General features: G+C 41.7%; 1 protein-coding gene across 1 annotated transcript; it reads left to right on the forward strand.

Annotated features, from left to right (window-relative positions):
* Window positions 1–100,517: 100,517 nt before the first annotated feature.
* SGCD (sarcoglycan delta) lies at window positions 100,518–223,619 on the forward strand (the record flags this gene model as incomplete). Its single annotated transcript, XM_080627510.1, has 7 exons — window positions 100,518–100,703; window positions 153,269–153,370; window positions 175,336–175,423; window positions 177,687–177,806; window positions 192,268–192,340; window positions 221,636–221,759; window positions 223,446–223,619. The coding sequence occupies 7 exons, from the start codon at window positions 100,518–100,520 to the stop codon at window positions 223,617–223,619; spliced, it is 867 nt and encodes a 288-aa protein (XP_080483636.1).
* Window positions 223,620–274,250: the final 50,631 nt, after the last annotated feature.

Here is a 274,250-nt window from a genome sequence, read left to right on the forward strand (position 1 = left end):
TCAGCTTGTTAAAAATGTACTGCCTCTTTGCCTCTGGGCACTTGAATATCAATTAACAGTATCAGTGTATAATGAGGTATTCTATATAGGTTGAAAGAAAAAGTTCCTTTTCTCTTATATGTCTAGTGAACATCAAATGAAATTCAACCCTCTTGGGTTGCTGTTTTGTTGTCTTTTTTTTTTTCCACTATCCTTGTGCTTTGCGTTGGTGTGAGTGAATGTTGGTGTCTGGGGATTATCACTCATGCTGATGGAATTGGGTGTTTGTGGTCTGCTGGTGCTGAAATTCTCCACTAAATGCCTCTTTGTATAGCTGGCTCCCTATCAGAAGCCAAAGTTGGAAAGCTCTGAACTTGGGGATATCTCAGCCTTGTTGAACCACATCTTTTTGGGCTGGAGCTAGATCCAAGAGCCATCTGTACTCAGAGGCATAGGAAGTTTGCATCTGGAGATGGATTTCAAGTCTTATATTTGCTTGATTTTCCCTGACTCCTCTTTTGAGTTACCCTCTGCTACTGTGTGGTTGCTCTGACAGGGAAGACAGAGATTTTGTAATTAGGAGCCTTCCATCATATGGTGTCCCTGCTGTGTTTCATCGCCAGCTGTCTTCCGGGGTCTGAGGAAGCTTTGCTTTTACCATGCTTCACACAGCATTAAACTGTGTAGAAAAGGCTAAATATTGTAGGCCAGATGCTGCTTTCCCTTTGCCTTTTATCAGCCTAGAGAGTAATTTCACTCCTGGGATGGCACTTTGCTCATGTTAACTGATGCATGACTGCAGGAGACTCCTGTTCCTCCTCAGTCCTCCTGGTCCTCTGGCATAGAGAGGACTGTTTACAGGGGATTATTCCCATAATGGGCTGATTGTATGGGACCACTTTTCCTTGTCCATTTTGGGGTGTTTTGGTGTGTTTAATTCCAGCTGCAGCATAAAGGCACGCAGAACATGTAAGTGTTTTTCTTAAGGAATCCTTAAAATGGGAATGACAATTAGATCTTTTGTCATCAACATGTACTTTGATTGGAGCTAACCGTTCTAGATATTTATCTAATAAAAGTGAGGCTTTCTGCAGTATCCACAACACCAAGAGGCATTCTTTGAAGATGAACTCCTCCTACCCACTTTCTTTCTCCATTTCTATTTGGAGATTCTCCTTACTCCGCTTTTATCCTGCGAGGGAGGAATTTTCTGAGCCTGAAATGAAGAAGCAGCCCCTGAAGGGACTTTAATACAGAGAGGTTACAACTTGGACGATAATTTGGGTCAGTTTAAATGGCATGTGGGTGTGGGTTTAAATAAATAGCTTTAACCTTTAGCTTACTGATGGAACTGAAAATAAATACAAGATTGGGCACATTGGAAGAAATGTGTACCATTGCTGCCAGCATTACTTTGAATAAACAGATCACTCTTCAGGGCTGTCAAGGCAGCACCTTCGCCAGTAACAGGAAATAAGATTTATTTTTTCTTTTTTTAACCAGCAGCCAAGTCTAAAAGAAGGTCTTGCTTTGTTTGATGGCTTTGCATTCACAAGCCTGTACTTTGCAATTTGCTTCTATCAGCTGGACTTTTAATACTGATCGTATGTGTTATGATGATGGTTATGTGATTGGCCAGTTACACCTGTATGTAGACTTTCCCTAACCAGTTATATTGTAAAGGCAAGAATTACGGTAGGTATGAGCTCCTTTAGTTTGCATCTACAGGAGGACAATAGAATTACAAGCAGAACTCTTATGCTTGCATACAAACATATCTGGAAAAGAAATATAAACTTACTATTTTAAGCTCATAACAATATGTAAATCTCGTCCAGAGTATTGTAATGAGAAGTAGCTACGTGGCCGCTACTCAAAATTGTCCACAAGGAGTTGATTTAAAGTCAAAATTTGCAGGTAGTTGGTTGGAGGGGAAGAGAAGGTTGTTCCTTATTTGATAGGAGTGAAAAATCTGTTTAAAAATCAAAGAAAAGAATCACAAAACATGTATAATGGAAACATTTTGTTAAGGTTTGGAAGTGTAGCTGAACCTGTGTTGGAGATGCCTGGTTGAGCTGTGCTTCCCCTGCCCTCAGCTCTAGGCCTCAGTCACCAGTTGATGGAGAGCTCCATCATATATCAGAAGCACTGGGAGTTCGTGTCATACCAGAGACAGCTTGGAAATCACAGCTTTTTGGATGCTCTACCAGGGCTGCTGGGCTCTGCCTCCATGGCACTGACCAGGAGCTCTGTGAGGACTGAGCGCAAGATGGGTCTTCGGGCTCACTGCTTTGGAAGTTGGGACCTGCATGCCCCCAAAATCCTCTGATTGCTGGGTCTGCTTTGTCTTCATTGCCAGGCTGCTTGGTGAGAACACTTGGAGCTGTAGAAAACAGCCTGATGAGTGGCTTGATCACAGTGAGCTTTTTGAGGAAAGAAGAAGCTGGTGTTGGGTGTCGAAAGCTTGAGGAAATGGTTTCTGGTTTATCTTCTCCATGTACCAGGTGCTGCTTGAAGGTGGAAGGTCTGCCTGTGAGGAAGGAAGCTGCAGGTTGGGCCTGTTTTATGCTCATGGGTTGATATTTTGGTACTAAACAGCAGCGTTGTAAACATTCATTGTGTCCTACAGCACTAACCCGGTCAAGTAGCTGAGCATCCTCATTTTTCAAAGCTGGAGCTGCATTTTGTTTGCAAAGACCAGTAGTATTAAACCACAGCCTATGTTGCCTGCCCTTAGTAATGACGAAGCTCAGCAGCATGGGAATTGCCTAGATAAATAAGATGCTAATAAAGAACTACCAACTTAAGATCTTGTAAAGGCAGAGAGATTTCTTGGAAGAGTACAAAGCTATTTTTAGATGCTGATTTGCTCCTCTAGCGTAAATGTAGGCATGATAAAATATGCAGATAATGTTTCATAGTAACCATCTTCTGAGAGATAATAATGAGAAAGAAAAATAGAGTTGTAAGTTTGGTGTGGGCTGCGGTTTTAGTACCATTTCCTTCTGCAGGTTGTTACTACTGGCTGTACCTGCTAAGCAGCAGATATGTAGTTGCAAAGCATACTAAAAAGACAAATAAGTGCATTTTCACCTTTTATGCTTGCACAGGTTAGTACCCTATTACAAATGGATTGCAGGCTTGTGTAAAATGTACCACAATCTTGACCCTACATAACTGCGTCATACCATGACAGTTTGAAGCTCTGTGGGAAGATGTTTTGGCATACATTTCCATAATGAAATACCTTAAATTTGCTTATGCAAAACAGATTGGAAATGGTCCACTAATGTGTGAGCAAATTTTGCAAGGAACCTACCTCTTACAAGAGCAGCACATTGGTCATGAGCTTGTGATTTCATATGTAGTGGGTGTGGAGTTCCTGAGGTTGGGGGACAAACTGCGACAAGGTGCCACCAAGGACAAAAGCTCAAGAGCTGAAGTCCAAAAGGTTGGACCTCGGTTCACAGCAGTGAGACCATTCAACATACAATGGTAAGGACTGAAAGGGAGATGCTTAGAAAGGTAGAGAAATTCTTCCTTTTCAGGTTGTCTGCCGACTCTGGTGAATCAAGATGAGAAGACAATAGCCCAGGAGGTTTAGTTATTCTATAACTGTTTGCAATGGTTTCTCAAACCATTCCCTGAAGCATCTGCTTTTGCTGCTGTCTGCTTCAGGTTTCTGGTCTAAACAGAGCACTTGTCTGATGTGCTATGGCAGATTTCAGATTCTAAATATCATATAGCATAATCCGTAAGGACACAGCGATATCCCCTGCAGGGTGTTTATCTGCCATGCCCTGGGTGGTTTTGTGGCTTTACGTTCATCCCTTGGAGACTTCTACACTGCTTATCAGTGGAGTATTCAAGGATCTGTACCACTAAGGAATGTCAGGCACCGCAAGGAGTGAAGGCTGGCTGGGTGTTATTGTCATGTGTAATTCTTGTATTGAAAGTGGTTACGGTCAGTGCTCTGTTTCCTTCGTAAGAGCGATATCAAACATGTCCCTACAGCTGTGTGTATGAGTACCTGTGTCTACATGCAGGTGACCACCTGCTATCTGTGTGTATATATGTACATATATATATATGAATTTGTGTGTGTGCCTATGTAGTTTGATACATAACATGGGCAGATGTGAATTTTCAGTTGCCTGCAGAGAATAGAAATGCAGGTGTCTGTATGTGTAGCTGTTATGAGTTAGCACAAATACCAGGAAGATAAATATTGCAGGATGCACTTGGGAGGATTGGTGCATCCTGCAGCTTCAAAGGCTGTCCTGGCTAAAGCGCTTGGTGTGCAGAAATAAGCAGTTGACTTGTCCTCTGACACTGCAACTCAGGTTGGGATGGGGAGGCTGAGTCTTGGGTGGGGGGAATGTTGGTTATTCATGTAACGGTTTGTATTAAGTAGGCACTTTCTTGTTCATTCCTTTTGATCTTTTTAGACACCCTAATTATGGATACAATCTTAACAAGGATGATAAAGGGCCTCAGGGGTTATAAGCTTGGAGGAGAGGTTAAGAAAATGTTTATATTCATCAGAATAGAAGAGATTAAGAGGGGTTGTGACCAAGGTGTACAGAATCCAAAAGGGGTTGAAGAAAAATTGATGCCACCAGAATATTCAAGAGAGAAACCGTGAAGACAGGGTAGGTGGCGGGTAGGTGGAGGGCAGATGGCATTTTGATTGGAATTGGTTGTGGGATGTTTTTACAAGGGTATTGCTCTAAGTGAGGAAAATAACTTGTGCTGATCAGTGAGCTGTAGGAACAGAGCTTAGGACGTAGATGTGTTGATGGCTGGAAGTATAGGGTATGTCATGTGTATGCCCTCACCAGGACGGCACAGCTTCTCTGTGAGCTCTTTCATCTCTTTGTGTCTTTCATAGGGATGAATTCAAGATTCCTAATGCCTGGTGGGTACCATGTTTTGCACAATGTATATGGCTACAAGTGCAGAGCAGGGGTAGACTGACCCCTGAAATGCAAGGGTGACCTGGAAGATACTTAGTCCTGCCAGTTTAGGCACTGTTTCTGTAATACCTAGCATGGACAATAAAAAAACCCCAGGGAACATTCAAACCTTTTACCCAATCATATTGCTCTAATACATTTATATACTTTTTTCATGTCTGCACGCAGCCCACTTCTCAAATTTCTTTTATTGAATCATATCTTTGTGTCTCCCCATAATTCCATTCAAGATTTAAAGCCAAAGCTTTACTTAATCAATGCAATTTAGGGCATTTCAGTCAGTTTAGCTGCCCATGAAATAAATTGCTAGTTCTTGGCTCTGTTAAGTGACTACAGTCCAAGAGGAGAAAGCAGCTATTTTTAGATTATTTTTGTTAAATTTGAAAATCTTTTGTGAAAGATATTTCAGTGATGATTTAAGAAAATGCATTTAACTAAGCCTAAGGAAGCTGTCAAGCTCCTGCCAAGCTCATACTGGTTCTTGAGATTCTAAAGTTAGCTAAAGCTACTATAGCTGAAGAGTTTAGTCTTCAGTAATATGTGAGGGTAAGTTTTTGGCTGTGTGTAGAGGGCATGGGGGCTGTTGTCTGATTATTCACACAGTGAGTAACTGCCTGGAAATGTGGATATTTGCTGTGTCCCTTCTAAACACTGCATATGGAGAAAAATTGAGAGGCTTTTTATTCAGCCCTTCCCACTGCTGTTCAATCCAGCTGTGCATCGCTTGCAGGGACAGATGTTGGTGTAGCAGGGTACATCTGTGCTGGAGCTGTATATGGGAGGGATATTGTGGCTTCCAGAGCTCCTTTCCTCCAGTGCTTGTACCCAAACCCCTTCTGAAGTCAGTACATCTAAACCTGGTATCGGTCTTACTGAAAAAAATGTCACAAGGAAGTAGCATGGTTACAGAGAGGCAAGGACAGAACAGCAAGGTCAGGTACAGCTCTGAAGAGTTACGAAATGACTTACAAAACCACTGGACATAAGAGGAAGGCAAAAGTCTGTCAGTAAGAAAGTGAAGACAGAAATACCAAATGCCATTATTTTGCACTGCTCCTCGCAGAAAGGTTAATAATTGTGTCAGATCTATAACAGCATTTTCTGTAACAAGGGGTTATGAGCAAAGGCAAGAACAAGATGAGTATTTAGATAAGTGTGATATATTTGGGTCATCACAGCCTTCTGAAATGTAGCCACTGAATTATTCACAGTGACTCTCAGAAGCTTATGGAGTATAGGGCAATTGTCAGAAGCCTGAAGGAAGGCAAATATAGTAGCTGTCATTACAGAGGACGATACAGGGAAAACAGGTTTGTAAATACGCAAAAAGATAAAGAGCAAATGATTGAACTTGCATATACCTGTGAGCAGCAAATGATATCTAACATGCTTTTTTAAGCCCAAATTAATCTAATTTCTTTCTCTGATTAGGTGACTAATCCAAAATAAGAGGAAAGCAGAAGCACTTTTGTCTCACTTAAGCACTGTGTTCTTGTGCCTGTAAGAAGGCTGAGCTAAGACTTGTAGCTTTCAAACTTTTTGATTACTGGGTCAGTAGAAGCTTTTAGCAGCAATGCACATTGCCAGGTAGCAAGGAATGAACTGGCCAATGACTACTAATGGCTACACAGCTGATGTTAAGAAAATTTTACGACCAGTTCATTCGTATTTCACTCAAATGTCATTGGACATTTTGGCCGTGGGATGTGAGAAGGATCTGCCTTAGTTTTCATTAGTTGCTTGGATGATGGACAAGAAAGTACATTCCCCAAGTGTGGATGAGCCCAAATCTTAGAAAAGAAAAGAAGTTGAATATATGCAATATAAAGAATTGCTGTATAGGGACCAGTGCTTCAGGAGAGCTCAGGAGATGTCACTGTAGACCCCCAAACGGATGGCCAGCCAACAGAAGCTGCTAGGACGCAATGTTCACAAAGGATGTAAGCGACTCTAAGGGGAAGAAGCCACAAAACCAGCACTAGCACTATTAGTGTTAGTCTGTACTACTGTACTCAGAAAATGCAACAGCTTTACTGGAGAAGGGAGATAACCTGGGGAAGCTGGAGGGAATGGTACTGCCACATTTGGGACTACTTCAGAACAACTGCTTAAAACAGGGTTAAGGGCTCTTGTTACCAGACTTAAAGGTGTGCAAACAAATAGAGAGTTTCCTTGATAACAGAACCAAAATTTCAAAACCTATATGCACAAATGGTGATTTGGAGGAATTTATCCAGTTGTAAATCCCGTTACAGTCCTGATTTAGGAAAGCGTTGAAGCATCTGCTCAACTTTTTCTCTGACAGGTCTTAAGCAGGTGCTAAAAGCTCTTCCCTGAATAAATTGCTTTTCTGAATTGAGACCCAATCAAACATATGCTTGTGTTACAAAAAAAATATATGCAGTAGCATAAATTATCTGAAGGGGGAGGGGAATGTGCATTAAGATATATTTAAATGTCTATTTTTATAAATGCTTTCTCTTAATTGCAGTTGCTGCATACAGCAGTATACTCTTCTTCTTTGCTTTCTCTCTACCTTCTCTTTCCCCTGTGTACTTACTATGAAAGAGTTTTGCCTTGGGCAATAGCCTGTACTGCAGTGTAGTATCACATACCGAAAACCTAACTAACACCATGCAGAAACGTAATAGGTGAGCAGAGGGTGGGAACTGAGAAGTAAGCCTTTAAAAAGTTGTCCTTAAGATAGTTATTTTAAAACACTCCTCGTGCTTTTGCAAAAAGATTACAGAATAGACATTCTGACATCTTATATGAGCACTGGATTTATGCTCTGTAATAAATTTATCCATAGGGTGCTGTGTTGTTGTAATGATAGGGGATGATAGCAAAATTAGGAGAATTATTAATGACCCAGCTGGAATAATTTAACTCTGTGATAACTAAACTCCAACCTAATACTCAGTGTGTTTATAGAGCTGTTTACAAAGCACGTTGAATGTGAGAGTCTGAGGAGAATCTTCTACAGAAAACAAAGTGAAACCCTAATCAGAAACAAATGCCATAGCATGTCATTAAGGGGATTAAGTGGCTTGAAATTGATGTTGAAGGCATTTTGGTTGATTGTTGCTAAAAATACCATGTGCTTGACAATTATCTCCTGGTTGCCACCCTCTCTTCTGCTAGTAGTCTGTCATGCAGTTTATGTTTACCAGCAGTGCCTCATAGCAGGTCTTTATCTGTGAGGTTTGCTGCTTCATGTCAGACCTGATCTGGATTTTGCAGTCTGATGTGTTGGCACCGACTGCTGCCAAACCATTAATACCTTAATAATAGCGAGGGAGAGACCAGCAAGCAGTGGGATGAAACCAAAATGGAACAGCACTTCTGGAGTTTGTTGAAATGAGTTTCTTCTGTAGTTTTGTAAACAGAACGCACTGGGTTTAGTTTGAAATGTTTTTGTTTTGGTGGGGATTTTTTTTCCTATGAAATATATCTTATGTTATAGTTTCTTTTAAAAAAAGTAAATTTCAATAAAACATTGCACAAATAATGAAGTTTTTTATTAACTTTAACTCATAATAGCTCTCTGAATAATTAATCTTAAACTTTGACTTTTGGTCTACTTTTTAAGTAATAAATTTTTAGAGACAGAAGAATCTCCTCTTCTGACCTGCTTAATGATTCCTTGTTATCTCACTGGGCTGTGCTTTTTGGGGATAAAGAAGCTACAGATATCATTTAGACAAGTCAAACATTTCCGAGGCAAAGCTTTAAAGTGATGTCTTTGTATCTTGGTGAATGTCACTGCATAGCTCACTTTCCAGTCTGATCAGGCTATTGGTAAAAGCCTACAGAGGAGTGTGTTGCACCAAACTCAAAGCATGCATATATATGTGTGTGTGTGTGCGCTAGCACAATGCAAGAGAGATGGTTGCTTCCATGACTGTTTAATGTCTGTAAGCTTATTGTAGCCCTGAGTACAATAGGCAGTAGGACAAACACTGCAATTCTGGTTGAAATCTAGAAACTAATGTGGAGTCTTGCAGCTATGACAGCAGCTTTTTGGTCAGGGCTCACTAGAAAGGAGGCAAAGTATATGCTTTTACGAGGCGACAAAGAGAAACTGTGCAAGTGGCCACATGGAAATCTGCACATGGAGACTGAGGGTAAGGCAGTCTTCACGTGCTTATGTCTAACTTGTAGGTGCAGGAATGTCTGCAGCAACCTTGGCACAGAACCCCTATGCAGTTCTGGATGTGTTCATGGAATAGCTCCAGTTCCAGCCTGATTTAACGTACTCACCTGCAGTATCACCCCTTGTCATTCTGGGGGAATTGAATGAAACTGTCAAAAAAATGTGTGTCTTCAACATCGCAGGTTGGATTTGGGTGTGAACAAATCCTTCTGGATCTTGTTACATCAGTGTTTTGTACCCATACAGCACTGTATTATGCTGAGCTGTGTTTCTTTTGTATTTAGATAAAATCGGCACTGAGGGATACTGGTGTGTCTGCTCTGTTGGCATAAGGATCAATGTCCTGCGTGATTTTAGGAAAGGCAAATGTTGGATGGACTTGGCTCAAGTCTCTTTTATTGTGATGGGAGCTAACACATGGATAAAGAAAACCCAGGTTTTCAATTAGAAGGTTTGGGTTGGTTTCCCTCCCCTCTTCCTTATCAGTTTTATAATAACAAAATGCAGACAGCAGAGGAGTTGCAGGGGAAGATAAAGAGAAGCAAAGTTTTAGCCTGTGGTTTGACCTATTCCTTCTCACGTAAGACGAGATGTGGAATCCACCGACCTTCTGCCTGTGTTGGACGCTTCTGTCCTTCCTCTGCAGTACAATTACACCGTGGTTGAAAGTTTAGACTGTAATCTAGACCTAACCAACCCGGTTTTGAGGACACCAGCATAAATAAATATTGAACATACTAGTTACTGTCTCTGTGAGCACTGTCTCAGGGTTGGCTTTCTTACTCAGTTTATCTTATGCCCTCTGCAGACCAGTTATTAGCAGGCCTCAGTCAAAGGGGACTTTCACAGGAGTATGAGCAAAACTGAAGATCACAGCAGTCCATTCTGTCTCACGATGATGGCCGTGTTGTTCCAGCGCTTTAGTAATCCTGTCATCCTCTGGGAAAGTCACATATTTAAGGAACATGAGCAGGAAGAGAAGGTATCTGCTTTGTGCTGGAGTTGAAAGACACCGCCAAATGGAATTAGAATTTCTGTCTAGACAGCAATCAAAATTAGCCTTTCATCATACATTAAGGTAACACTCAAATTGTTCTGTAAGCATTAGTAACTTAATTGTATTATTTTGAGGATGCATGCATAAATACATATTGAATGTATTAGTTATCTTGCATATGGAAATGAAGCTAAAAGGATAGGGAGTCCTCACTACAAGGTGTTGTGTTTCTTAACAGCCTTGCTATTCCGGCTGTGAGCTGGATTATTTTGAGCTACTGTGTTTCCCTTTTTGGTTGGTTTAACTCAGTGTTGTCCTACATTCAGTGAGCATTTAAATGACCAGGCAAGACACAGTACAGACCAGTGAAAATCCATCACACTGCATAAGGGATTTTGGGTACAGAACAGTAAAGGAGCTTTCTCTGAGTCACAGCTCACATCTTTCTCAAGGAAAAAACCACAAAATATTTTGAAAATACTATATGTAACAGACCATAAATGAAAGAAATGTACTTGCATATCACAGCAATCCATTAAACAAGCACAACCTGCTGAGAGATACAGCACTATCATTCCTGTATAAATCAGTTCATAAACTCGTTTTTAATTTTTTGGCTGATTTATGAAGCCAATTATCTTGGTAATAAATATTCAGCTTTAATGGGCGAGTAAATAATTAATGTTATTGCCTTTGTAAATTTAGCTTTTCAGTTATAAATTAACATAATTAAAAGAGTAATGTTTCAGTATACATTTTACCAGCCAATTCTAAATCAAGCAATTAAACTGTAGGTTTTCCACATCAAATGAGTTGAGTTTATAATGATATGAACTGTAGGCATAAATTTGTTTTTCATGGTCAGATTCATTACAAAAATATGAAAGAAAATAGTCTGCAGTAGATGTAATCAAGTATATAATTTAAAGAACCATTAATATATACTTTAACTACTTTTTGTTGTCTTTCTACAATGAAATAGAAAGGGGAAAGCACACTTCTCATCAGTTTCTGGCACTGGGATAATTGCCCGCTATATATGTATTATATATATATATATTATAATGGCCGCTATAAAAAGGGTGTCACTGAATAGTGGTTGTAACATCTTTTTGTTGGATTGAGCAGAAAACCACAATGCATGATATGGATCTGAAAAGATAAAAATTGCTCTGTAGTCATTAGCTCAAACTCTATGCAGACTTAGACCAGATGAGAATTTGATCAGATATTTTCTTTCTCGTCTACGTAATATATTTTTGTGATGCCTATATGCCATCTTCCTGTGTCATCCTTCAAGCTTAGTGAGTAATCAGAGTAGTGATGCTTTTCTTATAAGAACTGATGAGTCAGCAGGAATATGTAGCCTTTTCTAATCTGAAATTCATCCCTTTCAGTAGCTGTTCCAGAAGAGCAGAACATGTGGCTGTAACTTGAGGTTGGCTCAAGAGTTCAGGAGGTTGCATCAGGAGTTCTGAATTTGCTTGTGACACAGTTAAGGGACATCTGAAACCGTATGGCTTCTGAAACTTAGAAGCTTCAGGGACATCAGGCTGTATGAACTTAGGCCTTTTTAAATTGGGAATTCCACAAGAGCATTTCAGTTTCTTGGACTGATGTCAGCTTGTGACTTTTAAAGTAGACTTTACTACTTGTCATTAGAAGTGGAAGAAGCCTGAAGTGACTCTAACATGTATAGTTACTCACACACACATATGAAACCTTGAAGTCTGAAAATTCATCTCTAGTCAGAAAGCCCCCACTGAAACCCCAGAGCTGAAGACACTGCTAGTCTTGCAGCCTTCACAGATTATAATTTATCATGTGCTGAGCAGTCTATTTGTAGCTCTTAAAAATGTTTCTAAGAGCAGCATTTTACAAACTGCAAAAGGTTTGCAGATTTGTAATGAGTTTCTTGAAGCTCAGGCTTGCCCACATCTGATTCATTGACATTTCTCCATACTGTGATTTCATACTTACTTCATGTCTCAGAACCCAGTGGGCAAATTTGTCACTGGCAAAACCCACTGAAGTTGGTGAACTTACACCAGAGACAAATTCAGGTCAATGAAGTTCATTTTAGTGGTGCTCAGAATGCTTGCAGTGCTATGCAGATAGATGGCTGTAGGCTTTTTTGCAGTAACCAATTGTTTAAGGGTGAGTGGACTGAAAAAATAATGCCTTTGAGGTAAATTTGTGCTAATTGAATCGTATACATGCAGAACTGCAGTATGGTTTTGATGATATTATGATTTGGGTTTTTAGAAGGACCTTAGAAGGAGGCAAAGCACTCTGAACTCCCATGCATGATTTATATGGAATTGTATTTCCAAAGAGATTTTAATTGAACGTAATTACTGGCTGGCTGATGGATCATGGGTGGAAGAGGGGGGGGTCCAACCACCTGATGGCACAGACAGTTCTCATAAGCTCTGCTAACTCTGCATGTCAGTGTGTGTCTGTAGAACATGAATATTTTTATCGGTGCTAGGGCCCATTTCTGTCTCAAATGATGCTCTGTTATGAATAGTTTTCATCTGTATTTCCTCATTATACTTTGGCCATGTCCAGGTTTAGATGGGGTTCAGGTGCGTTGTATGGTTTCTTTGCTGATGGTGGCTAAATGAGTCTTTTCATCTTATGCCAAGCTCTACCTGGGCTTTGTGACATATTTCTGGCTGGGGTCTACTAATTATAGACTTCAAACAGAGTCAGCGGTCTTGAGCTGTGTCTGAAGAGAATTCAGCGTATTTCATAACAAGGTTATTCTGAACCCCCTTACATTTGATAGTCTACTTTTAGCTGCTTTGGTTTTCAGCACAAATCGAAAGATTACTCTGAGACTACTGAGCACCTAATGAGATTGAAGGCAGTTCAGACACTTGCTGTTTAGGCTGGCTCTGCTGGTTGCTGTAGTTCTGCTCCTATTGTTAGGATGTATAGCACACCAAGGAAGCCAGCTTTTACCGATGGAAGCAGTGTGACACTGCCTTATTTTATGGGTGGATATAATATGGATTATTTCAGATAGTTTGGTGACTTGCTGGGAAAGTGCATCTAACCTGTCTCTGAGAGCAGACAGCAGGAGGAGTTTACATGGGTGAACTCAAGATGTTTCTCATGTGATCTGAGGCAGGGATGCTTTCTGCATCAATACTAGATTGCTTATTGCTTTGCAGTTGTTATTGAAGGTTTTCTGTAGTTCAGCAGCTAAGACTAGATGGCCTGGTCTAGGAAGCACAGACTGGAGCAGTGTGTGTGCTTGGAAAGGGGAAAAGACATTAAGAGAGTCTTGATTTGTAATTACAAACGCATTGATGGCTATGTACCGAAAGGCCAGCTTCGGGGGCTTGCAAGTGCTCCTCTTTGCTCATGGTCTTTTTTAACTTGCATCAACTTTCTCCAGACTCCTTAAACTTCTCCTAGAAAGCCCTGCCATCCTCCTGCAGCCCCAGCTCTGCTCTGGCTGCTTCTTGGCTCTCCGCTGCACTCACCCAGCACTTACAGTCTGGTGCAGGCATCCATTCACCCTTGTCTCCTTCCTAGTGCTCTGCCAGATCTCTACGTGCTCTCTTCTGTATCCTCCCAGAGGAGGTATTAGTACTAGTGACAGTTAAAGTACTTAAAGGCTCTAGAGGTTTGCCAGGCTTTTATGCTGGTTTCCACCCCAAGTTCAGTTTATTTTTCTTCAGATATACAATGCACATAGCAAAAGCTGTATTTCAGAAATTGGGTTGATGCTTTTCAAGTGTCAGTGAATCTAATATATTTTTCAGGCCAGCATACCGGATCTGTGCACCAAATGAGGCTGCCTCTGTGTGTCATTCATGGATTCTGTTGATTCTTACCTTCCCCATGGGTTGTAAGAGTCTGAAACTGCAGCAATGGGTGGGTCTTCCAGAGTGACAGCACACTGTATACAACAAATGTATTGTTTTTCCTTTGCTTAAAGCATTGAAAGACAATCACCTTTCAGACTCTCAGGAAACACGCTAGAGTTTGAGGCTGTGGGTGGCTTTTAAAATCAAAACATTGAGCGTAATAATCTGAATTTATAATGGAAAACCCTGCTCAGATTCTGGCTTGACAACTGACTGACAGCTGTGTGTCCTCCAGGTGCCACAGAATCCAATATACTTGTATTTTCTCTAACATTTGGTATACCAGCTTATCCCAATATGTTCCACAGAGATAAACAATAATGTTACAGAGTTAAATAAATAACTTTAGAGATAAGTAACCTTAGCAAAGGACGAAAGCTTTGCTTAGCAATGACATTTAACAGTAGATGGAGATATGCATTTATTTATTCATTTTCCAACAGAAAATGGGTTGGAAATGGCAGTAACGCAAAGCAGAGTATCTCTGAAGAGTGGTAGATTAGTACAACAAAGGCAGTTGTTTCTTATGACTGGTCTTAATGCAGGCCAGTAATAAATCTCACCTATTCCAGTGAGAGCAGAATGCGGCCAGTTCCAGCACAATTGGGAATTTTCATCTTAGAGTATTCAAAAGAGAGAGTCCTTGAACCAGAATAAAATAAAGGGTCAGAAGGAGGGTGAAAGCACATCTGAAGGAGATACAGAATAAGTCAGGTTGGGGTGGGAAAATGCAAATGCACTGAGTTCAAATGAGGTTAAAGTTAACAGTGGTCAAGTGACAGAGTGCTATACTATGTTTATAAAACACTTACGCTTTCATGTCCTGATCCTGTAACACAATCCAGTTATGTGCTATCAGCTGTGGTAAAGAGGTCCAAAGGTATTTGAACCTTCTAGTAGTAGAAAGTGTTCATTCTGGAATGTAGCTGAACTACAGAATATAGAAAACATCCCAGAATAGTTTCAGTGCATGAACTTTGCAGGGATTTATCTTGGAATGGATCCAAAAATATTTTTTTTCCCCACATTTAACATAATTTATTCCACATTGTGGCATATATCGATAAATCTTGTTTCCCTTGGGTCAGCTGGAGTTTTCACAGCGCATCCCACCTCTGCGATGCTGTGATTGCAGAGCAGAGCCCTCACCCTGGTAACACCCTGGCAGACACGTGTGGCTGTGTGAGCCCCAGGAGGAGCGGGGAGCCTGGAAATGAGATAACTTCCAACATGTGCAAAAGTCTGTCCCTGGCTCAGTGAAAAAGGGGATAGGAAAGAGGATAAGGGAAAAGAAAGGCTCTGACTTTGCTGTACCAATGAATTAAGCATTCTGCCATCCTAAATTTGGAAATGAAGCCTTTTAGCAAGCTGAGAACAAGTTAATGCTGATACAATGCACTTTGGGCTGGAGAAACATGCTTCAGATTTGCTATGAGTAGACCTGGCGGAGCCAGTTACACCAGACTCAATGTGAAAATTTAACTGTGATACTAAGATGAGTGACACAACTGTTTTCTAGTTGATTCCCATTTTAAGTTAGCATATGAGGAGATCCAGATATTTATTGTCATATGAGCAAAGGTTGTATCATACTGCTGCCTCTGATGCAAACCTGTCAGCTCTTGGAAGAATTTGGTTTATTTCATTACTCAATTATTTTGAAGATCTCACCAGTTAAATGCAAGCTGTTTGATACTTGTTCTCTCCTAAATCCAGGAACTCATTTAAGCATTGTCTTTTTTTCCATGAATGTGCTTCCAGCTCTTTGAAAACATTATTTGACAAGGATATATGCATTGCTATAACTTTATCATTGCTTTCAATTGAACTGACAGAAGAAACAATAATCTCCTAAAAGAGCTTCAGTACAAGGGCAGATGTAAATGTCTCAATCTAAGGAGAGATCTTATTTTATAGTGTAACCAGACTGGAGGAGGAGTAGTAATAATAATAAAAGCCCGCAGTTGTGTAATGCAGTGTTAGCAACTAGACAATTAGACAGTAGCCTGCAACTTAATGCTTTTGAACTTGAGAAGCAGCCTTTGCTAATATAAGCTCCTTTCTTCAGCAGGCAGGTTTTATTTGAAATTAGAAGCATTTCCTCTGCATTTCTTGGATTTCATTTTCAGAAATTATTTACTCATATGCAACAGCAGCAGGACTTGTGCAGTGTCTTAGCATTTTCTAACCTAGCAAGATATTCATCATACTTTTGAACCTTATAATGCAACGTTAACGCTATTATGATGGGATAGTACCTACAACAAGCATGGTTAACTACTGCTTTTATTTCCTTTTTCCTGAATACCTTTAGTTTGCACTTAGATGACAAAAACCAGTACAGATCCTCAGCAACATCACAGTATTTCATTATATTCATCTCAGTTAATGTATTCCTCATTTTATTACTCTTGCATTCTTTGAGTTAATTTTCCAAGGAACTCAGTCACACCACCAGCCTCCACCAAATTTCCTAATCATAGATGTTATCACTTGAATTGCAGTTTTGCTATTTCGCTATTTATTTTGTTGGCAGGGAAGGGAGAAAAAACCCCTGGAACAGCTGAGTGCCGGTAGTGCTGGCGACTTCTGTTTTATTTATGTTTTGTACTGAGCCATCGTGAATGATAAAGTATGTCTGGGACAAGTCTGTGGGCAATGCTCTAAGTGTTATAGTTGGAAAGGTGCCAGTGTTGCATTGCTACCTATTTTTTACCATTAGCTTTCTGGAAAGAGGTATTCAAAGTCTCATTTTATTCCCTTCATCACCAGTGTCACCTTTACACTTAATGAGAGATCTTTACCAGGGATGGAGCTGGCAGGATGAGTTGTTGATCCTTCAGCTTCCTTGATGTGGCAGGAGCAGAGGAACAAATCCTACAAAAAGCAGAAGCCAGCTTCTCTTGGGTCTTGAGCTGTGAGGAGTCAGGAGCATCCTCTGGTGCTTTTGGCTGAAGCTGGTGTGGTGGGATTGCTTTAAGCTCAATGTCCTGAAGGTCAGTAGAAAACAGTGAGCTCGATCCTGAGGATATGGCAAAAGCAGCAGTCTGCCCTTCCTGCTCAGCTGCACGGGGACTACTGTCTAAGGCTGTAATTAGAAGATATACCTGCTAATGAATTGACATAATCCCTTGCTGTGTTTGGAGTCTGCTTTGGGATCTTTTTTCCTACACTTACAGAGGAGGTTGACCTTGTTAAATACTTAGCAATAAAAATATGTTTTCTCTTGCCTGTTTTACAGCCTTTCTTCGGGCTCTACCAGTAGAGCTCCTCTGTCTTAGTCAAGCTTGTTTACCCAAGTTTAGTTATAGGGAAAAAGGAAAGTTACAAGGCTGTATATGAACATGTTACATGTGCCTGAGCATGTTGTACATGTCTGTGTAGATGCACACACATGGAATTTTGATTTCTTAATGGCCTCAAAGCAGTAAAACAAAATGATATTTAAGCAAAGACGTAAGTTTTCAATTATTTTTATGTCACCAGACTCTTTAAATATTTAATCTTTTCTATGCCCAACTAATTTCTTCAATTGCAGTTAGGCGGGTTATAATTAATTTTTGATGAGACAAACTAACACTAATTTATGTATCTACCATAGTGTAGTATTTGCGTGCATCTTCTGGATACCACTTTTTGCCCTATATAAAGTTCCAAATGCTTACCAGTATTGTTATATCTAGCCACAGGCCCCATGCTGCGCCTTAGGCTGTATGAGAGCCAAATATAAAGGTGACCATGGTGGTCAGGTAAGGGTCCAGCCACCTCCTGTCTCACCTTGACAGAGATCAATAGCTGGTGCCTAAAGGAAAGTATGGAAACAGGACAAAGGTATAGCAAGGCTTCCTGTGAGAGAGACTCCCAGCCTTCATTGATTTGTGGTCTGGGAACATCTCAAGATAGAAGTGATGTCTTCAAGTTTAATATTTGATCTGATTTGTTACATCTAAAGTATATAGTTATTTTGTATAATTCATGCTTTCTGTCAGTAAAGGACTAAGACTCCTCCAAGGGAAATACTCTCATTTTACTGGAAAAATGTCTTGTCTGCCTTTTCTGATTAATGAGAACATCTATATGCCTGCTTTTGTGACTTGAAGACTGATCTGATACCACTTAACTATGTTAATTTAGGAATGCACCTGAATATTCAATCCAGGGCTGCAGAAACTGAATGTAAAAATCTGAAGTGGTGGGATAATGAAAGTAATCCATAGTTTGCCGGCAGCTACCTCCACACATCAGATCAAAGCAGAATGGGGGGAGCACAAGATTTTCGAATCAAAACCAGCTGAAATAGTGGGATGTCTAATATATGGGGAATTTCTCTAAGTTCAGTCTTGGTTTCGTGTCAGCTTCTGCGGCAGCTGCAGACTGAAATGAAGGGGATTTCATCAGGGATGCTGGTGTCTGCCTCACTCTGCCACCATAGGATGGTCCTGGGGCTCTAAGGCTCCAGCAGACCACCATCAGCCCAGGCTTCTCCAGCCCTCAGGGTACCTGCTCACTAGAGCTACCCAAAGTCAAGAAGGTCTGAGGAGCTGTGTGGTGGGCTCTCCAGATACCTCAACTGTAAGAAGGAAACCAGCTGCCTGCTAGGACTCTGAGTCCAAGTCAGTAGTAGCTTACTGAATGTAAAGGGTTTTTTCTGCAAAACCATGCAGTTTTCTACAACAGGACTGGAATGCATTCTTTTTTTTCTTTTCTTATCAATTTTTGTCCCCTATTTTACCCTGAAGGGTTCTGAGCCAACACAAATCATAGCTCACAAGGGGTTTCATGCATTATTTTTTAGTAGCCTTGTACCTTACTATGTTGCTGCTCTATATTTGTGATGCACATCATCAGGGCTTGAAGGAAGCATGTTGCACTCAGGCTGGAGCATCTGCACCTTGCTCCATGTGGGAATCCTGGCAACAGATTTCTTTCTGTTATGTTGCACCATGTCTCTTGCATCAGAGAGGTGGGAGTGGTGCAGTCATTGCATTGTTTCATGACCAAAGCTCCATATCTACACCTCCTGTTACATCCTATCCTCCCGCATGTTCATAGCAGTCTGCATCAGGCAGCTTCTTGGCTTGTTTTCCAGCTTGCTGCTGTTGCTCTCATTCCTATAATGGAAGTGGCTGGGAATGAGGAAATCTTGCTTTCTTTTTTTGTCCTCACCAAGAGCTGGCGGTGCGTGCTCCTGCCTGTATGTGCCTCCTGTAATTGATTATCCACCCGGCAGTACAGGAATTCAGACGGTACAGAAACTCTATGCGCATGCATAACAGCGTATTAAGGCAACGTGCTAGCTCCTTCCCAAAGAGATTTGCTTCTGATGAGCATTGGCAAGCTGTACTAAATAGGAGCTTTCAAAACCACATCTTTTCCAGCCTGAGACTAGGCTACTGCACTCAGTTTGCAATGATGATCTAGTCCTATTATTGTTACTTTTGTTTCTCAACTCAGCTGATGTGGAGTTAATGCACAAAAATGTAGCACTGATTTTCTTCATGACTCTTTTTGAGTTACAATTTATGAGCAAAAATGAAGAAGTAACTGTGGTCTCCTGAGATAGAAATCCCTTAAAAGCTATAGAACTTGGTCTTGCTGCTACCTGCAGATTGAACTAGTGCAGCATCAGCTGTTTCTATACCAGTAAGTCATTCAGCAGCCCTTTCAGTCGGCAGTCTGATTTTTCATGGTTACCCTGGAGGAGGACAGGGTAACAGGGAGGACAGGAACTGTGAAGGCCCATTTTTGACTTTTATATCTACATTCAAGAGAGGCAGAAGGTCTGAAAATGTGTACCAAGAAATGCAGCGCTGGGCTCTGCCCTTCTGGCTCCTGTTGTGGGTATCTCACAAGCTGTAGAGCCTTTAGGTGTGGTATGTAGCATAAACTACTTCTACAAGATCCAATGAAGTAATTAGTGCTAAGTAAGAGGAATATATTTGCTTGTTCTGATCTGTGTGACCATGCTTGTTATGTGGACTGCTGGTAAGAATAACATATATTTCTAAATAAAGCATTATGATGCTAACTTTCAGTGTGGGTTGTTTTATATGCTGATCACTGAAATCTTCCTTCTTGCAAGCCTAAAAGCTAAATGGGTTTTCCAGATAGCTCTAACATGTTGATGGGTTCAGGATGTCTTTGTGAAGATGAAATGTAATTTTTCCTCTTGTGTAGGAGACCTCTAAGGAATAAATGTTAGAAAAGCATCCCTGAGCCTGTTTTAAGGACACAAACTACATATATGTATCCAACCTAGGGAGGTTGGGTCATTCTTTTTGCTTGGTCCTCGCCTGCTTTGTGCTGCTCTGCCTGGTCTCGCTTCACAGGCTGTGTGGTCCAGGTGGGGGAAGGATGGTCTTTCAAGTGTTTTCCCATATGCCAGGGATTAGGGATGATTAGTGCAGTGATAGTGATAAATATGTGTAATTCTTGGTGCTTCTGTAAGGTTTATGGTCACTGGTAGCATCACTGCCATGTGGTTGTCTCCATTGCTGTCTTCTCACCTGGGTGTCTGCAGTGAGGCCCCAGCTCCGTGTTCAGTGCCAGGGTCTGACCTCTTGGAAACACCAAGCATATCTAGCAGTGATAGTGAGCTGGAAATTGCGGTGATGGTGAGTCCCCACGCTCCCAGAAAACCCCAGACCACTTACCTGTCTCTGACAGTTGCTTTGGAGGCTGAACTTTGGGACCCTTTTGCTGAGTGTTGGGCTGACATCAGCACTCCCCATCAACTGTATGGTCCTAATGTGATTGACTGTTTAGGAGATTTAAATTCCTTGAGTGAGAGCCATTTTAACAGTGCAAAGCATTAAGACTGAGGTGATGTCTTTGCTTGTAATGCAGAAGTCCTGTTATTCTGCAGAAATACCATAATGAATTAAAATATTCCCTATGGAGAAGTATATAACTTGCTTTTTTATTGTGATATCAGACTGGAATAAAAAGCAGCCGGGCTGGCATTCATTTCTTGGTGTAGGGATGCTATTAAAGTACTGTAAAGCGAGAACAGCTTTGCACCACAGTTCTTGAATTCAAAAATTGCCCTCTGAAGGTGCCACACATGATGGATTGTCACAAACTCTTTGTCCTGCCTTGACATTTCGTTCCTATCTGATGTTGTCTTGTGTTCTGCTCTGAATCTGCCAAATAACTGACCCTAGAATTTAATGCCACACCTTCTCTTCCCTTTTTCTGAACAGCATCTTTCACAGCTGAGGCTCTGAAATACTCGAGGACACTGCATCTTCCTCAGGGACACAGACAAGGGGGAGCTGGATCCTCTGGGGAGCTCAGAAAGGAATTGTGGTTGGTGGTCACCTGAGGAACTTACCTTCACACCAATGTTGCTCTGAAACGAGTTGTATCCAACATTCAGGTTTGGTAAGGTACGTTATTTCCCCCCTGCTCTTCTCTTTTTACTCTTTTCTGAATATCTACTTATGGGGAAAACAGAAAATTAGCAGCCTTCGTGTTTATTGTTGTATAGGTGCCACGCGCATACCGCCTCTGCAGATAACTTTTGCTTTCCCTGAATCTGGAGTGCATTCATGAAGATTGAAGTGTTTTTAAAGTCTTGGGCTTGAGGGAGTGCATGTTGATATCGAGTGCTTTGTTGAACTAAATTCTTGCTGATGGTTGTGATATGCTGATAGTGATGTATACTAGGTGATAGGCAACCACAATTTGTAAGTCACACTTGTGTTTCACAAATGTGTGCAGTTCAGAGGGTCAGAGATGGAAAAAATAAATGATGCTGAAGTAGCCCATTTGTAATACAGCCCTGTGCTTTCCTTTATGCTTCATAGATTCTCGTTGTTTGCCAAGGGTGGAAATAACACCAATTTCTTACATAATTGTATGTGCCCCCTTTGTTGTGTAGCATTTAAAATTTATGAATGAGCGGAGGTTCTCACATCCACAAAAACATTGCCTTGGTTATGCTGTAATGTAGCAAGGCAATATGCAACTATCTTTTAATAAGAAATTGAGGGCCAGGGCTTAAAGAATGTATTGTGAGCAAAGCTTGTGCTATGGAAGCATTTAGGGTAATACAGCCTCTGATTCTACAGCTTCTTTTATCTAGGCCAAGTTATTTCTGTGAAGGCTTTTTTTTACTGGTAAAAACCACCAGATTTAAAGCATTGGTTCCCAGATCTCCGTAGAATGCTATCAGATGATGTTATCCTTTTTCATTTAACACATGGGTATTGGCTTCTGTTGTATGACTGAACCAGCAGTATTATCTTGTTGAGAGAAAGTACAGGAGCAACGTTAACACCTGCATTTGGTGTTAGTGGAGGGGGGTGGTGGTATTAGGGCTTTCTTAGAAGTCTCTAAGAAGCTGTAAGGAATCCAGGGGAGCTTGCTTGCATTCATTCATTCTGCGTTTGATCTGGTTGCACCAGTGGAGTTACCTCTGGAAATTTTATGCTCAGACTCCCACGCTTCAGCAGAGCTCTGCTGGTCTGAAGACTGCCTGTCTCCAGTGGTTGCAGAAAAACAAGTTGGCTGGAATAGCTTAAATGAGATGCTTAACTTTTAAATGTTGAGGGTCAAGAAAGGTCTGTTCCAAGCGCAGCATATGCTGTTAATTTGTACCAGCATTTCATGAAAAAACTGTTGTCAGGGAAGAGAGGTCCCCATGATTAAAACTGCTGCACTACTTGCTCCGTTTGTCTGTCTGCTTCGGTGGCACCTGGTTTCTAGAAGAGGAGGTTATTAAATGTTGCTTCTGCTTTTGTTATCATCTTCACTTTTGTGTATTTCCAAGCTGCTGCTCTTGTGATTATAATACCTAAAGGGGAAGGCTGTAGGAGAGGTATTTCATAATCAAGAGGGCTTTTTTGCTCTTGCAGAGAAATATTTTGCACTATTCTAATGTAAAAATCACAGGTATTTGTTTATTCCCTGTTTTTCTGTAAGTTTGCTAGGTGAAAGCGTATAAATCTTCCTTGCAATGAGTGTGTGGGTTTTGCTGGGTATGCAGGGTGCCTCAGGGCGTTGAAGGATCTGCATGAAAGCAGTTGGTTGCTGGTGTGACCATGGTGCTGACCCTGCCTTGGACAGGATGGTGTTAGATAAGCTCCCCATGTCCTTTCCACCTGAGTCAGTCCAGCTCTCAGTCTAAAGTTCGTGTCTCAGACTGCAGCATTGAGTAGTACTCCAGTGCAGAGGTTGTGCAGGACTTTGCAAAACCTCACAGTTTCAGAGGACAAAGAGCATTTTCATATGACTGACTTATGCAAAACTATTAGCAAGGTATTAAACTCTTGGTTGGACTTTATTATAATTTTTTGCATTTTGTAGCTGTCAGGTTTAAAAACTTGGCTCTATTTAAGCTCACATTCATGGAAACTTGATTTTTGAGAAGAACATTGTAGAAAGGAAGATTGTGCTGGAATTTAAAGAGTTGGCAAGGTTGATGTTGTTCATTCAAGTAGCTGAGACCCCTTTAAATCCTTTTGCTTCATTTTGGGGGCTCATGCAAACTTAACAGTATAATTGACTATCATCAACTATACCTGCTCCCATGATTCCCTTGTAAGACAGAAGTGCTACTTATCCCCATTTTACAGATGGTTAATAAGGAACAAAGTCGCTTCTAGGTCACTTCTAAGCAGCAAACATCTGTCTCTGAATTCCATGCAATCACTAGTGCAAAAGGTGCATCTGATACCCACAGCTGGAGACATCAGGATAACTCTGGCTGAGCAGCTGAGTATATTCGGCAAACATGAGATTTGGATGCGGATCCTTTTGAGGTCACTGCTCTGATCTAAGCCAGTTTCTTCCATGTGTCCTGCTCTTCCAAGCAGAGGGGGTTTTAATTACATGGTTACCGTAACACTAGATGACATTAGGACCCAGGTTTGTTCCGTATCTCTGCTGGAAATGGCAACATATGTCCAAATAATGTTAACTGAGCTCATTCATCTTTGCAGCAGAAAGTTGTTTGCTCATGTGAGACAATCAGATTCCCTTTTAGCAGCATTTATGCAATTGTGGTAATGGTAATCTTATTACGTAAGGAAGTATTTTAAATGGATCTGTAGATAACATGCAGAATAATTACTTTTTTTTGCTTAAATTGGTCATTAGTAGATTAATAGAATCTGGTTAGTAAAATTCTGCTGAAAAAGCACATTTGGTAAATATGTAAGAGAAAAAATTTTAGGTAGCCATTAAACATAGTTAATAAATTTTATTTTGCAAGTGGAATTGGAAAACCCTCGGTTCATTTAATGTGTTTTATGGATCTTGTAGCAATTAATTGTCTTCATTACATGGGCATAAATCCTCAGTGTAATTCACCTTTTTTAGATGAATTGCTTTGGAACTTTTACCTTTGTTTCATTTAGACTGCAATATTATTTCTCTCTTTTAAAAGCTGAATTTCAACATCACATTTTTCACTACTCCCAAGTATAAATCAGTTCAAGTTAACAAAATCTCTCTGTGTTACAGGGCAGTGCAGAGGTAGTGTTGCAGCTCTGATGGTCTGATACTGGTGAAGCAGAGAACTTGCATGTTCAAGCCGTGCTTGATGCATAGCAGAGCAGTGAGCAGGTGTCATTTTCTCATTCCCTATATTATATGGGCTGAAATCTGTCTCTCTTATGTGATTCATTTACTGAATCAGGAACAAACACTGATTTCATGTGCCTGTGGCTTTGCATGTCAAAATGAGACCTTAATGCAACATTCCAGTGTCTTGATGAGAGGTGCAAATCTACTGGATGTGCCTAAAAATGTGTCAGTAAAATTGTCCTCTTGCATTATTGAAGGAAAAGTTCAGCTGGAGCATCATGGGATGTCTGCTTGAGTTCTCAAAGTTAAAGTCAAAGCTATATTTTGAAGAAGGTCTTTATTCTTCGTGGTTAAATTGTGCACACTGAATAGGAGAAGAGGACAGCATGCAGGGTTGCTTTTTACACACGTTTTTCATCAGAGCTTGTTTGTGTGAGGAACACTTATGCAAATGTTTTCTAGTGTTTCTCTGAACTATTTTGCCAGGATGAAGAAATAAAATGGCTATTAAGTTTGTATGTTTTGTTGCAAGATCAGCACACTGGCTGTTAACATATCAATTCTCTTGATGACACCTCTTCTGCAACCCTATTCACTCAGCTTCTCCTGACAGGGCTCTTATTGAATCCATCAACCTGACACATATCAAAGCACAATTTCTGATAACAAATATCTTAGTGTAAAATGAATTAAGAACCTGGTATCAACAGCAGAACTGAGTTGAATTTCTGAAAGAAAATAAGAAACTCCAAAGCTAACATGAGATTCTTAAGACATCAATCGCAGAGCAGTAATATAATAGTCCTTTACCTGTACTCTTGAAGTACTGAGAAGTCAATAGGTCTGCCTAAAGTCATATAAGTGGGCTTGTTGCTGGGCTGTCAGCCTGTAGCTCTGCCTTTTGGACTCTGATGTATGGTGAGGAACTGTAGTGTTGCTTCAGAGGTAACAGAGGTTTATTTTTTTCTTACAGGATCATAGAATGGTTTGGATTTGAAGGGACTTTAAAGATCATCTATTTCCAACCACCCTGCCACGGTTCAGGAGCACCTTCCACTAGACCAGGTTGCTCAACAGTCCCATCCATCCTAGCCTTAAACACATCAGGGCATCCACAACTTCTTTGGGCAACCTGTGCCAGTGCTTCACCGTTCTAATGGAAACCTTTCTTTTGTGAGGACCAGTGACCTCCTTGTAATTACTTTGCACTCTGGTCTTTGATAAATTTGGAGACTGAGGAGTGGAAAATGCTAACCGTGAACGGACTACCTCTTCTTTCTCTTAGAAGATGAAGCAATTTTGAGCCCCTTGTCCTCTGCAAAGCTGCTGCTTGGCAGCCCATGGACTATGGCTTTGGCAGGGTCGAGCTGGGGTGGAAAAGGGCATGTGTTTCTTCGGGCTACAGATGTTCTGATATTACCTGTCTCAAAACCTACTTCTGAGAACACATTTCCATATCTGCTTGCAGCAGATATGGAAATTTTTATTTATTAATTATTTATTTAAATTATTTTATTTATTAATTATTTATTTAAATATTGCAGCCTTCTTCTATCTGTCTCGCTCTTCCCATCCTGCTTTTTATCTTCTCACTTCATTTTTGCATTTCTTAGATGATAAGCAGCTTCGGGCTGGGCAGGGCTGCCTTTGCACAGGCTTGCTTACCTCTTATTTTTGGCTAGCACACACTATAAAGTATTAGCTAATAATAATCATGCTTTTTGCTCTGTGGCATGTCTGCTCTTTGGATAAGTATCCACTGGCAGTTTGCAGCCTCACAGAGATGAAAAGGAGGGCGGCCAACAGTTGATGTGGAAAATTAATTATGAACTACCATCCTCCTGCCACGTAGTTAAAGCATTTCTGCTTTCCAAGCTTTACATCCAGCCTCATAGAAAAAGTAGGAGAATACTGCATTTCCTTCCTCGAATAGTGGAAATGATGCCAGAACAAAGCTTAGTGGAGAATGTCACACATGGGACTGATCACTCAGGATGCTCTAGAGCCTTTACTGCTCTGCCAGCAGCTGTGACACCACCCAGATAGTAATTTTTACCTGTCATTGGACAAATGTTAGTTTAATTGTGCATCCTAGTTGATAAAAGCCTGTGTGTGTGTGATAGGGAAGTCACCCATGTTCCATATGCAGTCAGGGAGCAACATTTCCTGTCTCTTTTTAGTGGTGACTTGGTATCATACAGGTTGAGATGAGCCACAGCTTGTTATATTTCCATCCTTTGGGATGATGTATTTATTTCATGATGATCCAGAAACCCTGGCCTGTGTTGTAGAGGGGGGGGAGTTTGACAGGCACCATGTAGCCCTGGGAATGTAATTACCTAAAGGAGCAGTTCTGTCCCTGAATGACCTCTGTCTTAAGGATCACAGAAATAATTGGTGGAAGCCCTGGCACTGTCTGTACTTCAGGAGCCATTCTGGTCTCTTAATTGCATGCTGGGTCTTAGTAGCTTGAGATGAGCGCTGCAGAGCCAGCACAGCACAATGTAAGTGCCAAAGATGTCCTTCCTTAGATAGCTCCGTAGGATGCATGGAAGAGCCTGGAAAAGTTTGGGAAGTTTTGAAAGCCCTGGCAACTTTTGTAAGTGACTAGCTTGGTTTGAGCTAGAGAATCCGTGAATCACAGACTGGTTTGGATTGGGAGGGACTTTAAAGCTCATCCAGTTCCAACCCTCTGCCACAGACAGGGACACCTCCAGCTAAACCAGGTTGCTTAAAGCCTCAAAGAAATGGGCATTTGGTGTAACTTTCCTCAGTGAAGCCTTTGCTTGGTCTAAAGGATATTGAAGTGTGTGATGAAAGCAGCCTTGCAAAGCCATGACAGGAACTGGTATGGAGTGTTATGGAGATACTTTGCTGTATTAACAGTTTCTCTTTAGACCAGAGAAATCCTTTAAGCTGTTCAAGTTTGCAGTTAAGGTACCAGAAGTCTCCACTTTGCACATTTTTACTGTGACATTTGTTGTCACGGTTGCGGACTAATTTGATGGTTAACGGAGAGCTGATGCTTTAAGAAATATCCAGGATTTTGTAAAGGAACAAATTGCTGCCTGGTGGGAGTCACAGACTCAAATCGTGATGATGTGGGTTCTAGTTTCCTCTTCCTGAGCTCTAACTCCTGGCTGACACAAACTTCTTTCTAGAGCTGTCATGCTGATTATTGCAGCCAGGAGACTGTATTTGGAAACACAAACCTGTTGTATAAATTCTTCAGATGTGCTGCAAATAATTATGAATATATTTAATGAAGGGAGCTGAAACATATGGAAAACATTTGGAAATAAGAAAGAATGTGTTCAGCGAAGCGTTAGCTGTGAATGGAGAGTTCTTGACATTGTTTAATGGGAGCTTTCCAGCTTGTAGTTTCTGCAGTGAATATATATAAACCAGCAAAAACTAGAAGGACCGGGTAGCTGGAGGTGAATGGGGGGAAGGGACTGCTTCTTTCCTCTGTGAGAAAAGCACAGTGAAGTGAGCAGCATTTCTGTTGATGCACTAATGCTCCCACTGAACTCTGCCCCCCAGTTGCTGGGAATGGACCAGCAGAGACTCTGCTGCCACTGGCACCCACTGAGCAGGGTACTGGCTTGTATCTCCACCGCAGCACATGCTGTCTGTTGTTTTCTCTTGCCAGGCAGTTGATAACAGGGAGGTTTTAACTTTTTAATTTGTTTTTCTTCATGTTCTAGGTAGTGTAAGTAGACCCATTTATGTCTTGCCACACTTGGTGCCTTTTGCCATTAGTGACTGTATGCCTTTTCCCTCACCTCAGGAGCTGCCACTGATCTTTTTGGCGATTCCCTTTTTCCCTTCTTCCCAACACTGTTGTGCTTTCCAGTCTTAATGTTGTGTGAGAAAGAACTCTTTAGTTTTGCATCAGATGTTGTATAAAGACTTGGGCTGGAGGGACCAACAAGTTGATGTGTGCTCAAGCTGTGTTGTGATGATGCCATAACCCGCACAGATGGAGAAGCTGAGAACCAAAGCGTGCCAAGTAAAAACTGTAAAAGGCAATGTAAGGCTTAGTACCATACCATTACCCGTCAGACCTCATGCTTCTGTCAGGTACTAGAGGCACTCAGCTTCTCTCCTCCTGCCCAGTGATATTCTGGAGGGTCTGGCCACCATCCTGGGATACAGAAAATATATATAAAATGGAGAGAATTCAGGAAGTTTTTTACTGACCCCTTTGTTTTGTTTATGGAATTGGGTAAGAAGAGGTGCTGGCTGCCACTGCACCTGAGGGGACCTTCCAAAGCATTAACTGAATTTGTGGCTGATGTAGGGAGGTTGCAGGTCCTTCTCTGCACTGCTGTGCTGCCCAAGGGGTGTCACCAAAGCATGGAGGACCACCTATGCTGTGCTCACATCCCAGTCTTTACTGGCTTCTCTCCTCAGATTTTGGCTGCCTCTTGGTCTCTGGAGCAATGTGACTCATCACCCTGTCACTGATGACCACCACTGCAGGGGAAGCTCACTGGGCTGCTCTCCACTTTGACAAGTCCCAGTGACCATGGTGGGACCTACCCTGAATTAACTGGTAGGACAGCCCTAGAAGTGGATGCTCAGTTGGATAGTCTGGTACTAGAAACTGGTGCCAGTTTGGGATGAGTCCCAAAAGACTGGCAGCAGGAGCAGGCTGGTGCAGTGAGTAGCAGTCTTTGTGTCTTGGTCAAGCACCATGAATCTGCTGGGCTTGAGAACAAGCATGCTGTACTTTCTTGGAAAGAGGAACCAGTTGTATGGGTGTTCCTGGGAATAAGGAAGCCTCTTAGCCTCTGTGTTGGGATTTGTGTTGGTGTGTGACCCTCTGTGGTCATACTGTACCACTGTCCCTTCATTCATGAAAGCTGTGTGTTTCTGTTGGCTGTGATGGACCTAATCTGGGAGGATGGCCTGTGTGGGAGGATGACATTTAGCTACGCATGCGTTGCAGTTTGCTCATACTTATGTCTGTTGTCTCCTTTTAGGACCATTGAAATTTTCCCCCACAATGCTCTTGTGAAAGGTGGTGAAACAGCAGCTCAAGAAGTCTTCCTCATTAGGAAGGCCTTTCGGCACCTCTGCTTGGCTCAGGAGCACAGGAAGCAGGGTGAGCACTCTGCTCACTTTCTGTCTGGGAGGAAATTCTAGCTGTTAATGATTAATTCTAACATTTTTTTGTCATGAGTACATGTGCACAGAGTGATGAATCTGTGGTGGGTTAGAGGTTGAGGTTTTGCTCAGTGCTGACAGTTTGAGCCACAGGCTTTGCTTTCATTGGCATTTTCACAGCATTAACCCAGACCTTGTCAATTAAAATCCAGACACATTTTGATGAGAGACATCTTCTTTTAATGATAATTGTAATAATATCAATTTTATTCATTTAAAACCTGTCAGGCAGGCCATGCTTCCTGGAAAATAGTTGCCCAAGTTTCACATTGCCTCAATAGCTAGGAAGTATCTTTCAGTGTTTTGAGCTGACATTTCATCAACAATATATAAAAGCAATTGAGGCCATAGCTGTTAGTCTTTGAACATGTACCAACTTCAATCAAAGTAATTTGACTTTATCTGCTAAAATAAGTGGATTTATTATCCTTCACTTTGGAAGCTAATAAACATTTGATAATTGCCTGAAGTTGATGATGGGGATTTACACTATTTGTTACTGGTTTTTCTAACTACTTGACAGCATAGCTCCATCTTAGGCAGCTCACCTGTTCATTAGATAGAGGGGGAAGCCTGAGTGTAAAGCTTGATTAAGGAACTTCTCTGAGTTGCACAAGAAGCCTGCAAAAGAATAAACCCCAGAAATCCTGTGTCTGTTATAGTACATTAACTGCAGTGGGGTTTTTTTATGGTTTTATGTGTCTGTAAATATTATATTTAGAATCACTGTCAGGCCATAAAAATGAGCATTTAGTAGTTGGAATGGGAGTGATATATCAGATATCAATTGAAAACCCATTGTGGTTTTATTTTAGCATGGCATGAAAGATAACAGAATGAAAATCATGTTTAGTTTTGCATGGAAAAACACTCTTGATTTTTCTGAGAGGTGGTTTATAAGTGAAATCCTTTACAAACAGCTAGGGTAGGAAAGCAAAAAGCTGTATCAGATAAGACTGTATCTAGATGTTGTAATGTGTTCGGTCTATGCTTGTCCATATGTGTGGAAAGTGCTGGACTTCTTTTTTGTTTAGACATTTCCTGGTTTCTTTGCTAATAAGTCAATGACAGACCCTTAGCCAGATCATATAGATTTATTTTCTTATTTGTCATCTCATTCCTTTAAAATCTAGTTTCTTCAAATATTCAGCCCTTGTGTATTTCAAAACCTCATCAATACTATAAATGTACTACTTTTTTTGGTCCTTCTCTGAGAGATGTAGAAGAAGAAACTCTGATTAATGAAAAGCACCTCTAGGTGATGCCATAATATAAATAACAATAAGCCTGCCTTATTTCTATAGCAACTCGGATAATGTCACCAGTTGTTAGTGGTTCAAAATTCAGGGCATAGCATGAGGAAATACAGGCACAAAATACTGCATTGAAAAAGGTTGAAGAATAATAACTGAGAAGTAAATGGACTTGTGCTGCTGTGACTGTATTCTGGAAGTTAATAGTTGTACTTTTAGTAAATACAAATAGCAATCTACCTTGCTCTGGTAGGGCTCTTTTTTTTATTTCCTTTTCAGTGGCAAGCCTGTAATCTGCATTCTGGTGCGTATAGAAACTACACTGACAACAGCTTAGCTTGAAGGCTGTAAATACTATCACACATTTTTCTACTGAGCCTTCATCAAGTGAGCTGTGTGTCTCATTACTCTCATTTTTCTGAGTGCATTTATAAGCATAAGAGATGATCAATAAAACCTGAACTACCTTTGCAAGTTAAATAGGCTTGATTTGAAACTACCAGACTTAAAGAGATTAGGATTTACTAACACTGATTTAAGAGCAAGTGAGGTCCATTTACATGCTATTTGTTTTATACTTTTGAGGTTTGAATTGCATAGGGAAATCAGTCACTTTGCATGTTCAAGCATGGAAGTTGCAGCTAACACTTTATTGAGCATGCCTTTTTGTAGGAGCTGCATTCTTACTCTGTGTTTCACTATATCTTACTGAAAACGTAATATAATTAATAGATATGCACCCCATCTAACTGTGCAGAGTGAGGTCTCCATAAACTTTGTGCTATATTTTCTATCAATTGCTTTTGGTCTTTGGGAGATGTCCAAAGGGAAAAACAGAATGTAAAATTTAAAAAAAGACACAAAAGAATCATAAAATATTCCGAAGCTGTTGAGAAGAACTGGATCGAGGCTATAAAGATAGATGTTCGTGATGTTCCTGGCGCAGGGATATAAAATGCTCAATGACAGATTTATTTTTTTTTGTTATGCAGGTGGAGTTGTTTTAAAGATTTATGCCACAGAGACTTCACTGAAAATATTAGTACATTAAAAGTGTTCAGTATAGGCTTTCGGAAGGGATACTACTCTTCACAGCACCCAGCTCTTTAACTGGTTGGTCCCTCCTGCCGTTGAGAACAGCTTTGGAGGGCAGCTCAGTGCTGCTATTTCTTCTACCCAGCTCTTCTACCTGTCTGTGTACACTGTGCTGGGGTGATGCAAAAGCAACCCTTTTACCATTTACTGCTGATTTTCTAATGGCTAAATTTATGTTTAACCCTTTGATGACAGTGTGGAAGTGGAGGCTGGAATGGCAGTGCTCCCCTGCAGCACAGGTCTGGCTGGGCATGAGGAAGGGATGGGTTGATGCTGGACAGCAGTCTCTTATTTTCCCGTCTTGTGACTTTTAAACATTTAATTTAAGAACCAGAAAGCCACGTGGAATGGTCTTGTGTCATAAAAGAGAGGTTTGGTTATGCAAATTAAATATTTTATTGACTTAAAACTAGTCTGTAAGGTGTAGTATTAAGGAGGTCATTGAGGCAAATGTGCTGAAATAAAACCTTCCAGCAAGGTAGCTGTATCATGCAGATGTTATTTCTGTTACAGAAAACTGCTTTAGGATGTCTTAAATGTTTTATGCCCCTTGTTTGTCATAGCCATCCAGCTATCTGTTGGGCTAGTTTTTATTACTGTGGTATGCAGTGTGGTGCCTCTGGAGGTTCCAGCTGAGACTGGACATAGTACATGCATTTACTCATGGTGTGTCTCAATTTCATGAGATAATTATGTGCTAGCCACTTTTCCTCTCCTCTGCGTGGTTCAGCTTTAAAGCAAGAGGTGTGTGGACTGAATAAAAGCCATCAGAAGGCACTGTTGCTCGAATATTGATAGAGGCCTCTATTGTTTTACATGGATTTTGTGCATGTTAATTTTGACTTTAGCCTTGTGTTCATGCAGGCTCATGCTCTGTTGGAGTAGTTATTGATAAACATTATTATTAATGAGCAATTTTGTTCATAACTGGTTTTATCTGTTTTTATGACCAGTTTGAGCCCTACTATGCTAAATGCTGGAGAGCGAGGTCATAAATGGCAGTCTTTGGCCCAGAGTTTTCATGTTAGAAAGCAAAATAGAGTGGGTGAACAAGATATGATTGCCAGCAAGTGTGGAGGCAACAGATGGGGCACAGCAGTGAAGATGAAGGATGTGCAGAGCTCTGTGTGTTGTGGGGCATCGATGATCGAAACTCCTCTTTGTTGTGGTGCCTGTACAAGGCTTGCAGCAATCAGGGATTTGGTTTGCTGAGACTAACTTCTGCCTTGTTAACTACTACTTCTTGATTATTACTGTCTATATCCATCTGCTGCCTCTTTTCTGTTAGAGCTGCAAATTCCTTAGGGTTCAGACAGCTTTTTTTTCTGTGTTTGTGCAGTACTGAATTCAGTGGAGTTTGGGCCGAGGGTTAACACTAGAAGCTGTCAGCAGTGGCCTTTGCATGTGAAAATAAGACTTGGGGAAAACAGTTATTTTCACATTCCGATTATCTTTGCATTCCAACATCCGCTGAAGCTTTGAAACTGAAAAAGTATTTAAATGAATGAGACATGATTAAAATTATTACTATTATTGTAAACTCTACCACGAATAGTTCCATGCAGGAAATGTATGTGGTTGTTTATGTATACATCTGTAATTGTCTGGCAAATAGATTTTATCTTACAGCCTGCTTTCCTAGGTGCTTATTCATATTTAATATAGCTCTCCCATGTAGTTGCATACATAAACACACACTTGTTTTTAACACCTGTTGGCATCCTTTAATTATGTATTGACCCTGAGGCTGTTGGCTTTGAGGTCTGTGCAGCCACAGGTAGCTGGATGTTAGGTATTGTTCTTCTTTCCTAAGACCTGAGCCTGCTTTGCACTGACCTGCCAGCTGAAGTTTGCCCTTCTGGCACAACGCCACAGCTAAGTGCCTTTCAGCGACTTCTCAGCTATAATCCTGAGCTGATTTCTGGGATGCAGTTCACTGCTGTGGTTATCATATCAAAAGGGGGGTGATTTACATTTCCTTCACGTCTCGCTGTTGCCAGCCTTGGAGAATGCTGCAGAGAGAAAGTTAATACAATTTGATAAAATAATGAAAATGAGCCTATTTGCAGTGTTGCCTCTTATGCCGTGGAGGAACCTGATGCAACACAAAGTTGGCATTAAGTACAAATTTAGGCTGTGCACAGAGATTAATTTTGTGGGGTTTTTTGGCTCACAGCAAAAAAGCAGGAAGATTGTCCCCAAAGTCTGAATGTGCGGAGAGCTGTAAGCTCGCCTTTGTGCGCCTTTCCTTTTTATCTTCATTTCCCACTGTTGCCCCTTAAAGTCTCTCTCTTCTCTAGATCTTCACCCAGAGGCGTACCTGCACAACAAATTACCTTTGTTTCTATCTGACCTGCTCAGCCCCCTGCAGTTTCGTCTCTGAAAAGACGCTGAGCTGTCACACCAGCATCGTTTGTACAAAGTGAAACACTTTACGTTGAGGTATTTTAAGCACGTCCATACTGGAAATGCCACAGGAATGGAAGGGCTGCAGTGTTTGCTGCTGATTCCCATTCAGCTGCCTGTATTTGTATGCAGAAGCAGACTCTGTGGCAGCCTCGCATTCATTTCCTGTATATCAATTACTTATCAGTGATACAGAAGCTCAATTAAGAAACTGGAGGTAGGTTGCAGTGCTGAGAGTGTGGTTGAGCCTCCCCTGTCTGAAGGGGCACCATGCTGGGACATGAGTTAAAAGGTCCCTGTTTAGAGTTTCCATGGGTGATGCTGCACACATTTGAGTTGGGAAAGGCAAGGGATGTATCTGGTGTAGGGGACTGAACTGGTGATATTACTCATCTCTGAACTAGATTCCTGCAGGCTTGTCTAGCTTTGGCTTTACTTTCTGTTCTTTATGAGCCTTTTCTTGGACATATTCACCGTGCTGCGATGAGGGATTGTGTAAAAGACACACTCAATGAAAACACAGTGGGCAAAGCACTCTCAAATTATTGCACCTTATTGTTCTCATTTGAGGTTTTGATGTTGTGTACTTGCAGCTGCAAATGTAAAAATGCATACCGATATGATAAGCCTGCCAAACCTGGTGGCAGCTTCTCTGCAGGGTTTGTAGTGCCAGGTCAGGGTTTACTTATTTAGGAATTAGTGAGTAGAGGTCTGCAAAATTCACCTCCAGGCTGTTCAGGACAGGATATTCTTTCCCTTCCATTGCACGTTGCTTTTCTTCCCAGCATCTTAGCAAAGAAATACCTTGTTTATGTCTCATCTTACCCAGCTTTAAAAGATTTGAAGCTTTGCTTATTTCTCCCTTAACTTTTGCAAATCCTTTAAAAGTAGATCATAGAAGTTGTCCACACCAGGAAAATATGACCGTGCCACCTTGAGTGTTTTGTGTGCATGACCTCCTCTTCCTCCTGACTTTGACTCCTGCTTCTTGTCATCTTTGATTTCATCTTTTCTGGTTTTTTCCCCCCTTTACTGTCTAGGAAGATTTGCACTGCCTGATACTATCACCTCACTGCACTAAGTTTGAATCTTAATGCCAGTGCCCTGGGAAGAGATTACACTCACCCTTCAAATTGGTATGTCTCTTTTAATGTATGATATCCAAAGAGGAGAGTATTTCTAATTCTGGGTCCTTGAAATTAAAACCAGTATGTGCATATGTTGCTTTATCCAGACAAAATGTAAACTTGAGTGGAAATAAAACTCAGAGCAAGGGTACTTGGCTGGCATATTTGGAAATATGGCTGGCGTTGCCCTGGAAAGTCAGGGCATTTTCCTGCATAACTCATCCCTGATACAAAGGGATGCTCTGCATCTTTCTGTCTCTCTCATGTTTTTGTCTTTTTTCCCTATTCAATTTTTTTAAGAACTGATTTCCTTAAGGAGTTGTTAATGTTGAGGGCTTTTACCCTGACACTTTGGACAATGATGTGACAACACAAGTGCATCTATTACTCTTCTGCTGGAAGCTGACTAAAGCAAAGGACTTGATGGATAATGGCCACATTTTCCAGCAGCGCCTGATGTACATCTGAGAAGAACGACTGAGTGACCTGCATATAAAAACAAACTATGTCAGGCACAAAGTCTGAGTGCAAAACCAGGAGACAAAGACTAAGAACAGGTAACCTTTCATCGTGAGTTCCTTATTTTGCTGCCCTTCCCTCTGTTGCTGGGAATCTGGTGCTTTCTATGTTATGGCAGTGTGGGTTGTGGTGTGGGTCTGGAATTCCTTTGTGGGAAGGGAAGGGAAAGGGCAGCAGGCTCGTATGGCACAGAGAGCTTTAACAAAAGGAGGTTGTACAATTGAAAACAGAGCATCACTTCACCTTTGGCTGCTAAAGAAAGCTGATTCTCCTTTGCCTTGAGTAGTCAATTTACACCTAGTGCAAATTGCATGTAAAGCAACACTGGCTGGAGCTTGCATTTGGTGGCACTGTGGGTGCTGATGGCCTTCAGGAAGAAGGAGAGAGAGCTGTATGCTATTGGGGCTGCCTGGGGTTCTGGATCTGGGAGTTGGATGGCTGTTTGAGCATCATGTCCCACTGGGGCTCCTTGCCCCAGCAGGTGAGGCAGGCTGGATGGATGCTGTGCATTTGGTGCTTTGCAGGGTGTTGTAGACCTTTTGCTGAAACAGATGCTACTCTGTTTTATATTCCACAGTGTAGCCTTACTAAAGCTTATTTTGGACTCATGCAGTTGGGAGGGTGTGGGGAGGAATGGGGATATGGTGGGGAAGGAATGAGGTGCTCTCCCCTCCCTGTTCCCCAGCACTGCACTTAGGCATGATCTCCCTGGCCCCTAACTCATCTCTCCTTCCATTTTTGCTGTTTTCAAGACCACTGTGAGAGATAATCAGGGATTCGAAAAGCAGTCATGGAACTGGAGAGGGAAAAGTGTGAGAGTGATTTTAGTAAAAGCATAAGAGGAAGGTAAGACCAGCTTCATTTCCACCCAGAGCACCAGGGTGCAGGGAGAGAACGCCCTCAGCTGTATCGTTTGCATGAGCAGCATGTCAGGAGTCTGTGGCAGGGTGGGAAACCCTAAACCTTTGCTTTGCTGAACTGCTCTGGAATAAAATGAAAATACATTTTTTTAAATGATGGATCATTAGATGGGCTTTTAGACTCCAGGAGTAACTTACAGGTGAGATTTCTGTGACATAGTGCATTTCATTCTTGATGTTGTAGCAGCCCGAGCTACAGTCTTTGCATCAGGAGGAGAAGGTGCTCCCAGCAGATGTTGAACGTTCAGTTTCCACAGAGGGGGCACTCATAGATGTTTGGGAACAAACAGGAAATTGCAGTGTGCCAACATAAGAAAGTAACAGTGGAAAAACAGAGCCCAGGTTGAGTATCTGTTTCTGGAACATAGTTCTGTGAATAATTTAGCTGGCTTCTCTGTGCTTTGAATTTGTGCATCTTTCCAGGGGCACTCCCTTACCTGGGGTTGTGGGAGGACTAGTAATTTGCCAGATGTGAGGTAGTCAGAGACCACATGAGAGACACTGAAGAACATCCCTACACCAGAGAAATCAAAGTGCCCTCTGTAGCACTGCCTGCTGTCATACTCATCTTCAGTTTGTATGAGGCAGCAATGTCTGCAAAACTTTTTCCTCTACCTAATGTGGATTATAACTGTAATAATGTTTACTTCAGGTGAAATAGGGCGCTGCAGCTGTGATTGGCATCTCCTAATAATTCCTTGCATGGCTTCAACCCAAAAAATACAATCACAAAAGTGTTCTGCAAAGAAGTGATGATATCCCATGTGCCTTGTTACAGCACATATTGCTGAGAAACTTGTGGCTGTAACGAGGAGGTTGATATACTTCCCCACTGTCACAGCATTAAAACCTAATTGCCCCTGGGTTTCTTGATTATCTCCAACACAGCTGTCATGTTGTCGCTCTGAAAAAACTGAACTGACATCACATGCACAAACTTCAAAAGGTCTTTTTCCTGGAAAGAGGCAAAATTATTATCAAGCAGACTCTGGTGTGTTTACCAAACTTGTTGGAATAGTGCACTGAATTGAGGTCCTGTTGCTTCTGTATCACAAGATAATGTTTCCCTTCACACTTGTGCATTACCATGCTAGGGCTCCTGCCAATATTTTGTACTTGCTGCCTACATATGTAAGAGTATTATTTAATAGTTGTGGCTGGGGTAGGGGCTCTGCATTCCCAGGATGTAATCCTCTCTCTTACTGCAGGAAAGGTCTCCTCAGAGACCACACAGCCTCCTGTAAAGGTAAATGGGAGCACAAAAATGATGCTGTCCTTTTCATATTGAATGTTCCGAGTGCTTCATCTTGGAACAGTGCATTGCTACTGTCGAAAATGTTCCAATTTTCCAAGAAAAAGAAAAAAAATAATGCAAGAATAATGAAAATAGCTCATTTTCTGAGCTTCTAACAAGTGCAGACTCTCTCCCCCAACAACTGAATGTAGTTTTCCCTTTGATTGGAGATACTTCTAACCTATCATGTCATTTTAGAATAGCCCCTGATTGTTAAGGGGATTTTCAAAGCATTAAGCACCCAGTTCCCTATGGCTTTTGATAGGAGTTTAGTGGCTGATTTCCCTTTGTGCCTTTACTGTTAATATCTCATTGACCTAATCTCCCAAGCAGATACATGTGCTATACATGTAGACTCCCCTGATTCCAGCATGGTGGCCATGTGAGCTACTGTGTAGCCCCAATCATGGCACCAGCAGTGTTTTAAGACTCAACAAACCATGCTGGACTGAGCAGGAGTGTTACACTTGAGCTTTTTTAATGGCTCAGGAGGGAAAAAATGGCTCGATTTTAGGTTCCAGTTGTTTTTTTTTAACCCTCACAGGAGCATAGAGAGCTTTTTACAATGGCCAAAATGGATGTGAAAGAGAAGCAATGCTTCAGAATGTTGGAAAAGTGTCAAAAGGCCATGTATTGGATCAAATGCTTTCTGGGCCATCTTGCTGCTTAGCATGTAGGAGGTATGGCTGTCAGGAGTGAGTTCAGGGCAGGGTTGGGTTAGTGTTGTTGCAGGACTTCAGCCTCATTGTCCCATCTATAGTGAAGGGATGGACAGAGATACCCAGGCTGCTTTCTCACCAGGACCTGTACTTAACCTGGTTTCTAGAACCTGCTGGACACGGCCTTAGCATGAGTATCCTACCCTGGTTGCAGTGGGAGATTTCAGATGGCAAAGATCTGGAGAGATTGATTTAGTCTGAAAACAAGTCCTCCTCTCTCCTCCAAATAATTTATGTTTATTTTTGAAAGGGGAAAAGCAGTCGGACACCTAAAAACAACATAGCAATGACAGGTTAGTGATGCCTGGCCTATTCCAGAAGGCTTCATTGTGCATAGTACTAGCAGTTGTGTTTGTGCAAATGAAGTATTAAAAAAGACAAAAAGCTCAGAGCTTTTTGGAAGCCATGCTGACACTGAAACGGCTGAAGAGGAAAGGAGGAAACTACACCAAGATGGGGAATCAATCATCTAGAGGGGATCAGCATGAAGCCACAAGCTGTGTGTGAGAAGCAGGGTTTGCTGGGGGTCGGAGCTGGGATGAGTCTTCAACCAACTAGCCCACTGCACTGCAGCTGGAAGGTAGAAAGAGGTTTTGTAAAGAGAAAATGAGTCACTGCTGGAATGAACAACCCCCTGCATGCATCGTACAGGTGCATGTACAGGGAGAGAGGGAAACACCCCTGCGAGCCTGGAATGCAGCAGCTTGACAGCTAGCAGATGTGCATTAGCATGATGATGATCCTGTAAGTGGAAGTGCTTGCAAGTGAGAAAAGATGGAAGTGTGTATGTGCTTGTGGGATCCTTGTTACTGTGTTATCTTGGATCTTTAGGGACAAAACAGCCACTCATGCATGGGAAAGTACACAGACACACAGCGTGAATAAATAATGTATAGAAGAGGAGCTTTTGAATGCAATTTCCATCTTTATTTAAAAACCTGTTACTTAGGCAGTTATTATAATTCCAGTGACACTAACTAATCCATCAGTAATTAGGATGGGAAATGGGAATATGTTCTGTGGAAATGATATTTCACCCATCCAATTGTACAGCAGTCTTTTCAAAGAATAAGTTGTCATTTGCCCAGAGTTTTTAGGAAAGCCATAATTTAGCTGATTAAAAAAAATAATAAAGAAAATTCCCCTGGAGAACTCTGTGTTGGGTTGAGAACACTAAGTTTGGAATAATATAATTGGTGGTGCTTTTGCTGCTTTTACTGTATCTTGTCTTAATGTTACTGATTATGTAAATAGTTATAGTAATTCCATCTTTTCTCAGTATCACTGGCATGTTGTGTGCTCAGCCTGTCTCCAGGCTCAATGAAGCCATGTGGGCACTGATTTATCATAGATGCCTTTACTGCTCTCTTTGGAGAGCTCTTCTCTAGCATTTCAGTCTTTCAAAACTGTTTCCATAACTAACAGGAACTTAAAATGTATTTACTAGAGCACAGGTCTTATGAGGAGCAGCTGAGGGAACTGGGGTTATTTAGCCTAGGGAAAAGGAGACTCAAAGGAGACCTTGTCCCTATCTGCAATTACCTGAAAGGAGGATGGAGTGAGGTGGGGTCATTCTCTTCTGCCAAGTAACAAGTTGATAGGACAAGAGGTAATGGCCTCAAGTTGCACCAGGGGAGGCTTAGATTAGGGTAAAAAGGGCTGTCAGTTGTTGGAGCAGGCTGTGCTGGGAGGGGGTTGTGTCACCATCCCTGGAGGTGTTTATAAGATGTGGTGCTTAGGGACATGGTTTAGTGGTGGACTCGGCAGTGCGGGGTTCACAGTTGGACTCAATGACCTTAAAGGTCTTTTCCAACCTAAATGTTTCTATGATTCTGTTGCGTAGGCATGCTGTTCCTGGATTTGTGAGGGAGCCTATCCGATGGTTTTCAGGAAGCTGAACTGCAGCTGAAGTTCTGTGTGCTTGTGGTTATAGCTTTGGTAAATGAAACGCTGGAGAAATACAGTGTTTTGAAAAGGGGAAAAAAATTGTGTATGTTTCTGCCTTGTCTAACGCTGGCAACACACCATTGCTTAAGCAATGAAAATTGACACTTAAGCAGTAACCCCACTTATTTCTCATCAAAATAGCTCGTTTGGCATTATGCTCTTAAGCGCATTAGAGCAACTTTAGGGAAATGCTTTAAGTTGCACTTGTGAGAAGACTGAGAAGCTGCAGCTTTGGTGTTAAATCTTCTCTGGTATCCAGCGCTGGGTGTGCCCCACATAGCCCAAAATACCTGCCTTGTAAAATACAATTTGCCAACATAATGATAAGGGAATGCCAGGGGAAGCTGTTCAGAGAGCGATGGCATGACCACGTGAGACAAGGAGTGGAGCTCCATATGCTTAGGAGCATTAAACCTTGCCCTTTCTGATCTTCCAGCCCTGTAGCTGTGACTCCTAATTCTTTAGCTATTCCGAAACGTGCTGTAGGGATCAGCTCGTCTTTCCAGGAACATGCATTTTGTAACACCACGTTCAGTATTCCATACAGAACCTGGTAATCAAGTGAGTTTGTTCTTTGGCTTTGCTCTCTATGGAGAGTAAATTAAGATCACCAGGCACATTTTGCTCGCAGCCCAAAACAGTTTTAAATATCTGTTCTGGAGGAGTAAGGCAAATACAGTTCCTGCCTTATGTTGTGTGACCCCACTGAAGCAGGTCAATATCAATGAAAAATTCTGTCACTAACCTTTAAAAATGGTTTTTTTCTGTAATTCGAGTTCTGCTGGAGGGTAAAGTTGTATACCGTAATTGAATCAGTGGTGCATGCAGGCTGAAATTTTGCAGGATGAAATTATGGGACTGTAATAGATTGTCTCTGTTTTCCTGTCTTGTATCTTCTTTCTCATTCCTTTTCTTCTCTTTATTCCTTGATGTTGGATTTGATATCTGAAAAGTTTAGTGAGGAAAGATGAAATTGTGATTAAGAAATAACCTGGATTTGTAATCTGTTTTGAACTCTTCACCTCCTGGTGCCCTGATCAGCTCTACTGGCTAAATTAGGTTGAAACAAGCTACTTGCTAAATAAATAAATATTTAAGTTGATTTAAATGCTCTGTAGAGTAGGGCATCTCATATGGGTGCTGCCAAAGAGCCCCTTAAATGTAGGGGAGTGATCCTCTGGTCCCACTGCTGTGGGACAAGAGGGAGTTGTTGGGGTATGTTCAAATCCCTGGGACCGTCGTGCTGACCCGAAAGGTCTTTTTCAGCAGGCCGCAAGTAGAACGTGTTCAAACAGCAGTGTGCCTTCGCTGGGGTGTCAAGAGAAACCGTCATCCTGTCTGCACATAAATCAGACACAAGCGTGTGGCCGTGCTCGCTGTGTGCACTGCAGAACGTGTACCCTCATGTACGGGGAGCTGTGGGTGGCAATGGCTGCAGCAAGGACAAATTCTCCTGCTTAGAAATCAGGAGTGAGAACGTGCACAGCTGCTTCTTCCTCCTCAGATTGCAAAACTCGCTCTCTCTCTCTATTTCTTTTTGCCTGCTGTAACATAGATGTTTTTCGGTCTCTCATTTCAGGATGTCTTCCTTCCTGCTAAGATGCCTGATTACAATACATCTCTTGGCAGCCAAAATTGCTTGGCAGTTCTAGCTTTACTTCAGGGAAGTTTCTTGGAGCATCCAAGTTGGACCAGTAACAGATGTTGTCTCAGTCAGGTTTCTCATACCCCAGAATATGGGAGCATCTCCTGCATCTTTTCAGCTTTAACATAAATTATTTCAAATGAGCTATTCCCCTTGCTAGGATATCTGGGAGATGTACCATTCAGCAGAGATGTTCTTTGCTTTTTTGATTCCAGTTGTTCTATTCTGTTTATTTCGGTTGTTCTTTCATGTCTTTCCAAAGTCACAATCCGAAGCCCACCTTAGCAGTGCTATACCAGACCTAGGCTGACTAGTTTCCAGGCAGCTCAGAATTAAATCTCCATTTATTTAGCAACTGCTAAACAACAGAAACTGCTTTTCAAATGCCAGATCAATTGTGGATGTTGGAACAAGAAATTGAGTTTCATCAGGGTTTATCTGGGTGTAATAGGAGCCATGTCTCAGACAACGTGGTGCTTCAGAACACAGCCCTATGAGAAAGCCCCCAGGAGACCGGTCTTGGCAGAGCTGTGGCCAGAGTATGGCTAATGATTGCGAGCAAATCAGCAAGTTTCTGATTAATATTTATTCTTAGAAAAAGAAGTATGCCATGCTTTGTATTGGGGGCAGGGAGCTACACACACACACAAATTGTAATGCTGTGATTGAATTCTCTTAGTGCAGCAAATAACCCAGAAAAGCCCTGAATACTGGGCAGTCCTGCAAAAGGAGAAAACAATCACAGTTGTTTCCTACTGATACTTGCTGAACTGCATCTCTCCTGACACTTTGGCTTTTCAAAACCTTCAGTTTGCACCTCTCTTGAAATCTTCGCCTTCATCTCTGTGCTCTGAGGGATGTCCTACATCAGTCCTTTGGGCCATTGCACTGAGTTGAAGGCAGCCTTTCGATGCTTGTCCTTTGATGCCACTAGTAATAAATCGCAGTGTATTGACCAGATAGGCTTACACAGGTCCTAATTCATTTCTGTTATGAAAAACAAATTCAACCATGAGATGTTCCCCCGCCCCCCAGTATGTGCTGTGGAAGTAGGGCTGAAAGTTTTGGATCCAGACGTGAGGCTCTCCTTTCATTAGCGAATGCCTTTTATTTAACAGTAAATAAATAAATAACACAGCCCTCCTTTTGGTGTTTCTGCCTCATATGCCCATGTCACAGCCTTTTTTCCTTGCAATTAATCAACCCATATCTCTCATGCAGCTCTGCTTGTCAGGAGGGATTAAAGCCTGACAGTATTTAATCATCTTTTATTTCATAGAAGACTAACAATCTCCCTTTGCTTTCTCTTTCCTCCTTTCCCATGTCTTTTCTGGGTATGTAGTGTGTTTTTTCTGACTGTCTGAAGATTTTGTGCAGGGAATGACAGGTATAAAATTCTTTTCTTGGCTCTTTTCTTCCGTGACCCACGTAATTCCCCATGAAATCATTTGCTGTGACATTTTGGGTGTACCATGACCTACCCTGTTAGTGCAAAGGTCCACTGGCTGCTGAGGCTGTAGGAATATGTATTGAATCATATTATAACGCTACTTCTTTTTCCCTGGCCCACATACTAAAGTTGGGAGCCAAGTTGGTTGAATAACTAGACCAATTATTTCATATTCATAAGTTGTTTCGAATAGTTGTGACCAACTTGGACACTGAGTTGGATTAAATTTCGGTATCTCATGAAATCATGGCTCTCAACATTCAACCTACTCACAGAGGTTTCCTTCGTAATCAAGAGGTAGGAACAGATCCTTGCTTTAGGCAGAATACTGCTATTTTAAGGTATACATCTCTGGCTCAGATGACTCATATCCTAGGAAGGCTTCTTTATCTCCATTGACTGTAAGGGATATTTAATTTGATTAACTTGTCCAAATAGAGATGTTTTCGTAGAATCAAATTATATCGATTCATTATAGATGTAGAGTGAAATGAGCTGCATGATGGGTCTTCAGTCATTGCCACTGCCACAGGACAGCTATCCATTTCTGTCTCGGTATGGTGTGGGAGACTGATGCGTTAGCTGTGTGTGGTCCCAACTCCTGGATTCAAAGTTGCTCCAGTGGACCCCCCAGCTGAGTGCTGTGAAACAGAGGTGTAAGCCTGAGGGGTCAACTCTCAGCAGGGGAAATGTTCCATCTTCTCCTTTTGTTGCCATTTTCCCAGAGTATGGATTGCTAATTCTTCAGGCTTAAATCAAAACAATCATTATCTTAATTTAATTAGATACCCTTTTTAGCATGAGTGATGTCAGATATTATAAGGTCTGTAAATCGAATGGGTTGAATGTATTCCGTTTTATTTGAATTCATAGGTTAAGTAGTGTTGACCCTGGCTAGCTTTTATATGGGAGATTGCCAAGAAATCCCAGGTACCATCAATGCAAATGGCGTTTTGCTTGTACCGTACCAAATATCATACCACTGAAATGTGTTTGCTTTCTCCTGCTTTGCTGCCATTGCTGTATTGATGGATGAAGATTTAAGGAGGAAAGGAAAGGGTGAGGGAAAGAGACTTAAAACATTAAAAAGGCAATTTTTTCCGATGTTCAAGGTAAATGTTTTCTTCCTGCAGAAGGAAATCATCTGTGTAACATGGTCACAGTACTGAAAGAGTTCACAGGAGGTAGCAGTGTAACTTTTGTGGATGCTGTTGAACCCTAGGTTATTGTTTTCCCCACATTCAATTAAGAAGGCTTAAACTCTGCTAACTTCTTCTATAGGATTCAGCTGCTTGTCTTCGGCCTCTTTTATGATCAGATGGTGAATGAAATGTTTGGTTACAATTTTGGTAACAAAAGTTAAAGAATCTCAATCGTTGATGAAAACGGTGTTTTTCTTGGTCTATTCAAAGTACAGTAGTGCAGTGATAACAAAAAGAACAAAGAGATGAAAACACTGTGAAGAATGATATTTGCTGGTTTCTTTTAATTCTAACATGGACAACTTCAGGTCAGCAGGACTGAAAATCCATACCTAAAATCAACCAAGTAGCTCTTAAATGGCATTAGCATGTGCGGGAATCCCAGGAGCAAATGTTTGTTTTGTGTTGTATGGGCTGTCAAACTAACGATCAAAATAGCACTTTTGGTCTCAAACCTTTTTGATCAATACAGTATGCTTTATTTTCCTTCCAGAGCTGAGCTGAATGCATGCTTGTCTTTTATGGGAAGTAGCTAAACCAGCAGGTTAAGGTAAAAGCTAACCACAGTACCATATATTGGTGCTTTTTTTTTAACGGGAGGATTTATGATGTTTAAACCTCAGTTTATAAAATAAAGAGCATGAGCAGTAAGTTTTAAGCATTTTTGCCAAGAAAAAAAGAGCTAGAAAAATTTAAGATGAAAATTAGGAAGTGATAAATGCGGACATCACTTAATTTTGCAAGGAGAGTGATACAGAAAGGAAACATCTGTTACTGCGGAAGGGGCATTGAGGCAAAGGACATTTGTCATCTCAAGTAACAGTTAGATGTGTTTTCAAACAGAGCAGAGCAAAGAAGGTAAATATATGAGAGAGAAGAAAGTGAGGCAAGAACTGATGGAATACAGAGCAGGCTTTTGCAGGTCTGTTGGCCTGATTTATGTTTCCATCCCCTTCTTAGCATACAGACATCCCTGAAGTGAAGAGCCTGGTTTGCTCTCATTTTTGTACAGTCCTGTGAGCACCATGCTGAGTAAATCTGCTCAGCAGCAGAACCTGAAACCAGCTGTGGGACTAGGCAGAAGATGGTTCAGTGGCTGAGATCTGAGCCATGTTGGATAAGCTGGTTCCCTGCTGGCTTTCCAGTGGGTTGTGGAGGAGGTGGCAGCAGCCAAGTGAGTGGTTTGCTGTGCTCTAAGCTCAGGGTCATGCTCAAATCTATGGTCTGCAGAGCAAAGCCATTTGCAAAGGCTCAAGAACGCTGCAGTTTCTTCCATAGCATCCCCCTGATCCATTCCCCCTAAAAAATCAGCTGTTTTCCTTATGTAGAGACTTGAATGCAGATGAGAAAGTATTGCTTCTGTTAGGGGTAATTCCTTTTCCCAAGTTATGTCATCTCTGCATTGAAATAATGTGCTTGGGTAACAGCAGATCTGCCCCACATCTCGTGGGTGTCCTTTCCACAGGGGTCTCAGGTCATTGGGTTTAGCTTCTGGCCAAATATTCGTGTTTAGAGAAAAAGAGCTTTGTTTTTTTTGCTCTAACAGTTTGCAGTGGCATAAGGAATTGACAGAGTGGTTTGAAGTAGTAGACAAAATGTGTGAGTTGTCTGTTGTTGATGCAATTCTGATGGTCTTGCTGGCTTCTGTCATCAAAGGCCTTTATGAGCCCCTGCCTCCGACAGGCTTCAAATAAATGTTTCCTGTGTTAACTGCCAGGTCACTTCCATTTCCGGACCCCTTTTGGACCCATTTATCTGTGACTAAATGGCAAAGAGTGGCCCACAGCAGGCACCTCCAGTAGTCCCTTTGCACGAGTCTCCTATCCTGGAGATCTTGTTTCTGTTCAGAAAGAGTAAATCAAACAAAGGTTTGGTAGGAGGACAGAGGATGTCAACCAGGCTCATGTTTTAGCTTGGCTCAGCTCCCTTGGAAGAGCATCTGACTGGTGATCAAACCTGAAACAGGTACCAGGACATGGCAGTTAGGCTGCTGGGGGTCCCCCAAATAGGAATTGGGGATGTCAGTGGTCCCCAGGCTCCACTCACACCTCAGGTTACCATGAATAGGCACCAGTACTTGAAAATAAGTCTCTAGACACTCTACAGAAAACCAGGCAAGGGCATCACCCCATCAGGCTGTTTCAGTTTCTGGAGATTTAGTCTGTTTTGAAGATTTTATTGAGACATACAAGCAGAAGCAAATGCAAGATTTATGTCATCTGAGCATATTTGTTAGAGCTTCCTGCTTGTTCTTGGTGTTTTGGGGGTGGTTTTTCAAATGTTATATGAGTAAATTGTTAATGGTGCATTTGTTTGTAACACCCTTTCAAGTGGCAAAGTTTGGCAGAAATCGAGTGCTCTGCAGGATAAGTGGCTGTTCAGTCACAGGTCAAGTAGGGTTTTATGCTCCAAAAGCTGAGTGATCTTTTATCAAATACTGTGGCTGTGGTTTTGATCCGGCCTCTAGCAGCTCTGCACCTGTGATTAGCACTGTAAAACAGACAGGAAAGTCAAAACTTCTGTAGTTTTACAAAAACTCAGATTTGGCCCAGCTCAGCACAGTTCAGTTACAGCCCCTGGGGCTGGGCTCTTACAAACCTTATAAACTTTTCAGGACTGCAAGCCGTGGGCTTTGCACTTTTTTTGGAATCAATATTGTGAAGTACTCGAAAAGTTATTTAATATTTAGTTCTTCGTCCTGTTCTTTTACTGTACCTGTCTTATTAAAGCTAACAAAAACACTCCAACAACAACAAAAAAAACCCACAAAAGCCCCACCAAAAATAATTGCTTTAGGCACATTAAACAGTAGTGTATTTTCAGTCTTCAAGTCAACAGCTATGAACTATGATTGTACGTATAGAAGCATTACAGGGAGGACCTTTGTGGTGATTTTAAGCAGGACAGCTTCCATGTGTCTTGCAAGTAGCAACTTCAGGGTCTCTTCTCTGACAACCTAAATAAAAGAAATATGAATCTTTTTGAGCTAATAGACTGGAATTGGTCTCCTCTCTCTGATACGCACCATAGGTAAAGATTTTATGGGCTGTGGCTCTGCTGTTTCAGTCATGTTTTTACATCATTTATTTCGAATTAGTGAGACCTAGCAGGAGTGCAGAAGTTTGTGTCTGCTCCAGCATCAGCTCCAACGTAGGTGAAAATGGAGCAAAAGCACAAAGAACAGTAAGAATCCAGATAGTACTGATTAAATTATATTATTGCATTCAGGGAGTACTTTTAAGTCCCCTTTCCTATTAACCATACCAGCTGTATGGCAAGACATACAGTAGGAGTGTGTTAACGTGTAATCTACCTTAATTTCGGGCAGTAGGAAAGTGTTTTCAGCTGATGGGTTATTGCCTGGAGCTGTGCTAGGTTAGACCTGCCTCGTGATCTGCTTCCTGGCATTCTGTCATGCCAGGAGCTGCCTGAATGCAATGTTAATTATACATTCCCATGCATTTCTGATTCAGATTAACACACTAGCTTAATCTTTCTGTTTGGTTATGCAATTTGCTAGATGATAGATCACTTGCATTCTTTCTATTAGTGAAAGAAAACCCACACATTAGTGCCAGTGTCCTAAGTACCTGTCCTCATTATCCACCGCATTCATAAGCGCTACTTGCAGAATGATTTTGCCTAGTTAAAGTTTTAGTTCCTATTTATTCTAATTGCCAGTGTTGCTGTTTTAAAAGTTGTTAACCTATTGGTGGATATTCTGGTTTTAATCCTTTTTTTTGCTGTTCCCTGGGCAGTGCCAGTTCACCTGTTTTACAAACCCATTACTAGTTTCTGTACAGACACAAGTGTTCTTTGGGGCTGGCCTGTGCTTCCATATGGTGCATATTAATCACAATTTAGCTATGTAAACAAGGTATTGTATTTTATGCTGCATACAGTTGCCCACTTAGGTTGAATGAAAGATTTCATTTTAGTAAGTCATATAAACACACCTGAGACTCTGAAAACAAGGTAATGTGACTCTTTGTTCTATACAATACACCGGTTTACTAATTAAAAGTCTGCTCTCATGGTTGATGATCATTACTTTTTATAAAGCCCTGGAATGCTATTAAGCAAGTCTGGGATGGTTGTGTGTGGTTTATTGAGGTTTTTTTAATCGTTTTCTGCCTATTTTTTCTGTAATTTCATTGCATTGAAAAGTTGCTCTTTCCTTTTCAGTTATGGTTTCCATAGAGTAAATCTGCAAGTATTGTTTATAGTTGAAATGTTCTCAACTTTATATGTTTTGAACAGCTTGGATTTAATAGCTGTGTTATGTTTGTAATAAAAAAATTAAAAAAGAAAAAAGGGCCATGAATCAACAAAAGGAAAATAAAAACAAAGTCCTTAGAGAAACAAGTAACAAAACTGTACCCTTTCTAACCCAGAGAAGTCGTCACTCCTTTTGCCCATGTCTATACTCTTGTCATTATTTTGATTCACATGTACTTCAGGGCCTCTGTCATGCTTACCCCTAGGTAGAAGCTATCAATAAAGCTATTACACTGTCTCAAGTATTCATCTGTCTTTTCCTCTACAATATCGTAAATAGATAAACTGCAGCATGTTACTTGGACATAAAGTTATCCAGATTTAAGAAAAGCCAGGTATTAGTATAGAGTAAAGGTAAATCTAGAGGTGCAAAAGGAAAGCCTTAATGCTTGTATAGTAACCAAGAAAGTTGAAAAGGATAGAAATGTTCCATTTCTAGAGCATTACATATTTGTTAACACTGGAAGTTAGGAAGAGGCTTTCACAGGGAACTGCTTATCTGATGCCTTCAGTATTTCCTCCTCCATCTTTTGCGCCATGTGGCTTATGTTGTAGTGGAGATGGTAATGCCCTTGCATGATCAAGTACAATTGCAACCTTCAGCATGCAATCTGCTTATGTTGAAATATGTGTATTGGGCAAGCTCCTGTCTCTAAACTCAGAGGAAAAAAGAATAGATTAAACTCAGTGCTGTCCTTTTGGATTAGTAATGTTATGAGAGCACAAAGTGCCCTCAGTTATCCCTGATGCTGGTGGTGCAGTGATAGCACCTGGAGGTCCATCCCATGACACAAAGCATCAAGTGGAGTTCAGACGTGCCATAGGTAACAGGAATGCGTGGTTGAAAGGAAGGAAGAGCACCATATGTCATTATGTCTCTTACAGATAATTATGAATGGAGAACAGCTTAATAATTCTACATATATGAATACATGACATCTGATGTGTCTTTCCCTACTGGTATATACACTTTGCTGTGATTAAGGGAGACTCCTTTCTCCAGTATCCTCAACCTTTTTCCCTCCCCTCCATCCCTGTCACTTTTATCAATTCTTAACTGCACACGAAGAACGTTGTTTTGATCAATAGCTTTTATGGCAAAATCCATAAAACAAAGCAGTCGCTTTATACAACTCAGAACAAATAATTTAGACTACAAGCCTTGACACAGCTTGTGTTTAAGCTTGGCTGGAGGATGATGCTCTAACATGCAAAGTGGTGTTGCATTGACATTTAAATATAATCATAGGAGTAGATGGTTGAGAGTCCAAAATGAAATGAGAGACACAAGCGACTAAGTTGTTGGCAGAAGAGCTGATGGGAAGGACTGCAGTGATTGCAAATGAGGCCTGTCCAGGAGGTAATGTGATTAGTGTTTTCTAAGAGTGAAGTGCGTGGCAGAAATCAAATGAAGCCTGGAGTGAGGTGGAGGTGTGTGGGGAATCCCATAATTCCTCCAGTTTTATCTAATAAGAGCTTTATTATTTTCAGTTGTGGGTTTTTTTTTAACCCCAGCCTTGTGCTGGGGGTGTTTGAGAGTTACGAGATTTGAAAGAATGCTGAGGTTTTGATCTTGTCATGACTGAAAGTACTTTATAAATGTCAGAGTTTGTGCATGAGAATCTGGGACGCTGCTTTGCTTGTGAGAGCTCTGCTAATGAGGCCACAAGAGAGCAGAATGCTGAGCAGCCCGGCGCGGTGGCCGTGCTTCGGCAAGTCCCATACTTCAGCTCACCTTCAGGAAAGGGAGTAGGCATCTGATGTGTAATGGCAAACAACTGGAAACCTTAAATAATAATGCATTTTAGCACTCTTATCATGCTTGGGAATATTTATACAGCTGGAGGCGTTTGTGGTGTGTAGCAGAGTTGTGGTTACCCCTGTCCATCCTGATTCTCAGGATGCTGAGCAAACATATTGAGCACTTTTTGGGCTGAGACCCATGTGCTGGTGGTATGAGTTATGTGCTGCATCCAGACTTCATCAGACAAGGTGAGATAACCAGGGCAAGGCATCTGGGAGGGCCACATGGGGGTTGCAGCTGTGGCAAAAGGTCTGTTAGCTTTGTGAGGGTTTTTAATCCTTGGATTAAAAGCTGAGTAAGCAGTGTTACATGGGGACATGTCACATCAGCGGATGCCAAAAAGCTCAAGTGTCTGAAGTTGAATGAGGTGCAGCAAGTTCTTCTGGGCAACTTTTCTTAAGTTTCATAAGTTTCATTTCTGAAGTTTTATAAACGTGCAGTTTTTAAATGCTCACTAAGGAGTATGCTTTTTCAAGAACAATGATTAAAAATCTCCACAGTCTGTTTAAGAGGCACAGGAGATTTGTTAGAGGAGATCCCACAAGTCACGTGCTTGAATAACTGATTTGTATTGGAGTCTGGAAAAACTTTTCTTGACAGTATTGAGCAAGGATAGTAGCTTCTTCCTGGTACAGTATAGACATGTATCGAAGATTAGTTTCTTCCTTCCAACTTTTCTTCCTTTACTTCCAAAGTGACAAGTGTCCTGGTTCAACAGCATGCAGAAGCCTAATTCTTAACCTGGCAGACAAATAATTTTCCTGTGCTCGAGAAAACTTCGCATGTGCTTAAATTTATCTCCTTAAAAGGTTTTGTACTGAGTTGTGATCAAGGAGGACAGCAGTGCTGTGCAGACAGGGTGTTAACCAAACCGCTGTACTGCATTTTCTCTGCCAACATCTGTCTACTGATCTTGAGAAGCTCAGAAGAAAAAGCCTGTGCTTGAAGGGAGAATCGAGGGACCTACAGTCATGTAATTCAAATGTACAGATTAGGGTATGATTTTTCTAGCACCAGAATGCCACTGTTTCCTGCCTAGAAATTGGGTGCTGAAGTTCCTCATGGTTTTTGGAAATGGCAGGTGTCAAACAGAAACGGTACTGATGGTGTAGTAGAAAACTCTGCTGCTAAACTGTATTTTCTCCAAGAGAAAACAGGACTTTCCTGAGTGCTTGCTGTGCAAAGTGTAGGTGTGTTTTAGACAGGAGGTTTGCTCTAAGAAATGGCAACACAAATGGTTTTGTGTCTCATAATATGAGTTTGTGAACATGACAGTGGCCATGTAATTTATTGGTAGATCCACTAAAAATGTTTGCAGATCACACTGCAGGACAAGAATGTGTAAATATCATTGAGCTTCATATAAAACAGCAAGATTATTTGTAATAACTAAACAAGCAGGCATCCCCCCTTGCTTTGCCCTGGCCTGCTTGGTCTGTTCTCTCTTATTTCAGGATATGAAATACATAAGCATATCCTAGATTCTATTCTAGTTTGTAAAATTGAGTTTCTGGCTGGCTGCTTAATGAAATGGTGGTGCATGGCATTGTTGAGGCTGTCATTTCATGATAGTTGATTTGAAGTACTTCAACACAACATCCATTTTAGGTGTAATTTTATGTAGTATCTGATGAGAAGAGAATTCAAGTGTCACCCATGACATTGTCTGCTGGTCTTTGCTAGGCAAATTTGTTGAGTTTGGGTTTTGATGACTGGAAATGAAAGCCATGGTAGTTACACAACAACAGTCCTGTTAAACCATTGCAATATGAGAGTGCTGCTCTGGAATCCCTAGAGAACTAGGAATTTGGGGAGATGAATGGGATTCAGCCACTCTGGCTCATGTCTCTCATGGCAAGAAAGCATGCAAACAATGATTTGGAATTTATTTCCACTACAGAATGGATCTTTGATCTCAAGACAATAAATAATAAAAGAGCAAGCAGCAAAGAATCAACTATTACAGAAGCTTATGTTAAAACAAAACCTGAGATTTCTGTGGGGAATTTTTGTATGGCTTTTCAGAAGCGAGAATCTCAGATGCATCAAACACTTGCAAGTGTGGTATTTTTAACAATTATAAGTCCAAATATGTGCAATTACCAACAGCAGGACTTTTGCCAGGATTTGACTGCACCAAGTTTCATTTAACGTACTCAGCTTTGTAATTGTTTCAGGGTTTTTTAATCTTGCTGTGCCAATGATGACTTTTTTTTTTTTTCTTCATAGGTTTTATGTTTTATATTCTCCACAAATCACACATTTAAGACAGTTTTGTTTTGCAAGATCTCTGAAATGCTGGCTTATTAGGAAGCCAGTCCATGCCAGATTATTTTAATATTGATACACTGTATCAACAGTTGAGATGAAGATGCGTTCCTCGTGCCGTTTTGTTAAGGTTTAGTGGGACTAAATCACAAAACATTGCTTTGCTTGGAAATTGAATTGAAAAGATCCATCTACAGTAAGATTACTTGTTTAGAGAAAGCTGCTTTTGCATTCTGAAGATTTTGGTGGTTTTCAGTGGCAGTTTGGGTGCCTGAACACCAGGCAAATTTGGAGTGCCTCAGTGCTCCAGTACCATGCTGAACTGAGATCTTACTTTTAAAGGGTACTTGAATTTTTGCTTCCCAAAGCTCTTTCTTTGCCGTAAGTAGGCGATAAGAAAGCAAACTTGAATTTAGAGTTATACATAACATTAATTTTCTGTGCAATTTAACTAAGAGCTACTAGACCTTCTGGTGACAAATTATGCTGGTGCCTCCTTGTTCTTACTCTTTCTTTTTAGGCTGCACATAATTATAAAAAGGACAGGAACTGTTGGAACAAGTCCAGAGGAGGGCCACAAGGATGATCAGGGGACTGGAGCACTTCCCATATGAAGACAGGCTGAGAAAGTTGGGGCTGTTCAGCCTGGAGAAGAGAAGGCTGCGTGGAGACCTCAGAGCAGCCTTCCAGTATCTGAAGGGGGCCTACAAGGATGCTGGGGAGGGACTATTCATTAGGGACTGTAGTGACAGGACAAGGGGTAACGGGTTCAAACTTAAACAGGGGAAGTTTAGATTGGATATAAGGAAGAAATTCTTTACTGTTAGGGTGGTGAGGCACTGGGGTGGGTAGCCCAGGGAAGCTGTAAATGACAGTGTTCAAGGCCAGGTTGGATGAGGCCTTGGGTGACATGGTTTAGTGTGGGGTGTCCCTGCCCATGGCAGGGAGGTTGGAACTGGATGATCTTAAGGTCCTTTCCAACCCTAACTATTCTATGATTCTATAAGGGTTAGTCTTGCAGACAGGGTTTACTTGCTTTGCACTGAATCACTTGCATGTGTATTCAGGATATTATTTCATTCTGGCACTTTTAATATGAAACTTGCCCGATTTTTATCCTGGACTTGATAAATGGTTACATCTGAGATGTGAACAGACAGTGTGCCACGTTTCTGTGTTTGATGTTGGAAGTGCGTTTCAGCTTCTTGCACCTGAACTTCCAGAAGCTTATGCTCGCTTTTAGGGGATTACAGAAAGTAAGTAGTAAAAACAAGGCTTCTGTCAGGATTTTTAAATACGATCCTGTGGTCTGCATTTCTTTGGAGATTTTATAGCGTTCTGTCAGGCAAATCAGGTTGATCACTACTGACTGTGGCTTCTTTTCTGGAACAGATTACTGGGTATTTCAGCATGAGGCATGTTACAGTGCTTGAAGTTAGCTGACTAATGATCTGCATAATCTTACATATACGCCATTATATACAACTATACACCTTTAGCTTGAATTACTCAATATATAAATCTCTATTGTCTGTCTCTTAAAAAAAAAAAAAGGACAAAAAAGGTTAAATATGCTATGATAAATAATTCAATAACTGTTCTCTGGAATCTGGGATAAGAAGAATGTTGTTGGATGTACCTTGTAGGCTGTGCTTCAGAATTTAGAAAAAGTCTGGCTCATTGTCTTTTATGCTGTATGTCAGGCCTCTGACATTATTCCTCTATGTCTCCTGGTTAAGTGTTTCACATTCAAGAAGGCTTATGTGCCTAGGGACGAAAAAAGAAAGAACAAGAAAAAAAGACAATTGCAGTGACACAGGTTAAACTAATAGAGGCTACAGCTTAGAGAAGGTATGGAAGTGTATTTATGCTTCCTGTGCACCCCGTGATTCCTGCCTGTTGGATCAATATTGCTGACTTTCAACGGGTTTCCCGTGTGCTCCCTCTGGATGTGTGCCTGCTGCATTCCTGTGCACATCACTTGCTCTGACTGGGACTTTACACTTCTGGATGGAAATAGAAAACCCAGCTTCTGCCCTGCTTCATCCCCACCTCACAGCTGGCTCTTTATACCCTTAGAAACTGTGGAAGCTCCATGCTGCACGCAGGTAGCCCAGGGGCAGCAAACCTGACCAAGTGGCCGCTCCTTCCCGCAGCTCTGGGTACAGATGGAGCAGAGATGGGCAAAACTATGCCTGTCCTTGCCTGCAAAGAACTTGAGCCTTGCCCCTCTGGTCTTCTTACAGGTTGCTTTTTAAACAGTTGGGGTTTTTATACTGTAACCTGCTGCAGCAATTTTCTGTGCTTCCTATTTTTCCTTTACAGCAGAGAGGGAAATGTGCTCCCTTGGAGCGCACATTCTGCTTGATCCCATAACTGCTCACTGTGGGTCTTGTGTGTGGATGAAGGAATTCACATCTGCCCAGAGAAATACAAATGAATGTGTCTGATCCATGGCTGGAGGTGTATTTGGAAGACTAAGCTCGAACACCAGAACCTATTACACTTAGGAATACTGATATGACAGCGGGAGAAGCTTTGTTGTATGTCGGAGATGGTTTGCCCAGCTGGGATTTTGAAAATGGCTTTCTTGTATTGTTAGCAAAAGAAAAATGTTTTTGTCGAAGAAAAAAGAGTCTCATCATCTTAAGTCCTAAAGCACAAGTGTTGTTTTCATAAATACAGACAGTGTCCAACTTAAGTTATTTCTTCATTGTATGTTGAACCTCAGTTTTTTATTCCTCAGTTTTTGATGGACAGAGTTTTTTCAAGCAAAGTGAGAATTGTGTGTTTTGACTTATTATAGGCAGTAGTGGTATTTGCTGTCAGGAGGCAGGAAGAAATTCCCAAACCATTTGATATTCTGGTACCAGTTAGTATTACCTGTTGCCAGTTAGTTGCTGAGTATCATTGGCAGAAAAGTGCAAGACCCTCAGTCTTTAGCATCTCGATATAAAAGTCTCCAATAAACACATCCTGCACTTTTTCTAAGCTGTAGGTCCATCCCCCGAGTGTGTATTTCTGTGTGACTTATAATGGAAGTCTAGGAACTGGCCAGTGCTTTGCTACCTTCTGTTTGCAGCTTTCAGCTTTTTCAGATAGGTTTTAGCTTCACACATACCGTAGCTGTCGGTATGATTCAGAGCGTTTGGAAGGAGAGCTTCCTCTTGTATTTGTTATTTGCTTAGCAAAGCTTTGGCTTTATGGCTATGTATTTCAGAATCTTTTATGCCAGGGAATCATTTATATTTCAAAGATATGAGAAGGCACCTTGGAGCTTGCTACATGTCTTGATTATTTTTTAACCTTAGCCCAGTGTGATTTTCTTTCTAAAGAATATTCTCATGTAATCCTGCAGGGAAGAATAAAGGTAACACAGTTCCCTGGCATTAATACTGTAAACCAGAAGTACATAATGACAAGTTTGAAAAGCATACTAAAAATAAGAAAGGCTTGTTTCTGAACAGTAAATGCCATTAAGCTTTGCTTTGAATTCTGGCATCATCTAAAATCTGTACCCATGACCCACAGTTGTATGCTGGGGGCTGTTTGCTTGTTTTGTACTTCACAGGAGCTGGCTTCACTTCATGTGCTAGTCCAGATGGGTTCTCCCTGGACATGTTCCTTGGCCAGGCTGTAGGAAGATGTTTCTGAAAACCCAAAGAAAAATAGTGTGAAAATCATGGCCAGCATTATCCCAGTGGCATTCCTTTCCCTGTGAGAAAAGCAAGGACTGGGAAGGGAAGATGGCCCATTTTGTATGACATTTTCAAAAGCAGGAAAGCTTTGCAGCAGCCTGAGCTCCTTCTCAAGCCCAGCTTACACGGGGCAAGTGTGGTTGTGAAGTGATTACAGTGAGGATTTATGGAGAAAAACTTAGCAGTGGGGATTTCTCAAAGATTTTGGAAGCCCTGTGTATAATTCCTCCTGCTGGTTTCCTTGTGGAGATCTTTCCCAGAGTCTGTTGCCTCCGGGCTTCTGGCAGTCGGAAAGGCAGAGAAGTGGGGGGACATCATCTGCTTCATAACCCCGTAATAAATATGTCTACTTTGGCTGAAGTTGTGTGGGCAGACTGAATCTGATGAGCGGGTTCAGTCTGAATAGATGTGGTTTCTATCTAGAAAGCTGCCTGGGAGTGATCATATGAAGATCTTGGTGTCAGACGGGAAGTTACATGTGTGTGTGTCTGTATATATATATATATAGATATACCTATAAATCTTCTTGCCTTTTTCCTCTTTGACATAAGCGTTGAAGTGAGTCCGTGGCCATTCTGAGACAAGAAGGCAAGAAAATGATCAAAGCAGATGCTGAAGATAATAATTGCATAGCATGGTCCTGACAAATCAATGCCAAATAAAGCGATAAGCTTCAGACTGCTCTGGGAGGAGAGCTGCCCCAGGACACCTCAAAGGCAGGCTGGCTAATTTAACTATGAGCCTAATCAACTGGCTCTTTCTAATTACCATGCAAGGAGTTACTGTCTAAAAACTGCTTCTTAAGTACGTATCTATATAGTTTGGCAACTGGTCAGGTAAGGACAGTGGATGATAGTTGCCTTGGGGCTTCTGTCAGGCTGATGGACTAAAACCTGAAGACAAGGTTGGCTCATTGGGACAGCCCAGAAATCCTCTGATCTCTATATATGCTTAATTTCCATGTAAGCGTAATTACAGGGTAGACATGAACAATGAATTCCTCTAGGAAATTGGGTAGAAAATGCCAAGTGTTGAGCAGTTTCCACTGATGCTGCAGGAGAGGGGCTTGCTGACAGAGCGGCTCATGGCATGGAGGTTATAATTGCCATCCCCAGCTGATGATTCATAGATTTCTCTTTCCATTCCCTTTTCCTCAGCAGATCCTGGATGTCCTGTTGACAGCTGAAGCCCAGCAGCTCAAACCCCAAACTCTTCATCTATCCTTCAAAACCCTCCCAGCCTCCTCTGCTTCCTATTAATGTTGACAGCTTCACCGCCACCCCATGTCCCACAGACTCACAACAGTGGTGACACTTCTCACTCCTCCACCATCTCTGGGGTTTTGTAAAATGCTTCTGCTTTTCTGTGCAGCATCTCTTGAATGTATCTTCTCTCCTTTGTTTCTGACACTGACACTAAGTACAGCATCCATCTCTGTGGCTTGTTTGACTTTTTGCATTGTTTCTCCATAAGTAAACTCAGGCAGATCTACTACAACCTGCATTTCCCTCCCCTTTCCACACTCTGGCCTGCACCAGCATTCACCATAGACTGGTGCTGGGTGTGTGGGGAAACAACCAGTAAGGAAATAGGGAACTGATTCTAATTTCAGAGGACCAGAATGCAATTATTGTTGTGCCCAGAGGAACACAGGCTTTTGTATTAATCAGAACATGAGATTTCTTGGGGTTTTCATGCTTTTGCTTCATTTCAGTGATAGATGCTGCTAAGATTTTGGTTGGTGAATGCGGGAGTTTTGTGTTTTGTTGGGGTTTTTGGTTTGGTTGGTTGGTTTTGGGAGGGTTTTTTAGCAGGATATAGGAGACAGTGAAATGTGAGTTGCTTTTAATTTGTCTGAACTTCACAAATGGACATTGCTGCCTCCTGGGGGGACTTGAAAAGTTTGTGTAAATGAATCAATCTTTGAGATACATAAGTAAAAAAGAAAACAACAGTCAAACAAACAAAAAAAACCCAACAACTTGGAGTATTCCTGCTCTCAGTTACACACATAAGGCGTATACAGATAGCCATAGCATATTCAAATCTCACCTTATTCCTTCAGCTTTAGGCCTTCATATTTATGTCAAGGATTTCCCGGAGAGAAATATGCAGTCGTGCTCAGTGTAATGTAAGCAGAGGAGATGCTATGTTTCTGGGGTGCATTTATCTGCAACTTTTGGTCAACCATAACTTGAATAATGACAACCATATTACACTCTTGCATGGGTTTTCATTAGATAGGTGTTTATTTAGGAGTATCTAAATGATTTTTTTTTTCATATAAAAGATAGGCACAGAAGTAAGCTCTTTGTGTTTCATAGGGTTGCTAGGGTAGCAGTACCAAAATACAGCAAATCAACAGTGAGATCTGCAAGAATGAATACAGACTATGCCCAGAGGCTGTGGAAGGCACCAAGACATATTTCAGCCTTTATCAGGAATGCAGCAATCATTTGCACAGTCCTGAAAGAGCTTCTGGCTTTGCAACGATCTGCCATAAAACTGCATAATTAAAAGTTACATTCTGTTAGAGTTTTTTCTAACACTCAGTAATCAAACACTATAATTAGAACGAATTATTGCATTTGTATTCTGTCATCTACTGAAAAAGATGCATTGCTTGGCTTATAGCCTTATCTTGATTTATTAGGTCTAATTTCAGAGACTGGCACAAAAAGTGAGTCCGGTTCCTTAGGGACCTGTTGCATATAAGCAGTGATACCCGATGCTTTTTTCCATATGTTTAGAGCAAACTTTCAGGCTGCTTTCTAAAGCTGATTGGAGTGTGCAGACAAGATGAAGGTTAAGTCAAGGAAGGGTTGATGAGGACACAGATATGCACACTTCACTGAGCTTGGCAGCTTCACCTCTGATGTGACCTCCAAGTGCTATGAATTAGTTACAAGGCACACGCTGAGCTGACATGTCTCTAGTAACAAGACAGAGAAGTGGAAACAGCATTTCTATTCAGGGTATCAAAATCAACCCTTGAACCGTAACATTACTACTTGATTGCAAATAATAGAGCTCCAAAATGATTTCTGCACATAGGAACATACTGTTTGGGTGTGTTGCAAACTACCTTCTGTCCACGTTTCAACATGCATTTGGGACGTGATGACCATGGATTATTTAGGTTTGTAGAAGTTTTCTGTAAAATAAGAGAACAGAAATAGAAATCTAAAGCCAATATTTCGATGTAAAACTTATTCTCATAAAAAAAAGTAAGTTGTGCCTAGTCCAGGGTAAAGCATTATTCCAACTCTGTCTATTCTGAAGGACACACAGTGACATGCACTGGCATTCATTGGTATCCAGAAATTATCAGGAAGATGTAGACATTAGTCTGTTTCCATATGCTTTTCAATAGGTGTGTGACATTCAAATTAAAATAAACCATTCAAAAAAGGGGAAAGTGTGCTGCAACTGTTGGAAATGTATGGAAGGAATAGTCTGCAGCAGGCAATACAAACAGTTGGCAAAATAAACTTAGTGTCAGGCTGTTGCTGGTGGTTTTGTGATTGATAGTTGCTGGTTGTTTGAACAAAGGTCACTTTTCCACCAAAGTCTGCCAGAATTTTTGGTTCTGAATTTTCTATTCAGCCTGATTTCTATTCAGAGCGGTCTGGAATGCTAAATTCATAGTTCAAAACCTATAACTGTAGATCAGATCCAAAGAGCTCTGACTCCAGCAGAGGAGTTTCTGAAGAGGATTGAGAGCTTTCTGTGGGTTGCGTTTCTCCATCATCCTCCCTTACACCAAACCACGACCTCCTTTTTCAGCTCTGTGCTTTTGCTTGGGCTCCACGCCATCAGCACAGGTTAATGACCTCCCGCATCCCGGAACAGACAACTCCCTGACTTTTGGTGATGTTTAGCTGGTGTCTCTCTTGCCTTCTGTTCTTGGTCACCTTGCCGTGCCTGCTTTAGCCAATTGAAGCCCTGTGATCCATTTTGAGGAGCTACAGAGTAAAGTTGTTGGATGCTCTGCCCAAGGGCTGTGATTTATTTGCCCCCATGAGTTTATTAAATGGAAAATTGCATCGCTTTTCTCCCTATGTAGAATGCCCATGTACTTAGTCTTTTGCCAGCGGTTCAAATGCTGGGGGCAAGCACACCCAGTTCTTAAAATGTAGGCTCTAGAGGCAAAAGTTGTTTGAAACTAACAGGTGCCTCTGAACTTTGATTTAAACTTGTAACTGTCACTTGGGTTTTGACAGATGCGTAATGAAAGATCAAGACAAATGCGGGTAGGAGTCTTTTGAGATGTGCTGCTATTAGCATTTTCTCTGAGCACATTTTAGAGGGAACATAAGACTAACAATTTAATGTCTGTTAGTCATCTCACTCTGGAGAACTCCTGCCAGAGGAGGTGAAATGTCTAACTCAAAATTCACGAGACAGAGGATTGATAATAAGGAAAAAGCAAAGGGAGGCACCAAAAGAAGAGCAATAGCCCTAAACTAGGAAAAGAATAGAAATGAGGAGACAAATCAAGTAAGAGTTCTCAGATAAGAGGCTATGTCAGTCAAACCTGTTTCCTGTGGTTAGGGTAAAACACCTGTAATCAAGTTTCTGCTGGACGTGGTATTAGCTACAGATGCATGGGACATAGTGGAGGAAATAAGATGATTCTTAAAGTGACTGTTAAAGTTGTTTGTGGAGAATGATGCAGAATAATGCAGACAAGCTTAAGCTACTCCAGGATGGCAGCTTAGTTGCACCTCTGGATTTGGCTTTACATATTTCCTAATATAATACTTTTACAGGGCTCAGAGTGTGATATTTTAACATGCTCCAGTAGCCCTGTATTCTGTAATTAATGAAGTACCAGTGAAGTTGGAGGGATTGTCTTTTGAGGAGATAGTCACTCCACAAAACCAGCTCTTCTGTTGAATTTCCTTGCATTTACCTTCTGTAGCACTGAGATGTCCTGCAAGCTGCTAAGCTCTGGCACTAAACAAGCTAAGTAATTTCTCTTTGTGCTGATCTGTGTGTATCACCGATAACATAAATCTGCCTGTGCCATAGTGATCTGTGTCCAGGTATGTGAGAGGGAACAAGCCAAGAGATTTATACTGTTCTGTACTCTCCTTTTTCCCCTTGAAAAACCTGCACTGCCCCATTTTCACAGAGAACAGAAAGGAAGAGGCTGTCTTGGACAGAGGGACTGTGCTAAATTATGTGCTTCTCTGCCAGAGACCTATCAGAAAACCCTTAGGAAGAGAAGGCTGCTCAAAGCGACTATGACTCATGCTGCATGGTTGTCCTTCCCATACAGCTCTGTCAGCAGTGCCAATCTTGGTACCACCAGAGCCCCTTGTGCCACCCAGCCCTGGGCTCTAGCACAGGCTGGGGCAAGGGTGGATGTGGCTGGGGTTGAGAAGTATGGAAAGCATGGGTTTATTTTAGTCCTCATGGACTTATTATGGGTTTATGCTGAGGGCTTCAGTCCCCACTAGAGCACATGTACTCCTCCACTGAATCCTGTTTTATCTCCTTCAACAAGCATTTGTGCGTTTAAGAGGATCCAAAGCAAGAGCAAGTTTAACTACAATAGTTTTGCAAAAGACATAGGCTTTTCCATGCACTTCTCCCTCAGTGTTTCCTGACAGTTATCAGTGTATTTTCCAACAGTGTGTCTGTCATAAAATAATAGATCGGTGTGTGAAAACCTTCAGACCCTGGGAGACATGCTGGAGGTCACAGGGTCACCTCTTCAGGACTATCAGCATAATTCAGAGCCAGGGACATCCACAGATTAATTGCCCTTTTATTGATTCTGAATTGACTTCTTTAATTAAGGAGAGTGCCACTTGTTTGCATGATTGGTTTTGCCATTTTCAAGTTATTACAACAAAAGCTTGGAAGTAAAATCCTTTGCTGTGCATAGACCCTTCCTTGGAAAGTGTTCTGATGCATTTAACAGACTTCCCTGCCTACAGTTTAAATGACTCTGTACAGTTTCGATTAATTGGTATGATTATTTGGGTATAAAATGCAATGGGGACTGAGGATTCGCAGCATCTGGGGCTACAGAGGCAGTGAGAGGCCCCATCTGTATGTGATATTGTGAGATTAGAGATGCTTGCCTCAGAGGAACAGAAATAACTGGCAACTTGGAGAAAAACGCTCCCTTTTCACATGGCTTGTCAATATGCTAAGTGCTCTGGAGACAGTACTTTTGTGCTTCTGCAGACATTAAATCCTGTACATTTCATGGGCTTTGACAGTCCTGTTTTCAAATGTTTTCAGCATTGATTGTACTCAGGATGACATAGCCAGTGGTGGAGATGCTGCTGAAGGGATAATGCTGATGCTGGGAAGAAGAGGGTGAAGCATTTTCCTGGAGTACCAGCCTTCAGTCCTTCTCTCAGACTGTTCTTATAGATGCTGAGGCCACAGAGGGAACGCAGAGACTTGGAAAAGGGAAGATAAAATCCATAGTTAAATTATGTGGGAATTTTTAATTTTTTCTCATAGCTCTCTCTTCCCACATTAAATTTGAGGTGGTGGCAGTTCAGGGTGATTCTCATACAGGATTTTCCTCCTCTTTCCCACTTGACCAAGCACACAAGGAAAGAGGTGATGTTGAAGTGAACGCTGTAAGTCCTAAGGCTGCAAGGATGATGGGGATTTTGTTCCTTTGACAGATTTTGACCAAACTACAGAGTGGAAAGACAGGAATATTCTCCAGACTGCTCTCATTGACTGAATTCCCTCATGTGACAATAGCAATGTCAACAAAACTGCAGTTCTGGCAGGGTGAAGTGGACTTTCTTAGGTTGAAGTTGAGGTCTGGGGCAAATTTGGTACTCTACGAAACTGTTCTTTAGGGAAGCAAAGCCTGATGGGAAAACCAAGGGAAAAGGCTGTCAATGCATCTCACCTGGTATTTCTGAGCACGCAGCTCCCTCAGGACCTCTGACTCAGATGGAACAAGACTTTCTTTTGCTCCCCTTTATTCTTCACCCTGCTGGCATTGGGCGTCCTCCTGCCTGTTGTGTTGGATGTTGCATGTACTTCATCTGCTCAGTACAAATAATTGGTGTTGGAGAAGCACTTTGCAGGGTAAAGCTGCCCGGTGTCACCTTCCAATATGTTGTAGCTGCCTTCAAGGCTGTAACTTTGCACTCATCTTAAGGTGCTGCCTACAGTGCATGTAGGACAACATAGGGCAAGTTGGACATGCTAGTTAAGTGGAAGGTTTTAGGAGAGCCATCACTGCAGGTGATGTGAAATTGGGTGAGGTTTTTGGTTCTTCCCATCTGCAGGATTTAACATCAGAACAGTGATTTACTCACTGGAGAGAGATCAGGTGCAATCCTTGCTGCTTACTCTTAGTCAGAAGCAAAGCATGCTATTCCTACCATTCACCCTGCTTTTAAAACTAAAGGTATTGTGCAAATGTATTATTCATTTGTAAGAGATAAATGTTTGAGCTAAGAAATAATTGTAGTACGGGGAGTTTCAAATATATTTCCACCCAGAATAGTTGTGTGTATGTAATATATATATTCCATTTAAGTTTAAGCTGTTTAGTTATAATGAGGCTATTGTGATAAAAGGTGATTTGCTTCTTTAATGGTTTCAATTCTAGTAGGGTAAGAAAACCATGGGTTTGATCTTTGCTGGGTGCAAATCACTGTAGCCCTTTTGAATCCCACACAGACAATCCAGCTCAGCTGCTATCTGTTACTCTTTTCTGTCTTGCATTATGTAGTTGAACACAATTTTCCAGTCTTCCCTACCTGAAAACAGAGCTTAAAGATAGAAAGATAACTGTGGTCTGAGGTCAGCAGCTTAACTATAGCTGTTCAGGTTGCCTTTTTCCAGCTTCCTCCAGCAAAATTCATTTTATCAGCAGAAATCTGAAATGGGTGATCTTTCAAGTGTAAATATGGGGTAGAAGTTGAGGGTGCTGTGGGGAGCTGCCCTTCAGGCATCACATGCTGCCCTTGGCTGAGCTGGGAAGCTCCCAAAGTGCTTGGTCTTCACGGTTCTGCTCCCCCTCCCGCTGAATGCGCTGGGAGATGCCCTCAGCTGGAGATGCCTGGTTTGTTGCCATTCTAAACTTGATAGTCCACATGAATGTGATAGCAAAACAGCTTAGAGAGCATGTATTGAGCCAGAGAGGGAACAGATCTGGTCACCCTCCCTGGCTTTTGTCGCTTGTGCTGCTGTGTTGTGGAAAGCTGGGACTGGATCCCCAGGGTTAACTGGCATTTAACACAGCTGGAGGGGAAAGAGAGCTACAGAAAAATGCCAGTGGCTGCAGTCACCTTTAGCATCTCAGCATTGCAGCTGTGATTCAAATAAGCCTAGTTCTGCCTTTTGCTTTCTGTGTCTCCTCTGTTCCCCATTCAGAATTCAGCCATAGACATGCCAAAAATCTGCACTGAAATGTTTTGTTCTATGAAGGTATATCGGAGCAAACTCAGTACAACCCATGTGCTGCAAAAATATCTTGAGGTTGTACTGCATTGATGGTATGGTCCATCCCAGTGCAGCATCTTTCAGAGGAAACCCAGCAAGCCCAGTGTTTGAGATAGATTTATGCAGAGAAAACCACAGGGAAACTGGACCAAGAATCCTCAAGAAGGGAACAAATCCCAGCTGAAGACAGACAGTGTAGCTGGCTGTGAAAAAGACTGTCTTCTCCATATTTATAGCTTTTCACAAACTTATCTGTATCAAACACAGGTAAAGGCCATTACTTGGTGGAAGCTGTAAGGAAAGAAATTGTATGCACCTATCAGGTGTAACACAATGAAAATGTGTCTTTTTCATTCCCTGGTGGCTGAGCTATTAAAGATGATAAGGCTTCTGCAGCTGCTAGCCAAACCTTTAGGTTAAACAAGAGAAACTCTCCCTTTTAGGCTTCAGTTCTATAAATTACTGAGTTGCTTCAATAAATCCATGCAAATTCAGTAAGGCACGTAAGTACAACTTTGCCTTTAGGCACATTAATGAGCCTTAAGCATGCATCTCATAAAGCAGATGCGGATTTACAGGTCTGGGTTAAAGGGTCTTCTCCCTCTTCTCCCATTAGGATGGTGCAAAATGTCTCATAGGCAGATCTCTTCTCAGACACTTGATATAGATGTGCCAGGTTGGCCATGCAGTATTGTCCCCCACCTTGGCTGCTCTTTGGATCTATGGAGCACCCACTAACTTGCTTTGCTCACAAAGGGGTTGTTACTGGGTGGTCTTAGGTTATGAAATGCATGAGAATCATTGTTCCAGTCTGGATGAAGTACAAAGCATTTCTTCTTCATCTGTCACTGGTAGTGGATGCTGACACACAAGCAGTGAACAGGATGGATGAAGTCATCCATCCCAGGCCATATGCTCTTACTTTCTGACAGTTTGTAGTTCACAAGGACTTTCTGAGCCAGCAATTGCATTAAGACCACCATGGACCTGCCCTCTAAGAATGTCTTTAACTCCCTTTGAAAACCATTTGAACTTTTCAGTAGCTCATGAGCTTGAAAAATACCCACTGGGATGATGGCTTTGCTAATTACAATAGCTGCTGGTGATATATTTCAAGCTGACAGTTTGGTTCTGTAGTCAGCCGGAGATTTGAGGCTGAAAGCAGGTAGGCAAAATGCAGGATTTTGCCATCTGCTCATACTGAAGTCCATTGTTTTCAGTAAGTGGCAGTCCATTGCATTAATTGTCTCTCCTTGTATGCACAATACCTAGCGGTATTGGCATACATTGTTTGCTAATAGAAAATGTCATAGTGTAAGTACTGTGTTCTAATTGCATTGGCCGATTTCCATCACAACCATTAATTTATCGTAATGCTGTTTGGAAATCTCAGTGAATTGCTGACATGAGATTTCCCGGCTGCTGGAGGTACTGCAGTTCACCCCATGTCATGTACCGGTGTTAGTGTGTTGTTCGAGCAGGAACAGCACAAGGGCTGAATCAAAGCAGCGTGTCTAAGCATTTAAAAATAGCAAACAGATTATTTCTGTAAGTGGAGCCAGAGCGGGAAGAAGCAGTGCCAATTTGCATTGGGAAAGAGAATGGAACACGGATTTTTGAACTTTCTCTAAAGCTGCAACATTTTAGCGTAAGCTAACACTGGGTTTAGTGCAAGCTGTGCAAACTCCAGCGAATCTGGTATGTTCCATTCTAACATCAAACGTGGCAGAGCTGCAGGAAAGCAGAGGATGATTTACATTCAAACAACAGCAATTAAATGAGGGGTACAAATGACTCTATAATGAGAGTGAGCCAAGGTCGCATGTCAGTGCGTTAGACTTCTAGTTCACATATAATCATAAATCTTCAGTATGAAGGTTGTAAAATTCTTTTCACCAATATTCGTCTGCCTGAAAAATCTATGAAACAGCTTGAAGCTATGAAGAGGAACCACTCAGCTTAATTTACGAGTAAAATATATACAGTACAAGCCGCAAAAAAGATCTCTTGATGTTTTCCCATGATATAAATATTTGATGTTGTTTAGATTTCTTTCCTGCTCTTTTATAGAGGGTTTTCTACTCAATTAGAGTTGCATGGAAACACATTTTTTTGCCCAGTTTTGAACCAGAATCATGGAGATGGATCCAAATTAACAGATTTAAAAAATAAATTTATTATTGAAAATGAGATTTATAAATATTGTCTCTTTGGGAAATATGTCACTTTATTGATTTCTTCAAAATAAAAAGTACTGATATGGCCTGTTAAAAGCTGTAATGTGGTGAATGCAATTCCTGGCAATTTTATTATTCCCTCACTCTGAAAAGAATTTGTTCAGCTAATTCTTGTTCTTGCTTGGAAGTAAACATGAAAGCCTCTGTGTGCTGATGGAGAGAACTGACTTCTTCATTCCTTATGCCATAGCAGTACAGACAGTACAAAATAATCTCTAGAGAATTTTTTTTTAAATGGAAAAGCAATCTTGGTTTTGTCTGATCCTAAGATAGTGAGGAGCAGCCTTGCTGGGTCCAGCAGTCTGGCAGTGCTTGAACTTGTGAAGAAACATATGCATAAGCAATATTCAGGGTCTTGAGCTGTGCAGACATCTCTCCAATAAGACTATATCAGATTTTATTCCTTATGGGAGTCAATCAAGAGAAATATGCTGAGGGTACATGTATGAAGCTCATGTGAACTTGATCACACTGTAGTTTACTATGACGTGTGGTTGAAAAAGAACCAGAGAAATCAGTTGTAGGGTGAAATCCTCCTTACGTTGGCTCTTGAGGAAATTTTATGAACCTCATGTATTTATATGACTTAAGTGAGTAAATTTAGCCAGCTTATTACCATACCAAGCACTACCATTGAGCTGGAGTACTTGTAATCTGTATCTTTTAATGGAATAATAGAATAGCATAGTTATTGCCTGATGGAAATACCTGCTTTCCCTGCTCATGTTCATAATTCAATTATTTATTCTATGTAAACTGTATTTATGCAATGCACAGAAGAGAGAAATTCCTGGATGTGTGGTATAGTCAAGATCAGCTGTGCAACAGTGCAATTCAAGTTCATCAGTTTCCCCATGTTCTTGTAATATCCCAGTAGACTCCAGGAAAAAATCCTATTGCAAAGTAATACAAATAAAAACAAAAAGGCAGGGAAATCGCTGATACCTACCACTTAACATCTAAATAATTATGATTCTAGTAACAAACGTATAACTAAATTTCAGGCACGAGCATTTTCACTACAGCGAAGCAGCATTTTAAACAGCATTCCTAATCAGTATGTGCCACAAAACAGAAACTCAGCTCAGTGCTACTTAACTTGATGCTTTTTTTTTTTTTTATCCAGTGTTTCATAAATAGCTTAGGAAGTGAATCTGATGATGATAATAATTACACTACTGCTGTATGCAGCTAAAGATTTCTTCCAGAATAACAAATAACCTGCTAGAAAATCTCTATGAGCTCCCCATGCCTGCCTACACTAATAATACAGTAGTGCTTTGTGTGTACATAGCCTTTTTAAAGCACTTTCATGTTAATTATCTAATTAAGTCTTACAATTCTCTTTGAAAGTAAGTAAGTATTATTATACCTATTTTATGGAGGTGGAAACTGGAAAATAAAGGCTTGATGACATTTCATCTAATGTTATATATCTTGCTGGAGAGTTTAGGTGGGAGCGCAGAGAGGCAAAATTCCCCTTTAAGTAGCAGGGAGACCAGGATAATCTGGAGGGTGATTTAATCCACCTGAGCTCCTCTTGGCTTCTGCCCTGGGATCATCTGGCAAGAGCACTGGTGAGTTAGGTCTGAGCTCACTCTTTTTACTGGTTTACTGCTTAAAATTGGAGTAGGGAAGAAAAACCCCCAAAGTCAAATCAATAAAGTTCCCAAACTTGTTTACAGCAGCGGTTGGATGTCAAAGTTGTCTTTAGCATCTTGCTCTACTCGTGTTGTAGGTGGCCTGCAGGGTCTTAGCAATGCAGACATTAGGGCTTCTTCATATTGCAGTTCCTAGGTTCACTTTAGCACATTTGGAGCTTATTTTCAGCTAGCTGTCTCAGGCAAAGCTATGGTGTGTATCTGGTGACACGCAATTTGGCAGGGAGAAGTATCTCTAACCTTTCTCCTCCTGCCTGACAAGCAGCATCCTCCCTGGGTAGCTTGCTGCACTGTTTGCAGTGTTTTGAAACAGTGTGTATAAACATCTGTGAAAGTGTTGTATGTATAGTCACCAATGAAGATTCCAAATGAGTGGAAAAAAGCCCTAAGAACAGAGATGCTTAACATAAGAAAAGAAATACATTTTGTAGAGGCATGATGCTGAAGGAGCAAAAGTGTCAGTCTTTGCCTTTCTACTGTTTTGGTGGAAACATTTCCCATGGCTGTGGGAAGATGACTGACTGCAAGATCTTACAGGCAAAGTACAGTTTGTGGGCTACTGCTTTAATAGCTATATTTCCTCTGACTTCCCTGTGCAAATTTAATAAATAATTCATTCAGTGATTGCAGCTGATAGAGCTTTCTTCTGTGCTTACAATGATTCAGACATCCCTTTTATCTTTTCTAAGTCCTAATGCGTAGTTAGGGAGTAACTTCACTTGTTCGTTGGAAGCCAGTGCTGGAAATTTGAGGCTTGGATGCTTAAGCTAAAATATTTTAACCAACTTTATTAGGCTGTGGTTGACTGGAGAAAGTGCAGTGATAGAGGAGATCCAGAGAGCTGTGTCCATGTGTGACTGGGGGAAACCACTGTAATTGAGAGCAATTCCGTCAGCATGGAGGAGTCTGGCTGTGAGCAGTGGTGACCTCATCCACTGAGATGTCCCTGATGGGATGTTGTCCCCTCTGGTGAATAGGTTTGAGGCAGTAGTGATTTCAGTTACAACTGCTCAATCTACCTGTGATGATGAATCAGTGCCCTTCACTGCAGCCACCACTGTCATGGCCATCATGGCAGTGCCTCCAGGAGAAGTATGCTGTTGTTCGCCATGATGAAAATCACCCATTAAAACCCATCAGGAAATGGGTCTTTTAATGGCACCATGTGAACCTGCCCAGGATTTATTTTATTTTATTTTATTTTGAATCCACATTGAACTGTTTCCAGTAAAGAAAAAGAGAATATTATAATGCTCTTCTGTTTCAGAAAAGCAGATGGGTGGGTCTTGGAGGAGCCTGTTTCAGAGGTTATTAGTATTTACTGTTCCTCTGAAGACTTCACTTGAAGTATGTGTACAGTTGAAAAGATAGCAGAACTCTTCAGTTTCCTTTCAACTGCTTGCTGCAGGGGAAACCACAAGGACTTTCTTGTGTTGACTGCTGTAATGATGTGCTGCGCTGTTGAGCTTCCAGGTCTGCCTTACATGAATCAGTTACTTGAGTTTAATGGGCCACCTGCTTAGGTAACTTGTAGTATTTATAAAAGACCTGGCACTGCTATCCTGGCAGGAGATACTTCCGTATTCCCTCCTGTGGAAGTGCTGTCCAGGTTGAATTATAAAATTAATCATTGCAGTGCTGGCAATGGGACGTTACTTGAGTTTTCAAGTACAGCGGCATGACTTCCTCAGTGTATAGCTGCCATCATGTTCAACATCAACATCTACAGTTTCTCCCAGTCCTGAAGTTCTTCAGCACTTTTCTTGCAATGACAAGGGTTTGATTGCTATCCTTTCCCCACAGAGTTTTACTGACAGCAACATACGGACATTTTGAATATTTTCTTTGGAAACATCTGGCTACTTTAACCAGAAGAGACATCCCTTTGTGATCAGCTTCATTAATTTAAATAACAGCTCTCAGTTTTTGTGGTTGTTTCTAAGAAAAGAATGGCTAAGAAAAGAGTCTTAAAATATCCAGTCTTCTTTTCTGAATGTGCCTGCTTTGTGCTTACTGTCCTTTGAACATTCAGTTGTGTAGAAGATTGTGGTTGGGTGCCTGTGAGCAAACTTATGACTGGAAGACTCCTTTTGTAGGGTATCTTCCTCTGTAAGGTGTAGTGACAGGAGTGGAAAAAAAATCCCTGAATGCTTCAGTGGTCTCGTTAAATGGGATATTTGTACTCCTGAAGTTGCAGCATATGGAGATCAGACTCCTTTAAAACACAGAAGTGGAAATATTTATGGGTTTGGGAGGGAAAGGGAGGGAGTTTAGCTTGTTCAGCTTCACTTCAAAGAAAGTGAAGAGGTGTACATAATGTATATGTTGCTGGTTACTTGGTATTTTACGGGGGAAAAAAAAACAGTGTGACCAGATTCCATTTTGGCTTTGCAGTGTTAGATCAGTGCAGACCTGAAACCACGTTAGTATCCCTGACATTTCATCAAAGCGCTGATTTGGCAGCTTTCAATGTTTGGATCAGTGACTAAACTTGTTTCCCTGTTGATAGCAAGTCATCTGCAGTTACAGCAAAGCATGGCTCCTAGACGTGAGAGAGCTTCCTTTGCACTGAAAGTAAATCCTAATGTTACAAGGTCATTTGAGAGCTGTCATTGGGAAAAAGATTTTGCTCTTAACCCTTATGTGGGTCAGTACGTCCTTACATTTCTGTGGTCTTTACTTGAGAATATGCAAGTGATTTATAAACATTAGATAGTATTAGATAATCTCTTTGCCGAGTTTGGTAAAACACTATTTTCTTCATTCCATACTTAAGGCTTGGAGAAGTTTAGTGACTTGCCCAAAGGAATCTATGGTAGAGCTCTCGGTACAATTTATGCCACTACCAGGTTGGCTTTTCTCTGGTGTTCTATTAAAAGGATGCATTAACTGTTTCCAAGTTGAAATAGGATATAATTATGCTTCATAAACAAGCTCAGGAGCTGACAGGAGGGAGAGAGAGCTATTATTTAAGTTATTGCGTAGTACTTGATTTTTCTCAGGATAAAGCTGAAAGGCTTAGAGCATCCAGCTGCTCCCCTTGGCAGCCTAATAGAGGGGGCTGAATGCAGGCATGAGCAGGCTCCTATTTAGTTACGGCTATGAAAAGGTGTTATAATCCCTGTTTGCAACATCAAGCGGTGTCCTAACCCAGGCTCCTATCTCAGACATTTCTGGAGAGCCTGAGGAATGGCATTTCATGGTTGTGCTACCAATCTCCTTTACTTTTTTTACAGAGCTAGAAAAAGATCCTTAAAAGGCTGACTTTATTAATCATGTGATTCTAATCTCACATACAATTGTCTACATAATAGTTGCATTATATGTACTCTGTTCTTCTGGCTTCACCTTAATCAGCCTCCTTATTGATGCTTGATTGGCAATATTGCGATGTGGGATGGAATTCAGCTCAGCACTGGATTGTGGACCTGCAGTGAATGGTTCCTCTCAGCATGAACATATTTTTTTCCTCTGATACATGACTTTCATATCAGTGATTCTCTGTGTGACCTCCTTGCTTTTGATTTCCTATTTGCAATATCAGCTTTTTCAGACAAAATCAATGATGAGCAGTATAATTAATTTTTACATGTTTTAATTAAGTTTTCAGCTGCTCCAATACTTCTCATTATCATTACATGATCTCATGCTGCAACTGAACATTACAATGAAAAACCTGTCGATTAAATAAAGTATTATTTTAAAAGTCCTCTGCAAGTTGTTAAACTAATTAAAGTTCAGTGATGCAAAGTGAAGATACCAGGTACTGCACAAAGAAATGTCAGGTAGAGCAAGGTATTTAGAAGGTCTCAGGAGCCCACAACAACTTGGGGCAGGTTCTGTCATTCCTGCAATGGTTTGTGTGTCATTTCATCATCCAGATACTTGGTGCCATTTTTAATAGCCGTAAGGCAGCGCAGTGGGTGCCTTGGTGAGATCTGCGGTCACCAAGATGCTTCTGCAGGTCTGTGTGAAGGTGCATACTGAGAATGTGCTGGAGGGACAGGAAAGCACGGAGAGAGGAACTGAAGTTGATTGAATCTTGCTCTGGTATTTCTTTTGGGCAGCTATGTTTCTTGGCACCAGGAGCAGATGGTGGGCAGTGGGACACAGCACTGCTCCTTGTCTGTGTGATGAGTGCTGGTGGGTTCCCAGTGTAGGGTAGCAAGTGACACTCCCATGGGACACCTAACTGGAACTTACCCGATAGCAGACATTGATCCTGGTCATGAGGCTGAATGACACCTTCATGAGCTGAACTTGCAGGTTGAACTGAGATCACTGATATTAATATTGTATAATACAGAAAGCTTTGAGTTCTTGGTGCCTTTTGAAACTCCGTGTTACAGTAAAAGACAATGTTTAACCTGCTGCTAGATAGAAAAAATATGATGGTACCTTGATTCTGCCAGAGTTTGGGGTTTTTTTAGAGGAACTCATCCTACTCTATTTCACTGGCAAATTAATCTGTTCATTGGGTTCTTGGTAGAAGACAGACATTGCTTAGCTGTTGCCTACTTAATTATACCCTTTAATTTTGATTGACAGTGGAACGTGCATTGAAAAGCAGCTGGGTATGTCTGTCATCTAGTTTAGAAACTGGTGAGGAATCTCTGTCTCCTGCAGTAGCTGCTTGCTGTGCTGAATCTAGCCCAAGTGAGAGCTTGGTGAATAAATGGAGGGCAAAAGCAGCCTTCAGCCTGTTTTAAAGAGTCAGAAATTAAATGTCTGAACTGTGCTGCAGGTACTTTCAGCCAGAGCTGGGCTCCCACTCCAAATCTGAGGGTTAAGCATGAAGCGCTTGTGTTTCTGAGGCATTAATTGGGATTCCTGTCTGCTGGAATGCATGTAAGGATGCCTTTATTGTGTGTTACCTTGAGATTCTGATAGTGCATATGGCTTTTATGTGTGGTTTTTATAACCGATGCCCGGTATTTCAGTAAATGCTGCGAGATTCCAGATCATGAAGGTAAAGGCACTTTCAGTGACTTCTGGGGGAGAAGAAAAAGTAACAGTGAGCACATTAAGTTGAAAGCTGCGAGCTGTAAAAAGAAAAATATTGAACATTAATGGCATTGTGAAGTTAAAAGTCATTAAAAATGGGTAGAATACAGTTTGTGCATGGACAAGCTGGTGCTTTCAAGACCACATGCAGCACCATGGTATTTGCCTGTTTTTGCCCCCCATATTCTTTGTCCATGACATTCTGCAGTGCTGTCTCTTGTTCTTGATCCCACTGGTGTTGTGAGTGAGAAAGAAAATCAAAAGCCTGTCAAAACTATAATCTTTTTGTCAGCAGACACTATTTCCTTGCTCTGGGAGTTTCTGGGAGTCTTCCCAGTGGTCTAAGCAGGACATTTCTGTTGTTTTCCATATTTGCTGAGGAGCCATGAGCTAGCAACTGGTGGATGTGAAAACTTAGGGAAAGGGTTAGTGAACGTCACCAGCTCAGCAGACTTGCGCGGGTCAAGGTAATACAAGTAATTATCCCTTCTTTGGTCAGCATTACTCCAAGATTTGTTGCCCTCATGGAACAGCAGAGGGGATGTATGCCCATTTGCTGGGATCGGATCTTGAGCAGGAGTGAAAGGGGAATGTGAGCTGTGGGGACAACACATGCCAGTGCCATGATGTGCTGTTTGCAGCCAAATTACAGCTCTAGCTTTGCTGCAGCTCTCTTTTCAAAACTTTTAAATGGGCATAAAGTGCCATACGTACAAAATAAGCAGGGTTCTCCATTCAAAACAAGGAGTATAGCTTACAAAGTGATTTAAATAACTGTCCTTTCAGAAATGTCTGTGCAACGTGACTTGGGTGATTTACCTTATAATGGCTCACAGCCAAGAGCATAATGAAATTGTGAGCAGAAAAAATTACTCCAGTGCTTTTTCCCTTTTGCTATCTGCTGATTTATTGGAAGTGTCTTTCCTTCAAATAATTGTCTCGTTAACCCATGTGCTGCCAGCATCCTGGGGAAGAAAAGATAGGCAAAACAGAGGCAGTGAATGTTGTTCTGTAAGGGAGAGAAGAACCAACAGGCTTAAGCATGGTTGCACTGTGTGTTTGCAGTTTGGAGGGGGGGGAAGTTTACTATCTCAGGCATAACTGTTATGCAGAGGGGCTGTAAGATTAAAAGCCCAAAGCATAGGAAGTAAAAGTTTTGTGATGTCATGTCTGAGCTCTTCGAACATGGACTATTTAAACCCTAGACTTACATTGCAATATTAATGAGATATTCCTCCCCAGTATTGATCCTCTGCCCAGTTTGGGACTGCCTATGCATCCTCTGTCTGCAGTTCAGGAAGATGGGTTTGGATCTTCATGGCTAAATTCCATGAGTGACTACCTCCTGCTAGAGTCATGCAGACACTTACAGTAGTAGAGATCAGACAAAATATGGAGAACCAGTACCATACTAATATGGCCCCTGTGGAGCCTTATGGCTATTATCTCACAGAAAGCAGAGGACAGAAGGAGGGGAACTTGGACCTGGCAGGGAGTCTTTGCTGTAACGCACTTGCTTCCAGCTCCTGATACAAAAGCCTGGCTCCCTGCAATCCTTTTTGTAAGAGACAGAGAATAAATTGCTGCTGTTGAACATTTTATTTGCACTTGCAGAATATTCATCCAAGGAGCAAAGGAAGCACCAGAGGAGTGTGATGAGAGCTCGTTTTTTCTTAACAAGACAGTAGGAAATAATGCCAGAATCAGACAGAGTGGAAGATTTTTGACAACATGGAAATTCCTCTTTGTGCACTGCCAAGTAACTCCAGCTCAGTTCCTCTTACCTTGAATCAACAGCAACCCCTAGCACTGCTCCAATTTCTTAATCAGTGGCTATTCAGTACAGCTTCATCACTGGAACCTGTCCATTGTAGAGACAGACAAAGTGGCGGCTAAATAGCTCTTGTTTCTGTCTTTCTGGAAGATCAGGAAAAGACAAATACTGGCAGAATTTCTGGATAGTGCCTTTGTTGGTTGGTGTGTGTAAATACTTCTTAAAGCAATAGAGGGGTTTTTGAGGGGAAGAAAAAAAGGTAAAGTTAATGCAGAGAAGTGTCATTGATCTGAGCACATACATACAGAAAATTAGATTCTTTCTAACTGTCAGAGTTTCTTGAGCATTTTCCTAAAGAGATATTAGGGACTAAAGTCTAACATACTTTGTTAGTTTTGGGTAACTTTATGTGCTGGAAGAAGTGAGGTTGTGTCTGAAATAACAGGCGCACAGATAGATGACGTTCCTTTTGAAATGGAAGTGTTCTCTGGTCTCTCAAAATGATTCAGGTCCACATCATGCTCTGCTAGTTTCAGATATTGCTTTCCCTATCTCCCACTTTCTGTTCGTACATGTGTCTGTATCAGCAGATGGAGACCATATCCATGGCACAGCAGTGGTAGATTTTGCAGCTGCATCTATTTCTCACTGTCTTGAGATCGATCAGGCATCTGCTGTTCATTTCTGGTGGATATCCAAAAGAAAAGTTGAATACCAGCAACATCCTAGCTTTGGGTTTCAACAAGTAGGTAAAGTAGGTAGGCTGAAGACAGGGTCATGGCCACTGTGCCTGGTCTCAGTTACACAAATTTTAGAGTTCTGTGTTGTTTATAGACTTATGTTGTAAAATTATACCTACATTTTATGTGTATTTCAGCCTTTGTTATGCCCAGGCTTAGCACAAGTCTTTGAGGTGTGGTTTGGAGCTGGATATAAATCTGGGGCTGCTTAGGACAAAAAGAGAAGAAGCAACTCCATTACAGTTACCGGGCAGTCCTTGGAAACTTACAGATAAGTTGACAGTGATTAAGTTGACAGTGTAGCTGCTATCAGAGCACACTGAGTTTGGATTCAGTGATCAAGATATTCGAGGCAGGTTGAAGAAGCCCTGAGACAATGTGGACTTGATACAAAATAAAGTTTTTTTCCTTGCATAAGAGGCAGCTTGCAGGAGAAGAATAATAATAGTTCAAGGTCATGTAAATGTATTTTGGGCTTCAAAGTTGTGTTGGAAGGGAATTAAAGGGTTTTTCTGCAATCTTGCCTATAAGAAGAATGGATAAATATTTGTATTCATGAATACCCTGAAATCCTTGCTTTGAGGAAAAATACAAATAGAAAGAATTTTGGTAGTTGCTTAAAAAAAAGAAACAAAAAGAAACCAAACAAAACCCAGACAGCCAAACCCCCCAGAATCCAATAAAACAACCCTAAATCCCAGAAACCAAAGCCAACCAAACCCCAAAACTTAGGGCTGTGTACAAATTTCTACTTAATTTTTATCATAGTCACTGTTTCATTTGACTTTTTTTTTCTGCTACTTCCACTGATGTCTGGTAGATGGCATTAGTGTATAGCAAATTTCTGAAGTCCTTTTCTTGTTGGAGGGGTTTTATTTTTCATCCCTTTTACAACTAATAATGCAGCGTTATTCAGGCTTAGCAGTTCTAAAACTTCTTTATTTCCCCTCAGTGTTTCAGGTATGTTTTGACTAAATGCTTTTATCATTCGACGTGCCTCTTCCCTCATTTTTGTGCCATATAATTATTATTTCTTCCAGAGAGCATCAATCACTGAGAAAGGGGGGGAAAAATGATATCTTTGGCTGACTGAATTTAGAAGCTCTGTTATATTCTGCATTGTTTATATGCAGTACCATATTTACTTCATATTCTTCAGGCTTAGAAACAGGGACAGTTCTCTGAAGGAAGAAGAAAAATCTCTGATGCAGAGGAAAGAAGATCAGATACTCAGAGTAGTAAATAGAGATGCTTATATATGGGGTTGAAGACATATTTGACTGCTTATTGGAGACAGCAGAAAGGAGCTCCATAAATATATTTTGCCTTTTTTAGTATTCATGAGCATTTTTAGCTAATTTTGTGCACTTCTATGACACAAGGGCCGTTTCGCATAGGAAAACAGGCAATTCTTCATGAGAGTAGAATTTGTGATTCTACCAGTAGCTTTAGCTTCATCAGTGCTTCCTAGGTAAGGCATCTTTTGCACTAAGATGTGCATATTCATCCTTGCTTTTAGCTTCAAGAAGCAGCTAACGTTTTGAGAGAACATTTTGGCTAAATGCTGGTTGAAGGACATTTGGAGCAGTGGGCCACAAGATTACTACTTCTTTTTCCCCCCACGTTCTTCCCACTATGGAAACAAGACTTCTTACTTTCTTCGTAAATAACCAGTCTTCTGACAAAAATCACCAGTTCCATAATTGGCTGCTTCTCACAACAAGCCAAAACCCCTAATTTTACTCCAAGCTTTGCATAACAGTAGCAGAAGGGGAAACTGGAGCACTAGGGAACTGTTTTGTGGACAAAGTAATGATTTTAGATAATCCTCAAGAGGCGTCTGCTTATGTAGACCATCCTTGCCACATCAGATGTGCTTGTATCGTGGTTTAACCCCATTCAGGAGCTAAACACCACCCAGCTGTTTGTTCACTCCCCCCAGCAGGGTGAGGGGGAGAATCAGAAGAGTAAAAGTGAGAAAACACTTGGTTTGAGATGAAGACAGTTTAACAGGTAAAGCAAAAGCTGCACACGCAAGCAAAGCGAAACCAGGAATTCATTCACCACTTCCCATTGCAGGCAGGTGTTCACCTGTCTCTAGGAAAGCAGGGATCCATCATGGTGGCTAAGGAAGACAGACACCATTACTCCAAACATCCCCTCTTCTTCCTTCTTCAAGCAAGTTTATGTGCTGAGCGTGACACCCTATGGTATGGGATATCCCCTGGGTCAGTTGGGTTCAACTGTCCTGGCTGTGTCCCCTTCCTACTCCTTGTGCACCCACAGCCTGTTCACCGGTGGGGTGATGAGGAGCAGAAAAGGCCTTGGCTCTGTGTAAGCACTGCTTAGCAGAAAACATCTCTGAATTATCAGCACTGTTTTAAGCACAAATCTAAAACACATCCCCATAGTAGCTACTGTGAAGAAAATGAACTCTATCCCAGCCAAAACCAGCACAGCTTTATAGCAACAGGCTAAAGAAAAAGATAGACATATCTCTGAGATTAGTTTTGCGTAGAGTGTACAGATGCAAACCTTGCGAAGCACCAGGTTTTATTGAATCTATCTAATTATGAGCAAGTGATCAGCATAATTCTCTTGCATTTTCAACCACATTTTCCTGAGAGTGAAGTACTTAAGATAATTATAAAGAAATGCCAGCACATAATTGTGACAAATGTTATATTTAAGGAATCCTTGGGTTTGTCTTTATATAGAAATGCAAATAATTTAGGATAGACAGAGCTAAACTCTCTCTGGGCCCCGGTGAAGGAGGCATTATCATGGTGCAGACCTGCTAGCCCTTGTTCTCCAAGCACAGTCCCAGCCTTTGTGCCTGGACTGACTATTCACACCTTGTGCTGTCTTTTCCAGCTAGAGAATTTGTCTCTTACTCCAGGTTGGATGGAGATCAAATGGGCAACCTCATTTAGTTTTGAAAGCAGATAAAAAGGTGGAGAAAGCGTAAAGCTGATGGGCTTCTGGTGCTCATTTAAAGAAGTCTGAGGCAGGTTTTTATTGAAATATTTTCTTCATTCCTTCCAGTTGTCTGTGGATAGAACTGCATGTAATTTGAGTTATTTCACATGTTCATGTAAGCATCTGTTATGGAAAGTACTTAAAACAGGACTTGTGTTCAAGTGCTTTGCTTGTGTAGGGGTTGCAGGTTATTGGGTGAATCCAGTGATGCAGGAGCCTTTGGTTACACCTTCTGCAGCCCTGGACCCCAACCAGACCTGTGATGACATTGCACAGGCTGATGTGGCTGTCTGCTCCTTGACAAGAGTCAAGGATTACTCAACCTCTTGTGAGACTGGTGTGGCAGATGCCTTTTCCCCAGTGCTGAAGCACATTCAGGGTTCACTGCACCACCACAGAACTGAGGGGCAGATTTTGGCCCAGTGACAATCTCTCTTCATAAGGTGATTAGAAATCCTTTGCTGAGATATGTGAGGCATAAACAGTGCTTTAAGATTTGCTGCTCGCTGCATTGCAGTGAATGAAGGGATGCAACACGTGCCTTCTGGCAGCCAGCTTTTTTTCTTTCGTATTTTAAATAGCTTCTAAAACATGTTCTTTTAGACAGCATGTGTCTGAGAGATGCTTCAGCGCCTGCAAGCGTTCCTTGTTGCAAAATACATGGCCAGCTTGAGTGTACAGCAGACGAGGAAAGCATGTGTATGTAGTTCTGTCCTATTGCCTGCAGCAACCTGTAACTTCCAGCGTAAGGGTGTCATTTCTCTTTGGAAGACAGCAGCAGGGCTTTCTGAAACCCATCAAAGAAAGACTGAATGATTTCACATGGGAATCGCTATCTGTTTGAAGTGCGTGCTGACCTGCTGTAGCACCACTCCATTTCCTTGGTTTCCAAGGCTAGCAAATGGAGGTGCCCTTGCTGGAGTTTCTCTGAGTCTCCCTTGTTTGTTATGACCCCTGTCTTCCATTCCATCCTTATGGTGGTCTTCTGTTATTATTTGTAGGTGGGTTGTTTTACAGCTGTTATTGCACCTTTCCTTGGCCTCTGTCATATGTCATATGTCACACAGTCACTGCAATAGTGCTGATTGTAGACTGCTACGTGGTATAAAAATAGCATGTTGTTGTAATGTAGAGCATTAAAATCCATAGACTGTAGCCAGGCTGTTTCTTGTGCTTTCTGGACAGGCCTGTTAACCTTTGAGAGATTTGCTGTGGAGTTCCAGCTGTAGGATAATAAAAACAGGTAAGTGAAAAGGAGCCCTACTGGGAGAAAGTTTATGGGTTGGGATGATAAACCTATAAAACTCTGGGACTGTTCCAGACTCTGCTCTCAGCAATGTGCCCTGCAAACATATGCATTCCCCACTGGCTTTCCTCTAAAGCCTAACTACTTGGGTGATTTAGGTTAAAAGGAATGCACTGGCTTTGCTGTTGTATTGCAGGGAAATTGGTTTAACCTCTGTGGGGCAGTAGGGATGGAAAATTCTGTAGCACTGTGCTGAGTTGCTCCTGATTTTCTGAGATGCTGATAAATAGCTGAAGGGGTGAAAGAAGGAGGCTTTGCTCAATGCTAATGATAATGCAGTACAGTGCTGCCTCATACAAGGGGGCAGATGCTCGCTGGCTCAATGGCTTGAGCAGCATGCTGAGAAACACTTAACCTCTGGCCTTCTCAGATAGGACCTGTTGCTGCAGAATTCACATCTAACCCCACTGTAACAATACATTGCAGGTCACTGAAATATACCTCTACTTAAACATATGTATGTTTTCACATGAAATTAAGATTAAATGCTCTGTGTTAATTTCTCATGTATTGATCTTCTGTAAGGCAAGGGGTTACAAAACACTGAGCCTTTTATTAGGTCATCTTTGCATTTGGAAACAGGTTTCTGTGGGAATGGATTTCATTTTTCACTTTGCATATTCCCTGCCATTGTGGAGGGGGAGCTGGCTCCAGCTTGAGTATGCCTCTAACCCAGAGAAGCTGAGAATGGGCATGTCTGAGCGATGAGAAAAAGCCACACGGGCACTTGGAAAGACAAAATCAAATATTATTTTTAAAAATTACCAGTTAGTGATTTCATAAATCAATATTGTAAATACATCTCTGAGTGAGGGATAGCATGAAAACCGTGCTAATCTTCAACAAGCATTCCCGTAAACCTTTGTAATCATTTTGGGAGAAAAAATGGGCAGGTAAAGTCTCTCACATTTTAGAAGAGATCAGCTCTCTTACCTTCCTGACAGCTACTTTGCCTAAAAAGTAAGTCTGGATACAAGACACAAAGCATCTCTCTCTTTTTTCTCTCCTTGCTTTTACTCCTTTTTTGATTCTTATTGGAAAATATCAGGATATCCAGGAGGGTATCTTTAGCCTGAAAGAATGGAGAATTTAGGGCAGTAACATAAACATTAATCACAGCAGTGATGAAATTTCACTCCAACATATACAAATGTGGCAGGGTTTTCCCGATGTCCTAATGAAAAAAACATCCTGTTGCTGCCAAACTGTAGGGTACCTTTACTCACTTAGAGGAGTTGCACCATGAGGCACTCATTTTTCTACCATGTCAAAGCAAATACTACAGGAGGAACTTCATTCCATTCCTCTACTTCTGCAGTAGAGATTTCTGCAGCGCAGTGCTGGTTGGGGCTGCTGGGTTCCCTGTGCTCACAAGTAATCCAAGACCATGATTATAAGGTTATAGGATGAAAAGTGCCAAGAACCAAGCTGTAGGTTGTGACTCTCTTCTCTGCGGAGGAAGGGACGGGACATTTGTTTCTCTCTTCCATACTCTTATGGGACCAAACATTTTTGCAGTCATCCTTAGCATGAGTCTGTCTCATGCAGAGATTTGGAAGCAGCAGCAGCAGCCCTGTGACACTGTGCTGAGGGCTAAGCTTTACCAGCTGCTGAACTAGATAAATACTTGGAAGAGGATAGCAGAACAAGTGCAAATGGTCTCATCAACTTTCTTGGACATTGCAGCCCTTATAGCTTCTGTTGAACACATAGAAAAAAAAATCTCCTATCACAGGCTCCAAGAAACTGGTTAGGTATGGGAAAGCACAAAGAATTCTCTCAGAAATTGAGAGGTAATAGCTACAGCGATAAAGGCATTTCCCAATTAAATGGCTTTTTACCCTTTGTGACATCCTGCCAATAATTGTAGCAGAGATTCTGAGATTGAGAGGCCCTCGGGTATATTTCTGTAGATAAATCTGAGTCTGGAATTTTTGCACAATGACCTTTTCATGGTCTTTGGAGTAAATACCCTCACAGATATGCCTCCACCGTATTGAGTTCTCTGGCAATGGTCAGGCGTGATTACTGACATACAAACATGCATTTTTTTTCTCGGGCCATTGCATCTTTTTTCCTTCCCTCTCACTCACACATTCTACACAATCACAGTGTATCTTAATGTTCCTATAAATTTGCTTTATAAACCTTCCCCCTCATTCTCTGTTGAAACTCAAAATATGTGAGTATATGAGCATGTGTGCATTTATTTATATATAAGCACAATCATTCTTTACTCTGCTACGTTTCCAAGTAGCAGTCACGAGGTGCTTTGTGATCAGAATGTATCTTATCACCTCTTGCAGAATATAAGCAGTGAGTAGGAATTTGCAAAATTTGGTTAAAGATTGCTCATCGTTTTGATTACCGGAACTGCTCTCTCCTTCCTTCTTATTCTAGAGTGGATATGGTACATCAGGTTTTAGAATCACAGAAATGTTTGGGTTGGAAAGGGCCTTTCAAGGTCATCTAGTGCGTCCTCTGCAATGACATTTTCAACTAGACCTGATTGCTCAGAGCCTCATTCAGCCTGACCTTGAGTGTTTCCTGGGATGGGACATCCACAACCTCTCTGGGAAACCTGTTTAGAGTGTTTCACCACCTTCATCATAAAAAAAAAAATTCTTCCCTATATGTAGTGTGATCTAGATATGTATAGTTCTATATCTATTTTTATACCTAGTTTTAGCTTGACAGTGAGTGTCTAAGTTGTCATGGGAAAAGGAGGGCAAGAGTTCTCTTTTGGATTGGATATTATGTATGAAGGTGACTGCTGCTCATCGCAGGAGGCTCACAGGATCATGCAAAAGTCTTAGTGTCCAGAATGACATACCACAGCTCATTAAAAGAGATGGCAATGACCAGGACTGCTCATGGACTGACAGTCTGCCTTGTTAAGTGTTCTGCAAGAGTCCGTCTAATTGCTTTGTAAAAATACAGATATGCTGCCTATGAAAATTGTTCCATAGAACCAAATTTGTGTGCATCAGGTGGTGTTAAACTTCATGATATAATAGGATATCTAAGTGTAAGAATAAGCAGAGCTTCTTTCTTGATAGAGTAAAAATAGCTGGGAGTGTAAGGGGAAGGACAGTGATAAGCAGAGAGTGCTGAACAGCAGCTCAGCTTGGCCAGCAACCACAATGAATGTAAGCAGCATGGCATATTTGTACTCCAAAAATCCCCACCGCAATAGACCTGGCAGAGAAACTGGAGTTTTTCCCCCAGAAGATGATTATTGTAGGCTGAGGTGCAGATTTGTATGCACTGGGGCATATCTCTAACTGAAGCTTTGAGAGCGGCTGTGTGCCTTGAACCTGCAATAAAGGGTGAGGCCACTCAAATGAAAATAATAAATTTGGATGCCATTAAGACTTTAATAGGAGAACAATTACTGGCCTGGCCAACTGAATATTTTCTCTTATATCTGTATGTAATTAATCCTCACAGTTGTTTTCTGTCATGCATTCCTTATACCAGAGGGGTAGGAGCTAGGGAAGTGATACACCTTTACATGGCAACACCTATCTGGCTTCCTTGCAAATGAAGAGGGCCTATTGTTTGTAAATGAAGACCTTTCCAATTATTGATAAATAACTTCTGGATGGGGAGTATGACACATGCTGGCTGGAAGAACAGGGTTCTGTAATGGTAATACTGTCTTGAAATTACAGCCCACATAGTTTGAGAATGATTCAGGATAATTACATTAATGTTGCCGGAGAAATGAAAAGGAGCACTTTCCATTTTACCTATTAACAAGCTCTACTGGTCCTAAATTATTTCTGAGAAGAGCCTGGAAATGGCTGAAATAATCGGAATAATTACAAAGCAGCAGTTGGGGTGACAGGGAGAGCTGGATGAGGTCCTGGCTGTGGCTCTTTGGCCGATGGGTAATCGCTGCTGCAGCTTTTGTGGGAAAAGGAGCACAGCACAGAGCTTTCTGATTAGGTGCACTGCAGTCTGCAAATGGCCTCAGGGAGTCTGCAGGTCTTGGACCCTAAGGAGAAAATAGTCATTAGGAATCAACGTAGATGTTACACATCAACCTGTGAAGAGTTAAGCATGTTGTTCTGGCACACTGGATACTTCCATTTCCATCCTCTACCCTCCCTTTTCTATGGCTTTCCTGAGCCTGTCCAGTGGAGGATACCTGCCTTTGGTGATGCCTGTTTGCCACTTTGATCCTTGTCACATAGCAGCAGTGGCAGACGTGGATGTTTCTGAACTCCAGACCCTGAGCAGTTCTCCATCTCTGACCTGTAATAAAAGCTCAGTCCTTCACCTGAACTCACGCTGTGTTTTCAGCCTTGTACAAGTGACACTGACTGCTGCCCTGACCTCCCATTCCCCAGCTCACCTGTAAAATGACTATGAAACCAGGACTTCCTGTTGTCTTTCCCTTGTTTCATTTACACTGTTGTTGTTTGCTAACTCTGGGTGAATAGAAGGGGCAAAAATTAGTACTTGGATCTAAATAACTTGGTGTCATGTGAAGCAAGGTCTTCACTTCAGGGTCACCTCTGCTGTTACTGGAGTTTCTCATCCGCATGAAATTCGGAGCATCCTTGAATCCTGTCTGTGACAGCAGGGCCACAGCGGTGTTAACTCTGCCCCTCTTTAGCTTATGAGAATTAGAAGATCTTGAATCTCATAGCCAGGCTTGTATTTATAGCTTCTTACTCAAATGTAGCCATATTTATCTCCTCTTAAGAAACTAGAGCAGTAGGTGAGGATGTAGGTGCTGCAGGTCTGGCTGCTTGCAGCACACGGTTGCACACACAGTCGGTTGCTCTCCAGGCACAGTTTTTGCAGCCGAGCACACACACACACACACACGAGTGCTTTTTCATTTTCTTCCATTTCCTTTTCACTTGTCCAACAAGCCCATCTCAGCCCCGCGTGTGATTACCTGATGACCTGTGTGCCTTCATTCATTCACAGCTGCAGCACTTAAATGAGATTTTGCTCCCTACTATCAAATCAGACCTTCATTCCCTGCACACACACATACAGAGGGATGGGGTTTCTCCCTCCAGTGAAGCATTTGTTTCCTACAACTACTGCCACACAAATTCTTGGAACCTCCTCCCTTTCTCATTACGTTGTCCTCCATCCTCTCTAGATGTTCAGGGCTGGGTGAATCCATCAGGAATGCCAATAGCTGCCTTCCCCCAGCTTGCGGTTCCTGACCCTGAATAGTTAACTTTCTGATCCATCAGCTACCAGAATTCTGCATTTAAAGAAATGGAGCTCAAATGAGTCTTGGCTGCTCCCTTTATACATGTGTACATGAGAGATCTGTTACAAGAGTCCAAGGCTGAGGGTGACTTAAAATAATAACAATTAGGCAGATGATTTCTTTCAGTTGAGAATTCAGTAGTATTTTAACATTTGTATTTATTCCATTCTGATATTTCAAGAGATTTTATGGATTAAAAGGAAAGTCATTTGGAGGGAAAGCTCAAACAGGGGATTGCTTCATTATGTCATTCAGATATTAAAATGTTCATTTTTACTTCTTCCTTCACTCCAGGTGCACGCACACCTGCATTTACATGCTGATTCTTTCTGCATATTTGTTTTGCCCTAATTTTCTTAGGAAGGTTTTGGTATGTTTGAGTGAGTCCCTGGAAATCTACACGGCATGAAAATCCCAAATTTCAGTTTACATGCAAATAGATATTATCAGTTAAACAGAATTAGTTATGAATATTGCCAAGTTAACAGTAAATACTAAATCATTTTCAGCTGTTTCTAGAAAATGCTGGATGCCAAAATGCAGGATAGGTATAAATGGTAGAGAAGGAACTTTCCTTCCTACCTTTTATAGATTTCGTGTATTTCCTGCTGTAGAAATTCATGGATCCAGGTGGAGTGGATCTCCTGCACGAAATGGAAGCCTCTGCATGTTCCAGCTGCAAAGATATTTGAGCTTTGAGAGCTTAATTTGTTTTTATCTTCCCAAAGAGCTCTAGTAGGTTTTTTTAATCCTCATAACCCTACCACTACTGAGGAACAATAGCAGTTACGCAGACAGTTATGTCGACATCAACTTAAGTTTTACACTTGCAGGGTTCATATATTTTTGGTAGTGCTGGCACTGATACAAATGATAGCTCAATAACAGAAAAATAGAACAATCCCTGAGCCACAGTTCTGATGCTTGAAGCATCTTTAAACCCCATACCCAAATGAGAGAGAGATAAAAACAGCCTAGTAAAAGAGGCTTAGTTTGAAGGAGCATTTTTATGTGTTACTTGATGACAAAATACTTAGGCATTAAATGCAGTTTACAGCAAGACACCCTTAAGTTATCAGTGTGGTTGGTGTGATGCCTGACAGATTTAATGTAAATATTTATAGACTTGGCCTACTAATTATGCCAATGGAAAAAATGCAATATTAATGCTGTCACTTCCCCATGTCTCTACCTGCCAGCACGCTGCTAGCTCCCATAAATATTCTGAAGATAGGAAGTATGGCACATAAACAGAAGAGATTATTTGTATTTTTAATAGGGGATTAAGTTATCTCCAGCAGTAGTTTCCACCCTGTGGTCCACAGACAGATGAGAGGCTTGTGGACTATTCCCAAGGAAGCTGTGAGAAATGACAGGAAAGAGAGTTTTGTGTAGAGTATGTAGAAATATCTCTCTCTGAAATGATGACAGGGGTATGCACCACCTTTAGGAAATATTTAGGGGTCCGCACACATGGAGAAAAATTTGAAACCCACTGACTTACCATATTTCTGCAAAGAACTGAATGATTTCAGAGTTCGGCCATATGGTAAATGATTTGACTGTTGGTCCTGCCGGAGCCAGGCTGCTGTAAGAAGTCCTGGTCCACAAAGCAGTAAAGCATGTGCTTAACTCAAAACACACTTTGATTCACTGAAGTTACTGCCTGACACCATACGTAACTGGTTTGCTGAATAAAGACCGTGGGGAAATTTAAGACAGAAGGCAAGGGCTACTAGCGTCCTGCCAACAGCTCTGCAGATGCCTGATTTTCTTGTACAACCAAAAATCTAATTACGTGAATGTGCAGTTCATATTTTTCTGTTTCAGTTTATCCATACTAAGAGACTCCAAAGGTTTTGGGTGCCGCTGGTTTCAGCTGTTACTGGTTGCCCATCCGAAAAGAATTATCACTGCTGTTATAGCCAGTTTAGGAGACTCTCTTTTAGCTCTATTGATAGCTCTCCTGTTTTGTGATCTGAAAGTCTGTGGTTTCTGTTCTGGCACAAGTTGACTCCTCACAAGCTGTGCAAATAAATCTCAAATGCTATCACCAGTGGTTGTGTGCATGCCATGTGTGTGCCTTTTGGCTTATAGTCTTGAAAACTGAGGCAGAATGACTGGGTGGTTTCATACGGTCTTGTTTTGTGCAAAATAGCATCATATCCTACATGCATCCCCACTGAAGTCAGTGCAGTTGGAGTGCTGGTCCAGGGCTTGTGGGCCATATTGCTGACCAATGTGGGGCCTTTGCAGGAGCTGAGAAAAGGGCATTTCGGTAGCAGAGCAAAGTGCAGGCAAAAGCCATGCATGGTGTTACCAGAGCAGCTCTCAAAACAGGTTGAAGTACTGCAAGCTTTCCATAAGGGCAACCTGTGTGGGCTTTTGTAACATCTTGTTGCTGGTGCGTGAAAGGCAGATCTCATCTTCCTACAGATGAGTCCTTGCTATGGACCTAACTCAAAGCCAGTGGAAGGAAACAGGCTTCTTACTGCCTTCAGTGAGCTCCAGATCAGACCATATATAAGGTGCTCAGTTATTTCCAATCCCCAGCTGCAGTTGTCTCTTGTAAACACTTCATCTGTCTGCCACACCTCTGTAAATCACGGAACAGAAAAACCCAGTAAAAGTGGAGTGCACGGTTTTGAAAAGGAACATTAAGAGGGGAAAAATATAACTCTCTCTCTTTAAACTGTCTCTTTTCTATATTGTTACCTTGACAACTCTGCTGCTGTGTTTCATCTGTGGTGGGACTTAGCTGTGGTGGTATAAGGGGGACATCCATGTGCGTTTCCACATCTACTCCGGCTCTGCTTCACAGGCAAATGCCAGGCGCAGGGCATCTCTTGCTGCAGAGCCCACGTTTGCTGCCTTGACCCATGGTACTGTCTGGAAATGATTACAGATATTAAGAACTGGGACCCATTCTGATTAAAGGTAGAACATTATATCTTCTATTTCTTTTCCTTAAGCCAACACCAGAGCAATGTTAATGCTCTTTAAAAGGAGATGCAAGGTGCTTAAAATATTTTTAAGGGTGAGGGCAGCTGGAAAGCAGAGAGGGATGAAAGTACTCAAAAATAGTTGTATTATTTTTAGTATAAGCAGATACAGGAGTATGTGTCAAGATTAGGATACTGTTCTGATGTGCTGAACTGAGTCTGGAGATGCTAAAAATACGCTTTCTTTCCTCACAATTTTTAGAAGAGAGGCAAAGGTAAGAGGAGAGCAGTGATGAACTGAGATTTTCATTCCTGTGCTTCCTTGCTTGTTCAGATTTGGCAAAGCTGCTTGTTCACCTGGGTGCCTGTGACCCGCGGATGCTAGCAAAACATATAAGGCAGGGCGAAGTGTTATCTGTGGGAGTGGATCCCTTCCACTCCCTTTTTTCCTCTTCCCAAAGAAAATACCCACCAACGTAAGTCTTTTATTCCTTTTAACCGAAATGGCCAGCTTTATAGCTGCAAAGGCAAGACACGCAGGCTCTGGGGCTGAGCGCAAGCGGGGGTGTCTGCGTCTGAATGTGTGTGAGGAGAAGGGGGCTTTTACTGCAAAACACATGTGTTTTCAATTGCTATCTGGAGCTAGCCCAGTAGCTGTAACTTGGCCTGACAAAGCCTTATTGAAGTACAGACAGTGTGGTTTCAAAGCAGTTAGAAAAAGAACGGGAATGCTGTTCAGGAAATTCTTCAGGCATGGGCAGGGACTTGGCTGCAGTTCTGCTGCTGGAAAATCTGACAGGGGCAGCTCATGAGCACAGGCCAGGCCTCGTGCTGCTCTGAAAGCCGCGCTGCATCCTTCTCCCAGCATCCAGCACCCCTCTGGGTTTTCATCTGCCTGCCAAGGGAGAGGTAAGAGCCGCGTCGCTCCTTCCCGCTGCAGCCGGGATCTGCTGTTCTTTTGTGCTAATGCAAAGAGGATTCTTGCTTTCGGACTGTTGTTTGGGGGAGAAAAGTCCGGAGTGGGAAGTTGTGGCATATTTGCAAAGGGATGGGAGCAGCTTGGGGCTGGGTGGTGGTTTCTGGCGAACTTTGCTTTGGTAGTGATTCTGCAGGCAAAGCAACTCCCGCGCTGCGCCTCTGCCTGCAGGAATGCTGCAGCCAAATAATCCCCAACTTTCTCATTGGGGCAATAAGTACGTATATAACCTGCAGCCACAGAGAGGTTGGCTCTGTACCATGTGTCACCTACAGATTTTGCTGAAAGATGCGGTTCGGTAACGATAAATACATTTGTATGTACACTGTATTATAGCTGTTTAATGAGTTCAAAGCATGCTTGTCTGGGGGTTGTTTGGCAATTTCTGATACAGCTAGCTTGTGAAGAGAGACTAGTTCAGTAATAATCATTGCTTTGTGATTTCTCTGTTTATATTTTTTTGTGTATTATATATTTGCATGAGCAAACTGCAACAGACAGCACATTCAGAAACCACATAGAGCAGATTAGGAGGAAAAGCATTAATTTAGGGGCTGTTCTATCTGCAACTTCTCTTGTGATGTGCGTTTCTTTCCCCAAATAACTTAAGAAACGTTTATGATGAAAAGCTCTCTCTCCCTTTAGGAGCCTGCCAGATTTAAGCAGTGCTCTCTCATCCTTTTAGTTGCAGCATTAAAGCTTGTCTTGCCTTTGCAGAGATATCAGCACCTTATATGGCAGCTCGTGTTTGGGAGTTCGGGTATGGTGCGTTCGTCAAGGCGGATGGAGGTGTCGGGAGGAGTCCGCCTCGCGTAGCTTCAGAAACTTCCTTGCCTCTGCCAGTGCCTCTTCCTTGAATTTTCACAGCAGTGTTATCCCATGTGTTGAAAATGCTTTTTAGCTGTGTTCTATGGTGGCGATAGGGAGGTTTTTTCTTTCAACAAGGAATGAATTAAGGGCATTAAATTATACAGTGGGACAGCACTAAGTGTTTCTGGCTCTTTCATGACAGTAGACCCACAGATTGCTTTGCCAGCATTCAGCAGGACTGCACATACAGGGCTCAAACAGTCATTCATCTCAGCAACCCAAAAAATTCAGTGACAAGGTGAGGTTCACCATCAAAGTGCATCAGATCCAGTATGTGACAGAGCCAGGGCTTTCTCCCAGTGATGGTGGTGAAGTGTGTATGTGGGCAACTCTGAAGCATAACAGCAGGCTCAGGCAGACAGCAAACCTTATCTGGAAAGAGTGGTATTCAGTGGGTTTGGATCTGTAATGGCAATATTATCTGGTATGATGCAAAGAGATTCTATGTGATGGAAAGGAAAAGAAGAAAGGTGATTGGGAGCATCTCACCCTTGCCATTGCATCTGTTTTTTTCCCTGTGAAAGTGATGATCAGCTGAATTGGGTTGGTTTGGGCCAAGCGAGGACTTTGCTGGTTTGGGGTGAGGGAAGGACATCCTCCAAGAGACAGCGATGTACTGAAGCTTCCTGGAGGCTGATGTGGGGGAAGAGAATGAGAGATAGGACAGAGATGAGTTGTGGAAGAGGGAGGCGTATGATGCAAACGAAGAGGCTTCATAAGCTCAAAGTTTTGCAGAAAATGCACCTGCGGTGAAAATGCTGTTGTTAAATGAAGGTCTTGTATGGTCTGGACTGCTTCAGCCTTCACAGGTTGCCATCTTACCCTGCAGACTTGGAACTCTGTTGCTTTTCTCAGCAGCTGTTAATTTAGGCACCCAGTCAGCCGCTTATGCTCTTCACTGCTCGCTATAAGCTTATTTTAAAGAAAAACGTTAAAAATTCAAGTTCCTGCCTCTGATCATGCAGCATCCCACCTCCCAGATCTCATCCTCAGCACTGAAGAGCCAGAGAGACAAAGGGACTGGAATTCATCTTCTGTAGCGAGAAGCAGCCATGGCTGTGCTGCTGTACCTGGCTTTCAGGGATGCTCCTGCCCCACACTGGGGTGAGACAAGCAGTGTAGGTTCTTCATTGGATGTGGGATCAGTCTGGATTACGGGATGTCCCAAGTGCCCAGCTGGGCTGCTTGTTGTACCCCTCTTGACAGGACCCCAGTGGAGACGCTGGTGGAGGGCGAAGGAGTTGTGAGTGCAGGCAGGGGAGGCTCTTAGCAATACTGTGGGCTGGATTTGATCGAGGGAGGTGGTGATGGTTTCCTCCCTAAATCTGGCAGCTGATCCTAAGCCTTCCGCTGCCAGAGGAGACCTTTCTGCAGGTCCACCAGGGTCAAGCATTCAAGCCTTGCTTTGTTCCCAAAAGCACTGTGGAGTGTGTGCATGTGTGAACAGTGTTATGTATCTAAAGTGAGATTGGAGGATCTCTTGATCTTGGAACCATGCAGGTAAGAGAGCCATTAGCACACCATTATATGTATATTCCTTCTCCTGCTCCATCCCAAGAGCAAACTGGAAAGCAAGTGTGTCCATGCAAACAAATGTGTAAGCACGGTAAGCACATCATGTGGAGGGGAGATGGGCAGGGAAGATGTAGCAGCAGAACAAGTTTTAACTTGTGAGAGCAGGATCACTGCAGAGACTCTACTCTGGATCCTGGCACATGCTCAAGCCCACAGTTCTCAATTTGTGCCATGCTGGTTGGATTCCAGCCGTATAAATCCATATTACGATCCTGCTTTGCACATTCCTCCAAGCCATATCTCTTTTCTTGGTACTGTGGGGTGAGAGCGTGCTGGGGCAGAAGTCTGTAAAGTATCACCTCCTGTAGCTTGCTTTCTGATTCGAGCTCAGTTGATGATATCCCTCTTGCTGTTCCCACAGCCTTCTGCAGTCACACCTGCTACTGGCTATTTTAGTGTAATTCTCATATTTGTTCATCCTGCTTTGAGACACTCCAGCGGGAAAGAGCGTTTATAAACTTGGCACAGATGGACAGAGGCTTATGATCACATCATCTGAGTGGTGCATAGGAACCAGTGTGTGAATGCAGCAAAGCCAATATGATGTTTGCATGCAGTGTAAAAGTTTTTGCTACAAATTGTGGGGCATTTTATGAAAGACATTCTTTGATGAGTGGCTTGATACATCAGAGAACTCACTGCAGAAACATTTTCTTCCTTGTTAACTTTCCTTTCCATTTTCTCCTTAATTCTGAAAAAGAAAAATGCCAAGACAAAGTAACCATCAAGAAAAAACTCTAAAAGTTAGAAGAAACACTCAGAAATAAGAAAACAGACACATTTCTATTCTTCTCTGAGAAGAGAAACAATACTAACATCACGTTGCTCACAGATTCTCGCAGCATCATAATAAAATACTGCTTTTGGTTTAGGAGATGGAGCTGCCTGTTCCTTTGTTTTGTTCTGGCAAACTCTAATATGTTTAGAGTTTTACTGTAAGTGCTTCTTGAATGCAAAGCAGTGATGGAGCAGAGCAGAAGTCCCATTGTCAGCTTTCAATTCAATCCATCTGCTCAAAGATACTGGTTTATAAACTGAGGCTTTTGCAGTGCCCTTGTGCTCAAGCATGTTTATTGTCTGAATGCTGCCAGCCCTGGCAACCGGGGAAATTACATGAGCTCTCAAGGTGTTAGAGGTACAGGTTAGCCTGGAGCATTGCGGGATCTGGATTAGAGATGCTTTACTAGGAGATGAATCCCCAAGGTCTCTCCATCTGCCTGTGCTGAGTGAGTCCAACTTCTTCAAAATACAAGAAGTGGGGATAGGAAAAGAGGTATTTCCTAGTGGACCAGGCAGAGCATGAATCGATGGACTGTGCAGTCCAAGGAAAGCTTGCTGATGTGTCTGTGTTTGCCAGGATCAGGCTAGATATTTGAAGAACCCTGCATGTGATGTACCCCACTGATAGAAACTAGTCAGAAAAGAACAAAACATTCGTTAGGATGTTTCCTTCCCTTTTTGTCTCTCTGACCATTTATCACATTGCAGTGGTACCCAAGAAGTGGGCATGAAGTGATGATAGTCTTCCCATCTCATGGAAGAGCTGCTCCCCACGTGGAGGAATGGGAACTATTGACAGATGCAGAGGGACAAACAGAGAGGGAAGAGCCCACGTTCATGGCTGAGATGGTGCAGGAGAAAAGTGCTGTGAGATTTAACTACCCCAGCAAGTGTTTCATCCTTCGGGCTGTTCCCCACTGCTCAGCCCTTGCTGGTCAAGCTGCAAGTGAAAAGTCATTTTCCAGAGCCTGATCCTTTTATGGAGACCCAGGCTGTGGTCTGACTCATGTGTAGGGCCATCAATCGATTTTGGGTCATGATGCTGGTGAATTAAGGGGCCTGAGGGTGTCAAACTTGAGAGAGAGTTTTATGGGGAGTGGACAGGCAAAAAGTCTTGTTGATAGATGGCTCAAAACACTCTTCTTCATGCCAAATTTTGTTTTCAGTCACGCTCCAGAAATGTCTGTTCTTTTGAACCTGGTGGACAATGTGCACTTAAAAGACAGAGAAATTAAAGAAGATGAATCTGCAAAGCATTTACAGCTAGCATATTGCCTTCCAGTGGTATGGCAGAGAGCACTTCTGAAGGCTTTTTAGTTTATTTTTCCACATTTCATCCCAAAATAAAAGGTTTCTTTTTCAAAAAAAAACACAGAAAAAGAGAAGAGAATGTCAGTGACACAGACACAAAGTGATGTGGGAAATATAAGTCCAAGGCCCAAGGGAATTTGAACCCCTCTCTCATCTATAGAAACGTGTTCCCATCACTGTGCTACAGATTGGCTTGGGGTCTGATGTTCCTCATTTTTGGAAACAGCCATGGAGGAGAGATGCTGTGTCAGCTGCTCAGGGCTTGAGGGCTTTTGGTCTGCTCTGTAGTGACCAGTTTCAATGAGCTCTAGGGCATTTTTGACAGCAAATTTCAGGTGGGCTTATAGGAGAAAAGCTGCATTCCCATATTGCATCCCCTTTCAGCTTAAAGTTATTCTATTACTAAACATGCATCATTTAAGCACTGATCAAAGAAACCCCCGTGCCACAGAAACATTATTGATTCCTCTTGTTATGCTTCACCTTGTTCATAGTCTTCGTTGAGCCTACAAAGCCAGCATGGGCAGGGGATACTACAGCTCTGGATGTTTGCAAGGGGAAGGTGTTTATCCATCCGTATGCGTATAAATCACTTATTCTGCCTGATGAATCATTGATCTGGGTTGTGTGCCTGAGTCAGAAGCTTTGTGCCAGGGCAGAAGGACTTGGTGGAATGGGGAGAAGCATGCAATAAAGATTTGCCATAACCCGTGGCATCTGATGTGATTTTTGGAAGCTCAGTGCCAGTTCTGATTTGTGGTGCCTTTCAGCTGAGCCTGGTTTCAGCTTTGCTGAAGGGAAAAGAAGCTTCTTTGTCAGAAGTACTCTGAGAGCAGCCTGTGTGGATCAGAGGACATAGTGACATGACTCTTCCAGTGGTCTTACAAAAACCCAAATAAATCTTTTCTTGTTACGGACCATATCTCTAAGGTACCCTAAAGTGAAAGGATGAATAGCTTTTCTAAGCAGACTGGATTTTGTATCAGGCCTTGTTTGCAGTGTTCATATATAAGGATTCAGTGTACAGCTCTTGTGCAAAACCTTATTACCCATTTTTTTTCTGCAGTAGCAAGAATTCCTTGGAGAATTAGCTGGGTTCCAGGCTGTACTTTTGTAGTCATGGTAATGTTGTCTGTGGCTAAACTGCGAAGATTTGGCATACTGCATTTCTTGGACTGTAAATGGGACTGTACATGTGCTGATGGTGGTCCAATGCTGTGCATGTGTGTCTTTATGCCCTCTCATGTCAGGCAGACATTTTCAGATTTGCCTTTTGAAGGGAACGCTTCCCTTTCCAATTTCTGCATTTATTTCACTATTATGTTTTCACCACTGTTACGAAATTAGGCTCTTGTTCCTAATATTTTCATTACAGAAGAAGAAATAAAGCTCTATTAAGCAACTGTCAGCCTTTCCCCTCAGCTCAGTAATTGAAAAAGGGGGGTTACCTTATACATGCAACCACTGGATGCCCTTTCACAGCAGTACTTTTATGGTGCCTTAGCTCTTTTTAATGTTTGAGTCAGGAGAAGTTACCAAAATGTAATTTATGGCTAGCATACTTTTCCCTCCCACACAGAGCAGATTATTGGTAGTGGATATAGCTGGCTCCTGGTGGAGTTACCTGTTTATTCTACTCATTTGTTTAACGCACCATAGCGCTCTCTGTCCATCATTCTGCCTTCCCTTCCTTGAGAACTACAGACAAGAGGATTTTCTTTTGGTATTGACAGTTTGAGGGGAAAAGGTGTGTGGAAGTCATATATAGCTTTTCATGTAGCTGCGTGAAAGTTTCTGTAGAAAGAACATGCTATCTACAATTCCCATGTTTTCTTGTTATCAAGTTATGCCATGTTACTAAGTCATGCTCATCATGCATGTTGTAGTACTTTAGTTGCTCAATCTCTGCTAGGGCAGCTTTGAGCTAAATATTATATCAGAACCAGAGAAATTGTAAAAATGAGGCTGCTGTGTGAACACAAGTTGCTGGTTTTGGTTATTTTCTGTTCCTGTAAATTCTTTTAGTGTCTGCAAACATTTGTCCCAGCTGGATATGCTATTTTCTCCATCCTAGAGACTGCAAGTAAAGAGAAAAGAGAGAAAAGAAAGAAAAAAAGGAGACAGAGCAAGAGAATAAACAAGTTTTGCAATAAGAGATTTTGAGCTGGGTATTTCATATTGTTTTTCATTGGTCAAACGTCTTCCACAATTTGAGAGGGTTAGCAATGCAATTTATTCATTTTCTCCAAGGGAGAGGCTGCATTTAATATGTGCTCTCCAGGATTCCCTGCTAAAATATTAGGCAATAAAATCCTTGCCTGTACAGTACTTGTGGTTATAATTTCCCCCAGGTAGTGGAAACTCAGTAATGTATTGTTTAAGTTTTCCCTTTGCACAGATCGGAGTAGTTGTAGCTGTGTAAAAAGGCCTGTTTTTCTCCAAGTGCATGTGTTTGTTGGTGACCCAGCTCCTCTCTCTGATGAGCTCTGTGCTGCAGAGCCTTCCATCTTGGCATCTGCGAGCAAAAATACTGCTCCAGACTGAGCTGGATCTGTTGTAACCAACTTGTTTTAATCCCCCTTTGTAAAATCTATGTCTGCCTTGGTTTTGGGTGGATTCACAGTGCAGAAAGATACCCCAGCTGGTCTGAACAGCAGAAGTGATTTACAGTGAGCCCACTTACACTACCAAAACCTGCTCTTTAATACAGACACACCTTTCTGTGGTGATGTACTTCTAATGCACGTTGGATAAACTGGCTGAGCCAATCCATATTAGAGAACATGCTTATTTGCCATGAGCCATTGGCTTCTCCTGTTATATTGTGCAGACTGTCTGCACAGTTGACGTTGCAGATCCTCATAGCATTAGCTGGGGTTGGGGTAGTCTGAGGCTGTAAACAAGGCATGGTTTGAGGAGCGGAGTGTGAGATCCTTTTTTAGAGCAGCTAAAAATGCTGTAAGAAGCAGGCAAGCTTGGAGGCGTGGATGGGCTGCTGGGGCTCGCCTTGCTCTAGTTTTAGTTCAGCAATCACAGGCAGCAGCATCATCTGAAAGAAGGAAGCTCAGCCTGCAGATGGGCAGCACTGGTGCTCAGGGCCTGTCTTGTGGGTGCTGCTTTGCAGCACCACACTGATTGCACAAGTCTGACCTGCTTTTCTCATTGGTGTTTTGTAGACCTAGAGCATATAGGGGAAAAATCCTTAAAAATGCAATGCTTCAGAAGCCTGAGAGGAAAATGATAGGATTATCTCATTTGTTATTATTTTTAAAGTCTTCTTGACCACTGTTGTGGATTTTGAGTGTGGGGGTTTGCTGACATTAGGGATTGAGGCAGATGGGCATCACCACCCTCCAGAGGAGTGCTGCTCATGGAATGGGAGCGGGGCTGAGAGCGCACGAGTCTAATTGAGCTAAACACAGCCTTCCTGAATAGGCTGCTAAGTCAGCTTTGCTTTATAGGTCGAGATCAGGAGAGGTGTCAATGCCTGTGAGCTCGAAAGAATTTAGTGTCTGAATGGATTTATTGAGTACCCGAGCGCATGTTTCAGCCTGAGTGAAGCCTTGCAAAAGAAGGGAGAGGTGGCTGATAGCCTATGCTGCAGGTAACACCACCAGACAGCACTAGAAAACACAGGTCTTAGCAACTTTTGAAGCAGTGAAGGGTAAAAAAAAGGTAACTGATTCTTCAGGCAGCCCTTGCCTTAAATGTGTGGGCTTCAGCACTGGAGCAGCAAAGATAAAGTGTTAACTTCATCCCTGGTGCAATGCTAGTGGAACAAAAGTTATGCCATAAAGAAATCTGCTTTGCATCAGCCTGCAGTGGGCTTTTTTATTAGATCCTGGAGTATGACCCTATTAGCAAAAAAAAGTAAAGAAAAAACCCAAGAAACTAGTAGAAAACAAATACAAGCTGCTATCACTGAGTATCTAATTTCTACCATTGTCTCATCGTTCCCTCACAGATCACACCCCCACAGAGAGGTATTCGCATTGTTTCCTCCTGGTAGATGAATTTTGGAATTCACTCTGTAGATGAATTTTGGAATTCACTATGTACAAACATCAATGCCAGTCCATGGTGTTGGATCAGTAATGCAAGAGCTTGTTTGGTGGTTCCTTATTTGTATAGAGTATAAATACAAAACATTTGGCAAACTGTGTGTTATTAGAGATGGTATCATCCGCAGTTCGTGCGTGTCAAAAAAGTCTGAAAACATAAGAAACTGATGCCTGGGGGAAACCCATGAAAGTGGCTTTCCATACCAAATGTGAATGGAATAATCAATTATTCAAATATTCATATTATAGTCATATTATAACATATTCAAATATGTTATTCAAACAATAATCAAATGTGAAGGGCCAAAACATGAATACTTTCATTTGTGTGCTCCACAATCACAACGCCCTGTGCATGTGTAAGTTTGCATGCAGCCGTTGTGCAGTATCTGTATTGCAGACCCCTGTCCCAGCTGGTTGCAATGCCATTTAAAAGCACCCATCTCTTCCAGTCCATGGTGGGGGCAGCTGGATCCCCGACTGCCCAGAGCCACCGGGGTACCATGGCACAGGAGAGGGACAGAGGTCACCATGTAGGACTGTGCGGCAGTTCTTCCTGGAGATGCTGCTGCACTGATTTCCTCAACATCACCTTTCCTTCCTTCCCTCCCTCTTTCAATGAGTTTGGCTCCCGGTGTTCTTCTAGGATGCCATGCCCATCCAGGGTTAAGCCAGCATAGATATTCAGGAATCATTTGTTAGGGATGTGACAGCTGGAGAAACTTGTGCTTCGGGTTTACTTGGTTAAGAAAGATTAGGGTACAGGGCAGGAGAAGGGCAAACATTTGCGTTTTGCCTTTTTGCTTTGGCTGGAAGGAATGATTTTTCTTTGAGATGCATATATATATGTTAAATTAAAGCCTCTGAGAAGTCATATTGCATCTTCAAAACAAACTGCTGAACTCAACTGCTTTTACCAAATGCATGCAAAATTTTCCCCTCAGGATCCTTCCTTGGAGGCTCTGTAGTGCCTACATTGCAAAACCTGGGATGATGAGCAGTGTCACTCAAGAGTTTCTCCATAGAATACCTTTAGACAGCATGCTTACATGTGTTTATAAATATATATATATATATATATATATATACATTTAACACATAAAAATTTTTTTGGTATGTTACTACATACAGTAAGCAGAAAGTAAGATAATGCAGAACCAAGGTATGGAGAGCGATGCTGCCCAGCTGGTAAACTCTGAAAAAGAAAGAACAAAACCCTCTAAGAGACATAGACACAAACAGTTGTTATCATTGTCCTTCTCTTGCCATTTAATACACGTGGTTTTTCTTTGTGATCGTTTCAGATGCCTCAGGAACAGTACGCGCATCGGAGCACCATGCAGACCTCGGAAGGACCCCAGGTATACAAAGTGGGGATTTATGGCTGGAGGAAGAGGTGCCTCTATTTCTTTGTGCTGCTCCTAATGATTTTAATCCTGGTGAACCTTGCTATGACCATCTGGATTCTGAAGGTTATGAACTTCACAATTGTAAGTAGGGGTTACCCTGGAAGGTCTGGGGAAGATGAGGGAGGGTGGTGGTCTTTCGTCTGAGCATGACTTCAGATAGAGCTTTGATAAGGGAGTGTTTTAGTTGCCACGGATAGCCGTTACTACAAATTCACCCAGTGATCCTCTTTTTCTGCTGGTGATGTCTACAGTGTTGCCAAACTGAGAAATCAGCTCAGTGTTGCAAATCATGTTCCTCCTACCTGCTGTATATATACATGTATATATGTAAACAGTATGCACCACTCTCCCCTAATTTTCAGTTACATAGTGTTTTAAGATTAATGAAATAGGCTATTTTGAACTGGGGTGTGGGAATGAGTTCAAGCCTTTCTTTTAGATTTTTTTCTGCTTTTGTCCATGACTGGGAAGTTGGGAAGCTTGATTTGCCTTTTTCTTAAGGAAAATTCATGTTTTATTTTTCCATAATGGCATGATTCCAGAAGCTGCATGAAGAAAAACAACATTTCCAGGGTGGCTTTCTGGGTGTGGTACTTAGGAGAAGCATATCTTTGTCCTCATTGTGCATGGTTGGTTGGTGCACATCAGTCCTGCCAGCAGCATTCCCTTGCTGTACAGACTCACTGGCCAGGGTTAGCCTTCCAGAAGTCCCTAGAAAAATGTTGAGCAGCTGTACTGGGAGGTAGACTGCATTGGGCCAGATTGTGCCTTTGGGGCCCGGAAAGCTCTGTGCATCACTTGAACTCTGTTCAAACTCTTTTTGAGATCTTAAGGAGTGCCTTAACCTTGAATTGTCTTTTTACAGGGTGAGCTTCACCCCTCCTGCTCAAAAACACTGGAAGGCGGAACATGATGAACCAGGCTCACCCCACTTCCAGAGCTAGTGAGCCTTTATGTATTGCAGGCCCTGGTTTTTCAGTAGATAATTTGTCCAGGCAGAATGAAAATGAAATGATTGCTCCCCTCTTCTTCAAAGCAGTCATTGCCCCCTTGGTCAGATGAAGTTATTTTAAGATAATTTGAGTCTTCAGGAGAAACTGAGTTTGAGGCTTTAATCCTGGATTTACTTCATGAGAGAGCTGTAAGGCAAAATTCCCCTAGACCACTTTCAAGGGCTTTCCCTGCCAGTCACTGATGTGAGCAGCATGTTTGAAGTCTCCCGGCATTTCTTTCTCTGCTTTGGTCTTGTGAAGTGCTGAACAGCTGTGTCCAACATTATGTCATTAATGGGCCATGAGAAGTTGAGTAAACAGTCTCTGACTTACTGTATCCAGCAGACAAAATGCTGTGTCAGGGGAACTATAGCGTTCATTTTCTCTAACCAGGAAGCTGTCAAGGTGTGCAGAAGATTGCAGTGCCTGTGTACTTAGGCAGCAAGCAATTATAAAGCAGTAATCCACAAAAAGCTCCTGTGAGTGGATAAAGAATGAGCCAAACTGGTAAGCAATTAATGCTTAACCAGACCAGGTATTTAATCTTGTGAAATTGGTGCCATTTTGATATGCATTTTGTGCTGAACTGTGGCCTTTAGATAAATGTAGTTGAAAAATAGATATTTCTGAGGTGATAGAAGACTGTCATATGCTCATTATACAGGCAGTGCCCAAGCACAAGATAAGGGGATTTCAGATTCTCACCCTTCAGAAATGTAACTTTCTTTGTTTAGAATAACATAATTTTGACGTGTCGATCCTATGCTTTATGCTATTTGGTGGTGGTGGTCAGTCAGCTCTCCACAAGCTGCTTGGGAAGGCAGGAGAACTTCTCTGCTCCTTTCTCCCTCACTGCCTTCTCCTGATGCATTGCATTTTTCAGGCCATCTGCAGAAAGGTAGAGATATGTCCATGATATATCTTAGAGATATGTATAGAAACCTCCCCCTTCCAGTAGCTCTCTCCATCTCACTAGGATATACACTGGCTTTTTGAGGGATGCACTGATCTTCCAGCTCTTGTCTGATTCTCTTTCTTTAAACAGTCATTTGCCCTTGGATTCACTAGGGATTAGTCCAGGGTAAAGTATATTTGTATATGGGTTTAGTTAATTCATATATTCTAAAGTTAGTAGGTGATGAACGGCAATTAGTGATAAAAACATAGATAGTAGCACTGAATCCTGCAGTGAGAACTGCTTTATGGTTGTAGGCATGGCCACCCTAGTCAGGGTACGGGTCTCCGACACACAGCCAGTTGGAGATAAATAAAAGAACAGGGCATGTAGAATGTGATCCTTGCCCCAGTATGCACCCATTCATCTCCTGTTGCTCCTGCAGCCTCACTAGCTGCTTTGGATCCTGCTCTGCAATCCCTCCTGCACTGTTCCCTGAGGCTGGGAAAACCACTTTGCTAAGTGAACTTTCAGAGGCAGACTTTTATCTCCAAATAACAAACATAGGGAAGTTCTCAAATGAGGAGATGCAAATATGGAAAAAAATCTTTAATTTGTTCCTATTCTGATAAGAGGAGCTGAGAGTCCTTCTGGGGCAGGGGAATGATTCAAGTAGTCAGTAAGCAATAGCCTGTTGCTTAACGGGTCTGAGTTACCCCAGTGCTTGCAGAGCAAAAAAGGAGGGGAGAGTTTGTATTTCTGTTCTTGTGGAAAATGTAGTATTTCCAGTATCTTCCCACCTCTGAGCTCTCCTCCAGAACCTGGGTCTGTTCAACTCCACACACCAGTCCTGGCACTTACCAGAATTTAATGAGTGCTCATTATAGCCAATAAGTGCTCACAGTATTTTAATGAGCACAGCGAACTTGCTCAAGAAAAACTCAGGCATGTTGTAAATGCTGATAATAGGGAATGGAGAAGGGAGGAGGAGATGAAGCAAAACAAAACCACCTTCTCATGCCACGTTATAGCAGTATCCATACACTCCACTTCCACATCAAGCACTGACCTCCCTTCCTCTCCCCTCTGCCTTGTATACCAGGAGACACAACCTTCAAAATCAAACCATAAACTGCCAAACAGTGGCTTTTAGTAAGCAAAGCATCACTAATATATTCTAGGGTTTGCTTTTATCTGAATGTTTAAGGCTTAAACAAATTTATGTATGGCTGTTGCTTTTTACATGGGGCTTTCAAAGCAGTGTCGCATTTGCTTGGAGCAAATCGGTGACTCTCTAGTGTATCCTCTGGCACATTCGCTTCTGATGTAGTTTTTGATCCTCAATTTGTTTTAAATGCCTTTATCAGGCACAGACTGTATGGAAAACAGGTCTGGAGGGGGCCTCAAATATCATCTGCCTGTCCTGCAGCTGGTTTGTGTAGCCAGGTCCATTTATCCTGTTCATTCGCATCAGGGCTATGCTGCTCTGGGACTGTGGGAAGCTCTATGAAGGTTGCTACCTCTTAACCTTACTTTGATTTTTGCGCCAAACCACAGAATGAATATGGACCAAAGCCACCAATTTCGGTTGAAACCCAAATGCACCCTGAAGGTGGCCTAACCTAATTGAGGTAGAAACCACCATCCAGCTCTCAGCTTTCTGATGATATATAGGTAGAGGGAACTCTGCTTCATTCAGATCTTGGACAAACCTGGTTAGAAGTGTGTGGTTTGCACATAGTGGGTTTGGGTAGAAACACTAATGCCTGTGGGCCATGTATGTGGCTCACTGTGAAGGACCAGTGCAGGCTTGGGCTGTATCCTGCTGTCACAGGGCTCAACCTCAAGCTATGGAATGCTCAACCTCAAGCTGCACAGAGCTCAGCTGAGACAGGCAGAGCCCTGCGAGGGTTTGTATATGCCAATCTAATTACAAGGCTGCAACCAGAGCTCTTAACAACCTTCCTCTTTATGGTCCACCTGCATTACCATCTAGTGATGTAGTTCTTTAGCAGTAGGATTGCTCGTGACTGTGCATATAAGTACATACATTTTCTCTGCTGTATGTCTGTGATGTGCTAGGGATCTCTATTTCAGCTATTACTAGTAAGCTTAAACCACTTTTTAAAAGCTTTGTATACTATTAATTTTGGAATATTACAACAAAAGATGTGCATACATAAACAGAGCAAACCAATGTCCTTATTTTAAACAGTACAAGGCTCAGAAGACTCGGATAATGGCAGTGGCAGTGCACTGACCTCTTTCCACAAGGGTAGCCTACAATGCCTGGTATTTTAAAGAGTGTTAGGAGTCTAAAGCATTATCCATTAGTACCCTTTTTTGGTCTGTTAGGCAGCAGGAAGAGCTCTAAACAGGAGAGACAAGAATTGTGTCCTGTTGTGGCTGCATTTAAATGGCAAACACCCACCTACTTGTCTGCCTATCAAAGCACTGAGAACCGTTTGCTTTTCCTTTGCCCTTCCCTGGTGTTTCTATCCATAGTTGCCTGTTTTCATGTTTTGGATTGTAAGCTTTTGGGACAGGAGCTGTTTGCATGTGGCATCCTGTTGTCCTATGTATTGGCAGGTTCTACTAAACTCTAAACATTAATAAATGGAAAAATAATATTTTTTCCTTAATCAGTTTGCAAGGTTTGAAATGCTTGGTGAACTGTCTTTTAGGAATCTCCCAAAGCAAAGGCACCAGCATAGGCTTTGTAAGGAAAACATTCTGCAGCTTTGTGCTATCTGTACATGCACTTCAAGGAAATGCAATGTAGAAACAGGCAGACAACGACCTGCCTCATCCCATCTTCATTAGGATGCAGGGAGAGGGGGAGCTTTCCCTCCTGGCCTGATCAGGCTGAGGTTGGGGTGCTTCATAACCACAGCAAACACAAACTCTTGTGTTCTCCTTCCAGGACCATGCCAGGTTTTTTGAAGGTTTGCATCTTTTAGCATGAGGTTCAGCCATTTTTTACTGTTTTAATTGAACAGGAACAAATGACTGCTGCTGCTCAGATTTTTCCTTTTTTTGCTGCAGGCTGCATTTGTAACTGGAGGGTTATGGTTTAGAATCCTTGAGTGAAATGTTAGCTATTTAGAGAGACAAAGTGCTGCTGTAGGTGGCACAAACTCTAATATCATTATTATCTTGCTTTCTTTATTAAAAGTTGATAAGAAAAATGAGCTTTAAAAATTTGGTTATGAACACTTATTTCCTATACAATTACTCCCTCTTGTGTGTAAACTACCTGCCACATTTCAATTACAGGAAAACAGTAGGGTAATAACACAGACGTAAAGATGGATTAGAGTTAGAAAAACTCATTACCGTAACAGGCAGGATTCTTTTATTAATGATTTAAAGGACTAGGGTTTGTTTCGGTTTTGTTTTTTTTAATTAAAAATTGCCCCAATATAAACTGACTGTGCAGTTTATATTCCCTCTTCATGGTTTCTCTGGGGTCTCTTTAGGTGCAAATGGTAAGGCCAACATGGGAAAGAAATGTGAAGTGCTTTTCAGCTTCAGCTTTGTAGTGCAACTGTAATCTGTCAGCTAAAATTGTTTAGAGTTAGAATTAGTATTACTGTATTCTTACTGAGGAAAGAGTGAAAGGTTTTTGTTCCTCTCTTCCTCTCACACACACACATACAAAATTGTGCACTTTTCTTTCCTAATTCATGTTGTTCTTGTTATAAAACAAGTAATTGTTTTGAGGCTGCCTGCATGACCCAAGAGCTTTGTGTATTTCCTTTCTTCCCTCATTCACGTGGACTGCATCTCTTGATGTAAAGATGTTAACATTGTAGTGGTCTGACAACACCAGCAATACTATGAGTGACTGTACTATTAAGTGAAGAAGTTTCTATGGGTGAAATTGTTACCCCCTGGAATTCAGAAGGAATCTTGATATTGACATCAGTGGATCAAGCCCTTCGCTATATTTGCAAAGTTTTTTTAGAGTCAATTCAAATTTTCTTCCTTCTGGATTGAGGAAAAAATGTGTTATGCTTTTGTTTTACTCTTTTTAGAGGTCTGAATTTTATTCAGAGTTTCTATTTCTGTACAAAAAAGCAATTGAGATTGCTTATCTTTTTTAAAGATACATATGGTACTTTTTTGGCTTCTCTCTTTTGGTGTTTAGAATAATGGAGTCCGTTTTAATGAGATATTGCATGATGGTATTACAAGTTTGCCCCTTCACTACTGTGTCCTCTTGAGTGTTAAGTATTTGGTACTGATGACTTGCTGAGTTATAGTGCATCAGTTTCTTCTTGTGCTACACCTCTGAAAACTCAGTCTCTAATAATGTTTCCTTTTTATTATCCTAATACCACATTTTCCCAGCCAGGATAAGCACATAAGGGTTTCATCTTCTTTGTTACCAAAAAATGATGAAAGGACCCCATATTTTTACCTTACTGTCTCTACTCTCTGCTGAACCATTGAGTTTTTCAGAGGCCTGCCATAGCACTGGATATGCCTAAAGATATGTCATGGGAGCTAAAGAAATAGTGAAATAGTAAGTCTTCTACTGCTACCACTAAACCAAGCTGGATGTGCTGCACTTCAGTCATTTAGGCAATTATTTGGTTTTATTCTTTGACTACTGCACGAGACAATCTATGGTGTACTGAGTGTTACAATGGCAGATGGCCCTTTTCTCTCAAAGGTTTTGGGTTGGGTTTCATGAAGAACAGAAGCTTATGTGATTGTGCTTCCAACTCGATGGACAGGCTTCCAGGTCTCAGTTCGTGATTGTTCCTAAGCCACTGTTCATACTTAAGCCATGTCAACAGAAGTATGTATCCAAGAGACAGGAATATATCAAACATACTTAGTTTCTGTATTTCTCAGAGGCAGAAGAAGGCAATCTTATTTATTAGTATCCCTACTGTGAAAGAAGCTGCTTCATAATCTCTGTACTTGCTACTAACCAGGCGTGAGAGATATTACAAATGTCCCCATACCAGAAAAAGCTTTTATGGATGCTGTTTTCCTACTGGGCACCAGAGAATTTATCCCTGACACCCAGATACCCCAGAACCCAGCATCTCTTGGTTATTACTGCTTCTGATTTGAAGGAAGCTGTTGGAAACTCAGCAACACCCCTGTCATCATACTTTCTGTTCAGCGCATGCATACAGGCACCTGGCAGATGTGCTGTATGGGCCACGCTGTCAAGCCTCAGTAACCAGTCTTCAGCATATCTCCACAGCAGGAAAATACATCACTGCATAAAAAATACATGGCTTCGCTTGGTCCCCCAAAGAACAGAGGGATTAGAATAGATGGAGCAGGGAAGAGAGTGGCAAGGACTTGGATGGTTTGCAATGTAAGTCTGAGTATTTGGTCTCTGGCATAAGGCTTCACTTCCAGGCGTTTCTGCTTGTGAACACAGGGGGTCCTGTCTGCTGGTGACCCACATCCCAGCTGTGCTGCAGAGAGTGTGATAGGAAGCTTTATCAGACCTGGAGGAGCTGCTTCATCGCATGATAGCAGCAGGACCTGGCAAACAGGAAGGAGGGCATGGGTGGGCTGTGGGGGGGGCTGAGTCATAAACTCTTGATCCCAGATCCCACCTTCTGCCACCTCCCTCCAGAAGGGTTTGTTCTCAGCTTCTCTTTCATCTGAAGAAATAAGATATTTTGCATTAGCATTCGTCTCAGTGCCAACAAAAGATCTTCAGACTAGCAGTTCTGCACCAGAGAGAGGTTTGTCTCTTAGAGAACATGTAAAAGGTATTATTATAAATGTGCAAAAGAACAAAAACAAGCTCGCTGCTAAAATGTCAATAATCAGTTAGTCCTCTGAATAGCACACAATCTGATCCCTCCCTATATTCTCACAGTACAGTAGAAGAAATGTTTTAATTTGGGAATCCACACAGAAATGACGTGCCAAGCTGAGCTGTACAGTAAGCGTTCCACTGCTGCTTCCCTTGTTCCTTGCTCTTCTTTTTTCTTTCCTTCTGAACTTCCTGACATGCCTCCTGCACTCTCTCTATAGCAGAGAGCAATGACCTTCTCAGCTTTGAGAACCAAGCAGCTTATTGCTATAACAAAAATATAACTCTTCTGAAGCACCTCTTCTGCGTGGTTGCCTTAAGGCTTAGGTGCCCCTTGAAGCAGCCTCCAACTGCAGAGCCATCAGCTTTTCTGAAAACTGCTGCTTAAAACATTTCTTTGCATTTAGCTACAAACCCCTGCTTGTTTGCATCTTGTAGCTTGTTTGCATATGGGTTGTAGCATAATCCATGGAAAGGTAACGGAGCTGGCTCTGTCTTACACTGTAGATGACTGTGCAAAGCACTGAACAGCCGAAACCTTCACTGTCTTTGGGTGAAGCCCCGGCTTGAGGGCTCATTGCTGCCTGTTAGCTATGATAAGCTTTTGTGTTTGACTAAACAAAAACAGTAGGGGAAAAGTGCCATATTCTCTATGCAGTTGTGTGCATTTACTTTATTTACCTTCTGTCAGAACCTGCTGTAAAGACTGATAGCTCTGAGGACAGAATTACAGCCCTGTGGTTGTATGGAGTCTGTCTTTCCTGTCCCCTCCTGCAGATGTTGTATTATCACTTCACCACTTGTATGCTACCATACCTGATTTGATAGATGTATTTAAAATACTTGCTGCCGTTTCACGTGCCTGTTCTTCCAGAGCTCTGCTATGGAGATGAACTTGAATATATCATTTGAATTCATCATAGTTTGCATTTTAGTTCTGGTCATTTCCACTTCACTTACGTTTTCCCCATTACCGATCCTGCCTTCACTGCCATGGTCAACAGTAAGATGGACTGAGGTAATTATTTGTATTGAGGCACAAGTTTCTATGGGACTACACTCCAGTGCACTTGCATGAAGAACAACCTGTTAACACTGAAATGATGTGGTTGCAGACAGACTTAATAGAAGAGGAATAAATTTACGCACATAATTCAGCCTTGACCTCATGAGTTCTCATTACTTCATGTCCGTCTAGCACTACTGCCCACCTCTTTCCTTTTTAATTGTGATCCAGTAACTAATAGTGAAATTATGGCAATCTGCTATATGAAATTTTTGATTATTTGCATTTAATTAAAGGCTTCTCTTGAGAAAATGAAGGGCGGCTTAACCTCAGAGAAGCCTCTGCATCTCCAGTAATTGCTTCTAATTGAAGTCTTTAGAGTTCCCACCCCACCACAGGAAAAGGGAAAAAAGCCCAAACCTGAAAAGTTTTCTCCCACGCACAGGGTCCCTGAAAATTAGTTTATCATTATGCAATTAAGGTGACTGAGGGTCCTCATAAATGATTCCTCAGTGTGGGTTAACCAGCTAAAATTAAAGTTTAATTACTCTAAAGCCTGGTTTGAGGTGTGTTTAGGAGAAGTCCAAGGGCAGAATCCATCCTCCCAAACTGGCCGGGCTGTCTGACGGTGTCCGTGCAGGTGCATGTCTTGCCTAAGTCATAGAATCATAGATCATAGAGTGGTTTGGGTTGGAAGGGACCTTGAAGGTCATCTAGTTCCAATCCTGATGGTTTCATTTCCATCACAGGTTTCTGATTTTGTGCAGTTCTTGCTGAATTCCAGTGGTATTTCGGTTATTCTAGCAAAAAACCAAAAGAGGTATGTGAGGCTGAGCGGCAGTACTGCCTCTCGGGTTGAGAACATCTCAGACATCCCCCTGTTCCTCCCAACTGTACAAGGCTCCAAGGCCACAATTAGTCTTTGTTGCTGCAAAAAGTGGATCTTTCTCATGTCAGCACCTTGCTCTGTTAATCCTGGTGCATGGAGTGTGTTCCTAAAGCAGGCATGGCATTTTATAAACCACCCATCTATGGCATGGGTGTTGGGAATCAGTCCCGCTCTGGTCACCAAGGTGCTGTGGTGCATCAGGCACAGAGAGGTGAGCTGTGGCTGGATGGGTCTGATGGGAGCCTGTGGTTCTGAGTCTAGGGAGAAGCACAGCACCTCATGTTAAAGCCACCACCTCAGGCTCGAGCATACGGCACTTCAATTACACATTCTTCCTAATTACAACTATCAGCATTTCCGTGCCGATTCTGGCAGCACAGTCGCGCTGATTGCACCCTTCGGCTCTATTAAAATCCCTCCTTGTGTTACGGAGCTGAAAACAGGCATGACAGAAATTCAAGTGTGTATGTTGTAGCAACAGACATGGCCATTTTCTACTGTTTATTCTCTCCACTGAAGATAGCAAGGTTGAAAAACACAAGAGCGTTCTGCTTTCTTGTGTTCTTGCATTGTTCGCTAATGCCTTGTATCACACAAGTCAGCAGGGATGTGCATGTGATTTCTGCTTTTTATTATCCTGAAGGTTCTCTGTAATGTGTGCTGAAACACCTAAAACGTCTAGATGGACTGAAATCTTTCAGAGTGACCTCTTAGAGGGCTACCAGTGAAATGTTGGAAATGGAAATGTCATTGTTTGTCAGCAGTAGATTTGTCATGTTTTTTGGAGTCACAGCTACAGTTAAATACATAAAAACATGTGTAACCTGCCTCTGTTGTTTCTTAGCAAGCAAATATGCTTGGCGAAGTGAACCTTTTCATTTTAGAAAAATGAAAAAGTGCTTTATTTCTCTAGGCAGAGCCCTGAAATACTTTTATTTCGTGTAGGTGCAAGTCATATAGACGTGTGTAGGTGCTGATTTTGATTCAGGTTATTTAGGAAGGTGGTATTATTTCTGACAACAAATATTTAATCTTTCAATACAAGACATTAAAGAATTTGGTTCTAGGAAACCAGGAAATTAAATGCCTTTTGCAGTCTTTATTTCCTTTGCATGCTGGAAAGGCAGTTGCTGCTAATTACATATTTGTACACACCAACCACTTCTGAATTCAGCACTTATTTACAGAGAGACAGCATCAATAGAAACTGATAGAAGGTTTGCAGCAAAGCCTGGAGCCTTGTGAAGGTGAGGAACTTAAGCCTGAGCAGCTGATGGCTGGGTTGTATAAAGATTGGGTGAATCCCAGCACTGCTGCTGTGGTTTTACAGAAAACTGCATTGTCAAGAAGGGAGAGCGATCCAGTTGACCAGCTATAGATTATAGGGCAAATTTCATCTTTATTTGAAGATACATGTCAAGATCGATTGACCAAAGATATTTGTCTTTGTTAATACTGTAAAGGATTCAGTCTTGTACGTTGCCCAAGACAAACCCTGTATGTTAGAAGGTAGATGTGTTTAATTCCTTTATTCTTCCCAGTGGAGCTACATTTGCTGCCATTACACCTTTCTTCTAATAGGAAGTTTTCTGCAGAACAGTTTGCCTTGTCACTCCTTTTGTCTTTAAGCTGAGAATGGGGAGTTTTTACATATTCAGGGCTAAAATAACTATTTCTCTGTATGGGGAGACTGAGGCTGGTAAAGACCCTGTTGTGATGATGGGAGCCCTGTGAGGTGGGGGCAGAGCCTGGGGCTGGGAAGGTAGTTAATTCCATTTTGCCTGTAGAGTATGCTAAATAAACCTGGAGTAGCCAGTCATTTGATGACTTGGTTCTGCTCTTACAGGGATGTAGATCCATGGCATCTCTTTGAGTTTACACAGATATCAATAAGAGAAGAATATGTTGGCAGCATACAGCTCCAGAAGACAGGCTGCAAAGGAAAAGATTGTAAGATTTGTAATGTAGGCAATATCTGTGCAATTGGCAAGAAGAGCGTGTCCTGGGTTGGTTGATTATTTTTGGTGGTGGTGGTGTCATCTGCCCCCATAGAGAATAGAAGAAACTGTTGCTTTGAGTTGATAGCAATCTGTAGGGTCACATGTTAAATTGATTTCACTCACCTATGAAGTTTGTCTGTTTAAAACAAATACATAGGTGCTGTGAGAATTTGTGCAGTACAAAACAGAGACAATGATCCAAGAGAGCTCTGTGGACAGAAATCTGTGGAAACAACTACAAATCTGTGCTCCTTCTTACAGGAGGCTCACAGCTTTGGAAACATGGCACAGGAGCCTGGAAATGGTGGACAATTATACATGAACCCCGGTAAATGAGAGTAAACGAATCTGTTGTACTCATTTCTTTCCTTACTTTTCTTCATTTCATGTTTTCCTGTTTTTAAAATTAATTCATTCAATAAGAAATGTGAAGTTAAATGGCTACATTCACTGCTTAGTCACAGTTATCACTGGTGTTAACATTGGATGAGCTGGCTGAAATGCTTACTGGAAACAAGTGTAGAGAGATGATGAGATTCATGGTGGGGAAATGACCACCATTCGTCCAAAATATTTTCAGTAGCAGCACTGGGGAGGGAATACACTGGTGCAATCTGTAGTTCTTGTTTTTGTTTTAAAGGTCTTTAATGAGCCATGTGTGCAATGCATTTCACCCTGGGAAATCCCACTGAAATCTGGCACTTGGATTTCATTTCTTGTCCTGCTATGTTTAGAGCAGAAAGCAGATCTCCCAGTGTGATTCCTTCTGGCTTATAGAAGCCCTGTGAATTGTCTCAGTAATATACACTAATCGGTTACCAAAGCTGCCAACCCCCCGTGGAAATCCTTTATAACAATAAAGAGTGGAAGCAGTTGCTGGTACTTTCAGGCTGCAGTCATGAGGCAGTAGCCAGTTGTCATGTCTGCTGTGCGGATGAGGGACAGATGATCTCAGTGGATATGGTGTAGTCTTCATTACTGTGGCCTATTGCTCAATCACTGTGTTTCTGTGCCTCCTTTTTCATCCTATGGGTAAGGAGTCACATTTCCAGTGAGTTTTAATGGGTAAGTTAGAGTTTTTAAAGATTTGTTGTCTCAGAGCATGCACATTCCTTTCCTCACTGTCCATCCATGTTCACTAGTGAAAGTAACAAGCAGTCTGATGTACTTATTTTTAATGAGTTCCCATCTTTCTTGACCTTAGTTCCATTGAAAATCATTCACATCCATGCTAAGTCAGGTATTCAACATCATCTTGTTATAATCAAAGGAACAAACCTATCTTTTCAATATAGTATTTTTCCTGTGCTGACACCTTCAAGCCCAGCTGTACCCATATTTCTGCAGCTGACATGCCAGTGTGGTCCTTGCCTTGTGCTAAAGGAATGTGGTGGCATGGATACTTTTAACTTACGGGAGGGGGAGGGAGGTAATACACGTCAGTATTTGCAGTGTAACGTGAGACTATGACATCTTTATATTCTAGTATTTTGAGATGTATTTCAGGTATTTCATACTCTTTCCATACTGTGTGTGTAGGAAAAGAATCTTTAAAACTTAGGAGCAGTGAAATCAGTACGGCTCTGTAGAAATCACTGTCAAAATCTACTAAATTAAGCAGAGAACATGTCCATCCTGGCAACTTTTTGTTGTCTTTCACAGTTCTTTGATAGGGATGTAATTTTCTGTAATCACTCAGAAAGATGGCTGGATATTTTTTCTATTAAATTCTGAAGGACTTAAACCTTTTCTGTCTTACCTTTGCTGTTTTTCATGTTTATATGCAACAGTATAATACATCAGCATTTTTATATGTTTCCCATATAAAAATGAGCCATGCTTATAGAGGCTGTCAGACATTCTATTCCACAGAATGACTGGAGCATCACTGTGAGTTGACACCAGCCTAAAATTCACATATAGATGCCGAAATGTCTTATTTTATGGCCCTGTTGCTATTTAATAGCTAAGTCGTGCCCTTTTCTTAATTTACTGTCACTACCCAGAAGTACATTAGTGCTGGGGGATGCTGCTTGCAGAGATCCCAGGGTAGCTCTGCAGCGTTCATGGGTGCCCTGAAGTCAGCAAAGCTATGTGTTGTCTAAGGAACTGGCCACGCTATAATAATTAAGTGGCAAGTTAGGAATAGTAAGGAGACCAGTCTACAGTGCTGTAACCTTTCAGCAGCTTTCTTCTACCAGGGATTGGAATATAAAATGATTACTTTTTGCTCTCTCCTCTGTGTTTAGCCTCAGGAGGTTTCTGACAGCTTTTGGCCGTTAAAGACAGCAGTAAATGCCTAGAAGGAAGCTAGCTGGCATTTATAACCTTAAGCTACTTAGGAAATCAGAAAAGGTGAATGGATTTTTATTTATTTTATTTTATTTTTAAGAGAAGAGCTACAATAGCAAAAGACGCTGCCTGTTTTGCGGGTGAATTCCACTCAGGATGATAAATTATGTCTGAACTGAACCAAAATGTTCCTAATGGCCCTAGTCAAAAGGCCTATTACAGGATGTCTAACTCACTTAAATTCCTTTCTGCTTTAAATCGTTAATGATTAAGTATTTTACGGCTAAAGGGATATGCTCTTAAAGGGCACTTGGCTTTAAGGTTAGCCAAACTTAAAAATGAGCACCTGAACTGCAGTATACAGACTCGCTCAAGTGACCTTCTTCTGGTGGTAGAATCAGGATATTGTCTCTACAGGTGGGTGATTTTCTGAAGATAGTTGCAGAACAGAAAGAAGGTTTATGAAAGAGGAAGCAGAGGAACATTTTGGAACAGAGAGAAGCAGCAGCTTTGGCTTGCCCTGGTGGTTTTTAAATCACACTTTTGATACAGCAGAAATAAAGACTTTTTTTGTCTTTCATTATATTTGGAGAAGTAAACTATATGATGACATAAAGGAGGTTTTTCCAAAGGAGCAGCTGGTACCTTGTAAGTCACTAGCCCTATATTGGCTTATGCAGTTACTTGCTTTAAATCCTGGTTTTGTAGCAATGAAGGTGCTAAATCTGTCTAGTAATCACAAAGATTTAGACTCCTGTCCAGTTCTGTGCTGCTGCCTGGCCAGCTGCTGACCAGGCATGCCTCATGCTTGTCTGTCAGGGTGTGAAAATATGTAGTAGATACGTATTGAGCATCATCAGCTATAGGAACTTCTCAGTTTCTTAGATTTTTAATACTTCCTGGCAGTGAATCACAGAGAATTCTAAGTCACTTCACATAGTATTGATACTTAAGTACTACTACTGTATACTATTCACACGGTATTGTGTACTCACTGCAGCCGTGCACATGTGAATATTAATGCATGCAGGTCCAGTTTTCCTCCCATTAGGCTCAAGGATGAGTTTATTGGACTTGAAGTTTATCTTCTAATCCTTTTTTCATGAGTGTCATCAGTCTGCTGATTCAGCAATTACTGTCATCTTCCTTCAGTCAGAGCACTGATTCAGGGCCAGCAAGCCGCACACACAGGAGGGGGTACTGACCAGAAATACCAGGTCTGGCCCCATAAACATATGTGCATGCCTAATGTATGCACGTAGGAGTGGGTAAGCTTGCAGAGAAAGCTGAAAGAGCATGTTTTCCAAAGTGTCTACATTGCTCTTTATGGGGTGTGGACAGGTTCCAGGCATCTAGGACTGCAACACTGCCATCTTCCGTCATTTTTATTGCAGAATAAAGGATGTATGCTTTATAAATTTCAAAATACCCATTTTCTTTTTGTTTCTCCCCTCCTGATGGTGCAGCTCCTCACTGGGGATTTTAAGCAAGCATTGTTCCCAGCTTGTTTGGGATGCTGTTAATGTGAATTCCTGGCCCAGTGCACTGCAAACGTCTGGCTCCTTCAGAATATTTCTGTTCCCCACTGTGTTGCTTCCCCTTTGATATCTGATGAGTCAGCAGGTCTTTAATTGCTGTTCCTCTTAGCCGGGAGTGCTCTCGTTCAATATGTTAAATATTTGATTGCCTCAGCTTTCCAGATAGAGCAGGGCATGCATTGGGATGTAACAGACTCCTGATGCCAAACCAGTTGTCCTTCCAGATGGCAAGCTTGGGAGCTCAGCCTGAGGCTGTGTCTGGGAAGCATCGCCTGGAGCCCAGATGGGATATGGGAAGCGAGGCTCAGGCTTCTAGGAGACAGTTTTGAATAGCAGCATCCGTTCCCAAGAAGACTTGCTGCAGGAGGGTCCAGAGTTGCCTGGGAGGCCCATGCATGGCCAGGAGGCGAGTGTAGCAGTGTGCTCTGCTCTGGCTGCTCTCAGTACTCCTTTTGCTCTCTTTTTAAAGAAGCAATGTAGACATAGCCACTGGGATACTTCTGTGCTTGGTGGATTATGGAGTGTGCCTTCAGGGACTCAGTGAGATGAGGTATTATAGCCAATAAAATTACCTTCTGGTAACTTTCCTGAATATTATGCATGCATTTCATAGTCAGTGAGCTGAAATAAGGGCATTTCTTATAGCATTTTCCAAGTATTTTAAATGAGTGTGTTGTACAGGGACAATCTCTTGTGTCTTTCATAAGAAAGCCCAGCTTCCAGGTAAGGCTGTTATTGGCCCCACCACTGGGCAGAGTTGGGTCTTTATCCATGCAAGTGGCTCCTTGAAAGGAGAAATCCGGTTCAGCATTCACAAATATGCACTGTGTGCTCACAGAAAGCTGGGACTTGCTGTTGGTCACTGCCTGTGTGCTTTGGGGAGATATCTGTCCACATGGTGCTGTGTAGGAGCATGCAGACTCTCACATCACAGCAAAGCATGAGCAGTCCTGAGGATCGTCAGCAATATAGGTTTGAGGCAGTAGCTGCAATGCAGGCTGTGGGGGAGAATATCCCAATGTACCTCTGCATCTGCCTCTGGGCTTCATATTCCTCTGAAGTCACTGCCTCTGCATTTCTAATGGATAATGAAGTCATATTTGGAGTAGTGTGTAGAAGAACAGTGAGAAATTCAGAGCATACACATTCCAGTCACTTCGCTTGTGGGTGGCACTGGAGAGAAGAAAGCTCAATCAGAATAATGGGGAAAGGAATAGCCCTACAGCCTCACTTTGTTAATCTTATTAGCCTGGCCCTAATGTAAGAGAAGCTTCTGCAATGCACACACTCAAGCAGTGGGATGAAAAAAATTGCAGAAGTTTCCCCCTCACCAAGTCAAAGGAGAAGCAGTCTCACTCCCACTGAAGGGATGAAATAAATGTAGCTGCTATAGAACAGAGCAGTGAACATCAGAATCATCATTTTGGAGAACAGACCTCTTAAACGGGCCTTTAGATTAAGAAAAATAGGTGCAGAGTAAAATTCTGTCCTGAAGCAAACTTGGCAGTGCTGCAGCAGTGAGATGGAGGAGCCCTATGAATAGATAAGTGGAGTTTTCCCACATTATTCAATGTGCCCACTTGCTGAACAAGCGGAGCAGAAAGTTCTCTGTGGATGAGGAATGGGAGAGAGCAGTCCATCCACGTGGAGCCTTGACTTCTGCCAGGCTGTTAATATCAGGGATGTTTATGACCTTCCAGTCAAGCAGAGGAGAATAACTCATCGACAGTCAGGTTCAATCCAGCTAATGTTTCCAAGATTAAATGCCACTTGCAGACCAAATCCGATTGCCAACTTTATGGTGAACCTGTTCTGTCATTACAGTTTTCAGTGTTTGGGCCACGCAGGTTTTGAGCTCCCTGGCATAAATTGTGGTGCTATATGCAAAGAGAAAGCTGGCTAGAAATGTGGGAAAGCTTCAAAGTCTTCGTTGTTCAGAAACAATGCTGACAGCTCCTGCAATGATGCCTTGGGAAAGCCAACCATTTCAGTGTCTGGATTCAGCAGGTGCCTTGATGTGAAACAGTTGCCCTTGTGTTCCTTCAGCCACAATCAGCATAAAGCCAGTGGTCCTACCTGGACTATGTTACATGACTGGTGGGGCAGATGATTAGTGACTTACATGGTCTTCAGGGACCAGATTGGCTGTTATTTCCCTGTGGCACTGCAAGGTTTTATCTGTTTGTGTTTATTTGCCACTTACAGACTTGGCCAGTTACCTTCATTAATGGAAACCAGTTGATAGTCCAGTCCTATTCAAGGTATTTGAGCACACAGGGAAAGCTTATTGACTGCCAGCTTTAAGCACAGGCCAAAGCTACAAAGCTTTTACAGCAGTAATACACCCTGTGGTCTAGATTGGAAAATCAGAGAAAGAATTTGGCACTTTACACAAATATCTTGGCTCTCTAAAGTGGATTTGTAATGGAGGTGGGCTTCCAGTCACCTACTCAGTGCCTGTGTCAGGCAGGATTTCTGGAGACCCAGTTTACCTGTCTCCTGTTGATAAAAGTAATTGGAATTATTGGACCTTCAAAGCCATGGAGAAAGTAATGGATGACCAGCTGCACTTCAAATGAAAAAGTAATCTGTGGAATAATTACTGCCAGTCAACACAAGCCCAGCTGTGAAATATTAATGGGTTGCTCGATCAGTCCATACAGAGCTCTCAATCATCCTTGTGGAGAGCAGCACGAACCCAGCAAATGGCTCAGGATTTGTAGTCAGCTGCGTTATTGACAGGAGCAGAATAAGATGTTCTAATGTGGTATTTGCTATAAGCAGGTAACAGTTATTGGGTCCTAATGGAAAACTTTTCTCAATATTTGTAAGCTCAGAGGTGATCTGTTTTATGTCTCTCCAAGCACCCATCATCTCGCAGTGGACAAGCAGTGGCAGCCTTGTGCTCTGCAGATCTGTGCATAGCACTGCTGTGAAACTCAGCAGCGTGTGACAGTCTTGGGAGAAAAAAAATAACTGAACAGAGGGGTTTCTATATTTAACACTAACCCGTGTGCCTTCGAGCTTGGAAATACTGACAAGAAGTGAGCTGCCACCCTGATCCAGCAAAGGACTGCATTTCAGGCGTGTGAACAGTCCTGGTTGCTTCAGAGAGACTTTGCATAAGCTTAAGCACTTTGTGATATTGAAGTCTACTGAGTAGGAGTTCATAAATAAAAAGGGAAAGCTCTGCACTAGATTTCTCTTCGTGAGCCCTTGAACTTAAAGGAAGTTCTGCTTCAAAAAGGGGAGCCAACCAGGGAACGAACATAGGCTGCTTTGATTAGAAATGCTGCACAGTTTTGATTGTGCCATGAGATATGGGCCTCATGCTGCATTTGTTAATGGGAATGATTGTTTGGTGTCTGTTCTCTGTCTACCTCCTCCTGGTCACAGCATATCTGTACATCTCAGTCTCCATCCTCCCACCATGCATAGATGTGGGAACAGGACGGTGCCAAACCTGAGAGAAAAGTCTGGTTTGTGTCTGAAGGCAGTTTCAGCTTTGTGATTGGGGTCTCCCTTCACTGTATGTTGCAGAAGAGGAGACAAATAAATCTGAGCATGAAACAGGATCTGCAGCTGATTTAGAGGGTGTGAGGGAAAGCTCTTCATGATTTTATGTGAAGGTGAAGTAGCAAATGGAGGAAGTGGACCAAAACCATGACATGCCCTCCTTTGTTTCCGTCTGCCCTATAGTGAGAGAGAAAACATTCTCTGTTTAACGAGAAGGACTGTGACTGATTGGCCTTAATGGGTTTTGTGGGCACAGATGGTTCTTTCTTCGGAGCGTGCTAGAGTAGGATGTAGATCTATCATAAATGAACACTGAGCAGAGAGACACAAGAAAGTATCAAAACCTGTCTGTGTCCCCAGGATGGGTGTAGGGAGCTGTTTCTGTTCTCGATCTGTTTTGATGTTAAATTGCAAGAAGGAGGGGAGTTCCTTGGTGTCCTCTGAAAAGCCAAGGGAGAGAACTAGAATCATTCAGAAAATAACTTGGTGCATTTAAATTATGCTTCTGCACTGAATGGCACTTGGAGGAATGTCTCTAGCCACCTAACTTGAGCACATAAGTTAGGTCCTAAATTTAGTTTGTCTGAATATTCCCAATTCATCAACTTCAGAAACTTCTTTTTAAAACTAGGAAGTTCTAAGCTCAAACCTGACACTTCTCACTGCAAGAGTTGAGGAATTTGGATCTCTGTAGTCACCCTGTACAACTTTGAATGTGGGTGGTTTTTGACTCCCTGAGAAGCAAGTGGCCCAGCCGTCACACTGGATAGTGCTGGGGTTCCCTTTCTTGCTGCAGCTCTACAGCTGGCCTTCTGTGTAACCTTCTGTAATTTCTCTGGCCCTTTTTATCCTTCCTAATCCCTTGCAGAGTGCTACTATGAGATTTTGTGGAAGGAACAGCTTTTGTATGACAAAGATGCATTATGATTAGGTTTGTAATTATTATGTGTATCTGCATATATATATCTCAGGAAACCTAGGCTCAGATTTCCATATTAACCAATAGACTCCAACCTCAACAGCCCATATAATTGACTATGGAGCAAGTAGTACAGTGCAGATAACTTTGCTCTCCTGAGCAACATGGGCTAGAGGAGCAGAGTCTTCCAGTGTCTGCAGGCAATGTCAGAAAGCCTGTTGAGCACATATTTGAGATGACTGCTCTAGGTATTATTGCATTATAAATAGCAGCTAATAATAGTAGCATAACAGCAAGGTTCTCAGCTGATGTAAATTGGAAACTGTAATTCCGTAGAAGTTAATGGAGCTCAACTGATTTACACTAGTTGGCTGTCTGGCCCCTAGCAAATGATTCTAAATCTGATAAAATTAAATGAGATTCAAAGCTCCCTCACATTAGAGAATATTAAACCCTATCTCTGCTGTCAGACTTCTGCATGGCTCTCAGGCTTTGTAGGTGGGGCTTTAAGATCCTGTTTTAAGTCCTTGATTTTCTTATTTGATATTTTTTTCCCTTCTCTCTCTTTTATTTTGTTTAGTTAGTAAAATCTTTACTTCCCCAAAAGAAGAATTAGAAAATTCACCCATTTTAATGGATCATTAGGTGCTATTTGTTAGTATTCACAAGCTGTTGGAAGAGATCTTAAAGCCATTGAGCTTTGTGCCCTTTAATTTCAGATGAAAATGCAAATAGACATTGAAAACATCTGTTTGGCATCCGTGCTGGAGAGGTCTGTAGCCTCAGTGTTTTTCCCTTGTTCTCAGTAAAGCACTGTAAATTTTATTTCATATGACTGCCTCCAGCCTATAAATTAAAAAAGGCAGGTCTTCAAACCTGGTGAAGTTAAAAACTTAAGTATTGAATTAGTTTATAAGGTCTTTTTACTGTTGCCCAGCTTGGATGTATTATAGGCTGTGGGCTGATGTGTAGAGAAGGCACTTAGTGCCATGGTTTAGTGGTAGACTTGACAGTCCTGGGGTAAAGGTTGGACTTGATCTTAAAGGACTGTTCCAACCTGATTCTGTGATTCTATGGATCAGCAAGGCGACTGGTCCTAGGGTAGGTTATACAGCACTCAGAAGCGACGAGCAGCTTTAGGAGAGGTTTATCCTCTGAAGATTTCTTGCTTGTCTCTCATCTACTGGCATAAATGCAGGAATTGTTCCCTCTCTCGGTTCTGTCGCCAAGATCCAGACTGGCTTAAACACTTTTAATAGCAGGTTTTAGACATGCAGACAGGTTTGACAGAACTGGGTCGAGGGACGGTGGGGTGCGCTGTGCCCTGCGGGGGGTGGACCAGGGAACGGCTCACTGTGGGTGTAAGTGAGGTGATGACTTAGCTTTGTGCAGAACAGCATATCCGACCGCAGCGTCTGTTCAGGGGAAATTTAGATTTGCTGGCTTGGAAACAGAAACCTGATCTAGTGATTGCCCCGTGAGTCATTGGTGCACTCTTACCTGGGTGCCTGAATTGGAACAAAGTCACTTGAAATGAGAAAGCTTCAGTGCAAAAATCTCCTGAGAATTAGGGCAACTGGAAACAGCCACAGGCAGGATCTCTAAACAAGTCCCAGCACTGAGACTACTCAAATGGGTAGAAGGCACCTCTCACTCGAGGCCATGCTGCTATGAATAGTTTTGGGTGGTTTCCACATATGATGTGAGATAAAATAGTAGAAGTTTGTTTGAGAACAAGAGTAAAGCTCAAACCGTACATTTGTTTTCTTTACTACATTGCTGCATGCTGAAGTCTCCACTAGAGCAGAAGGTAAATGAAAACATCAAGATCATCTCTGGTAAAATTGGATTAAAAATATGTTTAAAAATTCATGGCACAGACCCACAGTTGCTCATAAAACCTATGTTTGTTGTAGGAAACTAGCGTTAAAAGGTGCATCTATCCTGTTTGAGTTCGGCTTTGGTGCATTTCTTTTTATCTGAAGACTTTCTCCATGAATTCATCTCACCAGTCAGTCTCTTGTACAGGCAGCTTCCCATTGTATCATTTCTACTTGATTTATTCATAAAGGTGAAATCTCAGGGTAGACTTGAGAGCATAAAGCATATTCTGATTCACATATATTTTTCCTGTTTCTAGTAGTGAGCTCAGAAAAATCTACATGCTTTGAAAATACAGAGCGTTGAATCTCCCGAGGCGTAAAAACATCCCTTGTGTATCTTGCTGTAAATCAGCTTTGGCATCCCTGTGCTGGCGTGCCTCCTTCATGGGATGGAGCACACTCCATGCTCTTGGGTCCACGCAGCTGTTGCAGGATGGGCCGTATTCTTCTTAATGTTGTGGTTTGATGGTGAGCAAAGTTCATAATTGCTGCAAGTAAGCTTAGAGTAAATTTAAATAAAATACAAATAAATATCAAAGAAAATGGAATGTCCAAGCCTAATGGAAACTGAACCCTGCACAGGTCCCTAGAAATACGCGCTACTGTTTTTTGTAAGACTAAGTGAAAATGCAGCGGCACTTTGTGCTAAGATCGTTGAATTACTTTGTGTGAATAAGGGTAACAAGATTTGGATAATGCTAGAAGGGAGACGGGGAAATTAATTTTCTTGGTGTGCTGCCTGTAACTTTCAAACAATTCTGGGAGACTCCCGATAAGGGCCGATGAGACTTGTTCTGGGAACGAAATGATGTTAACCAATCTGCGAGTAAACTCTGTTCTGCACTCCACTTGTCATTATTCAATCTGTCCTGACGAATAACACAGATAAAAGGATACTCTAGTCCCATGATGCAGAGGACTGATACACGCAGTGAATCATAATCAAGCCAGGGACTCATTTTTTTCTTTTTATTTTTTTTTATTTTTCAGGTAAGAGCAGCAGTTACCAGCTTTTAAATGGCACCATAAATTATTTGTTCTCTTTTGGCAAAGATGCCTGCTTGCATCTTATAATGGAAATCATCTGGGCTTTTGAGAAATTATTTAAGACTCATTTTAGCAGGCACTGTTATTTTTATTTTAGCCAAGCTCTGGGCCAAATGTAATTTACTCGATGTTAATTAGTCCAGAGCTGTGAAATGGGCTTACAGAGCCAAACTGCATTTGTGCTGTATTACCCAGGTTTTAAAAATGAATTTAGAAATCCCCAAATCTCTCTCTCATCCTGTACTTCAGATCAGTGCAAGTCCAAAGTTTTCCTTTCTAAGATACCATTCCTTAGTTAGACGTTGCCTCTACTTACTGCATACACTTTAAAAGATATTTTATTTTTAGACTTATATATAATAAAGGTATTACAAGGAGTGCGTTTAGGAATTGTAATGCATCTCCAAAGATAGGAGAAACACATTTCCTCTTGTTCCAACTGCAATACAAGGGCTCCTCTGCTGTCTTCTTGAAGGAATGGAGTAAGAAGAGGAATCAAATCACAGCCCCTAAAAATCTGAGTAGATTTCTTTAAATCTGTTTCTCAGTAAGTTTTCATGGAGCATCAGTTAACTGTGCGGCCTCCATGAGCAGGCAGCATTTGGCATCCTTATATGCTGGGTGGTGTCCACCAGTATATATTCAGTCATCAGCTCTTGCTGCTCCCTTCTCTCAAGCCATTGCCTTGAACCCTGTTGTGCAGCCCTCAGCTCTTCTGAGCTGATCCTAGAGAAATAAGATCCTCCATTAATGCACACATTAAGGAAGGCATTGCCTTCTTTTTCCTGTGATAGACAAATTGTATATTAATTTGTCTAGACCAAAACCATAAATATTTGATTTTCGTGGAGTCACCATATTAACAAAAAGTATGCAGAGTTCACTTTTGTTTCATTAGTTGAAATAAGCTAAGGCAATTTTAGTTCATAAACACAGGTTTTGATTCTATTGGCACAGCTTTAAAATCCATTTAAAATCTTGTTACTTGAGGTCTGTAAACAAAATATAGTTCTTCTATCTAATTTGTGTTGTCAAGAGCAAAGCAATTTACATAAGAGGTTTGATAGACTATCAGGAGCAGCTATACTTTCAGAGAGAAAAGCCTATTAGATCTTAATCCATCTGATAAGCATATTACTTCCACCAAAGCCGAACTGCTTTCGTATTCTGTACAAATAATTCCATTTAGTGTAATTGATTATTTTACAGCAGGAATCAAGATAGATATTGTTGGAGAAGAATCAGCCTATTAGTCATGTTTTGAAGGTTGTTCTGGAGAAGACGGATTTCGATAAGCTCAAGCTAGTCTGAGCGATTTGCAGAGCAGATCACTAGCCAAGCTGTCATTGTGCAGCTTCTGTTAGCTCTCAAATATTGTCTGAGCCATTATAGTTTGGTACGAGATAATAGCAGGAGCTGTGCACAGGAAACTTCAAAGCAATGTAGCAAGCTCTCATCATGCCTTGGTCTGGAACTGTGTTATACCTAAATTCTTAGGCAATCAGTGAAGGAAAGCTGCAGAAGGCAATGTGCATTCTGTTTCTGCAAAAGCATGGTTTATAGGTGCTGCAGATTCCAGAATATGTCTGGAATATTTGGTCCCTAGTCTGGGGATACTTGATGAGTACTGCGGATACTCGGGGGATACTCCAGAAGCTTGATGCTCAGCTGCGGTAAGGCTCAATGCCTCAATAGTGTTTTGAGAAGAGTGAAGAGCTGTTCGGAGAAGATGTGGATTGAAATGGCCTTACTGCAGTGCAGCAAAACTTCTTTTAAGTAATTTATTTCAGTGTAACAAAAAGGTTAGAGTGAAACTACTTTGTCTGTTTTGTCTTGCTCCGTCCTCCTCGTCCCTGCCTTCTTCTTTTTTTTTCCTCCCTTGCCCATATATTACTTTTTTTCCTGGCTGCATGGTTACATATCCCCCTTTTGTTTATTGCATTCCCACAGGAAATGGAATCACACACTTCTCACTGAAATGTGTTACTTCCAAAGAGCACGAAGCTGTGTTTGTGTGTGAGGGCTTCTAAAGGTTCTGTTTAAAAGAACAGGCTGTATTTAAGCATAAGTATAATCCATGTGTGGTGACATTTCAAGGTTATGGAAATCCGGAATTGGTTTTCACACTTAAAATTTAAACTTCAGCAATGGAAACAACTGTTGTCTTCATCGTGGTGGGCTGCCGCAGCAGGGTAATGCACCTTGAACAGAAATTAATTGGAAAGGGTGGTTCCTTGAGAGAATGCTGAATTTGTTCTTTAATTGTAGTATAAATACGTCATTGCTTTTCTAATTCAAGTTATATATGCATGGAAGGTTACAGGGTGCCAAAGGGCCTGCCATCACAAGATATCGCCCCTCAAAGCAGCCCTGAAATATAGATGTTGCCTGCCGAAGCTGTGAAAGCTGTTTACTAACTCTCTCTAAGCAGCGATGAATTAGAATCCAATGCATAGTATTTCTTTATAAAAGTAGGGGGGTTTATTTGCATTAACTGCAAATGGCTTCCAGAGCAGAATGAAAGGAAATGTAATAGTTCATTATGAGATAGGGAAAGGAAGAGAATATAATGGGGTTGAAGGATTTGAAAGAGGATTTTTTTCTTTTTCATGGTAGGGATTGTGCTGCCCACAGGCTAAGCAGTGCTTGAAACTGATATTTGTACTTCAGCTAGGTCCAGTTATTGAAAAGATGTTGAATGAGCTTTCTCTTGAACTGTGGCAGCAAATCAGACCCTTCTAATGAAAAAAAAAAATGAGGTTTTGGAGAAATAGTCACAAGCGACATTTGAAAATACTCATCTGAACACTAACCAGGGGTTGTGTCACGAGCAGGCCATGGGCTCTTTGTGTAACATCTTGTTACACAGTGAGCTGCAGAACATGTTTTGCCAATCAAGGCATACACTGAATTGTGGCACGCTGGGCTTTGGTTAGGGCTGTGGGTTATTCTCTGCCAAAGCACAGCCAAATTGTGGTGCTGGCTTCCCATGCCCAAACCTGAGGTGTCAAGGTGAATCTCACTGCTGAATTGGTTCTACTCTTCCTTTTGCTGTGTCTGAAATAACATTTCTTTCTGTATTTTGTGAACAGAGCAAGTAAAACATCAGGTATGAGAAAGATGTATAAGTTCAGATCTTCAGCTAGTGAAATGGTTTGATGAATTTGCATCAGAAAAATGCTGGGATGAAGACACAGTCAAGACTTTTTTGAGAACCATTTTTTTATATTACAACCAAAACATGGACATTTATCTTACCAAAATTGCTGAGGAAGAAGATAAAATTAACCTGTGGGCAATGCTGTGTATGTGTTACAGTCTCATGTAAGTCTAGCGCTAGGTTTACATGTTGCTTACGTTTTGAACTGGGACTTTCGAAGGTAGGAACAAGTTTCTCTCATTAGCATCAAAGCATGTAAATACAACAGCTCCAATTAGAGATGCAGCTGAGTATAGATATATGAATTTTGTTGTGTAATCCTTAAAACGAACTTTATGCAAGGATGAAGGGAAATCTGATGTGGTGTCAGTCAGTGTAGTATCTGGCTGGTAGCATCCCGTAGAGTTACAGGGACTCTTTCCTTGGCAGGCTTTTGTGCTCCACCCTGCAGGGAAGGGCAAACGTGATAAAGTGACTCTAATAAGCAATCAGTGATTTACATCAACACATGGATGAATCTGATTGGGATGAATGGGGAATCAGAAATCAATTAATGATTGATTATTGTTTCACATTCAAATCAATTACAGATTTTGGCAGCCTTTAAGAAATATTCTGCCAGGCTTGATGATTATAGTGTTAAAAACCAGGCAAGGATATGTATCCCTTAATTAGTCCTCCTCTTTTACTATAGCCTTAAATAGCTGAAGTTGAAACAGGAGAACGGATCACACCTTTGCTATCTTGTGCCCATTTTCAGTTTTTAATTTAATTTTATTTTTAATCTTAATCACCTTCTCTTTCTCACTGCTTTTCAAAATGTGTGATACAGGTTTGAATGTGGGTCTGTCTCCTTTTGTACATGTGGTCGCTATGTTCATCTCCATGTGAATTACAAAATGGTTCATTATCAGATTCCAGAAACATCTGTGACTTTATTATACTTTATTATACAGCTTTTGTTACGTTGAGGAATTGTTAGACCCACAAACTCTCTGATCTCTCTGACTGTTGTGGGAAGGACAAAAGTGAGAAGCTTGAACTGCAGCCGAGGGGAACAGGCGAGCAGCAAGGCAAGGGTCAAGTGTGTTTAGGTGCTGAATGCCTTCTGCGAACTTTGAGCCTTCCTGCAATTCAGAGGAAGTTGAACAAGTTCTGTGCAGCTGAAGATGAGATCTTTCATAGCCAGAGAAGTGAGCACGCTAAATTCTGAAAAGATTAATAACCCCACTGTGCTTCTAAAGAGAGAAAGTAAAAATATTTACTTTGGAAAGCATGGGAACTTAGGAGTAGTGTTAGTAGGGATGGAGAGTTCACCAGAGGAGCTCAGTGAGAGCTAAGAACATGTAAATATTATCCAGCAGCTCTATAACTGAGGGAAATTAAACATGCGTTTGGAGTTGGGTAATTGTTAAATATTATTCTAAAATGCTTTATGAAAACTATGAAAGTTTTTTCTTCAAGAAGGAAAGGGAGAGTTCTTCATAAAGTCACCTAAAAACAAGAGCTTCCATCTAATGTGCAACACTGTGCCTACATGTGCCTTACCAAAGCATTCAGATGTATTTTCAGGAATTACAATGTGCCAGCAAAGCCCAAAGAATAGGCTGTGCAGCTGAATACCACTTCTCCACTACAAATGCCAGACTTCATGTTACCTTAACCCTATTTAATGTAGAATACCTTTTATAGTTACCCAGCTTTTGCCACAAGTTACAAATATGAACAAGCACAATAAAATGGCTCCGTAGACCCTCACCAGTGCCTATGGCTGTGCTGGCTTATCCTTGTGTCTAACTCTTTATTGCACAGATTTAGACATGGGTTTATCTGGCTGCAAGCTCCCAGCACTTTGGCATCCAGTCTGATCTTCTCTCAAAAATTTTAGGCTTCAACCTTTGAAAAGGGACAGTCAGAACTGTCAATTACTTGATAAAGATAATAGCCTTTTGGGGACAGGGGTAATAATGAAAGTGATGACTAGTGGGGTTTTGGCAGATCAAATGGACTCTCTAGAGGATGTGAGATTTACTTTCTCCCTGTGTCAGTATGGGTAGTGAAATATTTGGATGTGTTTTTCAGTGATATCTGTCAGACTCTCCTTTTCATTGTCCGTGTAGCCGTTCACCTCGAGGAGTCTATGAATTAGAAAGAAAGAAAAATTAGTATCTAATTTAAAAGGCTGGACTATATTCTTGCAGTGTCCTCAGGGCTTTGATAGCACCTTTAAGGCCCAGCTTCTCTTACTTAATAAATTCTGGATGTAAAACCTCACTTACACACATCATATTAAAAAAGGTTTGGAACATTAACTTTAACGGGAGTCACTCTACAAGCTCATTTTTCACCAACTTTCCTTGCTGTAGAAACATACATTACATAAGTGTGGAATGAAAGTTTTGCCCTCTGGCAATGAGATATTACTTTTACTACTCTGACTTCAGAAGTGAGGCTATAATGTGAGTAAAAATGAATATCAGTGTCATAGAACAGTGAAAATAATACTAAAGTGCTTTCTTAGCATTATGTTTCTGATACGTGCTTTGATACAAGGAAGCCAGCACCTGAGCCATGCACATGAGGTTGTGACCTGTTGATCTTAAGCGTAGTTTCTCATCAGCTCTGAGCACATAGAATGAGGCTTTCAGTTCAGTGGGGTGAACAGAAATGGGATGTGCTGCAGTGCTTGGATCTATGAGGGATGTTAGGGATATTCTGCAAAGGCCATTGGAGAAAGAAGGGTATTGATTTTTGTGTGCTCAGGAGTGTGGATGTAAGTGAAAGCTGTGTTAAATGTGATGACATTATTGTGTTTGCAACAGTGCATGTAATATTTAAGCTGTGTGTTTGCTTTTTATATTCAATGTGTTTATGTGGCGTCTTTGTTGGGATGCGTTGCTCCTGAGCTCAGAGGAGGTGATCCCTGAATATTGACCAGCTTTCTTGGGCCTCTCTTCCCTCCAGGGCTTTATCCCATGGTACTCTACCAAGCAGATCGTAGAATACCAGGTTGGAAGGGATCTCAAGGATCATCTCCTTCAAGAGGGCAAAGTCTGCTCTCCTGAAGTCCAGGATGGGAAGGTTTTGGCTGTTTGGCCGTGGGCTGTGGATCAACTGCAGACTGCATTTGGAACCAGGCATCTAACTCGTTCTCAGATGTTATGCATCTTTCTTACTGCCTCCTGCAACTCAGATGCCTGCTGCTGGAGGTCCTCCCCCTGGGCACGCGGTCTGCAGGCAGGTCTGCTGCCTGTCCCTGCCCCACGAGAAAGGTCCAGGCAGTTCCTGCAGCCCAAGGTCTCCATTGCAGCTTCTCTCTTCGGCAGCTCCATTTGGGTTGAAAGCACTGACTATCATCGGGCTGGATAGTGCAGACCCCTCAGCCGGAGCTGCAGCCTTTGCTCTCAGAGGAGTGACCACTATTCTACATTGTGGGTCAGCTCCTGCACTGGGTCAGGGAGTATTTAATAAAACAGGGTTTCCCCATTTTCAGTGAATATTTTAAGAGATGCAGCATCCTTATTTCCTCTTGAGAGATCTGCATAAAATATCACTGAAGCTATCACATACTTCCATCAAGTTTCAGAGAACACTTCATTGACCAACAAAATATGTGTGGTGCATTATACAGTAGTTCTAGGATATTACCACCTGAAAATGCAGTCCCTAACACATAAACTGTATCTCCAGTCAACCTTACCCAACTACCTCCCTGCCTGTCAGTTCATCTGTCCACAAAATGTTCAGCCAAGTTCCCAGTGAGATCAGCAGAAAGTTCTAAACTACCTCAGATCACTTTGAGTTAAAAGTGTAATGAATTTGATTAAAATATATTAACGTTGCATTGGGCTTTTAGCCATAATTTTAAGAAACCATGGGGGGATCAAGCTGCCAAAATATCTTGAAGTATGTCTCAGACAAGTTTGGGAATGTAAGGAAAAGTAATTAGAAGTACAAACAGAAACTGCAGTGGTGTTAACACTGCTGAGATACACCATTGGCATAAGGAATCAAGAATATTACATAGCTGATGTGAAAATTGCCTTTGCCAAGTTTCAGGTATCCAAAGAGAGAGCTGTTTTAGCACATCCCACTGCAGGCATCTGACTTGGGCAGGATAAATCACACTCCAGTGGTTGCTTTCCTTGGCTATGGAGTTAACCTGAGCACCTTGCTGAGATCGTGCACCTATTGCTTAGGTGACTTATGCTTTATGAAGATAATCTGGTTCTGATTTTTGAAAGGGCAAGAGCCCAGGGAAAGAAATGTAACTGCAAGACTAAGGGCAAAATGTCAGCGTTATTTGGACTGTGAGCATCTTATTACTTACTCAGGTAAAGAGAAAAGCGTAAGAAGGCATTAAACAGGCTGACCTGATCCTGATTTCTAAGCTGGAATGTCACAGTTGTCATTAAACTGCCAGTGTCTCCTCTGCTCTGTGCACTCAGGTTGATTTATGCTGCGAAGGTTTTTGTTTCCAATGGTCCTAAGCTTTCAGATGGTTATCTTCACCAAAGTTTTGCAAACTTCGCTGCTATTTGAGTGTTTGGTTTTACCTCGGTATGAACACACTGAAAAGCCAAATCCCAATCCAGGCTGCTTTGAAGTTTCAGAGGGGTTTTGCCTGTGACTTTACTTTGATCACACTGATTCTGTGATTCCAAAGATTAAGAGATTTAGATTCATGAGGTGCCAGTTGTCAGCTTGCATTCGATGGGGTCTTTTGAAAATTGCAGAGGTGGCTGCAGTTTACATCCCTGGGAATGTCCTATATGAGCTTCCTCGGATACTGATTCCAGACTAAATAGTTCACATCTGATACTGGAAGAAAACTACCAGCTTGTAATGAACCAGTCCCTGCTCCGTGAACCATCAATGCACAGCACTGAGAAATGAGATGCAGTATTGCCAGTTGTAATTTGGGAGCTTGGGAGAAGCAAACTGAGAGCAGTTATATGAATATTATGATCCAGGAACTCTGTTATCTACTAGGTGCATCCATATCAATAAGTGGTTATTATTCTGTTCTAGCTGGCTGACATTTATGGTTTTCAGGATTTAGACAGGGGGTTTCAGTTCAGTTAAATCAGATGTCTGCAAATAAGCTTCTGTTATGTTTAAGTTTCCCAGAGCCTTTCCTTCAAACCTGTTATTTTCTCTGAATCAAATGCTTAGTTCAGCAGAGCCTGAAAATGAAAACAAACTCCAAATGGTCTCCACAGGATATTTTGGGAAACAAATCTCTTTGAAAAAGATAAGAATGAACTATGACTGGGATAAAATGCATGTATCAATGTTTGTTATTTATCCAGAGTTTTCTAAAACATCATTAATAGAAAAAAGTAGTTACGGGCTGCTAAACTATACTGCAGAGGTCTTGAATTTTAGTCTAGGATCTTTGGTGGTTAAGAGGATGAGTGGAGTGAGGGAATACCATGCTGTTGTGCTTTTCTGTGTCCAGATCTCTTGCACATTGAGCCGGTGTTCACATTTGCTGCAGGTAGGTGATGTCTGGATGGCGGGTGTCCATCAGACTGCCTCTGCCTCTCCTCCCTGGCCTTTGGTGCCATGGGCTCTCAGCTGTGCTAGGGGAAACGTTCGTGCTTGCTGGAGCATCCTGTCTTGGTATATTCAAGGATGGTCTTGAGAAAAGAAGCCTTTCTGCTTCAGTTCTGTCTTGTATTGATTCAACTGCTGGGAATTGGGAAAAAAAAATAATCTGTGGTGATGTTGAAGAAAATCAAATGGACCTTTAATAAAAATCCTCAGAGGCACTCTCTTACCCCATGCAGGTGTTGGATTTTCCTATAATGTTATACATAAAATAACATGAAAGTTTCTTAATAGTTTAAAGAGTTTCTAGAAAAGGATAGAGGAAGAGGTATTTTCATTTAAGAATGACATTTAATGATGCAAGACTTTAGGGCTCTGATGGTGAAAGAAAAAAGCAGGTAAAAGCAAAAAGTTGAAACAGCTTGAGAGTTTGTTATAAGTGTTGTTCTATAGCAGCTTCACTGGCAAAGGCTTTCCATACCTTTTACCAGATTTACAGTGCAGACTTCAGTAATTACCACCATTGATTTGAGATGTAGATCTTCCCTGAGCTTATTAAGTAAAATTTTATTTTAGTCACATTTTACCTCTGCATTAGATGAAACCTGAACTTGTGGCTGATGAGAGCAATCCATCAGCATAAGAAGACGTTCATGAAGTTGTGGACATTCAGTCACTGGTTTAGACAGTTTTTAGTATGATGTATTTAAAGTGCATTTAATCTTCTTTTGAAATTGATCTGAATTTATTTATTATTTTAGAGGTGGATGTGGGTTGTTTGTATAGGAAGCTGGTCAGGAAAGAAGCAATGTGATATCACATGCAAATAATCAATAGTAGTCACAGCATTAGCAGGGTCTATTGAATTGTCTTCAAGGGCCTTCTCTAATTGTCTCTGCAAACTGAATTAGCAAGGTGGTTTCACTAACCTTTTATTTAGTGGAAGCTGCCTACCCAATTATGTATTTATTCATTAGCTCTGGTATGATTTCATTAACCGATGTACATTAAATGCCTATTAAGCAACTTGTGCTTATGTTCCTAGACAGGCAACAATGCGTCTTCTGGAAAGGATACTTACTAGCTTATTGGTCTGGATAAACTGGTTTTTATTTATATTTTCAATTTGTCATTACTTGTGAACTGTACCAGCTGAAGGATGAATGGGAAAAGGTAATTAAACTGGTTTGGTTCAATTATTTTTTGTTTCAACTGTCTCTCTGAACCAGGCAAATGAGCACTAATGAATGAAGCCACATGATTAAAACATCTGTCACTGTCCTACCAGGTCAATTGAAAGCTTGGATTGGCTGCACACTCCGAGTGAGACAATTGCAGTGGAAAGCCAAATAAGCCAGAGTGAATGTTCTAATCCTTTGCCTGTTGAGGTGACAGTGATGGGTAGCAAGCACGCACCAATAAGCAATAATGAAGTCACATTTAGATTGGTTCAGCTCAGGTTTTTCAAGCTAATTAGGTAGACAAAAATGTTAATTTAATCAAAGAAACGTACTCATTAAAGAAGGTGCGTAAGATAACTGGAGTAGAGAATTAGCTCAGTCAAGAGGTAGACTATAGCTCCTGACAAAATTGTCCAGATTATAAAAAGGATGATGTATTTATGCACAGTTTCTTTCTTTTTCTGTTTTAAAAGGTATAAATCCATGCTTTTGTCTCTGGGAGTCAGTGGATTTACACCAGGAATCAAAACTGGTTCCCTGTAGTCATGTGTATTAGCTGGGGGTGTGTTAGGACCCAGATAGAGAAAGCAGAGGGTGAACGCAATGTTCATTCTTGTATTCCAGATGGCATAAACCACATTACCACATTATTGCTCAAATGAGTTCATTAGCTTCTTGCTTCATGGGACTTTATTTAGCACTGGTGTAGCATGTCTGTGTTTGTCTGATTTTGCTTGGTCTTCCTTGGGACATGACTAATGTGCAAGTCACAGATGGAACAGGTTTGTTTATACTATAACCTTGATGGAGATGTGTTGAGTGTTCTTTAGGGGCAGATCAGGAAAAAGCAAGAAATAAAGATTTTCAACCATTAAGTGAAATACAGTGCAGAGTGTCTTACCCTGTCTGATTGTATCTCATCTAAACCCAATAAAAAGGAAAGATTATTGTCTAAGACTGCTTGGATAAATATTGTATTAGAGTTTTGTAATAATTTTAACTTTACACACAAACACACACAAAATTTAGATTTGGATTTATACAAGAAATGTGATTTACAGTTTATCTTACAAGATTTAGACCTTTTGGGTTTATTCTGAATATGGCCCTTATCCTGAAACCCCTTGCTGCCTTGAGCTCTCTCCATCCTATCATACAGAGAAGCTGATGCTGATTGATTCAACATTTCCCAGGTCATGATAGTTTCTGTAACTGTACAAAGGCACATGGTGGGCCACGAGAAGAACATGTGAGAACACATAGAAGCTATCTCAGCGTTCCACAGAGCCAGTTCTGAGGAATTGGACAGCACAAATAATATTTAGATATTTAAAACATAAATATTTTAAATAATTATCTCTAATTAACGTGTGTAGTGGTTTAGATGAAAGAATAATTATCACCTAGTACAGTGGTGGGGTGTATTTGTGGTATTTCTTTTAATGGCTGCGAGGTTTTTGTCTTATTTCTTCTAGGAGGATAGAAAGTGTTCAGTGGGTGTTATGGGTCAATCCTGTATTTCTATATAGGATGTCTGGTTGGGAAGCTATCTGGAGAAAAGGGATATTGACATGTGTTGGCATACATGAGTTAGTTTGCTTTATAACATAATTTTCAGTGTAATTGTTAATGGGACTATTTAATTCTTTTAATGTTTGTTGCATTGTCAATCAAAGTTAACAGTTATCCTTTTTATTGTTTGCTTGTTTGTTTAGTCAATGGTTTCTGGGACGGGTCTTGTAGGGCAGCAGCTGGTAGAAAGGAGATTGAGGTAGAAATTAGGGTTTCTTGTTATCACTAACAGTTTTGTAATAGAGTTTTCATCTCTGTGATTAAACAGTGTAAACAGTTTTCATTAGCATCTAAATTTAACATAATTTTCAGGAACATGCAAGTTCTGGTAAGTGAAGACGATGATTGATATTGATCTAACAATGAAGGAGGAAACAATTAAAATGCTGAAAGTTAACTTTGGGAGAGAGAAATTAAGATGAAGCTTTTTAATTTGGGGTAAACGAATCAACAGCATGTGTGACTTTGTTTGGAGATGTAAATTTTGTTTTTCAATGCTTAGGAATAAATTACCCTGCAGCTGTACCGTGAAGTGTTATCAGAGCCCATGTAATTGAGAAACGTGGGCAAAGCAGTTGTGGAGAGGTGTCTGAAGAAATCCAAACCAAGTTTTTTCTTCATATAGTGAATATACAGATGTTTTGAACCCATCACAGTATGTGGTCCTTTTACTTTTGCCTGACCAAGCTTAGCTATTTTACGAGGGCCTATGGTTATTAGTCTGTTTTAAAAATCAAGATCCTCTGGATGTTTTGTGTTTGCAGCCTTCACATTTGAAGTGTCAAGTTCTGGTCATCTTTGATAATTGTTCCAGATAATAAGATATGGTTTTGAGAAAGGAAATATTAACTAGTTGCTTGAGTTTTAACTAAAGATGCCTAAATAATTTTGTACATTTGGCTGTAACTCCAGATGCTTTGCAGGTTGATCTGCATGCTGTATATTGCATGTGGAAGCTGAATCTGTGGTATTGGGACCACCCCCAGTGTGTCACTTGGGGGAAGTTAATGGAAATTTTTTCCCATAGGAGCCGTGTGGAGAGGTCTTCTACACTGGGGGGGGAAGATGTGCAGTGCATGGCCTTTCAGCTCTGAGAAAGGGGATTGGTTTTTTCCTTGCTTTTTTGGGCCGACTGGACCCTGAAAAGATATTCCTAAGCCAGGTGTCATTTAGCATCTGCTTCCCAAGGTGCTGTCATGGAGTGGAGAAAGTGCTTGTTGGCCATGTACAGCTTGGAAAATTTTGCATTCTATGATTCTGATATTAGACATTGGCAGGAGCTGATCCTGATGGGAGTCTTGTATCAAATTCAGTTGCTATTGCGTTCTGGCTGCTTTAATAGTGCTAACCATATGCTAGGCAGCTCAGCACAGCCCTGTTGCGGCCTCGACTTGGCTTGGGTTTTCTGCTTGGCACCATAATTCATTCCTGGGGAGGAGGAAGGTTCCTCCTTAAACTTATTTAATCCAAATAAGTTGGCTTAAAGGGAGTCCTAGGATCAGTGGTATTGGGAAGTCAGCAGGTGTCAGGGATAAAACATGGCCTTGATGACTGATGCTAATCCTAAGGTGACTGTTAGATGGGGAGCTCCTGGGGTGGGATTCCCTCCTCGCATCTCCAGCTCACATCAGGAGAAACTTCAGGGTATTGGTTGGGTATAACAACTTTAAGAGTTTCCAGTTATTCTTTGTTTACCTGATACAAGTGTCCAGGCAGGGCTCTATTAGTTTCAGGAGGACATGTTGGAAAGAATTCAGGACTAGGAAACTTGCCCACAGAGTTTTGGTTAGTATGTACAGGCTGTACAGGGTGGAAGTGAAAGCTACAGGGGATATGTGCTCCTAAGTCACCCAGGAGATGGGTATAATCTGCCCAGAGAAGTAGTAAAGTCCCCATCCCTGTAGGTTTTTAAAAGATGTGTAGACGTGGCTCTTAGGGACATGGTTGAGTGGTGGACTTGGCAGTGCTAAGTTTACAGCTGAATGTGTATTAAAGGTCTTTTCCAACCTAAATGATTCTATGATTCTGAGTAGAAATATATTTAAATGTCATTCAGCAGTTTTAAAAACATTTATTGCTACAGCTTCATCTTCAGTCTTATTTCTAATTCTTTTTTTCCTTACTTTCATGGGAATTATATTAAATTTTTGAAAATAATTTTACACTAATTATTTTTGTATGAAGTTGCACCCTGAGGCCACTTCCTTAACTTCTGTCTTCTTTTTAAATGCTGTGAAAGTATTGATCACTTTCATTCTCTCAGATGCATTTCAGTGTTGCAGAGGGGTGCCAGTGTGTTGCTGGTTCACTGGTGTACTGTACTATTAAAAAGATTTAGTTTCTTGCTGTGATGAGTGTCTGAGATCGTTGCAAATTGTTCCTAGCTATTGTTTATCAGAATTGCTGTAGCTTGTGAAAAGAAAGGCTTTGGCCATGCTGTCTTTCTGTTAGCAGGAGCCAAAAAATCAAAACATCTGAAATGGTGAAGTACCTTTTTGAAATTTCTACAAAAAGACTGGAAAAAAGGCTTGAAAACATTTGAAAATGAAGCGAGGGAATGCTAAAATGTACAAAACATCTGCCATCCTATGAGGGTTATTCTATGATAATCAACTCAAATATATGCTGTTCTTCCCATCTAAACAAGTAAGTTACATAAAAAGAATGATGGCAGGAAACATCTCTGGCCAAGTGCAGTATTAATAGTATTAGTGCAAGAGTGCTTTATAGCAAGGAAGAAATGTTATCACTCCAATTACCTAGACAGGAGAGTTGAAAAAATCCTAATAAGAAACAATTTAAGTGTAACTGCAAAGTTATTATTTCAAACCTAGATGTACTCAGTTGCCAACAATACACGGTATAGCTTAATTAACGGTTGAATTACACGAAATCTCCAGGGGGTCTGTCTGCACTAGTGTTTAGGGACATACTATAACTCAAGGTAATTGAATAGCAATTAACTTGAGTTAATGAACGTGCATTCTTGAGTAGACACACAACAGTTAATGGATCAGCCCAGAATGAACCACAATTAAGCACGCACCCATTTGTTTTGCTGAACAAGCATCTACTGAATGTCCTCACTAGAATATATAAGGCTGTTAATTAATTTGAATTAATAGGTATTCATCTCTACTCCCATCCCAACTAAAAGACACTCTGTAGATAATCCTAGGATGTCTCATGACTAAGGCAATTAAAGTTATTACCTCTATTAACCAAGGCATAAGCTTTTGTTAACTATGGGTCTTTAACACAATATAGGCAATAAACAGGAATTTGAAGTCTATGAAGTGGCATTCATGTTACATTAGTGAACTAATTGAACTAATGTGGAGACTTGCTTTCATCAAAATTTCAGACAATATGGAGGAGAAAGCCCATTTCAGCATTGCCGTACACACAGTCTCCTTCTGCATAGTGTCAGCTAGTTGCAGAGGTGAATGCTTGAACACCTGAGGCCATTAACCAGTAAGTCAGGTCTGTGTTTATCAGCTGAAAGAGAATCTTGTTGCCAAGTGTTTTCTGTTTGTTCAGAAAATAAAACTCAGTTTTATGCCAAAATTCCTTGAGTGATTGTAGGGACAGATAAGATGTTTCTTGGAACTTGAAGAACACAAGTATTTGAACACAGTCCCAAATACAGCTAGGAGCCAAAACAAGGAGGGCTCACAGATTTAAGTGACTCTTTTTGAAAGATTTATAGTGAGCCTAACAAGACACTAATGATGTCCACCGTGACCAGCAGATCAAAGGAAGTGATCCTGCCCCCCTACTCTCGTGAGACCTCACTTGGAGTATTGTGTGCAGTTCTGGTGTCCTCAACATAAAAAGGACATGGAACTGTTGGAACAAGTCCAGAGGAGGGCCACGAGGATGATCAGGGGCTGGAGCACCTCCTGTATGGAGACAGGCTGAGAAAGTTGGGGCTGTTCAGCCTGGAGAAGAGAAGGCTGCATGGAGACCTCATAGCAGCCTTCCAGTATCTGAAGGGGGTCTACAAGGATGCTGGGGATGGACTCTTCATCAGGGACTGTAGTGACAGGACAAGGGGTAACGGGTTCAAACTTAAACAGGGGAAGTTTAGATTGGATATAAGGAAGAAATTCTTTACTGTGAGGGTGGTGAGGCACTGGAATGGGTTGCCCAGGGAGGTTGTGAATGCTCCATCCTTGGCAGTGTTCAAGGCCAGGTTGGATGAGTCCTTGGGTGACATGGTTTAGTGTGAGGTGTCCCTGCCCACAGCAGGGGGGTTGGGATTAGATGATCTTTAGGTCCTTTCCAACCCTAACTATTCTATGATTTGATGTACTAAGTCAATAGCCAAATAGGTTTAAAAAGTCAATAGATTTAAAAGGCAAAGGTAGAAGTTCTTTGCATCATCCAAAAATTAAGTAAACAAAATTGTGTTTTTCAATGACTGAGGAATCTCTGCTTTACTTTAACAAACACAAAATTCTTTAAAAAGCCAGCGTAAGATTCTGCAGAAAAAAAGGAATCATTAAAAAAACAGTTGCTACGCAGGCAAAGCAGTTACTTTTAACAGTATAGCAAAGCCGAGTTCAGTTCATTCAGCGTGAATGAAAAACTGCTGCAAGATTCCTCTAAAAGCTTGGTACACCTACAGACCTGTCTTGTTTGTTCAACTATGGCTGCATTTATTCTTTATAACTCTTTTTAAGTAAAATGTAGTTTCACTGGAAAAGGACAGCAGGTAATGAAACTGTGACAGGCAACCTGCAGGAAATGCAATAGCTGGAGGCTCATATGAGTAAATTTGTACTGTACGATGCAGTTTTGTGTATGAGCCACAAGGTGACTTATTTAGAGCTCAATCAAGTGTTGCACTAACAGGGTTTTAGTGCTGCCTCTGCCAGCTCCTGCACCTCAAGTATCTTGGTGTGGCACTGGACAGTGCGATGCAGGTGTACCCATGTTGACTTTGGAGAAGCATGCTCCCTCATCGAGGGTTGGCAAGGCTGCCCATGTGGTCTGCAGGTGAGACCTAGAGAGAAATCGAGGGTTTGGGGATGCTGAGCACTGTTGAACTCAATGCACATGTTGGAGCAGTAGTGTCACCCTTCCCACCCATCATCCAACCCCATCCCTCCCCTCAGTGCCCTTTGTCCAAGCCCTTGGGATGTGTCCTCCAAATTTGTCCTGGCCTGGGAGCCCTGTGTGACCATGGGGTAGGTGTTCCTGAGATTCATGAGAGGACCAGCTTCAACACACACCATTCAGAACTGCTGCAGAGCTTCTGTGGCCAATTCCAGCCAAAAGAAGTTTGGACTCTGATCATGTTGAGCCATGGATTATGGGGAGCAAAAAATATTAGCAGAGGGTTTTCTTTCATGTCACAGTAATCAAAGCAGTTCTTAGGTGGCAGAGTTGGGTTGAAGGTTACTCGCATCCTCCTTGGCATACCCTTGGTACTTTAAACTGTTCAAAATGGGCAAAGATGAAGGCTCTGAACTAATTTCTATGAACGCAATTAATGTGTTTCATTTCAGTTACCTGTATGTCACTCAGGGAGCTGTCTTGAAAGAGACAAATTAATGACTATTAAGAATTCTATACCCTGCTATTTTCTCTATTTACTGATGTTACTTTCCATTGCTTCTCCAGAAATACTTAGTCTGGTGTGTAACAAGCAAAGCTATTATTATCTTAACTTACATAAGATTTTCTTCCCCCATGATAGTGATTGAGAAGGGAAAAAAAAGGTAGAACCTTTGGCAGGACTTTAACATACCCATTGTACAGCTTCAGAGTAGATGTGTAAATGATATACCTGTATTGCAAAGCAGTGCAGAGCTGCTGAGGAGTAGAAAGAGGTGACCAAGCTGAGACAAAACGAAAATATTGAGATCAGGATAATGCTGAGTCAGGGGCTGGTTTGAGTCAGGGAGATTTTGGGTTTGGCTTTATTGTAAATTTCAATATTTCTATTAAATATTGGCCCTAGGCACATTAGTAAGCTTTGAAAATCGAGGTTGTTAAATGAGTTTGCAGCTGAATCCCAATTTTCTTTCTGTTTATTTTTTTAAGTAGCAGAAATACTCCCTGTGTCTATATAATTAGTGCTTTAATGTTTGTTTTCCTTCCGATGAGTCTGCCTTTTGAGATGCTCCTTTAGTTCTTTCATCATTTCACAGAAATTAAAATTCTGCCCAAAACAGCTTAAACTTATCCTCAAGTTACGTACAAAGGATTTTCAGCTCCCAAACAGATCTTTTCAAGCTTAGTCTTAAATAAGGTCTTTAAAGTTACAAAGAGTTCCACTGCCGCTTCTTCAGAATTGTGGGGTTTTTTCTATTTTATTTTGGAAAGGATATTGTTGATGACTAGCAAATAGTTAAATAGGGTTTTTTCTTTAATTTAATAGACATATCCTGTACTTAGGCATTTTTATGCCTTGTATTTATGTTTTGTATTTTAACAAATTCTAGGACTTCTGACAAAGTCTTGCAACATTTTGATGTGCAGCATTTCCTGCCTCTGTTTGGTAACAAATGTTGGAAATAAACATTGTGACATAATCTTTAAGCATTTCAGGAATAAACACAGTTTTCTAAGGCTTGTCTCCTACAGAAGCTTGGAAGACTAATTAAAGTAAAAAATACTTGATTTATTTGATTGATTGAGCAGCAAACATCCCATGGGAGTGTATTTGTGTGAGAGGGACCCATTCCCTGTGTTAGAAATCTTGTCTATTTTTCGAGCATTACTTAGAAATACCCAGTGTGTTGCACTGGTTGCCAAGGCTGCTGAAGTCTTTAAGGACCCGCTAAGAACTGAAAGAAAAAAATTCAATTTCTTTAATAAACCTCAAGTGAGAAAATAGCCATGATCTGTAGCTATAAACTATGCATATGTTATAGTGTCAGCAAAGACAGACTTGAATAACCAATTAGAATAATAAACTATAGCAGTTGTATGTTTACCTCTTCCTCGAAGGCAACTCACTGACCACACTTATTGTAGTTATTCTCATTAACAGTCCCATGTGAGAAAGATATTTATAGGTGTGGTGTTTTACCCAAGTCTAAGGTATCTGACAGCTGGCATTGAGTAATACATTCAAAAGCATATCACTAGTAATCCATCTCAATTCCTTGTTCATTACCTTTGCAACTTCCTAGCAGTTTTGTCAAAAAGATATTGCTTCCAGCAGTGTGGCTTTATTCTTACATTAATATCTCAAATTTATCATAAGGTTCTAAATTTCCTGCAGTCACCAACAGGTCCAGTTGAGCCATTTAAGCTCCCTAAAACCACATTCTTTATCTGCAGCCTGGGAAAAATATTTTCTGCCCTATATCCCTGAGTGTTTTGAGAATAAATTTACTAAAGTTGTCAAATAGCTCAGTGATGAAAGCCAAAACAAGAGAGAGAAATGTTGTTTAGGGTTTAGGTGAATGGTAAGGGGAGGAGCGACCAGTGATGCAGAGGTCCTGCCTCCGTGTCCCAAGCAGAGATGCCGACGGGCAGCCTCAGTGCAGAGGACAGAAATTCATGGCTTCAGGCAGTCTGAAGGCAGGCTCTGGATGCTCAGCCAAAAGGAAATGCAAATATTAGCCTTGGCATTTTTTTGCCTTATGCTTTGTGTTCTTTTAAGGGATAAAAATTCCTTCTTGAGCATTTTCCATCCCTAACCAAGTGCAGCGGTTTGCTATTATGTGTCATTATCCCCTGGTGGTTCTTCTTTCAGAAAGAAAATTCTTATCCAGGCAGTAACGAGAGCAGGCTGCCAAAATGGCCAAAAAGCTGTAAGAAAAGTCCAGGTTGCATTCAGAGCCCTGCCTGGACCATGATGGAGAGCCTTTTGCTGCCTCTGAGCCAGCCTGACTCTGCCTGCAAAAGGCTGTGTGGAGAAGCATACCAGTGCGCTTCCAGCCAGCAGTGCTCACTGATTGAAATTGTTTTACTGATTTCATTATTTTAACATTATTATAATGTAGTCTGATCCTGTCTGCGATCACCCCCTGTGCTGCAATCTGCATACAAGTGTGCTAAGCACGCAGGGCTGCCCCATGGGACTAGACAGCAGCTCCCAGCAAGGGCTACATCCTCCTGCTGTGACTTGTCTGTTTATTTGCTTTGAAAAGTTCCTATGGAGCATAACCAAACCTTGCAGACACCCCTGGAGAATGCAACGTGTTTAAATTGATGGCATCTCACACTCTGCTCACCCTTGCTCGTTCTGCCCGGCTGGATGGAGTGAGCATCACTTCTTAGTTGTGCTGGTGTTGCTGCAAAACTGTGCACAGGAGCAGCTCACATCTGAAGTGCAACCTGGCAGAAGGTTCAGAGGTGTTTCACGAATAAAGGAAATCCAGATCTGAGACACTTAGTATTTAGTTTGAAAGGTTTCATTATTTAGATGAGCTTGGTGCTAGTGAAAACGATGACAAAAGCTGAGCTAAGGTTGCACACTGCAGCTAAGTAAATAAAGTTTGCAGCTTGTGAGTCACTTAATCTGTTCCTGATAGTGTCATGTTTTAAAGGAGCAGCAGAAGAAAGAAATGCTAATAGCCCCAAATAAGTCATATTGCTGTAATGAGGTGACACACAGAGCTATGTTCTCTGAAGGCCAAAGCAGAGTAGGAGTAATCACTTCCTGTGACTCTAAGACTCTCTGTTTAAAAGCACTTAAAAAAAGGTGCTGTGTGTTGCTCTGTTGTGGTTTGCCGATGGCAGTTGTGTGGTTTTGCATGTGATTCTTGCCTGTTTCACATAACCACCTGACTTTCACACACATAATACTGTACTCCTGACTTCCAAAAGAATCTCTTGGAATCTGGCACAAGTCCCCTATGACTCAGGAAGCACCCACTCAGTAAATAATTTGAAATTAAAAACACCCCACGCATGAGTTCTAGATATGGAAAACATGCCATTTTGCCTTTATTTTCCTCAAAAAGTAAACAGTGGGAAAATTATCTCAGTGTTTTCCAGTTCCTTCGCAGCTCAAGAAGTATAAACTGCCACAATGATCATTTTGGAATCATATCGGGAAGTGTAGGATGCTTCTGGACTTGAGTTGATAACTAGCAAGCTCCTTGTTCCCTTGCTGCGAAATGATCATAATTTTTATTCTGGTAAACACTTTTGAATGTGCACTAAAAAGTTGTGGCGAAGACAGGGGGCATTAAGCATAATGCATCTTCTGGCAAGGAGGCAGAGAAATGCAAACCACAGGGAGAAGAGAGAGAATTTGAAGTCTGAATTGTTAGCATTTGAAAGCTGCTAAAATTAACCTGTTGTTTCTTAGGAGCAGGATATATATAGTTTCTTAGCTGCAGTGCTGTGACACAACAAGGTGCTGGAGAGAAACCTTGGGAGCTCTTCCTTTAATGCAGCTTTCTTGTGTGTCTGTTGGTGAGTGCCTGACTTTGTGCCTCAGTTTCCCCTAAGGGGTGTTCATATGTGTGAGCATGCACACAGAATAGCGTGTGCCATGCATGGATGTGACAGCATGAATAAGGTGTGTTAGATGGCTGTGTATTAGCTCTGATGCTAAATACTTCGGGGCTGGGAGTTCGGGGAGGAGTAAGTGATGGCAAGTGATGAAACTGCTTCCTGTCCTCTGGTCCCCTGTAGCTGATCCAGGGCAGCATCAGGGAGCATTAGGGAAAGCCCTGGGGGCTTGGATGCTTTTGCCTGTGCATCCATCCCCCCAGCAAGGCACAGCAGGTGCAAGCTGGGGTTTCCTCCACATTCTGTGACCTGCAGCTTTACAGCCACAGGCATTTTGCAAAGCCCTCCATTTCCTACCTCTTTGCTCTAAGGCCAGATTCCAGGTAGGTGTAAATTGGTGGAGCTATTAGAAACCAGTAGATGCACTCCAGACATCTGATCTCATTCTTTGCCTACCATTTGCCCTGGCAAACATACCCATATATTTTCCTTTATAAATAATTATTTGCTGGTAATTGTCCAAAAAGCAATAGCAGCAATATACATATTTTAGCCTCTTTGGCAGCAGCGCTTTCAGTTCTCTCTTTTCTTTGCTGTCCCCAGAGCCTCCCTTGATAACAACAATGTCATATACACACTGCAGATAAGTCTGGAAGACAGTTGAAATTATTTTTCAGGATATTCTGATAGAGGAAGAGCAAAATTATATATTTTTATGACAAATAGAGCTATAAAAATTCTGTGGTGGTTCCTCAGCCATGAGGGCAGCTTCTTAACAAGGAGCCTATGGATTCCTCTTAACACAGAGAATTTAATTTTAAAGCAAATTTCTTTTTACCAACCTGTGCAAATAAACTGAATGTGCCCAATCTCCTCTCTCTTACTGAAAGTATGAGTCTTGATTGAAAAGAAAAAAAAAGAAATCATTAAAATAGTCCCTGAAGCCACTCTACATTGGTATAGTTAAAATCATGCTTTGGAAATGTATTTTATTTCATGATAGCTGTTTATTGTTTTACTTGTCAACCCATTTATTTCCTGTTTGAATACTGAGGTCTGTGTTTATACCAGTTATCTATAGGCAGCCAGCAAAGATGCCTGAGTCACCTTGGAGGAGCTGCACAGCAGCTGGGAAAAAGTACTTGCAGGAAGTGATTTGGGTACTATGTGGACTCCATTGCCATTTTCTCTCCCCTGACCTCAGAGGTCGCACGGGGTGATTGCCTTCCAAATGCAGGCTTACCAGCTAAATGCCTAATATTAGCTGAATCCGGGCTCAGAAGTGATTAATTGAGGTGCATCCCCATTCACCCTGTTTTCTTTTGGCTTTTGGAAATAGAGGAGAAAATAGTGAAGGAGAGTAAATGAAGAAACTGAAAATACAGATTCGCATCATGATTATAGTAACTTCAGAGGGTCATGTTGCCATAGCAGTATGTAATGCAGGTGTGTTGGGGTTTGAGGTCAGTGCATTCAACAGGCATCTCTTCCAAGTTCCCTGTAGCCTGTAAATCAGTCTGCTGAGATGGGATCATCAGATGTGCCTTATAGATCAGAAGTGTGAGAGTAGCCACAGGTCTGCTGGTTCTCTCTCTACGTGTATTTGTATTTCTGGTATCTTGAGTGTTGGCGTGGATCCTGAACAGGGGTTTGAAACCACAGTGTATGTGCATGAGCCTTATTTCTCTGAGCAGACCTGGTATTATGCTCTAATTAGAGCCCCTGGGTTGTTTTGGCATGTTCACATCAGGCAAAAATGACCTAAGAATTGGCCTCATTTCAAGAGCTCATCTTCAGAAAAGCCCCATGAGACCTGGCACTTCCCTTTTCTCTGTCAGGCCTTAATCTGCCACCTCAATGCAGGGCGGGGGGAGTTGCTAGATAGTGGATTAGTCAGAAAAGTCTTACTTTAGAATGTAAGTACCAAACACAAAAGGGATCCACTAAGATAGAGAAAGGAAAGAAATAATCCTCCTTCTCCCTGGAAACTTCTTCCAACCATATAAGCGTGAGTGAGTTCAATTCAGCTTTGGTGTAACCTGGAAGAGCGATGCACATGTCCTGTCCAAGATCTTTAGAGTTTAAAAAGAAAAGGTATTTATTCTATGCTTCATTCAGTGACTGACACACTACCATAATTCAGGAGTATTAGGCCATCATTTATAAAACTTGTTTCTGCAACCTCTGCAACAGTGAATTTATGTGCTGATTGTATCATTAAATATCTGTATTCTAAGAGTACTTGTTCCTACAATTATAAGAATCTTTTTTCCTACTTCTGAGGGGGCACAGATTTCTGTAGGATGGGACTTTTCCCTTTTAGTTAGCATAATTATGGTAATGAGCTAGACTAAAAAGATGGAGAATTCAAGGGACGCGTTTGGGATATATGTTGGTGGTGAGATGTGAAACCTTACTATTTGTGTTGGAGCAAAAAAACGGAAAAATGCTCAAAAGAACATGGCTCATTTTATAATGCTTCAGTGCCAAAGTGTTCCATAACAGAGTATTAGGAGGCGTGAAAGGCAAATTTCGATCTGTTCCCTGCTATATCAATGGAAAGAGAAATTATTACCCTAGAGAGAAATTCTGCATGTGATGGTGGTATTGTAGTAACAACATTGGGATTCATAATCATTTCCCCAAAAGGTTTGATAATCTTTTTTGCTGGAAAAACGTACTCTCAAATGGAGAGGCTTCTTTCATAGAAATCCTATGGTTTTGTTGTCCCACACATACTTTGAGTAAACTCACTAGCAGCTTGCTTTGGAAAGAAATACCTTTTGTCCAAAGTAGTTCCAGCAATATGCAGTAAATCCAGAGCTGAGCTTTCTTCAAGCTCTGGCTGAATGATTTGTTTAGAATTTATTCCAACACTAGTTTGGAATTGTTTCAAGGAATGGGATTTAGTTGCTTTGGTCAGTTGTAACTTATTTGAAACAGTAATTAGCAAACCACATTTGATCCTGTGCTTCCTACTTCTTGAAGAGATTCCTCCTTAGCTTTCATTAATGCTGGTGCATAAGTTTCTTCTGCCTTAGACAACAGCTTCATAAGGCTCCTCGAGCAATCTTCGTAATAAATGGCTTTGGCTCTGGTAAACACTCGGTCCGTGTGGAAGGAACAGATAGAGGGGCAAGGCGCTATGGGAACATGCATGTGGAAGGCATCCCTAACACCATCGCAGCTTGTGAGCCTGACAGGAACAAAATCAAGATTTTCTGCATCACAGCTCATTGGTGTAACTGTGAGATGTCCTCTAAGTTCTTGTGCGCTCCGCATTGTATCCCCTCTTCTCATCTTCTGCCTCTTTTTCTGCGATCATGCAGGGGAACTCACAGGAACAGGAGTTACCACTGGAAAAGGGCTCTGAGCTTTGCACAGGCTTGGTTTAGGCTAGATTTTACATTAACCATAATGGTCTGCAGGCAGTTTCCTCCACTTGCACATAATTCCTCATAAGTTAACAGCCTGTAGCTATCACAAATGATTTGACACCTGCGGAAGGAGCTAAAAGTGCCTGTATAGCTCATAAAACTTTAACAGCAGCTTCTAGAGGTCATTTTCCAGTGGGCGATTCCCACAGCTGGCCTCTACTCATTCAACTCCACGTCTCCCAGTGACTCATTACTGCAGCACCAGAGATTATACAGAGGTGTCTTCTCACAGCTTCAGGAGGGAGCCTGCTGCAGGGAACAACGAGTTAGCTGCTTGGTAGTCTTGCAGTTTATAATGTTGGTCTAGTGCAAAGATTTCATCTGTGCTTCATCTGTTTCTCCCTCCTTCCCTGGAGGGGGCATATATACTGTCTCACAGTGATGCAGGAAGTTTTGGGTCATCTTCCTTCACCCACCGATGTCTCAGCACAGCCGTCCTACGCTGAGACATCTACCTACCACACACAGTGAAAGCACTACCAGTAAGACATCTGACAGGGATATCTGAGGTCAATAAACAGGCAGAAGAAAAGAGAGACGAATGCTGGTTGTGGACATAGGGCAATTCAGAGCATAAGCTTTGAATCCTGTATCTGTGCATACAGGATGTGATCGTATATACTGTGTAACACTATGCTGGCTCGTTTTTCTCTATTGTCTGCACAAACCTGAGCCTGTATGTGAGGTCTCAAAACAAGGTCTTCTGTCAGAGGAATAAGCTGTATCATGTCTCCTTACCTTGGAGTGTATGTTGCTCTGGACTGTGCTGTGTAGCCAGCTTTAACTTTATAGGACTGGTGCTGGGATCTTTATTGAGCTGACAAATTAATTGAAGAAAATGAGGAGAAGGAGGGAGGGCAGATCCTGTTAGAGCAAGTAGGTGTTTGAGGCTGTGAAGAACTGGCAACGATGTGTATCGGTACATACCTTCCTTAAATCTGGGGAATCTGGAAACACTTAATATCAAGTGAGAGGCAGAAGAACAGCACAGAAATCTTCCCAGTGGGGGAAGGAAAAAACAGGTCACTTGCATTTGTTGTTTTTCTAACTGCGGATGTATTGAGCTGTGTAATAACTTGCACATATCTGGAAGCGATGCAGAGTGCAGCAATCAATAATACAAGCAACGATAATCAAGTGTTTCAGCCATCTGACATGAGCAGTCTCCAAAGGTAATTCTCTCCCACAGGACATTGCCAAACATAACTTCAGTTTATTCCTAGTAAAAAAAGTAAATGCTTACCTGCTGTGCAGAGACTAACCGGGAAGGGATGGAGGTGCAGGAAAAAGCGTGTGGAAGCTACCCGTGCCTGTGATGGCCGGCAGACAGCTGGGGATCTGTTTCCCTAAAATCCTTAAAAAGACCTCAGTAAACAGCAAATTTGCCTTTGTGTTCAGAAATGCCAGAAGAACAGAGGGAGCACAGAGGAGCGTGAGGCTGAACTTACTGTTTGTAAGGAACAAAGCATCTTGGCACGAAAGGCCATAGTGAATACATGTTATTACCTTGGTTTTTGACTAGGTTAAGCTGTGGCATGAGCCCAGCCTGATCTGATAAATGAATGGCAGATGCCACTGAAAATTATCCCTGTTCCTATGTGTAAGCAGCCCACACTGCTGCAGCTAGTACCACTTCCAGGTATTTACCACAACTATTACATGTCTTTGGTTAGGTTGGCTGGGTTTTCTTATTCTGTTAACTGAATCTCCCTACTACCAGCCATACAATTGAGAAAAGAAAATAAAGTAATACACAACTGTTAGAAAGGAAAAGAGAAAGAATCTAGGCTTTACCCACATGTATAGCCACATTGCTGACCAAAAAGCAGAGAGGAGCCTTGGTGATCAGAAAGCAGCAATGCTGGGCTATTGTCCTAACACTAACACCATCATTTGTAATTGATTGTAAAACTGAATTGCTTCTCAAGCTACTGCAAAGAAAAAAAATCCTTTCTCATTCAGCATCACCAAAGTGACATTTATGTTACTTGGGATTTTACCATTGCTATCCCTTTCCAACACAGAGCAGTCAGCAATAGCACATAAATTTTTATGCCTACTCATTACAAGGCATTGCATAAAAAGAGAGGGGGTGTAGATGATAAAATTAATGTGAAAGTTTTCACCATGCCCTACCAGAAAGCGAAATAATTCAAAGCAGATGGTAAAGGAAAGGTCCCAAGTTCTGTGCCTCCTGTTCGGAGCTTGCCGCCTGGACACTCTCACAAAGCTGGCTTGTTGCTTGCACAATAAAGTCATTCACTCGCTGCTGAGCCACCTACTAATAAAAAGGGGAGAAACAAAGATTGTTAGATGTCAGTGTATCAAATGATCGATACTACCTTTTTTTTCCCTTTATTCATAAGCAATGGAGTGGCAGATAAGGATATAAACCAGTCATAGACACAATGTTTTATACAAACTCGTGATCTCTGTCACTCTGGGCAGCTTTCTGCTGCATTTTATGGGTCATGAAATTTCACAGGAACTTTCATATGTATTCTCTGTAGCAGAATATGACATTTATTTGTTACTAGACCATATGATTTAGGGAGGATGAAGATGCAGTATCCAAAACAATATGTGAGGTAGTCTTTCATACAGTGATTTCTCTCTAATGTATCTGTATCTTGGGATATCTATATAATTCTGCAAGCTGCTTGTTTATTTCTAATGGGAAATAATAAGTGTGATTTAGTAGTGATGGTCCTATATGAGGCCAGGATGCCCATTAACTTTAAACTCAGATTACAACCTTTGCTTGTTTTTTCACCTGCTGACCCAGACATTCACTACAAAAAGCTGTTATCTTCGATCTTGAGAAACATGAGCAGCAGAGAGTGAATTGTGGTAAGTCAGTGCTAAGCATTGCATCCCAATGCCAAACACTAGGAAAGTGCGTCTCTTATTAGTTTTGGCAGTCACAGAAGGAGAGGAAGGAGCGAGGATCAGAGGTTGAGAAGGATCGAAAGTTAAGAACAACAACATGGGGAAGCACTTCTTTTTCTCCAGCCCACTGGTTTTGTAGGAGAGTGCACCTGCTTATATGATATATATCAAATGTGTTCTTGATGTACTTTGTCCCACAGGCTTGGTACTTCCTTTTTTCATAAGACACTACACACTGGCAAGAGCAGTCTTCGCTTGGCAGGGTACGTGCTGGGAACATTTCTTGGAACAGGAGAACCTCTGGCAAGTGGCCATTGTCACTGCTGAGACAGACTATGTCTTTGATTCTTATCCCTCCAAATCATGCCTTTTGGCAGTAGTTCATGCAGATCTGTTTGGGTTAGCCATTCACCTTCAGTGACAGTGACTCTTCTTCCAGTGCTGGAGGTGCACAAGCAATGGGAGGAAGAGGAAGTAGACAGATGTGTTTTATTTTTTGCAGCTGGATTAGAAAACATGTATCCAATGCATGTAGTTTTCCTGGATTTTCCTGGTCCTCTCTTGATCTTCTACCCAAGTACATATCCATTTGCTCTAAAATCCCTCAAACAACTGTGAGTTAGCTCTTCTGATTTGAACTTCAGTGTTTAAGGACTTGCCTACCAGCACTTAAGAAGGCAGCCCAGTCCTTCTCGGTGAGTCCCTAAATTGCATGATGAGATGCTATAGAGTCTGTGTGGCATGTCTGTATTTGCAGATCAGTAATTCCTCCAAATTACTACTCTTGACATCCTGTAGCCTATATGACTCTTGGTTTCAATGTCTCTCTTACTGTAATATGAGTCACGTTACCTGGAAGTGCTGATGTGTGTGTCTCTCATTGCAATGTGCTCCCCACACTGAGCTCCAGCTGATGTAGGTTTTGTGATTATTGTATCCTGCCTTATTGTGGAGTCCTTGAGGCATCATTTAGCATCATCCTTCTGCTTCTGTAGCCTGGGAAAAGGGGGGGTGGGGTGGGGTGGAGGGAGGGGCATGGAAAGATTCCTTAAGGGATGTTTTTGAGGATTGTCATAGCAGTTCTTGCCCACCCAATTCCTGTTCATTTCCCAATCTTAATTTATGCACATAGCTTTTGCTAGCATCAGTCTCAAATCCCAGTGATGTCAGTCAAATTTATGCTAAAAAGTATACTTCAGACCATCTTTTTGTCAGAGAAAAGCCCAACTTACCTCAATCCTGGCAGACTTTGGCAATCACGCTGAATCTTAGAAATAATACCTGGAATTTGGTGTGGTTTTGATTATACTTTTACCTGTGCAATTCCACACCCACACCATGTTTCTTAACATACACCCCTTTCTAAGCAGTTGTGGCCTACATGAAACTAAATCCCTCATCTTTGTAAAAGTTATGACTTTCACAGTCAAAGTGACAAAGTTACAAACAGTTTGGTCTGCTCTGTGCCAATGTATCCATGTACCTGTCTTATTGCATGAAAACCGTGCGAAAAACTCATATGCAATTTTGACATGTATTTTGTTTGCTATTATGGGTCGTTACATGTTGGACACACATAACTAAGCAATTTCTAAAGAAAAGGGACTATTTATAGTCATCTGCTGGAGATCTCCAGCCAACCCTTGATGCCATTTGACAAGAAGATTTTTGCCATGGAAGTGCAGGGAGTGGTGGAGACTGGGGAGAGGGTGAGGACTGATAGCTGTAACTATGAAATCCAGATGAGGAGAGGACAGAAACGCAGATTACACCAGTTACTTAATGCCTGGCCAATGGACTTTGCAGTGGTTGCTCGAAGGGCATGGTAATGACTTAGGAGGCCCAAACATTTGGATATAGAGGTTCAGGTTGCTGGGAAGTGCTTCGGCTGTGCAAGAGCAGAGCAAGGGTTTCAATCCTGAGCTGATCATTGCAGGAGAAAGAAGTCAGGAGTTAGCCCAAGACAGGAGAGCAGTCTCTTGGAAGGATACTCCTGTAGTATCATTTGTTCTCCCACAGCAAATATTTGCATAAGTATATATTCCAGTGAAGCCGTGTAGCATCCTAACAGTGTCAAAACCATAGGAAAGACTGTGAGACTTGAAACTAATCAACAGGTTTCCACATTATTTTGCTCTAAGGGCTGATCCCACCAAAGAGTCCATGCGTTGCAGAGGTTTCCTCAAATAACTCGGGTCAAGTTCCCTGCCACATTTTATTGCAATACTCCTACATAGCCAAACCCTATTTTGTCGGTTCAGTGGAATTAATCACATATTCTCTGTATGGAATTCAGTAGAATTAATCACATAGCCTTTATATGGATTTGCTATGAATGTGAAGTTATATTAATATACAGTTAGCCGGTGAATATTACAGTCAGCAGTTTCCTGTTAACACAGAGCATCACTGCATCTCTTTGAGTAGAGATGAGTAGCTTAAAAGAACATCTTTCATTTACTGGGGGGCATTGGAGATTGTTCTGAATAGAATACTCTTTCACAGAAACTGAACTAAAAAGATAACACAAGTAGTTGCATTCTGTAGTGCCTGCCAGTACTTTTGCATGCTATGGAAAAAAAAAATCAGTTATTGGCAGCCTGGTGATTGTAGTAATTGTAAGTAATGGGGTTGTTTTGTTTCTCTTTTCTGTGTTTTAGGATGGAATGGGGAACCTGAGAATCACAGAAAAGGGTCTAAAGCTTGAAGGAGATTCAGAATTCTTGAAGCCTCTCTACGCCAAAGAAATCCGGTCAAGACCAGTAAGTTGTTGGGAAAGGAATAAGCACATTTCTATAGCACGAACTGTAAGAAACCATGAAGTGTCAAAGTGGTGTGTTTATTGGATAAATTCCTTAGGCCACTGTATACGAATGTAATTTGGGGAATGAGACTGTGAGTGTCCTTTGAGGACTTCATCTGGATACTATATCCTCTGGGCATTGCAAAGTTGATATATGTGGGTTTAGTTTGTGCAAGCCACACTTAAAATGCTTCCAGCACCACTGAGGTTTCAGATTGTCCTTTTGTCTCCTTTCAAGATAAATGACAAACAACCCTCAAATGAGAGACCTAATGTTTCCAAGGTAGAGGGATGGCAGGCAGTTGTGAAATCCAGCTCATGTTTAACTAGTTACTCCTTTTCTGCAGGGAGCAGAGTTATTGCCTTGACACAAGGACCTGATCTGTTGTTAGCAGGCACAAGAAACCGGTATTATGTGCTCAGGCCTATTTCATTTTGAGTTTTAAAATTATGTGCAGTTAAAATTCAATGCTTCTAGGAGAGAGACTGCTTGACAGAAGTGGCAAGGATGTTAACAACTGAAAATGAGAAAGAACCCAAGTGTGATTGAAATAGCATTTTCATAGGAGCACTTCATTGACTGTCAATGACTTTTGCTCTTTCAAATGCAATCCTGTTTGTCCTGAGCAGCTTTAAAATAACTGAAACAATTACAGAGAGCGTCCAGGATCCTTCTCAGAAGATGTCATCTGTCTTGTTTCCTGATCCAGAGTGTTAATTTGAGTCAGATGCCAACCTTCCACTTTGATAACAATGGCAGATAGCTAATTAAATAAAGTTAACATCCCTTTATCTCAGCATTTCAGTGCTCTTGTAGAAATTGGAACTTGTAGCGTAGTCAACACAACAGCCAATAGAATATTCAATTTAATTATCGAAGGTTGTAACCTCTGTAAGATAGCTAGGAATTGATTTGAACATTCATAATTATTTAGGAAGAAAAGTTACTAAGAAAACGTTCATATCTATTGGCATTTTCATCCCTGAATTAAAACAAAAGTGCAGAACCTTACATGCCATAGACTTTGTAATGTAAAATGTGTGGGAAGGGTGCAGCACTGAGTTTGATAAATAGACTGACAAACTGATACATACATTTCTTTTTCTCTAGTTAGATTGCTTGAAATAATATTTGATTACTAAGGGAACTGAGAGCTACTTCTTGCTACTGGGGAGTTTGCTGCTTTCATATTATCATATTAATCTACATTTTAATATGGCCAGGGGGACAAAAGGTGTCCCCATCTTGAGATTATGAAACCATTTCATGGTTTCCACACCATTGACAGTTTAATGAATGCAATGTACGAACAAGAAATGTACGGTGAGGCCTGTGTGTTCCTTCCTTTATCCCTCCTCCAGGATTTTTTTTGCTGTTAGTCAGAGAGGGATCTTGCTACAAGCCAGAAGGTCTGATCTACAGCCTAGTGAGTTGGAGCATCCCTCCTGGCTTCAGTAGATGCTATATTAACTATATATTTACATAAACCATGTGTACAGTTTCTCTGACTTCTCAGTGGAGTTAAACTGGCATTGCCTGTGTTGGCTTATCAGGATGCTCACGATAACATTGGAATTTCTGTTGGGGATGGGGAGTGACAGAGGCAATTCTTTTGATTTCAATCAACTTCTGCTTTCTTGTGCTGTGTCTGAATTTGCTTGTAAGCAAATTCCCTTGCTTGTGTAAGCAAATGCAAGGGTTGCAGTGAATCAAAGGCTGATAATTATGGAATATTTATAAATACTATTAAATAATCAATGCTTTGTTTTTGCAAAGAACAGTAGTATAAGGCAGTATTCTCTTGGAGGAAAGCATGCTAGTGGTTCCTGAACTTGATGAGTATTGCTAAAATAAAGTGCCAAACTCAGCACTCAGTAACAGATGAACATCTATACTAATTCCATAATAATCTTCTCTGGGTTTCCAAAGTGTGTAGTGCAGCTTTAAATATGCAAAGTGTAACAGAAACAAGATGACAAATAATGGCAAAATAAAGAGCATCCCAGAAATAAGCTGACATAAAATATTTTTCACATGTTTAATTAAACAACTGAAGAGTTGTGTATGGTAATAGAAAATGGTTTTATATAAAGACCTTCAGATGCTGGTTATTTATAGAAAACTTTCACAGACAACCCCAAAAAATAGAATTTCACTATCATCCTCTGTAGTAGATGAAGGGGAGTTTGTGCTGGATGGAAATGACAGGGGAAGAATTGCTTTAAGTGTAAGTGACTGCTGTCCCATGACCTTCATGTAGTGGGTTTTCCCACTCGTATCTCAGTGCTGATCCCCATGCTGCTCTGCTGCAGGCAGAGCTGGGCAATCCCTGCCAAAATATCTCTAAAACATGAATTGTGATAATTCTTGAAAGCCTGAATTTGTCACTGGTGCCACTTCTTCTCCGCTGCATCTCTAAAGTCCCAGGAAGGTGGTAATTAAAATCACACACTTGCTTTCCTAGCAGCTGTGCCTTCTGGTTTAAAGATAGTTTTGGATTTTCCACTTAAAAGAGGATATTTTTTTCTTTTTTCTTTTTTTTTTTTCCCCAAATAATTTTGCAGGAAGACCAAGGTTTAGAGAGGAGGAAAAGTCCTCAAATCACCCCAAGAGACTGGGTGCCTTAAAGAGGTCTATCTAGTAGGCACTGCTCCCTTCGTCACCTTCTGGATAGACTAGTTGCTTGTAGCTGTGCTTTTTTTGGAAGGTAACTCATTGCAAGGGAAATTACACCAAGAAGAACTGAATCTGTCATACTGTGGCATGCAATTGATGACGACCCAACAAAGACATCTTTTGGGGAGTCCCTTCAAAAATGTTAGCAGAGGGATTGGACTGACATGGTTCAGACCTGTGCTGGAGAAATGGCCATTAAAATCACAAACATGAACTGGCTTCTTAAAACTGCTTCCAGCCACTTTCTTTCTGCACCACGGCTACCTCATGTCTCAGGGATGACACTGCCCAGACTTGCTTTCCTTCTCCCTTACCCATTGAAGAGTGACCCTCTAAATCCCTCTCTCTTCATGTAATGAGGGTCTCTGTTCTTGTTTCCCCATCCTAGTCCTGGATCAGTAATACCAGTTTTGTAGTGTCTCCTGGATTAGAAGTCTGTCTCTAAGCATCAGAGATTTCAAATGAACCTAACCTTTTTACTACATGAGGTTAAAGTTTATCTGGAGATTAATGAATAGTAACTGTGGTAGCAGTGTTTGCACCCTTGCAGTTTTGTTTTAAATAAATGAGATAGGTGCATTCCCTTTTCCAGGAGTGTTCAGAACATGTTAAACTCCCAGCTGAACATACTGCAAACTAAATAGTATTTTCCATGCCACTTGCATGGAACATGAACATCTTGCTGCCTTTAATTAAGAAGTTAACTGGACCATGAAGTATTGCCTGTGTAAATGGAAGTGATTTTTACTTAGTCTAGAAGGTGCATTAAGAATGCTCACGTTTCTTTACTTGCAGATAAATTATGGAGATTATTAAAAATTGGAAGGGTCGTCTATAAACCCATCTGTAGCTCAGCTGCACTGTCACTCTCAAAATGTAGCTGTCTTTCTAACTGTTGTAATTTATTGTGGACTACTGTATGAACCATCTGTTTGCTTGTAAATCAGACAAACTTTGACTGAAAGTTGTATGCAGCGGCACAAATTGTTAATTTTATGTGCTGGAAAGCAGTGGCACCGGTTTTGTGGTCTTCAGTCTTCATTGCCCAAATTTGGGTAGAGATGTAAAGCTGGAAACTTTCCTTCCTTTGTTGAGAAGAGCTGCTAACAAGCAGGTTGCTTGAAACTTACAATGAGCACAGATTTAGCTGTCTTAGTGCAATTGAAGTGTTCTAAAGCTTGTGACATCCAGGTCTGTAAGTAACTTAAAAGAGGCAAGAGAGAGAACAGACTATGTGCATTTTCCATTCCAGCAACAACAGAAATAAAATCCTGTGCTGTGATTATACAGGAAAATCAAGTGAATTCTCTCAGGAGCTGTGTGACAGCCAATGAGATGATAATCTCAGCTTTAGGAAGCAGAGAAAGACATTGTCATGATAGGATTAGGATGCTTTTGCCCTTTCAATGTTCACTTCAAGTACATAGAAAGAAAAAATAAACCTCAGTTTGCAAATGTTTGCACCTGGGTTTCAATTTTCTTACCCTGAATCATTTTAAAGACAAGAGTATGAATTTGCCTGGCAAAGGTCTCTTGTAGTATAAAGCTCTTGACTGGGGTCCTGCCATTCAGCTCGTGAAGACTCTCATACGGATGAGTGGGTCTGGAAACACAGATGGAAACGTATGCACCAACCTTCTTGTCTGTCCTCTGCTGTCTGAGGGAGCTCCAGGCTATTCTGTTACACAGGTATAAGTGATGGCAAAATTCACTGAACAGATTCGGAGGTGGTTTTAAGTGTCTTTTAAAAGAGATCTCTTACTGTATTTTGCTGGTTTCATGTTGAAGGTTTGCTTCCCATTATTTTTAATCAACTGAAAAAAGAATTTAAAACAAGACTCCTATACACCCAAGAAAAAAAGCCTGAAGCAAAGTGCAGTGTCTTATCGTTATTATTATTATTATTATTTTATTTGGGTTGTGTTAGAGGTCCGTATCCTACTCACTGTGCCAGTGAGTGTCTAACTGAGAGCAGCCTCCTCGTTCAAAGTGTTGGAACGGTCACATTGGAAGCTGTACGAAATAACTAGTGGCTACATGCAAGTGGCAGATGCAAGGGCATCTGTTTGGCCTAAAAAATTCAGGTTTTGGATTAAAAATTCAGTTGTGAATTAGGGCTGGTAACTGCCATTCTCTTTAGGTGTTTAGTAAGTTCTCATCAGCATAAAAGTTAGACTAACAAGTGCATAAAATGTATTTGTTCGTATTTTCCCAGCCAGTATTTGAATGATAAAAATCTTAAAGAAAGCTTTTAAGAGTGATAAATAATTATTTTGCCAATGTACTTGTCTCGGATCTGGAAGCAGAGTGGTATAATTTTAAAGCACAGAAGCAGTTCCATAATGGACGTATTCTTTTGTATTGTTTGCTCTGCAGGTCTACCTGCCTCAGAGCTAAAAATACACACTGAAAAACAATAAACCATGTATTTGGATTAAACAGTGACGTGCCAACAATGAGGCATACCTGCCCATGGCCATAAATACATATTTGTAAGCAATATAACATACCAATTTGAATTAAAAGGCTACATTAACCCATGAGGAAAGGCAATGTAGATGGCAAGATAATTGCAACTTTGTATGATGCTCAAACTGCGTAGTAGAAATCCAGCTTTCAGTAAAGGCTTAGATAGCATGAAAAAAGGCTGCTATATTTTTGAGGAAGAAGACAGAATAACTCTTTTTCTTCCTTGTCAGAGTTTACAGAGCAATAAAAGGATATTGAATTAGTTCCTGATGATTTGGTCTAGCAAAGTGCCTCAGGATTTCAGCATGCTCACTGAAACCATCGCACGGTGGAAATGAAGCTTGTCTCACCGTGCTGCTGTCACTTAGTAGTCCCTACACACTCCCACCACCTCTTCATCCATTACTCCTCCCAGTGTTTAACTATTCCCTTAGTGATCGATCCTTCAAAGAAGAGAGGAGTCTTCTTGTTTTTCATGCCACACACAAGCCTGTAAGAACTCCTGGCAGCTCTTAAGAGATGTTGGTCCCCTGGGATTGGCCTCTGGGGCAGTTCAGCTGCATTGCAGCTTTGTGTAGAAAAAACTCACACTATCTGAGGTCGACTTCTGAAGCATGTTGCTTCCTCTGAGTGCATCTTCATAGCTTACTGCTCCTTGGTTGAGTTTTGGCAGCAGATGTTAAAATATTGTTTAAAAGCCCTAATAATTAAAGGAAAAAAGAAGAACAAGGTTGCTGCAAGCTTCTTGCAGCTGTGCCTGGCGAGCTCCTATTCTCCCTATAGGGCTTGTTAAGCCTTCACTGTGGCACTGCTCCAGATAACCTTGTCGTTAGATTCTGTGCCAGTGTACTTTTGCTATAAATGTCTCTCTCAGTTTGGTCAGTTTGAGTCCTGCTTGCCTGACAGCTATCAACAGAGAGGAGAGCTGGCAGCCAGCGGGACAAACAGTAAAAAACAAACAGAAGCAGCTGAGCAAGTTGCAAAAGGCATCATTTTGGCAGAAGCCTCCTCACCTGATGCAGGGATGTTGTTGCCATCGCCATCCAAAGCTGATCTGAGTCCGCATATGGCAGTAGGCTGTGAGGGTCCAATGGGATTTATAAAACTGATATGCTCTCCTCTTAATAAATTTCATTCTTAAGCAGTAAAATCCAGAAAGCTTACTTCAGACTGCACCTTGGTTGCCCCAGCACTTCGGAGGCAGTTAGTGGCTCTGTGATATTTCCAGTGTGCTGAAAAGGTGGAAGTTTAAGTAAATTTTACAGCAACTATGAAAACATTTCCCTTTACTTTCATAGTAAAACTGACCTGAAATCTCTCCGCTTTGAGTTTTGAAGGAGGTTTTTTTAGGCAGGCTGAAGGGGTACTTCCAATAACACCAGAATTAAATCTTGCTTTGTTTACTCCCCTTTGTTTATCTAATGATCAGGTGTTATGTGGCTCCAACGGAGAGCACAACAGGGAGCTGAAGTATCCTGCCAGCTGCAAAATCCCAGTATCCCAAAGAAGAGCAAGAGAGGGAGCTCTGAAGTAAACAAACTTTGAAATAACTCCACAAGTTGCGTTTCAAAGCAAAATCTCGTGGAGGCTCTGCCTGTGGCATTTTGAAAAGGATTTCATTAAATGTTGCTAACTTGTCATAAGCTCTCTTAAATGGAAGGGTAATGGCTCATAACATTTGTAAGCTTTTTAATTTCATGCAATATGAGCAGTGTAATCAACACCTATTAAAGTCAATCAGCTGTGCCAAGTGGGCTACCTACCTCAGCTTTTGTCTATATTTTCATCATGGCTACACCTCTGAACTAACTCCGGAACAGTATGTACGTACCTTAACAGCAGTGGAGATTTTGTGTCCAGAAAACCTGATACGGTCATTGCAGAAGTGCCTGAACCCCTAAGCTGAATAAGCACTTCATAGTCAGTGATTTCTACCTTCTAGGGAGGGAGTTTGGGCCATGGAATTCATGCGGAATGGTTAACAGCTCTGAAGCTAAACATAAAGGAGATGGAGAATTTCCCAAATGATCTCCCAATGTGTTTGGCTTTTTCCCTTTGACAGGTGAAGTTTCTCTGCTTGAGCTGGTTGTGTAAGGAGAGGGGAGCTGTTCACATCAGGTGTTTGTTTTGCTGTTCTGATTCCCATCTCCTCTTAGTTTTAAACATTTGCAGCTGGACTCTGCGATCATAAAGACAAGTGATGTGCATCATAGCTCAAAGTGAGCTGCTGGGCTAAGCCTGGGTGCTCTGGGGTCTCTAAGCTTTTGCATTGCATTTTTACCATGATCCCAGAAACTTCTGCATTTCAGCTGGGAAGAGGAGGACGGTGGGGCTGAGTTTTGTAGTGGGGCTGTATTTCCACACTAATGTTGCAGCATAATCAGCCAGCATTGTGTTTTCAACTGAGTCATGAGCCTTGAGACAGAAGTGCAGGTACTAGAAGCTAAAAGGATAGAATAAACATTTGATTTGATTTATTCCCAAGGAAAAAGAAAAGATGTGGAATTATTGATTTTGAAGTTGAAATTAAAAATTGCTGAGCTGAATGAATTTGGCAGGTAGTTTCTTGCCTTCCTTGGATATGCACCACTCTCCTAGTATCTGTTATTTCAGTTTGGCATCTTGAATTTGAATGTTACCTCTATGAATTAACCGGGAAGCTACCGTGAGGCTTGTTTTTTCTCATTAGCCGTTTATTATGGCTTCTCAGTACTCTTACAGGCTTCTAAACCTTCAGGAGCTATACATGACCTTATTTTACTATGTTTAATCTTGTATTTAAAACAAAAAGCACAGGGGGCTTATTGGGAGACACACCAGTCACACCTGATCATGGGATTTCTGTTGCTGACTATTGCTGGACAGGTTAAAAGAGAAGCTCTGCTGATACTTGACTACAGCTTACCCGACCCAGCCCCTGGGATTGAACATACTTGTAGAGTAGCCTTGAATTCTCAAGTCAAAACTTGATCCAAATTTCATCTTAACAAGCTGTAGCCTCAGAAAGAAGTAAGCCTTACAAAGCACTGGAAACTGCCCAGGGAAAAACGTGCAGTCGTATACTGCTGCTTTTCTCTCTCAAGGGTAACGGCCTTGAGTTTAAGAATTTACTGTGTCTAGACATCACTGCTGACAGTCAGGACTCTGGCTGCTTTGAAGAGGCTGAAATACAAAACCAACTTTTTAATACTAAAAATGAAAAAGAAAGAAAACTTCTTACAGTATGGATAGAGATAAGATAGAGACAGACAAAGGAAACACTAAAAGACAAATAGCAAGATCCAATTATAAAGAAAAAGAATGTTTTTCTGATATTTCCAAGAAGCCTCAAGAGCAGGTTTTTGTGTCTTCTTACCATAGGGCAGCAAACACTTCTGCAACTCTTCAGTTGATCAAAACTATTTCAGCAACAGTTATGTATTTTATAAGGCAAGCTGTGCTGTCATTAGGAAGTGTAGGCACACACAATTGGTTTTACAGACAGTTCAGTTTGTGCGTTCTTTGATTTGCAACAGGAAAGGATAGACAGACCTTCCACGTTTCATTTAGCAGCTGCAATGCTAGTAATAAGAGTTTCTCTGATTGTTCAGTTTTTAAATGACAGATATTGGATTTGGAGAAAGAAGAACACAGGGAAAAACAAGAACAACTCTAAATTTGCTGCTATTCTTTTAGGGCAAATTGGTTGAGAGTCTTTAGAAAAGTGACTTGCTGCTTTTGAAAGGAAAAATGAGATTTCTTTGGCTGTTAACATCTGCCTGCTTGGAGCATCTCTATTTTTGATTTCTGTTTATCTGAGGCTATGCCTGGTCATCTGCTCCCCTGTACACCAGCGTCTTTCAGGAAGGGAGAGTCCCACACCAACGTTAGTGGCAGAGTGTTGGAGTGCAGGACACTACTGTACGTGTGTGGTAAAACTGGCTATATATGTAGTCACAGAGGTAGGCATTCTGACTGTCAGTGAATCACTGATTTAGACTTCAGTCCAACCAGATACTTAATTATGTGCATAATTTACAGGCATAAGTAATTTCATTGACGTCAGTAAGGCTATTCACATGCATAGAGTTGGGCGTATGTTGTGTTCTTTGCTGGATCATGCCCTATAATTTCTACATATACTGTATGTGTGCGGTGGAGCAAAGCCACTGGCAGGCATCCGTCAGGCTGGTCTCTGTACAAACATGGGGACAGAGACTGTCTTTTGCTCTAAAAGGTTTTATGCTGTCAATAGGTAGATAAAGTGTGGGATAGGAGACAGGGATGAAGGTGAGCAAACCGGCTTGCTTGTTTGCTCCTACAGCAGCTTAAGATTGGTATGAGGAATCCTGTGCCTACGTGCATGCTCATTTTTGTAGATCTCGTGCCCCAAGTGTAAAGGAGTGTGGTGATAAAGCTGGCAGATATTTTCAAACAAAAGCTAATACAATAAGAAGTTGTCCTTGAGGCTGAAGGAGAGCAGTTTCCATGGTGCCCTTTCTTGTTTGTTTCTTTTTTCATTTTTTATTGCAGGTTTTCTGTATAGAATGTTACAGATCTGTTCATTTCCTCTTGATTTGCTGTAATTCTGAGTCCAGTGAACTTTTTAGGTTTGCTTCCAGTCTGGCCTTAAAATTTTCTAAGACAGGTTGTACAGAGTGCTAGCAGGGAGTCTGCGTCTCATTTCTCTCTGAAAGAGAATAACCTATGCAACAGAAAGAAAACCAGAGGTGTTTCAGCTCACAGTATTTCTTCCTTGTTTGTCCATCAGAGCATGACCCGTGTTTGTCATCCGTACATATAATAGCAGGAGATTCCTCACTTTCAAACCTTAAATTTTCCCTGAGCAAAAGTGGAGCTGAAGCATCTTCCTTTGGAAAGTTCTTCTTTATAGTCTACAAGGGAAGATTTTATTTAAAGTTTATTTCAACCACAGCAGTACTAAAATTTGATTTCCAAATCACTGTCTCTTTATGAAAATGGTGAGTAAATGCATGCCAAGATTTGCCTGTTTTCTCGGTGCAGGATACTTTGCTGGATTCTTAATTTCTAGTCTAAAACTGGGCAACTGCTAGAAAATTGCTTTTATGATCTATGCTTCTTACTTAACTCTTTCTTTCCAGCTACAGCTTGATACCCTGTTTCTAGTTCTTCTTGAGCAAAACAATATACCATTCCATTGTCTCTCTCTTGATTTAGACAAGGGATGGATTTGTCATGGGGCATTTAGTGAATAAAAGTGATTAACATCTGAGTTATGCTTCTCTGCTAAGAAACCAGCAGCAGCTGCAAAATACTGCCCATGGCATCATGAATTGGTGGCTACTGATTTGGAGAGAAGCTTGTTGTTGACTGAATCACTCTTCACGGTGCCTGGAAAGTCTTCTTTTCTAAGTACTAGTGTAAGCTGAGCCTTTGTCTTTGATGTAATCTGACAAGGCAGCATAGAGTAAGATGTGTTTTTTCCAATGAGAAGCTTTGTAAGACATCAATATTTAAAAGCAGAGAAGCAAGTAAAATTACAGGCAGTCAGGTTGATTGAAGGGAAAAGAGAGGTCATTTGTCTGACAGAACAAGCATATCTCTCCAGCAAGGCTTTCAGCTCCTTAGCCAAAAGCTCTTGCCTTTGTTTTGATTAGGTTGATCTGCACGAGTATGAATGACTCATTATTTTTCTTAAAGTCATGATTTTCTTAGGTATACGCTGCAGATTAGAAGTACAAAGTGGGCATAACTGTTCATCACCTTCAAGCAGTTCATCTTTCCCTTTAAGCAGATTCGCTTGTGTTGCACAAACCCGTGAAGCCAAACAGTGAATGGCCAAATAATCTGTAATCCAAGCGCACAGTAATTGCTGTAAAAGGTCAAGAGTAAGTGACCAACCTGAGCTGATTTAGTGACTTGGTTTCCAAAGAGCCATGGCTGGAAGGCAGTAGGTTGATGGGATGAACTTGAACACGTTTCCTCTGATGCTTCCTGGGGTGGAGTGTTCAGAGCCCGTGTCCTCCAGGTTTTTGGCAGAACATCCTTCACTGTGTAAATGAAGTAAGAGTCACACAGGGCAATGGCACATATGTAATGCAATGCTGATGGCTTGAGAAGCACCTTCTATTGCATGTTTACTGTTGCTTCAAGCCAAAATATTTCACTTGTGTTTCGCCACTTCTTGAAATCCCCAGCTCCTACTGCAAACTGACTTTTGCTATGTATGTTTCCTTGAGATCCCAGAGGTTATTTATAAATGATGAACCTTGATGTTGGTACACAGTTGTGAGAGCAGCAGGCTTTTTGTTTCTTTCTGCGACATTATCTATTATGCAGCATTCTGGGAAGCTTAGCAGAAGTAGAACAGGAACACACAGGCAGGACCCTTCCTGCGCCCTTTCCTGGTAGGAACCACTGGTCGGGCATCTTCACTGACCAGGTTTGTTCCTCCAGAGTTTTGAAAGAGCTTCAGGAATAAAAGCATCAGAAGGCAAATGCTTCTGTTTACAAGTGGAGGCAAGCAGGCTGAGCCATCCTGCTGATTGCCCAAAGAGCAGTCAGGGTCCTTGGCTTTTCTATGCCTCCCTGTGCTCTGTTTTACCTTCACACATCCTAATCTCTTTGGCTGCTTTTGCCATTGCTCACCATTTCCCAAAACAACATTCCTGTCTTCTTCCAGGCATGGAAAAAGCATCTGCTGCTTTTTCTGTGAGCCTGGCATCTCTTAAAATGCCACTCCCTAGCTCCCCAGCGGTGTTGATTAGGGATGTATTTTTTGCTCATTGGCTTGTACCATGGCAATACCCTGTGGTGTTCTCTCCTCTCTTCACCCTGAAGCACATACTCAAGAGTGTCTGTTGAATGGCAGCCACAAGATACAATCAAATCCCAACACAGAGCACCCTACTCCTGCTCTTGCAATTGTCCCGCTGATCAGACCTTTGCTGTCATGTTATCTCTATAGGTACATGTCTTTGGTGTAGCAATGTCCAGCACGATTTAGTATCTTTCATCCAGATCAATCCAATTTCATGTCATATGCTTAGCTGCATCTGTCATTTTACCTTTTCAAGTGTACTAGCTCCTTGGCTGTTAGATGTTTAGCCTCTCCGAGATGGATGGAGTTTTGCAATTCTTCCTCTCTGAGACAGCTCCTGTCTGACACTAACTCACTTATGAACTGTTACAGCACTGCAGGTCAGAATTTGGTCCCTGTGTTTATTCCTGCGGGGAAGCCTCTCTCTAGTCCTGTAGACCAACACAGCATCCTTCTTAAAGCCGAGTATTGATCATTTCAGCGGAAGAAACAAAGTGGTTAGATGAAAGCAATTCAAAACCACTTCGTGCAAATGTTTCTGTGACTCCATAACCCTGTATCATGGTTAAAGCAGATCAAATTACTTTGGTATCAGAGGTACAGTTGTGGGCACAGCCTTTCTTTTCTGTCCTTCCTATTTTCCCAGATATGCCCCTACAGAGTTACCTGAGTGTATTTCTACAATAAATATTCCCATAACAAGGCCAAAATATGGTTTTCATCAATCATTTTATATCTGCTCCAAACCTGTCACACCGGTGTGTGTGCTTGCAGCAGCTTAGGAAAAAAAATATGCAGACAAACCAGAAATAAAGGCAAGAATTTGAATAGAAAACCTGAATTTTCTATCACCAGGAATAGTCAGATGATTTTTCTTTGTGTCTTGTACAGTGGCAAGTGCACAATCTCCAATGAATAAATAATTGCAGATCCAGGAAATGAGATTATTATTCCCATGAAGCTATTGAAAAGGAGAGCACATTGAGTCCTTCAAACCTGCTTCCTGATGCACAGACCCTCATTTGCCAATGGAGCACACAAAACCTGAAGGACAGGTCTCATAAAAAAGAGCCTTATAATTACAGTAGAAGCCCAGGAACAGAAACACTTTGATTGCAGGAACATGTCCAGGCTGAACCTTGTCATTTCACAGGCCAGATGCATTGGAAACAACTCCACTGGGTAATCACAGAAGTGAGGATGGACTTCTGCGTCCTGCCTCTGTGCCGTAACCATGCTGTAATATAGTTGCTTTTGCAGTCTAATTGCTTTCTCTGCAGGGCTTCTTCCTATTGATTCTGCTTGTGTGGATTTAAATTGTTTGCTGGTTGGGTCTGCATCTCTGCTTTTCTGTGCTAGGCAGCTCACGTGGCAGTTCTATCTGAGAGACTTTAATGATGTCTAGATAGCATCACTCCCTGTCCTGCACCTATGTATTTGATTTTAGGAGAGAGGCTGGATCAGATAAGTTCAGAACATCAATAAATACACGTATTTTGTTTGGTGACACTTGTTCAATTTGAATCTTTTTCCCAGGAAGCAGCTTGTGTTGTGTCATTTTTTCAGAGTGCTGTGTAAATGCTCTGCATCTGCAACTGTCGAGGATGGTGCCATCCCATAGCAATGCCATCTGCTCATTCACAAAGTGCTTTTCGCGTAGATAAAAAATGTGAGGTATTACTCATAATTAGGCAAATCACATGCTGTGATCTGTGATTGATTTGGTTTCTATTGCTGGCTACCTCGCAATATGTCTATGCGTCCGTAAGTATTGTCTACATATCAGCATATGGATGCAGATGAATCAGAGACATGAATTCTTCTTCCTGATCCAAACAGATGGAAATGTTTTCCCTCCTTCTTATTAGCAGCAACTGAATTTCTGTAACACCAGAGGCCTCTGCTAGGATCTTGCCTGTGTTTCGTGCTGTACCTAAGTTGGCATGGCTATTTATAATCTAATACAAGGAGTAAACGATCCATGACATGCAGCAAAGGAAAGCTATAATTTCAAAGTGATGTTCAGAGATAGCCATGTTATTAGCCTTCTTGGAGAAAAATATCTGGATATATAACTTGGCATTATGCAGTGCAGTAACAGAATGCCTAAAAGGTTCTGTGAGCATTGTAGAACCCAAATGCCTTTGCTGCATTCAGAGTTTCAGAAAATATTATTGTGGTTTTCTTAAGAATCATCCATATGTACTCTTAAATGTGTATTGACCTCACTAACTAACCTAGATCCTAAATGTATCTGGTTGTGCTATGGTCCAAGTAACGTTGGTAGTATAAGAAAGCAACTTGGAAATTACTAGTTTGGTATAATCTTAATATTGTCTTCAAGTGGGTTTTATAGATAGTGAGGCATGATTTACCAGCAGTTTTAAAAGATGTTTAAGGCATGCAGTAGGTATACCAGAAAGGCCATAAAAATGAAAACACATGAACAGAGGTCTGCACACTTGTCTGGAGTAAAAGTTACGAGCAGTGGAGTAGCTATATATTGGATCATTTAGAGTATTTTAAACCCCAGCAGAGTTCTCTTTTCTCCCTCTCCCCTATGGTCCTGTGCCTTTCTACAGTGTGTAGAAAGGCACAGGACCTCTTCAGCAGGAGATCTGTCACCACTGGAGTCTGACCATAACTAGGATAGCCTGAGGCAGAAAATAGGCTATAACTCAGCACAAATCCATAGTCCTGCTGCTACAACACTTCATACAGCTGAGGATCAGATCAGTGCAAGCTGCCATTGAGCAGCAACTGCTGTTTGGTATTTCTGCAGCAGAATTCGAGTAAATTGAAGAGGTTATTGAATACTTGGTTGATTTTTACTGGTCATAGTGATCAACGTGCTGAAAACCTGGGACTGCTGTTCTCCTGTTTAAGAGCATTACAGTTTCCCGGGTCCTTCTTAGTTTGGCAGAGCCATTCCCCAGTGATGCAAAGTTAATCATCAGCACATATTTAACCAACTCCATTATAACAAATTTGGGTGAACTCTGAGTGCAGTGAAGTGCTTGAAGTGTTTTCAGAAGTATTTTACATTTTACAAGTTGTGCTGTTCTCTTCATTTCACCTGTTCTTCAGCTGTTTTTTCTGAGGGTATCTTGCCAGAGGACTCCTGGTGCTGAGCATGCTTCCATGCATCAGATTTTTTCCAAAGCCAATAATGCTCAGTTCAGTCCTATCAATACAGAAAGTTTTGTGAACGTGCAGCAGCCTTCAGACATTACAAATCCAGTTTTCCTACCCCCATGGATACTGAATAAAACTCCAACATGCACAATTGCATTTTATTTTGTTGTGTATGTCTATCAGTTTCAAGTCATCTGTGGTTTTCCACAGAAGTCAATGAAGTAAAAAAGAAAAGAGCAGAGAAGTCGAGGCAGATGTAATGTCTTGGAAATCTTTTTGGTGGTGTTTGTAATGTCAGCAGACATGGTGTAATTTAATTATCAGAAGAATTTCAGCTGCAAAGCAGCTGATGAGGCATAGAATCATAGAATAGTTAAGGTTGGAAAGGACCTTAAGATCATCTAGTTCCAACCCCCCTGCCATGGGCATCTTATGGATGCAGCCACTCTGTCAAAGCACCGTGTTCATGAGATTATTGCAGGTATTCTTCTAAAGAGAGAAACTCCCAGATTGCCAGAAATAAATCACTTTAAAGGCTACAGACCCCCTTAGTTAGCTGTCCAAAAGCAGAACCAAGTCATTTTGATCTCGCATCACAGACCTGCCTTCTTTGCACAGTCAGAGATGTAGCTGCTTTAATGCAGCAGTGGGAAGTTTACCTTTTGTTTCTATTGTTATTAAAATTAACTTCAAGAAATGCTATGGGGGGGGGAGTATTGGCATGGCCATTTATAATCTAATACAATATATTGGATGTAAAACTCCAATAATTAAAACTCCAACATGTGCACTGTCTATGCTATTAAAATTCATCACATTGGGTAGGCCCACAGTATTTTCTGAGCTTCATGGCAATGTAAAGTGTATTGTTGGAACACAGCACATGAAGTTAGCTCATGATACTGTTTTTATGTCTTTAAGTGTCAGTTGAAGGTCAGGGCTGCATCAGCTCTGTTACTGATCCAGGTTACATGATCTGGGCTTATTACTCTTTTGAATAGTTTGTTTCCTGGAAGGAGAGGATGCAGACTGCATTTTGTTATCTCTGCACTGGACCTATTGCCTCCTTCCTAAAAGCGATCATTTTTAGGCACAAATATAACACATTTAGGGGCATTTTGTAGCATTTGTTTTAATCTGTTTGTTGCCAATTCCATGTATGGTTTGCTTTCATTCTGTGAAAAGCTTACATTGTCAAATCAGAAGTTTTACTGAAAGAGAATTTAGTTGCATTAACATTATATTACACTGTTTGAAGGACAAAATCAAGATCAAAAGAGATTCAGTGATTAAACAACAAAAAGTAAGTTCAAATCATACTAAGGGATGTTTTCAATCTAACACGCAGGGATTTAGCTACATGATTAACATTTTTGATGCTAGAAGGCTTCTGTGCAAAATCCTATTCTTGCTGTGTTGAGCTAGATTAGAAAGAGGAGGAGGAAGAGCTATAGGGCTTACTTTATAAATAGAAACAGTAATGGTTGGCTTGCAAGTTCAGCGTGCAGTCTAGATTATCTGTTGCCGAAGACCAGGCTGGTCTTCCAAGAGGGATCTTAGGGATGGGGTTCACTGGATACTCCCAAGTTTGTCTTCTTCACAGCCAAAGATAGATGCTGTCCAGTGTTTCATCTGTTTGCTTTTCCATAGGTGTGCAGTGTCTGTACAGTGTCCTGGTGAGCTTTGCTGTGATTCATGGTGGTGCCAGTTCCTTGGTTACTGATTCTGAAGGCTTTGTATTGAATTGTTCCTCTCTGTTTTATGGGGGCAGCTCTGAGGTTCTCAAGCATGAGACGCTCCCCAAAGGAGTTTCTGTTCTCAAGGCAGGAGTGGGGGAAAGAAATGCACACTCACCCTTAAGGTATCTGTATGTGTTGATAAGCTCCACTCTCTGTCATCTCTTTTCCAGGCTAAACAAACCTAGGTCTCTCAGCCTTTCCTTGAGAGAGAGATGCTCCAGTCCCCATGACCAAGTCATACGGGAACATACAAAACTGGATCAGGGATACTAATTTAAGTGCATCTGTGTCAACTGACCAAAACTGACAGAGTAAGGGTTAACAAGTCAAGTGCCCTCTGACAGCCCAGCTGTTATAGAGCAGTTTTGCTTTCTCTAATGTCAGCAAAAAGTACAGTTGAGCAGGAGAATGGTGCTCTCAGTGGCTTTTCCATGGATGACTCCTTGCCACCCTGGAAATATTAAAGCATTAGCTTTGATATGTTAGTTTTTCCCATTACTTTGTCAAGCCTGCAGGAAATTCACCATTTCCATTATTTCCACAAGATTCACTTGCACTTACTGTGTGAAGTGTTTGTATCCACAGGATCAAATCAAGCTCCTTTTGACCATCTGAACTACAAACACACCGACCGTGATGCATTATTTTAAAATTGCCTTTTAAAATCTAAAAGGATTTCCAAATGTTTTTTAATAATTCCCTAAAACAGTCTAAGGACATCTGTTAAAGTATTGAATTTTCTTAAAGACAGCATTTGGGATTGCTCCAGCTGCAAATTAAGGTTGTCAGTCAAAGTGCTTTTTCTGATTTGGTCTCTGAGTTTTTAGCATCTCTTCCAAAGCGAGCCAAAGGAAGCAGCTAGTGAGCTGTTAGGGCTTGTTTTGCCATGTGTTTAACCTAGCAAAAAAACAGCCGATACCTTTTGTGAAGTGTTCTGTGTTTGACTGGATACCTCACTGCTTAGTCAGGAAACAAGCTATACCGTTTTGACATGGTTTTGGACTTTTAACCTTCTTTTGCTGCAGCATATGTCCAATGTTTTAATATGTTGAGTAGCTGTGACAAAGTCTTTTGTGTGTATATAATTTGTATTCTTAAGACATTAGGTCTGTTAATGAGAGGCTGGAGCAAGAGTCAGAATGATGTATTTACTATGTAGGATTTGCTGCAGAGATGAATAGGAGATTCATGGTGGGCTGGAAATAGATAACCAACCTAAAGGGTCCATAAAAGATCCCAGCCTCACCTGCCCCTAGAAATGGAGCTGCAGCCCAGAGCAGGATGGGATCCTCCATTGGTGCCCTGCAAGGGAAATGTTTGAAGGAAATCAGAAGCAAAGAGGAAAACAGAAGAGGAATAATGCAGAAGGGAAAAAACCAAAATGCATGCTACTCCCATTGAAGTCTCTACCTCAGTTTCTTCAGCCACGTGATCAAAGGAACCACTGGAAAGGAACAATGACAAGAAATAGTGTTGGAAGGAAGGTGACCACTGATTTAATCTGCAGAGTTGCATAAGTTAAATTCAACACTGTAGTTCAGTGCAGTGTAATGGGGTGGCTAAAATGGAAGGGAACTGGGACTCTGCTAACACAACACAGTTAACAGAGGGTTCTTATAAAGAGGTTGAAGTCATAACAGCTGAGTGTGGGCATAAAGAGCAAGTCAGGGCAGCGTGTGGGTTGGCAGCAGCATTTACTCTTGAGAAGTGTGGGGGAAACCTTGTTGTCATGTTTGTGATGAGAGAAAGAACAAATGACAGAGAAAGAGATTTCTCGGTACGTCAGATACCATGCAGGCAGTGAAATCTGCTGGGTTGTAGTGTGATCAGAGAGATTAGATATATTTTATCTCAAATGTACTTTTCTGAAGAACAGGGGTAAACCTTTTGGAGAGAAACAGACAAAGAGAAAAATGTTATTTTCCCTACTTTTCTGTACTCAGAAGAATGTTTAATCCAGTTTTCCATTCACTTCCATTTTCTTTGCATCAATTCCAAGAGTAAAATACAGTTATTCCTTTAATATTATTTATTTGAAAGATTTAGAAATGGATTGTTGCATGTTAGACTTCAGAAATGTGATGTGTCTCATACTTACAGTGTTATAATTAGAGTCAGATGTACTTATTTATTGCATTCTAACTCTAGGTTTATCAAGCGTTATGACAGTTTATGAAAATATTACTTCACTCCATAATCATTTTTATTTTGGTGATGATGCCATATTGATCTAGATTTCCACTTATGTGCATCAGCATATTTAATTTTGTGTCATGACAACATGAAAGTGGAAGTTTTTGTCTTTTCAGTTATAATTCCTAAATATTTTAAGATTTTTTTAATGCTATAATTATTTTTTCCTGTGTGATTGAAGGAAGCTGGCAGCATCACCAAGCTTGCACAGAGGAAATATTTGTTAATGTTCAGTGTATAAGAAATGTCTTGTTGTTATCTTTGTAAACAGAAGATGATGGACAGAAAAGCTGCAGAATTTTCAGTAAAAGAGGATGGTTTTTTCAGCTCTTTTTCATTTCTTAATGGAAGAAGAATTATGGAAATGAGAGCAGGCGTTGCATTAAGTGCTTGAAATGTTCCTTCCCTGCAGACCAATAAAAACATAACTCTTCCATTACGGAAATTCAGTTTTTGAAGGCTGCATGAGTCTGAGCTCTGAATCAGTGAATGAGATGACTATGCTGGGATAAGCATTTCAGGGTCTGATTATGTACTTTAAGTCTTTCGTAGGTGGATGGCAGCTCTTAGCTTGTCTTGTAAGACTTCTTTGGAGCAACTTTTCCTGTGACTCTTTTTATGTTAACTACTTGGCTTATCTTTTAGTACTTCTGTAGTGCAATCTCCTGGTAGCAGATCAGTAGCAGAGTTTCAAAGCCATGGGGATTGAATGATTCCTAGCTGAATTTGGACTTTTTGAAACACTCTAGGTCTTTGCATAACTTCATAAACAAAAGTCAAACACTGCAAGTCAAAATTATGGCCTTTCTGTGCTTTGTATGACATGTTTATAGTGGTTATGATCTCACCTATGATAGATTGTGCAGATTATAGCTGTCTGCCTTTAAAAATATCCTTCATCTGTAATTGCGAGATGAAAATGTAGCAGTAAACTGCTATCACTAGGGCATTCAAATTAGGTCCCTGATCAGGGCTGTGGAGAATTAATACCAGAGCAAGTGGGTATTCAAGTGAAGCCATCGTTTTTCTGTGCTGTTAACCAAGAAATAGTAACCAACATGAATTTCTACATTCTAAAAGATCACAAATAAAAATGAATAAAAAAGAGCAAAATCATTACCAGTCATTACCCCTGCTCCTTACTTCTTATTAATCGTATTTCAATTTCATATCCTATATTATTTAAGCTGTCAAACATATCACAGAGGTATATAAGGATGATTTGTCCTCATTTAGTGTATGAGGAGACAGAGACACCAAAAGCCTCTGAAACTTGTCCAAGATCTGGGAATTATTAGGTAGAATTCTTTCTTTTTGTTATTTTTATTTAGTTGTAAATAGTCTGGATGTAGCCATAATGCTTGTTGTAATTGATCAAATAAATCCCATTCCCCCCTTTTTTGCTGAAGGGCTGATCCCCTTGGTGCATGCAGCATGAACAGTTAAAGCAGCAAATGTGACTATTGTGAATATTTGGTCACATATGGGGCTGGGTTTGTTTGAGTTTTTTGAGGTTTGTTTTCTGCAAACACTGCTGGGAACAGTTTACTGATCACTAGAAGTGTTCCTTGAAGCTCCAGTCCACCCCAGGGCTTCCATGAGTGCATTGCTGTGCTCCTGTTATGTTTTATATGCAGACAACCTAATCCTTCTGCCATGATCCAGAAAAATCCATGCAAATATTCGTTATGATACTTATAAACTCAGGTGTCAAGGAGAACATGTCTGACCTACATGGTCCTCTGCCACCATCCTGATTGTTCATTCCTACTGGTAAGATTTCAAAACACTGGAAAAAAGACTTTGGTGGAAGAAGCACATGGACATAAAATGGCACATAGAGAAGCACATGGACATTCAACTTCTTGCTGACTTTTTCAGTACTTTATCCCCTCTGCCAGTCCTACTGCTTAGTCAGTTGATGAATTTAACCAGCTGCCTGCTTTAGACATTGTTAAGAGATATCAGCAGTGAATTTCCACCTTGCACATTAGATTTTTGGCTGATTTAAGTTGGGGTCACCCTGTGCTGGTGCTGTAGGTGGTTAATAGCCCCTGAGAAACCAGCTGGGTGGACTGGTGGAAAACACAAGTTCCTGGGAGTCTTGGATGTGTTTGCACACAGGAGGAGCCAGATGGTTTTCTCTGTGGGTTTTCTTTGGCTTCGCTCTGTGGGAGAAATACCTGAGGTGGATGCTGCCAGGCAGTTGTGTGGCTTCTTAGTGTGTTAACAGCTGCTCTAGCTCTTCTCTCAAAGCTATATTTAAAGCATAAAAATGAAAACTAAGTAGAATTCTATGTGGTCAAGTTGGGAGTGGGGAAGACTTCATGTCTTGTTTATCTCCTGAGCCGGTGGGATGGGTCTGGTCGCAAGGTGGCATCCCAGTCTGGAATCTGGTGGTGGTACATGCTGCATGGTTTATAAGTGCTTTGAGATCGAAGACATTTTTTACATGTTAGTAAGGTTTTCTTGTTCACAGCCCTTGGGCATGGCTCACTCACATGGCCATGCGGTAGGCACCACAGTCACCACAGTCATCTGAAGCTGTGTGTAATATTGCAGATTTGACTCTAAATTCACTGCTGCAGTCAGCCAGCCTCCCAAAACACCAGGACCTTTGGGAAGCTTAGGTCAGGTCCGTTATCACCTGCATGTTTCAAAATAACCGGTTGGTTGGCTTATTCTGTCAATAAAGCCTACCATCCCTAAAATAAGGCTAGTCTCTGGGACTTTAGCTGAGCCAAACAGATGTGTGCACTGTGATTTTATCCTGGACAACAAGAATTAATTCAGGGTGGCCTGCGCCTAAACCACACACTCAGTGTTGGGGCCATTAACAGCAGCCCTGCAGCATCAGGTTCAAGCTCAAGCTGGCTGGTCTCAGGCAGCAGTCCCCATCTCACGTGCTTGCTCTCATGCTCTTGTTCCAGGGCAACCCACTGTACTTCCAGTCTGCCAGAAATGTGACAGTGAACATCCTCAATGAGAAGACTAAAGTCCTTACTCGCCTCGTAACAGGTAAGGAGGGGGAAAAGCTGTGTGGAAAAATTGAGGGACGAAAGCGGGTGCGTTGTGGGATGCTGTGCTGGCTTTAGGCAGCGCGCAGGAGGAGAGCCCAGGTGTCTCATGAAGTACAAATGAAAACTTCACTCCACTTTGTAGAAACAAAGCTAGATACACGAAAGCCGTGCTGGAGAGGCAGCTGGCTGATGCTTGCTGGTAATGAAGCAGACCACTGTTTTCATTTGAAAGCCAACATAGAGACAGAAAGGTTAGTTGTAAGACTTCAGGGTCAAGGAGAACATCTGCAGGCTGACATTTCTGTTGTAACAGGCACAGGCTTTTCCTGAGACACTTGTAAGTTGCCTGAGGTCTTGGGAACTCTGCAGATTAGCTGTGGCTGGGCTGGGACACTTTGCAGTTCAGAGCTGTCTGTGCGCTTCTGCTGCTGAAGGATGCTGTCAAGCGTGAGTGTGTTTGATGGGAAAATGGGTGTCTCGTAAATCCCCAGTGCACAGCAGCCTTTGAATGAATGCACATGTAATGTGGGTTAAAAGAACCTAATGCATTATATATATTGTAATATATATTATGTGCATGATATAGGGTCGATATTTATATATTGAGATTTTTCTGGGGGCCGGGAGAAGTGTTGCTGTGTGGCAGAGCCAGTAATCCATAAACATGTTGTTTCTACATGAGACTGGGTTGTTTGGTTTGCTTATAAAACATCTTGGCCTCTAGTCACAGTATTAAATAATTAAATATGCAGCTTCAGTAAGCAGTGATTTAAGCAGCACGTGTGAAAATTGCCTGGAGGAAGGAAATAAATTCAACCCCAAGGTCCCTGATTCTCACTTTCAGAATGAACATGTTCAGTTTGTTTGTTCTCCATGTGTTTTCCAGAGGGTATTCGGTTACTTAAGCACCTCCATGTCGTGAGAGCTTGGGAGGATGTGGTCAATGATGTCTCCCTGCGTGGTGCTCTGGTTATTGAGCTCATTTCTGCTTTCAGCAGTAGCTTTGATTTCAGAGCAAAGCAAAGATGTGGTCCCGTGTAGTGCATGCTGCAGTGATGAGTAGGGAGGCAGTTAATTAGCAAGATGGAAATCAAACTTAAAGTACTGGATTTTCTCAGAATGGCTGCAAGAGTTCTTAAGTGTTTCCAGGGATCTCAGCATAGCCTCACTTTTCTGTAGTGTGAACCATGCATGATCGTGTGTGCCCTGATACCAATACAGATGACCTGTGCAGCAAAACATTGTGTATAGATGGAGTTTGAAACTGCTTATGAGAAAACACTGGCTTTCAGGTATTATTTCTCTTGCCTTTTGAGAAATGAGAAATGAGACATGAAGATGGCCAAAGCTAATGCAAAGCTGGTCCCCTGCCTTGCACAGTACCATATTCCAGGGGGTCTGTGGCTTGGACTGAGTTGCACAGGGCTGTTAGGTGATGACTTTTCCACAGTTCAGCCTGAGTCTGTAACCGAGGGGTCTGCTCTTTGCAGCCTTTCAGCCGCAGATCTCCACAGAATTGCTATTCAGGCAGCTGATGTTTATCAGGCTCCTCAACAAAACGCATTGCCAGAGGCTCTCCAGCACTGCTGTGCACAGCAGCCTGCAGGAGAGGCAGCAGAATTGAAATAAGAGCAACGAAGGAAAGTTTAACTGGTCTAAAAACTTTCTGAAACATGGGAGGCTGCCATTCATCTTGGCCTGCAGGTGGTTCAAATGGTCTAAAAGAAAAACATCTGCTTCTGTGGTGGTGTTTGGTTTGGTTACTTTTTAAATTGCACTGTGCATGACACTGATACCGTTCAAGTCCAGGTATATTTAACAGGCAGAAAACCAGGAGTCTTTTACACCACAGCATCAATCCAAGCAAAATGGACTCAAGAACTCCTGCTGTCTCTTAGAGCTGCACCAATGCTTTCAAAGCATGGCTGGGTATATTCATTGCCATTTCACATGTGGATCTGCCTTTTTGTAAGAATTTCGCAGCTATCCCAAGTTTAATGGTGATTTTATGACAAACATAAGTATGAACAAAAACATAAGTAGAAAAAGTTGAGAGGTTGTTATTTGGGTAGAAAACGGTGCCCTTTTCTAATGAGATGACACCCTCTGAAAAGCACAGACCTCCCTGTTTGATGTGTCAGATGCAGTTTGTTTCTGCAGGGCTATTAGGACAATCTCAGCAGATGGGTTTATTAAATGTATGAAGCTACTATATAATTTTCTTATACTTTTCACTAAAAGGTTGTGCTTCTTCCCTCTAGGTCCCCAAGCAGTGGAAGCACACAGCCAAAAATTTGAGGTGAAAACCCTCTCTGGAAAATTGCTGTTTTCTGCAGATGACAACGAAGTGGTGGTTGGAGCAGAGAGACTGAGAGTTCTAGGTAAAATATTATTCCCTAAATCAGTCTTTTGATATGCACCTCTTCAAATTTTAGTATAGTTTTGCCTGACTTTCCTTCATGCTTCTTATGGAGATAAAGCCTTTAGCTGTCTCTATTTCTTCCTCAAGCAGATAATGGCCAGGAGTTTGTCTGAGGGGTTTCTTAACTTGCACAATGTGTTATTTCCCCTCCAAAAAAAACCCTCCCTTGGAAGTGGTTTGTCTGGCTCAGTGAAGTAGTTTTAAAACCAGCTTTGGAAACTGAAGAACTTTATCTTTTGTGATGAAGGACAGTGAGGAATTGTTCTAAGGATGCTTCCATGTCCACAGTCACTGTGTATAGGGAAACCTCAGGCTTCATGTTTTTGATCACCATTTTACCAGCTCCTTTTTCATTCTAAAGCAGACACAAAGGAGGAGACCTGCAGGGAAAAAAGTCAACATGAATTAGGACCCCATGTTAATTTTCTGAAGAGTTTGGTGGCCTTTATGTTAGCTGTCCTTACTTAGCCACATGGAAGAGCATGTTGTGCATCTCTGAGCCATCTTCAGCTATGTTGCTGGTAGGGTTAAGTGTCCTGTGCATGGAAGGAGAGTCCAACCTTACCAATGCCACCACTTCCCTGTCTGACTTTTGAGACTTGGCACCTGGAGCTTTCCTGCCTGTGCAGGATCTGCCTCCCCAGCTGTCCTGCCTGCTAGGCTTTACATCCGTAGTTCCTAACAAAAATGGGGATACACTTTGGGTTTGGGGTATGGGGGTTGTTTATTGTTTGTTTGGACTTTTATTTGTAATTAGAGAAAATAACCAGTTATGGTAATTGTAAAATTTTGAAGTGTATTTGATAGTTAAATGAAATTACCTCTTAGGAACTTGAATTGTCTTGCTCTCCAGTTCAATCTGTGCTCTTTGCTTAGTCTGAGATTTGCTTGTGCATGTGATCATGTAGGACCAGACTGGGTAGCTCAGTACTGCTAAGCAGTTAGACACATAACAGTGCCACTGATCCCTATGGATGCACTGGTGCTGGTTTTATAATGGCTTGATTTGGATGCATCTGTTCAGTCCAAAATGTTCTTTACTTCTCTAGTAAGCTCCTAAAAAGAGAAAGATCAGTGAAGGAGCTTAGAATGATACATAGTGGTTTTAATTACTGTTATTTCTACGTATTGCATAGTGTATTACTAGTATATTATGTATAATGTAAAGGAGCTTAAAATGAGCACCTCAGAGTCTAACCATCAGGAATGGGGCTTTGTGTCCAGCCCTTAGTAGTTTTTGTTACCTGATGTCTTGCTATTCTAGTTGGTTCCTGTTTGAGGACAGGCCAAGGGTTGTTACATACTGGACTAGTTTAGTCACCAGCTATACAACTTAGGTGAGTTTTATAGGATAAATGTTGATCTTCACAAAATCAGCAGTATCATTTTTAGCTGAAAACTTTGAAAAGGACCATTCAGAATTCTTTCAGTGTTACAGGGATCGGGAACGTTTATCACAATCCATGTGCTAACACTAACCTCCCTTCACACTGCACCCTTCAGAGCTAATTACCTCTACAGTCTTTGTGCAGGGGAGATGAAGTTAGAAAGCAACAGTTTTTAAATGTTTTGTTGCAGACCTTAAAATGAGAGAGATTTATATCCATGGTTCTTCAAAAAGGCACAGAAACTTTTCCTTACAAGTTACAATCCTTACAGGTTACATACTTACAAAAATATTGCTTTTTATTTACTTTGTCCTTTGGAGAAACCAGCCATTATTTTTATAGTTATTTTGAGTTTCTGCCTTGTTTTAGTCTCCAGAATGAACAGCATCAAAATTTCTGCTAACCACTGTAGTTCATTTTCATTTTTATCTGCAGCTGTTTCTTGGGGGTTTATTTGGCTTATGCAGGTCTATCAGAAAAGAAAAAAGTAGAATGATACGACTGGTGGTGTTGCATGGCAAGTATTCTGATGACCTTGAGCTGAAATGCTTTCAGAGTTCATTCTTGGCTTTGGTTTTCTCCAGCTTTGCTTCCCCAATCTAATTTTATCTCCAAAAGTGTTTGCCATGGCTGTTTGCCATGCTGGGAAGTGTTACACCATATGGTCATATTTCTTCCAGTGTTTTTGTCTGCACTTGAGGCTAGTCCAACTTCTACTGCACAGGCAAATTCCTTTGACCATTTCTCCAGTGTTTGGGATCTCAGGTGCTGTTGGTATGTGTCTGCTGACACCTATCTACACTATGTAAATAATCTCAACTTGTTATTGCTGAACACATACTTGTTATAGAAGGAAGTGTATGTCTGCAGTCTGGCATGAAAGTCATCCCACAAAGGTTAGAGCAGCAGTTACTGGGGTTGTGGCTAGCTTTTAATCTTGTTAATGATAATTACTTTTTTCTTTGTGTGCTTTTCAAAGTTGATTCTGAGAGTTTGTTTTCCACAGTAATGCTGAAGCCTTGTCATGAGGAAAGAAGTGCTTTCCTTTTTTGAAATGGACTCTGCTCTGGGGAGCTAAGGGATTTTTCAACATTAGCAAGGCATTAAAAAAGAGAGGAATGCACAGAGTTATGGATAAAAACCACACAAGTAGGACATGTGCTGCGCTTGATGGTGCTTCAAAAAAATGCACAGCATGGGTAGTGCAGATTACCAAATGAAAGTGCTTTTTATTTTAATTGTGGGGAGTTAGTCCTGTTTATAATGATTAAAGGACACAGAAAGACAGAGTTGGTCCCTTCTGCTTTTCATGCATGATGTAATTTAGAGTACTTCAATGATTTTATTTGATTTAGTGAATCCAGTTAAACCTGTCATCATAGGAGATCTCGGAGGATAACGGCAACTTCTGTTGAGGACAGGGCAGCCCTCTGAGCCCTTTGGCCATAGTCAACTCTGATGACATCTACACAACCTTTTCCAGACACAAGCATGAATTCCCTTTGCCTTGCCCAGAGCCAGCCTGAGGCCCAGCATCTGCATTGGTCCAGATGACTCAAAACGAGCTCATGTTTGCCCGCAAAAAGTCATGTAGAATCTGAGCCTTATGCCACATCTGGTCTGCCCTTTTTCTTCCAAGCTTATCTGCCAGTTTCCTCCACTCTTGTGGTGGCACATTCTCACTGGTAATACTCCTTTCTTTTACAAGCTCCACTCCTGCAATATCTGAGCACCTCATGGTCTTTTAAAAGATACTACAGCAAATCTCAGAGCCATTCTCATTCCTCAGAACTGCGACTCTGGTTTCACAGGGCTTAGGTTTTGAAGGGAAAATCCATCACTTCTCTGCCTGCTAAACAGCACATAGTGCTGCACATGGGGTTGAGTGTGGGGTGAAGTGCAAACCCCTGCAGTCGGGGTTGCCATGGTCAGCCGTGCATTCTGGCAAACACCACGCAGATACAAGCTAAATGCCTTGCTGGATGGCCCCCATGGGCTCATAAACACATTGGGTCTGCATTACAGGAGGTGAAAGAGCTGGTCCTAATTGAATTCATATGTGGTGCATCGTACAGCTGTTCCCTTTCCTGCCTCCTCCTTCCCTCCAGAAATGAAATGTGTTCAGAGCATCTGAAAAATGGTGTGTGAGAAATGCTCTTTAGTTAAAAGAGCATTAACAAATAACTTTGATATATATTAATTACCATTTTCATTTGATAACATATTGAACATTATAGCATTTATAAACAAAAGACAATCATAAAGCATTATTCTGACTGTTAATTAGCTCTATTTATTCTCCAGATTAGTTTTTAAATATGCCCTCTAGATGCCACTTGATACTAATTAACAGAGTTACATTATTATCTCTATAGTAAAGCATTTTTAATTAAATCTAAAGCAATTTAAATTAGCATGAATTTTTACAGAAATTAAACTGTGGTCAGATGCTTAATTTAGCCTTATAAGACAACATCTGATGACATGGGAGTGTCAGTTCTCCCAAGGGCCTTGACATCTTTTTTGGAGCTTATTTTCTGAAGTTTGTTTTCAGGGACACTTGCCAGTACACTCTGGTGTTTAATATTTATAATGGATTTAACCAATATTTTGGTTTTTAAGGCTAAGTATTGATGGGAATCCAAGGCATTGCAGTGAGCTGAGATAAAAACGCAAAAGACGCATTCCTGCAGCTTAACAAGCTTTCACAGTCCCTGGCTTTGAGTAGTGGAGGAAGGTTTGTGTGGGAGGTAGGATTGCATGGGCTGAATGCTGTCGCATTACAAATCAACCACGCTTTTTAGCCACTCTTGAGATTACCATTTTGCTTTGCAATGAGGCTAGGATTAATCATAAAAACCACAAGGTCCCTTTTCTGTCACAGAAGAATACAGAGATTGCTTCAACTCTGGGTCCCTGAAAATGTGCCTCTCACTTTAGACATTTATACGACTTTGCTATAGCCTAACGATAAAAATTTGGCTAAAGCCTTTCCCTGTGGCAAACTCTCAACTAAAATAGCTGTATTTAGTGTGGGGTAGGATGCCTTTTGTCTCCCAGTATAAAGACTGCAGGAGCTTCTCTGCAGGAGATGTGTGACCCATCCTCCACACATTGCAGTCCTCCCCAGCACTATGGCTGGCCGAAATGTACCTTTGATCTCGCCAACCCATTGCATACCCTCTCTTCAAATAATTAGCCAGTAGCTCTATTTCTACCTTGTAGCTTTTTTCACTGTAGTATGTTCCATCTGGGCAATGAATCGTGTGGAGCATGCAAATGCTGACCACAGGTTAGACTTCCAGGAATGTTAGTCTGGTTTGGGAGCATTTCTTATTCTAGTTTCTCTCCAGGTGCCTGGGAATGCACTTGAACAGAGGAGTCAGATGTTGAAATGTTATTGCAGATTTATTAGTAAGTTTGGAGTAATTAATTCCAAGGCACATTTCCAACATTTTATTTATGAGCTGTATATTAAAGGCTCAAGAGGTTTTAGTGGAGGAACACCAATGATAAAAGCAGTGATATAAGCCCAAGTCAATGAGATGACTTCATGATTGTCTCATGGAAAGCTCTTTTAAATGGGTTTGTGTTGGAGTTTTCTGTTGTTGGGGGCAGAGGGAGTAACCTGCTCTGTATTTGCAGAATTCAAAGTGCTGGGTTTCATTACCCATGGAAGGGTTATAAACGTATTTGCAATGTCCTTCATTTCAGGCAAGAGGAGAACACCATTTAATATGGATGTGCTGAACTAATATGTCTGTGTACATTGGCCCAGCTGTTTCTAAAGCTTCACATCTATAAACATTTTCAGATAGCCTTGTATTCGCTTGATCTGGGAGGAACCCTGCAGAACTGTGGCTGCAGTGCCAGCCTGGCTAAAGGACTCTGCTCACATTTCCTCAATATTACAGTTTTAGTAGCCTCTTGGCATGTCCTTTCTAGCTTATGTTTGCTGCAATGTTTACAGCAGAGTGACTTTTATGAGTGCAAGCATAGTTGTATTTCATTAAAATAATCCACAAAGATGTTTGACTGGCACCAGCCATTCCAGAGGCTGGTGTGAGCTAGAAATGTAACAGTTTCCAGGAATTACCACTGCTTTTTGCTGCATGCACCCTTCTTCAGAAACGATTATTTATGGGTCAGCACATGCACAGTTGCCCTTTACAGCAGCCATTATGATTTCAAAATGGTATTTTACTGATTTGTTTGTGGCAGAGGGAACAGCGTTTGTAGCCAAGTGTTGAAATCAGGCTTGATCCAGAGAGGAAACGGAGCTTTCTGGCCTTGCCATTGAGTCTGCTGCCATTTTACGCCTGAGGGTAAATGCCAAGCTTGAGTCTTTGTATTGTGGATTTGGTTTGTTTTGCTGAAAATGTGTCTGTGAGTAGCTTTTTCAATGGAGAAATGACGCTACAAGACACGTTTCTTAGCAAATTGAAACCTTTTCATACAACAATCCTTTTCATTTACAGAGGCAGTGGAAGGGAAGTTGCCTTTGGCTCAAAAATGGCTCAGTGCTGCTGATGAGCAGCCATGGTACTTTGCTGGGATGTGGAGTACCTCGCTGTGCTTCTGGAAGCAGACACTGTACCATCAGCCTGGGGACAGAGGCCTTTCCCACTTCATCCAGTTGCAAATGAACTCCTGCTTGCTCAGCCTGCTTCAAAGACACCAGGAGGTAGCATTTGCTTTAGAGCTTCCTTCTGTGCCCTTGGCAGGAGAAAAGAGCGTGCCACAACTGCTGCTCGCAAGGCTTGGACAAGCATTTGACCTTTTGCTGAAGGTGTATGAACTTCTTTGGGAAGCAGCTACGAATATTCACTGTGCACTCTCTGTAGGTGATTAAGCAGTCACACTAATGCAGTCCCAGAGCAGTTGCCAAGCTGTCATGTAATCATTGGTCCTGCAGAAAAGGGACGTAGAATAAAACGAGGAAAGTAGGGAAATTAAGCTGACAAATGAAGATACCAGGTATTAGTGCTGGCACTAGCAAGACTGGGAACAGCCTTGGCTGTCTGTAGCAATCAGTCACAGCAGGGAGTGTCATCAGATTTCTTTGCACTCATTGCAGAGGTGTGATGGTGGGAAAACTTGTGTTTAGCAAAATTAGGGAGTAGAATATGTTTTCTATCAGTGATTAAATCCACAAGAATATTGTGGCTTCTCAGTTAGGAATTGTGTTATTGCAATATCAGTGTAAAAGTCAGATGTCAAAAAGTGACTTGATCTGTAATCAGCAGTAATAAAAAACCTCAAAACTACATTAAAAAAATATTTGGATGAATAGAGTGGTTTCAGGGTTTGTTTTCTTTTTTATTCCCAGAGGCTGGGATGGGATTTTTGGATGGTTTCTTCCAAATAGCGTTTTTCTCCCATTCTATAAGGGAAGAAATTAAAATGATCGGATTTTGAGCAAACATACAATTCTTGAATGAATACTTCTGATTGCTTTGCTGCCTTGAGGGCAATAGGTGTAGACTGTTGTCCATTCCTTTTAATGGCAAATTCCACTAACATTGCCCTCCTTTTTCAAAATCCACTCACTCAGATTGTAAACTTGTCTTTTGACGGAGAGAGCAATGTGTGTTGGAGGGAGATATACTGAGTTTTCCTTGTGTTTGCTTTTACTTCAAAGTACATTCCAGGCAAAAAGGGATAGCATTTATGTAAAGTGTATAGGCTTCGAGGCCAGGCTGAAATGTGTGTTCAGATTGTGTTACCTTAATCCTGTTTAAGGAAAAAGAAGAATCATCCATGATCAGATTAATATTGATTAAATGTCACACGGATTATGAAGGAAACATACTGTACACTTACCAAACACTGAAATCAGATTTAAAGTGTGGCAGATTTATATTTTATTTCCTGAGTGTGTTTCCCAGCCTTCACAACCTGATCGGTTTAAAGCTCACATAATATTCTCCTTGATAAATTTCCACTGTGTATTCCTACTTCAGGTGCTCTCGAGTTTCTTTGCACCTTTGCACAAGAACGCCACAAAGAGCTTCAAAGGAATGCAGTGATGATATTGCTGTTGTTGAGCTGCAGAAGTGTTGAAAGGCCCCACATCTAGTCAAGAAGGAAATATCTAGAGGTCAGCATAAGTTGTAGCAACCTTTCTTTGTATGTCTTTTCTCAGTTTGGCTGCAAGCCCTTCTGGTCTTTTCTGCTATTCCGTTTATATTTCTCAGACATTCAACTATTGGAGTAGACACATATGTGTCTACAGACACATATATCACTAATGACCCACATGTTGATCTCAGAGCTTGCAGCTCACCTTTTTGTTTGCAAGTTTTTTAGCTTAAAGCCAGGCTCCATTTATTTCTTGGGACTAGAGTCAGGTAATTGCTTCTCCCTCCAGCAGATCTGGTTGGAATCATAAGGAGCTCCCGTCCAGCCTAACTCAGCAATAGCCCAGGACCAGGCCTACGGGTTGACTCACTCCCCATGTGAATATGGTGCCAAGACCAACATCTAAGACAGTCTAAATAAATCACAATACGTTCTTATTATAAACACCTTTGTTCATGATGCATGTGGTTTCATTACATAGATTGCCCTTAAAAGAGCAACTCCCGAGCACTTTGACAATGAGGTGGGCAGATAGACAGACTTTTGCAGTGAGGTATTTTTATAGTATCCTAGAAAGAAACATGAATGAAGCTTTATAGCTTTTGTTCAATGCAGTGGCTTAACCCAGCCAGGCTATTATTGTTGGGCTCTGAAATGGAGCTCTCATTGATTTCAGATTTGATGGGATTCAAGGGGAGCAATGGCAATTACTATGTTCATCCATTTAAAAACATAAATTAAGGATGAAAAAGGCTTTTAAAACCAGGAATTAAAAGAAGCGGGCACAAATCATTTCTGTGTATATTGTATTGGATTTACTTCCTGGGCGTCTGTTTGCATAGACACCTTTTTAAGACTGTCACATATTACCCTGATGAGACCTACAGAGGAGAGAACCTCATCAGACAGGTGTTTTCATGGACAAATTGCTGAATATGTCCTGATCAATAGTGGGAATGGAGGTAGTTTATGGAGATCACCAGCACACTGTACATTGCCTCTTGACTTTAGCTAGAAGAAAAATTGTAGCAAATCCTTCTTCTTCCCTCATTTGCGCAGTACTACATGAAGGCAGAGTGCTAAAGAGAAGATACACTTAAGCCAACTCAATCACCAAGTTTGTCACAGGGCACTGAGACCTTGATTTCATTATAAAGCAAGGATATACAACACTAAAGGTGTAGTGTGGGTATGAAATTATTACTAAAAGAATACAAAGAGTGGGAAAGAAATGTGTTGTCTAGAAAGAAAAGAAAAAGGAAAGTGAGGAATATCTAACCAGGTACATCTGCACCTGAGCGGAAACCTGATTTCTCTCCTTTGGATTTTGTTCATCCCCAACTGCTGTTCAGCTGATTGCCACCTACCCTTGATAACACAGGAGCATCAATCATTACTCTAAAAATACCTCTCATTGCATTGCATTTGAGCTCTTCTTCTCTTCTTTACAGCTGATGGGAGTAGAAGCCTAGAGCAAGTTTCATACAGAAGGAGCAGTATGTGATCGTTATCTTGCCACAATGGCTGGAGCCCAGTTCTGGCCAGAGGGAGCAGGGATGGCCCTTGCCTTTACACCAGGAAAGGGGCCAGGACAATGTCATGCAGATCAGGTGCTTTTGCAGCACACAGGGGGAGCAAGAGGCAGCTTGGAAGGCTGAACTGTTGATGCCCTCTTTCCTCTGGATTTGTTGCTGGTAAAGAAGATGCACATTTCAGCTGAGCTTTGGTCACTTCTTGGGGCATTTGTAACTTCTCTCTTCCCTATGGAGTTGGGAGTGCTGAGTTCACACCAGTCTTTGCCCTGGTGGAGTGTTAGTAATCTCTCCTTCTCACAAAGCTCATGAGTTTGATCAACCAAATCCACATTTGAATGAAGGAGGGTAATGCTTTAAGACATTCTTCAACAGTACATTGGCAGAGCAGTATGCACATACAGAACATGATGCCTGTTTTGTTTCACTGCGAAACTAGGATAAAAACCCACCTTGTTTTAAGCTATGGCTTGGTTTCATGTCATAGAGTACAATTGCCAAAAGCCCAGCCCACTGACTTTTTATGTTGCTTCCATGTTGGAAACAGTGAGGCCAGATTGCTCATGGCACATGTTCTGCAGCAAGGAAGGAAGTGTCATCCTGAGCTGGAGCTGTTGAGAAGGTGCAACAGGGCAATGGCACTGGAGGCTCCTATGGCAGGTGCAGAATGGGAAGAGGAAGCTGAGAGGAGATCAGAAGCTGGGTTTTGTTCCAGCAACTCACTTGCAGTGGTCTACACCACATCCAAGCTCCTGGATGTGACAATAAGCTTCTAAGAAACCACTAGAGTCAAACGAAATGCAAATTCTGATTTGACAGACCTGTTCTCATAGAGCTTTTCTTCTGAGTCTCAAATGAAAGAAGAAAAAGAAGCAAGCAAACCTAAAAATATCCTCAAACCCTGTAAGTGAACTGTAAATGTTCCCTTGCCATATGACTCTTGATTTTTGTTATTGCATGAAGTGAACACATATAGGGGTCTTTGACATTTGTCTCCCCACTCCTTGTGCACTAGAAGGGAAAAAAACCCCAAACACTCTTTGAGTGAATCTTTATGGTGATTCAAAACACTTTAGGAAGATCCTGTCATATGCTTTATAAGTTCCTGACTGATTGTGTGGAATTAAGTTATTGGGCAGAGAACCAGCTAATGGAAACACATTGATGAAATCATTTTTGAGGGACATTAAATGGAACTTAAAATAAAGCTGAAATGGCTTTATGGATTTTTCAGTCAAACTGTTTATGAACATTTATTGGTGGTAAATTACACAGTGTCAGAAGAGGGAATCAGTAGGGATGGCTTTTAATAGAAGTCACTCTGATACAATGCTGTGAGCAAGAATAATTTATTGCCTAGGAATGTACAGTATAGTGTGCTTAAATACAAATTATATGATTGTTTCCTCCTAACTGTCTTTGGCTGTTTGCAGATAAGTCACCCTTAGCACAGCAGAAAGTCTCATAAAATGAAAAAAAATGTTTTCACTACTTTGCAATGAAATAGAAATCTTGTATTATGTATTTTTCATGGTAGATAGAAAATGTTTTAATAACGGATAATTCAGGAAGCAGAAGCTGTGTTGTACAATAATTAATTTAATTTACATTTGCTTTATACTCAGTAAAGGGAAAAGAGGGATATAGTAGCTTTGATTGGGAAGGGAGATTGTATTCTTGAAATACGCTCAACAGTGAGGGTATTTCGTCTCTGTATGCTTCCCTTACTGGAAACGAGTTGGGGCTACATAAGGATTCACTCACGATTCTTAAAACAATGTGATTTGTTTCGTGTTCTTGTTAGACTTGCCTCTTGCCTTTCAGCTTAATGTCGCGTTTGCCTTCCCTTTGGCCCTGTTCTGCTGCCATGAATCATGAGTAGCGCTCGGCTTTTCTCCAGGGATGTTCCCATCCTGGAAGCATCCAACAAAGAGCAGAAATTTTCACCACTTTCTAAGCAAATGACCTTGAACTTCATATTTTTAAATCCTACCCTCTCTCTCTTCTTCCGCTCCCTGAGGTCAAACATTTGTTTCTCCATGATATCCTAGTTCTCTGCAGAGCCACAATAGCCCAGTTCAGTGTCCACAGCACATTTCCCTCAAACTTTTCTTCCTGTTTGCCAAAGCCTTTAGTAAAACCACTTCCCCCGGCCTAGTGCCTTCACTTTCAACTCCATCCAACAATGATCCTATCGCAGCCTGGCTAGGGACTTCCGTAGTGGCCAAGAGCCACGCTTTTGACGCAGATGTCCAGTGTAGTTGAATTTGTCCAAGGCAGTTTCCTTCGGGAGGCACTGTGGGAGCTGCCAATTACCGAGGCAGAGACTGAGACTCTTTAGTGTAGAAGAGAGAGGTATGGTGGGAATGGACACATTTGAGGTCTATAAAATTAACAGTAGCACAAAAAGAGGATGGCAATTTAGTGGTTCTCACAGTCCAAAGCAGAACAAGCATCCAGTGAAATCATCAGGCGGCAGGCTGAAACCAAAGGAAAAACTTCTCCAGAGCATTTAATTAATCTGTTATCCCCTTGGTTCAGAAATGGGGCCAATTAAAAGGATAATTAGGTAAGGTGAGGACAGCCTATCAGTGTGTCTGCAGTGGCTGGATGATACAGCCAGCTCAAGGAGTCTCTCAGCTGCTGACAGCCAGAGTCAAGGGAGGGATATCTCAGTCCTGGTCCATCAGCATCCCCTCAGCCCTGAGTGGCTGATGTCCTACTCAGTGACAGGGACAAGTGGCTCTTTGGGAGATTTTGTGCTCTTAAACAGAATAATAAGTAATGATATTGTCAAGGCAGGAAGCCTTATCAAGGCAGGTAGCGTTCACTTCTAATTCGTATCAAAGGAGAGAATCTGGGATCGGGGAATAAAGGAGACAAGGAAAAGAGGGTTTAAGAACAGTGTATAGGGAAAGAAAAACAAGGAGATGGAGGAAAGGAATAGTAGATATTTTTATTTTCAGCCTTCCTGAAATGATCACGTTGGAGTCTTCTCTGGCTTTGTTTCTAAAGTTGCTTCCTGCATTTAAATGAAACAACAAAAGCCTAGAAAATCCCAAGTCACTGGAAATATGCTAAAGTTCACCTTATTCTGCAGGCATTTCTGGTACATGCAGGTTGTTATTTGAGGCTTCTCATAACTTAGGTAGCTGACTGAAGGTGTGTAAAAGTGAATCCAAATTACCAGCATAAAGTCACCATTTAAGCGATACAGGTGGAAGGGGTACAAGAATATCTATGTGCCCCTCCTTACGTGCACTTACTCATCCTCCTCCCCTTGAAAATCATTGTTTTGTTCCACAGATATGTGCAGGCTGTAACTTTTGCCAGGTTTCATTGCAGAGCTAATAGCGAAACAATTGTGTGGATAAGCAGAGACTTAAATCATTTGGAAACTGTTGAGAGAGAACAGATCTGATAGTAATAACCTTCATGGCTGGCAAGCTACAGCTGCTTTTGACAACTTGTACCAATGAAAGCTTAAAGTTAAGAGCTAAATATCTGTATTGTGCCATAAGATCAATTTCAATCCCCAAGTTTAAAGCTTGAAACTTTAGGCTGCTTTTATTATCTTTGAGATTGCTTGGGGTTTTTTCTCTAGGTTAAAAAGGAGTTGGGGTTTTTTTAATAAATGTTAGAGTTCTTGTTGTCATTCTGACTTTTTTTCTTTAACACAGTGGGACAGCTTAGTTAATTTATTTCAACGCAGGGAAAGTGTAGCCTTATTGAAGCCACAAGTGGTTTTCTTTTGTAGGAGAAATTACAGAAGGATGTTGTATTAACATGTTTTGTATCAACTTAGAAGATCTCTTATTCTGTAGCGGTGACTTCCAGGCTGCATATAGGTTACAATTATAACAGCACATGTAAAGAGACATATCAAAGAGTATATGTAAACAGGCTTATCAGGATCTGTAGTTTGCACCAATGGCTTTAAAGAAAAAAGAAAGGAAAGGAAAAAAATGTCACTGGTGTAGTTTGCACGCTGACACTGAAATTGCTGTGATGACTACAGATAATGAATATCTAACTGTTCGCAATGCGTCTGAACACACAACCACAGGTCTGAATTTAAGAATAGAGGTCATACTTGCTCACTGGGTAGGCAGCTATATATTAGAGAACATGAACATTAATTTCTAGCGCACTGCTGTGTGTAAGACAGTACCATTCTTAGCTGTGTTTTAATTGCAAGTTTCAGTGGGAGTGAAAATTTGACGTTCTGCAGCACAGAGCATCTGTGAAAGCACCTGGGGACTCCTGTGTCCCAGCAGAGTATTTAAAAAGAGGAATGGGTTCAGAAGAGAGCAGTGAGAAGTCCAGGAAATCTGCTTCACAGTGAATGATTCAGAAAGCCCTGACTTCTCAGAGAATCAGAGATGGTTGGGGTGGTTGGGTCACCATCAGCAGATATCTACCTACAGAAGGTGGAGAGTCTGGTCGTGCATGGCCAATTGCATGCCACATGAAGATTTAGCGGCTGAAAGTGAGACCAATTCTGATTAGATACACATTTTTTAATTAGAAGAATTAGTAGAAAGGCTTACCAGAGGGTGGCATGTGATACATTTGGCTTAAAATAATGACATGGGGAGAGCATCTCTTTCTAGAGAGACACAGGATGTCTCAGTCACAGAATATGGACCAGTGCAGGGGTGTCTGGGTGCAGTGGCCCAATTTGGGCTATGCAGGTGGCCACAGAAGAGGATTGCAGTGGCCTGAAACTGAGGAAAGCTGTTCATATTACCTTGCAGTTTACAGCTCGTGATCTAAACACAGTCAGCAAATGGGGATAGTGCTACCTTCCCCAGGATCGCTAGGAGATGGGGGAAATGAGCAGAAGTTAAATGACTTCTGGGTCACACATCAAACCAGTAGCCAGGCTGGGACTAGAGCAGAGTCTGCTGCCTGCCTGTGCTGTGTTTCATCAGGTGGACAGCTTCCTCCTTTTCCCCAGGCAGGAGCACAGCTCGACTAGAGATACATTTGCAGTGATTGAGCAAAAATTTGGTTTCTCCTGTGAGTATCTCTGAGCCTAGCAAAATGAATAATGTCATGACATCCATCCAGGTTCATTAATGAGTGATGTAGCTGGATTAGATGCCTGGTTACCAGGGGGTATCTTTTCCAAGTTCCCTGCATCAGTTGGGTTGGCAAACACTTCCCACACTCGGGGTGCAGGCAGGTGTCTTTACAGCCAGAAGTGCAGTTTACAGGCAAATCCCAGTTGTAATCAAGGCAACCAATTTCAGATGATCAAGGTCTGGCTTTTCCTGGGGACAGAAGGGATGTGTGCAAGCAAGAAATGGAATCAGGCAATGGGTAAAATTGCAGCTAGGTATGATTTGACAATCACGCCCCTGATAACAGCTTATAATGTTTACAATTTGTCTTCTGTTTTGTTTTGTGATTTCAGGAGCAGAAGGCACAGTGTTCCCTAAATCTATAGAAACTCCCAATGTCAGGGCAGACCCCTTCAAGGAACTAAGGTAAATTTTGGAATATGGTTTAATGGTAACTCAGTGGAGCCTTGTTTGAGTTGTGCATACTGCTGGGCATCATTTCTGCTTTTGCATAAGAGCTTGGGGATTGACTTCGGAAGGCATCACCAAGAGGATGCCATAGAAAAGAAGGGACCTATCATCTTTACATGTAATGTGACCAAGCTAAAGGCAGTCATGGGTGATGAGAGCATCATTTATCCTCTATAACATGCTCTGTGTACCCTGGGATCAGCATTTGAAAAGCAAATAGAGAAATCTCCTGGTTGTGCAGGGAGGCACTGGAGTCCATGCTGAATCATGGGGAGCAGCAGCAGGGAAAAGGATAATGCTCTCCAGCATTATCTGTCTTGCAGAAATGCAAACGCTCCCTGACCTGCACTGGGTATAGCTATGCATGCATGTAGCTGCTGACACTGGCAGGGATGCCACTTGCTAATGGCAATGTATCAGGATGGAATAAACAACACAGCTCCTGAGAACCTCAAGCTAATGCTGAGCATTATATTTATTTAAAAACAAACCAAACGTGGCACTATGGGTTAGTTTGAATGACTGGTCTCTAAAAAAGACTAATCATATCTCCTAATAAATTAGCAGCCAAATCTCTTGGTATCTTCTGACCAAGAGGACTGTCAGGATTTGCTATTGATGCAGTAATTATCCTTCCTTAGAGAAAGAGAGAGAAAAGATGAAAAAAATCTCCAGAAGGATGTCTTGTCCTTAGGTCTTAGGTTGCAAACTCTCCTTTCCTGAGAACTGCTGGATGTGAAGCAATCCTCAGACAGCACGAGATGCGGATGCACCAAGATGGGAGAGGACCTCCATTAACTCTCTCTGCTCTGATACTGGAGATAGTTATGGCCTACTATGAAAGATGAGGAACACCCTGTGTGCCTTCCCTTGGGTCAATCTTCCAGTTTCTCTCAAAACACTCTTAATTCTTCCCGGTTTTGCTTGCTGGGTATCCTATGTCAGACAAGAGCTACAGTGGTGGTGTGATTCGATTTGATATGAAAGCTTGTTCTCTTTCTCCATGCAGTTGCTTTGTCCCTGCCTTGTGGTTTTCCCAATCTTGGTACACTTAAGAAAGGAAACAGGATCTTTGCTTAGCCTGACATGCAGCTCCAGGGTCTGCTGGGGTGCAAGGAGCCCCAGGAGGGCAGGGGTCCATGGTGCAGAGCACACGTACCCCCTGTTTCTCTGGGCAGAGCAAGGAAACAAAGCAGTAAGTGGCTGGGTGGATTTGTAGATGAGGTTCAGGTGACAAAGGCTTTCTGGCACAGCCCAAGTTTACTGACATATTCGGAGGGAAAAAAAAGGCAAAAAAGAAAAAGCAAGATTATGGTTAAAATATCCAATAACATCTAATTAACTTACAAAACCAGGTCCCATTTTCAGTAGTGCAAAAGAGGTGCAAGATTTAGGTCCAAGATTGTGGTTACTTAGGACTTTTCTAAACACGGGAGGGGAATTTAATCCAAGTAAGTGTAGAGTGTCATATTAGAGGGGACAAATGTGAATTAAAATGGCCTTAATCTGATTGAGTATGCTTCTGTTCCAAAGAGAATTAAACTAAATGAAATTCAAATGAATTAATGGCAGCATCCATGCAAGGGGTTGATTCTGTATATTTCATAGAATCATAAGAGAGGTTAGGGTTGGAAAGGACCTTAAGGTCATCTAGTTCCACCCCTCTGCTATAGGCAGGGATGCCTCGCACTAGACCATGCCACCCAGGTGTCTGTCCAACCTGGCCTTGAACTCTGACATTTGGTCTGCTTTAACTTCATGTTGTTATTTCACTTGTTTTATGCAGAGAGCTGTTAGATAACTGACTTCCTTTGAAATTAGTGGACTGGGTGAAAAAGGAATCCTGCCAACATCTGGTGGTTTGTTTGGGTTTTTTTACGGGAAAATCATTGAATTAGATTTACCTTGAAAAAATGTCCCACGGGGTCCTAAAATATTTTGTGTGCTTCTGAAAATTTTGTCTTGGCAGAAATAAATGGGTTTTTTTCCACCACCCTGAGAAGAACAAAGCCAGGGGTAGCACTGTGTAGGGAAAGCAAGATTTCCCAAGAGCAAAAGCTCTATTTCTCCCTAAACCAAGAACCATTCATCTCTCTCTACATGCTGGAACCCTGGCTGCTTCTTAGGTAAAATGGTGCCTTTTGGGTGCAGTGCAGAGTTAATAGAGAAAATAATCTTACTCTTGGGGGCCATTTTTTTGTGCCTTCCTATTTTGATAGCAGTATGTGTGCAGAAAGGTGTCCTTTTGGCCTGAGTGATGCTGCAGTGAAATGGGACTGGATGAGATGGCAGCATATGGGTCCCGAGCTGTCATGCATTGCTAGGAAAGCAGCATTGTAAACATGCACTCAGTAGCTGCTTGACTCTAAAAGCCCCATTTCTGTAGTAAATAGCACAAATGTTCTTTCCTCAGTCTGAAGTTCTCAGGGTGGGGAAGTGCACATTCAGCTATTGTAGGCTGTTGTCAGATGTCCCCAACCTCCATCACTTGTCCTAGACCAAATGGTTATGATTAGGTCTGTGATTTATCCTTTATGCTCTTTTCAGTATCAAACTGACTCCCACTTTTTTCATTAGGAGACTTAAAATAAGGTAACAGCAACTGTCAGTATTGGACAGAGAGGAGACCAACTGCTCCTGTCACCACTGGGAGTCAAACCATCTGTATGTCTTCTTTCCCTTTCTCCTCTCCTTAACAGACAGACAGATTTCCCCTGCAAGATAGGCAGTACACTATTGTGTCAGTCATCTCTGTTTCTGTCCTTCTTTTCCTCCCATCTCCCAAAGGCATTCAGTCATGCCCATGTCTCACTATCCAAACAACAGCACACACGATCTCAACAGACTTTCTTGTCCCCGTTTAGCAGACAAATGGTCTTCGGTTCATATAGCCTAATTCATTTATTAGTAACCACCTCCTCTACAAGGTGATCACCATCCTGGAGGATATGCAGTGTGTGGTCCCTTTGCTGAGTGCCCTTTTTAAAACACTTTTGTATGCAGTGGTTTAGATGGAGAAAATTCAGGTGACAGTATGTCTGTAGCTTTTTCCTTACTAATGTGTGTAAGCCCATGTAATGTGCTAAGCCCATCACAAGGCTGCAGGAATTTTTTTGGTTCTTGTTTGGGCCAGGTCTGGACTTTGCTGCTGGGTCTTCTCATGAGTCTCTCCCATGCTGCAGACTCATGTGTCCTAAACCAATCTTACTAAGTATCAGTTGTAGTAAGAAAGCCAGAGCTCCTAAGTGTCCTTAGTGCAGAGTGTTATTAATGATTTGTATTTCTTCCTTGGAATCTAGAATGTTCTTTAATAATGACTGAAGAACTAGAGGTGGTTGAAAAACTACTTGCTATACTTCTGTGAACATTTGCATGTTTTTACTTATTTGAAATAATTATAGACTCTTGAAAGTTTTGGTAGTTGTTCATTGGGTTCTAAAGTGGTCAGAAACAGAAAAAGGAAAGCAAACACATTCAAATTATTTTCAAATTCTTGTAAAGTTTAACGCTGGCATTCAATATCATCCCAAAATAGCTTAGTGGGAGGGCTTGGGATATTGAAATTTGGCTTGAGAGATTTGGACGCTGAAATATTTGTATTCATCTGCATTGACTCTTTTTAACGCAGGTTAGTGTCTTTGACATATGGTAATGTGGTTGCCTGTGTATAATAGCTGAATTCAAGATGACCTTTTCTCACTGGTTTATTTTAGTGGCATCCAAGTAACTTGTCAAGAGCCTGTCTTGAGAACCTCTCCTTGACACTGGCAGGAATCACCTGCCTTTCTCTATTTGTCTTCCAAAAGGCAAATGTTCAAAGGAGACTAACAGTAGTTGCCCTACAAATCAGTACTCTTCCGAGGTGAGGGATAAAGGGTAAACCAGCCCATGAGAGAGGAAGAAGGGAAATAATTTGAGGGGAGGGGATTAAAAAGTGGGTGATCCAATATAAGAAAAAAATACGAGGATGATGTTAAACTGCTAAGTGTTAGAAGCTGGAACAGTCTGTGTCAGATGAGCACTGTGTTGCAGCATCCATCCTGGTCCCTGGGCTCAGAACTAGCTTAAGCACCTCCCCAATGTCTAGGTCATGCAAAGGGGCACCAGAGCATGAAAACTGGGCTTAGGGCATTTCTGTTCCTAGAGTTAGATAAAAGGAAATCAGACATCATGAAATTTAGTCCATAAGGGGCAAGCACACACCTGGAATCCATCCACAATTATTGTAGGTTAAAAATGCAGTAAGCTGCTCATCCAAGGCAGGAAACCAAGGGATGACTGTTTTTCCTGTAGTGCACAAATATAGTTAAGGGAGAATTAATCCCTTGAGCTTGAAGGGGTAATTTGTGACCAAAGTTAATTATGAAGCACTGAAAGTATGAAATGGCAGATGAAATGTACTTGTAGCTTGATTTTATTAAGGCCATTCTACCTTTCCATGTACAGTACTGAACTATCCAAATAGTCCATATGAGACCTATTGTAGCAGAAAGCAATTTAAATACAGTGCTCAGCTAATGTAACAATACTCATTTTGCAAAACAATAATTCTAACCGAATTAAGGTTTCTCTCAGCTGTGTTTCACAAGGCAGCAGAGACATTTTCCGTAAGTATGAATACAAATAATGTTTCTGTCTAAAGTCCATTACATTAATAAAGATTAAGAGAACAAAAATTAAAGGAAATGCAAAAAATGAATGGTCTGAAAGAGGAAGTAATTGGTGAGAAATAGAAGTCATTTATAAAGACTAGTGTGTGATACTGAAGCATGTTTAGTTTACAGAAACCACTTGGAGATTCCTGTGAGGTGTCAGCAAGGGGAAGATGTCCAGTGTAGCCTTGTACCTAGCTGACGTTATTTTCCAATTGATTTGCCATAAAGGATGCAATTTTTTCTCGTTTATACCAGTGCAATCCCAGTAATCTTAGTAGTCCTACCATCTTAAAAGACAACAGACATACCTTGGGATGAGCTTTACCTTCCACACTGTAACAAATATAACTATTTTCATGTGACACAGATGGGATTGATTTATGTGACTATCTCCACACATATGTATTAGTGTACAACTAAAATGAGAGACCATGTTCCTGGTTTCTAAACTTCAGTCTAATTTAAGTGGACTTTGGTGAGTTTCTTTTGAATGGCAGAGGTCCTCATCTCTCCATTTTCTAATCTAGGAGAGCACATCTGATCTAGCAGTTTTCCCATGACAACTAAGGCTTCCTGAAACGCTCAGTGTTGGGTGAAACTTTCTCAGAGCAGAATTTACACTGATTTCACAGCCACAGCCACTTTGCTTTGGCCTTTCCTCCTGTTGACATCCCTTCAAGGCTGCTGCCTGATCATCTATTACAGAAGACAAACCACGGTCCTTCCAAATCAGAGACAGTTTTTCTAAAGGTTTCTTGTAGACAGCATATCAAGATCTATTTATACGACTGGATATAAGGCTTGGAGTTAAAGAGGCAGTTGATTGTTGGGGATTTCCATCTGTTAAAGTATTTCTGTTGCAAAAAGGGGTGAGGGAGGTTACTGTTCCATTTCCTGCATTTTATCTTTTAATGGCCTTCATCTCTTTCATACCCAGCACCAGAAAGGAGGATTTAGCTCTTGGTGCCCTTTCTTTCCCTGTTTCTAGCAGGGGGAATCCTAGATTTGGATTCCCAGGAAACACATGCCTTGGAAATGGCAGGGGCATTGACAGAGTTTTAGTGATTTATCTTGGCTGGATAAATCATGGCCCTGCCCTGTTCACAGTGCTGCTAATAGCATCTGTCCATAGACAGGCAGATCCTCTTCAGGACGGGCTAATGGACAGTGAAAGCAGGCTTGGCAGGAAGGTGTTTTGAACACAGTATATTGCTGAAGTAAAAAATGAGATGAGCTCAAGGGAAAAGAGACAAAGCAGTTAGAGTTGGTGGTTGAGCAGCCTGCAGTGGGGTGTGTGGCTCTTCCCAGATGCACTCGTGTCCCCTGTTCTGTGGGAACACGTGGGTGAAAGAATGTGCAGATGCCACCAGAGCTATGAGGCCCTTCAAGTGAAAACAGGACCAGGAATAGGGAAGTAAAGGGCAGATTTCTAAAGGAAATTGCTGCCAACTGGTATAAGGGATAAACAACAATGGAAATACCCCTCGTATTCAGTGGTTGGTGGGCAGATACACAAGACTGCATATATTTAAACAGCATAATTGCAACTGAAGCAGTGGCTGCAGAGACCAGTTTAACTTTTCCTGGGCACTGAGTAAAGTTCAGCAGCCCGGTTCCATTATTCTCTCTCTACATTTATTCTGTAGGAGTTTCCTAATGCAAACAAAGCCTCTTTCTGGGAGATATCAGTCGTCAATCCTGACTGTTCTCGCAGATTGAATATCTTTCTTGTATACAAGATCTGCATCCTGCCTGGATGTGTTGTGCCCCGGATTGTCATTAGCTTTCAACAGCAGACTGTCTCTTGCTCCGTAATCAGAGCATTCATCTAACCTTCAAGTGCCATTCACAAAGGTGTATGAGCCAGAAGTCCTCTGGGACTTGAGAGAAACCCTATCAGTGTGACCAATCTGTACAGTCAGGCCTGTACATATATCCCTTTGAATAACAAAACTGTGAGGTTTTTTTGTTGCCTTTTTTAACTCTCTGTGCAGCACACCACTAACCTTGAGTGGAAAATAGATGCTATAAATGCGAGGTCTTAAAAAAGTGAATTACAGCCGTTTCATACTCCATGACAGACTCACACTGGCGAAATGGCTTAATACTTAATTGCAATGCTTGTCCTTCTCTCAAGTGCAAATGATGTTCCTCAGATAGATTTTGCAATGACACCTGTGGAAATAAATTGTGCAACTAATTAGTTATTCATATAATACAGAATATTGGCTATGCACTGATTGAAAGGATGTGGCAACACATATTACATGATGTATCCATATGGTGGGTTAGTCAGCTCTCTGATGTGGTATTTTTTGGAAGGCCTCAGAAAATGATGAAAATACCCTTTAGCCTCTGGAATGCAAATTTTTATAGAAAATGTTGTTTTTCATTGCATTTTGATAATGATTAAGGAGGGTTACCATGTTCCAGAGTGACATACCTTGCTACTTTGTGTCCTGGGAGGAATACCTGGTCTGCAGGTTCTAAGGACCATTTTGTGGGATATAGGATCTGCAGGTTATTAACTGCAGCCATATTGTCCTAAGAGCAATCGTTAGACAACTATCCAGAGAGAAGGGCAGGCAAACCAGAGTTTGTTTCTAGTGCAAGTTGGGTGACCTACCTGCCTTGCAGCAGTCTGGCTACTTGCTGATGTTATGTAGGGTTAGTTGGGAGATGCTGCAACACAAATCAGTTGGCGTATTGGTCTGGGATGCATCATTTGTAATGCTCTGTGAGAGGCTCAAAACCTATTCTTTTATCATAACATTTGTACTTGAGATAGAGCTATTTGTACCAAGGATATTGAGCATGAAATACAGAAGTAAATAGAAAGGAGGCAAGGAAAGCACCTTACCTACCTATCACTGTGATCCAAATCCTTTGCAAATACTGTGATATTTAGGATGTAATCGTGTTCAAAATGCCTGAATAGCTCAGGAGAGAAGGAGATTTTCCTTTGAACACTGTACTTATCTTAAAGAAATGAGAGGATGTAATCCACTGAGCACCATTGCTTTTGGGTAGCAAAAATACATGTTTTTCTTTAATATTTCTCCCTGTCCCTTTATACTTCTCTCCCGCTGTGTATCTCACATTTCTAAAACCTGAAGTAAAGAGCGAAACAGGCAAAATGAAAATCTTTGCCTTACTCAGCACTTGGTACCTGCTTTTAGGAAAGAAACTTAGCACATGGCGTGGAAGCAGAGCCCAGCACGGGAACCACAGCTGGGGCTTTGCCTGCCAAACAGCAGCAGGTAACAAACCAGCTTCCTTAAAGCTGGGTATTTAGCATGGACTTCTCATTAACCTGGTACAAAATAGGGAAGGACAGTTTAGATGCTTTCCTGCCCAAGTGAGGTGCTCCTCAGGGTTTTGTTTCCTACTGCCATCTGTTGATGCTAGAGGGTTTGTCTGTATCAAGGCAATAATACTTATTATTTAGTTTAAGTGATGTGCTTTGAGCTATACAAGTCCACTGTGATTAAAAGGACACTTTTACAAGTACATTAATTGTGCTTTAGACTGTAGTCAGGAATCAATAGCTGTTGCATAACCCTGTTAAAGAAAGGAGAGAAATGTGTCCATAACCATAATGGGATCCTATCTTTTGAAAACAGTATTTTGTGTACTCATTAAGAGAAATCATAAATATTCACTCTGTCTATAGAATCTTTATTCTGAATTTGTTGCATGTGGAATAGAGTTGTTTTCTCTAGGCCAAACAGGAGTAGCTATGTCGTTTCCTCATGACTGGAATTGATTTTATCTTTTTAATGTGTGGTGGTTGCTGCTGTGTGTACTCCTCATGTATTTTGCAGTATGGGTTTATCCTGTGGGCTATTTTGGCACCTCTGGCTCTTTTGAATATTAATAATATCCAACCAAATAGTATTGCTGAGTTCATACTAAACAAACTAAACGAACCCTGCAATGGTGTTTGGACTCAGCTCGGCCTCTCCATGCGGAGCTAGCACGTGGGTAATGAGAACTCCTTTCTAAATACAACTCAGCACTCAAACATGTGTCCCTCTTTGAGGACGCCAGCACAACCCATAATTTCTCCTCTGGCATCTACTTCATGTAGAATAATAATAATATATTTTTAGTGTATAAGCAGTAGCTGTGCACTACCATACACTTTCTGGGCTCAGCAGTGAATTGGCTCAGCAACGTTGGACTGGTGGTAGTCAGTGACCCATCTTGCAACTTGTGCACGCTCATGTCCCATGAAGGGAGGAAATGGAAATGCAGAAGCTACTTTGTGCTGGCAGCACAGGCAGAAGCAGGCAGGTGGTTCCTCTTTCTCTTCTCCGTCTTGGTAAAGTTGAGAGCCCATGGACTTCACCACCTCATTCCCAGATTGTGCTGACACTTATGAAGCTGTCAGCTCCCTGCTCTGGCTCCCAGCTGAGTTGGCATTGGAGTGACTCATTGAAAAAAAGCAGCATTTTTTTTGAGGCAAAACTTGTGAAAGCACCATATTAAAGGTGGAGGTTTGAAATATAAAGGTGGCTGGTTTGAAAGGCCAGGTAGCAGCCACCATTTTGTCAATCAGCAGAGGTGTCTGCTATAAATACATACCTCAATACATACACACGGCTTTGCTGGCAAGTGAAATAATGCCATGTTTCACTTCAGCTGCATGAGGGCATTGTGTTCTTGGACAAAAGAAGCCAAACTCCTGTGTTTTTCGCAGTGTTCTGTGGCTTCAGGGGCAAGCAGGAGATTGGGAAGCAGAAATGTGATTGCAACCCAGTAACAGGCAGAAAGCAGGTGAGAGTCTTCAACGAAGCTGGAAAAACACATCCAGAAGTAAAGTTTGGTCCTCCAGAGAGGAGAGGCAAATCTCCCAGGGTGTGGGCAGTAGCTGCAGAGGGAGATTTCCCCTGGGTTAGGCTAACAAGAGTGGGTGTCAAGCTCTTGGGACCCTCTTGGCAGTTGTTTTGGCAGCTGAAACTCAGCTACAATTCTCTGCTTCTCATGATGAGTTGACCTTAGTTCATGAGCTATCTCTTGCTTTTCATAATACAAAAAGAAAAACACTCTTTTTCCCTTTTTGCCTTGTTTCATGTCATTAAGGATGGTTGTGGGAAGGCTGGCTGAGGAGTTGTAAAGTGACCCAGGGGAATCAAGAAAGAAAGTAAACCAAAAACCCCAAAGCTTAGGCCATCAAGGATCATAAAAGAGGTTGTAAAGCATAGGGGAAATGACCACTTGGTGAGTCTGAAAACAGCTGAGAAGGCTGGATAATGAGGGGATGTGCTGCTGTAAGATGTTACCTGCCAGTGAACTCAGTGAAAATATGCCTATACTTGATAAAATAAGGGCAAAAAGTAAGACATGGAGAGTGTATGCTGCTAGTGCTGAAATGTGGCAGTGATTAAAATATGTCATGTCCTGTCCACTTCCTTAAGTGTTAACATTTTAAAAAGCAGAGGAAGAAGTAAAATGCCAATTTAATTTATTTTATTAAGGATTTGGTGTCTTAACTTTAATGAAGGAGTAATAAATATAAATGGATATTAATGGAAGGTTATTAGAGCTGTTCATTTTGATAGAAAATATGCAGTATCTTCTTGTGCAGTGCCAGAGGTTAAAGATTATTATTGCTTCCTAAGGCTTCTGAAATTAAAGTCTCTCTCTTACGACCCACAAGGTATGATTGAAAATGTGTGTATGTGAAATGGCTTGCAATAAATTCATATTGCAATAAAAGTCTCTTTAGAAAAACAGGGTATCTTACAAGAATCAGCTGAGGGGCTCTGTCTAAAGATGAAAACTTTTTTATAAACCTGAAGAATTTCGTTTTGCTGCCAGAAGGATCACCCTGAGAGCACAGAGAAACCTGTGAAAAGGTCCTGAGCTTTCAGCAAGTGGTTGAAACCCAGTGTTCCCTGGACTAAAAACTACTTGACTCTTTTATCTGGTTTATACTCTTCTAATTAATTACAAATGACAGAGTCTTTTAGCGTACAAAAATTAAGTCCTTCGTAATTGCTGTTTCTTTCTATCTAAAGCTTCCTAACCTCTCAGTACCAGATAATCAGCTCTTGTTCCCCTGGGGCAGAAGGAACTGTGGGGAGCACAGTGGGAAAAGCCAGTCCCAACTATACAGTGCCAGGAGATTTGAGCAATGCATTTCTGCTCCTCACCAAATCCAGACCTTTAGATGTATCATATTGCAGGCACTGGCTTAATTCACTAAGACTTGCTGAAGTACAGCACCTTGGGTGAGGTGGGATTACCAATGCGGGTTTTGGTGTTAGTATTAAATAGGCTAAATCCTGTGGGCAATCCTTTGCCTTTATTGAAACAACCCAAAACATTCCCATGAAGTCATATCCCTTGATCACTTCTGTGGAATTCACTTAAAGTTACTGAAATCTTCTTGTAAACACACTCTGTGTGTTTCTTCATGAGCTGCACATCTGGAAACAACCGAGGTCCTGAATTCAGCTCTGGGATCTGGTAGTTGCCTTAGCATGGGACTTGGCCTGTCTATGCCCTGAATATTTCCGTAAATGCTCAGGTTTTGCTATATGGGATCTAACTGATTGTATGGAGAAAAAAGTCATTTATCCTCATCCTCTACATCAGGTCATGCCTAATTCTTTGCAAAAAAAAGGTCTTACTGAAAACATCAAGGGCAAAACTGCTAAAGAGAGTGTAAAATAGAGCACTAAATCTCTCCTAGTCCTTTCTTGCTCTTTCCTGCTTAGTATATGACAAATTTTTCTAAAACACCCACTAAATATGTTGATTTTATTGATTCTCAGTTGAGCAGTGGGGTATCATTTAATCTGTCCATCCATTAGCATTGTTCTGAACAGTGAGAGGGGACCAAGCAATGAATCTGTCAGAGCATTTTACAGAGCTCTGAGGTGTGTGGCATTCAAGCAACATCACATCAGGAGTCTAAATCTGAGTGTTGAGGTTAGTTACAGATAGAAAGAATAAATCAAGCAATAAAGGATGCCTATAAAAAAGGATGCTGTCTCTTAAATGAAGACATTTTAGAGTCCATCATAAACCTCTGACATATATTCAGTCACTCTGCCTGCCGTCACAGTCTGAAATATATTTCAAGGTGCCTGCATATCTTATGCTGTAACCTCTAATAAATATATGCACATTTTCAATGATCTTGCATCATACCTTGTGAACTGATGTGACTTGAAAGGGGAATTGGTGTCAATGCAATAGGAGTTCTGCAGGCAAAGGTGCTCAGATACACATTAAAAGTATGTCAGAATGTCTGCACAACACCAAAGTGAGTGTTGGTTTCATAATCATCTCTTTGAGGAAGATTTCTTCTAGTTGGATGCCAGGTCTCTGTTTCTAAGTGAAGCAAAGCACATACAGTTTCCTTAGTGTCTGGCTTTCCTACTCCAGTTTGAATTTCCAGAAACAAAAGCAACAACTTTAGCTGTGCTTTTGCTTAGAGTGATGAGTAACAAAATTAGCTGTCAAGAGCTAGGCTGAAATTTCAGCAGAGTTGCTGAATACTTACATACAATGGTTCTCTTGCTCCCCATATGGAGATTATGGCTGTCTTGAAAGAATAATTGCAAGACTTCTGTAGGACCAATCCTTAAAATTGATCATCCTTTAAATTTTAGTAGCTGTCAGGAATTAACAGTGTGGCATTGATTTATGGAGCTACCCAGTCCACTTCTGCAGGGCTTCCTTACTTTCAGAGATGAGTATTCTGGGAAGCTGCTAGTATATGTGTTATCCATTAGGACCCATCAGGCACTCTCCATATGCTTTGCTAGTTAACTTTTCCAAAAGTAACTTTAGATATTTGAGCACCTGAGAGATTTGTTTTTTATAATACTTGACTTACTGATTTTTCAGAGTATGGTGCTCCATGCTGTACACACCTCAGGAGATCATGAGCTGCTCATTTTAAGAAGAATGTTGGGCAATTCTGGTGTTTTCTACTTGGTTAAAAACAACAGAAGAGGAAGCAAACTTGGAAAAAAAAAACCCCAGCTGATGCATTAAGTGCTTGTGGTCACCATAAAAATGTGCAGACTTTGCAAATCTGACTCGGATACTTGAAAAATTAAAGGATCTACTTGCAGTGAAAGGCGAGAGGCATAGAGAAGAGACTGGGGATGATTGGTTATCTCATGTAAGCAGTATGGTGTCTCTCTGTGGCGTGCCACTAAACTTCTTGTCATAAAAGACGGTGTAATCTTGATTTCAAAACGGGACAGAATTTAACATGTTTTTGACAGACCCATGTGTACATGTTAAAGCGCTGTATGTAGTAAGGGAGAAGCGATGCCTTGTACTTGCTCTTTTATTGGCTTATCTGTTTTCTTTTGGCAATAAAGTTGCCACAATACCAAAGTCTGAAGAGTTTCACATAAGTGAATTGGAGACTTTGGATAGAGTACAAAGTGTATAGACAGGTAGATTCATTGTTACTGTCCATCTGAATAATTGCTGATTTATGCTGGATGGTAAAACAGCTATTTTCCGTTCCAAACCTTAATACACTCATAGAGATGGTGAGGCTTTTGGCTTTCTGAGGGTTATAACTTTGAGTGATCAATGGGTGATGCTAGATTTGACCATGTGTAAATTCCATTACTCTGTGATGCGTAAGGCCCTGATTTCTGGGGAGTTAATGAAACTGTGTATGGATGGGCAGCCAGTGAGCACACCACACTGTGCTATTGAACAAGTCACTCAAAAACACTCTGGCAGCTTTGCCATTAGCACAGCCTAGCTTTTCCTGCTGTGCACTCTGCTAATATAAATATTCCTGAGCTGCTTTTATATGTACTCAGGCCACCAGCATGTACCTCTCGTTTTTTTCCTGAAACCTTACCATTTCTTATATTGAAATAGGAGTGTTTAGAGCTATTTGAATTCTATTTTTGTATTCGTGGCACAGAGCACAGTGACGGTGAGAACTGGATGTGACAGTTGCGGGACAAGCTGCACTCCTCTCCCCAAGTGCACAGTAGGTCCTTAACCTTCTGTAGTGGGATGCCAAAGGTTTCTACACCAAACCCTGTGACAGCCCTTGGTGCACAATGCAGAGCACTGTAGATATAACCACGCTGGCTTTGGCATTAGAAGAGGCACAGCCCAGGTACCTGGCAGCTTTGCATGGGATGATTTAGCATCTTAGGTCATGTGTTGCTCTAAGTAGAAAATGTTCCCCATGCATCAATTGTGCCTGCTCTGCAGATCGAACTGAGCTCAAGGGCTGGTGTTCCTGTTCCTCAACAGTAAGTGTTCCCAGCTAGTAGCTTCAGCAGCAGAAAGGACTGGTAAATTTGCCTTAGAAAAGCTCACGGTCTCATTTGCCAAACCTGGTGCCTATAGTGTAGCCTCATTCACTCTCTCAGTGGAAAGCAAATAGAAAAATCATTTTCGCAGTGCCCGGCAATGTTTATCTTCCAGGTTGGCTGGCCTGCAGTGACATTAGTGTCCCCAGAGCTTCTGAACTTAATCATTTCCAGTTGCTGCTTGCCTGCTTGAAGCTGTCCTAGTCCACCCTACAGTGTGTTCTTCCTGCCAGTCACTATGGGAACAGCAATCAAAGCTCAGATTTGTGGCTCGGTAGATATCCAAGGTCACAGAGCACAGGTCTAGTGGGAACAATTAAACCAGACCTGTCCAGTTATATCTCTTTAAGCTCTTCTTACATTATACCTCTAACTAGAGCAGTAAAGTTAAAGCAGCATGACTGTCAAGATGTGACTGCTTTATAAAAGATAGCCTTTAGAGGAGATACTCTGTACACTGTTATCTGTAGAGGCATATTAGGAGTGTAGTCAGCATCACTGGATAAAACCTGTCCCCAGGTTTCACTCTGCGTCTCTGCTGCCACAGCTGCTCCTTGCCAGATCCGGCCATGCCCCGCAGCCCCAAGCAGGCATTCCCACTGGAGGAGCTTGGCTCCACAGCCTGCAGGAAGGCAGGTGCAGCCTGGTTTGAACTCTTCTGAAGTGGCAGAAGAGTTGAAATGAAACCAGTTGTTTATACTGGTTTGAGGGGTTGTGTGGTTTGAGTTGCCCTGAGTGCTCCATTACTGTCATCACCTGTAAATTAAAAAGTGCAATTTGTTGTATTGTTTGAAATTGTTCATATTCAGCAACTGTAGTTTATACCTGGGGACTTGCTCTGCAGCAACACATGGGAAAAATGGACTGTGAAAATCATTGGAGTAAGATGGAGAGCTGCAGTGAACTTAATATCCAAGGGACAGAGAAGTAATTCTTTGGCAATTTCCAAGTTTTGTAAGAGGCAGCTGACTCCCTCTCCCCTCCTGTTTAAGCCAGTCAGGTTCTATTGAAAGACCTGTGTGATGGGACTCATGATCCCATTGTCCGTGTTTTATTGAGTCCAGGGAGTGTTAATGTGGTATGTTACGTAGGAATGAAAATAATTTAGTCCACAAGATCCATCAGCAGATACTACATGAAAGTCGTATACAGCGACCTCTTTCACATGCAGTGGGCACAGAAAGATGCCACAGCAGAATTTTAAAAACAGACTAGCAAGCATGTACATGTCTTTATAGGTCTCTAGTCTTTTGTAATAGTCCAATGTTTTAATTGCATGTCCTTCCAATTCACAGCTAATTGTGTCTGGGTAACCAGAGCAGGTTTGGCTAATCTTTTCTTACATAAGATTAGTTCCTAAATGCTGTAGGTGAAATGAGTTCTTACTGTGCATAATGCTGTAGAAATGTTACCAAGTGGGCAGTTTGGGAGGTCCAGTGTTGAGCCCAGTGGCTCCTCAGCGTGGTGTGTGGACATGATGCTAATGCCCTCATCTCACTGGGGCCACAAAGTGAGGTTTCAATCTTGTGGAAGTGGAATTAACCAATTACAAGGGGTGTCACAAGGAACAATTGGGGTATTAGAAGGAACAATGAATTTTGGCGTTGCCCATGCTAGGGGTGTGACAGGCCAGCCTCGGCACATAGCACTCCTCTGCAGGTGACATTTGGCAGAGTGGCAGCTTCCATGAAATCGAAGACAATGACGACATCTCTCATACCTTTTGCTTCAAAGAACAGAAACAAACCAGCATTTTAAAGAGAAGGGAAGAAACACTCTGGTGCCAGCCCTTCCTGGCTCAGTGGTGGGTTTGGTTACTGACACAGATGAAGACTATGGTAGTGATTTCCACTGGAAAGGTTTTAGCAGTGGTGGCCACATGGACTGCAGGTACCTGAACAGAGTTAAGCTCTGCTTGTTTTATTTTACCTCCTGTTACCTTCTGAGCAGACAATCAAGTGTTAACATTCCTGCTGAGAGATACCATGAGGGTGCAGGCAATTCTGAAAAAGCAGGGAATTCCAGGGAAAAAAAATAAGATACCTCGTGGCTTTGATTGGTTTTGGTTATTATTTGGTTATTACTTGGTTTAGCCATGCAAAAGAAAAAATTTATTTTAAGGTCTAATTTCCTTTTCTGTGTTATGTTCCCAAGGTAATTTTATAGAGTTCTTTTAAAGGCAGTATTTGGGAAGTCCAAAGGGTTACTTTTGTGTCCCTGGGGGCATTCCCACCACATGAGACCTTCTGGTGAAGTTCCTTGTGGAGGTGATGGCTCAGAGCCGTGCTCTGCATTGGGGGTGACAGTTTGCTATGAGAAAGTTACCTTGGGTACTGGTAGAAATGAGCAGCGAGGACTTGCCTGTATCACTTTGTGGTGTTGGGAAGAATCACCTCTCCTGGGCTATGCTGAGCCATCCCCACCACTGCTATGCTGCAATAAACCCAGGGAGCACTGAGTGTGCTCATGCATGGTCACAAAGGTAGTTCATCACAAAGCTGGAAATTGAATTGCAGTGCTTCATACACAAAGACAGTCCTCCTACCTGCCTGCCTCTCTTTAAATGCAAAATAAAATAGAGTAAAATAAAATTAAATTAAATTCCCAGCTAAAAACCTGTTCTAGGAAGTGGTTTGTGCCACTGAATGGTGCAGAAGCTTTTTTAAATCCATTTCACCTCCATTTGACCTCTTCCTTTAGCAGCTGTAGTTGTCTCTTTGTTATCTACTTAAAAGTCATATGAGGAAGGTTATTACATTCAAAAAGCAGACTTGCCCAAGGAAAGACAGAAGGAACCTCATAGAAGGCAAGAAACATTGAACATTTTCTCATTTTGCTGTGGCTGACCCAAGGAGCTGGAGAACAAACAGGGTCAACAACCTACAGCACGGGTGCCAGCGATAGCACAGTGGCACATATCAAATAGCATAAGCAGAGCCAAGAGGCAGGATCACAGCTTCTTGAGACAAGTACCCGTGAGCAGCAGTGCTTCATAGCTCCCAGTTCCCACCAATTCCAGGTAGAGCAGGGATGTTGCTGCCCTATGGAGAGATAGGTTCATGCTAATATGGTCATCTCCCAGCATAGGGTGAATTGCCACCACGAGGCTCAGTTTCTCTTTTAGTTAAGAAAACGGTCCTCTAGCATTTCACTCTTGAAAGATTGCCAAATCTTAGCTTAAAATTCATGTTTTACTCGAGTGATTATATGCAAAAGATAAACAGAAAACAGTTTCATTTTTAGCTGAAGATAAATTGATGCAAAGAATTCATAAAACATCCTGTTCCCCCAATTAAAGTAGTCCCTTTGGACATAGCTCCATACTTTCTTCTTCAGCAAGTTTGAGGGGTTTTGGTTTCCTTATCTCTTTCTGTCTCTGCTCATTCCTCCCTCCACTCACCCACACAATCCCTTTATTTTATTCTCTGCACCATTTCCCAATCTATTTCCCTTTGCATGTTTGAAAACAAGAAATTAGTTGGAAATCTCAAATAGCTTCAAGACTTTCAGTTCTAGACTATCAAAGAGCTTTGAGATTAACTTCTTCAAGTACTCCCCATCCCTCCAGTTTGCCCTGCCAAGCTCCATGGTGCTGAAACGGCAACTGGTCACACAGAGGAGCACTGGGCCCCTCTCTCAGTCTCTGTCTTGCCTGTTCCTTGGCTTTGTCTTGGCGTTCCTCTAGAGAAATGTTTTCTTTTGTCACTTGCTTGTATTCTCTACTGCACATTGTAAGTTCTGAATTGTCAAAATAGGTTATGGAGCAGTTCTATGAAGGAGGGATGTAGAGGAATCTTACCTCAGGGGATACTTTTTAATAAGTTGTCTGTGTTGTTAAAAGGCAGGTTTCAGTTCAGCTAGGTCTGATACAGGAATGAGTACGTGACTTCCAGGCTTCTTTATGCCAGAAATCAGACTAAGCACTGGTTATCATCCTATTCAGTGGTAGTGTCCTGACCTAGATAGCATCTTTTGTCATCCCTCTTTGCTATCCCAGCTTTAGCAAGTAGTAGTAAGTGTGGGAAGACTTAGATCAAATTTAGTGATTGCCAGTGGTTTTGACCCTGTGAAAGATATTTCTTCACACCGAAGCCAAGTCCTGCATCTCTATGCATGGTCATAGCTGCTTGTATAAAGAAGCATGTGTGTGCTTGTGATTAAGCAAGGCTGCTTCATGCCTGCCAGGCAGCAGGGCAGGGAATTGCAGCTGGAAATAGGAATCGTGCCTCTAATCAGGGAGCAAGGCTGTGAACGAGTGGTCTGGAGGGTGAAACACCTCTCTAACTCTGAGCAAGAGCCCATTTGGAAGGACATTTGGAAGGAGGATGGTGCAGTATTGTTGCATAGTAACAGGCTGGATTTGAGAAGTCTAGATGATTCCTGTGGCCTTATGCATGCGGACATACAGCTGTATTACTGGTGTAAATGGTGACTGTGGAAAAGGCCACAACTTTGGTGTATGCATCCCTTTAGATTGACAATTTATGCATATTTACCATTTTGTGAAGTATACTGGGGCCAGCAAATAGAACATCTGCGTAAAAATGAAAAGTAACTGAAAACCTGTTATATGCTCTATATAGCTCTGATCAGAGGGGAGGAAATGACTACAAATTTGTGGTTGACAAGCTTCAGAAAAGGTTCAACAGAGTGTGAAAATTGACATTTAGTAAATAGCAATTCAGCTTTCATGTTTTGTGAAGCTGCTTGAAATAAACTGCAGGTTTTAAACAAAATGTTTGGTCAGATGTTATATTGGATGTTGCTTGTCTCATTACTGCAGTTAATTAAAAGGGGGGACAAAAAGTCAAAGCCAGAGTCAATAAGTTTGTTAATAAAGATTTAATTTGGTGGAATCATTATAAATTGACTGTACAATGAATGGATACGCTGTAGGAGTATGAGTGTCTGAAGGTGTATAAATGGGTTTTCAGAAATAGCCATCAGGTTGTAGCCAAATTGTCATGCTAAATAAGCTCTTCAAATCCACTTAGGCAAGTGTGTGCATGTTTCCAAAAGATATCATCAGCAAGTATATGATGCATACAGACAAACCTTTTTATACAGAAGGATTTTTATTCTACCATTTCAAATCCTTTTTAGTTTTGTTATCTTCTATATTTCTCATTGTAAGTGATTTACTATTAAATCCAATCTTTTTATAAGAAATAGAGTAAATCATTGGAGAAGTAAATCATCACTACAGAAAGCACTGTAGGCTGAACCTGTGTGCTACCTGACCCTTTTCCTTTATGCCTGACCAAACAGCAGGCAAAAGTACCATGACAGGTAGACTTCAAAAAGAATTCTAAAATGGAAATCTAGATCAACATCTCTTCATAGAGCAGTTCTGATGTAAAGACTGCATGCAAAGTACTGATGATAATGACTGCCATATTTGCATAGCAGTGCACCCCTGCCAGTAATCCTCTCATTTGAGTATGTTGGGTTATCGCAAGGAAGTGATTTCTGTCAGTGATGACATGCTGATCTGCTCAGCAGGATTATTTAACACCCTAAAACACAGAATAAGACAAAAAATATGCATAGTGCTGCCTTTTTCCAAAGTAAAGCAAAAGAATAAGCCATAAAAGTAGCGGTGAGTTGGCTCAAATTGCCCCAGCGCTCAACCACTGACTGCACATGAAAGTCACCCCAAAGAAGAGTGCTGTATATATAATAATATATATTTTGAGATTAATCTAGCAAGCTTTAGTTGACTCAAGTGCCATCTTCCCATCAGGTTTTATAACTTTAGGCCAACTCAGATGGCTTTTGTTGTCCTGCCACCATCCAGAAGCCAGTATAAACTTCAGCAAAAAGCCCACTTCAGCCTCAGCCATTACCTCCAGACTACAGCATAGCTTCCCCTCTCCCTGCTCCAATGGCCCAGGGTTGCTCTGTGGTGGCCCCACAGACCTGCTTTGTGATGTATTCACCTCTTCCACATTCCTGATAGCAGCGCATCATTAGACATTAGGTACAAGTGGTGTCAGTGGCCCTGATGAAGTACTGTGACCACTTGGTTCTATTTCCATTTTCCTCCCTGGCTCGGTGAGAATGCATTGAGATAATACCCAATCTTAGCAGCCTCTTCTGTAATTCTGGTTGAAAAGATTTCTTCCAATTTATGCCTTTTAATTAGAAGCTTTCAACCTGTAATTAGAAACTTACACCAGCTCAGCCTCGTTTCTGAAAAATGCATTTGTGGTTTAGGCAATTATGGTAACATAAAAAGTAATTATTTTTCTCCATGTGTGAAATGAGCGTGCTCATTAATGCACCCACCAGGAGGAGGATTTTATTTTGTTTCGATTTGTTTTATTTTACTGCAGGAGTGTAGGTGACAAGGTGTATCAGACAAGCAGAAAAAAAGTGGTTTAGGTAGTAGATTGGGCATATCTAACTACCATGCCTGTTACTTTGCCATGCTGGAAAGGCAGAGAAGCTATGGTCAGCAGGAGAAGAGGTATGGTCACGGTGCAGCTCCAAGCCGTCTGGTTAGCACACAATAGCCACAAAGGAATTTCCAGACCATTACTTGACCAGTTTTGACCCAGACTACATAACTTGTGACAAGAGACAGTTAGCGGTTAGGTTTTTGTAATAAAAATAATTACAGGCTCTTAAGTTCCATCTAGCACCATCAGTAGCAGCTCTGTGGCTTAGTTAGAGCTCAGCCTTCTCTCTGATAATGTGATTTACTGCCCCACTTCTGACGATGCCAGGAACATCTGTCGTTTGATTTTCCTCCAGCCAGAGCTGACTCTTTGCTCCTGTATTTCATAATGTCTCATATGGCTGGTTACTGGCAGAGTTCGTGTTAACATACAGGGCTATCCAGTACGGGCTGGATCTTCTCAGTCTCACCTACAATTGCTGTGTTCTTATTAATCACGCCCGTGCTCTCAGCTGATAACTCCTGTACCTAGCGGTGCTCAGGGACACTGTGCCTCCTCAGGATCTTATTCGAGTCTCAGCGAGTGGAGGTTTCCCACCACATGGCTCACTAATGACTCTGGGTGTTCCAGCTTATCAGTTAAGGCTGAAAGATTGAACACCACAGGACAGAAGTAATCCTGCAGGCAGCTCTCTGCTTGGGTTTGGCAGGCACAGCAGGGATTCAGAGCAAGACCGATTTGCTTACAACCCACTGGGTGAGGAGAGTGAAGTTGCAGTCATCTCTACAGTTAAAATAGGAATAATTCATTGTGCATCCGTGAATCCATTCCCTGGCCACTTAAACACATTATCTTCTTAAACCACTTCTGTATTTACCACACATCATTTTCAACTATCTCCTAATTTCTATGATAATTTCCTTTCTTGACTTATAAGCAACAGAATTTTTTAATTATGCAGATGGGTTTAATTTTCTCAGTAATATCTTCACTTTGTTACACATTAATCTCCACTCTTTTTATTTGACAGTCTCTACCCTTCACCACTTCTCCAGTTCAGAATGAAACTAGATCTCAGCAGTATTGAACAGTACATTTTTCTCCCTAGATAAATTCGGTATCTTCTGCTTGAACTCTAGATTTGTCCTCTAAATACTATATTTGGCTTCTTGTAAACCATTCCAGAAATTTCCTGAAAAGTCAGAAAAACCAAACCACAACCCTAAAACATATAGGACAACATTGCATAATTGCATCCCCTTCAGCAGTTCTCATGATGTAGCATGGTAGGCAATCACAAGTAATTTACACTTGTGCTTTGGCTCATGCATGTTTTTCTAGTTTTACTACTTTGTAGTGCTCTGAATAAGCCTCAGCTAATGCAAAGTGTACTGGAAGACTGCAACAGGGGATTTGCAGTGTATTTGGAGGAGCTGCGTGCTCCAACTTTTCCATGCTGAGGAATATAGTACTTTTTAAGAAGAAAATGAAAGCTTCTTCTCACCTCCTTAGTACTGCAAGCTGGTACCGTACCTACAGACTCCTCCTGTTCCGCATTTGTCTAGTCCCACACAACTCTTCTTTGAATATGAGCTGATTCCTAATGCTGGCTTTGACCTGCTTTGTAGTGGTTTCAAACCACTCCTGTTACTCAATTAGCCCTCCTGGAGTTGCAGTCTCTGAAGAGATATTAAGCTATTTCTATTATATGGTCAGGAGAGTTTTGTTTTAGGAAAAGTTCACTAAACACAGTACCTGTAGCTCAAGTTAGGCAAAAAATATATTCTTTGGGCACTGAGCTGAAGTTAGCAAAACCAGCAGCAGATTTATTACACTTCTCGTGCTTAAGCACTCCTTTTTGTATTGCGGCTGTAAGAGCTCTATTGAAAAAAAATGAGGGGAAAGGAAAAAAAGAGAGAAGAGGAAAGTTCTAAAACAAGATTTAGGGCATTAGCTTGAGAATGAATTAGCAGAGCTGAAGCAGGGGGAAATGATCAGGGCTTGACTGATGCAGCACACCAGGAGGACAGGATGGAGCAAGCAGACAGGTACCCACAAACACATGCACACACTTAACTGTTCAGTCGTCCATCAGGGACTGCAGCACTTGCAGAGTCCAAGCTGGACTATTCTGCTGCATGTTCACCAGGTTTCCTCTCCAAGGAAATATTAAAGCTTATGAACAGTGTTAAATACAAGGGTAATTTACATTATTTTCTCAATTTCTTTTTCTCTTGACTCAGCTTTGTGCTCAGATGCTCTTTAGCATCTGTGTTGCCCAATACAGTAAAGCAAACTTGTCGCACCCCTTGCCATTTGAACCAGACTTATCTCTAGCTCAATTAGAAGACTGTAATTTCCAATAAAGCATCATTAGACCTCTGCTCTTGTCAGGTCTCTGACAGATTTAACTGGATTTTCCTTAGGTATTAACAATGGTTTGTGAATGATAGCTGAAAGAATTTTCATGCATTGTCCGCTAGATCATATTAGGAATTACATGAGGCTTTGGACCACCAGCCATACAAATCTGTTTCAGAGTATGGCTGCACTGGTTGTCACTTTGCAGCATAAACACTGGAAACTGTATGGTGATACATGCTGTCAGTATCAGTATTTACAGCAATAGGCAGGATTTACAATTGGATGACATGATAATAATATATCCTTGTTTACTTCTGTAATTAATGTTCCTAAAGAAAATACCCTGGAAACCTTCCATAAGCAAGATTTATTTCTGTTGATTGAGACTGTAATCATATGTCCCTATTCAAACAGTAATTGGTGTGCTTCATTAACATGTAGTTGAAAACAAGATTTATGTCAATGCTAGGCAGTAAATAACAGGGATACGTGTTTTCTAATTAGCAGTGATCTCTTCTGTAAGCTCTCAGAATACTTGCTGCTTTTGTACTGGACCATATACATTATACTTTGTCAAAATCATGGTATCTTGGAAAAAGGCATTGTGCATTATGCCGCTTTGATTTGAACCTTTTCCTCTGATATACCAAGACCAGCTGCCTTTTTTTTCTTTCCTGTTTTATATTATATTCATATTGTAGCTTATTTTGTCCGTACAAAATGGGAGTACCTTCCAGTAGGAAGGAAATCCAGTGATGAAGGGTAAAGCTCAGGGCAGAGCATTTTTCTTTTTGGGAGATGATAAGACTTTGCTTGAACTTATGATCCACTGACGTTTTCAGCAGGTGAGCCCAGATCTAACCCGTTGTTCCTTCTCCCAGACTTTTTCCATTCCAATACAGGCAAAGGTAAGACAAATCTAAAAGAAAGGGAAAAAAAGCATTCTAGAAATAGAAATGAAGTATGGGGATTATGCAACTCAGTAAAAGGTAATTAACTTTCGGTTAATAGGGAGAAAAGTATTGTGTTTTTCTCTATGAATAGATAATATCTAAGATAACACACAAATAATGGAGTCAGAAGAGCAAGTCACTGCAAGTGGGTGATCCCACTGATTTCATCGAAACAAGGGAGTTAAAACAGAAAACAAACTTCAACCTGAGATACTGGTTCATTATTGGCAAATTGATGGAGCTCTACGTTTACTTGCTAGCACAATTTACCAATTGTATGAGATGTAAGCAGGCACAGTGGTAACACTGGCTAATTTTATGCTCCATGTGAAATCTTACAGCTGGTCAGATGGATACCATAAGAAATAATTAGAGTCATTAGAAATAATGGGCTACAGCTGCAGTAATGCATGCTCTGTTCTCAGTCCAGAGGTTTCTAAACAAAATTAAATTAGCTCACGTTACCACACTGCTGCATCATATGCTTCTCACCTCCCGAGAGTAAACGTCTCCTTCCATTTCCATACTGCAAGCCAAGTTTGTGCTCCACACAGAAAAATCCTGCCTTGAGGGCAAGAATTCTGAAGCTTGAGGCCATTCCTTGTGGAACAAAAAAAGAAAAAGGATAAAATAATAAATTAAAAAGTAATAGGTCCCCAGATCACATCAACTGTTGAGGATCATCTCTCTACTGTGCTGCAGCCTTTGGTACCAGCCACAAATTGCAGGTCCTGTTTGCATCAATGCTGGACCCTGAACTATTTGGATTAAACTTTATTTTTTTAAAGAAATTGTGTCCACTTCGTTGGAAGCACATCAGCAGCCCCTAGCTGCTGGTGGTACTGCCTTCACATCTGTTATATCCTCTTTTCTCCCTGAATTCAAACAGCTATTCATAATAGTAAGGAAAACAATGCATTATCCTGGGGAAGAGGACAGGGATAAGGAGGAAACATAACCCATGCTATTGGAATGATTAATGGGACTGTTTATGATGAAGGAAATGAAAACTAAAAATCTGGATAAGTAATGATCTTTCCAAGAGGGTGACTTTCAGGGAAACCACAGTACAAACGCATGTGCTGACCTCCTTTAAATTATTGCTGAAGTTTTCAAAGTGAAGCACTGAAAACTTTGCTCCCTTATTGATTCCCAGGAGCACAAAACTTCCAGCGGTAGCAGGAGAGGGCTCACTGTGAGATACACACGTGCCATCACATCTCTTTAAAATGTGAGATGCTTCAGTGGTAGGTTTGAGTAAAAGGACTTAAGAGGCACATTTGGCACGGTCCGTTAAGCATGGTAAGCTGGAGAAAGGCTTCCCTTGCATGTATCATCTCACACATCGATATGCAGGCCCAGTGTGGGCAGTGGGAGGAACAAGACTAACAGTATTTTCGATGAAGGTAAGAGCCTAATGCTGCAGTTTTGGAAAGATCACTTACCCATCTGCCAGCCATCTATCTTTGGCTATGGTACTTACCTGGCCTCAGTTATTATAGTATGTAACTGCTTCACAACCACTAATGTATTTACCTTTTCATCCTCCCTATGGAGTTGGGAAGTGCTATTACCTCTGTTGCAGAGCTAAGAACTGAGATTAAGGGTCAGATTTGTTATGGCATTTAGGTGCTTAATGGGATTTTCAAAATCCACGCTGTAATAAGTGGAACCTGGGTACTTTGATAGTTATGAAAACCCTATTACTTGTGTCTTACACCCTGGGATCTGTAGGAGAGGTTCCCATGTTGTGGGTAGTCACCAAGATAGGAGACTGTTTCTTCATCCACCTACTAGGACACTGTAGGTGGGATAGGAGCAGTTTTGACATCAGTTCTTTGTCCTGAATTCAGCAAGCTGTAACTCTGTGCTTAGCAGTGATTTTTTCCTCCTTGCCCAGCTCTGTGAGAGAGGTCAGAATCTGGTCCTGGCAATACTGGAGCAAAAATAAGCACACCCATGGTCAATAAAAAGGGCTTATGTGCCAATTGCTGGGATGTAAAATTCAAGAGCAGGAGCAAATAATGAAACAATCTATATTCATGCAGCCACCTTCCCAGCCTCCTGCTGTAAGTACAGGCTTACACCTAACAGGGAGATGTGAATCCTATTGAAAGCTCCAGCATATCACACTGGAAAACAAATGTTGATTTTGAACAACTTGTCTGTTCATCGCTAAATCATTTTCTTTCATTATTAGTCTCCAAATTGGTTCTGCTCTGGAAGACAGAATTAGGTTTAAAAGGAGAGTGTCTCTTAAACACTTGATTCAAATGAAAGTATTAGGTAAACATTACTCAAACCCCCAAGAGCATAAAGTCCTCAACTGCTTTCTCTGGCTTTGCATAGATTTTTTTAGCTCCTTGTTTAAAGTCAGATATCTCAGAGATTCATTTGGGATATTAGAAAATAATCAAATTAAATCCCTTGCAATCATACACCTCTGAAATGCCAAGGAAAAATATATTAAGACCTTTTCATCCTCCTTTACAGTATCATAAACCGGGACAAAAGTCCCATACAAATGGGTAGAGTTACATCAGTGTTGAACATGTAAGAGAGAGAAGAGTCACACTCCAAACCCACGGCACAAGGACAAAACCATGTGGGTTACAAGCCCAAGTTTCTCATCATTGGAAGAACCTCAGTTTGCTGTTATAGTGCTTGCACTCATTTGCGTAGTTTTAAGGTTCTAAAAAAAGGGGGCCGGGGGGTCAAAATTGTGGTTTTAACATTGAAGGGATGGAGTTTGGTTAAGTCAGTGTATCAGCAAGATTGCAGCTGTCTGAGCTAGTGATTTAGGATGGCAGAGTTGGGGTCAGCCCAGCTAACTTCAGAAAGCACATGGTACTGCAGGGAGCAGGGTGGGTTGTGGAGCAGCAGCAAAGCCCCAGCATCATGTGCTTGTCTCACAATACACTGTGGACTGTTGGGAGGTGCTTGAGAGGGTCCTTTGGGCCTCTGTGAGGTAAGAAGTTGTGCAGGGATTAGGATGTATCTAAAATCGTGGGGTTTCTTCAGTGTTTGTGAGATGATGTTATTCTGCCTGCAGGTTTTCACTGGGTGGAGGAGGGAGAAATAACTCAGTCACTTTGTTGGTAGGAAAAGAGAATAAAACCTGGGGACAGTGTTATCTAATAGATTCCCAGGTAGGTCGTTGAAAGCATGAATTTAACTTGGTTGGATGTTAGGGGGATCTGTATCCACAGGGGAGGATCTTCAAGAAGGTCCTCTTTGATCCCCCTCCACTGTGGGAAGACATTCCCCAATTTCCCAGCTCTCCACACTCTCCAGTAAAGCATTGGTGTGGAACTGGGAAGCTGCCCCTGTACAGAGCTCTGCTGCTGCAAATGAGTGCATTTGCACTGTGGTGTCTGAACACTGTTTTGAACTTACAAGATTTATTTCTCAGTGGGCAGAAGAGCTACAAGATTAACAGATGAACAAATGCATTGAGACAGCCAAGACGTCAAAGAAATTGAAGAGTCACTAACATGCTGGAGAGCTGCAATCACCTGGCTGTGGTTCTTAGGAATTGTTTTATCCTCAGATTAGCTCAGCTGTCTTGGGGTTTGGGCACATCCTCTGGTGAATTTAGCTACAGAGACTTCAGATATGGCTGGGCCCAGCTTCCTGTTTCAGCTCTGGAGGATCCTGCCTGTGAAGCAGGAGTGGATGTGTGCCTGCATCCCGGCCACTGCAGCTCAGATCCTGGGGGCTTAGTGCAGGCAGAGAGTCCTGCATTTTTCAGGGTAAGCCTGTGAGCTGCACCACTGAAGATGGGAGCATACTGTATCCCTGGGGAGAAATCCATAGGGAAAATGTGGGGCAGACAGCGTGTTCAGCCACCCTAATGAGCACATGTTCCAGAGCCCTATGGCTGTGGGCTGTGGCTGGTTTTACCATAAAGAAATTCTAACAGATACTGGAAAGGCAATTACTGCAATTGGAAGGTCAGAAGGAATCATATCCCAGGTACCACTATTTAATGGCAATCACTCTTTGCAAGCTTTTACTCCTTCAAGCAATCTGCAATTCAGTTGGGGGAGTGGTGGGAAGTGAGTAGCAGGAGTCTTAACTTCAGAAACCAGACAAGGGGTGATTCCAGAGGAGGGGTCAGAAGAAGGTTTACATAAACTGTAGCTTCCCTAAAGAGAGCAAACAAAAAGCAGCTCAGAAAGATTGTGCGGAGACTGGTAACCATGAGACCATGCTCATTCCTTTGGCTGAGTATGCCTCAGTTCTTCCCTGAAATTTAGATTTAGTTGAGTCAGCCACAAAATTGTGGATGAGTTTGGGATATTGACGGGAAGGTGCTCAAAAAGCAGCAACATGAAGACAGCAACAAGAGGGAAAGCCGTAAGTCAAAAAGTGCCACACAGGGGGAACTCTGCCTTTGCTTTTTTGAACTGTTGGCTGCAATAAATACAGCTGAATTTATTCAGCTCTCCCTCGGTCCCCCATAATGTTGTCTCAGCACCAGCAGGAGTCCATTTAAGAATACACTGACTTGCACAAATGGTTATATATGAGGAGCAGAGAAACAGCTGAAGTGCCACTGCAGTGATGCAAGCCGATCCTAAAAGCTGCCCAAGTGAGCTCGGCAGCTGTGTACTTCCCTGTGCTTTGGTTGTGTTGATGCTGCCAGCCTGAAGCAGTCAAAGCAGAGAAGCTTCTGTGCCACTCTGCCTGCCTGCTTCACGTGGGGAGATCGTAGTCTAAGTTTTGTGACAGTGCAGTAAATAAATTGTGATAAAATCAACAAAGAGGATATTCCCAAAGAGGGAGAATTGTTTTTACAGAAAGTAATAAGTGTATTATAAAGAAGAAAAGAAACAAGTATAATACAAGCCTTATGAATGGATAATCAGCAAGGAAGACTGAACCTTTCACTTCCACATCTTACAGCATTAACCCCAATTGCCTGAAATAAAAGGTTTGGCTATGTTAAACAGTGCTATAACAGAGTTATCAGATACCTGTGTGGAGTATCCATGGTTTGGAGGGATCAAAGCACTACAGAGAGGAGCTTGTCTGTGAGCAGTGTGATGTAAGCGTACGACTGGGCATCAGGCATTTGGGATGTTCAGCCTGGTTGTTTTCATTGATTTCTTTACATCCTTTAAACTCTTCCAAACCTCATATTGTAGGGAGTCAGGACAAATAATTTGTTCCTTTTTAACCGTGGTTGGAGGAACAAAAGTGCATGTACTCTCTGTGTAGGTGTCCTGCTTTGCTAATATCCCCTGTTAACACTGATTAGTTAGAAATCTGAACTTGCAGATGAGCAAACTGATCATGGGGGGAGCTTTGTTGTACCTTGCAACTTGATCCAGCATAGCAAAGTTGGTAATTTCGTATCAGAAATACAGATATTGGATTAGATTAATTGCACCAATCTGCTATTAGCAGATTGGATTTGTGATGTGTTTTACCAGATAGTGCATGAATTCTTCCCACTGTCTAAACCAGGTGTGGATCTGAACAGCAGTAGGTCAAGATGACAGCCTGAGATTGAACATGAATATTCAACCCACCAGGCTAATTCCCCTCTCTGTTACAGATTGGAGTCACCTACGCGCGCACTGGTGATGGAGGCTCCAAAAGGCATCGAGATCAATGCCGAGGCCGGCAGCTTGAAAGCCACGTGCAGGACAGAGCTCAGGCTGGAATCCAAAGATGGAGAGGTAAGCAAAGCACATCAAGCCCTGCAGCAAAGCCAGACCAAGCCACAGATCTCCTGCAGATCTCCTTCTGGGTCACCGAGCAGCTGCATTTGAAATACTGGTATGAGAGCACTGGTGCAGCAGGACTTCCTAGCTTAGTTTCTGCTAGCAGTGATTGAACAGCTCATATGTAAATGAGATGCTCTGTGGCAAAGGCTGATTCATTATTTTTAAAGTGCTTGGATAATAGCATCTGTTATTCAGGCATATTTACGCGGCTGTAAAATACTGACTGCTCCTAAATTCTTTGTTTCCTTGTCACTTTAAAACAAGATTTACTTGGCCAATGTAATTAAATCTTTTATCATACATTTTTCTATAAGAAGAGCTTAATTCACCAGTATTGATCTGAAAAGCTTTTGTAGCTGATGTTTTCATTTTGGAAAGAAAGAGATCATTAGGAGACACAGGTTGTTGCTGCACTAGGTAAGATCCCAAAAGGGAAGAGAGAATAAGTAAAACTGATAACATAGAACAAAAGTAAAATAGATGTTAAATTAAGTCTCTTCTGGTGTGTCAAAAATACATGGGCACATGATTTTCATCCCCTCTTCCTGCCACAGTGATGTAAGATACTGAAGGATGTAGCTAAGGGGAACCCACTGAGGGCCTCAGCGGGAGGAGCTTCCCATTGAACATGAACCTCCAGCAGTAGGGCTTCAACATAAGCTAAAGTTTTCCTATCTTAGTGCCAGGTGTAATAAACAGAATAGGATTTCTATTGCAGTTCTGTTATCTCTATAAACATTTGCATTTTAAGACATTCCAAACCCGGACCACTGGTGTTAACCAAAAAACTGACAAAAATTCAAAAAACCCCAACCAAGTGACCTAACATAATACAGTTGAAGTCCAAGGCGTTTCACTACTGCAAGAAGTTATCTTAATGTTTTTAACACTAAGTTGTTTTTAAAATACATATATTGACCTGTCTCTCTCAGGAGATAGACGGTTGAATGCTGAAACTGGAGACTCTGACTGTAATTGAAGATAAGAGCAGATACTTACAGTTGCCCTGTAATATTCTGGTGTGCAGGTTATCTTACTGTGCTCTTCTTAGTGATGGTAGAGCACTCCCCTGTAGCTGCCATGTGTCTAAAAGCTGCCACAGGTTTGCTTTTATGTTCTGTTTTATAAGGAAAAATTCAGTTCTGTTACAGCATTTAAGTTGTTTTTAACAAACATAGAAGTGTTACAGATATACATAAAATAGACATAAAAGTCAGCACTACGAACACACCTAAAAGTCAGCACTATGAGCCTGACAGCATAACTGGCAATGGGATCACAGTGCCAGAAGTCCCGGTAGGGTAGCGAAGTTGTTGTGTGCACATGAACCATGCAGGGACCCCATGTAGCAGTGAGATAACTCTATTTGGATTCACCCAAACATGGAGATGTCCCAGGAAGCTACGAGACGGAAAAATGCAGTGGGTAGATTAGCAGAAACAAACTGGAGGTGTTGGGCATCTCGTGGTAAAGGCCGATGACATGCTCACCCAGATTTGTATCAGTATGAATACAGTTGCCTACCCAGTGTTTGTGGTAGCCGAGTTGTCTGATGGAAGCTTCTTTGAACACAAGATCAAAAATAATAGCTCTCCACTAATTGTGTCTCTCTCTTTCTCTCCCCACCTCCGCCTTCAGATAACGTTGAATTCTGCAAAAATCAAACTACCTAACTTGCCTCAAGGATCTTCCTCTTCTGCAGGGTCCAGGCAAAAAATCTACGAGCTCTGTGTGTGTCCCAATGGGAGGTTGTTTCTGTCGCAGGCAGGCACTAGCTCGACCTGCCAGATAAATACAAGCGTCTGCCTTTGAGAGACAATCTGCAGTGGGGGCATCGCAGGCAGCACAAAAGCCAGTTCTGGTCTCACAGATTGCAGCTGCCAACTATTTTTACTAGAACACAGAAAGCCTATCAAAGACTTTTTTTGTGTGCGCGCGCGTGTGTGTGAATATATATATATAAAAATATATATATAAAATATATATATATCCTCTGTGTAAAATGATGTTTCAGTACAAGGAATCCCAGGGTGACCCTGTTACATTTGTGTAGCATTTCTCTTTCCCATACCAAATTTGCTGGTACAATCTGCTGGATTGGATTTGATGCTCCCTTGGAACCTTCTGTATTAATATAGTCTAATGATCACCCCTTGGTTTTGATCATGTTCTCAGAGCAGTGGGATTGTTGGCTGGGCAAGACCCTGGAACCGATGTAGACCCACCAACATACAAAGGGAAGAGAAGCATCTCTGATTATTTTTGCACCATTAAATAAGTGGCATGAAAAAACAAAAAGGCAAAACTAATTAGCCAGATGTGATGTACTCATCACATAGGGTGATCCAAGATACCTGAGGTTAAATTACTCTCTGATTTTCACGTGAAGCATGGCTCCCTGCTGAGAGAGATGGATTGCTCTTGGTCAGTAGAAAGCCCAAATCTTCTTGCTGGAATAATCCTGTAAAGGGCTTTGAGACTTGCCTGTGCATGGCCAAGGATGCCTTTTGCTATTCAGATGTGATGTATCAGCTCTAAGCCTGACCTAAAGTCATCTCTCTGCTAACAAAACTGGCACTGCATCTAGTTCTTGGAAGCAAGAAAACCGAAATGAAAGTTGGGTTAACTAGAAAAATCCTGAATCTCCTTAATTGTCAGGTGTGCTGGATCATTCTCCATTAGCACCTTTAATTTTGAAAAGATTAGATGTGAAGATTTAAGATTTGGGCATTGCCTATCAAAACCCATAGAAACAGAGAGAATTACCTATTCTACCCATAGAAACTAAGAAATTTGTACAGATAAGGTGTGTAATGTTAGGTGCTACGCCAGAGTTCTTGTAATCTTTCTTTTCAGGTTGTACAGTCCAAGGTCACTTAAATTTGATGGAGACTGCAAATATCAGAGATGCTGACAATGAAACAGACTTCTTTAAGGATTTATAAAGATTGTAGCAAAGCAGATTACTGGAAAGCAAGGGCTTTGGATGCTGGTTCCTCCAGAATTTGAGCCCCCAAATCTTTGTGGTTTAATCTTTCCATGGTTGCATTTTTCCTTATTTTAAAATCTAGGAGTCACTGGATAAAACAGAAAATCTGATCTGGTAACATTACTTTCACTGTTCAAGTTTTGAAAACTAATGAGAAGAGCCCAGACCACTGAATTCTGATCCATAATTGCATCCCCATGCATATAAAAGTCTCTGCAAAATAAATATATTAATTACTGCAAAAGTACCCAAGCTGCAGTAAATCTCATGAGGACAGCAAGGTTTCTAAGCCACTGAGATGCTTTTGAAAGTATTACCTCATGTGCAAATATGACAGATCAGTGCCCATCCCTAGTGACAGCTAAGCAAAGCTGGTATTCTTCAAGTGATCTTCAAGATAAAATGTAGCTGACAGAAATCTTTAGAAATAATTTAGTCCATTCTTTTTTTTACAGATTTCTACATAATTTCTTGCCATCTGGAGAGTACCAGGGTTTGATTTTTGTTTTAAATGAACAATTCTGGCTTAATCCAAAACTGACTGGACTCAAAGGAAAGATTTCTATGGAGTTTAGTTCGGATGTGTTGCTGCTAACCAAGCATCACTCTGATAAAATTTATTCCTGTAATGCTTTCTGATTAATTAACAAACTTAATCTATTTGTTAATGAATTATTCCTGTAATTATTATGTCTTGAGCCAATGTTTGAATGCAAAGGGTCACCCAGGATAACAATTGTATTGGGACACAGGACTATACCATCTCTGTTCAAAGAGGGGAATTGTGCCTATGCCTTAAGTCAATGCACTCAGCAAGGAGAAGCACATCATATTTATCTTGTTATTAAAACTAGTTTATTTGGGGGGAGGGACAGGAGGGTGTCTTGGGAACTGGTTGTGCAACTTAAAACAGATATTAATGAAATGCGTTAAGACTGCAGGGGCATATAAGAGTGATACAGAGTTGTTGGGTTTTTTTACCATGTTAAATATAGCAAAATACTGTGTATGTTACCTCTGGGACCACAAGTGAAGTCCCATTCATAGTCCTACATTTACTGTAGATGTTTTTTCCCCTGTTTCATTTAATAGTGATCACAAACCTTCTAGTGACAACAGCCCAATTCATAAACAAATCCCATGTGAGCAGTTCTGGAGACATTGCTGCAGGAAGAGTAGAACGAATTGCAGTAACTTTCCCACCCTTGAAAGTATTCCTGCTGGTGAGGAAGGCAGGCCTGGAGTGACCCAGCAGGGAGGCTGTGTCCTGACTTCCATGCTCCACTCCTGAGAGGCCAGTGGCTCAGTCCTCTCATCCCCATGCACCCTCTAGCTGCTCTGGTGAGGATTTCCATCCCAACAAACTCATTTTGAGTGGCTGGTCTTTTCAGCTGGGCTCTTGGATGAGGTTATCACGTTCTTGTATCATGAAGGCCATGGAACTGCTTAAGGACATTTATTTTGGTATGCATTTCTATGGGGGAGCTGTTAGTGAACAACCTTAAACATCTGTGTCATCACTGCAGATGCTTCTCTGAAGTGAACAAAGGGTACCTTAATTATGTCTACGCAAAGGAGTTCTGGTTGCTACAATATGTTTTGCAATCATATAGCATCTTAAAAAGCATAAAATTATATGTTGTGTTGAAAGACAAGGAATTGTTGCTAGAATGATTGATCTTGTATAGAGACTTGTAAATTATTTGAGCCCCATTTGAGTTATAAGACAGTGGTTTAGATGATGCTGCCTGTGCTTGTGTTGGCCACATGATTAGTCTCCTGCTGTTCAGTGAGTGGCAAACACAACTCCAGGCTGAGCAGAGAATGGATTGAGATCAGTCCTGAGGAGAAGGTCTTGGGGGTGTTGATTAAGAAGAAGCTCAACATGACCCAGCAGTGTGCACCTGCAGCCCAGAAAGCCATCCTGGGCTGCATCAAAAGAAACATGACCAGCAAGTCGAGGGGAGTAATTCTCCCCCTCTACTCTGCTCTCATGAGACCCTACTTGGAGAACTGTGTCCAGCTCTGGGGTCCCAAACATAAGAAGGACACAGACATCTTGGAGTCCAGAGGAGACCAGAAAGGTGCTCCGAGGGCTGAAGCACCTCTGCTATGGGGACAGGCTGAGATAATTGGGATGGTTCAGCCTGGAGAAGAGAAGGCTCTGTGGAGACCTTAGAGCAGTCTTCCAATGCCTAAAGGAGTCAACAAGAAATCCAGAGAGGGGTTTTTGACAAGGGCCTGTAGAGACAGGACAAGGGGGAATGGCTTTAACCTGCCAGAGGGGAGATCTAGGTTTGATATTAGGAAAAAATTCCTCATTATGAGGGTGGTGAGACCCTGGCACAGGTTGCCCTGAGAAGTTGTGGCTGCTCCATCCCATGCACAAGAGTCGCTTTTCCTCCTGCCTTGCCCAGAAATCCCTCACAGTTGCTGTACCTGTCTGGGTTGGCTTTCCCCGAGTTCATTTAAATTTGAGCCTTCCTGGCTGGAATTTCAAAAATGATCAAGGGTTTGTGTGTATTTCTTTATGAATCAGCCCTGCAGTTGAGCATTTGCTATGTGGGGAGATGGCATTTATCCCAAGCCAGAGTTAGACAGGGCTGGGGTGGATGGTGATTTGTTTCTGCTGAGCTCAGTGGAAGAGATGCTGATGACTTTGTGGCCTGAGCTGGGGCAGGAGCTGAATGGGTGACAGTTCAGGGACCAAACACTGACTCAGCACTGTGTGCAGGTCTGCATTGCAGCTGTGAGCACAAAAACCCCATTGAAATGCTAATCTAGGGGCTGTCATACTAATGTCAATATACCTTAGGCAATCATGAATAATGCAGTATTCATAAATGCGTTCATATATTGTAACTCTTAAACTTTAAAGGGCTTCAGGACCTTGTTAAATTTGCTTTAAATATGACACTTTATTAAGAATACAGGAAAATGACTGTTGGTGCTCACCTATACCCAGTACCTTATCCATAGGTAGTGTATGAGCCTTCAGCTCTCATAGGTGAGTTAGGATGGTTTTCTAAAACAAAGACTTTGCCATTAGCAAAAGCAGAGATTCTCATGACTATACAAGTTAATCCATTCTTCAAGTTTCTTTGCGAGTTGTTTTTTGGTTGGTTCTCTTTTTCTACACTTTCTGAAGTATAATAGCCAGTGAGATGGGTAGCTTTAGAATACAAAGAAATGTTAACACTAAAGAATGTAATCAGAAGGGGAAGCCAGTAACTACGGCAGTACATATAAAGCCTCTCCTACATATTCATTTTTTGATAACTAAATATGTGCAGGAGTAATTTGTATTTGGTTATCTCAGTCTTGCTGTCAAACGCCTGTATTTCAAGAGGCTTTTTCTTTTTCTTGTTTAATCATAAATATCACATTGCACAAACAAAAAAGTTTAAGATGTAAGCCTAAAAATACCATCTGCAATATACGGTAGCAAAATGATGTCTAAAAGAAAAACACTCCCTAGAAATTGCTCTAAGGTTAAAGAGAGATTCCTGTGGAACTCATGAGATGTCAGGTTAGTTCACATCATACCTAGTTTGCAAATACAGATGTTCTTAAAGGAAATTAGCTTTTGTCGTCATAAGATGCACTCACGCAGATGCACAAATATATATATATATATACACACACACATATACTTGTTTACAACAAAAGTCAGTTTTCTTTCTATTTGTTGTTATGGCTTTAAGTTTCAAGTTGCAAAAGCAAATGCAACAAAGACCAAAGACTGACAGAAATTCATCCTTTCCCTGGTTGCCCTCACATCTGAAATGCATTAGATTTAATGGTGCTTTTTTGAACTTGACAGGAAAAATACAGATTTACCATAAAGCTGCATTTGAGAGAATAAAGTGACAGGAAGACTCTTAACTTCATTAATGGGGAGAAAAGGAAATAATGTGAAAAACCTTTCAATGCGTGCAGAGGGCAAGGTTACCTAAGATGTGAAATGTGAAGAAATCGCCCAGAAGGCTAAAAGACTTCATCCTGGGCTGGAGGTATAAATAAACTGAGTAAATGCTACTGGCTGTTCACTTACCTGCACTCAAGTATTAGCTGTTCAGGAGCTCCAGTAGCTGCTCGGTGAAGAAGAGTAACTGCCATAATGATTTCATTTTACAAGTGCATGCAGTAAAAACAAAAATAGTTAGAGGCTGTGCTCCTTTCTCTTCTTTTCTTTATGGCTGACATTTTACATTTTGAAATGTCATCATCCACAATTCACCCCAGCCAGCGCAGGGTGCATTCCTGCAGAGCTGTGCCAAGCACTGGATTTGTGCTTTTTGGATGTGAAAATACCAGCGTTTTTATTGCCAGTGCTGTTGAGGAACGCAGTGCTGGCAACATCTCCATTTTCTCCATTTTAACCTGTTTCCTTGGTTCTAAAATTGCTGTGTAAAATTTGGGTAGCTGGTGTCCTGCCCCACATGGGGCTGTGTGCGGATCACCACCAATCCCTGAATCCCCATCATGTCACTCCTTGGTCTCACATGCCCCCAGAAACTAAAACCTGCATGTAACAGTGGACTAAGGTGAAATTGAGGACTTTTAGGTTAATTCTGCACAGCAGTTGCTGTGTTTTCCCAGCTGATGTAGCCAACTTTATGGCTGTGGAGCAGGGTTAAACACTGACGTGGTGCTGATGAGATTATTCAAGCAAGAACGGAGTGTATTAAGCAAGGCAGGTAGGAGGGAATGGGAAGAAATGGTAAGAGACATCACCCTAATCACAGTAATGCAGCAAACTTCTCTGTTTACACTATTATACTTTAAATTAATAACATCCATTTGACTAAATATGGTAGCAATTATGCTTGATCTTTCATGGCACACAGTGGAATTACTGTCACTGAAACCACTTACAGCTTGGGCTGCTCGAGATTGCTAGAGTGTTGTTTCCTTCCACAATAACCACAGTGGCTTGGGGCTTGGATGGAAATTATAGTGAGTAGCTTGTATTTAGAAAGCTTTTAAGTCTGCAGTGGTTGAGAAGCTCAGGGTTACGCACGTAGAGACTTGAGGCATTATCGTTTCAGACATTCTTGTCCTGCCACTTGAATTGTGCCCTTGTGAAAAGTGAAACACTTTATTTATACAGGAGAAGATGGATATTTAAAGCTGCAGGATTTTTACTGAGTGAAGAAGAAGATACAGTCGTAGTGCACCACTGAGATTTCCCATCCAAGTCACTTTAAACTAGAGGTGCAAGTCCCTTAAAAATTAATTTGCTACAAGTGTACTTCCTGTGGGAAATTCAGCACTGGTGCCTCTTCCAGGAAATGTCTTGCCTCGTTACAGCTCGAAGCTGTGTGGTGTCTGGGCTGCCTCTTCAGAGGAGGCCAGATTCCCTTTGAGGCATCTCATCTCTATGGATTGAGCTTTTGTTAGTTTTTAACCAGTGTTAGAAACTAGGAAGGATAGGTGCACTATGAAGCGATATGTAATTGTATGTTTGTCTCACATGTAGCTGGCTGAACCTTTCTGCAAGCAACAGAACACATGAGAAGAAATTTGTGCAAAAGTCTTACGTTCACATTGTGCCCTGCTACCAAATGTTTCGGCTAAAAACACACAGCCTTAAACAAACAGGCTTTTCTTCTAAGATTAAAAAGGACTTTTGGAGCCTTTCATGAGGTCCTACCCAAATGGAAAGTCTCACCATTTCTTGCATGTTTGCCATTACAGGGATAGGTGCATTGTAAAGCGTAGGTCATGTGCATCTTTGCATAGAATAGGAAATTTAAATTGCAATGTGCTTTCACATTTTTGCCCCATTCTAAAGGCTTAACCACCGATAGGAGGTAAAGTGTTCTGAAGACTGCTATTGCTAAATGCATTATCACTTTCTAAAGCAATGTAATTTCTTTGGTCTTTTAAAAACTTCCACATAACAGAACCCTTGAAACATCTTGAGGCAGGCTCACGTTGGGAAGCGAAAGAATAATTATTTGTGGGCGGTTCTATTTTTATCAAAAGCTGTATTGTAATTGAAAAGAATGTTTCTGTTAGAGTTTCTCCCACTCTTACTTAGCTGCAAACACCACCCCCCCCAACACTATACATTTCTCAGAGGTGGCTGCCTTAGAGAAGGGAGTTAGCTCTTTCGCTAAACCAGAGCCTCACGATTTTGTCTTCATCTGGGTCCTCCTCTGAGCTTGTGCTCTAGGCCTCAGTGCTGTTACTGATGTAATGGATAGTGAAACACACGGCATTAATAATGCTTTTACAGATGATCCATATCTGCAGTCTGAGTGGTATAAATAGTGCTGGTAGTTGTTGGTTGCTGTTCTAACGAGTCTGGCTATGTTGAAAGCATCAGCAGTAACTCCAAAAGGCACAGCCAAGTAGCTCTTAAAGTCACCTCTGCTTTATCCTGTTAATACCTGTACAGCATTTGAGGGGTTGCCATGGAGGTGCTACCCTGGTACACTGGCTCACTTTGGGAAGCCTGAGGAGTGAGGGAGGCTGGTGGGTGCCTTTGCTCTTTCTCATTTATCTTCATCCCATTGCCAGGTCCTCTGCACTAGAAACAGCAGCAAGGCATGATGCCTGCCTTGGGAATCTGGGCTGGAGCACTGCAACAGGGCTATTCACAGTACAGGGCGTTGACTGTAGCTGGTTTAAATCCAGATTTGGGTCTATTTAACTTAGTAATAGCCTACAACACCACAGGGTTTGGACCCAAAGGTTTAGCACCTTTTGTGAAAGCAAAATAAGAGTTTGGCTGCCCTGTCTAAACCACAACCCAAGTGCTCCTGGGCACAGCATGGGACATAAGACTCCTCAAGCTTCCATGTTTCCTTATCACATGAGCTGTGGCAAGTCTTCCATCACTGTCAGATCAAGCTGCTGCCTGAAAACAGGGGCTTGTTCATTCAGCTTTGTTCCTTGCCACCACCATGAACTGGAGTTTCACAGTAGCCGGTGCTACTGGAGGAATTTGTTTTCTTGTCCCCTTACATGGGTTATCAGAGCAAATACAAAGATGAACAAATCCTACCCTTGATCAGCAGAGTAAGAGCATGCCAGAATAAAGAGCAGATCGGAGCAGTTATCATCTACTGTGTTTATTGAAGGAGGACTCAGCTGACAGCATTCACACAGATATTCCTCCCTAGGTGAGAGCTTTTCCTGAGCTGCAACACATATCTCAGTCTGGATCTGCACTATGCAGTAGTCCAGTATCAAGGAAGGAATTGACTTGCTGGATCTGACTCAGATCCATTTGGGTTTTGGGTTTGGGTTCTTTAGCCCACCCCTTATTTGAATTAGTTACCTTGTGCACAAATGCCAATAGAGTTGTCAATATCAACCCAACAAATGCTCCATGTAGGTAGACCCAACAGCAAAAGAACATTCAGTGCGAGTCAAAGCAAAACCCCATTCATTTACAGCAGTAACATAAAAGGCATGACCCATATGCTATAGCAGTTTTCATCTGTGGTGGTAAAATGCCTTGTCTGACCTCTACTCTGATAACCACCAATGACTTTGGTCGTGTAAACAGGACAAAGTGAATTTAAAGTTTTATCACAGTTGTCATGAAGAAATTCAGATTTGTTTGGCTTTTTTTCTTTTTAATTTATGTATGTGTGTGGTTGTGTGGGAAAATATAAAGCTTTTTTGTATCAAATAACATCAATCCTTGCACACTCTATGCAAAATTTTGTAAGCATTGCAATAATGCTATGAATTACACAAGGAACTATTTTAACTTTATTACACTTTCTGTATAAAAAAAATTTGTATTTAAATGATTTCAACTGCAATCTTGTAAAATATATTAATAAAATAATGATTGTTAAGAAGGAAAGAGATGTTGGGGGTTTTTTTGTTTGTGTGAGCATGGCATACATTAATAAGTCTTCAAACTTTGCTGGGGAAGTTGTAGGATGTGTTTGTGTATCTGTATGTCTGTAGGATGTGCCAGACTGAATCACACCAGTTATCTATTTCACAGTGTCAAGTCCTTGGATATATTCATGCCAAAAATGCTGTAGAGAATGGAATGAGAATCTCTGCTGATGGCTGTCAGAAGAAAACCTATCATCAACAAACCCAAAAATTCTTCCCCTTGAGGAAGTTACCGTCTTGCTTAAAGTTTTGTTGAACTTCTCACCCTTGTCCTAGCATCAGAGACTTACAGCCAAGAAATGTTGCAGACATTGAGGTCCTGTCTGAGCATCATAAACATCTCGAAGAGGATCACTTGCTGGTAAATAGGATCTGGTGCTGCTTATGCTCCAGACCTGCAGGAACTTAAGGTTTTCCAAGAGGAATCAGACCGGTACACGCATCTGGGAACAAGCCCCCCACCTGCACACAGTGTAGAGAGCATGAGCTCAAGTCTGCCTGCAAAATAATAATAATTAATAATTAAAAAGGAGGCAACCAGCAGCCTGGACTGAATCACGGAAGGCCTCTAGAAAACCTCTGGATGCTTTAACAATCCATCAGTTTCATTTTAATTGGCTCACTAATAAGCTGCTCCTGGGTGACTCTGCACATGCCAGGCAATCACTTCTGAGGGCATTTTGCAGGAGCTGGGTTTTAAAGATGAATTTGTTCACTCTGGATTTTGTCAGTCAATGAGAGCATTGATTGAGGCTCATTATCTGAACGAATAGCAAGAGTTCAACCCAACTGAAAAGCTGTGCATGCCTTCCAAGTGCGCAGGGAGTACGAGCCTGGTCGTCTCTGCTGAGACAGTGCCAGAATACTTGTTTACTGGTTTGCAGGGGCTACTGTTTACAAGGCTCCAAGGGCGTTCACTCAGTACTGTTTGGTGGGCACACACAATCTTTTCATCACTTGCTGGGTTTTGGATTGTTGGCACTTTAAAAACAAAACAAACCAAGACATCTTTCAGCTGAAGTTGTTGGCCTGAATTTGAAATTTCTATCAAACTGACAATGAAATAATTTATTAATTAACGAAATTCTTTACTGAGAGGGTGGTGAGGCACTGGAATGGGTTGCCCAGGGAGGTTGTGAATGCTCCATCCTTGGCGGTGTTCAAGGCCAGGTTGGATGAGGCCTTGGGTGGCATGGTTTAGTGTGGGGTGTCCCTGTCCATGGCAAGGGGGTTGGAACTGGATGATCTTAAGGTCCTTTCCAACCCTGACTATTCTATGATTCTATGATTAAGAAGAGTGTTGGTGAGAACTTCACAGCACACACAGGACATGCAGCTTTATGTAGCTGCATGGGCAGCACCCAGCACTGCCAGGGCAGGCAGCAGCCGGATCCTTCCTCAGTATCAGCAAACTCCTCATCAGCTGCTTGCAAATGTGCTGTGATTTAAGCAGTGAGGAGTTGTGAAACTCAGCATTAAGAGCAGCATATTTACATTGCCCCCATGCTAGAAATGCTAAGTAGGGTACTCTAGCAACAATATGTTAACCATTTCTTAAAGCCTTGGAAGCTGCAATTAAAAACAAGATTTGTCTTTCAAAATTGACTCCTGGGAAAATTATCAGAATGTAATTTCTTCCCAAGTATCTTGCTTTTCACATTTAAGAAGTACTTCCCAATTTTTGATTTCTTTCCTTTCTACCTGTAGATAATTCAGTGTTTCATTTTTTACCTGAAATAACAAACAGAAAGGATGAACCAAACAAAGAAAAATTAATTATAAAAGCAGAAAATAATCACGAAGATGAACTGAGCCTATTTCACACTCTGTACAGTGATAACTTCACCATTTTAAAGCTTGATGTGCAGCCTGGTTTTTGTATTTTTCATCTAAGCCCAGTACAGACAAGTTGCTGCTGCTGAAGTTCAGTCGTTAAATCAGGGTGATTATTTTTATGAACAGTGCTCAGAAATCAGTGTAGTATTTGGTCTTAACAGTTTCTCTCCAGTGCTGTGACCTTGATTCTTCTCTCCTTAAACTGAGCGGAAAAATCCTCCTGAATTTAGTGATAAAGGTTCAGACCTAAATAGCTCCAGTGCCAAATGTATCCCGAAGGAAAATTATATGGCCTCATTTAATAAAGAAAAAGCAAGAAGTCTGGCCAGCAGCTAGAACTTGGTTCTTTTCTGCAGTCATTTCATAATAAAAAGCAGAAGCGTAGGTAGTCTTTAAATATTTGATTCACACTATGGAGCTGTTGTAATATACATTACTGACATGATCTGCACTTTCTAAAATTGGGGTTTGTGACTAGCCCTTCACAGGCTTTGCTTCAGGCCATCATACAACTAGGCTTTATATATATATATAAAACATCATGTATAACATCAGCTCTGGTATTTTCCCTTTCACACCTACAGGGGCGGGTTTTTTTACCCTACTTCTAGGCTTTGCTTTCAGTCTCATGAGCAGCACGGAGTGCAGGTGGAAGACAAGCCCACTGCCTTCTCACTGAGGAATGCGTGTGACCATCTGCTTTGCTCCATCCAGTGGGTGAATGTAGGGAGGGCAAATGCACAAAACACCTTTTAAATCTCTGCAATAACCTCACTCATTTGTCTTGGTTTTCTGCTCCCCAAGCCACAGCACACAGATGGCAGGGCTGGACACTTCCTGGGGGCTCCTGGTTCTGTCTCTTCTTCCATGACAGCCCTATTCCCATGCCCCTTCCTGAGTTGGGCTATGAAACAGAAATATCTTAAATGACAGCATTATCCACAAGTACACAGGGGACAATAAAACCTCAGTGATGCTCAGTATTTCAGCACCTTTTCAAACAAACAACATCCACATCACCTGGCCTAAACTCTACCTGCAACTTGTATTTAGCAGCTGAAAGCCCTAAGCCAGCCAGAGGATGCAGAGCATGACTGAGATGGGGTTTTGCTCACGGCTTTGCCAGATTGGAGAGAGCTAACAAAAAACAAAGACAAGAAACAATATATACACAAGGCAAAAAGTGGTGCTATAGCTGTATGGCTGCCACTCTCAGCCTAAGCCTCCTTCTTTCATTGAACCAACCTGCCACATCTCATGCCCTGGGGAATGAGGTTTTCATGGAAGCTGCTGCAGTTGGGGTTGGCTGCACCATGCCTCAATGCTGCAATCTTCTGCATACCCAAATGCATTCAGGACAGGGCAGGGTGATGGGGAAATGCCCCACTCTTCCCAGCATGGTAGGATGGAGCTGTGCAGGCACACAGGATGCTCCATAGCAAGACATTCCCTTCCTGCCATAGCAAGAAGTCTGTCAGGAGGAACAAGAGATGATTTTCACTCCAGTGTGTCCCATGTGACATTATATAGGTTTCAGTGCTCTTAAGGAACAAACCAAAGACTGAAATAAGTGGTGGTAGAGCTGACATTGGTCCCATTGGCCACTTAATGTCCACCCAGCAAACAACCTTTGCAAACCAAGTTGTAAAAACTTCCCATTGCTTCCAGTATCAGCAGGCTTAGGAATAATAACTGACTGATTGGGAAGTGTGTGTGTGTGTGTGTGTGTGTGTGTGTGTTCATGCGAGGGGACAGGGGAAGATACATTTGTGAATAATATGTCATTTGTAACAACTCCCCAAATGATTTGGGTATTTCAATAAACCCCAGTCTCAAAAGAGAGTTTTTGCAACACAGTCATCTTGAACCATAATAACTAAATTTGAAAATAACTGTGATCTGCTAGAAAGACATTAAAACATCCATAGGGGAACCATCAGGCTGTGAATGCTATGGGAGCTCTGCACACATACACATGCACATGATTAACGAAGAAAAAAGAAAGGAGAAAAGCATTGTCACTTCTAAGAAAACCCACAACCTGCCACCTACACGGTGAACTTTTAAGCACAGAATGCAACATCCAATGAATTATTTATGAGTTAATTTGCAATGAACAGTTTAGCAGTCAAAGGAAACATAAACTGGCAGCGTGGCCCTGCCTGGGGTGACGGCTGGGGACACGAGTGTGCTGTTCCTGTGGCAAGAAGATACATAGGAGTGTATGTGATGAGTTGCACACTAGGAAAGTTTAAGACAGAAATCCAGTGCCGAGCAAATACCAGCCTGACTTACTAATATCCCAACGTACCCTATGACCCCACTCACACACATGCCATTGCTCATCCAATACCAGGTGACAGACAGGAGTGGTTTTGAGGCTATAGAGATTTGCTGTGGCTGTAACCACCCTGGAAGGAGTCCTCACCCTCTGCCTCACACCTTTCCCTCACCACATTGTTTTTATGCTAAGCTAAAACACAAGTACAGGAGCTGCTGCTTAAAGGCTAATGATGGGAACAACAGAATCAGGAGATAAAAAGGCCACATCTTGCTTTTAAATTAATTCTTTATAGCCAGGCTGTAAAAAGGACTGTCCCTGCTTAGTGCTGGAATGGGCTCAGCACTGAGCTCTCCACACCAGCAGTGGCCTTTAGCATGACATTAAATTAATGCTTTTGTGGGGTTTTTTTCTCCTCACCATCTATCTCTGGTTTGACTGTGGCTGAAGCCCAGCCCCATTCCTGATGCTGGCAGTGTGGCTGCGTGACATGCTTTTGTGCTGACTGGCTGCTGCACACCTTATTTCCTTAATGCAAAAACGAATCATGGGTATAAACAAACCTGTCTGTATCCCTGGCAGAGCTGAGAATTGCATTCAGTAACTCCTGGGGTAGGGATGATGTTGCAGCTAGCAGGAGAACACAGGCAGGAGAACCTTGGGAGGAACCCAAAGCAGAGCAGGCAGGTTGGCCTGAACTAAGCTGTCCTGGGCTTGCTGCAGCTCCTGCGGCATTGCCAGGCACAAGCTGTGCTGGCTCACATTTACTTGTGCAAATAGAGCAGCACACACTTCCCAGCATAGCTCCTGGCTGCTGTGGTTTGAATAGTTTATAAATGCTTTTGGATCTCTTATTTTTTCATCCATTTCTGGAGCAACACCAGAGTCCTGCCTGGTTCCAGTGGGTGTCTGAGGTTACTGCTCCCTTATAGCACCCTACCACTGAGCATCATTTAGCTCCCTTCCTACAATGACTTCTGTAATGGTCACTTTTCTAAGAAATATGCATCTGCCTGTGCCCCTGCCTCCAGGCTCAGCATGGTAGTGCCCAGTCCTGCCAGCCAGGTGGGGTATGGGGGATTTGGCAATGCTACAACAGAAACTCTTCATCCAGACAGCCAGCATTTCTCTGTGGGAAGAAAAGCAGCAATGCATCCCTTGGTAAGTCTGATTCAGACCTATGTATGCTCTGAACGTTGAGGTGAAGCCATGATATTTTCCCCAAAGCAAGAAGCTGCCCTTTGTGTTGTCTTCCACCAGAAAGACTGAAGGATGCTATGATAGTTTAAAGAAGTTAACATCATCTGACCTTAAGAACCATGCTGTGATGTTGGGTGCATACATCCCCCAGCATCATCTTGCACCAGGCAGCAGCACCCACTCCCAGCGCCTCCAGGCTAGTGCCATAGTGATCCATGGAGACATTCGTGTTCTGCACTGCCCCTTGCTGTGATTAATGGGAACTCAGAGCCAAGTGGAGAACTGCAAGTCCTTAATATAACAACAGGACAACTAACAGGCATTAAAAGCTTGTTGGGCAAGAGAAAGGCCTGTCTGCATTAGACTGCTAGTAACTACCTTTAACTTGCATTTCCCAGGGCATATTGTTTCAATTTAAGACTTTCTATGAAGCTGTCAACCTTAGCAAAAATCCTTTCAAACAGGAAAGCTCAAGTGAAAAGATAACTGAAAGAATTAGCGATGAAATCATATTTCCTGATCCAGAAGTGCCAAGGCTAGGTCTGATTTCAGTGGGAATATTCACACACCCAGAGGGAGGCATATGCTTCTGAAGTGGCCACTGGCAGGCTGCAAAGTAACTCCCTCTTGGGAGTGGATGCAGCCATGCCAGTGTGAGCAGGATGGGTTTTCTGTTCGTCAGCAGGCGATTTAGAGGGGGATTTTTTACATGCTGCATGGAGAGGAATTCCCACAGTAATTGAAGCTTTTTGTCTTCTGGCTCTGGAGCTGGTGTTCAGGACTACAGCCAGTACCCAGGTACGAGATTGTTCTGCTTGGAGTGAGGGTTTTAAAACTTAAGAAGAAAAAGAAGGTCCATTCAGCCATGCCAGTTATTTATAAGCTCAGAGACAAGGTGAGCTGAAGGAGCAGGGGAGCAAATGGAAGTCAGACCTGAGACTGGAAAACCCTTTCTTCCACTTAGGTTCAAGACAACACTAAGGCACTTCAGTTATTGGCCTGGAAAAGGCAGCACAGATCATAGAGGAGGTGCTGGCAGTTCACTCGTTGGAGCACAAGCCTGCCAATGGCATCATTTGGATGTTTAAAGCCCTTGGCTCTAATTGTAGCATGTCCATGCTTGAATAAACAGTGCTAGGACTACAGTCATTGTGGAAAATGGGATGGAATATGTCCCAGTCTGCCAGAGAAGGGAGGCTAGTTCTGGCTCGGCTGGGCAGGGGAGCTGGCATAGGGAGCCTCTTACATCCTGACACCTCTCTGCAATGATTTACCTCAAGATGAGAGGGCTGGTTAGGCGCAAAAAGAGGCTAAAGAAGCTAAAACCATCCCTTATGCAAATGTTCCATTTAAAGCCAGTGACATGTAGCCTAAACTGATGGCTCACAGCCTCTTCAGCAGTCAGTCCTGCAGAGGGTGTCTGCTGTCCACACAGACGGGAGCAAGACCCCTGGGGATCAGTAATAGTTCCTACTCATGCAAAGAAACAGCCCACAGTCAATTCCCAGGCTGAGATTTTGGCTAGAGCAAGGCCACTGCCCAGATACTCAATTCTCACACACCTTATATCTCATCTTGTGGTATTCATCATCTTAATGAATGTGCTTAGTGAGCCCCAGGCAAATGGCTGAATCCTCTATGAAGAAGAAAGCCACAGCCAGTGCTGGGAGGCCCAGCCCACCAGGTCTTCATCTTTGTAGAAAACAGGTTTTGTGTCTTTGGAAGAAATGCTCTGACTATTGTTAATCATCGATCACTGAAGCCAAGCTTCTATGCCCTGGACATCTGTTGCTGCATGGCAGATGCAAAGACAGTGTCAAAAATGGGACAACAGGGTTAGAAGACAAGTAAATATCATCATTTTAATGAGGATTAGTATTTTGCCTGGCTAATTCATTTTCTTTCTTGCACAGAAAGATAAATTGTAAGGACTGGCTCCCTGGAAAGGTAAAAGTGAAGTTCCTTCACTTCCTTATTATTACTGAGAATCAAAAGTTAAACACAGCAGACAAAGCACATATAGGACTAATGCAATGCTAGAGCAACAGCAAACCAAAAAGGCCTCTAGCTCTGGCTCTCATTCCTCTTCTGACCAAACAGAGCATTCCCTGTGCCCATCTGTTGGGGAGAAGTGAGGAAGCAAAGTACGACAGTACTACCTCAGAAATAACTCAAAAATAAAGTGACTTCTCAAGAGAGAGGAAACCTAGAGGTCTGCAATGTTCAGAATTTGCTCATTCCAGGGGGAGGAGAATAACAGCACAACTGAGCAGTAGTAGGAAAAACACAGCTATTTTTGTATGGTCCTTGGAGTGAATTGAAAACAAGTTTAAGTGTAGCTCCTGTCTCCAAGAAACTTATGACTTACCCCAGAAGAAAGATAATCTGGGGAAGTGGTCCAAAACATTGGGTGCAGAAGATGCTCCATCCAGGACTGCTTTGGTCTGCTTTTCTTTTTCAAATGTTACTGTGCCTCTGATTTCTCCCTGGTGCATCTCCTAAGGTGGTCCCCTCAGCCTGATGCTGAGTAAGAAATGCAGCTGTAACTTGTACACTAGATAATGAGATGCCAGGCACATGGAAAACCTGATAAGCAATGTTCTCTGTTAATTACCAATGTTTGCTTAGTAAATAGCTGTTAAAATGCCTTAGTTCACTAGCTTTTCTGGAACCACTTTGTATTTCCCAGACGTTCAACTGGCAAAAGACTGACAGATGCCTTTCTCTGATTATTTTCCCTCTAACTGGCAGAAGTTTGGAAACATTGATTTGACATTCGCTGCAGTAGATTCTGCAGACAACAGGTCAGACACCTCTGAGATGCAAGAAGTTGCTTTCCAAAATGATAAAGGCAAGCAAGTAACATGAATTTAATGTGGAAACAGCATTCTTCCACCCCCTGGCTAGACATGAAACCAATGTGAAGAGCAGCATAGAGAGATAATGTCTGATTGTAGATACTAACCCTGAGGCTCAACTGAGTTCACCCAGCTCTAGCCCAAGAATTTAGAGAGATGTGAATTACCTCCAAGGCAGAATTAACATTTGATATATAGTTAGGTAGAACAAAAGAGCTGAACTTCTCCGCTCACGGCCCTGAAACTTCTTGTCTATGCCAATACACCACACTCCGTCTATCCAAGCAGCCACTAGCTAGCACAGACTTGGAAGAGCTTCCTTATAGGGGCAAATGTTAATATTCAGGAAAGTGCTATTGCTTCTGACTTCTAGCTGCAAAGTGGATCTTGGGCCAAATTTGTGAATTTTAATTCACAATTACAATTTGTGAATTTTAATTAAAATTCACAATTAAATTCACAATTGTGAATTTTAATTCATAAATTCCATTAATTTTTAATTTATGATAAAATTAGACACAGAAAACTATTTAAGGAAGATTGACTTTGAGACAAGTGCTTGAGGCTAGGGTCCAGGAAACCTTCTCCTTAGAACTATTCCGTATAAACCGTTGCCTATCTCTGTCTGCAGCTCTGTTCTAGGATTAACACACTGCTTGGGAGATTCTTCTTTAACACACAATGAAATAGCTAGCACAAAGAAGCTTCAGATAAACTGTATACAGAACCCTGTCCTAGTTCTACTCTAGTATCTATCATATTAGAAATGTACACTTACAGCCCTCTTGTAGGGGTTAACACAGAAACCTTCTATTTGCAACGTACCTGAACATTATGTAATGCAGAAGCTGTTTGCTTAAAAGGCTTAGACAAAACCTGGGAAAAGCAGACGTTGAGGAAGAGAAGAAATGAAACAGACCCCACATAACATTGCTAGAAGGTATCTGTAGCAGTTATCTTTTTGCTGAAGTCTCGCATTGAATGAGCTTTGAGATATCTATGAAGAGGCAATCTGCTTCCCACCATGTCTAATCTTCATGCTTGGAGGCTGGCTGAAACCTGTATTTACCCAGAATAATTACAAACTGAATGATTTCTGACACCATAGAAGTTGACCACCTACTTTAAGCAGGAAGGCTGCCAGACCATATAATTTTCTTTGTCAGCTACAGCCCATCAAGCAGTAACTTTGACTTCTATATGCTGCTAAAATGAAAAGGATAATCCCTTTTATAAGGCAGAATTTTGATTTCTAAAAATTAATGCATGTTGCTTTTATGTGTAGGTCAAAGCTTCCATTTTCTGAATTAACATCAGTATTTCTGCACTGAATGAAGCTTTGATACACTATGCAGCTATGTGAAACTAAGCATTTCACTATTCCCTCTGGAGCTTCTTAAGCAGAAGCGATCGAAGATCATCACAATTCAACACTGTTGCATTTCAGTGCAAGTGGTATTTTAATGGCTGAACAGCTCAGTTCACACTTACAAGCAATTGCCAGCAAATGCTGTCACAAGCACTAGTTTTGTAGGCTCTCCTCTATAAAGTGACCTGTTAGTGAAAGATGCAAAACTTTGCCAGCCAGTTTTGCTGGCATAGTCTTGCTGAGAAAACTCAAGATGGAAGATATCAGTTCTGAGAGTAGGAAGGAAGGGAGAAGGTGAAAAGCCTGTTGTCCTAGATGGCTGAGATGATACCTTTATTCAGAGGACACCAGTGAAGAAATCTTGAAGCCTGAGGTGCAAATCAGCCCCCTTTAAACTGCCTAAAGAGATTCCCACAGACTGGGAATGTCGTCTCAGTCCTGCCAAGTAGATTATACAGATTTTACTAGGCATCCTGTGACTGCCTTTACTGCATATAAACCAGTTTGATTTCTTCTTTGGACACATCAGCCCAGTTCCCTCCTAGACACAGCAATTTACCTGAGATACAGTTCAGGGAATAAAGTTCATATCAGCTTTGGCCTTCATAGAATTATCACAAGTTTAATCATGTAAACTCCCTAATAGCTGGTTCGAAGTGGTTGTTGATGGGGAGGGAAGGAAGAAAAGAAAGATCATAGTTGAGGACAGTTTTGTTAATCTTATTGAGGGTTAGCTAGGTAAAATTTAAAAGGGAATTTTGAAAATCAGTTTCTGTCCCCTGTAATCAGTGTCTGGGGAACAGATCTTCAGCAAATATTCATAGCAATGAAACATTTATAGACATGCTGCTTAGGTTTACCTACAGACTTCCTAAGCATGTTTCTGAACTAGCACCCAGGTGTCATTAACCTACTCTGAAAACTCATGACCTGCACATCTTCAGAAGTACCACATAGAAAATTCTTTCTAATCACGCAGCAGCTGTGGAAGAAATGTATATTGTCTAAATCTCCAGTAACGAACAGGATTTCGTAACCAGGATTGCAATTTATAACTGCAAAACTTCTGGGGACTTCAAAGGAAACAGAATTTGGATCTCTGAAGCATTAGTACAGCAAATGTAAAATTCCTGCAAGCGAGCACCTCTCTAGCAAGAAGACTCTAAAGCTATCAGTTTTAATGTTTGGTTTGAAAGAAAGCCACAGGTGAAGATCTTTCTGACTTGCAAAACACATTTAACTGAACCAATCTGTCATCTATGCATCCCGCTTTATCTAACCAGTCTCTCTATTAGCACTCATCACCATGGTATCTGAACTTCTTTTGCTGGAGCTGTTATTCCAATTACTTTACTGTAGCTGCTGACATGTAACCAAGAGCAAAATGTTAGGAAAATAATGCTCCAATTAGTTTTTCCCTCTTTGTCTAACAACGCAGAAAGTCACTGTGAAGGATTGTTTCCAGAGCTTGCTCTCTGTGGTAGTCTTTCCTCCTTTCTTTTTATTGTTGCCACTGCAATATTAACACAGAAGTTTGGCAGTCTCCCATCTGAATCTCATCTTGGAGCTCAAGCTATTTATGATAGTAGATACAAATCAAATACCTCCTATGTAAGTTAGCCACTGCTCAGCTGAATTTCTTGCTGCTTCTGTGCTGACCCGAATGTATGTAGGGGAGAAGAAAAATGTTTTCTCTAAGCATCCTGACTAATAATTGAAATAGAAAAACTCCTGAGAAGGAGAGATCTAAATATACATCAAATCTGAAGAAACTACTGATTTGTGATCACATATAAACTCCTTCTTTCTCAGCAGTTCTCTGGGATTTAGAATAAATTTCATGACTGACAAAATATTTCAGTCATAGCATAAGAACTATAAAAAACTTTGGAGACTGTTCCCAAGCTAAATCTTGGTGTATTCACCTTTTAGCTTAAAAATCAAGTATCTCATTAAGCGTGGGATAGTCAGCACTTCAAGCTTTTTACTGTGGACCCTCCAGTCCCACCAGCAGTTGCAATCATTTGTCATTTCATTTCGGCTCCTGTTTCCCAGAAAATGAAACAACAGAATGGTAACAGGACTAAAGAGCAATGCCTCACCCAGCTGCAACCAGGCTTTCTCCTTGACTTACATCCCATCTGCTGGTGGACACACACTGCTGGCTTCCCCTTCCTCGAACATCATCCAAGTGCTCCAAGCAAGGAGCCTGTTAAGCTGTTTTTCTCTCTAACCCATGAGTTTTCTCACTGTTACTCTTCCAGTTCTTCAAAACTTACACAGTTTTCCAGTCAGACTCTCAGCAGAACAGCAAATAAAATTTGATCATGCATAGGAGGTAAGACTCAGCCCGATCACTGTGAGTTGTCTGGACAGTAGCAGGGAAAAGGAAAACCGCACGACCTGCTGTGACAGGGCTGATTTGCAATCCATCTCCGGCCATCCCACATCCAGGCTCCCAGTGCCCTCTTTGGGCAGCACCTGTCAGTCGGCCCATCTCATAAACACTCATATATCATATAAGATGATAAAGAGGATCTTAGGAAAAGGGATTTAATTCTAGTAACAGCATGAGCTGTGCTTGCAAAGCCTTGAGCCTTAACCACAACCACAGCTGTGGGAGTGCCTGCTCTGAAACCATCACTCATGAGTGGGGACAGAAAACACCACTGATGTTCCATGGCTGTTACAGTTACGTCCCGCTTACTGCAGTTTCTCACTTAAACATGACTGCTTCTGCTGAGCAGTAAAGTATCTATAGCAGAACCAATTCTGTTTAATGTACTATCTGAAAAAGAAACTGCTTTGACACTTTGTAGATCATCACAACCAGTAGAAAGGATTAGCTGACTATTTTGTGAATGAGATGGATTAGGAGATGTGCTGGAATACAGCCATATTGGCTTACAACAGGCTGGTGCTTCTGAATCTCTGTTTTTTAAACCAAACCAACATACTCGGAACATGTGCTGTGTGGTTCAGTTGATACGCCGGAGGGAAGGGATGCCATCCAGAGGGACCTCGACACGCTTGTGAGGTGGACTGGTGCCAACCTGATGAAGTTTAACCATGCCAAGTGCAAGGTCCTACACCTGGGTCGGAGCAATCCCAGGCATGGCTAAAGGCTGGGCAGAGAAGAGATTCAGAGCAGCCCTGCGGAGAAGGACTTGGGGGTGTTGGTCAAAGAGAAAATGAACATGAGCCGGCTTCAGTGTGCGCTCGCAGTCCAGAAAGCCAACTGTATCCTGGGCTGCATCAAGAGGAGCGTGACCAGCAGGTCGAAGGAGGTGATCCTGCCCCTCTACTCTGCTCTCGTGAGACCTCACTTGGAGTATTGTGTGCAGTTCTGGTGTCCTCAACATAAAAAGGACATGGAACTGTCGGAACAAGTGCAGAGGAGGGCCACGAGGATGATCAGGGGACTGGAGCACCTCCCGTATGAAGACAGGCTGAGAAAGTTGGGGCTGTTCAGCCTGGAGAAGAGAAGGCTGCGTGGAGACCTCATAGCAGCCTTCCAGTATCTGAAGGGGGCCTACAAGGGTGCTGGGGATGGACTATTCATCAGGGACTGTAGTGATAGGACAAGGGGTAACGGGTTCAAACTTAAACAGGGGAAGTTTAGATTGGATCTAAGGAAGAAATTCTTTACTGAGAGGGTGGTGAGGCACTGAAATGGGTTGCCCAGGGAGGTTGTGAATGCTCCATCCCTGGCGGTGTTCAAGGCCAGGTTGGATGAGGCCTTGGGTGACATGGTTTAGTGTGGGGTGTCCTTGCCCATGGCAGGGGGTTGGAACTAGATGATCTTAAGGTCCTTTCCAACCCTAACTATTCTATGATTCTATGTAAGGACCAAATCCTGATTCTGTCACAAGCAGCAGCGGACATCTCTTCACCTGAACTCTTCCAGGTATGGCAGAACTTAGTTTGACCAATGCAACAGTGTGCTGGCACTTACTTTGCTGATGATAACCGTAATTAAAATTCATTATGTGATAAAAGGAAATAGCAACTCCCCTTCTACAATGAGATCCAGCCTAGAACTTCACAGCATACAAAGCTCTCCGAGAGATATTTTGAGGTCAACTGAGATATTTTGATTCACTTATAACATCTCTCTCCAGTGGCTGTCAGAAAAGTAGAAAAGTGAATAAATTGCCAAGGTTTTTTAACCACTGACCCCATGGAGGTATTTCATGTCCATGTAATGCTGTCTCAAACAATCTCCTGGAGTATAAGCAGAGTTACTGGGTATTGACTTCCAGAACCATGTTAATATTGATGACAAGCTGTTTACTTCTCAAGCCTGGCAAACAAATGCCATCTCTCCCAGGACTGTGGGGTTTTAATGTCCAGACAGTGATGGGTTTATACATACATCAGCCAAGGTTCAGCTTACAGAAAGAAGGTGCTTGTTTTACTAAAGAAGTTGCTACCAGAACAGCTTTTAACATACAAAGGTCAAATATCTCTTGAGGCATAGGCACAAAGCTTCTTAGATAAATAATGAGCAAGAAAAAGATACAAAGTCTTCTAAAAAAGTTCTATGAAACCAAAGTGAAGGATCAAGGGGTTTGCTGATAAGAATCTTTCTCAACAGCCTTCTTTTGGGTTAAAAATAAGTGTGACTGACCTTGAAACCCTTCTTAAAAGAGTATCTCTTTTGAGAAGTCACCTAAAATTGGCAGGTTCTGAAGCTTTAGTGTTCTGTAGTAACACCACCACCTCCACTCTCCAGACATAATTAAATTCAGATTAAAACTTTAAATAGCTGAAAGTGAAATCATGTATTTTGGGTTATTTCTACAATTCCTTTGGCAGCTCTGAACATGTAGGATGATGGAATGTTTAAACTATTAAGATTTAACTTTTTCCCCGAATAGGGGGAAGTATGAGTTCAATGGCATTAAAGACCTGAGAAGATTTCAGTGTCATCATTATAAGTATGTGAATATAGGTGGAGCAGGTACACTATCACGTCCTGAACATGCTTATCCTTTCAGTTAGTTCAGCCTGAGAGTCCATCAGGGTAACACATGCTGGTGTCTCTCCATGGACTGTTACCTGCCTTGTCCTGTGTTGCGTCCTACCACTGAGACAAGAAGTTCAAGCTGGCAACAAGAATAGGTTAATCAATGGCCATAATGTTGTGACATAATGATATAATGTTATGTGTGACAACTTACTCTGAGGTCTTGAGAGCAACTTCAGACAGGTGAGTTGTCCTCTGGTACTACAGGAAAGGGTGATAACTACCTGGAAATAGCTAAAAAATCCCAAATCCCCAAATTCCTCTTCAGCAAGAGATATGAAGAAAGAATCATTAGCTGTGCCTGACTTCTCCTTATGTCATTTATCTGGGTCATACTTTGTTTTTCCACTTCCTTGTGCAGACTTTGTGGTTACCTTCACATTGTATTTCACAGGGAGAATCAGTGAGCTCCTCTTTTCCCTGGGCTGCACAGTTCAACAACTGAAGGAGCAGTGCTCCCAGCATAGCAAGGCAGTTCTTCCTATTATTACACAGGAGACCCCACACCCTGAATAATTCTGCTTTATTTTATGCCTGGAGATACACAGTGGAAAGCAGATTCACTCTTCCAGGTTGTGGAACTTGTCATCACAAATTTCTTTTATCCTTCTTTTTTCCTCCTTTTTCTGGGAACCAAGGAGATGATAGATAAGAAACTTTTCTTTTGGGTAAGTTGTGGGTGTTTTTCTGACAGCCTCTGTGTCTTGTACACTTGTACCATTCTTAATGTAGATAAAAGTACAAATATTTTGCATAATTGCAAGGATGTTAACATTCATAGCGCCTGTGGCATCAGTTCTAATTTAGCAAAGTGAATCAGTTCCTTTTCCTAACAATTCATCAGTGCTGTGCCAAACAGAAAGGCTGCCTCGTGCTTGGCTGTTACCACACTTGAACATTAGCAATTCTAATTGCAAAACTTCTTTGAGTGTTACTCTACTGGAAAAACCCAACTTTTTTAAAATACAGAAGTTTCTCCTCAAATCTCAGCTTTGACATAACACAGGCAGATACTGCAATAGCAGAATCAACTTATAATCATAGGTGAAGGTTGCTGTATTTTTCTCTCCTCACCATTTCCCTGTTTCACTGGTCTTTTTTACATGGTACATGGTACTCTGGACACCATTAGCCCAGCCAGGACATGCTAGCAGAGCAGAAAGTGTTTTCACCTCAAAATGTATTGAGGCAGCAGAGCAAATTCCTAGAAATTAGTGGGAAAATGCTAGAAATCAGTGGAGGAAATCCTTAAAAGTAGTAGGAAAATGCCTAGGAAGGAGAAGGAAAACTCTTAGAAAGCAGAGGGCAATTCCCTCAAAGCACCACCCAAATCTCTGGAGAGCAACTGATAAAGTCCTTCAACACAGCAGAATATTCATAGGAAACAGTGGGGAAACCCTTAGAGGGTTTGGAGTAAATTCCTATAAATCTAAGGGTAAGTGCCTGGAAAATACCATGTGAATCCCTAGAAAGTGGTGGGAAAAAAATCAAGAAAGCACCAGTAAAATTCCTAGAAAATGACAGGCTAATTTTTAATTAAATCAGTTAATTTTCTAGAAAGAAAACTGAGTAGAAAAGCATCAATGCAATTTCTAGAAAGCAGTACAAAATTTCAAAAAAAAAAAAACCCAAACAAATAAACAAACCAAAAATTCCTAGAAAATCCCTAGGAACCACAGGGAGAAGTCACAAAAAGCAGCAGACTTTTTCTTAGCAAGCACACATTGAAAGGCTGTGGGAAAATTTACTATGAAGACACAAAAAAAAACCCGATCTGAAAAGCAGCTGGAAAATGTCATAAAATGTAGCAGGAAACTGCCTAGAAAGCATCAGGAAACTTCCAAGACAGATTCTAGCCCAAGGTATTGCTGGAAAGTCCTACAGGAATTCCTAGGAAGACTTTAGATTGAGGAATTCCTGGAAAGCCACGGAAATTGCCCTAAACCATCTAATGCAAAGATTTGTGTAAAGCAACTGTTACGTTCTTAGAAAGCCATGGGGACTTACGAGGAAGGATTTGCATAGAGAGATTCCTGGAAAGTTGTGGGAAATTCCTAGAAAAGATTTAGTTGAGTTTGAAACCCATCAGAGGGTATAGATGAGGACATTCCTCAAAATCCCTTGTCCATTTTCCTTGGAGGTATTCCCTTCAGGCATAGTACAACCTTATTCTCCCAGGATGTTATAGTCACCCAACTGCTGAAGCGAGAAAGCAGCCACAGCAAAGCATGTGGTTCCCTGTGACACAACAATTACTCTGCTGCGTAAGGACTCTCATCCTGGAGGCATTAAGAACACCGCAGCAGGCCCTGATGGTATCTGCTAAGTAGTGACAAATTTTGTGCTGAAAAACATAGGGTGGGACAGTGGAATCCTTATAAACAGCCATTTGGGGAAGGAGAGTGCAAGAGCTGTCTGAGAGGCTTTTGTTGCTGCTTATATTAAATTAATTCAAGAAGCCCTTACAGTAACTCAAGCAGAAGAGAAAAGACCCACTCATCAGAACTTATCCTTTATGGAGAGCTGGTCTTATTCCTAATGAGGTTTCACTGTGTCGTGCAGCTAAACACAATCCAAAAAAGCCTTGGCAGACGAGAGACTCAGCGTGAGCATGAGCTCCCACAGCAGGGTGCCCATCAGCTGCACGACCTGATTATGCCAATAATTAAAAAGACAGCATTAGGCACAGGCAGACATCCTGGGAGTCAGGCAGGTTACAGCTGTGGGTGCAGACAATTTTAATCTCTTCCCTGTCTTCTCCTGCTTCCCTGTATTTGTGCCTCTAGTCTTTCCCTTTCCTTATTTTGTTCTTTCATTTCAAACCCTGGATGAAGAGCAGGCATCATAGGGTGGTGAGGTGGTAAGGGCGGCTTTATGGCATGAAGTCACACAGGATCTGGCTTGAGCCTGGTGCTATTCAGAACAATCTTGAAGTAGTCTCTAAGAGTCATCTGGGAGCTGTTCGGAAACAGCTATGGTCTGGTCACAACAGCTCTACCCTCGAATTGCCTTCTGTCACATCTGGTCATTACAATCAACTCCTTAACCCTGATGATTTCTCTGATTCTGGTGGAATGTCCAAGCTGCTGATGAAGAAAGTGTTAGACACTGTACAAAAGGGCCAAAGACTTCGCCTGTCAGGTCATGAGGAAGCCTGATTCCTGCTCCAGAGATGGGCATGGAAGGAGGGAGGGGATGATTGCACCAAGCCAACAGGCAGCACCTGCCCTCTGCCACCACTCTATGGCTCTTTCTCTAGCTCAAGTGCCACATGTCGCTTTGATTTTATGCTTCCCATGTTATACCCTGTGGCTTGATGTTTGGTTTATGCAGGAGGGAATTGTGTCTATATTCACATATAAATTGAAAATGTGTTAAACCTGTCAGTTATCCTGCTTTATGTACATATTTTATTTCTCCTTCATATTCAGCTCTTTCCCAGATTTCACATATTTAGTGTTCTTTATATGAAAATTAATAGAAAAAATCGGATCATCATGAAGGACTTCATTTCCTTAAGCTAGCAGTGGTGAGAAAAAATCCCTCATGCTTTTTGTCACCTCAGTTTCAATCACTTGAAAGTAAATTTCCATCGACTCAGTCCATATACTTTTCCTCTCTGTTTACTCGTCCTGTATTGCATGGATTCAAGCTAAACTGCAGGAAGATTTTTATGGGCTTTTCAGATTAGTGCACATGGTGTCACACACAGGCAAGAAATACACCTCCTCTGTACCCTCCTGCTACCTGCCCAGGGTAGCCACGGAATAGCATTTCACATGCCTTATTTCCCATTTGGATTTATATAACTTCTATTTACAGCCTTGGAAATTTACTTATGCTATTTCTTTCAGATTAAAAAACTGTTCTGCCTGCTGTTGTTACTTACAGGCTGTGGCTGAGTCACCTTTTAACCTTCCCTTTGCGTAAATCCCCCAATGTCTTAGCTTCTTCAGACCAACATGTTTATATCTTCAAGTTTTATTGTTAATTTTTAACCTGCTAAGTTTTGATGGACAGTTTTGGGCTTGTGGAACCAGCTTAAAGTACTGTGTGCCTTTGTTGATTTATTGGGGATGGTGAGAAGAGGTCCTGCCAGCTCCCTCCTCCTACCTGAACACTGTCTGAAACCAGCTTCCTCCCTCCAACTGCCCCAACATAGATCACAAGGGAAAACAAAGCTTCATATAGATTTAAGAAATGGGAGAAATCTGATTGCCCAGCTTGTGCCAGGGAAATCTGAACTTAGCCATCCTATAGATAGATATCACCCATGTGATGGGGACCTTGTGTGACACACCTCCAGCATATCAGGCTGGAGGAGAGGAATGGACGCCGTGGCACTAAAAGAGGGCTAATTCTCATTGTGTTCGTAAGGAAGTTAATACAAACCTGCTGGCATGTATTCTGCAGGACTGGTGCTGTGGAGTGCTGCTCCTCCAAGTCAGGGTGCAAAGGATGACCATTAAATCTAAAAGGGTCCCTAGCATGGAGCCCTGAGTGCCAGGCTGCTGCTGCTCAGTATCGGCCTGTTCTGAAGTCCCAACCCAGCCAAGCACACACTGTGTTTGTGCAAACACTGTGGAATTCATCTGCTTTTTCTGCCTGAAGCTTGCTGGTTTTGCCAAAAAGTCTTTTCTGATTCTTCTCCACACCTCTTCCCCCATATCCATTACGTGCAAGTTATTTGCTCTCAGTAATTGAGAAGGGATGGGCAGAGCAAGCAAGTCACTCACATTTTGTTCAAAATCCTTTTTGTGCCCTTCTGGTTTAGTTAAATTTGGTCATTCTTTTCTGCTGCCCTTTGGACCATAGCAAATAGCTCACTTCAGATTTGGGACGGTGGAAAGAAATGGAACAGTAGTGCCACCTACAGCAGAAAAACTAAAATGTAGGTCTCCTCCAGCCTCAGGGATCCGGGTCTGCAGGTTGAGTATCCAGCAGGAATCTTCATTTGGTCCCTGTATAGCTCTGACTTTCAGGAAAACCATCCTATGCAAAGATAGCGAGCTCAGGGCTTTTTAACACGGGAATCCGCATTGCTGTTTTCCTAAAACCCTGGCTGAGTGAAGGCATCTTCATTCCGCTGGCAATGAACTCCAGCCAGCTGCTTGCATGCAGGTTTTGGACTGTGCAAGCCCAGACCCGTAGTGGCTTTGCAGTGTCCAGCTGTGCTCAGAGAGGCAGCACGCTGCAGACAACACGGCTGTAGCAGCTCTTGAGCAAGCAGAGTCCCAGGGGCTTCAATCCCTGCAGCTGGAGCCTCCCTGCTTCCAGCAGCTGTGAGGAAACAACAGGCTTCCAGTGACACTGTGAAGACCATCACTTCTGAATAATTTCACAGTGGAGTGACAATGAGACAAACAACGAGAAACCTTCTCACAACACTTCCCATCCCCAGCCCCCTGCGCACTGGGGACCTTCACTGATCCCATCATTTTTCCACATTGTCCCCTTAGATCTCAGGTGGCTTTTTTCCCATCAAGATCTTCTCGTTGTCCAACCAGAGCAGGGCTAAGATTAAGATCCAACGCTGCTCCTTCCATACTGGCTTGTAGGACTGTTAAGTTTGGCCCAGGGCTTTCAGAAGTGTAAGCACTGATTGCACTTGGAGCTGCTACTGACTTGAAGATCTGTTTAATATCAATTTGCTAATGTTAATCTTTCTAATTTAGTGAAAATAGACTTACACAGTAACACCTTAGTTTTCAATCAATCAGCAGGCCATTAATGGACAATAACGGTTATACTCTGTAGTCATAGGTAGCACAGGAGAGCAAGCACAACTAAGAAAAGATACCAGCCTGACCAGATTTTACATACACACAGATGCAGCCTTTTCTTCCCCTTTTTTTCTTGCCCTGCCTTGCCTTGCTTTGCCCATCCATTTCATTAAAGTTCAGACCTTCTCTGGACATTTGCTTCCTAATGATTTTTCATTAAAGAAAACCACATTCCATCCCGTGAACATCTTGGCAACATCTGTCTTCTATTCTGAAAATGTCAAGATGGAGCACTCCAACTGCCTCAGCAGCAGTGTGGTATGGCTTTTCATTCCAGGATTTATTTGGCATTATGGAAAAGATCAAATGTTTCAACTGAACAGCCAAAAAAACACATAATCCAAAAATATAGCTTTGTGGGACATGAACCTTGCTTTTTAAAGCTTACTTTAGAATTTCCTAGGTCTAGAATTTCCTAGGTTTGACAATCCCACATTAGCCCATGCTACTAACAAGGGGAGCAAAACCATCTTGCTGAAAGACAGGATCACTACATGAGGGAGGACACAAATCTTGTCCAATCACTGCTCTAGTCCAGGTTCATAAAAGAAGAGCCAAACAGACATAAGCCTTTACAGAGTCACTGAGGTCAATAACACACTGCTTGCTTACCCTTATGTGGGAGATGAAACATGGAATCCAAGAGGACATTAAGTCCATTTTTTCTTTTGTTACAGGACATAATAGACCAGCATTTGTCAGGTGATGGCATAACCTGCTGTCAAAATGTTCCTTCAGCTTGTTCCAATGAACTTGTAATAAGAAAGCTTTCCATAACAGCCAACAAAACCTACTGTAAATGCAACTAATTTGTTTTTCTTCTTTCCTGAAAGGATCAGAAGAACCCATCTAAAGTGTGGCCCTTTTTTATGTACTGGAGGACTCAATGTATACAGCTGGGTTCCTAAGATGACTCTTTTAAGTTTTTAACATGCCTTCCCAGCATGTGTATGGCTTTAAATGTGCCTTCCTCAGAAGCAATTCAAACAGAAAATTGCCTTGCCTACTTCACACGGATGCAGAAAGGAAGACGGCGAAAAAAATACCTGAAGTGCTGCAAAAAAGGCTGTACAAGAATGCCAGTGGAATGAAAAAACACCACCAAAGTCACTGCAGATTAGTGGAGCATATCTGCAGAGCTGCTTTTTCTCTGAAAACTTGCAAGCAATCTTATGAACACCCGCTATGCTGGAGTGGATGTGTGAATCCTGTTCCACACTGGCTCGTCCCAGACAGGAGGTGTTCAGCAGGAGGAGGAGGAAGGATGAAGGATGAAGGCTGGTGGCTACTGCAGTGTGTGCATTCATGGATCTTTTGCTATTTCTTGTTTATGAGTTGTAGCACACAGATACTGCAGTGGCAGCCTGGAAGAGACCCAGCTCCCTCTGCCATGGAACCAGAAACCTGGCATAAAGCGAATTTGGTGTGCTTTTGTGTTTATGAGCAGCAGCATGAGTGGGAAGCTCTTAGCAAATGAGCAAGTAGGCATATTACCAGTCATGTTAAGACAGAACATAACCATCTGCGCTGGCTCCTCCAAGTCCAGTTTGATCACCCTGACTTCCCATTGAACAGGACTTTACTCCAGCATCAATAACTCAGTTAAACCTACAAAACAGACAGGATCTGGCCCTAGACAGGGAAAACAAGCCAAAAAGGAACAGAAGCATAAGAGTGCTTTCCCAACAGAAATTAAATCTCTGTCCCTCACCTCTTATCAAACTTAATTATCTTGAAGGGATGAAGAGGGAACACTGGGATGGGTCTGGCAGCCTCCTGTTGGAGCCAACTCCCTGAGCCTGTCCTCACTGAGTGTAAACTGCTGGAAGACCAGAACTGCTTAGGTACACACTGGAGCCCTGTGCTGGCATACAGTGCTGCATGCTCTGCACTTCAGCAGTCTGAAGCTGATTGCAGCACTGAGACCTGGCTGCTTCCTGAACTCATTTAAGAGGGTTCCTGGCCCAAGAGTGCTTGTGAACTATTCAAGAAGATAGCTGGACTCTGGAGCAAACAGGCAGAGGCAGAAACAATTGACCTTGAGGAGAGGCACCCTGTCACCTGGGGTGAGGTCACTGCGGGCTCTGTCCCCCTTCAGACTAAAACTGAATACATGATTCCTTCCCCGCTTACTCCATATGTTGACAATTTTCCTCCCAGAAAGGTACACTGGAGAAAAACAGGAGCTTTCCATTTGCTGACTGCAGCAACAAATAGAATCTTTGCTAGAAGCAAAAACCAGGGAGTTTTATATCCGCAATGTGTAAGTGACCGGCTTTTTTAAATCTGAAACGTAATCTTTAATTGGTACTAATCTAGTTACTTCCCTGGAACTAAGATATAAGTTTGCTATAAATCTTTCAAATGCTCCTGAAAAAATATTTATGCTACTGCTTTTTCCATGTAAGCCATCATTCTCAACTGAGTCATTATGGTGTGAATGTAATCTGAGAAGTCAATGCTGCTCTTTCAAGAGATGGACGAGTATGCATTTATCTTTCATTGTAGTTGTAGAAAAGAGTGGAAAAGTAAGAGGAATAGATGTACTTATGCAGACTTTGCTGCCAGAAAATGGGCAAACTCATCTCTCTGACTTTGGGATTATTCTGTCTCCTTTCAGAGTCTTTGTTTTAACCAAAGTTATTAGCCAGCTCAGTGGCTCATACGAGACAAAAATATCAGCAAAATAACTCCCTGATTTACCCTCTCTTTCTTTGCATTATTCATGCATCTTTCTTGGACTCCTTTACCTTCCATGGTGCTGAAATGCCACCCTCTGCATGAATTAGATAGTTACACCCTGGAGCTGATGATTGAATTATCTCACAATACCAACCTAAAGAGATTTAAATTAAGCAAAATATATTGCTGCTTGTTATTCTGAACAAAAGGGATAAGGTCCTGATTTTTCAACCATATTAAAGTGAAGAATCAAATTAATCAGGAATTGGATGAAGTGGAAGGTTCTTGATCAAATGATTTATTGTAAAGTTCCCATATGAATTAAACCTTTAGACTGAAGAAACAGCTACACTTGGTTTACCCAAAAGAGTTTGAGTCTGCCTAGCATTGTCCACTTGCAGTGCTGGTTGGTGGAAACATAGCAAAAGGGTGTCACCTAATGGCCAAACATTTGCAAGTAACTCCTCTGTCCCTCCTTATCACTGTGGCCATCATTCCCAGCATTATTATGTTACACCCTGTCCTGTTCTGCATGATGCAAACCGAAAGACACTGTCTTTCCTTTCACAGATTCTTTTTTGCCTATACATTCGAAATCAAAACAACTATTATCTTATTTTCTCCTCTGTCCTGCATGCCACACAGTCTAAATGTATGCAGAAAACAAAGCTCAGCTCTTCTCAGACCCAACCTGGATGGCATTGCCAGTGCAACCTGGTAAATGCCACCTCTGGGCATCCAAAGAGGATGGTCTCCAGCCCATTCTGGTTTAGGGCTTATGGCATGAGCAACACACTTCTGTGATCCCTCGGTGTATTCTTCTTCCCTCCTCATGAGCACTCTCCCCTAATGTATTCGTGGCTATTGTTGCATTGAAGTCTTCTGAATTGTATGAACCAACACAGCCTTCTTGTCCTCACAACTGTCAAGCAAGGGTGTGATGACAGCCAGACACTTCAAAGAGAGGTACAAAACCACCTCAGTAGTCATTTGCTGAATAACCCAGCTCCAGGGAGATTTCCTCCTAACCTCCCGAAACTGAAAGTGATTTATATCCAGAAAAACAAGACTTTATCCCTTCAGCACCGAAGAAAAGGAAAGGCAAAGCCAAACCTACCTTCACTATCCCAGCAACATGCATTAAATTGCCAGCTCTGCAACTGCAAAATGAGATTTGAGGGGATTCTGTTGCCTAATGTTCCTTAATCTGCATTGAAGAGGCAACGAAGATATGCTGCGACAAAGCCTAAATAACATGTTCCCATTTCTTGGTGTAGTTTTTGTTGGAGGTAGTTTTCACAGCAATCTAAATATTAAATGCTTCAGCAGCCCATTCCTAGGAGAAGGTCAGTTCCAGAGGGGAAAGTTGACATTGAATTCATTCTATCAATGTTTTTACCAAATGAAAGATTTTCAAATATAAGTCCCATACGTCGCTTCTGAAACTATGATGCTCTCATTCTTCTGTGTCCAGAAACTATCGTATTTTTGCAGAAAGTGGCTTTAGACAGAAAGTAATATATTTTGTCCTTGCTTGGAGGTCACTAAAACCATGAAACCATGAAATTCACCCAGCTATACTAGCATAATACAAGAATCTCACAGATCTATGATTTAAGGGCTAAATTATTCAATGGGATTCTGCTCCTGTGACCAACTTCTTATTAACCTCACCTGCGGTACTGTTGTTTTGGATAAGCAAATGCACATAGGTTGGCAAAAACACTGGGCAGAAATTGTCTTTTCATTTATATTCATTTGCAGACCTACAGAGCAACAGCATGACCAGGGCTTGTTAGCAACACAGCAACATGAGGAAGAGTGGGAAGAAAGAGGGAAGGTCAGGAAGCCAAAGAGGCCAAGAAAGGGAATATAAGACACCTCTCCAGGTGCCTACCTGTCACTCTGTCCAGCGCAGCCCTTCCTATCAGCTCCCTGTAACCCACTTCCTTCCCATTTCCACCCTTGCCAAGTGCTACACATCAAGAACTTCCTATTTTAATCACTTAGTTCTCTTTTCCAGCACACATCATCTCATTAACAGTAAATGCCTTTATTAAGTAAAAAGTGAAACGCAGCACTAAGTTGTTCAAATGGGAATAGACAGGTTTCCTTCTTCCCTCTTCCAATCTTGTAGTATCCATATTCAAATAATTCTTGTATATATTCACATAATTGGCTGGTCTCAATCTTTAATTAACTGTATTTGTATGGAATCGCAATTTTCTCATCGGAAATTAACATTTAATGTAGCTTAATGTTCAGCAGCCTTTCGTGAAGGAGATGGATGAAACAACACCTGATTAATTTTATCCATTAGTTCTCTGGTAATTTAAGTCCTGAAGAGGGGAGAGAGGAAATGCATTTAAGTGCCCAATCCCTTCTCACATTTCATCTATTTCGGGTTTTTAGAAGTGGGCCATAAATGATTATTTCTTGTGATCTTGACCTGGACCCTGCCAGCCTGCCCTGACTCTCATCAGGAAAGCTTGCCTTGCAATAAGAGACCAAAGGTCTTCCGCTTATTTGATTCCACCAAGAGAAGGTTAAGAGGTCATTAAAGTATCCACATGATTTTCTATTAAGAAAGAGCTCTTTAATCTAGCAGACAGGGGCAGAATAAGGCCCAACAGCTGAAAGCTGAAACTGGATCAATCCAAGCTAAGTATGGGGAGCCATTTTCTAATTATTTTTTTCTTCTGGAAACCAAAGAGAGTAATTAACCATGGGAACATCTTCCATTAGTGCCTGATAGATTTTCTATCACAGGAAGCATCTGAATTGAAGACTGGGGACATATCCAGCTCAGTCACACAGAAGCAAGCAAAAGGAATAAGGTGAATTTTACTCCCAACTGTGCTACTGGCGAGACAAACCCAGGATGTTGGTTCAACTCTGGTGCCAATGGCTTTCTTTAAAAGCATATTAAAAAACTGAACTGGCTGAAAAGGAGAAGCGCAAAACAATTTCAGATTTAAAAAAGTAAGACTCAGTGGGACATTTTAAAGGTCAAATTTGTTTATTAGAAAACTCAAAGCCAATCAGTATTGGAAATGAGTGTTTCTATAGGGAAGCTATATAATATAATAGTGTTTGTATTGGTGCTGGACGGAGAAAAGCATGTCTACGATTTGGATGCAGTCAAACCAGGCAGGAAATAAGGAGAGGTCTCAGACTAATCCTGGTGGGATTTCCACCTCCCTGATCAGTATCTCCAAAGCACAACCTACTGCATCACTGGAAGACGGTTTAGTTGAGATCCTACTCTTCTCACAGGAGAACTGAGCCAAAGCTCATCTTAGTACAGCAGGGACAGGAATACACACAAGATGCCACCCACAGCCCTGGAAATAAGAATGGCATTTGCTGGGAGCTCAACCCTGGTGCACCAACACCTGCATTGCTCTTTGGGGGTGCACCCCTTCTGGGATGAATGGGAGCAACAGTTTAAATAAGGGTGGCAGAAATTTTCACTGCACAGTATGAGCTCATTTCTACTCTGCTTAGGGATTTTGTGCAACACCACTTTTACAAGCCTGGGAACATCAACAAAAGGTTTCATCACCACCAGGGCTGATACACATTCTATGACATTTTAAAATCTTAAAAGCCCATCTCAACTAATAAAAGGCAGCAAGTGGGTCATGCCCAGAGAGACATAGAACAGTCTCTCTTCAGAGGAACCAGTAGTTGGGAAAGACAGGGGCTGCGCAAGCCTGCAGCTGCAGAGCTCATCACTTATCTGTGTCCCTGTCTGTGCTAGCAATGCCAGCCCACATCTACACTCAGTCCAAGGCGAAACACAGCACAGGGCTTGCTGTTTGCTACAGTGACTTGCTCATCACTAGGAAGCATTGGCATTTCACCGAGGCATTTCGCTCCAGTGGTTGAAGGGTAGCCTAGAGGTCTGTGATGGTCTAAGATGGCATAATTCACACATTGTTCTGTGTGAATTCCAATGGAATGACACCTTAAAGACAGTTTCTTCTATCATTTGGAAAGTCAGAGGAGACTAAAACAATTCCTTATAACATTTTGCAGGTAATAAAATGGAAAGAAAAGACACAAAAGAGTTAGCTTTGGATTCAGGCGGAATATGACCAGTACGATACTGTTATTATTGAGAAAAAAAAATAAGGTACCATCATTAAATAGATAGAAAGGAGTCAACCATGGTAACAGATGCCACCAAATACCAAAGAGAGTTAGAAGACAGCTAAATAACGTATTGCAATATCAGATACACACTTGATGACCCAATGCTGCAACATGAAATGGAAATGAATCAATGCAAACTAATGAGAGAGACTAATACGTGAGGACAGAGATGGATTTCTGATCCAGGATTTTCCCCAAAAGACGGCTATGTGCTCTAAAAGCTATAAATCTTTAATCAGTTCATCACTTATTCCTGTGTGCATACACTCAGGGCTTGATGCAAGTAACTTCTGTATCTGAAATCTAGGCATGGCAGTTTCTGGGGTTGAGTAATGATGCTTGGCTACTGAAGTGGATCCAGATCCTGCAGTGAAGGGCTTGGAAGAGGGGCATTGTCCAGAGATTAGTAGCTGCCTTGGAAATGATCTAGACAAAGCTGAACCCCATTCAGAGGGATGATCCACCTTCTAGCAGGCAAAAGGGGCACAGGATCTACATGGTTATAAGCTACTTGCTAATACATTCACAAGGAAGGAAAAGGACTTTGTTCCTGGTCCAAAAGCTTATTTTCATGGTTGAATGCCTGTTCAATGGAAAACGAAAAGCAAAGCAATGGTGGGATAGGTTCCAGAGCCCAGGTCTCCTTTTCAATGAATCCAACTCCTTTCTAACAGTACTTTCTCTCTCTCTGCCATCACTGAGACCCAGATCTTGTTTGTTTTCATTATCCTAGCTCCAGGCAATGGAGAAAAGTGTCTCTGCTCCAGAGCAGCCATGTTTTGGGAGAAGTGGGTTTAGATTCCCTCAGGAGAAGGGTGCAAATGAATTCCTGATTTCTAATGCTGTAACTCACAGGTTAGTTTATAAAGAAGAGATTTGCCCTCAGCACCAATCCTTCTTCTGGTCATGTCTTAAAAGAAAGCAGCAGCAATTAGATTTTATAGGAAACTTGGGATCAAGGCACAGTATCACCCCGGGAGCAAGTTGCAGGCTGAGCCTCTTGGAGGTGATGGCCAGCCTCATGCCTCATGTCTGGATCTCAGAGGGATTCAGAAATGATGCAGCAGGAGGAAAGCAGCTGAATCTGTTCAGACTGTGGATTTTATTAATCCACAAGTAGACATGCCAAGAAGTAAAGCTCTCTGATGGTTGGGGGGAATAAATGTGGGAAAACAACACTAGAAGATCTTTGCATTTGGTGACAGCTTGGATGAGGAGGAGGCACAGAAAACTTTGGATCTCTGTTTCTAGCTTGTTTTGACCCCATTTCTGCTTCAGATGTGGGTTTTTTAGGAAAGCTTTCTGAAGTCAGGAGATTTATATCTTATTTCCAAATGGAAGAGACTTTGCTGAAAATGGCATGGATTTTACCAGCTCAATACAATCTATGAGTAAATAGGAGACATTTAAATCTAGTTCTACATAAATAGCCCCAGCAGGAAAGCCATGGAGCCTTGCTAAAAAAATGATAAATTTTTAATGCACCTCCATCAGAAAATGCAACATCAGCCAAGGAGACCTCAAATCCTTCCTGCACAGGGTAGAGAAGTTAACCCACTGCACACACCAGCACACATATGGGCAGACTCCCTAGCTATATTTAAAAAGATTCATCCCAGCCTTCCCTGAAGTGAGGTCCACATTCAGCAGCACTATTATACACAGCTAAGAGACCACAGTTTGAAAAGTGATCTTCCAAATTATGAAGCAGCTGCGCAAGTCTGTGAAGTGCAAATGCAGCAACCACTGCTGTTGATGCAGAGGAAGGCACGGGACCAGGGCACCAGCCTGTTCTGCTGGGACCATGTCATTAGGTGCTGGACCCAAAATCCAGACTTCCAGAGGAGGCATACAGTCTGACAGTAATGCAAATAAGCAGTATTGCAAATAAGCAGTAATGCAAATAAGTCTGACAGGAGGGATGCAGTCTGACAGCTAATGCAAAGACTAAATCCTTTCCTAGACCTTTTAAAACTATTCTCCCAGGCTCCCTGATTTCTGAGGGATTTGAACAAACTGTTCCAGAAAGGAAAAGGAAAATCAAGTGAATTGGTTGTTGCAGTCCATAGAATTTCTCCCAGGCTACTGGTGCTGCTGTTCACTTCTGTCACATTACAGTGGGCTTCTCCCAGGCAGATCAGTTTTGGCTTCATATTTCTTTGTGGGTAGATGGGAATTTCTCAAGACTAAAAGTAGGGGGTATGTAGATGCGTTTCTATCGTACACAATCTGAGAGAGGCAAGACTTTGCCAGAAGGAACTACAGAATTTTTCCAGTTTCTTTCAAGAATACTTCTGAAAGACTGAAAAGGAACCATAAAATCTGATGCTCCTCGTTTTTCAAGTGATGACCAAATGAAGGTGTACTCCAGTAACTGAGACGTCCAAAGAGTTGGTGAGAAATACAGGGTTTAAAGAGAATCCACAGCTTTGGGGACATGAAATGAGCTAAAGCAAATTAAAAACCTTTTTAAATGTGTAAAATTTGAGAAGCTGCTAAAAGTGCACCCAGATTGGCTGAATTATGTTACCACTTTTCAAGAGAAACCTGAAATAGCGTAGCCGGATATTGGGGAAAGATTTTTGGTTTGGGTTTGCTTTTCTGTGTTGTTTTGGTTGGGTCTTTTTTACTTCAAAAACTATATAGGGTTTATATAGAGAGATATATTTAAAATATTGTACCTGATCTTTCAGCCATGACATTCCAGATTAATTTTTAATTCTCTCAGGAAGCAGAAAATGAGAATAAATAAATAATGGCTGAGGAAGCAAAACAAAACACACCCAAATCAGTGTTGACTCTGCAAAAACCTGCTGTATAGAATAAAATTCCAACCCCAAGCCTAAAAAGCCGAGTTCACCATGGATCACAAGACCTTGTGTCCTACACTGCAGCTTTCCTTGCTGAGTATCCCTTAAGAACCCAAACTAATAGCACACTCTACTTGAATTTTGCAGTAGCAGCATACGCAGAGCCCCAGACATTAGAAATACTGTCTCAGGGGCAAATTGCTATGAAATAAGATCCCGCTGCAACACATCATAGCTTATAAACAGGAAAATCTGAATTCTCAGCAAAGCCTGAGATTTTTTCAAAGCACCCATGGACACACAGGAAAGACTACACACATTTGATGCTCTGTTCCTAGAAACAGCTTTGCTAGAAAATACTGCTATTCCCTGCATCCAGGCTTGCAGAGACACAACTCTGAAGACTGCTCAAAGGACAACAGCAATGTTAAAATCAGGTCTTTTTTCCACTTCTATTATTGTTCACTTCCAGATGAGGAAAGGTACTAAAAAGTCATTTTGAAAGTAGCTTTTAATGCACATTCAACATTCCCTGGAGTTTAACTGGTCATTTCCTCACTGTAACTACTGATAGCACAGCACAGGGGCAAGGCATGACACCTCTCCCATTGTAAATCAACATTTGTTATTAATTTCCCCGTTAAAGGAGGCTTCAGAAATTTCTCTGAAAAAGTGGGAACAGAAAATAAGCAAAAGGAACCCATCAGCACCAGCCAAGGACCAGAGATGGATATAGATATATAGATACAGATATAGATACAGATATATGTGTGTATATATACACATATATACTTATATGGTTTACTACAATTTGCCCCATCCTTGGGACATTTCCCTTTCCAATAGGAGGGAATGGAGCCCTCCCATCTCTCTCCCTCACTCCTCCAGCACATCACTTTAACCTGCCAAAAACTGTTTGCTCCATTTTACATAACTTCATTGGTCCAGCTTCCCAACTGGTTAACAGCCTTTATCAGCAAATAAAAGCCTCCAGCAGCAGATGAGCAAAGTGATTGAGAAAGCCATAAAATCTGAAAGGAGAAAGCTGTCTGTAGTTAAAACAAACCTCAGCTCCTGCTCCCCAGCAAATTCCCCCAGTAAATACAGAGAACTAGCAGGTTTATTACCCTCCCTTTGATTGTATGTCATTATTACAGCATTGTTTTCTCACACACCAATTCCTTCTTAGCTCCCGCTTGCAATAAAGAACAGAGATTTGGGTTCTTTTTTAAGATTAATAGACACAACTGCCCTCATACTCTAAACTTGTGAAGTGGCTGAATATCACTCTTGAAATCCCAAATTCAAAGCCTTGACAGTTATCTCCTGGGGCTGGAAGTCAGCTAAGTCATGGATTACATTAGGGCTGCACGAAGGAAAAGGGTTGGGAATAGACTGGTGGTGAAATGAGACCTGTTGAAGGGCTTCATAAAGAAACTCCAAAACTAGCAACCATTTTTAATAAAAACAAACAGACAGCCAAAGTAAAAACAGTTTCCTTAGAAGTTTTCAAAAGAAAAAATTCATTACATTTGGCACAGAATGCATTGAGACTGAATTTGGGCTCTAATTTGAAGACAAGTAGGAATCGCTACCCAAATCAAAGCAAGAAATCATTGCTCCAACACAACAATTCATTCACATGGGAGCAAACCTTCCCTTGGGATTTGATTGGGAAGTGTTTGGGCTGGAGTGGCTGGGACATGCAAGATGAGGGTGGGAAGCCACACGTCCAGCGCTGTGCACAGGCTGCATGAATCAGCAGAGGATGGGCCAGTTCCCAGATAGAGATGCCAAGGAGGTGGGGAAAAAGGGCCTTCTGTCTGGGAAAACACAAATTGAGCAAACAAAAACACCCCATCAAACTTGATTACTTTCTTTTGCCAGAGACAGTTTGCAAGCAAATGCTTGCGAGCAAGGGTTGACGGTGTTCTGTTTCAATGTGGCCATGTGCCTGGCCAACTCCCAGGACGGGGCAAGCTGGGACCATTTTGGAGAGGTGGACGAGTGACAGTAAGTCTACTATGACCATCACTAGAAGACAGTGAAGGCTGTTGGGGCACAAAAGAAGAAACCCACCCCCATGGAGAAGCAGCAAGTCGACAGGCTCCAGGAGCTCCTTTGCCAACATAGAAATTCATTGTTTTAGCTGTAGTTGTGATGTCTGGATTTAGTATTCATTGCCATGTCACTGATCCTCATGAATTCCTCCCATGTGCATGTGTCTCTCTCATCCATTTCTATCAGCATCCCACCATAATTTATTATTAGTTAAGAATTAATAGACACTTGGAAGTATAATGTTACATTTTTCTCTTCTGGTGCTGTGAAGCATTTCTTGCAGCAGATCAAGCATTAAATCTGCCATGTAAACACATTATTTTGTCATGTAATGCATTATGATCACACACTACCAGGAAAATGAAAAGCACTTAATGGTTTGTGTTTGATGTACACTGTCAACAAAACTCAGGAAGAATATATAAGGTGTTGTAGTTTAATGAGTACCTGTTTAATAGGGTTTGCCATATCATTCAAAAAATGTGGCTTTAAAGGAGACATGTGATACAATGAATTTCGATGTGAATTATAAAACCCAACCTAGATCTCCAGGCTTCTACACAAGAAAGATAATAAGATCCAGGGGGCTGTTTATAAGCAGTAAATCATGACCTTTTCTTGTTTTCGCTTGGAATATTCCTCTCTCCTTCATCAGGTTTTATGAAACTGCAGGGATCATGTCTGAAAGTGTCATCCAGTATCTTTGTATTATAGTAGAATAACTCAGCTATAGACAGGAGATGAATGAATTAGAGTGAAGAACAAGTTGATAAATATGAACTCTACCAAGCAGCCAGCCACTGACAAGCCTGGCAAAGTTAAAAGGTAAAGAAAAAACAGAGTTTGTTAATGGCTTGGGAAAGTTTCACTGAGTTGATTTCTAGGAGGAATCTCAAGCAAGCAGACTCCTAGCAAGCAAAAGCTCCCCACACGCGGCAGACGTATCACAACAGCAGCACAGAAAAGGCAAAAATCTGAACACAAACTGAATTTCTTCTCCCTTTCCTACCCAGGATGCTGCTGGGAGCACCTCCTGCAAACCTAAGCAGTGTGATCTGATACGACAAAACCCAGAGAGGAGCCTGAAGACAAAACCCAGTCCTGTCAATAGCCCACAGAAGAACCAGCCAAGCAGTGCTTATGCTGCAGAAAAGGAGGCCGTGCAGCTTCCCAGCATCTTCCTTCCAGTATCAGAATTGATTTGAACCTTTCCAATAACACTGCTGTTACAGGACCTCCCTGGGCTTCATAACCCATACATCCATGTTGGGCACCTCTCAGTAAGCCTAATAAACAAGTTCTGTTTCTCTTCAACACTGGAGCGGTTTTGTTCCCTGTGAAGTCTGGCTGAAGGAGGCAACCAAAGCAGAGCAGACGGCCAGGGAAAGCAGAGGCTCATAGTCATCACCTAGGTACATCCCTAGCTCATTCAGCTGTGCCCATGTGTTCCCCGTAGCAATACTTAAGCACTGGTCCAGCTAGGACAGAGCCTGCATGTCTGACAAGTCAGTGAGGTTTTATACACTCAGGACATTTTCGGTAACAGTACTATTTAGCCTAACTGTACTTTCACAACCACATTGCAGACAATGTCTTATACTTAGTCCCTGAGATATAGGTTGAGAGTCTTGCACATAGTTAGCAATGTCCTGCTGAGTTCTGAAGTTCTCCACAAAAGAGCATCCCTCACCTTCCCTTCGGTGGGCTGGATCACTTTCTGAACCAGTCCTGTCCTCCCTCCCTCAACTCTGGAGGTAGCAAAGGTAACTACACACCAAATGATGAAGTCAGACCTCCCCTTAATCTCATGGTACACAGCTCACAGCATAGAGTCTTAAAAACCTCTCTTCAGAGGGCTTTGGTTAGAACTCATCCAGACCAGATGCAATTAAATGCTCTAAGTCATTAATACTAACAAGATTTACTGCTCCCCATTTACAAATGATTTGCATTTTTATGCATTCTTTTAGCATGGATCATCACGAATTTCTTTGGTATTCATGAGGTTGCAATTTGTGTATTTCCATAATTACCTCATCATAGTCTCCATTAGATAATGGACCAAGGGCATAAAACACCAAGCAGAATTCAAAAGCAGTATTGATTCACCACTTCCATTGGGAGACTGATTTCCCCTCGTCCTTGAAGCAGACCTCACAGGAAAGCCTTGGAAAAGAGCTCTGTCACAGCATGGGCTAGGGCTTGCAGGTTGAAATGAGAAAAAACCAAACCAGTAAACCTGTTCTTGATCATTACAGCCTATGGGAATTTCCCTAACCACCACTGAAAAGTTCTCTGCACAGCTCCCTTGGGCTTAATAGGATTATACCATGTGCATTACAAGCTAAGAAATCCCAGTCATTTCAGTTTCATGATTTTTAAAGCAGGACACAGCTGAGAGATGAAGGGCTCACACAAACACCTTCTGCACACCAGGTCTGAAAATGGCTTGGACAGTCCTTCTCACCAACACACTTCCACTGTGTCCCCTAAGGGAAATTTTGCTTCCAAAAACTGACCCAACCCAAAGTTCAGGAGTAGTCAGCATGGATTCACCAAAGGGGAATCATGAATAACCAACCTGACTGCTTCTACTATGGGACAACTGGCTGGATAGATGAGGGGAGAGTAGTAGATGTTGTCCACATGGACTTCAGCAAGGCTTTCAACACTGTACCTTATGACATCCTCAGAGGCAAGCTGAGGAAGTGCTGGCTGGACAGGTGGACGGTGGGGTGGATTGAGAACTGGTTGAATGGCAGGTATCAGAGTTGTGATCGGTGGCACAGAGGGAGGAATAACTCCGTGCACCAGTACAGGCTGGGGGCTGACCTGCTGGAAAGCAGATCTGCAAAAAAGGACCTGGGGGTCCTGGTGGACAATGAGATGTCCATGAACCAGCAATGTGCCCTTGTGGCCAAGCAGACCAATTGTATCCTGGGCTGCATTAAGAAGAGCATTGCCATCAGATTGAGGGAGGTAACCCTCCCTCTCTACTCAGCCGTGGGGAAGCCTTTTCTGGGTACTGTGTCCAGTTCTGGGCTCCCCAGTACAAGAAAGACATGGAGCTCCTGGAGCAAGTCCAGTTGCTTGTCTGGAGCACCTTTCATATGAGGAAAGGCTGAGCGAGCTGGGTCTGTTCAGCCTAGAGAAGAGAAGGCTTTGGGGAAATCTGGTCAAAGTATATAGATAACTACAGGGAAGATGTCAAGAGGACAGGGCCAGACTCCTGTCAGTCATACCAGGCAATAGGATGAGAGGCAACAGGCATTAGCTAAAACACAGGAAGTTCCACCTGAACATGAGGAATAACTTCTTTACTTCTGAGGGTGACTGAGCACCAGCATTGGTTACCCAGAGAGGCTGTGAAGTATTCTTCCCTAGAGATATTCAAGAGCTGCCTGAACACAGTCCTGATTAATGTGTTCTAAGTGACTCTGCTTGAGCAGGGAGATTGGACTAGATGACCTCCAGTGGTCCCTTCCAAACTCAACCATGCTGTGATTCATGGAGGTGCACTGGAGGGAGAGAGAGATGAATTTCATGTACATAAAATCCTTTTTGTGTACTTGGGGATGGATAGGAACAGATTTAAAATTAACAGGCTTAGTTCACTGCTGAGCAAGTGATCTAAAACGTCCAATAAATAATTTACCCCAGCAACATACATCACTGTGCAGCCTGGTCTGTGACGCACACCATGTCGGGGGAGAAGGGGGGGGGTGTCTCACTTGGTGAAAGGGAGACAACTTGATTCAGTGCAAACTGAATAATCCAAAATCCCATAAATAATTCATCACTGGATTAAAAGGTATAGATTTCTCCATAAAAATCTCTGTCCTGCATTAAATATGCAGATGATTGTGTAATGTTTATTAACTCCTGGATAGCTTAGTTGAGAATGACACCAGCTCTGGTGCTTGGTAACAACTCTGAAGCCATGAATCTTCATTAGATTTACATCTAAGCATGAAAAAAAGGTTGCCTTCAAGTATTCAAGGTTCACTAACATCAGCAGAACTACAGAGCATGCACTAGGATATGAGAGAGGAGAGCCAGACCTTAGTATTTTTTGGTTTAGAAGAACATAACCATAGACAGGCCTTATTGCCTGGTTTGGATTACCTACCCTGCCCCTCTTTTCCTAGGTATTAATAAAAAAATTCTCCAAACCCACAAAAACCTAGGAAAAAAAAGCACCACAAGAAAAACATCAAACCCAAACAACCAAAAAACTCACACTCACAACCCTCTCCTTTATTCTAGATATTAAAAAAGAAAAAGGTCTCTTGTTTTAAATAGGAGAATGAGCAGCTTCTTTCCTTCTAAGGGAAAAATAAACAAAACCCAAAGCAAACAAAAAAGCCCCCAACAAACAAAAAACATTTTTGGAAGTGTGGACTTCCCTGCTTGGAGAAGTCTCATGCTTGAAACACTAAAGAAAGTCAATGAACTTACACCAGAGATCATTTTCCAGCACCCTCCTCCCCAGTCCTTCCAATGGTTTTTGCACTAACTAGCTTGCATCCAGTGTCCCTGTGGCCTCCTATCTCAACTTCAAGCCACTGGGAGTTCTTAAGCCTAGCTTACCATGGGGTAAGGAGATGAGCCTTCCTACCAAAGGGCTCTCTGTAGGAAGCCCCACTCTCATCTCATTGTTTCTCATAGTTTCAAGCCCCCCCCCCCCCCCGCCCCTTTGCCAAGACCACCACCCTGTTTTATGAGCTTGATAGCAGGAAGGAAAGGATGCAGAGATGAGCTATGGGATGGCTAGAGGCTGACATTTCTTTTGCCAGGTCACTGCTGCTGCAGTGATTGCAGGAGGTGCTGTGTCTTGGGGTTTATGTTTTAAATCAGCAAAAGAAACCGAGCCATGCTGCTCCCAGCTGCGGTTAGAAACTAGTGGGAAGAGGAAACCAAGAAGTGCATGGCCACCACGGCCTCAGAAGCACAGGAAAACCAGGATATGACTGTGACTTCCAGGAAATAGTGTTCCTAGAGGACACATAAGCCTGAGCTTATGCCAAGTGTGCTGAAAGTGTGCCTTGGAGCCAGCCACGAGCTGAACTCCCGGCTGGGATCTCCATCATGACTAAAGGATGGTTGCATTTCTTCTGCTTGGTGCAGAAAATCTGCAACACCTTCACAGCCTCTTCTATTTTCTCCAGCCGTTCCTCTTGCTCCGTCTCTGCGGCTCAATTTTGCCCTCTGCTGTCACGTATGCAGCAGCACGTCCCGTTTCCTCTACCAGGCTAAAATTTTCCACTTTTTCATGCATTCATCTCACACTGTGCGGTTATCTCTGTTCTTTCCCCAAGTCCCATGATGCTATTTATTCTTATTTCTAATTTCCTATGTACTCAGCCACATTCTTCCCTTCTGCTTACCCTTTCTTAAGCTCCAATTAGATTCCACCTTTGGAACCCAGAGATTTATTTGTGTCAACCTTAAAAAATGCCTAGAAAAGCACATTAAAGCTAAGAAACAAACCTAGAAACATAATGAAATGTGCTGCTGAGATGGAAAGGGACCATCAGAGCATTCAGCTCCAATAAAGCTTATTAAGAGACGTTTCATTAATCTCAAAACAATATTTAATTTATTTCTCTGGTTTCTCTTTAAGAGATTTGTATTCCTAACTCAGTGCTTGCCTTTTTCTTTCTCCCAGTATTTCCTCCTGTTTTCTCATTACCCAGCCCCAAAATATCCAGATCTCCCTTTTTAATTGCTTTTCCGTACCTCTTCCATACTAATCGGGTAGTTCAGTCATTATCTCTTCACGTCAGACCTCCTTTACCCATTTTTAATCACTCATTTTGATACGAACAATTGTCCACAAAGTACTGGGGCCCAGCAAAAATTATTACTTGGACCAAAACCTAAATCCTTTATTAATTAACCACCTCGCTCCACGGAGCAAAGCCACACTCCCCAGGTATAACACCAGTTAGGCTTGACATGGACTGAGCAAATTAAAACCTGCTTTGCTCTAGCCACAGGCTTCCAGCATAATCCCATAAACACTGAAATAACTTCAGCAGCTCAGAGCGCTGGGGAGAGGCATTAAACCTGGGTGATTTCAGGTCTTAGTGCTGGCAGTTTGAGAGGTGGCAGGAGGCAAGGCCTTGGGGGACCGGAGCTTTGGGGAAATGCACAGTAGTTATAAAGCAAATGGCTTTGCTTGTTGGCAGTTTCTAAGAGGTACGGGAGGGCAGGGTGAAGGACACGTATATGGGGAGACTTTGCAGGGAGACCTGCTTCAGTGAGTTCAACAAGCAACAAGTTATAGCAAAGCAACTCCTGAGGAAACCTTCACCCCACAACTTGACAGCATGAACCTCACAGCCCTACCAGGTTGCTTTGGTCACAGTTTTCCCTGTCTGAAGCACTGGCCCCAGTAGGGCTTTGCAGTTTATACCCTGTGTATTGTTTTAACCGGAGGGGTTTCTCGGCTGCAGTGCTTTATCTTTACTCAAATGCACTGCTGCTCTGCCTTCCAAAGTAATAGTCTTAAAAATAAAGACCAGCTCTTCTAGATGCCAAAGACATGGTCTCTGACAGCCTTTTCTTTCTAAAAACCTGCTGCTTTCATTAAGTCTTTCTTCACTAGACCCAGAAACTCAATTCTGAGACTTCAGTTGCTTTTGGAGAACAGCATTTCTTTTTCCTCCAGCTACATTTTAAAAGGCTTCCTTTCACCTTTCACTGAACACACTGACAGCCAGGGTCAGCTCCGCAGAAATCACTCCATTCCATTTTCATTTAAATATAACCCTCCCAGAGTCCTTGCTTCCAATTGCCACTCTAAACCCAAACCTCAGTCTCAGTAATTGGGGTAGATAAAAAGATAAATAAATACTCAGCACCATAAGTTACATTTACAGCTCCCCTACAGCGTTTCTGGGCTGCATTTCCACACGGCTGAGCACATCAAACTCACTTTGTTGGCTCTTATTTCTTGTGCCCTTATGCAGCTCCACAAAGCAGGGCCTTCAAGTCCAGCCAGCACCACAGCAAATGTGCTAGAACCTTGCCAAGCAAGAGCCACCCCTGCTCTGAAGAAGTCATTAGTGAAGAACTAATTAATAAGAGCAAAAAGATTGGCCCAGGCTTGCCAACTGGAAGATGCAAGATATTGCTGCCTTAATTAGCAGGTTTACTTGAGGGGAGAAAAAACCCAAAAAAGGCTTTATTTTAAAGGAGTACATAAAAATTTTGGGTGCTTTTCTGGTTTGGGTTTTTTTTCCCCCTTTTTTTTCTTACATATTCATATGGGATTCGTGCCTAGAAGCAGAATTGGGTGCCCCAGGCTCAGCACATGCTGTGTGCTGGGCCAGTGGCAACCAGATTAACCAGCATGGGACAGACACAGGTCTCAGCTGAGCAAACCCAGCCTGGAGCTTTCAGGCCACGTCCTCTGTCTGGGGACTCTCTTTTGCCTTTCACAGCATTGCCAGACTAGGGTGTGCACAGGATGCTGAACCCAGGCAAGACTGAGAGGGACCACAAAGAGGAACTTGCCCTGCCTCCCACTAACTCTTGGCTTGTGAGAAGATGCTGCAGAGTCAGAAAGTCTCACCACAGCCCTGAGCATGACTAGCGGGGAAGTCCAGAACTGCCACACAATGTTTTGTCCTAATCAAATGCTGTCCCTACAATACACTCTTACTTCTAGTTGTCATTGTCCAGACATGCCACGGCAGAGACTGGTGGGCTCAAGGCAATGAAGATAACAGCATCATGGGTTTGAACTTTCTCCCATGCTATTCCCATAGTTACTGCAGCAGTGGTGAGGACTCCAATGAGATACACAAAAGCTCTGCGCCATATCCCACATATGATCCCCCAGCCACCATGGCCAGCCCCAATTTGCTAATGACCCCAGGCTGGTTACCAACTCAGTCTGATTTCTAAAGCCCAAATTTCAATCCAGCTCAAACACAAGCAAAAACCCCCTCACAAATGGTGCAATCAGTGTGGTTAAATGATGGGCTTCGCTCTACCATGCACTGCCAATCTGCCCCACAGCCACGTGAAGGTTTAATTTTTCCCAGCTGAGTAGAAGACAAGGTTAGTACTGCAGAACTATTTTCTTCCCCACAACCCTTCTGTCTCACTAGAAGCAGCAGAAGGTGAATGCCACACTTCATCTTTTTTTTTCACTGTTTTCAGTGTCCCCAGAGCCTTTCCATGGAGATCACAGGATCTTTGCCTTTGCTACTCAGAATCAGAGGTGGTTTCATCCACACTGCATGGACACCTGAAGCAATGTCCAAGTATCCAAGATATGGCTGTGCTCTGTGTCATGCATCTCAACTGCAACACCTCTAAAAGATAAATGAGAAGCACTGGGCACCCCAGTCTCATCCATACAAAACCCAGCCAGCCAGCATTATGCTAACCTGTGACTGGGTGCTGGGACCCTAAGTGAAGCATCCTGGGGCCACATGGTGCAGTTTTGCATTGCCCAGAAGACTCCATCATGAAAGTTGTTGGATTTTGCAGGTCACTGTTGTGAGGACCAAAAAGCGACTCCAAACAAAAGACTGGGGATCCTCCACGCACATTGATGGAAGGGACATGGACTTACAAATGAGTGGCATGTGGGTTTGTGGGGGTAGGATAGAAAAAATTCTCTGCAGATTGGTCTTCTGGGCATTTTCCCACCTCTGGAAATGCTGCAGTACTTCTTTGGAGAGCTGAGACAGCACACCAGTCGTTCCAACATCTAGGGAATAACTAACTCCTGTTCAAATGCCTTAGGATGCAGCATAATAAATACAATTGCTAGCAGTAAATTACAAAGTTTATTAACATAGTCTCCAAGGGTCATTCAAACATGCTGAATCACAGGCAGCACTGGTACCCCTTAAGTAATCTGCATTTTTGATTTATAGTCATAGCATTCTTGTGTCTTAATTTTTCTCTTGATTACATAAAAGCAGTAAGAATTCTATTTGCTGATTTGTTTTCTTTTTTAGGCAATTTGAAGTTAGGCAGCATTTCATATTATTTTTTCTCTCTTCTTTTCCTCGCAGTGTAAGTTGTATTCAAGGAAGAATATTAGTAAAAATGGAGAAAAACAAATTCAGTTGTGTAACATGGTAGTAGTAAGAAGGCAGATGAAAGAAACACCTATGAATAATGCATAGGTGTTCCTCTCAAAGAAGCTTTTTTATGCGATAATTTTTAAAGGTGACGGCATAATTTGCACAAAGATTTTAAATTCTGTAGCTGAAGCTTGGGCCTTTGGTTTACACCCATGGATATATTGGGGGCTTATAAGTATCTCTCAGTGAAGCATGAAACAGAACCTTTTTATTTCCACGGCATCTATAGGTGATGTAGGAGCTCCTTACAGGGAAAACATGTTGTTTTCTCCTTCAGTGCCACTGAAAACGTTTTCAAGGTCTTCTGCTGGTCCATGGCTGTAGTGAGAAACATAGATCACTATGGATAGGGCAAAAGCACATTGCTGCTTCAGAGAATCCTGTGTGTATTGGTATGAATTGCCAGTC

This window comes from Psittacula echo (assembly GCF_963264785.1).
Source record: "Psittacula echo genome assembly, chromosome: 11".
NCBI lineage: Eukaryota > Metazoa > Chordata > Aves > Psittaciformes > Psittacidae > Psittacula > Psittacula echo.